General features: G+C 36.8%; 5 protein-coding genes and 4 long non-coding RNA genes across 15 annotated transcripts in view; 5 read left to right on the forward strand and 4 right to left on the reverse strand.

The window, feature by feature from the left end:
- Nucleotides 1-15093: 15093 nt before the first annotated feature.
- LOC137488777 (urokinase plasminogen activator surface receptor-like) lies at nucleotides 15094-23943 on the forward strand. The gene is made up of 5 exons (XM_087300676.1): nucleotides 15094-15180; nucleotides 15270-15374; nucleotides 17998-18144; nucleotides 21205-21315; nucleotides 23612-23943. The coding sequence occupies exons 1-5, from the start codon at nucleotides 15132-15134 to the stop codon at nucleotides 23800-23802; spliced, it is 603 nt and encodes a 200-aa protein (XP_087156802.1). The 5' UTR covers nucleotides 15094-15131; the 3' UTR covers nucleotides 23803-23943.
- Nucleotides 17988-218578, reverse strand: LOC137488778 (uncharacterized). The gene is made up of 5 exons (XR_015519964.1): nucleotides 218495-218578; nucleotides 183393-183436; nucleotides 120085-120184; nucleotides 29135-29170; nucleotides 17988-18119 (listed from the first exon to the last, which is right to left on the reverse strand). It is a non-coding gene; the product is annotated as an uncharacterized LOC137488778 (long non-coding RNA).
- On the forward strand, nucleotides 39625-45433 carry LOC137488854 (urokinase plasminogen activator surface receptor). The gene is made up of 5 exons (XM_087300684.1): nucleotides 39625-39703; nucleotides 39788-39886; nucleotides 40573-40704; nucleotides 40910-41020; nucleotides 44778-45433. Exons 1-5 carry the CDS (start codon nucleotides 39655-39657, stop codon nucleotides 44966-44968), a joined length of 582 nt encoding a protein of 193 aa, XP_087156810.1. The 5' UTR covers nucleotides 39625-39654; the 3' UTR covers nucleotides 44969-45433.
- Nucleotides 48401-63692, forward strand: stbd1 (starch binding domain 1). 6 transcript variants are annotated; one of them, XR_015519929.1, is made up of 3 exons: nucleotides 48401-48749; nucleotides 60937-62520; nucleotides 63210-63692. XR_015519929.1 is itself a non-coding variant. In XM_087300656.1 (2 exons), the coding sequence occupies exons 1-2, from the start codon at nucleotides 48485-48487 to the stop codon at nucleotides 62271-62273; spliced, it is 1602 nt and encodes a 533-aa protein (XP_087156782.1). In that variant the 5' UTR covers nucleotides 48401-48484; the 3' UTR covers nucleotides 62274-62767. The 6 variants fall into 6 exon arrangements, 2 of the variants coding, with proteins under 2 accessions (XP_087156782.1, XP_087156783.1); XR_015519930.1 differs by having other exon boundaries at nucleotides 60937-62507; XR_015519931.1 differs by having other exon boundaries at nucleotides 60940-62520.
- LOC147838731 (uncharacterized) lies at nucleotides 51156-55075 on the forward strand. Of its 2 annotated transcripts, none has more exons than XR_015519986.1 (3): nucleotides 51156-52354; nucleotides 52949-53242; nucleotides 53383-55075. It is a non-coding gene; the product is annotated as an uncharacterized LOC147838731 (long non-coding RNA). The 2 variants fall into 2 exon arrangements; XR_015519987.1 differs by having other exon boundaries at nucleotides 51381-52233.
- Nucleotides 70553-75464, reverse strand: LOC147838732 (uncharacterized). Its single transcript, XR_015519984.1, has 3 exons — nucleotides 73848-75464; nucleotides 72550-72791; nucleotides 70553-71537 (listed from the first exon to the last, which is right to left on the reverse strand). It is a non-coding gene; the product is annotated as an uncharacterized LOC147838732 (long non-coding RNA).
- LOC147838733 (uncharacterized) lies at nucleotides 150451-153115 on the reverse strand. The gene is made up of 3 exons (XR_015519979.1): nucleotides 152318-153115; nucleotides 151497-152010; nucleotides 150451-151023 (listed from the first exon to the last, which is right to left on the reverse strand). It is a non-coding gene; the product is annotated as an uncharacterized LOC147838733 (long non-coding RNA).
- Nucleotides 154334-232099, forward strand: shroom3 (shroom family member 3; the record flags this gene model as incomplete). Its single annotated transcript, NM_001278851.2, is given in 11 exon segments — nucleotides 154334-154534; nucleotides 178891-178989; nucleotides 203870-204004; nucleotides 207547-210511; nucleotides 211706-211767; nucleotides 212220-212915; nucleotides 215245-215553; nucleotides 219445-219532; nucleotides 221985-222260; nucleotides 228725-229743; nucleotides 232064-232099. Coding segments are annotated over 8 exon segments (4803 nt in total).
- An 11835-nt stretch (nucleotides 232100-243934) lies between these two features.
- The window catches only part of sowahb (sosondowah ankyrin repeat domain family member B), a 2217-nt gene continuing 751 nt past the window's right edge, over nucleotides 243935-245400 (reverse strand). The window contains exon 1 of the mRNA XM_087300602.1: nucleotides 243935-245400. This exon is cut by the window's right edge and continues 751 nt beyond it. Coding sequence (XP_087156728.1) covers nucleotides 244038-245400 — 1363 coding nt within the window. The 3' untranslated portion in view covers nucleotides 243935-244037.

Consider the following 245400-nt stretch of genomic DNA (forward strand, 5'->3'; position numbering starts at 1 on the left):
AACATGCAAACTTCACACAGAAACACCAACTGAGCCGAGGTTCGAACCAGCGACCTTCTTGCTGTGAGGCGAGAGCACTACCTACTGCGCCACTGCCTCGCCACTGCGCACTCCACAAGTTCTCAATTAGTTTTTGGTAACCTTTTATTTTTGGGTCTGTTGATTTTTGTTCTAAAAACAGGCTAATAGCCTAGTATATTCAGCTGTGATTTATTTTCTTATACTGATCTAATTCTTAAATGCTAACAATCTTATTTGTAGCATTAGCGATATGCTGAGTTGTTCTATGAGAGTTGGACACTAAATTACTTTACTGAGGTAAATAATGTATTTTTTAGATTCTGGTTTGACATTAAGACACTGTTTTTTGGCATTTAAAGATGATAATTTATTCTGTATTTAAACATACCTTTTGAATTCTATCATTTATTATAGCTTACTGTATATAGAGGAACAAATACATTGATTGGATAGCGCCATGTTCCCACCTAACTGAGGCGATCTTGAATCAGAGCAAAGGAAATACAACAGTGACATCCAGAGGAGAAGACTGGTAATTACAGCATTCACATTCATCAGAACCTGCATGTTATGAAATGTATATCCAATGGATCCAATGGAGGTGTCCACTGGTGGATGAATGGCTGTCTTTCCAATGCACAATGTTGATTTACTTTAAATTTAACTCATATCTGACTTCAATTTGAATATGAGGTGGTTTAGAGTATTAATATATATTTATCTTTTGTTTTATCTGATTCCAATCATAAAACATTAAGAAGAGTATATCAATATTTAATTTAGATACAGGTTTGAACCTTTCATCTTCACTCGTAACTATTACATTTGTTTATTCGGGTGCTCATGTCGCTCAGAGAAATCGCCCCGGCCGACAGCATCCCTCACGATCACACTCTTGTCAGTCTTGAATATTAAACAGAGGTAGATGACTACTACTTTTAGATGGCCGCTCCCATGCTTGCTCCTTCTAAAGTATTTTTGATTAGTCCTCCTTAGATGTACACCCTAGAGTAAAGACAATATCATTTCCATTCATAGGTTAGGGCCATTATTATAAATGTAATCGACTACTGTACTCTATAATAATTGTGGTTTAACCAAGCCCATAGTTTCCCATATACACTTAATTTAGAATAATATTACTTTCAAACAACCCTATCTAGGTTAGTCGTGAAACTCCTTGTTGTCCTAGACACAATTTAATGCCCTTTCAACCCAAGTACACTTGTATCAATATCAAGAGTCAGTCGGATCCCTAAAATACAATTAGTGAGCCCAATGCTCCATCTCAACTGGATTTTAGTCCTTCTACTGACCTGACACAGGAAGTGCGGAAACAAGGATACAGCGTAATCTACTAGAATGAATAACTACAGAGTGAGCAAAATATGTTTAAACATAACAATTTAATAGTCAGGTAAATGTGTATCATGCCAATTCATTCAGTCAATTCATAAACGATCAATGCAAGACATCTAATTCTCAAAGATAGATCCAAGATTAAAAGATGCATCCATGACTTCAAACTATGCATAACATGGCATGGCGCCGAACATTTAGAAACTTTCCCTTAAGTAGTAAATCGAAGAATCCCCTCAAGGAAAGGGGTGTGAATAACAAAAGGCATTTGCATTTAGTGAAAGAGTTTCGGCCTATAGGAAAGGCACACCCTTGGCAGTGGTTCAAAAGATACCTGAAGTTATATATTGTTTTGATTATGTCTATTTCTAAAACATTTCAAATTATATCAAACATGATAGATAAAGTCACTTGGGTTGATTTAGAACATTTAGACTTTGAAATGACCATTCTGTGTGAGTTGAGTGAAAAGGGGCTGAGTAACCAAGGTGGGTTTCGAGAAATGTTTCTAATGTAAATGGAGGAAAAGAGGGGGGCTGTTTTTTTCGCATTCCCACCTGCTGGGTTGTGGAGCCGATTGTCTTTATTTTCGGCTCATGTTTGAATTGTCAAAGACATCAAAATATTTGTAATATCTCAAGTCTTACAGTGATAATTTGTCCCTATACTGAAGTGTTACCTACATTCTTTTTTAGGAACTGTGAGTGGTTTCATTACTGGAAACACAAACACCTTCTAGGCATACTTTCCATTCAGAAATGAGCAACTGAACTGGTTATTCCTGTATCACTTTTTATTTTTTGTACAGTAGATAGATAGACATACGATGGATGGATGGATGGATGGATGGATGGATGGATGGATGGATGGATGGATGGATGGATGGATGGATGGATGGATGGATGGATGGATGGATGGATGGATGGATGGATGGATGGATGGATGGATGGATGGATGGATGGATGGATGGATGGATGGATGGATGGATGGATGGATAGATAGATAGATAGATAGATAGATAGATAGATAGATAGATAGATAGATAGATAGATAGATAGATAGATAGATAGATAGATAGATAGATAGATAGATAGATAGATAGATAGATAGATAGATTCATTAAGCTGTATTTACACAGGCATTAAATGCCACTCAGAAATAATGTTATGAGCTTTTTTTTCTGTAAAAAAAAAAAAAGATTTAAAGCATTATTTGTTGCGTGTCCGTAGTGTATGTGTGTGAATGAGTGTGTATGGATGTAGAGATGGGTAGCAGCTGGAAGGGCATCCGCTGCGTTAAACATGTGCTGGATATGTTGGCAGTTCATTCCACTGTGGTGACCCCTGATTAATGAAGGGACTAAGCCGAAAAGAAAATGAATTAATGAATGAATAATTTGTTGCTTGTTTTGGTAATTACTGTAATCTAAATATGTTGCAATACATTTAAATATTTTTTATAAATCTGGTTAATTAATTAATATGAAATAGTTTATTCATTTGTTAGTTAAATATTTTATTAATTATTTTATTACATTTTAGAGTCACCAATTGCCATCGACATGAACTGTCAATTTTACTTTCCATTAATGTGTTAAAATGACCTTAATATTCAAAATAAATCCCTTTTTGTAAGTATAATGAAACACAATCACTCATATTTTTGTATTTTGTGGCATACTTTTCTTTACTCCCCAGCCCTGTATTTGAAGTCTAGAGTTGAAGTCTAATACAATATCAGAAATGAATAATAGTAATAATATTTTATTTCATAAGTGATCATAAGTGAAATATTACATATTTCAGCATCCCTTCTGCAAAGTATTGTACTTTCAATACTTTTAAAGTGCATTGAGCAGGTTGAAACCCATTCAACCCATAACAATTTTCCTTAAGTAACATTTTTTTCTCATTATTTAAAATAAACCTACTGATTTAATTTGGTCAACAAATGACTCAGACTACATTTTATATAACCTAGAGCTCCAAATAAAAAAAAACAAATACCAACCAATATTATAAATCAAGAATACAGTTGAAGAATTATTATTTATTTTATTTTATTATTTATTTATACTATTTATTTTTCCCTAATTTCTGTTTAACAGAGAGAAGATTTCTTCAACACCTTTTTAAACATAATAGTTTTAATAACTCATTTCTAATAACTGATTTATTTTATCTTTGCCATGATGACATTAAATAATATTTGACTAGATATTTTTCAAGACACTTCTATACAGCTTAAAGTGACATTTTAACTAGGTTAACTAGGCTGGTTAGGGTAATTAGGCAAGTTATTGTATAACGATGGTTTGTTCTGTAGACAGTGAGAAAAAATTAGCTTAAAAGGGCTAATAATTTTGACCCTAAAATGATTCATAAAAAAATTAAAACTGCTTTGCTTCTAGCCAGAATAAAACAAATAAGACTTTCAAGAAAAAATATTATCAGACACTGTGAAAAATTAATTGCTCTGTTAAACATAATTTGGGAAATATATAAAAAATCCCCCCAAAAAAATCAAAGGGGGGCTAATAATTCTGACTTCAACTGTATTTTGCAACAAATAAAAATAAATAAATAAAAATCAACTTGCCAGTACAAATTATATTTGCAAAAACTTTTTTTCCATGCAATTATACGCTTTCCTCAAGGGGATTTAAATCACATTTGCCTTCATTTGCACATCACATACTCAACCTTTCATTATGATATTTTTCTCATGCTGATGATTCGGTAAAAATACACTAAGTACAAAATTATGCAAATGTCTGAACACTGTAAATACTTTAGCTTCACAATATGCAAATTGCAACAGTATCGCATCTGCGGTGGCATTCTTTCATACCAGACTCAGACATCAGCCAACATAAATTACTGAAAAGTGATTGTCCTCGTTCTTTGGTACAGAAATGTTTTTACTAAACATCCGTGTGTGTGTGTGTTTTTTTTTTTTTTTTTTTTTTTTTACATTTCATACGACCTCGATAAGATAATTACTAAAACAAAAGTGCTCTATGTTTAAAAACTTTTCATAAAAAATTTCATGAATAATAATATCACCGATTACGGAAATCAAGTATGTGCAATCAAACCACTGCAGATGATGCAAAATACAGCAGCACAATAAGTGCACCACAATGAACTAAAAGCATGCAAGTGGATATAATTGGTATGGCAATTTCATTGAAATCCTATCATGTCTGTCTAATCAGGTTTTGGGTCTTTGTACACATCTGTATGGCATGCTGTATACTGCATGCTTGTATTGACCATTTCAATGTGGTAATGTCATTGACACATGAATATGTCCAGCTTGTTGTCAAACTATTTTATAATCATAACAAGAGGCAATTCAATAATATCTTAACATTAAAACCTTATTTATTTATTTATTTATTATGACATTATTTATTAATATGAAGACATTTTTGGATTTCCAGGATCTATGAAAACTAATCATGTAAAACAGGAAATATGTTAAGAACTTTTTTATTGTTCACATCCCGCAAAATGGTCTATACATGGTCACAAAAGTTTTAGGGGGGCTGAGTAGAAATATAGGGGGGCTACAGCCTAAAATAGGCCTAGCAACGCCCATGTCATGCATCATGCTTTTTCCATTATGACATTTATTCAAGATGCCACAGAATAAACAAAGAACGTACAGTAAATGCGACTCATAAACCGAAGTCACAATTCAGACTTTTTTCGCGATTTCATGCATTTGAAAGTTTTCATTTCACAGTTACATTTTTTCCTCAGAATTTTGGGTTTACAGTAGTCAAAAATACACTTTTGTTGTAGTTTACATAATTCTTCTCAAAATTCTGAATTTACATGTTGCAATTCTGATTTGTTTATCAAAATTGAGATTATAAGATTTTGATGTTTTTTTTTTTTATTCTGAAATTACACAAATGTTATGAATTATTTCTTTTTGTTTTATTACATTTTGTGCTCAGAATTCTTAATTAACATAATTAACCTAGTTAAGCTTTTAGGTAAAGTTTGTTTATAAACTAATTTTGAGAGGATCACATGCTTATCATTGACCGCTGCTAGTCCCGCATTAGCTAATCCATGACTCACCAATGGGATGATTCCTAATTCATTATAAAAACCCAATGCAATCTCACGGCAATTCGTAACTTTTTGATTTAGTGGCTAATTCGTATGAATTTGCACGATCTAAATCGTACAATTTAGCATGATTTGCTCATCACTCAATGACGGTTGGGGTTAGGGTTGGGGTTGGGTGCCACGCCCCCCTTTTTTAAAATCGTACATTTTTGTACGACTGAACTCAAACGAATTTGTACGGATTAGCCACTAAACTGACAAAACATAAAATACTTACGTTTCCTCGTGAGATTAGGCTGGAGTTCCTTACATCAGTTATCTCCGGCTGGAAGAATCCCCCCTTCCACCCCTATTCCTCCGTTCTTTTCCTCGATAGAGTGGCACGGCGGCCCAATGATTAGCACTGTTGCCTCACAGCAAGAACGTCTCTGATCCAAGTCTCTAACAGGCCAGTCAACGTTTCTGTGCAGAGTTTAGATGTTCTCCTCATGCTCGCGTAGGTTTCCCTCGGGTTTTCCAGGTCCTCCCACAGTCATAGACATAGGCAGGGCCGGAGTGGGACTCTTTTTCAGCCCTGGAGTTTCAAGCCTCAGACCGGCCCACCTCAGTTCACCACTGACTATATTAAAATAAGGTTATTTCCAATTCAGTTTCTAATTACACTATCACGTCTTTTTTTGAGAAAACAGCTCTTTTAGAACTTCAAATGTTCAACAACCCTAACAGTATTATGTCTTAACAACAAAAATGAAAAAAAAAAATTGTTACTCAGACAAGGACCGAACCCAGGTTGGCCGCGTCATAATCTAACGTACTAACCACTGTACCACAACAGCTGTATGTCAAAATGGTGACTTATCTAGTTATATCATCATTAACCTGCAGGTTTGAATCGGGGGGTCTCAGAAACCGATCCATTGTATTAGCAGGCATATACCTGTATTGGCGGGCTTGCCAAACAGAAGCGAATTCACAGCTATGGCCTTCTGGGTAAAAAAGGTTTTCTTATATTTGACGTATTATTTTTTTTGCTTTGTTTAATTAAAACGTTTAAATATGATAAAAAATACATATAATAATTAAACTTAAGGGGAGGCGCGCCTCACACTTTGAAAACTCCTGCTCTAAAGCTATCCCTAATTTGTCATTAGCCATAAATAGCAAGGGAGTTCTCGAGATCTACATGAGCTCAAACTCCCCTCTCGCCCTGAAAATGTGAGGGAGCCCAAGGCTCGAGGATCTTATGAACTCAGGGCTCTCTCCCGGGACAGCATGCCACTCACGCTTTTTAATCAATTATCAGCTATGTGAACTCTTGAAATGTCACTTTAAACTAAATGCTAGTATCTTGTTGAAAAATCGCACAGCGAGAGTGGAGATTGAGCTCAGGTAAATCTCAAGAACTCGCCGGCTGAAGTGGCTAAGGTGAACTACTTTGAAAAGGAAAGATTCTGATGCTGGGACCTAAACAAAGTGCCAGTTTGGCTTAGTCTGTCACGTATGACGCATATCTTTGGACAGTGGGAAGAACATACAAACTCCACACAGAAACACTAACCAGCCAGGCGAGGACCAGAGCCAGTGGTGTTCTTGCTGTGGGGCAACAGTGCTAACCACAGGGGGAAGGGGGGCTTCTTGATAAATGGGGAATGAAGATAGTGGTTATTTATAGTACATTTACATTTACATTTAGTCATTTAGCAGACGCTTTTATCCAAAGCGACTTACAAATGAGGACAAGGAAGCAATTTACACAACTAAGAGCAACAATTAATAAGTACTAAAGGCAAGTTTCAGGTCTGTAAAGTCTAAGAAGGGAAGTGTTAGTAGTTTTTTTTTTTTTTTTTTTTTTTTTGTACAGTTAGTGTGATATTCAAAGAGGCAATTGCAGATTAGGAAGTGAAGTGGAGACTAAATAGTTGAGTTTTTAGTCGTTTCTTGAAAATAGCGAGTGACTCTGCTGTTCTGATGCAGTTAGGGAGTTCATTCCACCAACTGGGCAGATTGAGCGTGAGCGTTCGCGAAAGTGATTTTTTCCCTCTTTGAGATGGAACCACGAGGCGACGTTCATTCACAGAACGCAAGTTTCTGGAGGGCACATAGATCTGCAGAAGTGAGTGCAGATAAGAAGGTGCTAGGCCAGAAGTCACTTTGTAGGCAAACATCAGAGTTTTGAATTTGATGCGAGCAGCAACTGGCAGCCAGTGCAAACGGACTAGCAGCGGAGTGACATGTGCTCGTTTAGGTTCATTGAAGACAACTCGTGCTGCTGCATTCTGGAGCAGTTGAAGAGGCTTGATAGAGTTAGCTGGAAGCCCAGCTAGTAGAGAGTTGCAGTAATCCAGTTTGGAGAGAACAAGAGCTTGAACAAGGAGTTGAGCTGCATGTTCAGATAAGAAGGGTCGGATCTTTCTGATGTTATAGAGTGCAAATCTGCACGATCGAGCAGTTCTAGAAATGTGGTCAGAGAAGTTTAGTTGGTCATCAATCGTTACTCCAAGGCTTTTCACCATTTTGGATGCAGTAATGGTTGCCCCATCCATCTGGATTGAAAAGTTATGGTGTAGAGTCGGGTTGGCAGAAACTACAAGCATTTCCGTTTTTGCGAGGTTCAGCTGAAGATGATGATCTTTCATCCAGTGTGAAATATCCAACAGGCAGGCTGAGATACGAGCTGGAACCGAGGGATCATCAGGATGAAAAGAGAGGTATAGCTGGGTATCATCAGCATAACAGTGGTAGGAGAATCCATGTCTCTGGATGACTGGTCCTAGAGATGATGTGTAGATGGAGAAGAGAAGTGGCCCAAGAACAGAGCCTTGAGGTACCCCAGTGTTTAGATGCTGTAGGTTGGACACCTCTCCCCTCCAGGACACCCTGAATGACCTGTCAGAGAGGTAAGATCTGAACCTTCTAACTTAGGAAACATACGATTGGAGGATCATGATTAGCTAATGTGGGACCGGCTGTGGTAAATCATAAGCACATGATCTTCCAGAAATTTGTTGATAAATAAACTTCCTTAAATGTCGCTAGATTACGTCATCCGTCAATTTGCATATTACTGACGTCCTGACGCGCAGTTTGTTTAACAGCCTAGGGTTAATAAAGAGGTGTTTATATTTATACTACGCTTTAGATATGCATGTCAATTTAATCAAATTAATTGTTGTTTGAATAAAGTATATCAGTATTGATGTGTAGTGAATTTGCAGTAATCTCTCAGACAAAATAAACTCAATTTCAGAAACTGTCACTAAAATCTCTGTGATTATGAAAGGAAAAAGAGCGAACGATTAAATTAAATTAAATTAAATTGCAAAATTTAGAAAGGAGGAGCAGATCAGCTTGACTGTACGAGGAAAATACCTTACACTCGCAATGCTAAATCATCTGCCGTTAGTACGCAGAGTGATGATCTGCTCTCGGGCTGCAGGTGTGAGAGACAGCTGTGTGGTACTTGGCTGCCTGTGAGGGCGTACTCACACTATGTAGAGTTGCCTTGAACCGGGCCAAAGCACGGCAGCCCGACCGTCCACACTCACATTACATTCAGGTCTAGGCATGCTTACGTCATCGATGATGCACTGTTCAGTAAGCGCTCTCTCTCTCAGCACAGTGGAGATTTCTTTAGTTATATCGTTTTAATCGTTTGATATGCAGCAACACGCTGTCAAATATGTCTCTGAACAGATCAGCCACTTTTGACTCTCATAAATAATCATAAAGTCCTCGTGCTGCAGGAATTAGGAGGTTTGCTGAAGGTGTAGCTGTCGTGCAGTGAGGGATTTGTGTCTTTAATAATATGAATGAATAATAAACACATATGAAACAGTCCAGAAAAAATCACGTCTCGTCTTCAGTTTTGGGCTCAGGCACTCACACTACAAGCGTACCGCACCAAAGCCCAAGTGAATTACGCTCTGGCACACCTCTTCCAACAGAGCCAGGGCTGGCCAAGTGAACAGTGCCTGAGCCCGATTCAGAGCACTCACACTTCTCAAACGATCCAGGAAACGGGCCTAGGCACGGTTTGAATACCATAGTGTGAGTACGCCCTGAGTGCTTTGAGGCAGGAGAGGGTCCAACGGCATCACCCGTAGCTCGTTCAGAAGAGTAAGAACGATACAGTACGAATATATGAGAGTCTATAAAAAATTGCAGTAACACCAAAAAAAAAAAATTTGCCAGATTTGTCCCTAAACACTTTTTTGAAAATCTGTTGCTTGAGGGGGTCTGAAAAGTGACTAAATACAGCAACAAAGTTGCTAGGTTGGCAACACTGGCGTCTCCGATTTCATATCTGTTGCAGAAAAAAAAGCACTAGTTTATATATCAATATATTAACACAATCTTAATGCAGACTGGCTTTTCTCATTTCACAATCATAAGGATACTAGCTTTATGCATGTGCTTGTTTGCTTATTAGACTATGTAAGACTGATGAATGTTAATAAATGTTTGATTATTCGACGATTATTCGTTTTTTGCACTCCTAGTTTGAATAAGTTTTTGATGTTTTTGCCATTGTATTTTTATATTTTCTTTTCAAACAAACATTTGAACTCTACTCTCTGCCTAAGTTATCACTCAGTATCTGCACTTTCTGTTTAGTAGCATTTTTGACAGTTTTTACACCCCCGTTGCACTTGCAAAACAAACCGTCTGAGTTTTGAGTGAAAGGGGAATGTGATAGTCTTTTCCTGATTACATACCATCAACTTTACTTTAACCAGATTCTAATGTAGCTGCAGTTCCCAAGAAACTAGCTGCTGGTCTAACTAGTCGATCGAGATAGCTAAAAAGTAATGTTTATCTTTTACTACTTAAAGACATTAATATAAAACTACGTATTTTATAAATATAGCAAATGTGCAATCTTTAAGAGTGAAGCAGCTTGTGGCGGATTTATAGCCCATCATTGAGTCTATATATTTACTTACCACGGACATATCACCCTGCAGCCCAAGACGGGTTACTTACTTACTCATTAAAAATCTCATGACACTTCTCGTTAAAAATAGGGGTGTCCTGGCCAAATTTTCTGCATTGGCTCTTACCCATCATGGACTCTCAATCATCCCCTGCACCGATTTGGCTCTATCACAGTCTTTCCACTTCACTAATAGCGTGTGTGTTGAGCGCACTGGTGCCGTTGTCCTGTGGCTGCCATAGCATCATACATGTGAATGCTGCTCACTAGTGGTGGTGTAGAGACCCCCATCATGATAGTGAAGCGCTTTGGGTGTATGGCCATTCACAATAAAATGCGCTATATAAATATACACATTACTTGTGTAAATATGTGTAAATTTAATTAATTCAGTTTTTTAATTAATTTCAGTAATATTAAAGAATATGAAAATGTTCATTTGATTTAGGTACGATAGAGTTTGTAAAGTAATATTTTCTGTCTTAGCAAATTCGCTTTGTTTATCAAATAAGAGAATGTAATTGGATTTGCATTATATACATTAAATAAAAGTTTAAAAGGTATTATTTTTTATTTTGTATATTGCAATTTTAGTTACGATATCAAAATCATTCCACATAAATACACAGATTATTTACAAAATTCTATAGAGAAAAAGCAAAACAAATGTGCAGATTCTGTCTGGCCCAAGTAATCGGCAACACTTACTGTGCTTCTTAATGTGCTTCTTAATGTGCTTCTAATAAATATCTGAATGTGCCGCATTCTTCCCTATTGTGAATAAAATAAATATAAAAATGACCTTCACCTCTTACCTGATGTCTTTAACAATACATTTTCTACGTGTTTGCAAAATGGAAGTCGTACGACATCTTCCCTTGAGGAGATAGGGTAGCTCAATATTGTATGGAAAGAGCCGAGCCAAAAAAAAATAACATACAAATCAATCTAAATAAAAATGAACAAAACTCACAAAATTTCTCAAAGTGGGCAAAAGTAATGCAAAATAATTTTACCCAAACGAAAGTTAAGCAAAATACACCATAAACGAGATCAAAGGGAAAAGCACGCTCTCTGCTTTTCATATCCCCGCGCAGCCACGCCATCTCTGCCTCGCCTCTGAAACGCTGCCAGCTGCAGACTGCAGTGAATAATGCTAAGCTGACTCACTGCTTTTTTGCTGATCCACTGCCATGTCCCGCTATACACCCGCAACCGACCTGCAATTAGCTAATTCTAATGTATTTTTTATTACCCGACCGCGGTTTATCCGCAGCGCCCGCACCGCCATTTATGCATCACTGGGAGGCAAAAATACAACCTTTAGGGCTCCCCGCATGTTTTCGTTGTGATGCGCGATTTGTAAAATAAGAGTCTGCATTTGTGCTAATTTGGTTAAAACATCCGCGGATATCACCTTTACTTGTTTTAAAACGGGTTCATTATGTTTTTTTTTCTTCTGATGTTGAACAATAATATCTAATAACTTGTAATGTCTTTGGTTGTTGAAAACTTGAACAGTAAATGCTGAATTAAGATTGTTCTTTTGTTTATTATTTTATCATTTATATTGTCAGACAGCTAAAACATTTACCTAAATGTGTTAAATCAGCTTTACAAAGCGATTGGCATACTGAAAATCGTATAAAATTGATAGATATAAAGATTTTACGTTTATCGTGATAAATATCGATATCGACTGATATGAAAAAAATTATCGTGATCATTTTTTTTGCCAAATCGCCCAGCTCTAGTCCGAAGACATGCGGTACAGGTTAATAGAATAAGCTAAATTGGCCAGATTGTATGTGAGTGTGTGCAAGAGTGTAATCGTGTTTCCCAGTGTTGGGTTGCAGCTGGAAGGGCATCCGCTGCGTAAAACATGTGCTGGATAAGTTGGCGGTTCATTCCGCTGTGACGACCCCAAATTAATAAAGGGGCTAAGCCGAAAAGAAAATGAATGAATAAATGAATAATATTTAGGAACAATGATTTTTTTATGTCACAAGAAAACAGTATATTAAAGACTTACGATTCAAATGGAAATAATCATTTTAATGTACACTGTTTTTTGTCACAGTTAAAGCCCCTGATGTATTGTCAAAAGTCCCTGATCTGTTGGAATATGTTGCACTTAAATAAAAATAGGTTGTATAACATTTATTTTGTAATCGAAGTCCTTAAAATTAGCTCTTACATCACGCGCTCCACTTAACGCAGCATTTGGGTCATGTAATTAAAGTCAGCTATTCAGCAGTACCTGTTTCTACCGGCAGGTGGGAGTGGCACTGTTATCACATGGTGTTAAAAAATCCCGTCATCATATATATTCATTATTTTGAAGAGCTGATGCTGATAACTTATCAAGCATATGTAAGCAATAATACAACTGTTTCGCGAAACTGAATAGTTACTGATGATGAAGCTTAATATTTGTTTTCACAGTATAAAATGTGTTTAGTTTTGGTGAAATAATATAACTAATCGATCAAATGTGCATCATATCAATGTAAATACATGCTAATTATTCAAATAAATGTAAATTGTACTAGCTTTCTACAAATGATATAGATATCTTGACATATTTATCAGGCACATCTGTTTCATGCATCTAGCGTATTATTTTATAGCTTCTATTAGAACATGCTATATCAGTTAACACCGAATTATAAATGGACTTTATTCTTATGAAAATACCTAAGAAGGCTGGAAGAACACATATAAACCATTTATTGTAGCATTTGTGTAAAAGACCAGTTAAAGCCTTTTTATGTTTATTCAGATCTTATTTTCATTCAACTACAGCAATAGCTGGATTCCTTCATCCATTAGAGATTTCCTGGAATGTTCCGCTACTTTTGTGAGGTATATATGGAATTGCTGCAATGACCACATCAACCTATTTTGAGGAAAACTAAAAAAAATCTCCCTCTAAAGAAATTTGAAGTAAACTTATTTCCTGCATATAGATCTTTACTTTAATTTTTTTGTACTAATTTTGATACAGTTTCTATTATATCAAAAATAGTAGCCTATTGAATATCAATATTTTGCGAGGTATTGAATTTAGAAATTCCAAGACAAAACTACACTTTAGTTAATCACTCTGTCCAAATGAACATGTTTGTAGCTTTGTATTACATTAGATAACAACTAACACTATAAAATAAATCATATTCAGATTTAAAGACATGCAGAAAATTACATTTTCAAAAAACAAGCCCCTTATCCCTTTCGACCCTAGCAACGCCCCTGTTCAGACATCCCAAGTCTCCCGGAAGTCTCTATGCATTTGCAGGACTCATAATGCCCGCAAACGAGTGATAATCTCCCGGAAATCGCGCGTCTCCCTCCCGGTCCTCAAATAAGTTGTGCACCCTTCTGTATACTTAAACTTAAACCCTACTGTATACTTAAAGGCTTCTAATTCCAAAAGGAAATGATCTTTTTTAGGTACAATATTTTTGTTTGTTTTTTGTCAAAGTTTAAACCAGTAAACTGTATACTTAATGGCTTATAATTCCAAAAGGAACTAATCATTTTTAGGTGCACTATTTTTGTTACAGTTAAAGCACAAAAAATGTGTCCCTAAAAGCTTTCAATTTTAAAAATAAATAATACATTTTAGGTACAATGTTTGTTTGTTTTTGCCACAAGAAAGCAGTGTACTTAAAGGCTTTTCATTTCAAAAAGATTTTTTTTTAGGTACAACAATTTTTTTTACGTAATGATTTACGATTCAAATGGCCTTTGAGTACAAAACCTATGTACTTATACTAATTCCAAAAGGAAATAATAATTTTGGGTACAATGTTTGTTTGTTTTTTGTCGCCATATAAAATAAGTAAATTGTATACTTAAAGGCTTCACAAAAGGAAATAAGCATTTGTATGTACTGTACACAGATGTTTTGTCACAGCTTGAGCAAGAAAACAATATCCTTAAAAGCTTACCTAAATGATGGTTCACTCGTTAAAAAAATAAATAATTAAAAATAAATAAATAAATGAATTTCTAAGGTTCATCCAGATATCGAAATTATCTCGTTTACTCGCCCTGATCTTGTTCCAAAGCTGCAAGACATTCTTTCATCTGCGGAGCACTAAAAAGAAACTTTAGTCGAAAAGCTACTGGCTCCAAATGACATTGAATAAATACAATAAACATGACTGTATTTAAATAATATTGGAAAAGATTCTTAATATGTCTATTTTTGTTGATGACGATGGAGTGGTTTATGCCAAATTTTATATATTTGGATGAAACTTTTTATAAATAGCAAAATATATGCAGAATAGTTAGCATGAATGATTACAATATTATTATAATTATAATTTTAATATATTAGTCAGTAAATAATTGCCATTTTTATTAATAGATTTATAAACTTTTGTTATTGTTTAAAAGTCTTTGACTAAAATGTGTATAATGTTATAAAGGAAAAAAAATACATACCAGATCCACAGCTAAATTTAAAATGTATTTTTTAAATGTAATTTTAAGTGTAATTGTTTAAATGTATTTTTTAAAATAGTAAAAATAGTTTTAAATAGTAAATAATAATCAATTATTTCAACTCTAGTGTGTGTTGAACTCCTTATTTAAAACTTTCTTTTTCATCAAGTCCCACCCTACACACCCTTTTTTGCATACACTTAAGTCCCACCCCTTTTGATAAACTTTAAAATGGGCAGTGAAACAGACACATCAACTCACTCTCCTCCTGATCAAAGATGCATCTGCAAATCTCAGCTTTTCTTTTATTTGCTCTTTTTACTGCAGGTAAAGGATGAACTGCTTGAATTGAAATTCAAATACAGATCACTAATGTCACTCTCTCACTAATATCTCTCCTCTTTTTATTACTAAAGGACACTCTCTAACGTGTAATCAATGCCCGGGTCTGCAGAGCTCCTGTACTCAGATACCATGCCCCAGTGGTTTATTCAGCTGTTTCGCTGCAACTCCATATGCAAGTAAGTTCAGGGAAATGCATGCAGATTTGCTGCTATAAATGACTGAGGGAGATGCTGATATAATTGAATGGTGCTGTAAAAGTGTTCATGTAAATGATGTTGAACTTTTTTATTAAATATACCTATTTACTATATAACTGCAGGCTAATCATGCTTTTATATAATAACTTTAACTGTTAAAAGGTATTAGTTAGGTAATTAGTTAAAGTTATGGTAACCAATAATCTTACATTTTCTGATCTTAATTATATTGCAATAATGTGCTCCTGTAAAGCTGCTTTGAAACATTAATTATTGTGAAAAGCGCTGAACAAATGAACTTCAATTGAATAATATGTTCAATATAGATTTCATTTTGTGATTTGATGTGTGATTTCAACTTTTTAAAATGAGAACAAATCCCAATCTCTTTGTTTTATTCTGCGATTATTTATTTATTTTTTTTACATGATTTTTTTTACAATTAAATAACATGAAGTTGCAACATAGGCTCATTCTAAAAAAAACATAGCCCTATATATGTTTCTGGAGATCGCAAATTACGTAGCTAGAAGTACATTTGGCTGCATTTCGTTTTTTTAAGCAAACGCTACGGGGCGGTTTGATACCGTTCTATTTCGCGCCTACCAGCTGACCGTTTACCTCCTTATGGATGGCTTTCCCGCTGTTACCAGTTTGATCAGTAGCTCGCCATGTACGTTGATGGACTTGAAGTGCAAAGTTGACCGTAATGACAGGGTTCAAGTCTGATGAAGAACGGTTCCAGAAAACGGGTAGGACAAAAACAGAATCCAAAAAGTAAAATAAACAAGTAAATAACAGGGTGTGAATGTGGTAAAATCTGAAAACGTGGTAAAAATCAGTTGAGGGTTTTTCTTTTTCTGGATTGCTTTTTTAAATTGTTGACTGGGTTTAGGGAAGTGTGTGGGCTGGTCAATCTGTGTTTTTGAAAACACTATTGGTTGGGTTTAGGAACGGAGGAGTCAGTTAGTGAGTCAGTCGACAGCGGCCTCTGGTGGATTTACGTGAGAACAACAAGCTTGAATGGCACTTGTGAAAAAGAAATTTGAGATCTAAAAAAGCAAACACAGCGGCCTCTGGTGGATTCACAAAAACTGCAAAAAAAAAAAAAAAAAGGTAACTCCTGGGATGTATCTGGCACTTTCCAGAAATGTATATAGAGGTACATTTCCAGAATGAGCCTGGGTTTTTATATGTTCAATTTGTTTATGATTAAATAAGATGATTTTTATATGTGCAATATTACATAATTTCCTTTTGTTTAAAGAACAGTTTTTATATGTTCTAATAACAATTTGTGCTTGTTAAATTAACATGACATTTAGTAAATATTAACATGAAAACATGCTATGGGCTGATTTTACTCAAATGCATTTTGTACAACTATTTTAGCTACAACTATTGTACTGTGCAGTTTAGAGGGAGAAAAGACAAAAGCACATTTCTAAAACTAAATCATTTTTAGCAAATAACATATCCACTGTCAGATAAGACAAAGCATTGTGAAACAGTTAGCTTCCATTCTCAATTTTCTCAACCACATTTTCTGTTGTTAAAATAAAAGTACAATGCAAAAAAGATACTGTATAGATACTGTAGATACTGTATATTAGTAATGTAATGGTATTTAACTTGTAGCTTGTCAAAGAACATCTACTTTTCCGGTGGGAATTTAAAATAAAATCTTCAATACAGATTCTATTTTGTTTTATTCTGTGAATTAATGTGTGATTTTACTTTTTTTAAATGAAAAATCACTGTTATAACTTACTAATAAAGATGCAGACAGCTGATTAATTATGAGTATAATTAAATGTAATTTCAACTTTTGAAAATTAAAACAAGTCACTGATTTAACTAACAGAGGCAAAGATATTGAGTTGAAGTCAAAATGATTTGTCTCCTGTGAATTTTGTTTTTTTTTACGAATATTTTTTCCAAATGATGTCTAGCAGAACAAGAAATATTCACAGTAACTCTAATAATATTTTTCTTCTGTAGAAAGTCTTATTTGCTTTATTTTGGCTAGAATAAAAGCAGTTTTTAATTTTTTAAAACCCATTGTAAGGTCAATATTATTAGCCCCCTTAAGCAATATTGTTTTTCAATTGTCTACCGAACAAACCATCATTATACAATAACTTGCCTATTTACCCTAACTTGCCTAATTAACCTGGTTAAGCCTTTTAATGACACTAAGCTGTATACTAGTATCTTGAAAAATATCTAGTCAAATATTATTTACTGTCATCATGGCAAAGATAAAATAAATCAGTTATTAGAAATGAGTTATTAAAACTATTATGTTTAGAAACGTGTTGAAAAAATGTTCTCTCCATTAAATAGAAATTAGGGGAAAATATACAGGGGTGCTAATAATTCAGGAGGGCTAATAATTATGTACATATAAAATAAAATCCAAAATACTGCAGATCACGTTTTATTTTATTCTGCAATATGATAACAGTTTATAATCACAAAATTGTGTCTGTTTGTATTCTGCATTGCAGGTGTAAGTTGATGCATTTTGAAACCGTTGCCAGATCTGTATTCCACTAAGAGGATGTGCAGCTAAACAGTTTTTTTTTCCTGTGTATTTTAGGTGCATTAGGTCTCAGTAGTTCTCTGACAACAGTTAAAAGTTGTGCTCCAGCAATCGCCTGTCCGAGTGGCTCCATTAACTTCGGCCATGCAAAAGTGTCTTCTTACTGCTGTAACGAAGACCTGTGTAATAAAGATGATGCAAAAGGTATATATTTTTACAGTCAACAGTTCACATTACTTTTAGCTAGGAGTGTAACGATACACAAGTCACAATTCAATCAATGTCTATACTGTACTCAAGGTTTTATGTCAATACTGTATGCTGAAATAAGAGTTTAATATTAGTATTAGTATTGTTATTTCTTAAACATAAAAATCAATAATGATGTCGGGAATGAGTGTATGTGTCTGTGTTTGAATAAGAATGTGTATGGGTGTTTCCCAGCACTGGGTTGCAGCTGAAAGGGCATTTGATGCACTCAAAAAAAGATGTTTGCTGTTTGTTCAAACTACTTACTTAAAATAAGCAGAAACAACACATGGGGGGGACATCTTATTTGTTTTATTTTCAATTTACTTAAATTTGTAAAAACTAAAAAGTTCACTTAATTCCTTCAAGCGTTCCCAACCCAAATCGATTGTGTGGAACCCTGCATGTTAGAGTAGTAGTGTGAGTATGTAGCGATTTTGAAGTCACAAATATACATCATTACGAAACCCAGAACATGAAAATGAAATGGACATTTTTGGGTTAATTACAACTTATAAATTCAGTAAACTGAATTTATAAAACTCTTAGGGGAAAAAAAACAAGCTGAATATTGTGAATCATATAGTGTACATCAGGCCCGGATTGGTGAGGAGGACTGGGAGAATTTCAGGTGGGCCGGTCCATTTTTTGGCCCTCTCAGCAGTCACACTTTTTTTTAATCTATTTATTTGACCAGCCTCACTCTTTTTATTCATTATTTTACCATTTATTAATTATAATAAATATATTATAAACAAATAATATTTATTTTCTTGCAGCCCCATAAGCAAAATGCAGCCTGCAGGTTAATGATGATGCAACTATCATTCAACCCCAAACAGCGCAGCGGCACCTTAGTGAATATAAGAGTTTGAAAAATTAATATTAATGAATATTACACCTGCTCAATGAAAATCAGATGATTCACTGCATAAATAAATCTGACATAACTTGATCAGAAATCTAAAAAGAGGAGAAAACGATTAAGCCATCAATAGAAAGTCTTGCAGATAACAGTGCAATACGTTTTATGGTAAAGCATTAAAATCACCGTTTAACTTGAAAGTTGCTGTTTAATTGTTGAAAGTTGTAGCAATTACATTCTTTAACCAATAGGTGGCATCAACCATCAACAACCATCAAAAATGTCACTGAATAGATCAAGGGTGTCAAATCCAAACTTGGTAAGGGCCGCACTGAGTGTTGTGAGTCAAGTCAGGGGCCATACATACACATTTAAAAAAATATATTAATTGGAGAAAATAGTGTATTAACAACTTTGTAACATCTCTTACACTTCATTAAACCACATTTATCAAAATAGTAAGGTTTTACGTTTAATTTGTGTCACAGCAGTTTTTTTTCTCTATCAAAACATGAAATAACACCAATAAAATAAGGTCTTTAACCAATATAAGCAGAAAACATTACAGTAGGCACAGAACAGTAGTCTACTTTAAAAACAATTTCATATTCAGAAAAAAACTGATGATAAAACAAAACGCCAACAACCGATATACCATATTGTAACAAGCAACAGACGGTTTCTGATATTGTACTATTAAACTTATTCTTTTAGCTTTAAAAAGGCAACCTAATCATGAAATGATCCAGGTCAACTGTCAATGCCTACAACTGAACTTGTGGATTTCAAAGGAAAAAAATTAAAGCAATATATTTATTAGGCTATTATAGATAAATGGTAGCCTATATAAAAAAAATAGTAAGAAATTGTATTATTTAGATTATTTTGCCCCAAAGGACACTTGCACTGGGCTTACATGCCAAACCTAAGAAAATTAGGGATTTTTACCAGACATCCTGCATATTTTCATAGAAAAAGATCTCCTCTATTCTAGGTGTAATGTCCCGTGCCATGCCTACTGTCATTACTCTGTGGTCTGTGAGGCGGGATCTGCGGGATGTTTTGGTCAGCTTCATTATTGACCTTATTCTAAAATGCGGAAGTGCGCCTGTTTTCGCGATTGTCTTAGAACTTCCGTTTCAGTCGCCTATGGGAGAAATGACAAGGAATAATAAACGGCAAAAAACGGTCAAACTACTTGCTCTACAAACAAATGTTTGCATGACTATACAGACCAGGTAGAATAATATAACAGAAAAATGTCAGTTTGCAACATCAAACAGCGAAACGAGCAGTTTTTAATGTCTAAAAATGAATGGAAGTGAATGAGACCGGAAGTCTTGTGCCAAAAAGATTCAAATGGCAGCGCGTCTCGTCTGCGGAGAATAAGGTCAATAGAGAACATTTATTCACATGAGTATTTCACCTTGGTTGAAATTGTCGATATTCGCTGTCCACTTGGCGTTTTTGTGACATTGTGCTAGTCCTAGAAGTATTTGACCTTGTTCACATTTAGTGCACGTTACGCTAACGTCTAAATTATCGAGTAGGGTAAAGCGCAACAGCACCACCTGCGTCTTAATATTGTAATTGTTAAACACCTAATATTTAAAGTGAGCACGGGCCACTTCAACTTCATTAACAAAACTTGTTGTCGGGCCTGATTAAATGTTTTGACGGGCCGTATTTGGCCCGTGGGCCTTGTAATTGACACATGTGGAATAGATCTTAAAAACTGTTACATCTAGTAATGAAACAAGAGTTTTATCAATGAATTATTAAATCATAAATTGAAAATGAGACAAAAAAATAATAATAAATGAATATGATGTGTTGCACAATATTATAATTTATACATTTAGCATTATCAGCAACAAAGATAATTTTTCACTGTATTTAATTTTATTTTTTAATTCAGCTGCATAATTTTATCTTGATTTTTATTAAAATTACAGGTTCTATGTTATGTTTGTTAAAACCAAGACATTTATTTTCTCTAAAAAATGGTCTGATCAGTGACTCAAACAAAACACATAATGTGATCTGAACCGTGAGATTTGTGATCTGCTACACTACTAACATTTAGTATGCAAAAAATAAAGGAGAGAGAGTTTCTGTTAAAGAACGCATGCCTATTTTTCCACCTGCAGATCCCAGCAATGACGTGCCGAATGGAAACACGTGTTACACGTGTCTTGGTGTGTACTGCAAAACTCAAATGGCCTGCACAGGGGACGAAAACCGCTGCATGAATGCAACATGTAAGAAGAAAGATTATTAAAGTCTTTATTTAACATCACTCCTATGTTTATGCTTTTAGTTAGGGCTGCATGATATCAGAAAAAAATAACAATGCAATATTTGGTTATTCTGTGATATACAGTTGAAGTCAGAATTATAATCCCCCTTAGAATTTTATTTCCCAAATGATGTTTAACAGAGCAAGGAAATTTTCACAGCATGTCTGATAATATTTTTTCTTCTGGAGAAAGTCTTATTTGTTTCATTTCAGCTAGAGTAAAAGCAGTTTTTATTTTTTAAACACCATTTGTAGGTCAAAATTATTAGCCCCTTTAAGCTATATATTTTTTAATAGTCTACAGAACAAACCATCGTTATACAATAACTTGCCTAAATCCCCTAACCTGCTTAGTTAACCTAATTAACCTAGTTAAGCCCTGGGGTCGAAGACTGCGTATACGCGTTTTGACGTGTAGTGTCTTAACATAACTTAAATTACACTTTCAGTTTTGATCAAACAGATAAGATCAGTACATCAATCGAACCAGGTGTCTACTTTTTGTTGTGCACACTCACAACAACAACAAACGTGTGTGCTTTAGCAAAATAAGGTATACAAACAGTGAAGGCATTCTCTCTGTTCTCTCTCTGTGCGCGTCATTAAAATGCGCTGAAACTCCGCGAAAACAAAACACACAGACACAAGACATGTATCTCTAGAACGCTTGAAGTGTCTACTTTTAAATGCAGCTATGCATGTTGAAAACAATCATTGCTCAATAAAGAAATCAGTATGAAACCAACGCTATGGCTGCGTCTGAAACCGCATACTTCCATACTATATAGTACGCCAAAATCAGTATGCGAGCCGAGTAGTATGTCCGAATTCATAGAATTCGAAAATCAGTATGCGAGAAGTACCCGGATGACCTACTACTTCCGGCGAGATTCCGGAGTGCACATCCCATGCATGCTGCGCTATCCCATGATGCCCCACGAGCGAATTCATGAATGGGAGTAAAGCGACGCAACTGACGCAGGTAGGTCATGTGACCATGACAAAATGGCGGATGTAGTATGTCCGAATTCCATTCATACTTTTCACATTCATACTGTATAGAACGTACTTTTCTAACGGCCGAGTAGTACGTTTAAATTCAAATGCAGTACCTACTGAGTAGTAGGCGGTTTCGGACGCAGCCTATGTCTAGTTTTTCAGTCTGATCGCATTAGTTTTAATGCGACCACGCCCACGAGGCATTGTTATTACAAGCGTCTGCATAAGACGCATGCAGACAGTGGTCAGAAAAACAAGTCACTAAAATGCTAAATGCAAATACTCAACAAAGATGATGATTCTATATAAAGCTTGATATGTTTACTTGTGAAATAACCAATTCAAGTCGAAAACAAATAATCTCTTTTTATGTAATCCGTATAAAAGTAAGGACTGGTACGAATACTCCTATATCGCCTCATTACAGCCAACGTGATCCCGCCTCTCAGTAAGCACACTGTTATTATGTAAATTTCCAGATGTGAAAACAACCAGCCTGATCTCACGAGGAAACGTAAGTATTTTACACTTTGCCAGTTTAGTAGCTCATTTATTCGGATTCGTATGAGTTCAGTTGTACGAAAATGTATGATTTTAAAAAGGAGGCTTGGCACCTAACCCCACCCCTACCCCAACAGTCATTGGGTAATGGGCAAATCGTACTAAATTGTACGAATTAGATCATACGAATTAGCCATTAAATCAAAAAGTTACGAATTGCCGTGAGATTGCGTTGGCTATTTGCAGTGCATTTCTGTATTTGCATGTGTTGTGAGTATTTTCATGCACTCGTTTATCTCTCCATAAAATCTAATAAACAATCTAGAAACTTTTGAGGTCCTCTGACACGTTTTCGTTGTTGTCTGTGCTATTTGCAGTGCATTTCTGTATTTGCATATGTTGTAAGTCATTTCATGCATAACAAACTATAATTACAACCAAGAAAAAGATACAATTGAAATCAAGTGTTTTATCGTTTCCGGAGTCAAACAGTATCTAGTACAGAAACTGAATAAAAAAATAAAAATTATTCAATACAATTAATTATAGTTAAGGTCACAAATGGTGCAATTTTTCATACCTGAATGCTTTTAAAATTATTATACAATCACAGGTATCAAAAACAAACAAACACTGCATATCCTGCGATGTGTCTATATTGTGAATGATCACACTGCGATATCTATGCTGAAATTATATATTGTGCGGCCCTACTTTTAATGCATATTGCAGTAAACTCCAATGTTTCTTTTCAACAGGGACTTTCGGAGGCCAGTCACTGAGTGTAAAAGGCTGTGTGTCTAAATCTCTCTGCGATGCCTCAAATTTGATTCCTCATGTTAAGGGCCTCTCATGCTGTGAGGGAAACTTGTGCAACGGAGCTAAAAGCATCACTTGGAGCATCATTTTCCTCTGTTTTCCTCTGCTCTACTTCATCCTGATGCACTGAATACATGTTAAGATTCTGTTATTTACAAATACTGCATGTCTTTTTTCACTGTATTTGTAGATTTATAATCAAGATGGGTTTTAATACAGAGTTATAATCAGAGTTATGTGTCTATTATGCAGTTTCTGAATACAGGCTCTAAAGGGCAGTGTGTAAAAAGAGTCAATAGCAGTGTGATGATCCATTATGAACATGCATTTATGAAATATGAACACTGTATCATTGTTCGTTTTTTACTGGATTGTTTTTTTAAGTACACAATTACAATTAAAATGATCTGTGATTTAAAAGCATACAATATTGACTTCTATAGCTTATTCATGCAGTGTTTTTAACCAATTATGAAATGCCTTTATTTGTATGTTTGAAGTACTTTGTTGTTTTACCTCAGCAAATACTATTACAATGTTATTAAATCTAATTATAAATTAATAGAACAGGACTAAAAGCAACTAAATGTTTAGCTGGGACAAATATTTGCGAAACAAAACAAACATTTGTGACACCCAAGATGCTCTCTAGGTTTTGTTATTTACTGTTAACAAAAAAAGAAAATAGTTGGACGGTAGTCGGGACCTATCAGTAGTGCTGCCAAATGAAGAGCAATGTTGCTTTACAGGAAGAACGCGTTACATTTTAATGACTGATTTAACAACAAAATATGTTTCTTTCAAAAGTTGAACATTTTTTCTTCCTATTGATGGCAGCTCTAGCACTCTCAATGGAAAGCAAAGTTATTACTGTGATGTTCAGAGCTGTACAAACACAGTGCACTGTCCAGGGAGTCGAGACCACTTCATTAAAGCAAAAGGTGATAATCAGGGAAGGTATAAAGCAGGTTAAAGTTAGCATTTTCTCAGTCTAACATTTATCTGATGCATAGCCTTAAAGGCATAGCCTTAGTCAGGGTTCCCACACTTTCATGAAAAGCAAATTCAAGGACTTTTCAAAGCACTATTTATTTTAAATCAAACACCTTTGAAAAGCATAACCAAGGCCTCTCACAATAGTCAGTATATTGACTTATCGTACAAGACAGTCATGACCTTAATCATTTTTGATGATGGAATATATATCACCTGTACAAAAAAAACTATAGCAACATTTTAGCACTGGATCTCTATTGGAGGTGTCAGTGCAGGGCTCAACAATAAGGACTGCTCGATGGGCCGGGGCCAGCGTGTGAGATGCTCAGGACAGTAGACAGGATCATTACTAATGCCCACTAATGCCCTGTCACTAAAGTTTAATTTGCCTGTGACTATTTGTCAATTGTGTGCAAATACAGTCAGAATAGAGAAACCGTTTGTGTTTTTAAGCCTTCAAATGCTACCTTCTCGGTTCCTCTTATCTGATTGGATGTTGTGAGGATGTTATTTTTTTTTTCGTAACAACCAGTACAGCTAAGAGACAGCAACATGGCGGCAACATCAAGTGATGATGCTAAAGGAAAACATTTGTCTCTAACGTCTTGGAAGCAGACATTTACGAGGGTACACCACGACTAAAATAAAATGAAGTGATGTTTTGTACAGTTTGCAGTTAGTTTGGCAGGTCAGTCATTGCATGTTTTGCAATAAAATACCTGCACATTTTGCTACTTTTGTTTGCAAAACACTTTATTAACATTTTTTAAATATTTAAATTCTAGATTTACAAACACAAAAATTGTTTACAACCACTTAAAAAAAAAAAAAAAAGAGTAAATCCAAGGAATCATCTTTGAATATTTTTTTCAGTGTGCAAGCCAGACATCTAGAGGAGAAGACTCGTCAGAATAAACATGTAAATTCTGTCATTTACTCACCCTTGCCTAGCCTAGCCTTTTTTTTTTTTCTTGAAGGTATTTTCGTTTTTTCTGTTGAACACTATGAAAAAGATAATTTGAAGAAAGCTGAAAACCTGTAACCATTGACTTTCATACAGTAATATTTGTATATCCTACTACGAAAGTCAATGGTTACAGGTTTCAGCATTCTTCAAAATAACTTCTTGTGTGTTCAACAGAATAAAGAATCCTGGAAATGTTTGGAACCACTTGAGGGAGAGTGATCTGTGAATAAATATTCATATTAGGGTGAACTGTCGCTTTAAATACCATGCATTTGTCATTCTGTCTGACTACTCTGCTTCAAAACTAGTTTATAACATTGTGATTAATTGGCTGCTTTGACTTATGGTTTATAACACTTTAATGAAGTTTTTTTTAATTATGGAAAATATATATGCAATACTTTTGCTAGTGTCATGTTTATGTCAGACTAGCATGTAAACGTTCTGTAATATATTATTGCTGCTGCTACAAATATTTAGTCAGTAACACCGCTTTTACTGTATTAAAGTTACTCTATGTAATATATCAACGATCTGAACAGGCCCGTGCTCTCTTCAGTGCTCATCATGACGAGATTCTCAGCCAGTGAGGTCGCGTTCTAAACATTCGTTCTGCAACTTATAAAGCTCAATTCTTTCCCAGTTTTGCCAGTTTTCTCCGTGAGGTGAGTTTAATACCGACTGTACGAGTGGAGCAAATTTCAACAAGTCTGCTTCGTGAAGCTTCACTCGGGCCCATCTGTAGTGTAGTTCCTCGCAGTTTGCCTACGTCAGGGGTGCCCAAACTGAACCAGCTAATCAAGCTCTTTCTAGGTTTGCTAAAACTTCCAGGCAAGTGTGTTGAAGGAAGTTAGAGCTAAACTATGCAGGACACCGGCTCTCTGGGAGAGCGAGTTTGGACACCCCTTGCGTACGTAAACAAAACATTGTGTTATGTTGCTTGAAATGTGCCGCCGAGCACGCTTTGCCAGGGTGCTACATAAAGCTCTGTGAGGACCCTCAGGGAAACACTGGAGGCCGGTAGTGGGACCTGCTGCCTAGGTTATGGTGGGTGCTGCGTGGCCCACTCATCTTCTATTTTAAACTACAGTTTTAAACTATAGTTTTCTGTAGTTTAAAATAGAAATATGGTAATGTTTTAACTGTATGTCTGTTTGTTGTGATGTTTTGTTTTCAGCAGGGCAGTTGAGCAAATAAAGCTGCGTGTTAAACTGTGGTCAAGCCAGCCGCGCTTCACAACTAGGTCAAACATAAAGTATAGGCTACTCTTTCTAAACGCCTGAATTATGTATTTAGTTGTCCTATAAGCTACTGTAATAGTTTACAATGTCATATGATTACTGTTGAATGCTTTTTTATGTAACGTGGCTTGACAAAAATCCAACAAAAATAGTTATAAATATACCTTAAACAGCAACGTTACATTTTCTTTCTGTCTGATGTTTTTTCTGATGACAAGACAACACTTACAATTATTGAAATTATTTTCTTTCGAAGTCAGACTCTAGTTCAGCCTTCTTGGGACATGGCAGGTTTGTAAACCAACAAATCACTTATGAAAATATTATTCTATAAATCATAGAGTTTATTTAGAGTATTAGAGTTTGAATTTTTGATGCACTAAAAATTTTACATTTTTGTCAAATTCAATCAAAACATGCACTCCATACTGTATATTCTTATTTTATTTACTTATAAAAAGCATCAGCTCCTATTGTTGCCTGCCTAAGCAGGTTCATGAACCTTGGCACTGGAAAAGTCTCTTCTTACTGCCGTACCACAAATATTTGTGACGCTCAAGATCCTCTCTAGGTTTTGTTAATTATTGTTGCAGAACAGTTAACAAAAAAAAAATAATAACTGGACGAGACCTATCAGAAGTTGTGCTGCTAAATGAAGAGCAATGTTGCTTTACAGGAAGAACACGTTACATTTTGATGACTGATTTAACGGCAAAATATGTTTCTTTCAAAAGTTGAAGGTTTTTCTTCCTGTGGATCTGAGCTCTAGCATTCCCAATAGAAAGAAAGGTTATTATTTTGATTGCATGAACACAGTGAACTGTTCAGGGAATGGAGACCACTTAATTAAAGTAACAATTGAAAATTAGGGATAGAATACAGCAGGTTAAAGTTAGCATTTTCTCAGTCTAACATTTATCTGATGCATGCCCTTAAGGGGTTAGTCAGGGTTCCCACTCATTCATGAACAGCACAATCATTGACTTTTTAAAGCACTAGTTATTTTAAATCAAACACCTTTGAAATTCATACCCAGAACATAATACAGCATGTAATTATTGCACATGGCAAAATGCTTTCAATGGATAGTATCTAGACAGTAAGGCTTTTCTGAGGTAATGACATCACCCATAAGCTGAACGCTGACAGAACAATTACATAAGACATTCAAATGCCATATGGTTTCTTTCAGCCTGATCTCACGAGAAAACGTAAGTATTTTACGTTTTGCCAGTTTAGTGGCTAATTCGTACGAATTCGTACGAGTTCAGTCGTACGAAATAGTACGATTTTAAAAAAAGAGGCGTGGCACCTGACCCCACCCCTAACCCCAACCGTCATTGGGGGATAAGCAAATCGTACTAAATTGTACGAATTAGATCGTACGAATTCATACGAATTAGCCACTAAATGAAAAAGTTACGAATTGCCGTGAGATTGTGTTGTTTCTTTCATCAACGATCTTTCATCCAGCGATATGTAAATAGTAAGATGGTCAAACAGCATTTACTGTATTCTTTTCATTCTGTAGTAACACTGACAGTTTAACTTACAAACTTACAACTTAAGCTGCATTTAGCTATTTATTCTCTTTCTCTCTTCCTTGTAAGAGATGTACTGTAGCCTAATACAAGCCAATGCACAAAGAGTAATAAAGTCAAGATTGGTAAGATTGTGGCTCAGAGGTTAGCACTGTTGTCTCACAGCTAGAAGGTCACTGTGTCGAGTCACGGCTGGGTCAGTTGGCATTTCTGAGTGGAGTTTGCATGTTCTCCCTGTGTTGGCGTGGGTTTCCTCCGGGCACTCCTGTTTCTCCCACAGTCTAAAGGCTTGTGCTGTAGGTGAACTAAACTGGCCGTAGTGTATGAGTGTATGTGTGTAAATGCGAGTGTGTATGGGTTTCCCAGTACTGGTTTGGGGCTGGAAAGGCATCCACTGCATAAAACTTATGTCAGAATAGTTAGCGGTTCATTCCACTGTGGCAACCCCTATTAAATAAGGGACTAAGCCGAAGGAAAATTCATGAAGGTCAAGACCCTGTTACTCCTTCCACATGCACATGCACAATTTTTTTTTTTTTGTTCTGTTCAGTACAACTTAGAAATGAAATAACACCACAAACTAATTTGATTTCAAATTTAATTTAAGCACTTCCAAGTACTTTTCCAGGCCTTGAATTCATGTGTCTAAAGTTCAAATACTTAAAAGGAGTGTGTGAACCTAGTCCACCCAAAAATTTTAATTCAGTAATTACTTACCCTAATGTCGATCTAATAGCTTGAGGCCTCATTCACCTGTAGAACACAAATAAAGATGTTTTAGATTAAATTTGAGAGCTCAAAGATGCTCAATGTCCAGAAGGAACTAAAAACATAGTCAAAACATCACATGTGACTTCAGTGGCTCAACTGTAATCAGATGAAGCTCCAAGAACAATTATAAGTGCCAAGTGTGCATGATAATTAAACCACAATGAGAGAGAGAGTTAATGATGAGGTCACTTACATTTTTTGGGTGAACTAACTTATTTATTTAAATACATTTGACGGCCACTTTATTAGGTACACCTGTCTAACTGCTTTTTAACTTAAGTTTCTAATCAGCCAATCACATGGCAGCAACTCAATGCATGTAGGCATGTAGACATGGTCAAGACGATCTGCTGCAGTTCTAGCCGAGCATCAGAATGGGGAAGAAGGGTGATTTAAGGGACTTTGAACGTGGCATGGTTGTTGGTGCCAGACGGGCTGGTCTGAGTATTTCAGAAACTATTGATCTACTGGGGTTTTTACGCACAACCAGGGTTTACAGAGAATGATCTGAAAAAGAGAAAATATGCAGTGAGCTGCAGTTCTGTGGGCGCAAATGGCTTGTTGAACCAAGAGGTCAGAAGAGAATGGCCAGACTGGTTCCAGCAAATAGAAAGGCAACAGTAACTCAAATAACCACTTGCTACAACTGAGGTATGCAGAAGAGCATCTCTGAACACACAACACGTCCAACCTTGAGGCAGATGGGCTACAGCAGCAGAAGACCACACCAGGTGCCACTCCAGTCAACTAAGAACGGGAAACTGAGGCTACAACTCACCAAAATTGGACAATAAACGTGGCCTGGTCTGATGAGTCTCCATCTCTGCTGCGACATTCGGATGGTTGGGTCACAATTTGGGTGGTGGTGTAAGGGTGTGGGGGATATTTTCTTGGCACCCTTTGGGCCCATTAGTACCAACTGAGAATTGTGTCAACGCCACAGCCTACCTGAGTATCATGACCACAGTGTACCCATCTTCTGATGGCTACTTCCAGCAGGATAACTCCCCATGTCATAAAGCGCGAATCATCTCAGACTGGTTTCTTGAACATGACAATGAGTTCACTGTACTCAAGTGGCCTCCACAGTCACCAGAGCTCAATCCAATAGAGCACCTTTGGGATGTGGTGGAACAGGAGATTCCAGCCTGATCTCACGAGAAAACGTAAGTATTTTACGTTTTGCCAGTTTAGTGGCTAATTCGTACGAATTCGTACGAGTTCAGTCGTACGAAATGGTACGATTTTAAAAAGGAGGCGTGGCACCTGACCCCAACCGTCATTGGGGGATAAGCAAATCGTACTAAATTGTACAAATTAGATCGTACGAATTCATACTAATTAGCCACTAAATGAAAAAGTTACGAATTGCCGTGAGATTAGCTGCGTCCCAAATCGCATACTTATGCACTATTCTACGCCATTTTGTAGTATAAATAGTGTAAGTAGTGTGTTCACACTGAAAACTCATCTGTGTAATGATGGACAATTCACGCACTCAACGACCGCAGGTTTGCTTATGTAGCGGAAGAGGCGGAGCTATCGGACGCACATGTTGAATAACTTTATTTATTTTGGATGGTGAGAACAAAATTCTTCTACGAGAGTGATCATAGCGCCTCCCGATGGTGAATGCGGCAATACTCACGGCAGGTAATATTTGATAATTCGGTCGTTTATTTCACTGATTTGGCAACCGTCAAACGTCATCAGGGAAACGGTTTGAATTTCCGCTTAGTAAAAAAACATTAGTGTGCCATTTGGGATGCCACTACATACATCAACTATCCTGTTGAGTGTGTAAGTGCATAAGTACATAGTGCATGAGTGCATAGTGTATAGTGTGCCATTTGGGACGCAGCTATTGTGTTGGATATTCGCATCATAGATGTGCAGCCAACAAATCTGCATCAACTGAGTGATGTTATCATGTTAATATAGATCAAAATCTCTTAGCAATATTTCCAGTACCTTGTTGAATCTATGCCACAAAGGTTTAAAGCAGTTTTGAAGGCAAAAGAGGGTCCAACGCAGTACTAATAAGGTGTACCTAATAAAGTGGCCAGTGAGTGTACAGTAAATATCAGTAGAGCAACATCATCTCCAACAATATGTTTTTTTGAGATGTATCAGTTTCTGTTCCAGAGTTATGGTTAACACCCATCTGTTGTTATTTCTGTACACGATTGTGAATTTGCATCCATTTAATGCTTAATCTTTTACATTTTTTCTTCGGTTACAATGGCAAGACAAACAGTGTCTCTGAATGAAAGAATGAATGTGAACAGTTCTTATCATGTCTGCTCAAAGACATTCCATACGCATTAACTGTATCTTAAGCATACAATTAGACCATTCAGCTGCAAGTAAAAAAGAAATAATAATAATAATTGCCCCACCGATTACAAAAGCAAAAAACAAGTCTGTCTTGTATGCCTCTCAGTCTTCAGACTGGTTTTAAATCTCAAGCTTGATGCTGCATATGTCGACTACATGAAAATGTGGCTTTCTGTTAAACTCCAGATTTATTATACATGCATTGAATTATATATGTAGAAAATGGCAGCAGTTTGTGGTGGTAACAAAAATAGTGTACTTTGTATTTAGGATTTCAAACTATTTTAGCTTAAAAACCTGTTACAGTTATTTAGAAGCTTTTTTGTTATACTTTAACATACAATCTAATACAGACTAATAATAATATTAATAGAATAGATTATAATACAATAATCTAATAACATACAATCTAATACAGACTAATAATAATATTAATGGATTAGATTATAATACTATAATCTAATAACATACAATCTAATACAGACTAATAATAATATTAATAGAATAGATTATAATACAATAATCTAATAACATACAATCTAATACAGACTAATAATAATATTAATAGATTAGATTATAATACTATAATCTAATAACATACAATCTAATACAGACTAATAATAATATTAATAGAATAGATTATAATACTATAATCTAATAAAATACAATCTAATACAGACTAATAATAATATTAATAGATTAGATTATAATACTATAATCTAATAACATACAATCTAATACAGACTAATAATAATATTAATGGATTAGATTATAATACTATAATCTAATAACATACAATCTAATACAATCCAATGCAAACTATACTTAAATACAATTTAATAAAAAAAATTAACTGTTTAAAAATGTATCTAAAATAAATAAAATAAGCATAGATTTTTTATCTTTAATGCTTTATTGAATTAACTAAAAACCAAAATAATTACCTCGAAAATTTGGGAAGAGGTACTTTAATTAACATTTTTAATAGTTTAAAGTGATAGATTGTCTGAGTTAATGTTGTAAATTACGCAACAAAAACCTTATAAAACAAACTTCCAGAACACTTCCTGTCATTTTACAGACTTATTTCTCTATAAATTAGTATTTCTTACAGATAATATTATTTTAAACTATTAAAATGTCAATAAAAATCACTTTGTTAAATAGTAGAGTTGAATTTTAAATCTTAAAAGTAAAGATAAAGCTCCCATAATCCAACTCACAACCATAAATAAACACTTGTGAATCACAAAATTGTAATACCATAATCTAATAATAAACAATCGATACAATACAATACAAACAATATACAATTTAATAAACAATCTAAAACAAATATAATAAACATAGACTTTTTGACTTTTACTACTTTAATTTAACATTTTACTTTGTTTTACTGAATTAACTAAAAACCAAAATATTAATAATAATAACCAACAGATTTAGCAAGGTTCATCTATATACTAAAAAAATTACAACTGCTTTGAATTTTTAATTTGAATCAAATTAACTTTACAAGTCACTTCAACTTATGTCAAATCTTAAACATCAAGTTGAAATTTGCATAGCTTAAAAAATAAGTTGAAACCTAATTAACCTATTCAAATAAGTTCAAGCAACAACATATAAACATGTTGTCATTACTTATTTATCATATCATATTTATTACAGCAAAGACTGTAAAAAATACTGGTTGCCTTAAATTAATGCCATTGAACTAACATTATGTTAAACTGACGTAAAACCATCTTGTTCAACGTATAAAATTAAGTTAGAACACCATTAACTTAGTTTAATAAGTTACAATGAACTAAAAACATATAATTTTTTACTGTGTAGACTGAAATTGCAAAACCAATAATAAATTGCAGAATTGAATATCTACAGTTCCCCTTCGGTTGGGGAACTTCAGTGCCATGAATGGGAGGATTCGGATCAGAAGCCGCTTATCTGGAGAGTATTGAACGGGCCAATGAATGAAATTAATTGGCAGCGTAAGCTTGCGCAGGTGTGCGACATCTGCAATCATCTCAGCATATAAGCACACCTGAAGCCAGCAGACGCCATCCTTTTCGCTTCAGATCCTTTCTGAGTGAGTCGATGAGGGTTCCTCTTGCTGATCAGCACTTCAGAGCGAACGAGTGTGTCTCCCGGTCCAGAGTGGGTCTTCGCGGTGGCAGACGGTCGAGCTGGGTTACTCCCTTGCCTGCGGTTCTTTGGGTCCGGTCCTCCAGAGCGGTGCGTATAGTTGCAACTTTCCTAAAAGAGCAACACAGTCGTGCAGCACGTCCTTTTCAGGATGGCGCTCCGACTGTGCGTTTCTGGATGCGGGGGTTTCCTGTCTCCGGATGATGGACACGATCACTGCATTGCATGTTTGGGGGTCCAGCATGTTAATGCGGTGCTCGCGGGCGGTTCATGTCGTCATTGCGATGCCATGACCGTTGCACAGCTAAGATCGCGGCTAACTTTCGCAAGAGAGCGAGCCACCCCAGTTGCCTCCTGTTCTAAAAAAGCAGCGGGCGCTCGGGCAGATCTGAGGGTTTCAGCGGGAGCTAATCCGCCGCCCACGGGCTCGCGGACCTCTCGCTCCTCACGGCGCTCCATCCAAGCTTCGGGTGGTGAGAGTGATCCGTCTAACCAGATGGTAGCTCTCACACTCGCTGACACCGGAGATCAGATGTCCTCCGCGGCATCGGAGGGTGGGCTTTCACTGTCCGACAAAGATCCGGACCCGCTCGCCCCCTCCGGGCAGGTGAGCGCTGTCAAATCGGATCCTGAAGCGGACATGTTAGCCGTGCTTTCCCGGGCTGCTTCGGCCGTGGGGTTGGAGATGGTTTATCCCCCAGCTCCGCGGCCGGACCGACTAGATGGGTGCTACGTAGAGGACCAGAAGGCGAAGCCTTCGAAGCCTCTCGTCCCCTTCTTCCCGGAAGTGCACAGTAGGCTCACGCAGTCCTGGAGGGCACCTTTCTCTGCCCGTGCTGCGAGTGCCTCCGCCCTCACCGCCCTTGACGGCGGAGCTGCCAGGGGGTATGAGGCGATCCCGTCAGTGGAGCGCGCTATCGCGGTCAATCTTTGTCCGCGCGGCGCCTCTACGTGGCGGGGTTTGCCCCGCCTCCCGTCCAAAGCCTGTAGGTTGTCTGCCTCCCTCGGAGCCAGAGCTTATAAGGCTGCGGGCCAGGCTGCTTCTGCTTTGCACGCGATGGCCACCTACCAGCGCTACCAAGCGCAGGCGCTGGCCGAGCTGCACGAGGGCGGGTCCAACCCAAGCTTATTACATGAGCTGCGCACCGCGACCGACTATGCTCTTCGGACTACTAAGTCCGCCGCGTGTGCGCTGGGGAGGACGATGTCCACACTTGTGGTTCAGGAACGCCACCTCTGGCTAAACCTGGCCGATATGCGCGACGTTGACAAAGTTCGCTTTCTTGACTCGCCCATATCCCAGGCTGGCCTGTTCGGCGACACCGTCGGTGAATTCACCCAGGAATTCAAGGCGGTGAAAGAGCAGTCGGATGCGATGGGCAATGTCATCTATCGGCGTGGCCGTAAGCCCGCTCCGCCCGCCGAGCCATCCACCTCCGCTGTTCCTCGCCGAGGGCGCCCGCCAACGAGTGCTGCCCCGCCCCCGCCTGCGCCTCCGGCCAAGCGGGCGCGGCGTTCTCCTCGAAAGCAGGCAGCCCCTCCTGCCCAGGGCGCCGTTAAGTCCGGTAAACGGACCGCGAAGCGTCCCTGAGACAGGCCATCCGGAGAAGAGGAAACTTGCTCTTTCCCCGCTGGAGGGCGGGGCCCCGATAACAACGGTACTTTTCAGTGCCACCAAAACATCAGTAAAAGAGCACTTTTTCCCTTCCCCGGATGTGACTGCACGAGTTCTGCCAGTCCGGGACGCGCTGCCTTCCGGCTCGCAGACTCTACGTGCTTCGCCAGTGGCTCACGAGCGCTGGGGGGACGGTCTCCCTTCCCTCAGCCCTCCAGCCCCCTCTCCGGAGTCAGGGTGCGGAGCCAGAGCGAATCGCTCTCCTCCAGCTTTTCCGCGGGACCCTCGTGCTTCCCGGATCAGCACACCCACTCCGCGCTGCCCCACCGCTGGTACGTCAGCGATTGTAGCGATGACTCCATTAGCGAGGGCTCTGCCTGCCTGGTTAGCGCGGGCCAGCCCCTCGCGGTGGCTCATACGCACAATCAGACTCGGTTACGCGATTCAGTTCGCGAAACGGCCCCCCAAGTTTACGGGCGTGTATTTCTCCAGGGTCAACCCCCTGTCCGCCCCTGTCTTGCGAGAGGAGATTGCTGCCCTCCTGGCGAAGGGTGCAATCGAGCCGGTTCCTCCAGCCGAGATGGAGAGTGGGTTTTACAGCCCATACTTCATCGTACCCAAAAAGAGCGGTGGGTCATGGCCAATCCTAGATCTGCGCGTTTTGAACCGCTGTCTGCACAAGCTGCCGTTCAGAATGCTCACGCAGAGGCGCATTCTCCAATGCGTTCGTCCTCGGGATTGGTTTGCAGCCATAGACCTGAAGGACGCGTATTTCCATGTCTCCATTCTTCCACGCCACCGCCAATTTCTGCGGTTTGCGTTCGAGGGTCGAGCGTGGCAGTACAAGGTCCTCCCCTTCGGGCTCTCTCTGTCTCCGCGGGTCTTCACCAAACTCGCGGAGGGTGCCCTAGCGCCCCTTCGGCTCGCGGGCATTCGCATACTCAGTTATCTCGACGACTGGCTGATTTTAGCCCACTCGCGGGAGCAATTGATTATGCACAGGGACGAGGTGCTTCGGCATCTCCGCCTACTGGGGCTTCAGGTCAACCGAGAAAAGAGCAAACTCGCCCCCGTGCAGAGGATTTCTTTTCTCGGGATGGAGCTGGACTCGATCACCATGGTAGCGCACCTCTCCGAGGAACGCGCTCGCCTGTTGCTGAACTGTCTGAGGGAGCTCGACAGCAAACTAGTGGTCCCACTGAAGTTCTTTCAGAGGCTCCTGGGGCATTTGGCATCCGCAGCCGCCGTCACGCCGCTCGGGTTGCTCCATATGAGACCACTTCAGCACTGGCTTCACGATCGGGTCCCCAGACGCGCATGGCACGCAGGCACACACCGGGTCTCGGTTACTGCGCTGTGTCGCCGCGCCCTCAGCCCTTGGAACGACCCCTCGTTCCTACAGGCCGGTGTGCCTCTAGGACAGGCGTCCAGCCATGTTGTTGTTTCAACAGACGCTTCCAACACGGGTTGGGGGGCCGTGTGTCGCGGGCATGCGGCTGCGGGCCTCTGGAAGGGTGCCCAGCTGCATTGGCATATCAATCGCCTAGAGCTGTTGGCAGTGTTCCTCGCTCTCCACCGCTTTTTACCGGTGCTGGAGCGGCAACACGTGCTGGTCAGGACGGACAGTACGGCGGCGGCGGCGTATATCAACCGCATGGGGGGTATGCGCTCTCGCCGCATGTCTCAGCTCGCCCGCCGTCTGCTCCTCTGGAGTCACCCGCGGCTGAAATCGCTGCGCGCCATTCACGTCCCAGGCACGCTCAATCGTGCAGCCGATGCGCTCTCACGACAGCTGTTACGCCCTGGAGAATGGAGACTCCACCCCGAGTCTGTTCAGCTGATATGGGCGCGATTCGGGGAGGCCCAGATCGATCTGTTTGCTTCCCCCGAGAACGCTCACTGCCAGTTGTTTTTTTTCCCTGACCGAGGGCTCTCTCGGCACGGATGCACTGGCCCACAGCTGGCCTCGGGGCATGCGCAAGTATGCGTTTCCCCCAGTGAGCCTGCTCGCGCAGTTTCTGTGCAAGGTCAGGGAGGACGAGGAACAGGTTCTGCTAGTTGCGCCCCTTTGGCCCAACCGGACCTGGATATCAGAGCTCTCACTCCTCGCGACGGCCCTCCCCTGGCGGATCCCTTTGAGAGAGGACCTACTCTCTCAGGGACAGGGCACCATCTGGCACCCTCGCCCCGATCTTTGGAACCTCCACGTGTGGTCCCTAGACGCGAGGAAGACTTAGGTAACCTACCGACTGCGGTGGTTAATACCATCACTCAGGCTAGAGCCCCCTCCACGAGGCGCGCCTACGCCCTGAAGTGGAGTCTATTCACTGAATGGTGCGTCTCTCGCAGAGAAGACCCCCGAAATTGCCAGATTAGTGTTGTGCTCTCTTTCCTTCAAGAGAAGTTGGACAGCAGGCTGTCGCCCTCCACTCTCAAGGTTTACGTGGCCGCCATCTCCGCTTATCATAGCGCGGTAGCTGGCGGCACCGTGGGAAAGCATAACCTGGTCATCCAGTTCCTTAGGGGTGCTAGGCGAATTAATCCATCTCGCCCCCCTCTCATGCCCTCTTGGGATCTCGCCCTCGTTCTCACGAGTCTGCGATCCGATCCCTTTGAGCCACTCGAATCAGTATCTCTAAGATTTCTGTCCCTGAAGACAGCTCTGCTGGTTGCGTTGGCCTCCATCAAGAGGGTCGGGGACCTGGAGGCATTTTCGGTCAGTGACTCGTGCCTGGAATTCGGGCCGGATTACTCTCACGTTATCCTGAGACCCCGCCCCGGTTATGTGCCCAAGGTTCCTACCACCCCCTTTAGAGATCAGGTAGTGAACCTGCAAGCGCTGCCCCCGGAGGAGGCAGACCCAGCCCTTTCTTTACTTTGTCCAGTTCGCGCTCTGCGCATTTATGTGGACCGTACTCAGAATTTTAGATCATCTGAGCAGCTCTTTGTCTGTTATGGCGGTCGGCAGCAGGGAAGTGCCGTATCGAAACAAAGATTATCCCACTGGATTGTGGATGCCATTTCACTCGCTTATTCGAGTCGAGGTCAGCCGTGTCCCCCGGGAGTACGTGCACACTCCACTCGGAGCGTTGCATCCTCTTGGGCGCGTGCACGCGGCGCCTCTCTAACAGACATCTGTAGAGCTGCGGGCTGGGCGACACCCAACACATTTGCAAGGTTTTACAATCTGCGAGTGGAGCCGGTTTCCTCAAGGGTATTAGGTAACCCTTTGGTGATTGAGGAGACAACTCGGTAGGGTGTTGAAACACGCTTGCTGCGCCATTCTCCCTAACACGGAGGTACGTGCGCCTTTTTTATCTGTCAGTAAAGTTCCCCGTCAGGTGAGCCCTGCAGATTCCTCCGTGGCCCCCAGCACTGACTCAGCGGAGGAGTCACTTGCTGGCCCACTACGTTGTAGGTCTGCCCGCTGGTCAGCCCGCGTTTTGGGTATAGGTGCCTGCTATGCGTGATCCCCACTAGGCGATCCCATATGCTTATTCCGCCACGGTTAAGTCCCCCCCCTGGGCGGACCCGTGTCTTCCCTCTCCGCTAACCACTCTTTGCTATGCGTACTCCCCCTTTTTAGGGCTAGTCCATAGGTAAATTCTGCCATCTATCCCCCCCTTGGGTAACGGATGGCCTCCGCAGCGTCCTCCCTATCGGGATTGCACGCTTCCCAACGTACTGTCGTATTTCCTAGAATTATCTAGATGCTCACGACTTCCCAAAAAATATATCTAAATCCGTAAAACTTCTGTTGAAGTAGGATAAATTAGGGCCAGGGACACGTTGGAGGACCGCGCCCCCCATGATGTGGGTGCGTCACGCTTGCTTGACTATCTCCTCATCGGGGGTGTTGGTAAGGTGCAGTCATTATGGCGCTTTCCATATTCTCCCATTCATGGCACTGAAGTTCCCCAACCGAAGGGGAACGTTCGAGGTTACAGAAGTAACCCTTCGTTCCCCGAGGAGGGGAACGGAAGTGCCATATTCCGTCGCCATGATGACTGTCCCTTAGCTGTTTGAAAGTCTCTTCAGCTTAAAAGGATGGCGTCTGCTGGCTTCAGGTGTGCTTATATGCTGAGATGATTGCAGATGTCGCACACCTGCGCAAGCTTACGCTGCCAATTAATTTCATTCATTGGCCCGTTCAATACTCTCCAGATAAGCGGCTTCTGATCCGAATCCTCCCATTCATGGCACTTCCGTTCCCCTCCTCGGGGAACGAAGGGTTACTTCTGTAACCTCGAACGTTTCATTTCCCCTGCCTTTCTAATGTAAATGTCAAAAAAGTCCCTCCCATTTTGATAGACTATAAAATGACAGGTGAAACAGACACACAAGTTCATTCAACACCTGAACAAAGATGGATCTGCAAATCTCTGTGTTTCTTCTGTTCATTCTCATCAGCGCAGGTACAACGTCAAATAGTGTTTGTTTTAATGATATTAAAATCTGGCATCTCTCTTTCTCATGCACTTGTTTGGCTTTATTATCAGGACACTCTCTCAGCTGTTATCAGTGTGCTGGTAACTCCTGTACACAGACCACATGCAGCACTGGAGGTTCCAGCTGCATCGCTTCAACAGATTATTATGGTAAGTAATGCACAATAATGGATTAAAATCTATGGTTAGAATTGACTTATTTGGACGTTTTATTTTATGATTGCTGAAATGTAAAATTATGTAAAAAATCTGATAAGCATTGTTGACAAGCATGACACAATGCAGAGCACAAGATGTGAAAAATACCTGTAAATTAGCAGTTTTCCATATTTTGTCATTCATGTCTTTATTTTTCCCCATTTATGTATGCATTTGAATTGCATTATGGGAGTTTGATGTTTGTTTCAACAGCTTTTAACCTTGAAAAGTTGGAAAAAGTGACTTTTAAGAACATTTTTAATAGTTTAAAGTGATATTTTGTCTGGGTTGGTGTTGTATATTACAGTAAAAACCTGTAATAAACTGCCAATACATTTTCTGTTATTTTACATACTTAATTCTCTCTATATATTATTTCCTATTCATTATATTATTTTAAACTACTAAAAAGTCAACAAAAGTCACTGTTAAACAGTAGAGCTCAGTTTTCAACATCAACAGTCAACAGAGCAGAGATAAATTCCAAATTTCCAATTCACCACCCTAAATAAACACTTGTGCGCGGAAACTGTATATCAACATATACTATTTACAGATATAGTAATACCTGCTCTTCAACTGATAACAATATGTGGTAATTTACTGACCTTTCCTGTTTCATTTGTGTGTCTGTTTAGGTAACATAAAAACTACATATAAAGGTTGTTATCCCTTAAGTAACTGTCCAACCGGGTCCATCAACCTCGGCAGCTTGAAAGCCTCTGTTTACTGTTGTTCCAGCGATCTCTGTAATGTGCAAGATTCTGCAGGTATTTTACAAATCAACATTCGACAAACTGACAATCTACATTTTATTGGAAATTCTAACATCAGCCCAAATCGACTTTCGGTTTTATGTAATAATTATTTTTTTTTATCTGAATAATATAAGAACAATAACCAAAAAATGTTTTAATGCACAGCAACACCAAAAGCCTGTATAAATATAAAATATTTTTTTCTTTGAACATGTAGATCCCAACACTAATGTCCCCAATGGACTGAAATGCTATTATTGTGATGGACAGAACTGCTCAAAAACACTGAGCTGTTCGGGAACTGAAGACCGCTGCTTATCAGAATCAGGTAATTTAGATTTAGATCACTCAGCTAACAGCTAGAGACTCACGACACATATCTCCGTTCTCTATTTGGGGAACATGGGTTAAGTACGTAACCAGGATGTTTCCCTTTATGTAAACTCCGACGTGTGTCTTGTTGGATAATGGAGTGTGTATGGAAAACGCCACAGCAGCTAGGTCCGTCACGTCCTTGGTGTGAAGTTTGCCTAGCATAGCGTGAGCGCATAAGCATCACCAAAGGCGCAATCTTTCAACGTCCCCTAGGCCCTTTAATTACCATTACATGGAAATAATTAGAAGAATTTAGATCGAGGGGCGTAAATGTGCTTTTAGTCAGGTGCTGGGGGCCTCTGAGGAGTTCTCTAGGGTTCGCCAAAAAGGGGAACTTACTAGCATAAAAGAAAAAGCGCATATATCTCTGGGTTAGAGAGCATGGCGCAGCAAGTGTTTTTGACACCGAGCTTAATTTCCTCCTGATTGACCAGGATTACCCAGTAATCAGGAGGAAACAGGTCATAACAAAGATTATAAAATCTTGCCAACGTGTTAGGTGTCGCCCAGCCCTCAGCTCTACAGAATCTATTAAAAGGCACTGTGTACTCACGCTGAAAAAGAGCCACTGCTCTTTTTTAGTTTGCTCTCTTTCCCGGGGACACGGCTAGCCCTGGTACAGTGAAGCGAGGGCGATGGCATAAACTATCAAGTGGACTAACCTTCGCTTGGATACGGCATTTGCCTTCTGCCAATCATAACAGAATGGAGCTGCTTAGAGACGTATGGCCTATGCTTGGTCACATTAAGCATTAAGCAATGAAAGGCCGGGTCTGCCTCCTCCTCAGGCAGCGCTTCCAGGTTCACTACCTGTTAGATAAAGGGGCAGTAGGAACCTTGGCACATAGCTGAACTGGAGTCTAAGGTAAACGTCCAGCTCGCTCTCTGATGGGCACCTGATCTCCACTGTCATCAAGCAGAGGCATCCCAGGGGATGAACCAACACGACCACTCAAAGCTTGGATGGGGCACGCTGTGAAGGAGTGGAGGGTCCGTGGGCCCAGAGCCGATGGATAAACCCCCACTGTGATCCTCAGATCTGCCCCGCGTTCTAACCACTTTCATGGGGAGCAACAGGGGTGGCTTGGAAGCCATGATTTCAGCTGCGAAACAGCTATGCCCTCACAGTGAGAGCAAGAGCTGTCTGCAAGCACCGCATCGACAAGCTGGATCAGTGCCCATCATCTGAATATAGGAACCACAGCATCCAGAAACACAGTCAGAACAGCTTCTTGAATAAGACACATTGCTTAACCATGTTGCTCTTTTAGGATCTGCTCTTTAAGTGAAAACTGCTCCTTCAGCTACCAGCGAAACGTCCTGGGGACAGGAAAGTATTCCAGTTCAATCACCACTGTACACGTCGTCACACGCAATGTTAAGCAGTTTGCCCACCAGAAGCGCCGCTCTGTGACGCGCAGTCGCGCCAAGCAGCGCCATGCATTTCAGAATTCTAAACATCAGGGTACACACACCGACGCCACAAGGCCGCGGCGCACAGCCACGACTTAGGACACTGTTCATATTTCTGCGATGCCACAGAGCTCTATCTGATTAGTTTAATTTTAAATAACATGGAATGTACGCGTCTGGTGTGCAATACTTTAATCTATCATGTGCACGCCGTGTTGCGGCGCATCCAGTGTGTGACGCCCTTCAGGAATACTGCGTTCTTGACTAAATCAGCTTAGCAGAGGCACTGTTCAGTCTCTAGTGTGAGGTTCTGAAGCTAAAGTCTAAATTTTCGCTTCACAGCCACCAGCTGATATACTCTGTTAATGTCTAATTGCTGACACCTGTGGAGCTGAGCTCTGCCAATTCATTTGGCATTCATTGGCTCGTTTTCTTACTTTTCAGAGTAATTGGTCATCTAGCATACTCCTATATCTTTACAAGACACACGTCGGAGTTTCCATAAAGGGGAACTTAATTTAATTAGATTTAACATGATGGGCGGCACGATAGCTCAGTGCTTAGCGCTGTCGCCTCACAGCAAGAAGGTCGCTCATTTGAGTCCCAGCTGGGTCAGTTGGTATTTCTGTGTGGAGTTTACATGTTCTCCCTGTGTTGGCGTAGGTTCCCTCCGGGTGCTCTGGTTTCCCCCACAGTCCAAAGATTAAATTAGATGAACTAAATTGTAGTGTATGAGTGTGTGTGTCAATAGCCCCTTTCACACAGTGATACCGGTAAATATCCGGAAAATTTACGGAACGACTTTACCGGTAGATTCAAAAAAGTGCTGTTCACACAGGCGAGGACGTTACGGAATTTTTCCGGAAAAGAGCATTCACACATCCATTCCAAAATACCGGTAAATTCTGACATCATTAACCAGAAATGATCTCTAAACAGATGTGCTTGTATTTGTAAACATTTGACAACATTACAAACTCTGGATGGATCAGTGTTGTGAACAACTTCGATGAAAACATATAGAGACACACTTTTGCATGTCGAGATGTTCATGTGTGTGTGCTGGCTCACCAGCTGCTTCATGGGCACACGCGACGCAGAGCTTGAAGGTAAACAAACAGCGGCTTATCATAAGCATATTATCGATAATTATTAACACCGTTGAAAAAGAAAAAACATATAAATGTTATCTGACTAACATCTAGCAGCTAAAGGTGTCTGGAAAAATATTCAAAGGCTTTGATTTTCATAAACCGCGTGGACGCTAATGCGTCTGAATGTTCTGATTGGCTGAAGTAGACGTCTCACGTCAGCACGTTCTAGACGTGCACGCGCTCTTTCCAGCAATCTTCCTTCTGCGTTCACACAGCGCAGCATTCCGGCAAATTACCGGTAATGTTACAACTTCTCTTTCCGGAAAATTGTCAGAACGAATTTACCGGTATTTTTAAAAAGGGCCTGTTCACACATACAACCTTTCCGGAAAATTGCCGGTAATTTTCCGGGAAGGTCTGTATGTGTGAAAGGGGCTAATGTGAGAGTGTATTGGTGTTTCTCAGTACTGGATTGCAGCTGGAAGGACATCCACTGTTTAAAACATATGCCAGAATAGTTGGTGGTTTACTCCGCTGTGGCGACCCACGATAAATTAGGGACTACGCTGACGGAAAATGAATGAAGGTGCAACATGTTTAAAGAGATAGTTGACCCAAAACTGAAAATTCTGTCATCATTTATGTCATAATTTCAGCCATGACTTACTTTCTTCTGTTGAACAAAAAAAGAGGCTATTTTAAAGAAAGCTGAAAACCTGTAACCATTGACTTTCATAGTGTTTCTTTGTCTTACTATGGAAATCAGTAGTTGCAGGTTTCAGCTTTTTCACACTATCTTCTTTCGTGTTTAGCAGAATAAAGAGACTCAAAAATATTTGGAACCACTTGAGGGCGAGTAAATAGTGAGTTAATTTTTATTTTAGGTGAACTGTCCCTTTAAGAACATTTTACAGGTATTACATACAGCAATTCCTTGCTTTCACAGTAAAAAAAAAAAAGATTTGACAAGTCATAACTTCAAATGTTTTTGTTACTTTAACTTATTTTAATAAGTTATCAGACTTTTTTAAGTTATGCAAAGTTTAATTTTATATTTTTAGTCCATTTGTTTGATGCAAGTTAAAAAAGTCAATTTGATTTAACAACAAAAAAAAATGAAGGCAGCAAGATTTATTTGCACAGTGTACACAGGGCTTTTTGTTTCATGAACCTTCGTTCACTTGTTTTCTATCTTTTCTTTAGGAACTATCGGAAACCAGTCACTGATTTACAAAGGTTGTGTCTCCAATTCTTTTTGCACTGGCACAGCATCCGCTTATGTTGGTACTAACTACACATGCTGTTCAGGAAACCTGTGCAACAGTGCTAAAAGCATCACTCAGAGTTTGCCATTGCTCTGCTGTTTTCTGCTCGCCTTTATCCTGATGCTTTGAATACAGATTCAGATTCATCAGTCTGACCTGCTCTACACAATATATGGCTTCTGTTTTCTCTACTATGTTAGATCTGGTGTGATGAGTTTAAAATGATCTGATCAATTAGGCTCTGATTTATGAAACGTTTGATAAATATACTATGTACTGTATACCAGGGCCTTTAGTGTTATCATATTTATTTATGTGCTGTTAATCACTGAAACATCCTTGTGTACTTTTCCTAAATGATAAAGGTTCAGCTTTGTTTAGGAAAACTAGGGTTGCACGGTCTTGGAAGAATCTAACATTGCAATATTTTGTTATTCTGCAATGTATATTTTGATATAAAAACAAATTCACAAGAAGACACAATAGCTCTATTTGGAAAGAATTGATCATTCTAGACGGATTGGGATGATTCTGTAGGGGACTGCTTCTCCATATAATCTAATAAACAATCTAGAAGTATAGTTAAATACAATTAATAAAAGATACAATTGAATTAAACAGTGTTTTATCGTCTTTCTAGTCTAACAGTATTCAGGTACGGTAATTGAATAAAATAAATACAAATAATTGAATAAATTTGCTGTTAAAGAATTTTACAAACACACAATGGAAAAATTTTGCAAACACACAATGTAAGACTGGCCCGTATGTGTATAAACTGTGGCCCATCATGTGCCCTGCAGTTGTTAAAATCTGAGAATCGCCACAGAACATTTCCCAAATGCAGTACAACAGGCTTACTGTATAAGAAAAGTGTTGATATTTGCAATCAACATGCAAACACCAATAAAAACCATACTCCCACAAAGAGGAGTGACAAAAAGTCAGCTTATTATGCCCCGCTTTGAGCTTTTTGAGGGTTTATTTTTAAATATATTGCTGCCTTAGAACAAAATTGTCAGATAGAGAATCAAGATGTACTGTAGTATTGCACTTCCTGTGGTGTGATTTTTGTGAATATGCACATTGCCATGCTAATGTTGATTAATACAGAATAATAACCCTAATTGTAATATAAATAAAAATGCTTGAATAGGGATGCACGAAATTATACAAATTTTACCTTGCAATATTTTTATTCTGCAATATATATTGCGATATAAATACAATTTATGTACTTAAATACAATTTATAAACTTAAATATCTCTGTTTGCAAAGTCATTACTTTAGATTAATTGGGAGGATTTTGTAGGGGAGGGAAATATAAATATCTTTTTTTATGTAGTTCATTATATACATACAATAAAATAACTAGGGTCATAAATAAACACAGAAGAGCAAATATTAATGTAAAATAAACCATGTTGTATGGTTTTCTGAAGTAGAGTCTAACAGTATTCAGGTACAGAAATTGAATAATCAAATATAAAATAGCACTGCATAGTCTTCATCGTTTAAGTAATTCGATAAAAAAAATTAAATAAACTTCTTTATGCAAGACTAAAATTATATATATATATATATATATATATATATATATATATATATATATATATATATATATATATATATATATATATGATTTTGTTAGTTAAATACATTTATTAAAGTAATAATTAATAAATAAATGTATTTTATTACGTAATACATTTACAGTTTACGTATACATTTTTTACAGTTTGTTAATGCAAGCTTATGAAAATAAAGCCATTCATTGTTAGTTCCGGTCAGTATGAGTGTGTATGAATGTGAGACTGTATAGGTGTTTTCCAGTATTGGGTTGCGGCTGGAAGGGTATCCGCTGCGTAAAATATATGCTGGAATAGTTGACAGTTCATTCCACTGTTGCAACCACTGATAAATAAGGCACTAAGCCGAAGGAAAATGAATGAATGAATATTAGGTTTGAAATGCAGAAGTTTTACTGTCACACTACTAAAAATTAAATAATGAATATAGATTTATATTGGTTGATAGCAGTTCAATTATTGTAAATATATAGCACACAAAATTTATCTTTTTCATACAAAATAAGCATTTCTATTCACTAAATCTGTTGATTTAGAGACCCCATGTTCTGAGAAATCAAGTTTGTAATCATGCAAAAAATTCAGATTCATGCTTCATTTATCAGCAGGTGGCAGCAGATACTTCATACCAAACTAACGCCTTTGATATCTGTACCTCAATGAAAATATTACTTGATTTAGCAATTTTTGGTTGATATGTTTGATTATTTTTAAAACATTATTTTATCATTGTGCAGAGAGGAGTTTGTGCCTAAAATATAAAATGTATCTAACAATGTTTATTGATGAGATTCATTCATACAAATCAGCAAAACTAGATATCTACAAATACAGTCACTGATTCCCTAAAGTGTCCGTTTTACAAATCTTTGGCATGACAATAATAGGAACACATCTTTTACTAAACTAATCACCTCAGGCCCTTTAACATATCACAACTGTTTCTTTTAGGATTTAATCAAATCCCCCAAAATACAGTGTAATCAACTGGGAGGTTATCAGATATTTTTATGCTGCTCTATTCAGATCTAGAGTAAGTTTCACATCTAATCAATAACTAAACTTTGACTCCGTCTTGTTCTGAGCAAAGACACACAATATCATCAGCACTGAGCGTGATACAATCACAGAACGGGAGTGTTTATGTGTCTCTGAATGAGCCTTACTTTTTGCAACAACATTGCTGAAATTGTCAGTAATTCGATTGTTATTAAAAGCATTCCTTGTATAAAACAAGTGTAATTTTTAAGTGCAATGTATAAATAAATGAACAAAAATATAAGAATATACTGAAAAATGTAAAAAGTTAAAATAAAAATAATTCAGCAAACTGTAAAAACAAAGTACAAAGTGAATTTTCAGCAAAATGCACTGTAAAAATGCTGGGTGGCACAAAATTCTTTCATGTTGTCCCAACACAAATTGGTTAAGTTAACTTAATTGTTTTTTATATATTAAAGTGGAATGAACTAAACAATTATGCTGCAATTATGCATAGCAGAAAAAACAACTAACATAAATAATAACAATAATAATTATAACAATACATAATAAAAAATAACTATATATATATATATATATATATATATATATATATATATATATATATATATATATATATATATATATACATACACATACATACACATACAAACACACATATATATACATACATACACATACAAACACACACATTATATATATATATATATATATATTTATTATTTAATATTTATTGGTATGATTATTATTGTTATTATTTATGCTAGTTGTTTTTTCTGCTATGCTTTGCTCATATACCCTACCCATGGATGTCATGCCAATAAAGTGAAAGGGGGAGAGAGAGAGAGAGAGAGAGAGAGAGAGAGAGAGAGAGAGAGAGAGAGAGAGAGAGAGAGAGAGAGAGAGCCTATCGGCGGCGTGCACACCTGATTGCAGGGTTTCTTTTCATCTCCTGCCGCATCAGAGGGTCATTTGTCCCGCGGCGCTGAGAATGAAGTGATCACCCGTTACTGATACTTCTCTCTGCTGAATCCGTTCACCCGCAGCACCGACATGAAGAAAAGCCAACCGATCGCTCTGGACGGCCGCGATATTCAGTCGCTGCTGGACGCGGTCGGCGGATTCGGCTCGGTGATCGCCGTTGGGATCATTGCCATGCTGTCGGTGTGCGCCGCTTTCTTCATTTACAGATCCTTTAGAGGTCAGCGCGGGAAGACGGACGAGATTAACGGCAAAGAAACGACGGTGGCAACTGGAGAGGAAAGCGCAGTTCGGAGGAGGAAAACAGAGAAGGATGATCGACCTACCGAGTCAACAGGTAAAGCACACGGACAATTGTTGAAGCTTGGTGAGCTACACAAAATGATAGCTGACTTTCTTTTAAGAACCCCACATTAATTGTTCCCTAGTCATATAGCCTGTCGGGTAGTCTAATAGTTTGTTTTGAGAATTAACGTTAACTCATGTCTGTGTGTAACGGCCGTTAACGGAAAATTGTGTGTTCAGAGAGCGGCCCGCGCTGTTTCGTCCTGTCAGAAAACTTAGCCAATCAGAAATGTTTTCTGCAAATTAATCATTCTTGAAAACGACGACATTAATTTCAGGGGCCCAAATTGGGTTATATAAAAAGGCTATAAATGTTAATTATATTATTCTTTTATTTTCCTCGCGTTAATACGGAAGCGTAGAGCTGCCACCCAGGTAAAAAAAATATGAGCTTTATCACGTTTGTACAATATACTTTTCACGTTCTTACAATAAAATATCACGTTTGTACAATATAATATCACGTTTGTACAATATACTTTTCACGTTCTTACAATATAATATCACGTTTGTACAATATAATATCACGTTTGTACAATATACTTTTCACGTTCTTACAATAAAATATCACGTTTGTACAATATAATATCACGTTTGTACAATATACTTTTCACGTTCTTACAATATAATATCACGTTTGTACAATATACTTTTCACGTTTGTACAATATAATATCACGTTTGTACAATATAATATCACGTTTGTACAATATAATATCACGTTTGTACAATATACTTTTCACGTTTGTACAATATAATATCACGTTTGTACAATATAATATCACGTTTGTACAATATACTTTTCACGTTTGTACAATATAATATCACGTTTGTACAATATAATTATCACGTTCTTACAATATAATATCATGTTTGTACAATATAATTATCACGTTATTTGCCGCCATACGTGCGCACAGATGATGATGTGCGCGCGCGGGACTTTTTTTCTCGCGCTGGATCAGTTGAGTGCGCGCGTGAAGATCCCCTGTGCGCTCGCGTATGTAATCTGCTCACGGTTCACTTCTAAACGCGCGCAAACATCACTGCTGCGCTCGATTAATATTGGCATTGATTTGCCGACATACCACGTCGACTCCTACGACAAACTGAAGCCCTTTGGAATCTGTATAAATAGAGCCATTGATGGGTTTTCGAGAGCTATGATTTGGCTTCATGCCTTTTCAACAAACAGTGATCCCAAAATTATTGCTGGTTATTTCATAGCAGAAGTTGAAAAGAGGCTTGGGACACCTTCCTGGATTCGCTCCGATCTGGGAACAGAAAATGTCACAATGGCAGACATGCAAAGATTCTTGCGATGGAGTATGGATCATAACGTCAATAACTGTTTTATTACTGGGTCTAGTAATCACAATCAGTAGCTGCAAAATTTCCCCATGTCTTCAAGCATAAAATAGAACTTAATTAATTCAGTAAAACGAGACATTTTCTCACGCTCTGATCGCACCAGTAGCCTAAGCAATAAAGTTTTCACGTAATAACGTGATAATTATATTGTACAAACATGATATTATATTGTAAGAACGTGACAATTATATTGTACAAACGTGATATTATATTGTACAAACGTGATATTATATTGTACAAACGTGATATTATATTGTACAAACGTGATATTATATTGTACAAACGTGATATTATATTGTACAAACGTGAAAAGTATATTGTACAAACGTGATATTATATTGTACAAACGCGATATTATATTGTAAGAACGTGAAAAGTATATTGTACAAACGTGATATTATATTGTACAAACGTGATATTATATTGTAAGAACGTGAAAAGTATATTGTACAAACGTGATATTATATTGTACAAACGTGATATTATATTGTACAAACGTGATATTATATTGTACAAACGTGATATTATATTGTACAAACGTGATATTATATTGTAAGAACGTGAAAAGTATATTGTACAAACGTGATATTGTATTGTACAAACGTGAAACTATATTGTACAAACGTGATATTATATTGTACAAACGTGATATTATATTGTACAAACGTGATATTATATTGTACAAACGTGATATTGTATTGTAAGAACCTGAAAAGTATATTGTACAAACGTGATATTATATTGTACAAACGTGATAATTATATTGTACAAACGTGATATTATATTGTACGAACGTGAAAAGTATATTGTACAAACGTGATGTTATATTGTAAGAACGTGAAAAGTATATTGTACAAACGTGATAAAGCTCAGATTTTTTTTTTTACCTGGGTGGCAGCTCTACGCTTCCGTAAATTTTAGCGCTAAATTATTGAGGTAAAGTTGTTTTATATTCGCAGATTTATTCATTTTCGCGCTCTCTATTTTGGTTACCACGCTACTTTAAATACTTTGAAATGAAAGACTTCAAAACAACATAAGCACTATTTACTTGACTGTGAACAATGCCACTTTGATAGTTATTGGCTACGAATATGATTACCCCATTTAGAATTCTTAAACAATCAATTTCTGAAAGTATATTATTAAAGAGAAAGTCTGAATGTGCGATAGAACCAACTTTACCTTAGTCACTAAATTTAGGTCAAGCTCAACTCTGGAAGAAAAGAGGATTTGATACTCTAAAAATGGTGGTAAATAAAATATAGCACAAAAAATGGATCTGTTGGCTCGTATTTATAAGGGAACTAATATTAAGGCAGACCTGTAGCCAGCCTCATGAAAGAAGTGGACTTTTTTTTTTTTTTACCTCATTTAGGCTATTTAATTATGTGATTTAAATAGTGACATTTTAAGCACTATGTAAGCTGAAATAGATTCTATGGTCATCATAAACAAAAAAAAGGTTAATTTAAAAATTCAGGGATAACAATAATAGCCAAAATAATTTTTATATTGGTCGCTTTTATTTAAAATTTTTATTGATCTTTTTTGTTTCAAGAATGAGATCCAAGATTTTAAATAAAATGTACTTGTAAAACTACTTTTTTTCTATTTTAAAACAATACAGTTGCGAAAGATTACTTTACTTGCGTCAGATTGTAGGCTATGTTTTCTTGCACAGCTGGATGTTGGACTCATGAAAAATAATTGTCTGCATTGGCCAAAACTGATTAGCTGAGGGCGAACACTAAAGCGACAGCCAACGAAGGATTCCACTTCATCTTAAAGCCTTTTTTGATGGGTTATTTATGAAAAGCCAAGATAGGACAAATGAGGTCATGTTTGGGACAAATTCTGGGCCTTTGTCAATAAGGGGTTGGTCTTTCGAACCACTTGAACCCCCCTCCTGGCTACAGGCCTAGGGATACATAGCACCTATATCTTTGGTGATGGTAATATGTCGCACCTTATCTGCACCAAAGAACAACTTAAGAACCATTACTGGTGTTAGAATAGCATTGAAACTGGTCTTCCTATAATTAACGATCAAAAGAACCACTTATAAATAAATAGTACAAGGGCGTAGATTCACTCTTGACACTGGTGGGAACATACATCTCTAGAGCGCATTCATTTTGCTTTTTTTTTTTTTGGACTTTTAAAAACATGAATAAAGTACTTAATAATATAAAATAAACACTTAATAATACATATAACAATCACGGTACATGCTGCAAAAGTAAATTTAAATGATTTTACTGCAATCGGGCTTTAAGGAGGTGTGAATGTAGAGAAACGTAGAGAAGTGTAAGATGCAATGTAACTGTTTCATTCCAATTTGTTTTTCGTATGTAAGTCAAAATCAAAACTTCGATTTACTCAAATTTACTGAATAAATTGCACTGCCTTGATTAGTATTACAGTGAACTCGTAGTGAACTTGACTTTGTGCACATGTAGGTTACTAAGGGCTGACGGAGCATTATTTTATTAGGTTGATTAAATTATTTGTATAAACATCCGTCCAAGCCAATTATACACCCTTGAAATAGTACATCAACTAAAGAACTGCTGAAGAACCAAATTGTGTGTGTATATTATTTAAAAAAGGCCTAATCTAAAATGTTTCAAATATATATATATATATATATATATATATATATATATATATATATATATATATATTAATAATAATTAAAATAAACATGTTCATTAAAGGGGGCATATTACGCTAAATCACTTTTATAAGGGATTTTAACACAGTTGTGGCAACAATCTGTGAATATAACCAGCCTCCAGTGGTGAAAAAATACATTCAGTGGTCCCTCCTTAATCATGGGAGTTACGCTCTCAAAATAACCCACAACAGGCGGAATCCTCAAAGTAGTCAGCTTTATTTTTTTCAATTATTTTAGATGTTTTAAGCCTGTAAAAACCCCCACAATACACTTTTCTCAGACAGGCATTAACATTTTCACACTTTCGTTTTTTTAAACACTTACGTTATTTTCCTCCTTTATGTAACGAACCAAAAAAAAATGTTATTACATAATCGTGCCCTGAAGCAAAGTAACTTCTATCTTTCTTTAGCATGTCCACAAGTCTGACTTTTTGTGCGATGGTTAGCATCTTTCTCTGCTTTTTGGGTGCTACAGCAGGTGCCTTTGACGGTGCAGAACTTTCAACATTGTGGGGTTTGTTGAGGAGAAAACTTGCAAACAGTACTTCAGAGTCACACTGCTAGCGATCGAAGGTTTATGTGAATTTGGCAAGCTGAACGCATTCTGCACGGTACAGGAGACCAGGCAAGGCGTACACTCAAAAAAAAGACTTTTGCTGCTTCTTCAAACTACTGATCTAAAAGGAGTTGAAACAACACAATTGTACAGGTTTTTTAGGACAACTTAATTGTTTTATGTTCAATCCACTTAAATTTGTAAAAAATGAATAAGTTAACTTAATCGATTTGAGTTGGGACAACAAGTATTGTGTGGAAACCAGCATTTTATTACAGTGTAGACTGATTGACAATGGTCTACAGCCAATCAGAATGCAAAACACAATGCACTGATAAGGTCACAGAACACAATGTGCTGTAAAAAAAAAAAAAAAAAACGCATGTCGAATTTAACTAAAAAAAATTGCGAAAGGTGAACCGCGTTATTGCAAGGACTACTCTGTTTTTTTTTTCTTTCTTAGAAACACTTTGATTGACATTCTCCCTTTAGGTGTCATCAAATGGGGAAAAGCCTGCCCATTAGTGAAGATCTCTCCTTTATTAGCATATGACGTTAGTCTTTTTTTGAATTTGCCACTATGCAGACACAGGCATTTGCAGCTCCGCCCTCTTTTGAAAGGAGCACAATCTAAATTTAAAGCGACTATCACCAAAATGACAATGGTTTTAAAGGGTCACGAAACACCAAAACACATTTTTTGAGCTGTTGACAGTCGTATATGTGTCCCACACTGCTAAAAACACTATTAAGACACCTATATTTCACTAAAAAGTGTAAATTGGTTGTTTTTGCGTTATTTCAAGCAAATTAGTACTTCCGGTTTGAAACGAATTTTTGAAGCTGCGTCACGGCCATGACATAATAGCGTTGTATTCCAGCGTGCAGACTGGGCATCTGTGCCAGAGTGTGTCTTATTACGTCTTACAGTGTGATGCATTAATGCATTAGTAAGGCTTGGTTCAAACCAATCAGCGCGCTCTATTGTGCAACTTCATTAATATTCATTAGTCACAGTGTTTAGACGGCAGAGACGCCACATTGTATTGGCAAAACAAGCGTGAAGTGTTGCGTTTATAGTTTGCTGCCGTTAAGTTTCGTTTTCATTTTCTCTCTGTGAGAGCTCAGAGTCACGTGTGGATTAACAGTGTACGCGACGCGCGACAACAATAACTTACGAGTCTAAGGAGGATTATTGTTTACCTGAGAGCTGTTCTCATCTGCAAACGCTGAGATCCGGATTCGCTTGTAGTATTCTCTTAATAAAGACGCGGCTCTAGTTGCTGGTGATTGTCCTGTCTCTACAGATTTGGTAAGTGAGCGACCAGTGCTCTGTTTATTCAGTTTACTCATATCTAACAAACTATTGCACAGAGTGTAAACATGTTAGCACCACAACCAAACTTTAACCTTGTGTAGGGTTTCTACCGCATTTAGTGACCGGAATAACACACACGGCTTTCTGACACTACTTGCTGTGTGCATCTAAGTTTCCGGGAAATGCGGAGGGTTTTTTTCTCTCATTCGCTGTGCGGTATCAAACATTGCAGGAAAAATACACGCTTAGAGCAGATCCTCGAATCAAATATCTCGTTTGTCGCGAGGGACATGAATGAATTCCCTGATTGAAAGAGTCAAACTGCAGTTAAAGTCCACCATTTAATAATTTGGCAAATAATTCGACTACAGATGTCCATGTAGGTTAAACACCATCACTTTCTACTGTGTGTGTGTGTGTGTGTGTGTGTGTGTGTGTGTGTGTGTGTGTGTGTGTGTGTATATTTTGACTCTGAACCTCGCGCTTGCCCAAATAGACACTCCCACACCATCCCACTTTTCTTACTCCGACACTCCCCCCTAAACAGAGCTGGACACGCCCACTTTTCTGACTTTTTCTACAGTAGAGGTGTGAAAACACCCTGCTAAAAACGAGGGGGTTTCATGGCCCTTTAAAGAGTTATAAAACATTATGTGTGGGGTATTTTGAGCTGAAACTTCACATACCCACTCTAGGGACATCAGAGAGTTATTTTACATCTTGTAAAAATGGGTATAATAGGTCCCCTTTAAAATCTACACTAGCATTGCTACGCCTTGTTTCAAAAATATAAATCTGTTCATTCAGTTAAAAAATCTTTTTTTTTTTTAGCTTTTTTAATCAATTGTGATTAGTCTTTTTATTATTGTATTGAAACATGATTGCAGTGGCACAGTAGGTAGTGCTGTCGTCTCACAGCAAGGTCGCTGGTTCGAGTCTCGGCTGGGTCAGTTGGTGTTTCTGTGTGGAGTTTGCATGTTCTCCCTGCGTTTGCGTGGGTTTCGTCCGGGTGCTCCGGTTTCCCCCACATTCCAAACACATGCGGGATAGGTGAAATTGGTAGGCTAAATTGTCAGTAGTATATGAGTGTGAATGGGTGGTTCAGATGGGTTGCAGCTGGAAGGGCATCCGCTGCGTAAAACATGTGCTGGATGAGTTGGCAGTTCATTCCGCTGTGGCGACCCCAGATTAATAAAAGAGACTAAGCCGTAAATGACTGAAGGAATGAAACATAATACTCTTTATATTCAGGGTGTCTGCTGGGTCTTAAAACAAACAAAACAACATTTTAGACCTTGAAAAGTCTTAAATTCACAGAAATTTTGTGTTGAATGTCTTAAGGAATTTTTATACAGGTCTTAATTTTAAATGTGGTCGAAGTAATGTCACCAACAATCCTACTAAATATATATATATATATATATATATATATATATATATATATATATATATATATATATATATATATATATATATATATATATATATATATAGTGTTTATATTTATATTTAGTTTTTTATTGCAAGGAAATGTTTATTCCACAACAGCTGTTAGATATTTTACAGCAATTTTTAAAAAAAAAAAATTATCTAAACAGAAAAACTAAAAACACAATTCCTCATGATCATTACAGCAATATATCCCTTTATGTAATCTTCAATTTACACAAAAACTATTTACAGAATAAAGTTGAAAAGTAAACATAATATTTATAACTGGCACGAAACTTAAGGTTTATAACAGGAACGATTTAGGTAGAATAGGAGTTGAAGAGTTAATTCGGACCAAAAGCAAACAAATATATATTTTTTGATTGTTTGTGTAGTTTTCTTCATATTAAATATTAACAATGTCAAACTTGTTATTTAGAAAAAAAAAAAAATCATGTTGAAAAAAAGTCTATACAACTAGAGTTGTTTTGACACATCAAAATATGAGGTTAAGATTTTTTTTTTTCAATTCTATTGGTCCAACCGGGCCATTGCTAAAAATCCTTAGTGTTTATCCTCGTGTAAGTCTAAAATCTCATTCATAATGGTCTTAAAAGGCTCCTAAAAAGGCTTAAATTTGACTTGATGAAACCTGCAGAAACCCTGATATATTTCTTTGTCACCCTATAAAATTGAAACATTAAAAAGCTTGTGCATATGCAGTATAAAAACGCCTAATATGGTCCTACTGGCGATTCTATTCCTGTTTTTGTGCGTGCTGTTTGAAGGTCAAAAAAATAACTGACAGTGACTCTTGTTCAGCCGCCAGAATACAAGATGATGCCAATGTCGTGACAGTACTAAAGTTGAAGGCAGCTCTAATACCGCATTTCATTTCATAGAGCCAAAAGCGGAAACATAAACTTAAAGACCACAGCTTTCCTGCCTCGTAAGCACTAGCAATTCATTCTACAAAGCCAATTAGTTGATTAGTTTGTGTATAGTAAGTCACAAGCTCAAGGCCACTGTTCTGAACATGGTTGTTTTCAGTGCTCAGTGACTTTACACATTTTTGGATGCATTCCTACTCAGTTACTGATTATGTTTTGTTGATACAGTTGAAGTCTGAATTATTATCCCCCTGTTTATTTTCCCCCCAATTTCTGTTAAAGAGAGAGATTTTTTTTCAATACATTTCTAAACATAATAGTTTTAATAACTCATTTCTAATAACTGATTTATTTTAACTTTGCCATGATGACAGTAAATAATATTTGACTAGATATTTTTCAAGACACTTCTATACAGCTTAAAAGGCAATTTAAAGGCTTAACTAGATTAATTAGATTAACTAGGCAGGTTAGGGTAATTAGGCAAGTTATTGAAAAACAATGGTTTGTTCTGTAGACTATCGGGAAAAAAGTAGCTTAAAAAATTCCAATAATTTTGACCTTAAAATGTTTTTTTTTTTATATATTAAAATCTGCTTTTATTCTAGCCGAAATAAAACAAATAAGACTTTCTTCCGAAGAAAAAAATATTATCAGACATACTGTGGAAATTTCCTTGCTCTGTTAAACATAATTTGGGAAATATTTAAAAAAGAAAAAAAAAATAAATCAAGGGGGCTAATAATTCTGACTTTTCAACTTTATAATAATAGATGAATAGACATTGTGCCAGATACCACAGTAGAGTAACTTCAGCTGTAGGTTATATTTAGATTAAAAACAGTGAAATGCACTTTCCTGGTAAACCAACCGTTTTTCACATTACAAATATAGTAATAAAATGAACAATAAACACAATAAAACTGATTTAGATACAGATTTAGATACAATGACACTACATAATATATAAGCGCAATATTACACTCATAGCAGTGCGATATGGCTGTATATCGGCACTGGTGGGAGGAGTACGTTTGACTCAAGGCCACAGGCTGAGTGCGTAACTGTGCATTCACACGGCACTTCAGCGTCAAAGCTTGACAGAAGCCGGTGTGAAAGTTGGGGCTGACGTGATCGTCATAGCAGCATCAGCCAATAAAAAATTAGTCAGCAATCTGCTACTGTCTGAGCTGGTGTATTTGCATACAGCGATCTGATTAGCTGACGCTTCCGTCTTCGCTTGAAAAGTTGAGAAAGTCCCAGTTGAGCTGACGCCCCATGTGAATGGGCTGTTAGTATCCCACCAGTGACAATATACAGCCACATCACACTGCTATAAGTGTAATATTGTGTTCATACAACAGTTCAATGGCATAATAGTGTATATAAAAAAGAAAATCAAACACCGAGTCTCAAAAACACTTTTGTAAGAGGAACTACTTTCTTTCTATTATTCAAAAGAAGGTAATGATTCGCACTCAATTGCTTCGTACTGTTGTTATTTTTACCTTTTCTTACATTTTACGGGTGATAACAGACAAACAGACGATTTTAATCTTTGGGTAATTTTCAAATGTAGAAAACTTTTAATGTCAACTGTTAGAATTTTATTGTATGGATGTACACCTGATTAATGATAATAGTTGATACACTTTATCTCTGTAGAGTGAGGTCGGAAATGGGAAGATTGTTTATTGTCATTGCTGTGAAGATTATAAGTTATTGTGTGATTAATGGATAATGAAATGAGAGTGACAGTTTAACTAATTGCACATTGTGATTGACTATGGAATATAAGGGTGGAGTTAGAGAATTGTGTCACACACTGAGGAAAGCTTTGTGCCGAAACGTCTGTTTGTCTGTTATCACCTGTAAAATGTAAGTGAAAGTAAAAATAAAAACAGTACGAAGCAATTGAGTGCGAATCATTACCTTCTTGATTAACGCACCATACCAAAGAAGTAACTAAAAAAACCGCAAGCGCGTTTTTTTCTTTCGCCATTCCTTCACATCTGCAGCTGACGCCAGAACAGCAGAAACCGTTACTTTTGTTAGCAAACACTACCACTATAAATACAGCGCTACGAAATACAAGAGAGAGAGATCAACTTAGAATGTCCCTTACCTGTTCTGTAATGATTTGTTTAGCTGTAGTTTAACACAAACAATAAAAAATGGGCTGTTTTTCTCCTTTAAGGACTTATTATGCTGTACTAGTCGCCACCTTGTGGCGGAACATTAACCGTCTTTGCTCTGCTCAGTATGACAGGCCATCAATGCGCTGAATCCATAGACTGTAAAATATATGGACGTAGTATCCGTGACGTCACCCATAGGTTTCTGAAGAGCGCAAAAGAAGCCACAAGTAGGCGCGGCCAACCGTCGCCATTTTGGTCACGCGTCATCACACCCACTGCGAGATACCAAACAAGGGCAAAGAGGCGGAGAGTGAGCGGAGCTACAGACACCTGCTAGCATTTAGCTTGGACCTGGTTCAGACACACTTTACTTTGGGAGAAATGCTTAATACTTTATCACCTGTGACTCGTTTGTGTTCTGACCACTTGTGCTTGGTTGTACACTATGTCAATAAAGTGTTTAGACTTTTAAAAACACTGCTGTAATACATTGAGCCACTAAACATTGTTCTTATGACGTTTTTCAACAGGAGGAAAACGCGAATTACTTACAAACACTTCAGATATAGTCTGTGTTAGTTACTGTAAGACTATTCATAAAATCCAGCATAACACTGTATGACAACGCTTCAGATGACTGTTCTAGAGCCCACAGCTAATCAATCTGACAGATTCTGGAGTGCATTACAGCTCTAAATATAAATATAAACGATAAATGATCTTAAATAAAACAAATACATGTATAGAGATGGTATATAAGTATATAACTTTACTCACATGGGAAACGGAGGCCACATGAATGGTTTGTGAGCACAATTTAGTTCACTCAGCATCCCATGCCATCTAATAATTATAGGAAACAAGTCCAAAAGGCAGTTGACTGTGTAAAGCCACATAAAACAACACAGAAATACGATGAATATGCCGAGTTCAGTGGCTAATCTGCAGGATTCAGCTGAGGTGAAGTGACGGCAACCAACGAGACCTAGCTGTCACTCAAGTGGCCACGCCCTTAATTATGCAAACTTAATATAACTTAATATAAAGGAAACGAATGAGTAATAAAAAAATTCACCCCCCTCACAGTTGTCATGAAGGGTGAAATTAGCTGTATTAACCAAAATCTTTTTTTGTACCAGGCTGTAAACACCTTTTTTTCTGCTGTAAAGTTGGCCATTCTAACAGTGGGCTCAATTGAAATTTGCTCTGTTTTGGAGCCAGGAGCGGCCAGGACTAGCGGAATTTCGGATGAATTGCAGTTTTAGTTACTTCCGTATTGGCTTCCTGAGGGAGAGCGGGAGGTTGCCGCTTGGCTGAATCTCCAAAATATGAATATTTAAAATATGCACTATCCTTATAAATAAACTGAATAGTTACAATTTACAACTGCATACTCGGCTAAAAAAGCCTCAAAAGTACATTATATTGTCCAACAGCTGCAATATTTGTCAAACTGTAGTTCTCTGCTTGCCACTCATGAGTGGAGTAATACAGAAGGATGAAGAGGCTGTACGAATGCTGATATCAAATTAACATCTCAAAGCTATCAGCCAATCAAATTCGAGAACCAGACAGAACTCTTGTATAAACAAATATATACTATATATTATATACTATATAATTATAACAATAAATTGACAAAAATGTAATGTACAAATAATATTTTCAGATGAAATAAAGGGATCAAGAGACAAGACTACTGTATGTTTACTGCTCATAGAGTTCCCATATTAATGTTTGATCACCTGAAGCGCTTGTGACGCGGGCGGCTAATGCATTTTCGTTCTCTTTTAGCAGAATGTCAAGATGCAAAGCAGAAAAAGCACCGCAGTGAATCCAGTTATTCGTCAGCCACCAACAATATACCTCTTCCTACTGAGGCAGCAGAGAAAGACCTGAATGAAAGCACTCTTAAGGATTTGGAGGAGATTACAGATGAGCTTCTAACAGACCTGGAACCTGAAATGGGAGACAAAACAGATTCTGATTTTGATCCGTGCATGGAAATAGATCCTGATGAAAACACAGAGTGTGAGGAAGATCATATTCGGCTAAAGGAGAATGATGATGGTGGATGTGAGGTTGTGGCGGATGCTTGTGTACGTTTGACGCAGTTAGACTGCCAGATTGAGAAAACTGAGGAATTTCTTGACAAACCGGAAGGAGGACAGAGTTTAGACACAGATGAGCCATCTGAAACTGAAAGCGCTCAGGATATCGTTTATCAAAGACGCCAAGATACTCTGCACAATTCTTCTTCATGCCAGTCGGTGGACCACAAACCCAGTAAGAATCACTTAGAGGAAGACATCAAGACAGCAGAGGAAGCATGCAAGAAGTTTGAAGATCATCACGACTGGCGCTTTGCACGGACGAATAACTTTGATTGCTGTTGTTGTGATAAGAAGATGGAGAGAATGAAAGGCCAGCCATGGTTTCCAATTGGAAGCTACGCAACAGACACTTTCACTCCAACTGTGGAGACCATGGTCAATCACTGTAGCAGGTTTGATTTCCAAAACTACTTGGGTTTCCAAACTGATAATACCTTCATTGGTGTGTCTTCGACGCAAATGAGTCTCTCACAAGAGAAGAAAGCCAATGAAGAAGGCGCATCGGTGGAAGTGAAACATGAGAAGAATCAGATTAGCATCATGGACGCCATCATGGACAATAACGAGTGGTTAAACGTAGGCGCGCCAGAGTTTAAAGATCGTCCTTGGCTTACACCAAATGCAAGCATTAATGAAGAAGGCAAACCCAAAGCTGATTTAGCCAAAGATGAGGAGGAGCTGGCCAATAAAAGAGTAGCAACCGTTCCACCTTTAGCGCAAACGGTTAGTGTGACCTTCAGGATTCACTACATCACACACTCTGCACTCCAGCTGGTGGCTGTGACTGGGAGTCTACAGGAACTGGGGGCCTGGGAGAGTTTTATTCCACTACAAAGAGCCAAAGACGGGTTCTGGGCAAACACCGTCAGCCTCCCTGTGGAGAGCCAGGTGGAGTGGAAGTTCGTCCTGGTGGAAGATGGACGAATCTCTCGCTGGGAGGAGTGTGGGAACCGCTATCTGTGCTTGACAAGCCAAGATGAAGAAGTCTATCTTGAGAAATGCTGGGGATGTTGCTGAAAAACTTTTTTTTTTTTAGGGCTGCACGATTAATCACAAAATTGCGAGATGGTTTGCCAAAACAATTATTAAGTACTTATTATTTACTTACCCTCAAATTGTCAATTTTATAGGAGTTTATTATTCTGTTAAACACAATTTGGTTACCAAAATTCATGAAAATATACGTATTAAATCATCTATTAAAAATTGCTTGTGTTAAACATAAGAAAACCACATATGATATTTTGGAGGGTGAACAAACAATGTCAGAATTTAAGCCAATTTTCCACCATTTTGAATTTCGCCCCCTAGTGGTAATCGTTTCAAGAAGCCATTACCACTTCTTTATCTAGGCTCAATTAATGATTTCAATGACAGTACTGATTGTATGATTATATGCACAAAAACAGGGATAGTCTAATATACAGAAATTAAGGCAGCCATTAATATTAGAATTGTCATTTTACAGTTTTAAGAAACAAAACATTATCAAAAATATTGTTTTCCTGAAAGACTTGCTTTTTATTTTTCAGTGAATTTGGTACGGTACGATGAGTCTTTCCTGCTTTGTGTTATTTAGTAGTGTTTTTATTGGATTTTTAATATAATTTATGTATTTGATTATAATTTGGAATATTTTAATGTAATATATTTTTATAACAATAATAACAACAACAATCCAAATTTGGCCAAAAGTTGGACAAAATGTTGATATATAATAATAATAATAATAATAATAATAATGTAGTGTTTTCTATTGGATTTTTTATATAATTTAGGTGTTTGAATATAATTTGGATTATTTTTAACGTAATATATATTTTTAATAAGAAGAAGAACAATCCAAATTTGGCCAAAAGTTGGACAAAATGTTGATATATATAATATTAATTATTATTTTTATTATTATTATTATTGTTACTATTATTATTAAATATCTATGCTGGTATACAGTTGAAGTCAGAATTATTAGCCCTCCTGTTTATTTTTTTTCTCCAAGTTCTGTTTAACAGAGAGATTTTTTCAACACATTTCTAAACATACAGTAATAGTTTTAATAACTCATCTCTAATAACTGATTTATTTTATCTTTCCCATGATGACAGTAAATAATATTTTACTAGAATTTTTTCAAGACACTTCTATATAGCTTAAAGTGACATTTAAAGGCTTAACTAGGTTAATTAGGGTTACTAGGTAGAATAGGGTAATTAGCCAAATTATTGTATAACGATGGTTTGTTCTGTAGACTATTGAAAAAAATAGCTTAAAGGGGCTAATAATATTGACTCGAAAATGGCTTTTAAAAAATTAAAAACTGCTTTTATTCTATCCCAAATAAAACAAATAAGATTTTCTCCAGAAGAAAAAATATTATCAGACATACGGTGAAAATTTCCTTGCTCTGTTAAACATCATTTGTGAAATATTTAAAAAGAGAGGGGGGGGGCTAATAATTCTGACTTCAACTGTATATAACCCATCACCAAATTATGCAGCCCTAAAAAAAGCACAGCAAACCTCAATATGTTTTCAATTTCTTTTTCAAAATCGTCCAGCCCTATCATAGTAAATTCTTCCAGCTCTATACAGCAATAATAATCCATAGTGCATTATTACAATTCAGTATGTAAGATTGTATTGTAATATTATTGATTAATAATTAATTACTCTGATAAAGCATGAGGCTTTGAAACTGTTACTATAGCAATACGATTATAACGTTACAATTATGCACTTTTCTACATCAATTATTGATATGTGTGTTGATTATATCCAATTGTACTCTTAAGTGTCTGACCGTACAACTATAATCCTGTAACAGCACTGTACCAAAACTGAGAAAAGTCTTGTCTGTCATGTACCAGAGAACATCCTAATGCTTCCAGGAGTTGAAAACATCTTTTTGTATTGTACTGTATATCTCCATTTTCAGAATGTTATATGTCTGTGAACAGTTATTTTAATCTATAAATGTTGCAACAATCATGCAGATCTTTTCACGATCTCTACTAATCTAAATTTAGGCTCAAAGCACACTCTATGCAAGTGCTCAAATGCGGACATGAATGCAAAATACAGTCTCGCTGTACATATTTAGCTTGCATGATGGCATTACTCTGCCAGGAAGAAACCTTTAAAACTCTCTCAAGCTGAATGGAACATTATTCAGGACTAGGCCTGTCTCAATATATTGACTTATTGCGCAATACATGGACCTCAGTCACTTTTGGTGACGCAATATATAGTAGTCAACATTTGAAATTGATCGGAAAACAAATGTATCCAAATATTGTCCTAAGACAAGAATGGGTGTTGTTCAATAGTAGGCATGGGCCGGTATATAAGATTCTGACGGTATGATAACCTTGGAAAAATATATCACTGTTTCACGGTACCACAGTATAGTGATTATTGCTCTAAAATATATTCTTTTTAAATGTCTGGGTAAAAAAAACTAAAACCTTTTCCCCTTTTAACACAATATATTTTATTTTGAGAAACATTTAAAATATTTTGGAGCAGTAAAGATGTCAGGCTAAATAATTCAAATGAATCATTGACTTCTGCTGTCTTCATTTGTTTTAAAACACATATTTCTTTACCATTTGAATGGCATCCTTATATCTTTTCTGCTGAAGATACTGTTGTCCTAAAAAAAAAAAAAACGTAACAAAAAAAACTAGACTTCAAAACTAGAAGTCAAGTTATTATCTGTTCTTCCTAAAACTTGGATAGGGACAAGACTTTTGTCAGGTAGTGCATATCATGGAAGAGCCTGGATAACATTTAAAACTACTCTGAATGTGTCCATTTGACAAAAAAGTCACACATACAGAGTATGGCTTAACTAAATTATGGGGTAAATTTCATTTTTAGGTGAACTATTTCTTTAAAGGGCCATGACACCCCCCATTTTCGGTTAAAGTCTACTTCAGAATTTTTTCAAAAGATGCATGATTAATGGGCGTGGAGCTTCGCGAGCATCGGGCAGGAGTGGGCGTGGCCAGCAGGGGGGAAAGGGGAGTGAATAACTGTTGTTGACAGTTAGCTCACAAAATGAGACACAAACCGTGAGGAGACGCATGAGTTTATAGTTCACAAAGTTAAAATGCAAAGAAATAAGCAGTAATTTAATGCCCTGCTACATTTGTTATTCGTAATTTCATATACACATAACCACAGTTTATATCATTATAAAGATAAGTGTGTTCATGTAAACACTATAAATGAGGATTCTTCCTCGATCCCCGTGTCTAAATTATAGATCTTGAATGCAGACTCAGTGCAGCAGGTCTCCTGACCTGTCTATTTTAACCATTAGCCCTGCTGGTAATATAGAGGATTTAGGCAAACACAGCAGCACGGCGATGTGTCTGAATGTGAACGAACTCCTGATAAAAGACAGCGTCCGCCATTCTCCAATTCTCGCACTGCTCTCCCGACAAAAATGCTTGCAGCACACACACAGCTTTGCTGTATGATCGGCCCTGACAAGATCGCGGGGAAAAAACATGCAACAAACCCCGTGGATCATGGAAACAAACACATACGAGCCTTCAGAACGGCTACTGCGTGCCGTTGGTCTGTGTCTCACTCACAGCTTGCTTGAAACTGGCAGGTCTGCCTTCGGAAGGCACGTGCTCTCATGAATAATTAAGCAGCCTGCTCTTCTCATAGGATAAGAAAACTCCGCTATGAATAATAATGAGAAACCGACGCGTCATCATTGCACTTGCAGTACTGCGCTACGTCGCCGATTTTGATCCCGCCCCAAAAATCATTTTAAACCCGGAAACTGAAATTAGCTGACAAAAACTCAAAATTATCCAGTTTTCCCACAATTAAAGCGGACAGGTGCTAACATTAGCCCCTTTCACACATACAGACCTTTCTATTTTCCAGAAAGGTTGTATGTGTGAACAGGTCCTTTTTGAAAATACCGGTAAATTCGTTCTGGCTATTTTCCGGAAAGAGAAGTTGTAACATTACCGGTAATTTGGCAGAATGCAGCGCTGTGTGAATGCAGAAGGAAGATTGCCGTAATAAGCGCGTGCACGTCTAGAACGTGCTGACGTGAGACGTCTGCTTTAGCCAATCACAACAGTCAGGCGCATTTACGTCCGCGCGGTTTATGAGAATAAAAGCCTTTGAATATTTTTCCAGGCACATTTAGCTGCTAGAAGTTAGTCAGATCACGTTTATATGTTCTTCTTAATGTTAACTGTGTAAATAATCATCGATGACATGCTTATGATAAGCCGTTGTTTGTTTGCCTTCAAGCTTTGCGTGTGCCTGTGAAACAGCCTGTGAGCGCCTGCACACGCACTTATTATGAACATCTCGACATGAGAAAGTGATCCTGGGAAAGTTGTTCACAATATTGATCATCCACAGAGTTTGTAATTTAGTCAAATGTTTACAAATACAAGCGCAGCCGTTTAAAGCTCATTTGTGGTGAATAATGTCAGAATTTACCGGTATTTTGGAAGGGATGTGTGAATGCTCTTTTCCGGAAAATTTCCGCAGCGTCCTCGCCTGTGTGAACAGCGCTTTTTTGAATATACCGGTAAAGTCGTTCCGTAAATTTTCCGGATATTTACCGGTATCACTGTGTGAAAGGGGCTATTGTCTTAACTAATGCTCAACACACACAAATCTGTTCATATAAAAAGAAAAGTTCTCCAGGGTGTCCTGAACCTTTAAGAACTAAAAAATGTTGCTGTTGTATAACCATTAAATAGATGGCTTTAAATGTTCTTAAACTGTCAAATTTCACATGAGTTTCTGTGACAATATTTCACACAGCAAAAATGAGTTATTGTGGCAGGCCTATTCAGAACAGATTGCTATCTATGCACTTCAACTTTGACTAACATGCCAGCAAGATTTCAACTACAGCGTCATCATGTCTGTAATAATAGATGTGAAAGAGAAACGGTCTGACATATTCAGCTTAACCTGCTACAAACATTAACGTTCACATACAGAGAGTATCTTTCAGGCCTGTGCTATGAGAAATGCTCTTGAGCAATGCAGAAAAAGAGCAGGCCAAAAATACACTTTCTCTGCGCATTTTGGCATCTTATACTGACTCTAATATGGGAAACGCTGGCATTAAAGCAGCTTAATGGTCCCAAATCCCAGCCCGGACTGTCAGCACAGAGCCCAATATCACAAGCTAAACAGCTGCTGCTCCTTTAATTCTGTTACATCATTTATAGTGGATGGCAATGACGACATCGATGTCAACTGCATGCATGTGGCGGATTTGATGCTTTTTTTTAGTTTAGGTAGCAATGAATTATTCAAATTCGTTCACAACAACTGCCTTAAATTGAATAACCTTTGCTGCTTACACTTTTTACTAAATACGTTTTATTATAGCTTCAACTTTTGTTGTTTTGTTCCTGTGAAAATCAAGTATGATACTGTTTCTGATGCTTAAACACACGTTTAACTCTCAATCAGTAAATGTCACTCTGCAAAAGACTAAATTCAATAAAATAAATGACTATATTATAAATGTGATTCTTATGTCCTGTGTAAAATGTATCTGTTTCATATTTAACTTGTGGTATTATTGATTAACATTTAAGTGCATTTATTTGACCCCTTTTACAAGTTGTAAGATAAGCTTTTGGTGTTATCAGAATGTATCTGTAAAGCCTCAGCTCAAAATATCCATCAGATTATTTATTATGGGCTCCAGAATCTGCCCATTATGGTGTCTGAGTACAGTGTAGTTGTTTTTGTAGCCTGTGGCTTTAAATGCAAATGAGCTGCTTCTCCCCGCCCACCGTTCCCATGTGCATCTGCTTCTACATAAGATAAACAGCCACCAGTGATAGAGACAGACTTGGACGAAGCTGAAATACAGCTCAAATATACCAAGTAAGTTTATTTGATGTATTTGTGGTGGAGTTTATCCAAGCCTTTCTGAAACGATGAGTCACACACAAATGCCATTTGCAGTACAAACACACATATATACACAGTATATGCGCATTTACTGACATCACGCGACCTTGTTGATTTTAGCAGTTAAGAAATACAGCAATTTTACTGTCTTAATTACAAACATGCTGTTTTAAAAACATTTTAAACCTAAAACTTATAAAAATTACAGAGAGTTGGAGATCATATTTTAATACCAGTTTATTTGCAAAGAAATGTTCTGTGGACATGCATACATTTTATAGAAACATGGCACCTGTCAATCAATTCGGTGGGCGGGAAAAATTGCACTCCTACGTCATGTTGCACCAAAATTACTGGGATTTTGGTCCAATTTTAACGTCAGGAAATTAAAAAAAGAGATTTATTGTGTTTCTATCACTCCAGTATGATTGTGGACACACTATACCTACACAGTTCTGTCCAAACAGCTTACAAAAGTAGGTGGTCTTTAATATGTCATGTAATTTTGACATGTATGCATTAGATAGGTAAATGGTTAAACAAGTATGGTGTTATGTATTAATGAAATAACAAATGAATAAGTTTAAAGTTTTTTTAGATCATTAAACGTATTGTTGACAAATGGGTAAAATCTCATAGTTGCAGAATAGTGAATATTATAAACTTTAAGTATTCAAACTTAATGGGATTTTTTTTGGGGGGGGGGGGGGGGTGGCTTCACCATGATCCTTAACCTCTTAAGGCCCAAGGTGTATTTTACATGCATTTTTTATTTCTCTCTGCTATTTGGGCTTATTGGAACCTAATTAGAATAAAAACCCAAGTATCATCTTTTGATATAATGTACTTTTAGAAAAAAATTATGTCCATATATGTGGACTCGTGGTTCCAATTTAAATAAAACACCTTTTCCTGATTTTTTTATGCATAAATTTTTTTTTTATTGTTTTAACTGTCAGAGAGTAAAAAAATTTTTAATAATAATTGTAATACAAATGTTTTTCCATTTTAGACAGTTAAAAATAGGGTTTGGGACATTTCATATGCTGCAAAACGGTTGTAGGATGACACTGTGTGTCTGTAACAAAATATAAAACATTCATAGTATTTTAAATAGCCACTTAAGAGCTAAAATGGGCTGTCCACGTATGCAGACACTCAGGCCCTACAGGAGGTTAAAAACAACAATGTTGGCTAAGTTACTTTAAAAAGTCATTTATTATAATTACGTCATTAAAGTTGTATTTAAATGACTTTTCTAATTCTGACCTCTGGCATCAACAAGGCATTTGCGCCCACAGAACAGTTCTGTCTGGATCTCAAATCTGATTGGCTGATAGCCATGATGTATTTAAGTATAATCAGCATCCATACAGCCTCTTTACCCTTTATGTATTACTCCGCCCACATACAGCCAGCAACAAGAAGACACTACAGTTTGACAAATATTACTGCGGTTAGACAACAAAATATACTTTTGAGGCTTTTTTAGTCGAGAATATAGTTTAGATTGCAACTATGCAATTTATTTGCAAGAGTAGTGCCTATTTTAAAATATTTACAATTTTTGAAAGCTCGTTGGCGGCCAAAGATGGTTGACGTTGTCTATTCACAAGATGGCGCCAGAACCAAATAATAAGCCCTTGCTCAGTGTGTTCTCTTGTGCGCGAATAAAAAGCTGAAAAATGGAAGCCTTGTGGTTTTTAAGGTGAACCGGGTAGAGTCATTAAGAAGCTGCGAATAAGAAGCTGGATTGAGCCTTGTCCCTCCTTATCGCAAACACAACAGCAGTCTGATGAGAAATCTCTTTAGACGGACGGCATTTCATGTCACGTTCAGCCTAATAATCTTTAAATGTGAGCAAATTTTGCTGTTTTTTCATCACCTTAAGGGGTTCACACACCAGAAGAGCCGCTTCACGTTACGTTAAAGAGAATTATTCAAATACTAGCTCTAAAGTGTCGTTGGTGAATTAGTAACAGCTTCTGCTGTTCTGACGTCCGCTGCAGATGTGAATGAATGGCGGAAGAAAGTAGTTCCTAATACAAAAGGGTTTTAGACTGTGTTTGATTTTCTTTTTCATGTACAAGATTGTGTTGTCAAACTGTTGTATAAACGCAATATCACACTCGTAGCAGTGTGCTATGGCTGTGTATCAGCACTGGTGACATATATATATGGTCACACTTTACAATAAGGTTCATTAGTTCATGTTAACTCATGGTGCATTAACTAATGTTAACAAGCATGGACTTGGATGTTATTAATGCATTAGTAAATGTTTAATTATGATGAATAAATGCTGTACATGTGTTGTTCATGATTAGTTCATGTTAGTAAATCCATTAACTAATAATATAATATTATTATAATAATATATATATAATAGTATTTTGTTTAAATATGACATGTTAAATATGACATGAGTGTCTTCTGTAAATGAAGGTAAAATGTATGATAGTCAATGTTTTTTGCTTAGAATATAATGTTAAACAATGTATAAAGGGCTATGCTATTATGCTATGGCATCACTTTCAGATTAATGGATTTTTTGCATGAAATTACAGCTTCACACAAATTGTCATGAGCACTGTTTGTGAAATTGTGAAACTGACCCACTATTCTCCCTTTTCGAAGTATTTATCTTCCCAGAACAGGTCAAAGAGATCATCTAAAGAAGCTATTTTTGACTGCAAAGCTTGTACACAACTGTCAGAACTATCTGTGTGTTCTAAAATCAATATGCCTTTCTTGGCTGGAAAAAGTCTGAACAGACATTCTGGTTTGGATGTGAATGGTTTTTGGTGTCCTTGACGTGCCGACAATATGATAAAGCACCGTAATAAGAAACCCAGCTCTGCTGTCCTAATGAAAATCAAAGGGAAATGAATCATGTCCTCTTCACTGACAACGCTGTACCGTGGTGCTTATTTAAGCTTTATTCTGCTGCAGCACTATTTGCCCCAAACAGACAGCGACTCTGATGGAATCATGAAACATTTATGAGGTCCAGAGAAGAAGGTTGAGAAGAATCTGAAGGATCTTTAAAAGCAAATGCACTTTTTGTAGCACTGTATCCTTACAGTGTATTCTTTTTTTTTTATCAGACAATTTGTTGTGTATATGTCAATGTTACAAATTTTAAGCGTTTATGAGACTGCCAGTGCTCCACAGACCTGTAAATCATTTGTTTTACCACACTTTGAACCACGTTTTTATAACATTTGTGTTTTCAGCCCCCAAAAATACAATTAAAACACACACACACACACACACAAAAAGAGTTGACTCTGATTTGTTACTACAGAGAGGGAGTAAATCTTCTTAATTATGGTATTTTAGGGTTTTAGTGTTTAGGGTCTGTCTTTCTACTGTTATGCAGATGACACTAAAATGTACCTGCCTTCAAAACAGAATTGTAGTGGACTGGAGACTCTTATGTCTTGCCTTGCAGATGTGAAAGCCTGGTTGTCTTTAAACTTTTTAGATTTTAATCAGAGCCAAACTGAAACAATTGTGTTGGGCTCGTCAATTCATTCTAGGACACCACCCACTGATCTTGGTGAATTGGGTTTGTCTGTGAAGCCTTGTGTAAAAAATCTGGGTGTAATCTTTGATGATGGCTTAAGATTTGATAAGCAGATTAACGCAGTGGTCAAATCCTGCTTTTTTCAGCTTCGACTTTTAAAAACGGTCAAACCTATTTTATCTAGAAAACATTTTGAAAAAATTCTCCATGCTTTTATTACTTCAAGATTGGACTACTGTAATGCGCTATATTTTGGGATCAGTGAGACAACTCTATCCCGCCTACAGCTAGTTCAAAATGCTGCTGCAAGGCTTTTAACCTGCACCAAAAAATATGACACCATCACACCAGTACTGCGCTCTGTGTCACTTTTAAAATTCTTCTCCTGGTTTTTAAATCTCTAAATGGCTTGGCTCCTTCCTACCTGTCAGACCTGTTGACTGAACATCAGCCTGGTCTGTCTCTTCAGTCATCAAACCAGAGACTATTATACATTCCAAAGTCGAGGCTGAAATGCAGGGGTGACCAGGCTTTCGCAGTAGCTGGTTCTACTTTGTAGAATGCTATGCTCCTCTGTATTAGGTCTATATCATCGCTGTCTGTTTTTAAATCTAGGTTGAAAACTTACCTTTTTGATTTGACATTTTATCACTGAGAATTGTTTGTTTTAGCTATAATAACTATTAGTGAGATTTGGTTGTTTTTACCTATATTAACTATTAGTGAGAATTGTTTGTTTTAGCTATAATTTTATACTTGTTCTTTGTGATTTATTGTTCAGCACCTTTGGTTGTGTTTAATAGTGCTATATAGATAAAATTGACATTGACAAAATTGACATACAACCCCATATTAAAATGCATTAAAAAAACATTGTGTTTAAAAAGTAATTAACATTCACTATAAAAAAAAGTTGACTCAACTAAAATGAAGTCATGTACTTTTGGGTACTTTTCTGTACTTGGGTTAAGCTCAAAAAGTTGCCTTACAATTTTAAGTTGAGTCAATATCTTTTTGTAGCCCATTGTAAATTACTGCTAATTTTTTCCACGCATTTTAATACGGTGTTGTGTAAACACCAATGACTGTAAAAAATATGGACGACGCGACAGCCCTTTTTCCCATTGAACGCCTTGAGGGCAAAACGCCTGCTTGACGGGCACAAACTGTCGCAAAAGACTGCTGAAATTGGAGCCAGATATGCGCAGAAGGATTGTCTGATGGAGCCAGAGGAGGAGCCGCGAAAATGAGCAGAGTCGAGCTTCCAATCAAACGCTTTATGTAAAATCAACTACGCCCCCCGAACTTCTCAGCATGCGTTTGCTGTCATATCAACACAAATGGATGTAATAACGTTAACAAATATGAGGGTTTTATATATTCAATCGCGCCAGCTCCAGGCCGCAGCGCATAACTTACTCGCGGCGTCGCGGGCTGATTCCGGCTCGCATGCGGCAGCGCCTGCTCGCTCGGCCGCCGCATCTGGCTCGATTGACTCGGGCTGGAATTGGGTAGTGAGTCCAGGCATCCGGAGTAGGTCCAGCAGAGGTAACATTAGTCAGTCTGAGCTCTAAGAGATAAGTCTCCGGCAGGCGAGAATCTAGCCGGAACTGTGTTTTGCTATCTGGGTGGCTAGGCGTGTATCAGCAAACTAATAAAGCCTGAAAAAAGCCCTGAACTTAGCGAATAAACAGTGTTCCACCAGAATCATGTATGTCAGAAACTATAGTTTACTGCTGAACTCATTTTGTCATGGTAAAATAACACAGAAATCGAATAATAACATTTCAGTCTACTTCAGTCTCCTGCCGAAGCTCAGACGCCGCGCTTTGAGAAACTGTCAATCACAGCTGTCAATCACGATGACACGCCCAGCATTAAATTACTGCTAAAAACAAACTGTTTACAAAAATGAAGATCTGCACCTATTTCAGCACAATAACCAGTGCCTTAATCGACCAGAACTATCATTCGGGACATTTTATTGCAAGTGTAATATTTTTTTTTATTTGGGCTCAAGTCTCCTTCATTAAAACGGAGGAGGCGGGCTTTATGACTTGTACTGCAGCCAGCCCCCAGGGGGCGATCTAACGGCTGAGACCTTCACTCAAACGTAGGCTTGCGGCACACTTGGTAAACACTAAACACTAAAATACCATACTCAGTGGTTAATTTGTGAGTTGTGATATCCTGGAACAGATCGGGGTAATGAATCCGGCATGTTACCCAAAGATGGAGAGGTGTCGCGAACAAAAGTGTAGGGGGAGAAGGTCGTTAGATGGCAGAATGCCGTTGCGAACGAAGGAGGACAGTAAAGAGGGTTGAGGAGTCGCGGAAGAAAGTGAAAGTGTACAGCGGATGGGGGGGCAGTGGCGCCCCCAGAAAATTTTCTTACCCAAAGATGTAGAGGTGTCGCCTTACGTGCCAACACACCCGTTTTTCTCCCGTATTTTAGACCCACCTCCTGCATTGTTCTATCACCCAGAAAACTCCCGGAATTCCACCCCCCGCTCCTCAGCTTTTTGGTACAATCCCTTCAAACCCGCTCTCCGCATTTCAGTTTGCACACACCTTTCCCCCCGCTCCTCATTTCGCGCGCACACCCCTAAAACTTGCAATGTAATAGTTTACTTTTCGTTTTTCAGGATACAATAAAAAAAATTTAAAAACGTATAAGAACTATTCACACTTTTCTAAAAATGGTTTCGAAGAATAGTGAAAAAGACTGTCTACCATCAAGCCCCTTCCTTCTTTTATATATTTTTTTCCTGGTAGCTTACACATACATATGACGCATGACATTAGCTTACAAATGAAACATCATGTACATAATATAATATCACAAAATATACAAATCAATTGCTGTATCAATTACCAATAATTGTATATCTCAAAATAAATAATATAATAATACAGAAAAATATTACAAATCTCTTTATGGCTCTAAGAAAACACTATCGGTTGGGATTAGGGAGGGGGGCAGGTTTGTTCAGTCTATATCTGACATGCATAAAAATAACGTTGAGATTGGCAGAAATGTACACAGCTCAAATAACACATTTAAGAAAACGTGCCCCAGTAATTTATTTTTAAACTGTCAAAAATGTACATGCCTGCATACACATGTAGTGATTTTTTTAACAGCCCAGGGTACATATTTCTCAGTTCTCAAAAAATTTAAGGAAAAAAGCTAAAAATTTCCCAACCCAAGCTCATCGAAGGTATGTGCCCAGGGTACACATTTCTCAGTTCCCAAAAATGTAGGCCTGGGCACATATCCATATTAAGCCTAGGTTGAGAATTGGCTTTTTTTTTCTTCTTTTGGATTAATTTCATAGTTTGGTTTTCAAATCTACATTTGTATGACATCACGTTTTGACATATATACAGTATTTACCCATAATATAAACTGAATTTTACTGTAGGACAGTTAAGCAGTATGTTACTGAATTTTAAAGTTGCATTGTGACAGTTATATTCAATTATATACAATTATCTGTCTGTTTTTTTAAAAGTAAATATACACAATACTGTAAATACATATACAGCAAGGTAAACGGTGATGTAAATGTAAATAAGATACCTTTGCTGTAATTGATTTACAGTAAGTTACTGGCGAACTGCAGTCAGTAAGTTACTGTTTATTCTACAGAAAACGCAAAATTTGCATTTGAAGACTGTCATACTGTTAAAAATGTTATCTTAATGTGTGCCTCTCATAAAATGTTGGATATGTTCAGTAAACTGTATTTAACAGAGAAAAAACAAGCTAGTATTTTATGCAATTGACCAATATTGGTGTTGGCAGAACGTTTTTTGTTAAAAATTAGTAAGATCTTATCGCTATGACCTTATACAAACCTATTTAGCTTTTCTAAATACCATTCTTAGTTTTTGTTGCCATTCCTGATGATCATTGTTGCAAACTGTCACTTTTTACAGGTATTTGTTGCTTAATATTTCCAGGATTCTTTGATGAATATAAGCCAACATATTGAGACTGTAAATACACTTCATCTAAATAGAGTGGAGATTATTCTAGACAAAGACAAAAAGCAGGTCATCTCTAAATATCTCAGCTCTCCTTGGACTAAAAGCACTTCTGACTCCAGTCTGAAACAGGTTTATCTGTCAGTGGCCTAGTTTATCGATGCAGGAAAAAAGGCTCACAAGTCCCATTGACAACAATGACGAATATTTTAGCAATCACACCAACAAACAAGAAAGCTCTGTTTATGATAAGAGCATTGTATTGTTGTCTGCTCCTCAAATTGCTTTGGAAATGTTTTAGAACCTGTGCCCGTACACATAATCTGCCATATTATATTGTAACCCTACACTCAGAAATAAAGGTACACGAGCCTGTCACTGGGGTGCTACCTTATCAAAAGGTACAAATTTGTACCAAAAAGGTCCATATTAATACCTCAAGGGTGCATATTATTACCTTAACAGTACAAAAAGTTTTCCTCTTAAAATGTATTGTTACTAATATATACTTTTGAGGTGCCAATACGGACCCTGTAAGTACAAATGTGTACCTTTTGAAAAGGTACCACCCAAGTGACAGCTCGCGTACCTTTATTTCTGAGAGTGTATGATATATTTATTAGGGGTGTCACGATTTAGATTTTTATTCGAAATCGATCGAAATTTATGCTCAATTTCGATTATCGAATCAAAAAATAGAATCGTCGATGCTGCCACGCCCCCATGTCACGTCAGCTTGGCTTGCCAAGCGGGGAAAAAACAGGCTTGTTGAAGTGCTTGTTAAACTGCAGACGCAGGAGACCCGTCGACAGAACTTAAACCCTCTCCTCTTTCAATGAAGTCGCCGGTGTGTAAGCATTTTGGATTTCCAGTGAGTTATGTTGACAACGTTCGTGTTGTCAAAAAAAAAAAAAAACACAGTTTTGCAAGCTCTGCTATGTACGGATTACGTACGGTTCGTCCGATAGACAACACCGGCATCGCGATCCTCCGCCCGCCCCCGTTGCAAATTCGTTTGCGAAAAGTACACACTCAGGCCCTGTTTACACTGGCTTTGTTTTTAAATGGCATTTTAGAACGACAACGATTTGACATCCACAGTGGCGTGTAGCATTTCTGAGCATCCCTCCTTCCTCTCTACCTCTGAAAATGTACATCACGTGACCACACAGACACAGACGCACACAGCCATGCGCTCGAGACAGAAGGTCCAGGCAGTCAGAGGACTGCTTCAATCTTTCACTCACTTGCACTTAGTCATTTTAGCGAACACCTCAGATACTGTTGGCTGGTTCCTGTTGGTTGTGCGTCTTTTTTTACCGACACCATTATAACGACACAGAACACTGCCTATTCACGAGTCCCGCAAAAAAAGTGATTGACAGGTGGTAATTATGTGTGTATCTTGCCTTTATTCATTTACTGTATAATTTGTTTATGGGTAAAACAAAGACCATGCAGGTCAGGTAGTTTAAACGGTAGGCTACAAATAATTAATTGGTCATTAATTAATTATTCATAATCGAAATCGAATCGTGCCTTCAGAATCGAAAATGTAATTGAATCGAGGATTTGGAGGATCGTGACACCCTTAATATTTATAATACTTATATTCTTAGTGGAAGGTTAAATTAGTGCATTACTCTGTTATTTCTCATCTGCAGGCATTCCAGTGTTTATTTAAAGGTGTTTAATTTAAGGGTGGTAAAGTGTGTGTGTGCCAAAAGGCAGCTTTGAATGTTATCGCTTTTAATAGAAAGCTCATTTACACCCTTCAGGCTTTCCTATATTCTCCTGTGACCAACAAAATTTACAACCTAATGACACCAGAGAAAAGGGACTTACTCTAATATGCCACAGCCAAAAGGGGAGTTTATGTATCATGTGACAGACTATATGACATTTTAGATCTATTAAATGTGCTTCAGCGTTAACCTTTGACTTCTCAAGGTTTGACTTTCAACTTAAAATACTTAAAACTGTCCTTAGTAATGAATGAAATACTCAAACACTTAAAAGTCTTCAAAGGGTTACTGTTGCCTTAGCTAAGTTTAATGCAACATTTAGTTGTGAATAATGTTTTTAGAAGTGGTAGTCTGTGATATTTAGGGTCTGTTATATCATACGTCTGTCATATTAGGGGTTAACAATCCTTGTGCTAAAGAATGATTTATGAACTGGAGTGTTGCTCAGTTACCTAATCACCATTGTGTCCTTGAGCTCCAGGGAAACCGTCCCTGCAGAAAGTGCACCAGATGTCAACATATCACAATTTTTTTTTAAGGGGAACAGTTTACTCCAAAATCAAAGCTTCGTCATCATTTACTAAATCACACATTGTAAAATAAGTACACTGAAGTAAATGCGTTCCTGTAATTATTATTGTGTATTTTATGTATTAAGGAAGCAATATATTTTAATAGTGTCAAGCCCGAAATTATTCATATCCCTGCAGTATGAATAGTTTCAGACTTGCCTAAGTACAAACTAAATTTAAGTACAAACTAAAATGTTTCTGTACACTTAATTGTGTTATATTTACAATTAAATAAACATCTATACACTGTAAAAAAATTTGATCAATTAGTATTGACAGCATATGCTTTTAGTTCATTGTAACTTATTAAACTAAGTTAATCATGTTCTAACTTAATTTTATAATTTTCACAAGCTTTTTTAAGTCAGTTTAACAAAATATAAGTTCAATATAAGGCAACCAGTATTTTTTTTACATTGTACTAGTTTATCTTTATATGTATGTAAAATTTATTTGAACTTCAGGGCTTTTTCAGCCACTTAAGAAGGACAAAAAATGGCTGAAATATACATTGATATATTATAAATAAACCTAAATCGGATTTCATTTATAGTCGCATGGCATATTTAAATACATTTTACACATGGTGATGACAAAACTGCAATTAAATTTAGAATATATTCACTTTAAATGTAGCATTGAACCACATTTACATGTATAGTTAATAATAAGACATGCTTTTATATGTCAGTTAGCAAAAATAACTGAACATGTTAAAGTATGACTTAATTATTTCAAAGTGCATTTTTACACTTTACTTGCGTATATCAAAACAATTTGTGTTGGGGCAACATGAAGGAATTAAGTTAACTCATTAGCTTTTACAAATTTAAATGTATTGAACATAAAATAATCAAGTTGTCCCTAGAAAAACTCAAGAATTGTACTGTTTCGGTTCATTTTAAATAAGCACACTGTAAAAAATGCCTGGTTCCACACAACCCCTTCAATCGTATTGTTAGTCACCAGCGAGCTACTGGGGATCGCTGGAGAACTACAAATCTGCCACCAAATGCACTACAAATCCTGTCATGCACCTCACACACACCTGCTCCGGTTTTCCCTGATGACACAGACACACAGCTGAAGCTCATCATTGATTCCTTACCAGGACTATAAAGACACCTCTCATTTTCACACACATGGCTGAGTCTTATTTGTTTTAGAGAACATCTAGACTCTTTTTTTTTTTCTTGCCTTGCCGAACCCTTTCTTTGTTCTGTTGTTTACATAGTGTGCCGGCTGGACCGACCTCTTAGCCTGTGACCCGACTTCTCTTTTTGCTTTACCTGTATGTACCCGATTGCTCCTGTGTTTGACCTTTGCCTGCCTGACCATTCTCTGTTGAATAAATACTGCAGTTAGATCCTCACCTTTGTGTCTAGTGTCCTCACATTACACTCTTCTAAACGCAAATTGATTAAGTTATTTGAATGTTTGATTTTTTTCACTTTAAGTTGATTTAAGTTGTCCCTAAAAAAATAATAATAATAAAAACGAAAGAACTGTGTATTTTAGCTTATTTTAAATCAGTAGTTTGAACAAACGGCAAACTTATTTTTTAGAGTGTACAGAGCATCATACACTCGCCGCATTACTGGCTTTAATGGAAATTTGCTGCACTTGAGACTATTAATAAAACATCTCTCTCTCTCGTACTGCAATAGCCTCATGACTGCTGTTGCCCTTCAACACACTGCGCTATAAAAGGACAGTGTGTGTGTATGAAAGGCCAGACCACAGAAATAGCCTCCCTGGATAACACAGCAAACTCCCTTTATACTGAGCCACAGTGTCATTATCCATCATCACACCTGATTCCTCATTTCACACTACTAAACCTCAGCGTTTGGGTGTTATTCCAGCACATTTTCAGCTGAACTGGCATGCAGATTTTAAGATTTAATTCCTTATTGAATTATTGACGCACTAGATGCAGCTGCACTTTCAGAGCCAAAAGGGAAGTGGAGCGATTTCACAAGTTCATTGACTTGATGGATTTCGGATGAGTTTTGACCTCATTGAATGGTTTGAGCAAACTGTGATCATGTGAATGGTGAAACTATTGTTTTAAGCAGTCAGGTTGCTGTGGATTTTTCACTTGACACTCTCAGAAATAAAGGTATAAGAGAAAAGATAGATCATTTGTACTTCAAGGATTTCAAATAGGTACCTCAAGGGTACGGGGAGAACAGGGGTGAAAGTACCATTTAATAAAAACAACTTGTTTTAAAAGGATACTGTCTTAGACAGAAATATACTGAGATGCTGAGGCTACTCACTCATAGTGGTCTATCAATATCCAAAACAATCTCAAGGCAATTCGTAACTTTTTCATTTAGTGGCTAATTCATATCAATTCATACGATTTAATTCGTACATTTTAGTGCGATTTGCTTATCCCCCAATGACGGTTGGGTTTAGGGGTGGGGTTAGGTGCCACGCCTCCTTTTTAAAATCGTACAAATTCGTACAACTGAACTCGTACGAATTAGCCACTAAACTGCCAAAATGTAAAATACTTCCGTTTCCTCGGGAGATCAGGTTTCAATATCGGGTGGTATTTTGAACGAATGTTGAACAACTTCAAAATAACTTCACTTTAAACATAAATTGCACATTGTTACTTTTGACCCCATCAGCAGGGACCAAAAGAAACAACATTTGCTAGATTTACAATATTTGACGAAAGTCTTGTCGCCTATCCAAGTTTTAGGAACAACAAATAATAACTTGACTTCTTGATTATTTGGTATCAGAAGTGGCTTATATGAAAGGCAAACGTTTGATTTTGAATGATTTAATTAGAACAGTAAGGTCTTTGTTTAGACAAAAGTCTTTTCACTGAACAGAAATAATGTCCAGTAAAGAATTTAAAGTCATGCTGCAGTGGAGACAGAATGAATATTGTGTCTGACTCCATCGTGAGCTTGGAGGACTGCATCCATACATCTCTGCATTGACTCAAATCACTGATATATAAAGTCATCTGGAATGGCAAAGAAAGCTTTCTTGCAGGGCTCCCAGAGTTCATCAAGATTCTTTGGATTAATTTTCAATGCCGCCTCCTTCATTTTACGCCAGACATGCTCAATAATGTTCATATCTGGTGACTGGACTGGCCAATCCTGGAGCACCTTGACCTTCTCTGCTTGCAGGAACTTTGACGTGGAGGCTGAAGTATGAGAAGGAGCGCTATCCTGCTGGAGAATTTACCCTCTCCTGTGGTTTGTGATATAATGGGCAGCACAAATGTCATGACACCTCAGGCTGTTGATGTTGCCATCCACTCTGCAGATCTCTACCTCCTACCCCTTTTCCAAATGATCAACTGGAAGTTAGGTTATTATTAGTTGCTCTTACAACTGGGATCGACGACTAGATTTTTGTCAGGTAGTGTACTGGCTTAATCTTCTCTTAATCTGACTAAAACCAAATATATTTTGTCCTTTATGTCTGCAAAAAAATATTAAACCGAATTTTCATCTTAAATTTCAGCTCCATCAAATGCTTCAAAAGAAATCCAACAATGCAAAATGTTAACAATTTCTACAATTTTTAAAAGTTTTTTTTATTATTATTACTGGCAATGCATTACTTTTATAAAACATCTGAATCCACTCACTAAAAACTCTAATGTGGAAGTGAAAAATTAGGTTAGTGTATAATCAGTGGCATATAATATAATATAGTATATTAAAAATTAAAAACAATAACATATAATAATATTAATTATTATTGATGATCAGGTGCTAAACATAGTTATTATTAATATTTATTTATTTATTTATATAAATGTAGGGAAGAAACTTTGCACAAAAAATATTGCTTTTCAAGAATAATTAATCAATATTAACCAATAATACTACAATTTACAATAACTTTTTTATATAGAAAATTTAATAATTTTTTTATAGGAATCTTTTTTATATATTGTCATTTATTTCAAATAGGCTACTATATGCATTCTAATGTAGTACATTAACATTAATAGCAATAATTTATAACATTATAAATTGCTATTTATTAATTATTTTAATATACTGTATTAGAATGCATTTAGCAGCCTAATTGAAATTAACGATACTAAAATATTCCCTATATAAAAAATTCCCTATATAATGCCTATATATTGATGGTTGGGTGTCAAATCATTATTATTTATTTATTTATTTATTTGTTTATTTAAATATTTGTTTATTTATATTTATATAAGGTTTGGAAGAAAATTTTGTACAAATAATATTACTTGCCAATAATAATTCAGCAATATTAACCATTATTCAAAATATATTTTAGTGTTTTTTATTTCAAATAGGCTACTATATGCACTCTAATGTAGTACATTAACAATAATAACAATAATTTATAATATTATAAACTGTTATTAATTATTCATTTTAATATACTATATTAGAATGCATTTAGCAGCCAAATTGGAATAAACAATACTAAAATAATCCCTATATACAAAATTCCCTATATAATGCCTATATATTGATGGTCAGGGTTAAATCATTATTATTTATTTATTTATTTGTTTATTTATTTATTTGTTTATTTATATAAGTTTTGGAAGGAAATTTTAATAATATTACTTGCCAATAATAGTTCAGCAATATTAACTATAATTTAAAATATATTTTAGTGTTCTTTATTTCGATTGGGCTACTATATGCATTCTAATGTGGTGTATTAAAATGAATAACAATAATATATATTTTATTAATTATTATTGATGATCTTATATATTATTATGCATTATTGAGGCTGTTAAACAGTTATTATTATTATCATCAATATTAAAAGCATCCACTTTGAAAATGTTATTTATTCTATATATTTCTTTTTACTCATGTATTAATTTCTTCTTTTTTTGTGGGTTTTTTAACCTGCTTTTATAGCTCAACATATTCAATCATTTGATAAATTGGGGGGAAAAAAGATTAATAATGCATGGATGATGCAGGGAAAAAATTACGTTTAAACTGTGTAAAATATATACGGTTCTTTTTACATTGTAATAATATTTCTGTTTTTTATTCAAATAAATGCACACTTGGTGATCATGAAACATCTTAGAAAACATTTGGTGCAACAAAAAAAAAGACGAGAGAAAAAAAACACTTCCGTTTTGGATGTTCTCAGGCTCACGTGCGTGCACATTTGAGGCATGCATGTGTTTATATGGCTTAGTGTGTGTATTGGTTTATTACACTGTTTATTGTGGCACTGAAAGAGATCCTGTGAAAGGGATTTGAACGCGGATCTGTTTCATTGGCAAACTCTCAGCTTCTCTCAGCGTGCAGATTCACCGCGCATGTGTTCAGTACACAGATACTGAGAAAACAAGCTGTCTGCTGCAGCCACTGTTTATTATTTACACCCATAAACAATTTAATCCAATCAAACATCAAAGCTTAATTTAATTATCCAGTTTAAACATTTAGAGATCTTGTTTCTATTAAAAATAGATACTGTAAAGAGACCACCCACACATTTATATAGGTCATACTTTGATTATTAAAGTCTATGAGTGAGAGTCGGTAGCCTAAACGCGTTTTTTATTATAGATAAATTATTATTGAACTATTACTGTGCCGTCTCGTGTAGGATGCTTAATTTAGCGATATTTAAATGTCTTCAGAGCTCAAAATTGGGAGAAATTAGCGTTTTGCGTGTGTTTGGCGCCCTCTTTAGGTATCGGTGTGTTATAACACTTAAGATGGTTTTGCTCAGTCTACAGATTTTATTATTGTTTAAGCACTTAAGATTTCACGTTAACAATGAAATTTTAGTGCTAATCAGAGATTTAAGTGTTCATCTAGCATGTTATACACTGGCATTAAATTGCATTAATAACATCAAAAAGGAGATATTTCATTAGAACATCTGAAATAATGCTATTCTGTACTCAGTACACTGTAAAAATTCTGGGTTCAACAACTCCATGCTGTCTCAACACAATCTTATTAATTTAAGTAGATTGAAAATAAAACAATTAAGTTGTCCCAAAAAACACTTAAGAATTGTGTTGTTTCAACTCATTTTAAATAAGTAGTTATTTACTTACAACTTGCAACTTATTTACAACTCATTTACTTGCATGTATAATCATTTCACAACTTCTCCTTTCTTGTTGTATGACAGTTGTTATTGTTGTATTTTAGTTCGCTTTTACATAAAAGTGTTGCATGCAGAACTGTTGCAAACCATTTATTTGTGTTGAATTTAAAAAAACAAATTCAATTTAATAATGTTCAACTTAATTTTGTTTGTTTAAATTCAGCCTGAATAAATTGTTTACAACCACTTAACTTAAAAAAAATTGAGTAAATCCAAGGAATCATCTTTGAATAATTTTTTTTCAGTGTATTCTAGAAAACAGGGAACATTCGCAAAATGTTTTTCCAAAAGTTATGAACAAACACTCTGTAACATTTAAGGAACTTTAGTTCAACGTTGTCGCAGTAACGCAGCACAAACATTCATTTTACTCCATTCATAGTAGTGGAGGTTCATGTTATGTTCAACGTTACAGTGTTAAACATATTATATACACGACGTTAACGTCCAACGTTTTACACTATTTTTTTACGATTTTAGTATTGGTGAACTAAATGACATGACTTGTTTCAAAACGTTTAGAGAACAAGTAAAAATAATGTTCCCATATTGTTTATAAAATAGAGAATTCCTTTGCACGCACAAAAGCTTGTAAAGAAACATCTAAAATGTTTTTATAACAATGTAAACCTTATCCAGACATTAAAAATTTAAAAAAATAAAAAATAGCTTGGATACTTTTCTAAAGGGAAATTATGGGAACCCATGAAGTGCCTTAAAGGGATAGTTCACCCAAAACTGTCATTATTTTCTTGCCCTTCATTTGTTCCAAACCAGTTAAAATTTCTTTCTTCGTTTAAAACCATCCAGGAGAAGATAATGCATTACGATATTGGGCTATAGTTGCGTTACCTTTCTATGGTAATATTGCATTACGTTAATTTTGAGTTACCTTTGCGTTATCTTCCCATGTAGCAAAGAATTCTGGCCCAGATTTGTCATATATCTGGCACAGCAAGCATTCATCCGACACTGGCATACAGCATGTGGGCCAAACACGGCCCGGGTTTGGCAGAAGTTGCACTGTATTTAAGGTGGCACACAAGATTTGGGCCAGATGTAAAATGTAGTATTTTGGCCAGATGTTAAAAACTGATATGTGGGCCACGTAAGTTTGGTCTATCTTGACCCACATTTTAAATACATAACAATAATTTTTGAGTGAAGAAAAGAAATTCTACCACCAATCGGGACACAGCTTATCTGGCCCAGTTCAGGCCCAGTTATGAGTTATTAACTTGGCTGTGACTTGACCCAGATATGGTCCATGTTTGGCCCTTGTCTGGAAGCCAGACTTGGTCTAGTCATGTGCCATAATTCACTGCAGCATGTGGGCCAAGCAAAACCTGATTGTGTGGGTCAGAGCTGGGCCAGAGAAATTTTGCTATGTGGGTTACCCTATGAGGGTTAATCTCTTTCAGAACTTGCAGGGTTTTATTTTATTTATTTTTTTAAGAAAAAAAAGAGGTCTGCAATTAAAAATGCACTGTATGACCTACACCTTCATTCATCTACTTAAAAAAAAAAAGAAAAAAAAAAAGCTTATTAATTAAAATAAAAAGTTTTTTTTTTTATAACTGATTTTTTTTTTTAAGTAATGTGTTACTCGTTTCTTTAAAGAGTAATATTATTACTGTACATAACTCGTGTTACTTGTAATGCATTACCGCCAACACTGGAACTAATAACCATTGGCGTCCATAATGTTTTGTTTTTTTCACATACTGAATGTCGGTGGTTATTTTTGAAGTAAAAATCTCTTTAAGGGCTCATTTAAATTGATATGAAAATGGTGTTTAGGGAGTTTAAAAGTGCCCAAAAATGTTTAAACAATACATCGGTGGTCCTATAGACCATTTCAATGTGGTGATGTCATTGGCCCTTAAACATTTCCTGCTTGTTGTCAAACAATTTCAAACTGTGACAAGAGGCAAATCAATCACAACTTAATGTTAAAACAGCTCTCATAACATTATTTATCAATATGTGGCTCTTTTTGGATTCTCAGGAGCTATAGAAATTAAAATTGTAAAACAGGAAATATGTTGGGACCATTGTTTTTGTTTACATCTCTCAAAATGCTCTATAAACTACAAAATGTAATCATGTGAAAACAACAGTTGACAAAGTGACATTGCCAACTAATCACCTGACATGCTTAATACGGCACTTTTAGATGAATCTGTGTGACTGTGGATTTGACAACATTGTGCTGTATGCACACTAAAGCTGTTGTCATGTAAACACACAAACGTAATGACTAGTGACAATATAGAAACAGTCGATCATCTTAAATAGTATTTATGTTTTGAGCAGACCACTAACAACAAGGGTTTACGTAGTCACAAACTACATTTCCTCATTCATTTTCTTTCAGCTTAGTCCCTTAATTGTCAGGGGTCACCACAGCAAAATGAACCGCCAACTTATCCTGCATAGGTTTTACGCCGCAGATGGCCTTTAAGCTGGGAAACACCAATACACTTTCACATTCGCACACACACTCAAACACTGTGGTCAATTTAGTTCAATAGTTCAGTTCACCTACAGCACATGTGTTTGGACTGTGGGAGAAACCGGAGCACTTGGAGGAAACCCATGCCAACATGGGGAGAACATGAAAACTCCAAACAAAAATGCCAACTAGCCCAGTCGGGACTCAAACTAGTGACTTTCTTGCTGTGACAGTGCAAACCACTGAGCCACCTTGCACCCACAAATTCTCTGAAATTTTCTAAACCAAATTTGACCTCATTTTAATCCTTTCTTTGGTAACTCAATTTAGAAAGTAATGCTAGTCATCATTTTAACACCAGGCAATCATTGAAAGGAACTTTTTTGCTTCCTGTTTCAAAAAGTAATGCAAAGCAATGCACTGTGATATATAGAGGAATGAAAACATGGAATGAATTGCCATCAGACATTACATGCTTTGCAACAAGTAAAATGAGGTTTAAAAAATAATTTAAGAAATATTTAATGGAACACTATTAAGTGGATTGTTGATCTGGATGTTATGTATGAATTTTGTATTTTAAAGAGCCCATATTATGGGTTTTGGAAAATGCCCTTACGTGTAGTGTGTAACACAGCTCTAAGTAAAGTGAAGTAAGGCTTAAATCTGTAAGTGTACAGTGTTTAAAACTGTTGATTCATCTATAAAAGAGTCGACTCATAGTGCTTCGAGCGAGTCGTCTTAATAACAAGTCATTAGGTGTTTCGCCATGACGTACTAACGAAACCAAGTTATTCACGCGCAAACCCGGGAGATTTGAAACCTGCGGCCCCGCCCTCTGACACAGAAACCCACACACACACACACACACACACACACACACACAAACATGCCGGTCGATTGAAGTCACACTGCAGATGGATATATTGAGTCTCGACCCAAAGATGAAACCTCAGCATTATAACCAAGCAGTTGGAAACTACTGGAAACTTCTGGAAACTACATGCTATAAAGAATACTTCATCAGCGTTTGTTAAAGGAAGGATCAGTAAAGAGTAACTTACTGATGGACATGTCAGGACATGGATCAGTTTCTTCCTATATTTCTCAAGTGTATGTATGTGCGATTAAAGTTGTTGCCTCGTTTACTCTAGCTTGCAAATGTATTCAGTTGTGATTTGTTACTTGTAACCGCGTGTACTGTATCAGGTTAACTCGCTATATTCTCATATCGCGTGTAAAGCCAAGTTGAAAACGCGTCGTGTGCCGCTTTGTTTACCTTCTGTGGAGGAGGGTAGTGTGTGTGTGTGTGTGTGTGTGTGTGTGTGTGTGTGTGTGTGTGTGTGTGTGTGTGTGAAATGAGCAGTGAGTGACAAGCTAGGAGATCTCCTCGCCAGTTCTTGGAGTTTTTGCTCAATAAAATAGTTAGTCGTCGGTATTTTCAAGTCCATCGTCTGTATTTACATTGACCCACTGGCAGCTAAAATCCATGCCTCACACTATCGAGCGTGTATGCACTGTGACTACTTCTATATTGTTGATTAGCTGCTGGGCATTTCACTCTGTCTCTCGCTGAAGGCAGTCAGTGTCAACCAATCGCAACAGTCTATCATCGTTCCAATCAGCGCAGATTAGCTTCGTGCGAAGGAGAGGTTCGGGAACAAATGAATCACTGGACGATTCGCTGAGATAAATCAGTAAAAATGAATGCAGATTATAAGACCATGAAAGCACCAACAACCTTTACAACTCTTACAACCAAAATATGACCCTGTTTCATGTGTAATATGGGCTCTTTAATGTTTTTATTGGCCTTTGTTGTTGTGTATGAATGTATTTTTTGGTATGTTCGATGGACCCCAGGAAGAATAGCCACTACCTTGGTAGTGGCTGATGGGGATCCTGATAAAAAAAAATTATAATCTCAAAGCAGTTTGTGCGCTGACACCAAGGAACATTATGTTCAAAGTTGCACATGTTGTTTGTTTGTTGTTTCCCCTTACAATCTCCTCATAAGTATGCGAGTTTGAGAGACTACCAGGAAATGACCTCACGAGTATGATGTCATTGGTAAACATGTTCAGATGTGTCTGGAGGCTGCGGAGCACAGTGACCACACCTGTATTATACGCCGCAGGTGTGCTATTGTAATGATGAAAGCTACCTTCAGAGCTTTCAGAGATCATAAAAGAGGAAAAGGAACATGTTTTACAGAGAAACCAATGCAGAAACAGATACTTTAACACTTGTTTGCTTTGAGGCGAACAAAATTGCAAGTTTTTAAAAAAAATAAATAAACAGTTAAAGTCAGTATTATTAGCCAACCTGTATTTTCCCCCAATTTCTGTTTAATGGAAAGAAAAAAAATGTAACATTTCTAAACATAATAATTTTAATAACTGATTTATTTTATCTTTGTCATAACGACAGTACATAATATTTGACTTAATATTTTTTGAGATACTAGTATTCAGCTTAAAGTGACATTAAAGGCTTAACTAGGTTAATTAGGCAAGTCATTAGTCATTCTGTAGCCAATGAAAAAAATATATAGCTTATGGGGGCTAATACACTGAGGAAGGCATTGTGTCAAAACGTTTGTGTTTTTAATCACCTGAAGAACGTAAAAATAAAAAATATATGAAGCAATTATTTGATGAGTGCGAATTATTACCTTTTTGGCTAATAATATTGAAAATTAAAATTAAGAATATTAAAAACTGCTTTTATTCTAGCGGGAAAAAACAACAAAGACTTTCTTCAGCAGAAAAAAATATTATAGGAAATACTGTGAAAATTTCCTTGTTGAAAATCATTTGGGAAATATTTTAAAAAAGAAAAAAAAAAAAATCACAGGAGGGTGAATAATTTTGACTTTAACATCCTTATTAACCAAAGCATCTCACGTCATACTGTCATTATGTTTACTCAATGCACAAAGGCAGAACAAAACATTTAGATAAAGTTTAGAAGACTTTCAGAGGGCTTGCATTTGAGACAAAAGAAATAAGGCTACATTTGAGTATAGTTTATTTAAATAAATGAAGCACACTGTAAAATATTTGACCTTAAATTTACAGTAAATTACTGGCTAATAATTGCAATACTTTCACAGTAAGGTACTTCAATTACTGTGAGGTACTTCATAATAACAATAATTCTGTAAATATTTCTAAATATCAAACAAAGTGCCTGTACTTGCATAAACATTAATGTGTAATAATTTCTATGTTGGATAAAATGTCAAGTGTTTGAATTCCTAACATGTGTGGAGTTTGCATGTTCTCCCTGCGTTCGCGTGGGTTTCCTCCGGGTGCTCTGGTTTCCCCCACAGTTTAAAGACATGCTATACAGGTGAATTGGGTAGGATAAATTGTCCATAGTGTATGAGTGTGTGTGAATATGTGTGTGGATGTTTCCCAGAGATCAATTGCAGCTGGAAGGGCATCCGCTGCGTAAAAACCTGCTGGATAAGTTGGCGGTTCATTCCACTGTGGTGACCCCGGATTAATGAAGGGACTAAGCCGAAAAGAAAATGAATGAATGAATGAATGAATTCCTAACGTGCAAAAGATGTAGCCATTTTTACAGTAATTTGCTGTGATCATGATGCCTGTGATTGTTGTGTTCTGGCCTTTACTGAGACGTGGCTAACAGAGAATGACCAGAATTTCGACCTATCCATCGATGGCTTCAGAACACCGTTTCGATTGAATCGACAGACCGAGTTAACACGGAAATCTCAGGGCGGCGGTGTATGTCTTTATGTCAACAAAAGATTTTTTTTTTTATTAACCAGCATGTAAAGTTTTCTTATACAATATAATACAATCACTTTACATTTCTTAACAAGAATGAAATAAGTGAAAAAACATAAAGGAGAGGAGAAAGAAAAAGAAAAACAGAGGAGAGGGTACATAATTATCAAATTACATACAAATATGTTTCGCACATTTTCCAATTTTAGTTATTTACAAGAGTTAGTAATGCACTTTTTTTTTTTTTTTTACAGGAAATGCATATATACAAACATTTTATGTAAAAATGTTAAAGGAGGAGCATATATTAATTGTTTTAAGTCAACAAAAGATACCGCAAGGCTGTAACGGTAAGGGAGCACATCTGCACACCAGACGTTGAACTTTTATCCGTGTCGCTACGGCCTTGCTATCTCCCTCGTGAACTCTTCGTTACCATAGTGTATATTCACCCGAAAGCAAACGCGATGTCTGCTTGTGGCACAATATTTAATGTGGTGCAGAGACTGCAGATGATATCACCTGACGCACCAAACTTTGTTTTGGGTGATTTTAATCATGTTTCTCTAAATAAGACACTTACAACTTTTTATCAGTACGTGTCCTGTCCAACCAGGCAGGACAGGTGTTTGGACCTTTGTTATGGGTCTGTGAAGGACGCATATAAATCACTGCCACTACCCCCACTCGCCTCAGCCGATCATAATTGTGTTCATCTAATCCCCACATATAAAACTGTTTTAAAAAGGCAGAAAACACAGACAATGGATGTCATGGACTGGTCTGATGAATCTGCGCTCTGTTTGCAGGAGTGCTATGACTGTACAGATTGGGAGATGTTTAAACAGTCCTGTGGTGATAATTTTGATATGTTTGTCGATACTGTATGCTCCTATGTGGCTTTTTGCAGAGACATGATTATTCCATGTAGGCGGGGAAAAATTAACTCTAACAACAAACCGTGGGTAACAAAATCAGTCAAATCCTGCATACAGAAAAATAAATTGTTTTTAAACAAGAAGCTGACTTGTATTTGGCAAATAAAGAGCTTAAAAGAGAAATTCTCCAAGCTAAACCAAACTATAAAACTGACTTAGAAAACAAGATGGCAACAAATAAGCTTGGTTTAGCTGAACATGTAAAATTAAAAAATCTTTAATCAAGAAGCATTTTATATAGACATGTAAAAAATATTGTCTTGTTTTCAGAAATATGTCAAAATTAAGTAAGTTGTTCCTTAAAACATGCTAAATAACCTTATTTCTAAGTGAAAACAAGATTTTGCTTACCCCACAGGCAGATTATTTTGCTTGTTTTAAGAAAAAACTGGTCACACTTTACAATAAGGTTCATTAGTTAATGTTAATTAATGTATTTACTAACATGAACAAACAATGAACAATACATTTACTACAGTATTCATGTTAGTAAACGTTAGTTAATGAAAATACAGTAGTTCATTGTTAGTTCATGTTAACTCATGGTGCATTAACTAATGTTAACAAGCATGGACTTGGATGTTAATAATGCATTAGTAAACGTTTAATTAAGATGAATAAATGCTGTACATGTATTGTTCATGATTAGTAAATGCATTAACTAATGAACCTTATTGTAAAGTGTTAAAAACTCACTTAATTTTGACATTATTTCTGAAAACGACAATATTTTTTTGCTTGTCTAGAAAATGCATTTTTAGATATTTGGACTAGAAAGAAGACTAAAGCTATGTTTTTGCAGTGATCTGGTCAATCGGTCCTGCATTTACAGAAAGCACAATGTTTTTCAAAATGTTTTCTGCCTATAAAGTCAGATCTTTTTCTATGTTGAATACCTGCAAGTAATTACATTTCAGTCAAAATAAGGTGACTATAATACTTAATGAATTAATAATTAATGAATTAATGATACTTGAGGGTGGGACCTTGGATTTACAGTACTATAATAGAGAATCTATGAAATAACATTTTAGCCCATGTGCGCTCCTCATCATTATGTGCATGGTTTGATGCAGTGTAAAATATTATTTAGATCTCACTTATCCAATGCACATTTGGCTAACTTCTTTCCAGAAAGGAGCTCTGCTTGAAATCATTGCAAAAATTCACCTGATGACCATCTGCAAGTGTTTTTGACATAGCTGGCCACATTATGGTCAGGTGTTTCTAATACATTTAATAAAGCACTAAAAATCAATATAGACCCCTGATCCTTTGCTAGCCCTCTTTGGAGTATCCCTTGGACCTGGTTTGACAGTCCATGCCAGCAAGGTTGTTGCTTTAACCACCATTTTAGAGAGACATGGATACTTCTAAAGTGGATACACACTCCCCACCCCTACATAACAAGCAGATACAAACATTTTTTACTGCATCAGACTTGAAAAGCTAAGATGCTTACTCTACAACTCACTAGATTCCTTTTATAAGACTTGGGATTCCTTTCTTGACTATATCGAAGGCCTGCTTATTACACCTGGTGCTGGCAACCTGTAATAATAATAATAATTATTATTATTATAGCAACAATAATAATCATAATAATAATAATAGTAATTGTAATAATAATAACAATAATAATAATAATAATAATAATAATAATAATAATAATAATAATATCAATAATAATAATAATAATAATAATAATATCAATAATAATAGTAATAATAATAACAATGATAATAACAATAATATTAGTAAAAATAATAATAATAATAATAGTAATAATAATAATATAAGTATTATCAATAATAATAATAATAATAATAATAATAATTTTAATGATAGTAATAATAATAATAATAGAAGTAATTATAGTAATAATAACAACAAATAATAATAATAGAAATAATAATAATAATAATAATAGTATTAGTAATCCTGATAATAATAGTAATAATATTAATAATAATAATAGAAGTAATAATAGTAATAATAATAATAATAGCAGTAGTAATAATAATAAAAATATTAATAGTAATAATAGGAGCAGTAGTAATAATAATACAAAATAATAATAATAGCAATAATAATAATAATAATAATAATAATAATAATTATAATAATATTAATAATATTAGCAATAATAATAATAATAATAATAATAGTAATCATAATAATAATATTAATAATAATAGTAATAATTATTATTATAGCTTTTTTTCACTATCTGTATCCAGTTGTACTTATGCATCTCTTGTACTTAATTTGTTATTTATTTTTCTTGTTTTGTTATTTGAGTTAACGAACTATGTGTTAGGGCAGAGGTCACCAAACCGCTGTCCTGCAGATTTTAGCTCCAAACCTAATCAAATACACCTGAACAAGCTAATCAAAGTCTTACTAGGTATACTTAAAACACCCAGGCAGGTGTGTTGAGGCAAGTTGGAGCTAAACCCTGCAGGGACATCGGCCCTCCACACCGAGATTGGTGACCCCTGGGTTAGGGGCTGGGGTTAACAATGGACAATATATCACTGCTTACCTCACTCAGTATTTAATTTGTTGTGTCATACAAAAGACCAATAAAAAGATTGAAAATAAATAAAATAAGAAGGCTATAATAAAGAGTGGCTAAAACGTGCCCCTCGGTAGTGGTATTTAATTTAAAACAGAGGTCAGGTCTTACAGCTGCTGGAAGAAACGAGTAAAAAACAGGTTAATAGGTGAGAGATGGCCAGAATTAATATAAATGACATGTTTACCTTGATTCTCCAGATGTTTCTGCTTTACACTGTCAACATCAGTTTGAATAAAATTGTCAGCATCAACTTAAAATCTAAATCGATTTGAATAAAGACAAAGTAAATAAAACTGACATATCTTCATCTTTAAAACCGCATTTTTACATCTCCATGTGCTTTTGATTTATAACCGCAGGAATATGGGTACAAGTCAGACATCTGTTTTATATTTAAAGCAAAAGCTGATTCACTGTGGATCATCAGTCAGCTTTAAACAACGGCAGAGGGCACATAACTTTACTACATGTTTTTATAGATTTAGACCCTTCGCATGATGCCCAGTCTGGTGTTTAAGATATTTTATATGAGCAACAAATGACTTAAAAATATCTGTGTATCAGCAGTTTTCTGTATTTTGTGATTCATGTATTTATTTTTTCCACATTTATTTAAGCATTTGGGTTGCATTATGGAGCCTTGATCTTGCTTCCAACAACTTTTAACCTTGAACAGTTTTAAAAAGAGACATTTTTGAACATTTTTAGTACTTTAAAGTGATATAAACTGACAGCCATATCACCCTGCAGCCCAAGATCAGTTAATCACTGAAGCTGAGCAGGGCTGAGCCTGGTCAGTACCTGGATGGGAGACCACATGGGAAAACTAGGTTGCTGTTGGAAGTGGTGTCAGAGAGGCCAGCAGGGGGCGCTCAATCTGCGATCTGTGTGAATCCTACTAAGTGAAGGGGACATTACATGCGTCCCAAATCGCATACTTATGCACTATTCTATGCCATTTTGTAGTATAAATAGTGTAAGTAGTGTGTTCACACTGAAAACTCTAAAAATATTAAGTGCACTTTAATTACCCAGATAATGCACTCATTCAGCCGCTAAAATGAAGTGCGTAATGATGGACACTTCACGCACTCAGCGACCGCAGACTTGCTTACGTAGCGAAAGGGGCGAGGCAATCGGACGCACATGTTGAATAACTTCATTTATTTTGGATGGTGAAAGCAAAATTTTACTACGAGGGTGTTTATAGCGCCTCCCGATGGTGAATGTGGCAATACTCACGGCAGGTATTGTTTGATAATTCAGTCGTTTATTTCACTCATTTGGCAACAGTCAAACGTCATCAGGAAAACGGTTTGAATTTCCGCTTAGTAAAAAAACATTAGTGTGCCATTTGGGACGCCACCACATATATATACTATCCTGTTAAGTGTGTAAGTGCATAAGTACATAGTGCATGAGTGCATAGTGTATAGTGTGCCATTTGGGACGCAGCTATTATACTGTCAGTGAGCATCGTCTTTGGGATGAGACGTTAAACCAAGGTCCTGACTCTCTGTGGTCATTAAAAATCCCATGGCACTTTTCGTAAAGAGTAGGGGTGTAACTCTGGTGTTGCGTCCAAATTCCATACATCGGCCCTTTTTAATCATGGCCTCCCAATCATCCCCATCAACAGAATTCTCTGTCAAAGAAGAACAGGTTGAGTAACCTTGTGAAGCTGGCAGGCAAGATCATCGGTTTTAACCAAACTGGTCCAATGGTAATTTACTGTAATTATGTTTTAAAGAGAGCTCAGGGTATCTTACGCACCCCGGATCACCTATTGTTTCAGCTGCTCAGGACGTTGTTTTAGAGTTCCTATTTGCCGGACAAACAGAATTTAAAATTATTTTATAATGGTGGCCATTAGGTCATTAAATGAGTCCAGCAGGGAGGGAGATGCATTTAAAAATGATGTATTGTGTTTTGTGGTAAAATTTTGGTCATGTGTACATGGAACTTCAACTGTGTTATGGCACCTTGCTGCCATTTTAGTTTCCCCAAACAGGATAATAAAGTTGAGTCTAAGTTTGAATTGGCTCTATTACTGTCTCTCCACTCCACCAATAGCTGTCTGTTGTTCTGTGGCTGCCGTCGCATCATCCAAGTGGATGCTACACACTGGTGGTGGTGTGGAGAGGGGGGGACAGGGGGGGATACGTCCCACTCAGTTTTAGACACAGACCATTTAGAAACAGGTGATTAATAATAATAAAATGAGTGGAAAATTTATATCTCATTCAGCTGTCACCGCCCCCACTTTTAAAATGTCCGCTATGCCCCTGCCATCTAATACATAGGAATACCCATCCAAACACCATACAGTAGAAATTGTGCAATGCTTCATAATGCATAAAGTGCAATGCTTTTGACCTACAAATGTTAAGAAATGTTAAGCTACTTTTAAAGTAATATTAGCTTTCTTAATCTTAAAAAAAACATACATACTTTAACATTACAACAGATACTTTCACATTAATTAAGTTACTAAGCAGCATTACTTTTTAAGTGACTTAACATTGTTATTATTCATGTTATAACATTTATTTTAGCAGGAAAAGCACATCTTAAGATTACAATTCTCTTTTATAAGACCTGGCCAAGATTCGGCAATATACAGTTCACACGAGTTTAACAAGCAAGCAAACAAAAATCAAATAACAGTGAAAATGAATGTTAAAACCTATTCAGAACATCGTCAGGCCAATGTTTCAAACTTCAAATCGTTTAAAATCTTTTTTAAAGCATGAAGTGAAACCAACTCTTTAAACTATTTAAAATCCTTTTTTCAAATTGTAGAGACATGCACAGAAAACATACAGCCACAATCCTTTAACAAGTTTGGTCAAGTCATCAGTGTTAGGTAAAGTTTTTTTTTTTTATTATAAAGTAGCCTAATATGTTACAGGTCTGTAGCCAGGAGGGTTTGGGGGGTTCACAAGACCCATCCCTCACTGACAAAGGTCCAGAATTTGTCCCATACATGAGCTCATTTGTCCTTTTTTGACTGCTATGCCATCGTAAATTTTGAAAATAACCCATTGAAAAAGGGGTTTAAGAGCAAGTGGAATCCTCTCTTGGCTTCAACTAATCAGTTTTAGCCAATGCGAACAAATATTTCATTTTACAAGCTGTTGTAAATGAAGTCATCTTTCGCTACTACATTGTTTTTAAATAGAGAAAACAAACAAAAATAGAGAAAAAGTAACGTTTTATCTAAATCTTGGAACTTGTTCTTGAAAAAAAAAAAAAATACCAATAAAAAGGTGTGAAGCATCAAAAGCGATCCATATTAAAATGAATTTGAATACTGTTTTGGCTGTTGTTGTTGTTGTTATCTACTAATTTTTTAATTAATATATATATATATATATATATATATATATATATATATATATATATATATATATATATATATATATATATATATTTACATATATATATATATATATATATATAATTTATTTTTTTTTTTTTACAAGAGATGCTAGAACAATCCTGAAACTCTACATTTATGATTATTATTATTTTGTCTTCATGTTTTTATTCAAATGGCCAAATTGTGACTGCAGAAAGTCGAATGTGCTGGCCAGTCTTATATCTGCCTAATAAATGACAATAGGACAATTTTTTATTTAAAAACTTTAACAGATTCTTTTTTTTCTAATGATATATAATGTAATGCATTTGTATTTAAAAAATAAGTATTTTCATATTTCTTTATTCTAAATCTTTAGGCAATATTTTGATGCATTGAGAAAATGTGGTGATGACCATCCCACAAGCTAATCTAGTTAAAAATAGTGCTTAAATGTCACTAAAATGCAGTATTTAAGTCTCATAATGAGGGGATTAATTGCAAAAAAGGTCAATTTTTGAGTAGATAAAAAACCCTCCTTTCACCAGGCTGGCTACGGACATGTATTACAATGTTAAGTCACTTAAAAAAAGTAACTAAGCAGCTTGACACATTAGTTACCTTTTTAAGTCACTTAACAATAGCCTTTATTAGGCTACTTTTAAAACTCCATTCACTGATGACTTGACCAAACTTGTTAAAAGATGGTGTTTGTATGTTTTCCTTGCACGATGTGGGAGGACATAGCCTACTCATTTGACTAGCCTACATTATGTCAGCCAGTTTCGGCCTTGTGCACCAGCAGTACGTGATTTCGGGAGCTGCCGTATTATTTCACTGTGGCTGAGCGGTTTGCACTGTTCGCGCATGCGCGTCACCATTCCGATGAACTGTGTGGAGTTACATGGGTGGGGGGGTCGACCACAGACTCCCTCATCCGTGGCTGCGGAGAGTTTCAGCGCATCAACAAGAAACGAAAACTGAAATGCGATGTAGTTTAGAAGCTATAACTGAGCTTTGCACGGAATCGATGGGTTTGGAAACGAGTAAAGTAACTTTTTCTTTCTGACAGGACTCTGAGGGCGCGCGGCGGGCGCGAGCGCTCACGCTTTCTACAGACGCAGTGAAATGAATCAAATGCTATTGTGATGTAAAAATGAAGTCGGAAGCGAGCGAGGACTGACAAACGGGGTTTAAAAGTGAGACCACTGCCTGGAAAAGTGGCACGCATAAAATCCCATTTGCCTGCTTATTTGCACATGTAAATTTCTGAAGGGCTGGATAAGCAGGTAGGGATGTGAGGTAGGTGCTGTAAACACAAAATCAGGATGGTTATTTTTACGCTGCGATTTCAAATGAAGTAAATCGAGGAAATGAGACATCACATCGTTGAAGTTTTGACTGAAAAGAAACATCTAGGACATCCTTGGCCGTGTTCCTCGCGGAGTTTATTGGTTGACTGAGTAACTAAGGGACGACCTCGTCCATTATTTTCCCAAACATTCCAGCGATGGATAATAGTTTTCCAGGCAGCAGCAGCAGCAGCAGCGCCGTGATCCAGAAGGGAAAGTTCGTGTTCGTCGAGGCTCAGTTGCAGGGTGGAGCGCCCTGGGGTTTCACGCTCAAAGGTGGGCTTGAACACGACGAGCCCTTAATCATATCAAAGGTAAAGTTTCAGCTTAATCACCTGTCTTTCAGATAATGAATATCTGTATGTCACCTGTGAATGTTACAGCCACAGCCCTGAGTCATGGAGGCAGAAAGTGTCAGCTTGTTATTATATATAGTTGAAGTCAAAATTATTAGCCCTCATATCACATTTTAATTCTTTAAAAAAAAATAATGTGCTGTTTAACAGAGAAAACAATTTAATACATAAAAGCTTTAATAACTAATTTTTAATAACCACTTTAGTCTTTGTCATAGTGACATAATAAGTATATGGCATAATGTCCCATTTAAAGGCTTTATTTTGTTAATTATGTTAACAGGGCAAATTTGATTACTTAGGCACTTCATTGGACAACAGTGATTTGTTCTGTGGTCAATGGAGAAATAAAAATAATCATTGAGAGGGCTAATGATATTGACCTTATTATTATTATTATTAGTATTAGTATTATTTTAATTAAACTGCTTTTATTTTAGCCAAATAAATAACACTTTCTCCAGAAGACAATAATAAACTAGCAAACACTGAGAAAATGTCCTTGCTCTGGTAAATATCACTTGGGAAAATTTTAAAAAAGGAATACAAATTTCTCTAATTTTGACTTAAACTCTACGTCATTGAGTAACATAATAATGGGGGTTTCATGATTGTGGCTGGAAGTGAACTGGAAATTGTGAATGGAAGACGCCAGAGAGCGTTATGTCAGTATGATCTAGTTATTTGAACACTTATGTCACGCTTAAAATGTTTGAATCTCCATTAGATAAACCAAGTGGCAACATATAACAAACACGCATTTTACATACACTGTAAAACCCAACTGTCAACTTTATCAAATGAGTGTAGTTAACTCAAAATTTACTGAAAGTTAATCCTACTCACTTGAAAAGAGTTTTGAACTCTGTTGAAGGTAATTAGTTGATTAAATACCTCATTACTTCAACTTGAAAAAGTTCACAGTTCTCGTATACATTAGTTTTTAACTCAAATGTTTTGTAGCAATTGGTTTCCTCAAAGGGTTTGAATTGCCTTAACTTATTAGGTTTTACAGTTCACAGGTGGTTTGAGTTCTCTTCACTTGCTGTGCTTAAATTGCTTCGTTTACTTTAATGGATTAAGTTCACAGTAGTCATCAGAATTAGTTTTGGAACTTATGGTTTGTTGCAATCGTTTCCTTAAATGGTTTGAGTTTTCTGACTTTTTGGGTTTGACAGTGTAGGTTTTAATAGTTTTCATTTACCATTTGACTGCAATTCTAGTGCTTTTTCCATAGTCAAATGCTAGTGGATGAAGTTTATAGATGTGGTAAATGTGTCGACTACAACTGTGGTTAAGGTTTTTTTGGTCTGAACACCTGTGTGATATTTTTGTTTGCAGTGATGCTGCAGAACACAAGCATCAACCACAGTTTTACAAAAAATAACAACTTTATTAAATTTATTTATGTAAAAAAAATTAAAGGGCAAAATCAGGGTCAGTGTACTTAACCTGTTATAACCATTAGAAGTCATTTTGTTGCAATATGATTAATCATCAAGAAAAAAATGGCTCTAAAAAGAGATGTTATTTATGAGGAAATATGGTAAAACTTTAGGTCACAATTCATGCAATTAACTACTGGCTTATTACTTGCATATTAATAAGATATTAACTGTTCATTAGCAGTTATTTTAAAGTATGATCTGCATCCCTAATCTTACCAAAACCTAAACCAAACTTCTTACTAACTAATAATAAACAGCTATTTAGCAGTTTATTAAGCTAGTGGTGTTAGTTAATACCGTTAAATGTGACCTAAAGTAAATTTTACTGGACATGTTTGTAGATGCCACTTGGTATTTTATTTCAGATTCAATAGCAGTCAAATATTTGAAGTGTCCAAACACGTTTTGGGGCCACAATGTTTTTTATGCATGCAAATAAGTGCTAATCAGATTATAGTAACATTTTAGTATATACACACACACACACACATCAAATAATGCATTAATTCAAATGTAATATGGAGGTCACACGAGGCACAGTGCTGATCGTGTAGGGTCCATATGTCACACACACTTCTTAATGAGAGGGAGCGTCCTTCAGGCATCTAGAGCGTAATTGTTGAGTACAGGGTCAGATTCTTGGTGTGACACCCAGATCAGCGTGAGTAACAGATTTTGACCTGCTACATTCATAAAACAGTTTTCACATGCTCCTGCTAAATTCTCCCACACGGCTGGAGCCCAAACTTAAAACAAAATAGGCACCAGAATCTCTAGAATCCACTGTAATTCTGAAAAGCTTAAGATTATTTGGTTGGCCATCCAGTTTTAGAGTTGAATGTGATTGATTTTAGCAGTCTTGGAACGGAAGAAATTAAATTTCCTATACTTCTTATAAATCCCATGGGTCTTTATTAATTTTGACATCTGAAAATTTACTCAAAGAACTAGACTTTTATGTTTAGGATGGTTTAAATGTAGTTGTTAGTGCTTAGATTGTTTTTTAAGGGTTAGTTCACCCAAAATAAAAATTCAAACGCAGGCTCATTATTGATACATACCCAGGTCTACATTTCTAGTGACAGCAAAATACATAACCGGAGGAACTTCTACTCGCATTTTTTGTTTTTGCAAATCCACAAGAGACCACTGTGTACACACTGATGATCACGAACTTCTCTCATGCGTCCTCTTCTCATGTCAATCCACCCGAGGGTGCAAAATACACTTCAGCAGAGCAGGCCAACTTGCTGTGGATTGACTAACCGACCGACCCAACCAGCCCCTTCTTTAAACCCAACTGATTGTATTTTCAAAAGCAATCTAGAAAAAGAAAAGCCCTCATAGCTGAATGATTCAACCCAAGCTCATTCTGGAAACGTAGCCCCGTGGACGTTTCTGGAGATCGCGATTTACCGGAGGTACGTAAAGGCCACGTTTGGTCTTTTTCGAGCGAACGCTGCGGGGCGGTGTGGCGCCGCTCCACCCCTCCTCTTCGCACTCGCCGGCCGACGGCTCTCCTCCGAGTGGAGGGCTTTCCCGATGCAATCAGTTTGTCCGCTTAGCTCACAGCGTTGCGTCGGCGGAGCGGAGGCCCCGAAGGAGAAGCCTGAGCCGGCCGCGGTGGACGACGACCGAGATCGAGTCCGGGGAACAGCAGGTTCTGGAAATCAGGTAAGACGAAAAACGGAATCCGAAAATTAAGGGCGAGAATGCGGCGGGATCCGAAAACGCGGTCGAAATCGAAGACGAGGGCTTTTGCTTTTTTTTTTTTCGATCCAGCGGCTTTTCGCGCGAACGGCGCGCGCTCCCGAGAGGCGCCCGAGTCTCGAAAAAGCGCGCACAGCGGCCTCTCGCGGATCCGCGAAAACAAAAAAACGCTCGAATACGTACCTCCCGGGACGTAAATCGCAGTCCGCAGAAACGTCTGCGGGGCTAGGTTTCCACAATGAGCCCAGGTTGGAATGATTTCACCACATTTTTAGCCTGTTTTTTATTTATTTATTTATTTATTTGCTTTTGTTTTACCTGGTTTCTGAAACCCGTTTTTGCCGGACTCGAACCCCATTATCACTGTGAGCTCTGCACGGCATCCACATATGGGGCAAGCTACTGAGCAAACTGGTAACACCAAAAAAAGCTATCCATATGGAGATAAGTGGTCAGTTGGTAGCGCTTAAATGAACAGAAGCCATCAGCAGCACCCTAGCCCGTAGTGTTAATTTTAAAGACAAAATGCAGCCAGACGTACATCTGGCTACATAATTGGTGCTCTCCAGAAACGTAGATAGGGGTACGCATCCACAATGAGCCTGTGTAGGAAAATTCTGCTATCCCTTTCTCATCCTCCATTTATTCACACAACACAAATATATACTAAAGAATGCTGGAAAAAAAGCAGCCATTGATTTCCATAGTATTTTGGATCCTATATAAATGCCAATGGCTGGTTTTCCATAACATTTTTTCAGAATATCTTGTTTTTGTGTTTAAAGGGACAGTTCACCCAAAACTAAAAAGGCTGTTGTCATTTACACTCCCTTCAAACCTGTTTGTCTGAATAAAGCAGGGAAAGTTTTAACCATTGATTTCCATAGTAGGAAAAACAAATACCATGGAAGTCAGTGGCGACAGGTTTTCATCTTCAAAATATTATCTTTTGTGTTTAACAGAATAAAGAAACTCATAAACATGTGCAAGCACTTGAGTGTGAGTAAATTTACAGTTTTGGGTGAACTATTCCTTTAACGGAAGAAAGGAATTCCAACCACTTAAAAGCAAGCAAATGAGGAGGAAATGTACATTTTTGGTTGAACTACTACTTTAAGCTGTTGCTGGGTGGTTGCTAGCTTCTTTATAAGTGTCTATGGTCCTGTTTCCACTTGGTATTAACATGTTTTCAGTAATCTGATCACAAGTGGTCGACCAAGACAATGCATCCGTTCAGACACATCCCTTGCAACCTTTTTTATTTGGGTTTTATCAAGGCCCTTCCCTTTTATTTCGTAACTCTCTCCATCCCTTTTGCATGAGTGCTTAATGCATTACACAAAGACTGCTGAATGAAGAACTCATGTTACGAGGCTTATGGGAACAGGAAAGCAATCAAATAAAAATGATTTGTTTTGGTATAACACAGCAAAGTACAAAATATCTTGTCCTGGTTTGACTACATCTGAAGAGGTCAAATGTGGTGATCTCAAAGTGTTTAAACCCCATTTACATCTGTAAACATGGAGTCCACTTATGCGATTTTTCAGAAATGCATTTTAAAATCAGGTGTAAATGCACTCAATTGTTTTCTCCTTGTTCAAACTATGAATTAAAAACGAGCCGAATCAGTTTTTATCAGAAATTGTAATAGTTTAATGTTCAATCCACTTAAATTTGTAAACACATTTCAGTTACTTAATAGATTTGTGGGAACATGGTAGCTCAGTGGTTAGCGCTGTCACCTGTGTGGGGTTTGCATGTTGCATTTGCGTGAGTGAGTGTGTATGCATGGTTAAAAAAAATGTTCTCTGGAAAATATTTCCACCATCATGCCAACAACATCTCATTCTATGAGACTTGTCCACTCCCATTATCTTTAATTATTTTACTAATAATCAACTGCATTAAAGTTTGCAAGGATGCCTGAGAGTTTACACTCAAAAGAAGCATTCTGGTATTTCTTTTGGTGCTTAGTTAGGAATTCAGACTGTCGTATATATCAGAATGGATTCATCTGTTCAGTTCTGAAGTGTCAGCGCTGACTGCATACTGCTGTTTAATCTCTCACCTTGTGACCAGAATGAGTTCTTTCACACTGTACTGGATCAGAACCGATCCGTCATGTTGGCTAATCACTGCACTGCAGTCAGAGAGACACATGGGAATGAAATGAAAACATGCCCGAGAGTGAAACGCCCCTAATAAGCCTCACTGGAGAATTTCTGGATCAGTCTTTCTCACGTAGGATAGGACTCAAACTTGTAGATGTTCCGTGGCAGTTGACCCAGAGGAGGTAGGGCTTTATCTTTGGAGGATAATGCAGACTAATTGTTGGCATCACAGGGGTTAAACGCTCTTCCCTTGAGATTGATAAGGGTTTTTATCACTGTTCTGCATTGCATGTGTGTGTGTTTCTCCTGTACAAGAGATTACGAACCTTTGAATCACACCAGTCCAAAGTCAGCATGCACCAGGATGTCTGTGGTAGACAGTGAATGATCAATGGCGGAAAATTACACTTGTTTTCTGGGAAGAAAGGAAATAAGATAATGAGACTTGACATGAATTTCAGCAGGTGCTTGCACTCACTCATAAAACCCAGCAAAAATCCCTGAGTAAGTTTTGTGACTAATCCAGGAAGATCTCTTGTAGGAATATTAACTTTCCCCGACTCAGCTTTCTTGGGGATTTAAGCATGTATTTTCCTTATTTCTACAGTCTTGAGTGTATTTTAGTGTATTTTGCATGACTATTGGTTCTTTTAGGTAGGGCTGTGCAATGAATTGAAATCGAGTCACGTTTTAAAACGTTGCGATTAGCAAACCGCAAGCTGCTACGATATGAAATATGTATTATTTATTTTCCCGTCCAGAGCAATTGCGTGACTGCCATCTGTGTGTGACAGTCTTACTAGAAAATTGAGTGACCACAAGTTCGTTCTGCCCAGAATTGCACAACCAAACTATGTGGAACGCCTACAATAACAAACAAACAAATAGAAAAGCGCATACGAGTGGAATGATGGCATCTGCTGCTTCAGAAGCATTAACAAATGAATTAACATTAAAAAAAATGTAAAAAAAAAAAAAAACAGCAATATGGGAATATTTTGGTTTCAAATTCACAGACACCGAACAAAAACTGGTAATTTGTAAAAGCTGTCACAGAACTGTTCCTAACACCAGGAAATACAACAACCAGCACCTAAAGGCTGATTTATACTTCTGCGTCAAACGCTGGCATATGCTACGGCGCTGACGCATAGCCCTTTGTCGTGGCCGTTGGCGTCGCTGACGTGCACCTCTCAAAAAATGTAACTACACGTCGCAACGATGCATAGCGCAAGCTCTGTGATTGGTCGGCTTGGTAGCGCAGACGAGTCTGGGCGGGACCGAAAGCTGCGTGAATGGTGCAAGCCTGATGGAACGATTGTTTACAAGTGTGGAGTCCCGTGAAGGAGCTCCGGATGGAAAGTTTTGTTTTGTGTTTACCTCATGGTTAAAGTTGCTGCACGTCCACCGGTTCCTGCCTCAAAATGAGTGAGTTTGAGCCTCTTGTACATCCCGGAAGTGTTCAGGAAAAGCAAAACAGCAGTGAAGAAACTCGACACAGAGGAACATTAACTCCTCACTGCCAACTAGCGTTTCGGAAGTGTTAATGCAGACCAACAGAGACAGCGCGCAGAAGTATAAATGCACAGCTATGTACGTTGCATGCGCGTAGGTTACGCCGGTCACTTGACACAGAAGTTTAAACCAGGCTTAAGGCACCACAGGCGGCTATATAAGGAGTGTCTTGCTAAAAAAAGTCAACTAAAGTATTGCCAGTGACACTAAATCTAGTAGCAAACAAAAGCAAAGAACAATTTTTAGTTGTTTGTGACTGTTACACCACATGAAAAATCATCACGAAGGCACCAGGAGATAACTAACATAACTCACAGCCTCGCTAACATCATGGTGCTTTTTAATGCAGTGACCAAAGAGGGATTTAAAAAACCCATTCCAAATGCTGGACAGGAGATATACAGTACACATCCGTCTTACACATATTTTTGCCATTTTGCAGTACCACAGCTGTACGTTGAATGGCATGATATTTCGTGTAGCGTCTCAGATAGTCATTTAGTTTTAGACAATATAAGCTCCGGAAAGGCTTTTATCAGCCATGTTTGTTTGCAGAGTGTTCTGCATTTTTATGATTCTTATTTTTTTGTTACTATCTCCCTAATTTGAGTTGCACTTGGTCACTTTATTTGTGCATACTGTTTGCTCTAGAGCAGTGGTTCTCAAACTTTTTTTATCAAGTACCACCTCAGAAAAAATTGTCCTTCCAAGTACCACCATAATGACCAATATTGAAATACAGTAGAGAAGAAGGCCCAGTAAAGCAGCTACAACTTTGCACAGTTTAAAAACGTGGCAGATTAACTACTATTATTAACAAAATTAATATTATCAGCCACTTTAAACATTATAAATAGTTTGAACATTAACACTGTACTGTGCTTATATGTAAAAACAAAAAAAAACAAATAAAATAAAATATCAATGTTTTAATTAAAATGTGCTTTTAAAAGCTGATTAAAACCCGTAGGCTTCTGTTCTTAAAAAGTAAAAAAAAACTCCTGTACTTAAATGTCAAGTGTTAACCTAAAGTATGCTATTCATCAAAACCTGGAAATGCTGCTTGGACCCCATAAATATAGGCTATATGTCCTTATATTCATATTTGAATCATTTTTGATAAATTTTGAAATGATTGTTACATGTAAATATGACATATTGGATTTCTCTGTGTACCACTAGAAGGAAGCCCGCGTACCACTAGTGATACACGTACCACAGTTTGAGAACCACTGCTCTAGAGGAAACAAGTAATTGTTTAATTTCTGAATATTTAAAGTTAATATATTTTCGGTAACACTCACTTAGCAGTAAGAAGCAGATACAGATTGAGCTGAAGTTTAACTACAAAATTAAATCTCAAATCGAATCAAAATCACAATATCAATCAAAAGAAGAACAAAAAACACCAACAAAAAAAACGCAATTATATATTTTTCCTAAATCGTACAGCCCTACTTTAAACCATTGCCTCTTTAAAGCTCCAAATCAGCATACATGTAACTAGATTATTGGAAAACAATACTTTGCAAAACTGTAATGTCTTGTAAAACAGAGTTTTCACCTAAGAGTTTTAAGTGAACAGTGTTGCACATTTTAGATTTATAACTTATAAGTAGGTTCACCTGATTAGAAAATATGGCTTTGTTTGATCGTAGTTACTTTTTTAATTAAACAAGGTTATTTCTTGGGGTTTAAATAGATAATTTATTCCATGAGTGTGTTATGCTTGCTTTGATGTAACATGTCAGCTCTGTTGTGTAAAATGGTGCATTAAAGATTGCTTTTACATCATTGATTTAGTTTTGAAGCATTGGCATAGATGAAACTAGAGTTGTTAAAATGTATTGTTTTTTTTGATGTACCGCGATGCAGACACGAACAATTTGGTATCGGTTATATAATAATCATAACTGGTTAATATGTACTGACGTCGTTTATCCATATGCGTTATATGGCGGTAGCAAGGGAAGAGACCGTGAGACTTATAAAGCAGATACTTGTGCACAATTCACTGCTTCTGAGTTTGCTGGACAGTCTTTCACTAACAGGGAAGTACATCAGAACCCAGCTATGGAGAAAATGAAAGCTAAACTCCCTCTCTGGGGCCCCTTTGACCTGCTGGCATGTTCATGATGTAACATTTTATCTCCTCTCTCGGCTGTTATAACAATATAGTTACTTGTGAATCCAGACACAAGATGCAGAGCAAGTGTTCTCCACCGTGTCGCCATCTATAATAGATCAGCTGATCACAGCGGCCGTTTAACATCAGCATTCGTGTCACTGTTTGCTTAGTCAGCACCAGAGCCGTGCTGACTGTTAGAGCCAATCACAGCCTTTTCTGTTGAATGCTCAAAAAGCATGCGGGATAATGGCTGCGTCCGAAACCGCATACTTCCATACTATATAGTACGCTAAAATCAGTATGCGAGCCGAGTAGTATGTCCGAATTCATAGAATTCGAAAATCAGTATGCGAGAAGTACCCGGATGACTTACTACTTCTGACGAGATTCTGGAGTGCGCATCCAATGCACGCTGCTCTATCCCATGATGCCCCGCGAGCGAATTCATGAATGTGAGTGAAGCGACGCAAATGACACAGGTAGGTCGCGTGACCATGACAAAATGGCGGATGTAGTACGTCCGAATTCCATTCATTCTTTTCACATTCATACCGTATAGAACGTACTTTTCTAACGGCCGAGTAATACGTTTACATTCAAATGCAGTAACTACTGAGTAGTAGGCGGTTTCGGACGCAGCCAATGTTTACGTTTGTTTATTTGCTATAAATACTCCTGTTGTTTCGTGCATGTACTTTAGTTTTGTTTGATACATTCAAAAAGAGAGTTTTTATTTAAGCAGGTAAAACTAAAGGTACAGTTGATATATCTAACTGCTTGTATTAAAGCAGTGGTCCTCAACCTGTTTATCACTGCGTATTGGTCAACACTTACAATTTTCCTGCGGACCGGGGGTGTTTGGGTGTTTGGGTGTCTGAGATAATTAATTTACCGAAATGTGTATATTCCATACAAGCTGAGGCTGATTGGTCAGTTGTTGTCACTCGACTCGCCGTGCACTTGTGGCATTCATTCAACTGCGTGCATCTGGAAGGTGCGAGCGCGTTAAGCCTGTGAGAACCCGTCATGTACAAAAGCCTCGTCCATTTCATGAGGTGTGCTCGCAGTTAGCAGAGGTAAGCAACGCGGCTCAAGTCAGCCTTCACGCCGCTTGCGCACACAGGCCGCTCACCTCCACTTTAAAAAACGAACTTGATTGAACTCTAGAAAAGACCCAATATGCGTACTGCCCCTAAAAGGCTGCTGTCATTTGCGATCTCCAGCAGTTGATCTTCTTCCACAGCCATTACCTGATATGTTGACATATGGGTTGCAGATCCATTCCTTGGCAGTTCACAGGTCCTTTATTGGGTCTTTTCCCCTTAGCAAAGAAACTTTTCAAAGACGTTTGTTTAAACTCTTTTTGCTGCTTGTGGGTTAAATTTGGGTACTCAAGTGACCGAGATTTAAGCCAGAAAATACAGTAATTTTTTTCAAAATAAAAGATTTTTTAAAATAAAAGGTCATTCAGACTCAGATCAATAAAACAGGAATAATTAATTATTTCTTGTGCGGCCAGGTACCAATTTATCCATGGACCGGTACGGGTCCACGGCCCAGTGGTTGAGGACCACTTTATTAAACGACAAAATTGTATTACATACAGTATATAAATATAAATTTTACATTTTAATACAAGGTTTATATAGAGCTGCACAATTAATCATTAAAAGATCGCGATCTCGATTCGACCCCCTAGACGATCTTAATCCAGCATTTCTACGATTCTGTCAATCATATTTTCAAGTTCAGGAGAGACGAAAAGGCGGCCGCACGAGTCTGTATATTGTGTCACATACGTTTCTCAGTGACATTGACACCTCCAAATGATGTTGAATGAGTCACATAATGTATTTATAAGGTATAATTCACCTAAAAATGTTGTTTTTGTCTTCATATAATGATGTTTTTGCGGCCGGGATATCACACGTGACGTGAGCTGCTGGCCGTGAACTGTTATGACAGAGGGCGCGCGCGCGCTCTACTTATTGATAGACGCGTGCACATCTACTTTAGTGAACAGAACCTGCATATGTTGCGAGTAACAGGTAAGACAGTTATAAATAATATTTTTTGTGGCACAGAGTGATCGTTTGGGAGCCGCGCGAAGTATGAACAAGCACTTAGCAGTCAAAATGAAACCAAATGAAAAGTGTGCACATCATTTAAATGATCATATCGCATTTTAGAGTTATGATTATGTCAAGCGTTTGATATGCTTTTTTTTTCTTTCATAGGGAACCCACAGTTGTGCATGAAAATAAATGTTTACAATGTCAGTATAACTACTCTAGCCTATATATTGTTGTTGAACATAATCTGATAATGGCAAATGATTTTTTATGACAGATTGCAAGCATATATCTCAAACATAATTCAACATCATAATTATTATAAGTAGAATAGAATTATTTATCAAAACCAGTAGACCACATAATATTATTATCGAGGTTGTGCCATATGTTTGTTTTTACCATACCTTTATTTTACATCTACAGAATCGTGAGAAAATCGTGATCTTTATTTTAAGCAAACAAATCGCGATTCTCAGTTTAGCCAGAATCGTGCAGCTCTAGGTTTATACAAGGTCAACGCACCGTGATATCGAATTGAACCGAATTAATGGCATAAAAATTGTAACCGTACAGTGAGACCAGTGTAGGTTCACACCTCTAGTTAAAATGGCAGAAAACTTATTTTTGTTGAGCTAAAATAAAACTACTTTAGAGAGCATATGTGTATTTTATTGGTTAAAGGTGCAGTAGGTGATTGTCTTCAGAAACATTTTTTGTTGTGCTGGTTGAAAGTCTCTTCACAGTCCAATAGTAATGATGACAGTAAATGATCTAAATGTGTTTATATGTATTTTTATATTCAGGGTAAAGCATAAAACAAAAAAATGTTCATCCAATTAAATAGAGTCGGACCGTCATCTCCCTTAATTCCGATAGGCAGGTCAGAGTGTCTGTCAGCATATGTAGATTCGGACTTCTGCGCATCTGTTCACGCAGATCCGCCATTAGCGGGTGCCCGTCTGCATCACAAATGCATGCGCTCCAAGCGAGCTGCCGGCCGCTTGCAGATGCCGAGTCAGAGCCGGAGGCGCTGAAAGACAGCCGAGCTCGGGCCGATTGCTGTAAAGCCAGGTATAATTTGCCCTTACAGCGGCTGCGCGGTCACGAGACAGACCGGGAGCAATCAAATGCTGAATTGAAACTTTTAAAAACCTGAATCAATATTGGAGTTACTTTAGCACGCTGGAGGAAGGACGACACCATGGCTGAAGTATCACTGTTAGACAGGTAATGTTGTTTTAAAACTTAGGCTAAGCTTATGTTAGATTGTGTTTTGTTATGAATGACTTGTATGCACAGACGTTGTTCAGCCACTGAAATCTCCTGGTGAAAGATTGATGTGATTATTTTCAGTTTCATAAGGTCCTTTGACAGCAACTATAATGTAGAATATATTTAGTTTAACAACAAAACACTAGTAAATAGCGCTATTCCGCCTAACCTGCTTTATTGAGCTGAAGTTTGAGTTTTATATTCACATTGGGTCATTTTTGAACAATGACAGCCTTCCTATACTGTTTACCATGCTACTCTGAATATTCGTTCTGAAATAGCATGTAAGTGTGGCAAAGTATTATATGTAATTCCTGCACAGCGCTGGCACTAACTAACTGGCGAATTACATGAACTAGTGGGTTGTCTGTCGGCTGTTGCGCGCGCTCGCGATTTCAGGGGGTGTGGCTTTGAATCACAGTCCCTCCCCACCGTCCAAAGCGGTTAGCTAAGCGGTTAGCATTTTGGCAGATCACCTACTGCACCTTAAAGTGAACATTATGTAAAATTTTAGATTCCTATCTTAATGTCAATTTCAGATAAGATTAAAATGCAAGGGTGTATTAGTTTGGAGTGTTTGGTGTTTCTTGGATGGAAACAGGCAAAAACAGAGGAGATCCCCGTCCTGCCTTATTTGGTGCTCTGGATTCTGTTCTTGAGTAATGTTCTGTGCTGCCCGACTCCAATCTCTCTCTCTAGGCTCTCAGAAAAACAACACAAAATATCTAGATAGTTTGTGGATTTGCTGCTGCCATGACAATGGAGAACCCACAGCATGTGCTCTTCTACGTTTATGTATACAAGTACCTGAAATGCTCAACTGCATAAACAGGAATTGATCACAATGATGTTTTCTGCTTGGAAACAGATGTTCCAAAGCACAGGAGCCTGTACACTGTACACCCAATCTGACCCCTAAAAGTGTAATTTGAAGTTGCATACCACAGCGAATTCAGCCTATCCTCAAGTCAAAGTCCTAGAGGTCACGTAATTCACATTTAGATTAAATAAACCCCTTTGGCTTCCTCCCAGTGTACATTGTATTTGTCCTAAATAGCATGCAAGATTAGCATTAATGCGTTCTAAATCGTTGTACATTGAAAAGAGTTTGTCAAAGGTGCTTAGAAAGCACACTCATTGTATTGGATTTTCAATGGTCTGCATCAGTATGCATATTTTATTGATAAAAATGTAATGAGTGGCCAACTCTGAAAGGTGTTGAATATTTTTGCAGAAATTACAATACATGCTTGATTTTAGGCATGCCACGATAGACGGTGTTGACGGTGATACCGGTTTTAAGACGCAACACCGGTGACATCACTTTTACCGTGACACTGTCCCCACATTTTTTTTTAAGTATTCGTTTTTTTTATTTATTTAAATATTTATTTGAATTAAATGGGAAACATAATTCTAAATAATTTACTTAAGCTGAGAGCATGCACTATAATTATCATCTGAACATAGCTACAATGCGTCATATTTCATTTATCACATCAAGAGAACGAGAGGAGTCGAATTTACTGAAAGAGAATGGCGGACGATTATGTGATCAAAACGCAATGCAAAAGCACCTGTTTGGCTATATTTTGGGTTCAAACCAAATGCAAAAAAGAGAACCTGAAGACGTTAATGAGACAATCTGCAAACTTTGCCTGACAAAGGTGGCAGCAGTTGGAGGAAACACAACTAATTTATACACTCATATTTAACACTTGATGTTCCACTATATGTGGGTCGCGGGTAGATAAGATCAATAGCCATAAATACGCAACGCATACTCTCATTTTAAAAATCACGTGACCATCATCTCACTATGTTTAATAATAAATGATCTTTTTTTTATTATTAAAACAAGAGTGATTTAGCAATGCCGTGCCATTAATAAGACAACTGCTGAGAAAAAAGCAACTATCACGGCAACAGCCGTGAGCACTTTTCCCGAAGTTCAGCTGTTCTTTTTTGCACTTGATTATTATGCGTTTAATGTTAAAAAAAAATCAATAAAGAATAGGCCGACAAGAGTGAAGGCTAACCTGTGTGTGCACGCGTCTTTTATCACTGAGGACACTCTCTTCAAAAACTGAAAGTTGCTTCGTCTGTCTGGCAATATTTCGGCTTTTAATAAATGAAAAGTTAATTTAGATGAGCCAATATTAAAAATTGCAATAAAGTAACTGAGATGTGCGGCCACACATCGAATCTGAGGTCTGATCTCATCTCTCTCTCTCGCTGTCATCCAGACGCCTAACTGAGGCTGGTAGCCTACCAAATAGCTGAAGCCTTTGCGAAATCTGTCAGACTACAGCACTGAAATTAACAGGCATAAATGTCTTTGAGCCAGAAAGTCTATCTAGGATATCTGTCAAAACGCAATTGGAGCCATGGAGGAGTTGTGTAGCCTTTAAATTATATTATTTCGAATAAAATGAAAACCAAAATAAACTATTCATTGGATTTTTCGTTTGATAAAAATATACATAAACGAAAAAAAAACAAAGGGTGGCTAGTTTGTTGTAATGTGTTTTAATATTAATATAAATATGCTCAGCCTATTCAAGCTTAACGGTTAGCCTATACGCCGTCAGCTGTTTAAAAGCATAAAAAAAAGAGGAAAAGAAGAAACGGCCAATCCCACGGTGATACCGGTATTACCGGTGTTGTCACATGTCGATTAACCGGTGGGGGAATGATTTTAAGATTCCTTTCCAACTGGTCTTATGATGTGTTTTCAGTGATAAGCAAAGACTCATTACTTTTTCTACCTAGGGCTGGGCGATTTTTTCAATTAATTCGAATTTACGTTTTCAGACGATTTAATTTTGAATCAAATCGAGAAATCGCGATTTTTTAAAAATATATATTTAATACATTATAACAATGTGCTTTGGTTCACTCTGTATGAAGCAGGAAGCACACCAGAAGCGCCTCTCAGCGACGCGCCACACAGCACCACGATTCAGGACGCAGTTCATATTTCAGCCGCGCCACAGAGCGCCATCTGATTAGTTTCATGTTAAATATCATGCGAATGTGCGCGTCTGGTGTTTGATAGTTTAAACTGTCATGTGCGCGCCGTGTCGCGGCGCTTTTGGTGTCCGACCTGCTTGACTGCCTGTTTAAGCGTGAAGTCATGTAGGATTTTACTTGTTGCACATCTGTGTGGGTTGTCAAGACATTCCCTCATCAAGTCGATAAACTCGATCTCAACATGTATGAAGGACGTAAAAGCCTGCCATGTGAAACACCGCGCCGATCTTTTGGTTTGAACACGAGTAGAGGTGAGGGACTGTAGCAGTGAAAATGAAAGTACCCGCCCCCATGACGTCATTTAGCGGACCTAGTTGAAAACCAGACAGATCAGGCAGCATAATACAGAGAGTGGAGCAAAGCGCATCAAATGATCTGTATTTAAAAGGGGGAAAAAAGAAAAATATATTAAATATATTATTTTATATTAGACACATCTGGTGCTTGTATTTGCTGCTCCTACACGTCCACAACTTCACTCATTGGGTTAAATTAGGCTTTACAGTTTCCATGTTCAGTACTTTTCTTCCACTGTATCTTTTTAAGAAAAAGGCAGCAGCTTTACAACCTGTCATTCAATCAGAAGAAGACAAAGTCAAAGCCGAGCTGACAGCCAATCTTTCCTAGACTCAGCAAAACTTGCAAAACATACCTCTCTATTCCTGCAAGTACAAAATTTATACCAATATTTCTTATTCAAATCTTCAGCAACGCTATTTAACTCGTGAATTTGTTTTACATTTATTTACACCTTGACCGATTTTTGTATAACATGGCCATTAAAAATACAATGTTCCTTAACCAGATGGTTTAAGTTACTTTTAAAGAGAATGTTACTTCAGTCATGTTGTTGTAATGTTTTGAGAAGACTAAAAATCTTAGAAGAATAAAAAAAAAAATAAATAAATAAAAATCGAAATCGTGAATCAGTCAAACTTTATGAAAAAACCTAGATTTTTTTTTTTTTTGCCAAATCGCCCAGCCCTATTTCTACCTGATGTTAACATGCTTTAAAATGTCTCGTGACCACACTTTTTTTTTTTTAAAGTCTTTATGTTTTATTTTGTCAAGCTTTAACTCTATTTTTTGTGAGCAATCTGTGCTTTGCTCAAGTAATTATAAACACAAGTATGGGTTCATCAATTGAATTTCCACAGAGCAGAATAACGAGCTATTTTGTTCAATGATGCAACAAACTAGGCTTTGAAAAGTGCAATGTTCCTAATTAATTATCGATACTGAATGATATGAAAGATTATATGCATCACCCAGCCCTATTTTAAACCCTTTTTTACATCCGTCACTTTTTATTATTAATTTAGTGCATCCTTGCTGAATGAAAAGAGAAATAATCCGTACCACCACCATAAAAGTAGTATGTAATTTGGCATGCAGCCTATTTATTTCCTATTTTTGCATTTCTTGTCAAAGCCAAAGGACTAGTTTCAACAGGCGATGCACTTCATCTGTCTTTACTTTTGTGTGGTCTTCTGTCTTTACATAGAGCCTTCAGTCCCGTGAGCGTGAGCTAACATGCGGTTTTGGTCCATGCAGTCTGATGTACTTCTTTTGTGCGGTAATGTGTGTCGCGTTGAATAGTGCGCTTCTGTTTGGCGCTGTAGAGCAGTGTCTTGTTTTCAATGGCGAGTAGTGTGTTGTGTGTCGTAGTGAGCTGTGAAGTGTGTTGTGCTGAATAGTGAGCAGGACGCAAACAACAGCCACGGCCCTTCACTCCCCCTTTAAGAGCTTGTCACCATTACCAAGGCAACAATACTGTGATCCCGAGTGCCGGCAAAGACGCTCAGACCAAACCGGAGATAAGGAGGAACGACGAAGAGAAGCTGTAGGCCTTGAGAGCTGCTCTTATCTGAGGAGAGAGACAGAGGAGTATACGGAGGGACAGTGACGGAAGAAAGAGTGAGAGAGAGAGAGATAGAGCAAAGTCCTGGGGCTTACGGGGGGTGTAAATGTCACCGATGGGCTTCTTTCAGCGCCTCACACTCAGATGCGCTCTTGAGTGAGTGTGTGTGTGTGTGGTAGTGTCAACACCAGGGACTGCTGGCTGATGAAACTGCCTGGCTGTGTACCATGAAACTGCCTGGCTGTTGTATCTGTCCTAAATAGTATGCAAGATTAAATTGTACAGTAAGTGCCATTGCTGCTTTTTTAGACCGTGTTGCTCATAGAAAGCAATCTATTTTCATTTATGTTTTTGATTGAAGAAAAATGAGTTCAATAGCTTCTGTATATTAATCAAAAAATTATATAAGAATATTTCTGAGTATATGCTTAATAGCAAAAAAGAAATAGTATATATAAACTGCCGAAACTGCTTATCTACTGGGGTTTTCACGTACAACCATCTCTAGGGTTTACAGAGAATGGTCAGAAAAAGATATCATTTCCAGTGTACGGCAGTTCTGTGGGCACAAATGCCTTGTTGATGCCTGAGGTCAGAGGAGAATGGCCAGACTGGTTGCAGCTGATAGAAAGGCAACAGTAACTCAAATAACCACCCGCTACAACCGAGGTCTGCAGAAGAGCATCTCTGAACACACAACAGATGGGCTACAGCAGCAGAAGACCACACCGGGTGCCACTCCTGTCAGCTAAGAACAAAACTGAGGCTACCATTCACACAGGCTCACCAAAATTGGACTATGAAAGATTGGAGAAACATTGCCTGGTCTGATGAGTCTCGAATTCTGCTGCGACATTCGGATGAGTAGGGTCAGATTTTGGTGTCAACACCATGAAAGCATGGATCCACTCAGCCTTGTATTAACGGTTCAGGCTGCTGGTGGTGGTGTAATAGTGTGGTGGACATTTTCTTGACACATTAGTACATTGAGCATCATGTAAACGCCACAGTCTACCTGAGTATTGTTGCTCCATGTCCATCCCTTTTTGATTACAGTGAACCCATCTTCTGATGGCTAATTCCAGCAGGATAACGGGGCATGTCATAAACAACAAATCATCTCAAACATGACAATGAGTTCACTGCACTTAAATGGCCTCCACAGTCACCAGATATCAATCCAATAGAGCACCTTTGGGATGTGGTGGATATGAGATAAGACTTTTTGTCATAACACCCAGTTCTATTTTTTAAATATTCTCATCAAGCCTGAATTTGTCTGCCATAGCCCAGCGGTTAGAAAGTTGCAATTTGGATCAAAAGGTCACAGGTTTGAGGCCTGTCACCAGAGGGATTGTTAGTAAAGAGAGTAAATAAATATCAGCTTCAAAACCATGGAATTGATTTCTTTGAGCAAGACACCAAACTTTGGGTGTGTGTGCACGAGTGCAAGACGCTTTGTAGAAAAGCCTGTGCTACTCCAGTTTTCAGCTGTTAGAACTTATGCAGTGATATAAGTGAACCACAGATATTATTTAAACCAATTCATCATTGAAGCGAACCATCCAAATCTGTTTGCGCAAATATAAAAGCCTGAAACTACACTTTTTTTGCACTTCAACTGGTAATCAATAATAAAAAATGCTAATTTTTAGGGAAACCACCAACAATCAAGAATGTATAATAATATGGTGTCGCTGCTTTGCAATCAATAAATGTTGTTATAGTCGAAGGGGCAAAAGCAGCTACCAACATTGCAAAAGGGTAGTACATTTGCCCAGAGTGTATGGTTAAGATTTTAAAAAAAGGATTTATCTTGTTAGTGTGTTAAAATAAGTTGCCACCAAAAATCATTCCATTTGCTGAAACACAGAGAAAGTTGTGGCCAAATTAAGACTCAAAAACACCTCAGAGTGTATTGTTAAGTTTTTTTTAAACGGAATTTCTTATATGTTATGTTAATATGTTTTTCTGCACAATTTATCGGCACACTTCTGATTATTAATAGCAACATGTACATCTATTCATCTATTGTAAATCTCTGTTTATAGCTAATAAAACCTGTATATAATGTTCATAGTACACCCATCTGTAAATATCACCATAGTTTTTCTATAACTGCACTTTATAACTTATACCTGTATCCTGCACTTGCTGCTATTGCACTGCTGGTTAGACCTAAACTGCATTTCATTGCATTGTACTTGTACATGTGTAACGACAAAGTTAAATCTAATCTAATCTAATGTGTCAAAATAGGTTTAACCACCAAAAATTATTCCATTTGCTGAAACAGAAAAAGTTGTGGCCAAATTTCGACTCAAATCACCCCAAAGTGGATTGTTGAGTTTTAAAAATATATATATTTCACTTGTCAATATATGTCAAAATAAGTTTTGCCACCAAAAATGTACCATTTGCTGAAACACAGAGAAAGTTGTGGCCAAATTAAGACTTAAAATCACCCCAGAGTGGATGAAAACATCCCCAACAGCACACAAAGGTTAATTTGCAGTGGTTCTTGTGTTTTAATACAGTATCTGATATGAGCAATTCCATACAAATGTCAACCTTGTCATGAAAAAAAATAAGTTTTTACCAAAATAGCGAAACCCTAAGTTAAGTATGCTAGTATTTTATAGTACTCTACAAATATTCAAAAATGTCTTAAAATTGGATTTACCAACATCACAAAAGTGGCAATTTCACATCTGTCACATCCATAATGTAGAGGTGTCATGCCCATAACCAAGCTTTTTCTCATAAAGGCAAAAATATAAAATAAAATCAATAATTTGTATTCTATAGTGAGCAACTCGTATCCTTTTGTTCAGAATTATTTCCTTTGGGTTGTGCAGTTTAATTCACAGTATTCTACAAAGTATGTTGTATACTGTAAATTTGTTAACTTTTTTGGTCACGTCTATAACGCACGTTTATTTTCGTCATTTAATATCTAAAAAATGTTTACAGATTGATATTTTTCTGATCCCATAACCACTGTTTAGTTGTTTTGGAAAAAAAAATAAAGAGATGTATCAATATAATAACATAAACCTTCTCTCTGAATTTCTGTTTTAAGTTTTCACTGCAAATGTCACATCCATAATGCTGGAAATGCTCACGTTGAAACATGTACACCTGACAAAAGTATTGTTGCCGATCCCAGTTGTAAGAGCAACAAAAAGCTGCATCCCAATCATCACAAATACTATTGGAACCCGCATAGACTCAATAAACCAGTCAAGTTTGGTAAATGAAAAATCATGGTTTGGTTCAGTATGGAGCGTGCGAGAGATCTGCAGAGTGGATGGCAACATCAACAGCCTGAGGTATCAAGACATTCATGCTGCCCATTATATTACAAACCACAGAAGAGGCTAAATTCTCCAGCAGGATAGCGCTCCTGATACTTCAGCCTCCACATCAAAGCTCTTGAATGTAAAGAAGGTCAAGGTGCTCCAGGATTGGCCAGCCCAGTCACCCAATATGAACATTGTTGAGCATGTCTGTGGTAAGATGAAGGAAGATGCATTGAAGATGAACTCTGGGAGTCCTGCAAGAACGCTTTCTTTGCCATTCCAGATGACTTTATTAATCAGTGATGTGAGTCATGTCAGAGATGTATGGATGCAGTCCTCCAAGCTCATGGGAGTCATACATAATATTCATTCTTTTTCCACTGCACCCTGACTTTATATTCTATACTGGACATTATTTGTAATGTAAAATCAAGGCATGATTATTTTTTATTTTGGTCAAATAAGCGTGATATAGAGGCTTTTGCCTTTCATATAAGCCACTTCTGATACCAAATGATCAACTTGAAGTCATTATTTGTTGTTCCTAAAACTTGAAAAGACGACAAGACTTTTGTCAAGTAGTGTACTGTAGTGATGATGTGTAACTTGCTGTAATAAATTCACTTTTAAATTCATATTCCCTCACTCTCTCTCTCTCTCTCTCTGACCCCCCACACTGTCCTTACCCTTCATCTTCTCCTCGAGAGTAGACAAACACAGTGCAGGATAAAGCCCAGGCCTCTGGCAGAAACCCAACAGAGAGAGTGGAATGTCAGCGGCGCTGGCCTGAAAACAACAAAAGAAGAGAGAGATAATCAAAAAAAATGCCTACATCGCAATCCCAACCGTACTTTCGGCAGTCCTGAATACTGATTCAGCCTCTTCTGTAGAGCTGCTCTTTTATTCGCGCGTCTCAGAAAGCGGCGTGTTGTTTACAGTGCGACGGCAATAGAAGACGAGCTAAGAGCGACCCAAACCCCAGGAAGTCGGACGGGTTAAAATAAGGTTAAGAGAATTAGACGCTTTGTTCGGTTACATATTAATGGATTCATTGTCACCAGCTTGGCAGCACATCCACAATTAAACACTCCTATTCACAAACCCGGGGCCGGGTGTTAAGTAAATCTCCGCTAGCTGTCTTTTCTTTGAGCCTCCCCGGCTTTACGTTCAACAACCGGTGAATGGGAAGGCATGCTTTGCTCGTACGATTTTTCCCAATATGCGCTGATGTGAATGGCGTGAGGAAGTGGCTTTTCAGAGCCAACATCTTCAGGAAAGAGCCAGGCGAGAGACAGGTTTTAACAGGAAAATGACAGACAATTGGGGACACTTTATAAATGAAGTTTGTTGTGCGTGTGATCTTGAAAAGAGCTTCCTGAAGGGTTTATTTTGTTTGGCTGTGATGTGTCTGCAGTTGAGGAATGCTACCAATAAAGCAGAGGTCAAATCTTATTCTGTGGCACTGTAGATTTCGGTTGGTTATTTAGCCATGCGTGGTTTTATTGGCTGTCAATCATTTAGCTGCCACTTTTTTCTTCTTTTGTTTTTCACTTCTTTTTTTTCTCAGTGGCTTGGAGTAGCTTGTGAAGCTGAATTATGATATGAAAATCGAAATGCCATGTGTCTAGGTACACTGTAAAAATGTTGTTGGGATAATGTGAAGTAATTAAGTTAACTTATCAGTTTTTATGAATTTAAAGGTGCAGTAGGGGATTGTCTTCAGAGGCATTTGTTATTGTGCTGGTTGAAAGTCTCTTCACAGTCTAATAGTAATGATTACAGTAAATGATCTAAATGCATTTATGTGTATTTTTATATTTTGGATAAGGCATAAAACTAAAAAAAATGCTCATCCAAGTAAATAGAGTCGGGACGACACCTCTCATAATTCCGATAAGTAGCTCAAACTGTCTGTCAGCAAATGCAGATTTGAACAACTGCGCAGCCTTTTGTACGCAGCTCCGCCGACCGCCATTTGTGCGAGAGAGAGAAAGCGTGCGATCGGTAAAAACTAGCTGAATCAAAACTTTAAAAACCTGAATCAACATTGGAGTTACCTTTGCACGCTGGAGAAAGGATGACACAATGGCTGAAGGATTTCGCTTAAGCCTCCTTTCCACTGCACAACAAACCGACAGACCGGAAGTCATTAATTTCCAATGGAGAGCAGTCCGGGAGCTGCGTCGAGTTCCGATCATCTCCGTATGTGGAAAATTCGGATCCGAATTGAGCTACGGATCCATTTAAATATTTGAACTCCTGCGACTAGACCGTATGCGACCTGCCAACCCAATATGATGTATTCCAGTGTTGTCCAAGCAGATTGTGCGCGCGAGATGAGAAATAGGAGTTTATTTGGTTATTTTTTTGAATTATAAAAAGTCTATATTAAAAAAAACTTTTCTGTTCATAAATGTAAGTAAAAAAAGCAATTAAAAAAATTATTTTTAAATGTTGCATCCATATTCCCTCCAGTATTTTAGCGGTCTATGAGTTTCTAGTATTCATTCATTCATGTAAAGGCACAGAGAATAAAGGCTCTTGCTTTTGCCCTCCTTTATTTCGGACACCGTGAAATCAGCTTCTCCCCTGTGGTGTACGACAACACTGAAAATACTGTGCGGCTGCCAAAAGGGGGCGTATTTTGACAGTCGTGTCCAAATGTCGTGTGCAGTGGAAAGGCGGCTTTAGACAGGTAATGTTCTGTTTTAAAACTGTTTTAGCTTCATGCAAAGCTGATGTAACGTTAGATGTTGCTGGTACAAATGAGTTATATCTTCACAGAAGTGTTGTTCAGCCACTAAAATCTCCTTGTGAAAGATTGATAAGACTATTTTCAGTTTCATAAGGGACCTTTTACAGCATCGATAATGTAGATTTTAATTAGTTTAACAACAAAACACAAGTAAATACCGCTATTCCGCCTAGTCTCTCCCTATACTGTTTACCATGCAACTCTAAATATTCACTCTGAAATCGCATGTCAGTTTGGCTTGCACGCCTCCGGACAAGCACTAGTCGCTTTTAACACGATAGAGGGTTCTTGTGCTGTGCTCGTGCCTAAGGAGGTGTGGCTCTAGACGGCAGGGGAGGGACTGTGATTTAGAGATTTATGCTAAGCTGTTAGCATTGGGGAAGATCACCTACTGCACCTTTTAGTTGATTGAACATCACAAAAGAACCACTAGTAAGTAGTTTGAACAAACAGAAAATGTGTTGTTTTTTTTTTTGTTTTTTTTTTGTGAAATAAGCAATTCTGGGTTAAAACTCAACTTGTTTTTTAAAAAGCCGTTACATTTATGCTTACAAAACGTCACCAAGTATAATTTGAGTGTTGAAAAAGTTTGCATAAATGTGAGTGTTGTTTTAGCATAACTTATGGATTATTGCTGTATGTATTATTATCGTGAATTAGTATTAAAGCGGACCTATTATGCCCCTATTATGTCGTGTTTTTTTTAAATGTAGGACTAGGGCTGGGCGATATTGCAAAAAAAAGCCGGTGGCTTCTTGCATCTGTTGCTAGAGCACCTTTTGAGGTCAGAGGAGGGAGGTTTACCTGCATAGCACTTCGCCAGCTGGCCTCCGTTACACTCACCCCCCTACCCTAAACCTCACTCTCATCCCGGATGAGGTTTCCGGTGTAACCCACAGGTCCTACTGCACCCATCCCATTCTGAGCTGGGATCAAACCGGCGATTATTTCAATGGGAGTCAGTTGCTTTAACCAGGCTAAAGACCATAGCCTCTAGCATCTGTCGCTAGAGCACATTTTGAGGTAAGAGGAGTGAGGTTTACCTGAATAGCACTTCGCTAGCTAGCCTCTATTACACTCAGCCTCCTAAACCTCACCCTCATCCGGGACGATTCCTCATGTGTAACCCACCGGTCTAACTGCACCCATTCTGTTCTGAGCTGGGATTGAACCGGCAATTCTTTGCATGGGAGTTGGTTGCTCTAACTAGGAAGCTAACAACCATGGCCTTTTGAGGTTAGAGGAGTGAGGTTACCTGCATAGCACTCTGCTAGCTGCCCTCCATTACACTCACCCCCCATAATCCTCACTCCCATCCCGGACGAGCCCCCAGGTGTAACCCACCAGTCCTGGAACGAACCAGCGATTCTTTCTATGGGAGTCAGTTGCTCTAACAAGGTGTCTAAAGAGCATGACCTTTTGAGGTTAGAGAAGTGAGGTTTATGCCTAGTTCACACTAGAGGATTTTAAGCCTGATTTGAGCCCGATTTGGAAGTTAACGAGCTCGCCGACAGATCGGGCTGTGATCGGGAAGAAATCTGCGGGTGCTCGGCGCTTGCCGCTCTTTATGTGTGAACTACTGAGCAACGCATCAACGAGGCTCGCTGACGCGTCGCCGACACCTCGCAGACGGAAATCCAACATTCAGCATGCTAAATATTCCAGAGCAGTCGGCCGACTCAACCCCACGTGTGGTCAGATGTAGTGACGAGCTGCAGCCAATGAGAGAGCATATCAGCATGAGCTGAATGGCTGTGTGTTCAGGAGCTCAGCAGAAACATATGTGATTGGTCAGAATGGGCATCAGTGCACTCGCTATTCTGCGTTAGCACAGACATGAGAGTAGGCCATATTAACAGTGGAACTAGAATTCTGTAACTATTAGAATTACCATACTGCTCATTCTGATCGTTTTCATATGAAACGCCATATTGTCACAACATATTTACATTCAAAGGTATTATTGAGATAATAAAATTAAGCTTTGAATGTCTGGCATCATATTTAATGACACCATTACCCTAAAAATATAATATTTTTTTGGTAATACAGCCTATAAATATGTAGTTAAGATACTAAAACACTTAAAGGGTTGGCTTTCATTTTCACTTTCAAACAGGAGCTTTTTAACAGCACAGAATATGCTGTTTTGAAAGATATCTGAAGTAAATTGATGTTTTTGCCATCAGAAAGTTTTGTTTATGTTAGCAGGAAGTTGCCAGGCAAGTAAATGCACACATATTTAAAGTCACAGCGAAAAGTATCAGACATGCATGCAGTCATTTTGACCAATATGGTAATTTAAGGCAGAAATGCTCAGTTCTTTACTGTTTTGTAATAAAAAAAAAACAATGTCAGAAAGAAATACACTGATAGTTAGAAAACGGCAGGGTGTTATAAATATGTTAGTTTTATTTCAAAGAGTTATACAATTACAAAAATTTAAAACTCTCTGTGTCTATCCACTGGAACCTGCAGATGAGTGATTAATCCGCTCATAAATCAGCTGATTTGACGATGTTTTTAAATGCTTTCTCCAAAGCTTGAAAAGCTGTCAGTGATGTAATCAGCACACAAGCAGCCAATAGTGTTCAGCTTTTTTCTGACGACCCCACCCTCATTTTCATTGGTTGTGGTTTGGTAGCTTGAATGAGCTGTTGGGGAATGAGATGTTGTCAGATCATGTAGTGTGTGACCCCCCTCTTGTGGATCGTTCACGGAGTGTTGCGTAGTGTGAACACCACAGAGATCAAAAGACACAAAGTCAAGTCATGTAGTGTGAACGGCACAGCGATCTGCTGATGTTTAAAATCCTGTAGTGTGAACTAGGCTTTACCTGCATAGCACTTCGCTAGTTGGCCTCCATTACACTCAGCCTCCTAAACCTCACCCCCATCCTGGAAAATTCCTCATGTGTAACCCACCGGTCCTACTGCACCCATCCCATTCTGAGCTGCGATCAAATCGGCGATTCATTCTATGGGAGTCGGTTGCTCTAACCAGGAGGCTAAAGACCATAGCCTCTAGCATCTGTCGCTAGAGCACATTTTGAGATCAGAGGAGTGAGGTTTACCTGCATAGCACTTCGCTAGCTAGCCTCTATTACACTCAGCCTCCTAAACCTCACCCCTATCCAGGACGATTCCCCATGTGTAACCCACCGGTCTAACTGCACCCATCCTGTTCTGAGCTGGGATTGAACCGGCAATTCTTTGCATGGGAGTTGGTTGCTCTAACTAGGAAGCTAACGACCATGGCCTTTTGATGTTAGAGGAGTGAGGTTACCTGCATAGCACTTTGCTAGCTGGCCTTCATTACACTCACCCCCCTAAACCTCACTCCCATCCCGGACGAGCCCCCAGGTGTAACTCACCAGTCCTACTGCATCTCGTTCTGAGCTGGAATCGAACCAGTGATTCTATCTATTTTTATACATTTTTAAAAATGAAAAAGCATTTTAAATATACTGTCAAATATTTGACCTTAAATTTACAGTAAATTACCGGCTAATAATTGCATTACTTTCACAGTGAGGTACTGTATGTAAGTTCACGGTAAATTACTGTGGGGTACTTCATAATAACAATATTTCTGTGAATATTTCTAAATATCTAACAAAGTGCCTGTACTACCATAAACATTGTGTATTATTTTCTATGTTGGATAAAATATTAAGTGTTTGAATTCCTATAGCTAACGCGCAAAAGACATAGCCGTTTTTACAGTAGTTTGCTGTAATCATGATGCCTGCCTTAATTTCACAATAAAATTCTGAATATGTAAATTTTAAGTCCTGTAAAGTGAAATTTACTGTGAAAAATTACAGTAATATGTTGTGAAATTCTGGGAATTTATTACAGTAAACAATTTAAACTTGTATAACTCATTCTTGAGGTTTGAGAGCTCTTTTAATCAAAGTTTCTTTGCAAATCCTGTTCTGTGGACATGTTTATGCACGTTCTTATGGGGACATGTTATTATGCGGCTGTCAATCAATTCCGTGGGCGGGGAGAACCGTACTCTCACGTCACAATTCACTGGGATTTGGATCCTATTTTAACATCAGGAAATCTTTAAAAAATGTTTCTATCAGTCCAATATGATTGTGGACACACTATACGTACACACAGTTCAAACAGCTTACACAAGTTGATTTTCATCACAGATGCCATTTCAATCAATGAAAACATTTAAAAGTTTACTAGTCCTAATTAGGTGTGACCCAAGATGTAAAACTGTACTCATGCAACTTTTAAATAAACAAATTTTGAGTTACCTAATGAGCACATCCTGATAAAAACATTCAGTAGGAGCTTCATAGATGCTGTAGTGTGACTTCCTGTTAGATTCTAACTTCCTGTAAAGCTGCAGTGAAGCAACGTGTATAGTGAAAAGCCTAATGCAAATAAATATGACTCCACATTCAATTTAAGAGCTGAATTTTAATAAGAACAAGGTGCATGACAGAGCTAATGCAAATCTACTGACTCACTATTTGTGGTTTGAAGTATGCAAACAAATTGTTTTGGACACATCTGTATTTTACTTTTTAATAAGCGCTCACAAAGACAGAAGTAGGACGTGTGTTTCTGTTTACTATTATTATTTGAATTGACTTATATTTACATTTACATTTTCAGTTTTTTTTCTTCAAGTTTAATAGGTATTTTTTTGGGTAATACCTTTATTTTGATGTAAATGAGCTTTTAGGTTAAATTTTTAAGGTTTAATATTTTATTTTTAAGGTTTAATTACTTTTATTTCAGTTTTAGATGAATAGTTAGTTTAATAGTTCAGTTGTCAATGCAGCATTTCTCTTTTTAAAGTTCATAATATCTATTTGTAATATATTTAAACATTTATTCATATTTATTTCAGCTTCATTTCAGTTAAAGAAATTATTTTAATAGTTTAATGAACAATAACATCATTTGCCAGAATTATTTATTTTAAAAAAAAGATAAGGTATAAATTGTATAAAATGCATGCAAAATGTATTGACATTATTTACAAGTCACAATCCAGATAATGTAATGGAAACCTCTGCCAATGTCACATCCATAATTAGTTTCCAGAGGGAATATTTCAATGTCACCACTGTTTTTTTTTCATTGGAGATCCACTGTTAGGACAAATAATCCAGAGACACCCAGTACCTGCTTTCAGGAATTCAAGAAAAGAGTGCATTAACCGATCTTATCTAACCAATTCTGTCTTTCTTTGTCCAAGCTGAGATGCTACTTGGGATGTACAGAGGTTTCTTTGTGGTTGCAATATCTAAACATTACATTTCCTGTTCATGAATGCTGCTCTTTGTGTTGTTTTGCAGCAGTGTTAAAGAGTGAATGGCCTCCTCTCAGGTGCACAATGGCTCAATATGTAGGTTTGGTGCTTTTAATCCACCTTTTTTTCCGCACATGACAGCATTTTAAAATATAGGTTGCACTTCCTGTTTGGAGAACTTCTATTCAAATGAACTGAAACAAATCACGGCAGGTATAAAGACAGTAAAGCTCTATTTAAATTTGGATCAACACCACACCGCATGACAACCTCAAAACAATTTGCAATTCTGAGTGTGCCTCAGTGTGAGTGGAGTTGACAAACCACCTGTAGAAACACACTCTTTCATCTCTCTGACACTTTAACAGACACTTACACCAGTTTTCACCAGACACTTACTTATAATCACACAATATCTAATTTAAAAAATCCATTTTTGAAGTGTGCCTCACACAGGCGAGTGGGCTTGACAAACCACCTGTAGAAACACTCGTCTCTCTCTCTAAAAAACACTAGCACTTAATGGCCCGTTTCCACTGAGTTGTATGGTATGGTTTAGTTCGGTACGCTTTCATTGTCGTTTCCACTGTCAAAAGGTACCTAAGAGCGAACCGTACTATACCACTTTGCAAAGGGTACCTAGCACGACAAAAGGGTATCAAAAAGGCGAAGCTAGACAAATGCATATGCTAAATGTTTAAATACAATTATAATTGTATGAACTAATGCATGCAAGGCGACGCAGTGGGTAGCACGTTCGCCTCACAGCAAGAAGGTCGCTGGTTCGATCCTCGGCTCAGTTGACGTTTCTGTGTGGAGTTTGCATGTTCTCCCTGCGTTCGCGTGGGTTTCCTCCAGGTACTCCGGTTTCCCCCACAGTCTAAAGACATGCGGAACAGGTGAAATGGGTAGGCTAAATTGTCCGTAGTGTATGAGTGTGTGTGTGTATGTGTGGATGTTTCCCAGAGATGGGTTGTGGCTTGAAGGGCATCCGCAGCGTAAAAACCTGCTGGATAAGTTGGCGGTTCATTCCGCTGTGGCGACCCCAGATTAATAAAGGGACTAAGCCGACAAGAAAATGAATGAATGAATAATGCATGCAACACACAAATGCTGAGCTTATTATTATTTATCTCACCTCCCTAAGATATGGATATCGCAATATTACAGGGCCTCAGACGGCATCTTAAAAAACATAAAACTTCTCTAATCAATTCAGATAAATTTAAGGCCCTTAAAAAGTGTTTAAAAGTCTGAAATGCTATTTTACAAGGTATAAAATTTTGTATCATTTTTGATTGTATGAAGTATAGTTTTATGCGAAGGTTTGCCTGAATTTAATCTGCGAATGTCGGTATACTGCGTAGTTTATGAAATCAAAAAAATCCTGCTAGATTTGACATCATGCTGCTTTGTAACCAAGACAACACCATTAATCCTGCACTTCTACCGGCGACACCTGCTGGTAGAGCTGCACGATTCTGGCTAAAATGAGAATCACTATTTTCTCACGATTCTGTAGATGCAAAATAAAGGTTATTCTGAGCAGGCTTTATTGTTTATTATTGTTATTTCTTAAACATATGGTAAAACAACAGTAATAATATTATGTGTAATATCTAAAATGTTGGGTAAAATGCTCAATTTTGAATAGACTTTGAATAGTGGACCTTAAATTTGTCCTGGTCATTAATGCACAGTAAAGGGATGACATCAGAATACAACCGATCATATATCTGAAGTTGAATTAATATGTTTAAGGCATATGCTTGCAATCTGTCATTGACCACATTATTAGACCATTTTTCTACTGGTAAATTCAGACATTTGTCATTATCATATTCCCTCTTGCATTATATTCAACATTATATAGGTTAGAGTAGCCTAGTTATACTGACACTGTTCAACATATATTCTCATGCACAACACGAGTTCGCTATGAAAGAAAAACATTAAATGCTTGTCGCAGTCATAACTCTAACATGCGATATAATTATTTAAATGATGTGTGCGCTTTTGGTTTCATTTTTACTGCAAAATGCTGTTCATACTTTGTGCGTGGCTCCCAAATGATCACTCTGTACCACAAACTGAACGGTATTTACAACTTTATTACCTGTTATTCACAGCCCATGCAGGTTCTGTTTACTAAAGTAGACATGCGCACGTCTTATCATTAAGTAGGGCGCACGCCCGCCCTCTCTGTGGTAACAGCTTACGGTCAGCAGCTCAAGTCATGTGTGATTTCGCGGTCGTGAATACATCATTACATGAAGACAGAAATTACATTTTTGGGTGAATTATACCTTATAAATACAGGATATGTCTTTCTCAACACTATTTGGAGGTTTCCATGTAACCTAAAACAATGTGAAAACTTTGCTTCTCTCCTTAACTTGAAAATACGATAGGCAAAATATAGAAATGCCGGATTAAGATTGTCTAGGGCAGGGATGTCCAAACTCGGTCCTGGAGGGCTAGTGTCATGCATAGCTTAGCTCCAACTTGCTTCAACACACATGCCTAGAAGTTACTAGCAGATGAAAGTGAAGACCATGTGGGGGTGGGGTGTAGGTAGTGGGTTGGTATGGGGCGGGGGGGGTTGTGTGTTTGGTGTGGGAGGGGTGATATTGTAATCGGAGATGAAAGTGAAGGGGGGGTTGGGGGAGGATTGGCACGGGCCCTTGACAATGTCTCTGGGGCCTCTAAATGTATGGGCCCTTAGAATCATTCTAACCTCCCCTGTAACGGCGCCCATAGTTTCTAGTATTCAGGTGCGTTTAATTGGGGTTGGAACTAAAATATGTAATATGTAGCCGAAATAAAACAAGTAAGACTTTCTACAGAAGAAAAAATATTATAGGAAATACTGTGAAAAATTTGTTAAACATTATTTGGGAAATCTTTGAAAACAAAATGAACAGGGGGGCTAATAATTTTGACTGTGCATCTCTACTGTCTTTAGTAGAGATTTCAGGTTATCCATGGTCTACCCCAAGTAACTAATTAATCCTAATAATCTGCTAATTTGAATATTTGATAGATGAACTGTGAGTTATAATATTTTTATCAACTCACTTATTGTTTATAGTTCATCAGAAGTTACTCTAATAAATTATGCAAAGCATCATGGGGTGTTGGAAAAGGCTATAAAATGCGGGACTTCCATCCTCCAGGACCAGACCAGGACCAGAGATTGTGTGACCAAAATATTAGTGTCTGGAGACTGTGGATGTGTAGGCAAAAAGGTCCAAAGAAAACATTCTTTGAATTCTGGGCGGGTTTGCGCTGGGGGCTCATGCATGTGTTTTTGATTTTGCTTATAGAGCCGCACAGAGCGAGCGCTCACGGCCAGTGTGTGTGTGTGTGTGTTTTTAACGTCCCGCAGGTGGAGGAGGGCGGAAAAGCATCTCTGCTCCAGCACCCCCTACAGGCGGGAGATCAAGTGGTCGTAATTAATGAGGTGGAGCTGAGCGGATGGAGGCAGGAGGCCATATCACTCGTTAAAGGATCTTATAAAACACTACGGCTCACAGTGCGAAGGTAAGACGGAAAGGTTTTCACTTCAGTCCCATGATGATTTGGGTCGAGTTTTTTTTTTTATGCACACTACTATTCTGAAACTTGTGAATATTGTATTATTGTGAAGTAAACCCATCTCTAGGGTTTACAGAGAATAGTCCGAAAAAGAGAAAATATCCAGTAAGCGGCAGTTCTGGGAGCGCGAATACCTTGTTGATGCCAGAGGTCAGAGGAGAATGGCCAGACTGGTTGGAGCTGATAGAAAGGCAACAGTAACTCAAATAAGCACTCGTTACAACAGAGGTCTGCAGAAGAGCATCTCTAAACACAACACGTCTAACCTTGAGGCAGATGGACTACAGCAGCAGAAGACCTTAGGCTGCAATTCGCACAGGCTCAATAGAAGATTGGAGATTGAAGATTGGCGATTTCTGCTGCAACATTTGGATGGTAGGGTCAGAATTTGGTGTTAACAACATTAAAGCATGGATCCATCCTGCCTTGTATCAGCACTTCAGGCTGGTGGTGGTGGTGTAATGGTGTGGGAGATATTTTTTTGGCACACTTGGGCCCATTAGTACCAATTGAGCATCGTGTCAACACCACAGTCTACCTGAGTATTGTTGCTGACCATGTCCATCCCTTTATGACCACAGTGTACCCATCTTCTGATGGATACTTCCAGCAGAAAAACACACCATATCAAAGCGTGAATCATCTCAGACTGGTTTCCTGAACATGACAATGAGTTCACTGTACTCAAATGGCCTCCACAGTCACCAGATCGCAATCCAATAGAGTACCTTTGGGATGTGGTCAGGGCTGGCACTTCCATAGAGGCAACCTAGGCGGCCGCCTAGGGCGGCAGTATAGAGAGGGCGGCATCCGCGACACCTCCCTTACCACCCGCGTCCTCAGTTATGTCCGCGGCACCTCCCTCACCACCCACGTTCTCAGATATATTCGCGCATAGACGCAAGAATAGAGAGGGCGGCGTCAGCGACACCTCCATCAGCACCCGCGTGTCCTCAGTTATAGCCGAGCATAGGGCGGCAGAATTGAGGTCTGCGACACCCGCGCGTCCTCGGTTATATCCGCGCATAGGCCGGCAGAATAGAGAGCGCGGTGTCCGTGACACCTCCCTTCCTCCCTCAGCACCAGCGCGTCCTCAGTTATATCCGTGCATAGGGCAGCAGAATAGAGGTCCGCAACACCTCACTTCATTTTCATAACCGGTTACTTTCGTTTCGTGTTGAGGGCGGCGTGATCGTCCTCTGCCTAGAGCACCAGTTCAGCTTGCTCTGGCCCTGGATGTGGTGTAATGGGAGATTCGCATCATGAATGTGCAGCCGACAAATCTGGTGTCAATATGGAGCAAAATCTCAGAGAAATATTTACGGTACCTTGTTGAATCTATGCCATAAATGATTAAGGCGTACCTAATAAATGATAAGGTGTACCTAATAAAGTGGCCGGTGAGTGTATATCACAGCAAAATAAATATTGCAATGTTAGATTTTTTCCAATATTGTGCAGCCCTATTAAGAAAAGGTAATATACATGTATGTATTTATACAACACCCATATAAATATATTTATACAATACACACACACACACAATTAATATGACTAGTGTCATTCAGGGTTTTTTTCTGCCATTCATGCTTAGTCATGGTGATGACTCTAAAAGAAATACAACATTGTATAGTGTAAATGAGAATAAATCGTTTTAGTCATTTTAATTTCACTTTGTATGCAATCATGCTTTACTCTCGCAGTCCGAACACAGAACAAGCCTGCCACTGGCGTTATCAAAATGACTGCAGCCCAGTGGACACGTTTACCCCTAGTAAAAATAGAAAACACTTTCCTATTGATAAAAGCACACATACAGGTCTAATGCTGTCATAGTCTTTGCTGCAATTAGATCCCTGCCCTGCTAACCCCTTAAAAGCATGAGGTGTGTTTTAAAAGCACATGTGAATGACACACAATACACACCTGAAGTACGGGTGAAACCGGCAGGTGTATAAGCCTGCACAATATATCGTAAAGTTATTGATCTATACACTATATACAGTTGGGGTCAGAATAATTAGATCTGGTGAACTATTAGCCCCCCTGTATAGTTTTTTCCTCCAATTTTTGTTTAACAGAAAGATTTTTGTAACACATTTTTAAACATAATAGTTTTAATAACTCATTTCTAATAACTGATTTATTTAATCTTTGCCATGATGACACATAATATTTAACTAGACATATTGCAAGACACTAGTATTCAGTTTAAAGTGACAATTAAAGGCTTAACAAGATTAATTAAGCAAGTTAGGGTAATTACTATAGGCAAATCCTTGTATAATAATCGTTTGTTCTGTCGACAAAAACATATAGCTTAAGGGGGCTAATAATATTGACCTTACAATGTTTTTGAATATATAAAAACTAGTTTTCTAGTCAAAATAAAGCAAATTAGACTTTCTCCATAAGAAAAAAAACATTATAGGAAACACTGTGAAAAATTTCTTGCTCTGTTAAACATTATTTGGGAAATATTTTATAAGGAACACAAAAATTCAAAGGAGGGCGAATAATTTAGACTTCAGCTGTACATATCGCAGACATGTTTGATAAATTACATTTATTTTATGGATTGGTTATCTAAATTAGAGTGATCAGATAGGGCCTTCCTATCTTTATTGCTGCCTCCCCAGTATTTGCTGTTCTTAATAAGGTTAGGGTTAGGATTAGGGGCAGCCCAAATGTGAACCCAGAGCTGAAGATAAATACTAATGGCGGGGGTCGAGATCAGAGAGGAAAATGAACAACAGCCAATGAGAGTGAGAATATCTACTGAGGTTTTCACTCATTCATTGTGTTTTAAAGGGCCATGACACCCCCCACTTTCGGTTCAAGTCTACCTCAGAATCTATTTAAAAAATGCATCATAATGGGCGTGGAGCTCCGCAATCAGAGTGGGCGTGGCCATCAGAGCAGGGGAGGAGGAGGGAACAACTGTTGTCAGTTAGCTCACAAAATGAGACACAAACCGTGAGGAGACTCATGATTTTAGAGATTACAAAGTTAAAATGCAAAGAAATAAAAAGTAATTTAATGCCCTGCTACATTTGTTATTCAAAATTTCATACACACAACCACAATTTATATCATCATAAAGATAATAATGTTTATATAAACACTAAATGAGGACTTTTCCCTCAATCCCAGCATCTGAATGCAGACTCAGTGCAGCAGGTCTCTTGCCCTGTCTATTTTAACCATTAGCCCTGCTGGTAATCTGGAGGATTTCAGCGAACACAGCAGCACGGCGATGTGTCTAAATGTGAACGAACTCCTGATAAAAGACAAAGTCCGCAATTCTCCAATTCTCATACTGCTCTCCCAACAAAAATGCTTACTGCACACAAACAGCTTTGCGTAGAAAAACATGCAACAAACCCTGTGGATCATGGAAACAAACACATACGACCCGTCATGAACAGCTAAATACTGTGTGCCGTGGGTCCGTGGATGCGGTTTTACCCAGTCATCAAGGTAGGATCTCACAGCTTGGCACTGGCAGGTCTGCCTTGCCTTTGTAAAGCACTTGCAGACATGAATAATTAAGAAGCCGGCTCTTCTCATAGGATAAGAAAACTCTGCTATGAATAATAATGAGAAACCGACGCGTCACAGATTTTGATCCCGCCCCAAAAATCATTTTAAACCCGGAAGCTGAAATTAGCTGACAAAAGCTGCAAATTATCCAGTTTTCCCCACAATTCAATAGTGTCCTTCCAGATTTTTGGCGCATGCTGTTTTTCCAGAGACGGATTAAAAATATAGTTAATAATTTGTTAAATCTACAGATGTAAAGCACAGATGCTTTAAACTCACTTCAAGTATTTACATGGGCCTTAAAGCATGTGCAGTTTATAAACATTCACTTTTTTATGGTTAAACTGAGTTGACTCCAAAGTTTTCATGTGTTCTGAACTTCCTGGTCAACTATAGTCCTCATTCCACATTGCAAGTCCAGCAATGTGAATACTGCAGATACACACATTGCGATATTGTTGCTCAAACACTGTATTGTTCAGCCCTAGTAATCACAATACTCAACATCAATAACACATATTTAAGTAACGTGCAGCCATACAGGTGTGGATCTGTGACGGGTGGAGTGTAAATGTATGAGGAGGCCATTAGAGGGCAGTACTGAACACAGTTATTCTCCTGAGAGAGTCACACGCGCGCACACACACACATACACACACACGCAGATATAGGTTACAGAGTACTGGCATGACTGACGACACAAAGACGGCTGTGTTCTCAGAGGGGTGAGAAATGCCGTGTGGTTTACAGCATAGCATGTGTTGTGGTTTCAGTGCCGGTACACAATGATCTGTATTAGTTGAAGGAGCAGTTCACCCCAAAATGAACATTCTGTCATCATTTACTCACCCTTTTAAACCTTTATGAGCTTCGTTCTTCTGTTGAACACAAAAGAAGATATTCTGAAGAAAGCTGGAAACCTGTAACCATTGACTTCCATTGTTTTTCCTACTATGGATGCCAACGGTTACAGGTTTTCAGCTTTCCTCAGAATATCTTCTTTTGTGCTCAAGAGAAAAATGAAACTCAAAGATTTGGAATCACTTGAGTAAAAAAGAAATAACCTTCGGAGCCTCACAATCTCTCAATAATATTTTTGCACAATTCAGAAAATAAAATTAAAAAATAAAATGTAATTTTGTATTTAAACACCTTTTTCTTGTGATTTTGAGTTTATATTTTACAGTTGATCAATTTTTTTCTTGCAGTTATTTTTTTATATATATATACACTCATCGGCCACTTTATTAGGTACACCTTACAGGATGGATCCATGCTTTCATGTTGTAGATGCTCTCTGACCCGACCGTCCGAATGTCGCAGCAGATATCGAGACTCATCAAACCAGGCAACATTTCTCCAATCTTCTATTGTCCAATTTTGTTGAGCCTGTGTGAATTGTAGCCTCAGTTTCCTGTTCTTAGCTGACAGGAGTGGCACCTGGTGTGGTCTTCTGCTGCTGTAGCCCATCTGCCTCAAGGTTAGATGTGTTGTGTTCAGAGATGCTCTTCTGCAGTCCTCGGTTGTAACAAGTGGTTATTTGAGTTACTGTTGCCTTTCTATCAGCTGGAACCAGTCTGGCCATTCTTCTCGGACCATTTTCTGTAAACCCTAGAGATGCTTGTGCGGTGAAAATCCCAGTAGATCAGCAGTTTCTAAAATACTAAGACCAGCTTGTCTGGCACCAACAACCACATTCAAAGTCACTTAAATCATCTTTCTTACCCATTCTGATGCTGGGTTTGAACTGCAGCAGATTGTCTTGACCATGTCTACATGCATTGAGTTGCTGCCATGTGATTGGCTATTTAAAAATTTGTGTTAACAAGCAGTTGGGCAGGTTTACCTAATAAAGTGGCCGATGAATGTAGTTTATAATGTAATTTAGAGTTTACAATTCTTCTTCTTCTTTTTTTTGTGGAATTCTAAATACATCTCAGAATTCATACTTTCTTCCAGCAGCTTTTTTTTCATAAATACTGAGCAAATGTTCATGTTTGGGTGCACTATTCCTTTAAAAGCACAATGGTTCTGAAGAAAGGATAGTTTGCATTGCAAATGGATGATTCACAGATGATTGTGTAAGACTGTACTACTTCCTTGGCTAAATGTGATTTGTGATCTGATTTTTATTATTATTTTTTTTAAGTGTAAGGAACAAAAAAATAACATTCTGAGGAAGTTTGTTTTGTCTGCAATAAAAATTAACGTGAGATTTATTAGGATTAACTGTACCTTTGAAATACATGAAAAAATACATTGAAAATACATTGAAATTGCACTCTTTTCTGTTTCTAAAAACTGCTGCATAGTAGAGAAATTACAACAAACGAAGTTTATTTATAAACTAATTTCGAGTGGATCACGTGCTTATGATTGACACGGCTGGCCTTGCGTTAGCTAACGTATGATTCACCACCCCCTCTACTCCTCTTTTTTTCTCTATAGGGCAGCACGGCAGCCCAGTGGTTAGCACTGTTGCCCCACAGCAAGAAAGTCTCTGGTTCGGGTCTTTACACAGCCAGTTGACATTTCTGTGCGGAGTTCATGTTCTTCCTGTGCTTGCATGGGTTTTCCCCGGGTTCTCCGGTTTCCTCCCACAGTCCAAAACATGAGTCTTCAGTAAATTGACTAAACCAGATCCGCACCATAGACGAATTTCAGCAAATCCTCATAGCAATCCTTAAAGCAGCGGGGGGAGGGGTGTTCGAGATCTACCTAAGCTCAAACTCCCCTCTCGCCTTTCAAACGGGAGGGAGCCCCAGGCTCGAGGATCTTATGAGCTCAGGGTTCTGTCCAGGGGACAGCATGCCCAAACAAGCATCAGCTAAGTGTTAACTCTTGAAATTATGTTTAAGCAAAAATTTGAGTTAATTCCCTTTTAAACAGCTTGGGTCAGAATAATGCATTTATTTAAAAAAAAAAACAGCTTTTTTTTAGCTTGATTTTTAATCACAAAGACAAGAAAGTTAATTGAAAACCTTTTAGTTTGCATATTATAAGTGAAGTTTCACAAACTAATTTCTAAAGGAGCACATGATATGATTAATTGCAGCTGGTCTCTCATCTATAACCATTAGTTAGCCAATCAGCTAGATAACAGAGGGTGAGGTGCCGTCGCGAATAGTAGCCTGGCTAAAACTATTCCCTTATCTTCATTTTTTAAAGAAACCCCCCATCCACCTTATCTCCCCTTTTCTCCTTTAACAGGGGAAGCTCTTGGGAACTACCTGATCTCGTACTCCCCTTACATGTTCACCAACCAGGTGGGAGCACTGGGCTCAATTATCTCCGAGTTCAGGGTTCTCTCCCGGGACAACATGCCAAACCTGCTATTATCATCAAGCAATATCTAAATGTGAACTCTTGAAATATGCTCTTATTTTGTTGCAATAATTTAATTTGAAGAAATTATTTGGCATATAAACAAAATGAACATAACATGGAAATATGAATTATTTATTAATAAACATTTTATATTGATTTTGTATATGTGTTGTTACATATAGTAAATGTTTTCATTTTAAAACTTTGGCTTTAAATTTTGCTTGTGTATTCCATTTATTCATTTTTTCTTAGCAAAAACTGACGTCTACAATATATTATACCATGAGTTACAGAAGGGGTTCCCAAAATTTTCAGCTCGCGACCCCCAAAATAACAATGCCAATGAATCGCAACCCCAATATCTTCTGAGGTGGTTATAAATACATAAACCTTGCATGCAATGGTGCACACACACGAATAGACCCATGTCTATTCTTCGTTGAATTTTTTTATGTACGTCAATGATGTAAATGGGCCAGAAAGTTTAACCTGGTGTTATAAAATCAATCTGCTGCATCTGGCGCTATTGCTGTCTTTAATATAATGTAATCACCCTAGGGGTCGCAATCCAATAGAACTAGTTACTATAAGCTACTATAGTAACTATATACAGTAGTATATAGTAACAATTTCCCAGAGATGGGTTGCGGTTGGAAAGGCATCCGCTGCGTAAAAACTTGCTGGATAAGTTGGCGGTTCATTCCGCTGTGGCGACCCCGAATTAATAAAGGGACTAAGCCGACAAGAAAATGAATGAATGAATATAGTAACAATAAACAACATTTATTTTCTCTTCAGTAGGTTATGGATAAAATATGGTGATTCCTATGGTTAAATAAAAATAAACGATTTCTTGAAATAACCATGCGACCTCCCCTTCATTGTCCTGCGGTTCCTCGGTTGAACATATTCTAATAACAAACGTTATTTAAATAGATAGTTACCTTGCATTTAACATTCTTTCAGTGTGTATCGATTCACATTTGCACGTTTTATTCAATGCAAACAGCAAAATCCAAAATTAATGGCTGGATATACAGAAGTAGACTTTTGTTTTGTCAAGTAATTTCCTTATTTCGAGTGTGAGTGTATGCCATGGCCGACAATGACATCAAGCACTGTGATTTACACAGTGAGGTGCTCACACACACTCACACAAGGCCCCTCTCAGCCCGGATAATGCTCTTATAATGGACGGCATTGTGTCACACCTGGTTGTGTGAGGACGGCGCTGGTGTCACGTTCACCCAGACTGACCGCAGATCAGAGGTGAAGGAACACGCTGAAATACGAAAAGAGAAGGATTGTCGTTCCCAGATACTGAGAGAGAAAGATGGAAACAAGATCAGATATTAATCGCCAAGCTATAATCTGATTGGCTGCCTTTACACAATTTCCGAAGTCAGGGTGAACAGGTGTTTCTGTGTGTGTGTGTGATAGTTTTAGGTTCAATTCAGGATTCGCCTAAATAGGAAACGCTTGTATTAATACTTATTTAATGTATTTATTAGGCTAGGTCTGTCACAATAATCAATATATTGACTTATCACACTAGACATGGACACAACCTCAATCCTTTTTGGTGATGCAATTATCATTGACCGGCCAATTTATTAGGTACACCTTATTAGTACCGGGTTGGACCTGCTTTTGGCTTCAGAACTGCCTTAATCCTATGTGGCATATTCGACAAGGTACTTGAAATATTCCTCAGAGATTTTGGTCCATATTGCCATGATAGCATCACACAGTTGCTGCAGATTTGTCAGCTGCACATCCATGATGCGAATCTCTTGTTTCATCACATCCCAAAGGTGCTCCATTGGATTGAGATCTGATGACTGTGGAGGCCATTTGAGTACAGTGAACTCATTGTCATGCTCAAGAAACCAGTCTGAGATGATTCACGTTTCATGACATGGCGCATTATCCTGCTGGAAGTAGCCATCAGAAGATGTGTACACTGTGGTCATAAATAGATGGACATGGTCAGCAACAATACTGCGTTAACATGATGCTCAATTGGTACTACTGGGCCCAAAGTGTGCCAAGAAAATATCCCCCACACCATTACACCACCACCACCAGCCTGAACCGTTGATACAAGGCAGGATGGATCCATGCTTTCATGTTGTTGACGCCAAATTCTGACCCGACCACCCGAATGTCCGTAGCCCATCCACCTTAAGGATGAACGTGTTGTGTGTTCTCTGACCTCTGGCATCAACAAGGCATTTGCGGCCACAGAACTGCCGCTCACTGGATATTTTCTCTTTTTCAGACCATTCTCTCTAAATAAACAAATATGCCACGTTCAAAGTTTAATCACCATTCCTCCTCATTCTGATGCTCGGTTTGAACTGCAGCAGATCGTCTTGACCATGTCTACATGCCTAAATGCACTGAGCTGCTGCCATGTGATTGGTTGATTAGAAATTTGCGTTAACGAGCAGTTAGACAGGTGTACCTAATAAATCGGCCAGTGAGTGTATATCACCCATACATAAAAATCGTTTAGCTGATTGCACAATCTGTCTATCTCTATTGGAGGTTAAAAAATGGTTAAAAAAAAAAACGCAGTTTACTATAAATTACTATAGTATTTTTTCATGTAGGTGTCAGACAGCTTAATTTAGATCTGCAAGCATATATCAAAGCCTCTGTTTGTTTTTGTCTTACACTTTTTTGTTAACATTTATTATGTTTATGATACATGTCTTTAAGCATTATGTAATACAGGATTTTCTGCCCGCGACCCCTAAAAAAACATTAGTTACTTGTGAACCCCTCTATGCTCGGAGATGGTTATAAGCGTACAAATATTGCACACAATGGTGCACACACACCAATAGGAACTATATAAACAAGCTTACTGACAACACAAAAAAGTGCAACAGTATTTTTTATTATCATTATTCATTTGTTTAATCTAACATTAATCTCACTTATTGAGAATGCTGAGTACAATGTTTATAGCACAAGACTATTCTTGGTTTAATTTTGGAGACTTGGAGCCACTTGGAGATCGTCCTCCTTGTTCAGTCGTGGCCTTTATTTTTATTGTATGGGAGTGCCATAAAGGTGTCAAAAAGTTTAACATTGTACTGTAAAATCAATCTGCTGCGACTAACACTATTGCTGTGATGTTAATCTAGCATAATAACCCCCGGGGTCGCAATCCAATGGAATGGCTGATGACTTTTTATTTGCATGTTTTTTAATGAAGCTTTCAAATATTAAGTATACATTAAATATATTATAAGTTAAACTATTTTTGTATTCTGCATGTTATGGAAAAATTATGATAGTTCTAATAGTTTAATAAAATATTATTAAATAATATCGTCTCGCGACCCCCACTTTGAGAACCGCTGATGTAATACATGCTAATATTTTTAAAAAACGGGGTACATGCACACTTGCACTCACCAAAGATATATGTACAGTACATACATGTTTAATACATTTTCAGGACTTTCTGCTGAATACAAAACTCAAAAATACACTTGATTTCAAACAGAAATCTTTTGTAGCATCATAAAAGTCCTTACAGTCACTTTTTGATCAATCTAACGAGTTCATGCTGACTAAAAATGATCATTCATCTCCAAAACAATTCCTACTGATGTCAAACTTTGACCGATGCTGCATACAAAATTCACATTATTATCATCAGGATGGCTCAGTAGTGAAACGCAGTCTAGTGAAGGAGGATGTTGATTTACATATCCAGAGTCCAGAGGTCAACCGTCGGTGGGAAGGAGGGAAAGAAAGCACAAAGACACACACACACTTATTTTCAGGACTCCAGGTTTCCTTTTTTCGGTGTTGACTTTACTAAGCCTCGTGTGATCTCTGTCGAGCCTCAAAGAAAGACCCAACAAACCCGTCTTAGCCTCAGCGACAGGCCCGGCAACGGTCGCCGTGTGGCCCATGACATCATCGGCTTGCCATTCGGGAAGAGTTATACAAGAGAGGACTTAGGACTGTGTGTATAAGGAGGAGGGTTTTGGAGAACGTCAGTATAATCGCACATGTTGAATTGATGATGTGCATCTGAAACAGTTTTCCAAGCACACTTTATGACTGCGTTTGGGTCCGAGTGAAAATGGAGATCTTTAGTTTGGTCCGCCGGAAGCGAGCCTAAAGCCTCTTAATGCTGATTAGCAACTTTTCAGGGCGTTCGTTCAAGCTCATGTGAATGCTTGGAGAGATCAGGTCAGATTAGATGAAGGATTCTGAGGCGTTTGCTGAATCAGACAGGTATGTAAAACACGTGGCAGAAATGGCCATTTGGTTCTTGTGCATTTGCTTGGGGGGTTTTTATGAAAATGGTGTTGATGGAGCAAATCTGGTCCAAGTGAAAATGTTAATCTTTCTTTTAAGTTAATTGTTAAACAATTTTCCCAAGTGTATTTTTGTGTGTGCATGCTTGGGCTGGGCGATTTAGCAAAAAAAAAAAAAAAAATCTAGGTTTTTTTTATAAAGGTTGACCGATTCACGATTTCGATTTTTTTTTATTGTGTTACTAGTCTTCTCAAAACATTACAACAACATGACTGAAGTAACATCCTCTTTAAAAGTAACTTGAAAAACCATATGGTTAAGGAACATTGTATTTTTAATGGCCATGTCATACAAAAATCGGTCAAGGTGTAAATAAATATAAAACAAATTCACGAGTTAAATAGTGCTGCTGAAGATTTGAATAAGAAATATTTGTGTAAATATTGCAGTTGCAGGAATAGAGAGGTATGTTTTGCAAGTTTTGCTGAGTCTAGGAAAGATTGGCTGTCAGCTCGGCTTTGACTTTGTCTTCTTCTGATTGAATGACAGGTTGTAATGCTGCTGCCTTTTTCTTAAAAAGATACAGTGGAAGAAAAGGACTGAACATGGAAACTGTAAAGCCTAATTTAACCCAGTGTGTGAAGTTGTGGACGTATAGGAGCAGCAAATACAAGCACCAGATGTGTGTCTAATATAAAACAATATATTTAATCTATTTTTCTTTTTTCCCCTTTTAAATACCGATCATTTGATGCGCTTTGCTCCACTCTCTGTATTATGCTGCCTGATCTGTCAGGTTTTCAACTAGGTCCGCTAAATGACGTCATGGGGACGGGTACTTTCATTTTCACTGCTACAGTCCCTCACCTCTACTCGTGTTCAAACCAAAAGATCGGCGCGGTGTTTCACATGGCAGGCTTTTACGTCCTTCATACATGTTGAGATCGAGTTTATCGACTTGATGAGGAAATGTCTTGACAACCCACACAGATGTGCAACAAGTAAAATCCTACACTTTTTTAACAGGCAGTCAAGCAGGTCGCACACCAGAAGCGCCGCGACACGGCGCGCACATGACAGTTTAAACTATCACACACCAACCGCGCACATTCGCATGATATTTAACATGAAACTAATCAGATGGAGCTCTGTGGCATGGCTGAAATATGAACTGCTTCGTGAATCGTTGCTGGGCGGCGCTGGTGTGTGTATAGAAACTTGTTTAGAATTCTAAAATCTATGGCGCTGTGTGGTGCTGTGCGGCGCGTCGCCGAGAGACGCTTCTGGTGTGCTTCCTGCTTCATACAGAGAGTGAACCAAAGTGCATTGGTGCCATTATAACGTATTAAACATAAATTTTTTTTTAAAAATCGCGATTTCTCGATTTGATTCAAAATCAAACGGTCTTAAAACGTAAATTCGAATTAATCGAAAAAAATCTGAAAAATCACCCAGCCCTAGTGCATGCTTTAGCTTTGTTTTTCATATGCATGTTAAGAGCACTGAGATGCAACCTTAGAACACTGGGTTCCACATAATCGATTTGTTTTTACACATTTAAGTGGATTGAACATAAAACGTCGTCAGCTAAAAATCTCAAGAATTGCGTTGTTTCAGCTCATTTTAATTTCAAGAGTTGATGATTAATTATAAAGCCGTTTGGCATGCTGTCCCGGGAGAGAGCCCTGTGCTTATAAGATCCTCGAGCCTGGGGCTTCCTCCCATTTGCAAAATGAGAGGGGAGTTTGGGCTCAGGTAGATCCCGAGAACTCCCCTGCTGTAGTAGCTAATGAACAGATTAAGAGATAACTACTTATTTGGAGCATGTCTATGGTGCTGATTTGGATTAGTCAATTTACTTAAGTTGCATGTTTTTGAAGGGTGGGAGGAAACTTTGGAACCCAGGGAAAAACCACGTGAGCACGGAAAAAGCGTGTAAACTCCACACAGAAACGTTGCCTGGCTTGCTAAGGACTAGAACCAGTGATGTTCTTGCTGTGAGGCAACAGCGCTAACCACTGTGTCACTGTCACGATCCACAATCCAGAGATCATTGGTAAAAATTCACATGAACTACACACCACTCAAACTACCATGACCAGAATTCATTGAACCAATCAACACCTGCTCCAGCTGACCATCATCCAGACACTCTGGCTGCATCCGAAACCACATACTTCCATACTATATTGTACACTAAAATCAGTATTCGAGCAGAGTAGTATGTCAGAATTCATAGAATTCGAAAATCAGTATGCGAGAAGTACCCGGATGACTTACTACTTCCGGCGAGATTCTGGAGTGCGCATCCCATGCATGCTGCACTATCCCATGATGCCCCGCGAGCGAATTCATGAATGGGAGTAAAGCAACTCAATTGACGCAGGCAGGTCACGTGACCATGACAAAATGACGGATGTAGTACGTCCGAATTCCATTCATACTTTTGACGTTCATACTGTATAGAACATACTTTTCTAACGGCCGAGTAATACGTTTAAATTCAAATGCAGTACCTACTGAGTAGTAGGCGGTTTCGGATGCAGCCACTCTCTCACGCACACACATTCACAGCTGCAACTTATTCCCAATGATCACCAGGACTATATTTTTCAGTTTGTGTGCCCCTCTCATTGTCTGTTGTTCGATTTCCTCCCATTATGTCCATGTGTTCCTGGTTTGTTTTGCTTTGTTTTAGTTTGTCTTAGTTTGTCATAGTTCTTTCATTAAATGTTTATATGCTGCGTCTAGGTCCGCTCTTTGTGCTTTTCCTCTGAACATTACACCGGATGGTAACACACTGGGCCACTGTGCCACCCATCTAGGAAAGGAGGAGTAGAAGTGGAAGCGGGGGATTCTTCAAAACAAAGATAGCTGTTATATGGAACCTATAGGGTATTTATAGTGGCTTAGGAATGGTCTGATTGGTGAATCATAAATTGGATAATGCAGGACCAGCCGCAAGCAATCATAAGCACGTGATCCTCTCGAAATTAAATTATAAATGAACTTCAAGTAATTTGAACAAACAACATTATTTTAAGTGTACATAAAACAAAAAGCTAATTAACCTCAAAGTCAAGTGCTATTTTGGGGTTTCCGCCTGGATTTTGCCTACCCAGATTTAAAAGCTTCCCAAATCCAAATGCAGTTTGGTATCATTTTAAAGAAAACCCTTTTGATTTTCATAAAACATTGTATATGTTGTCTTTTTTTATAATAAACCCCTAACTTAATCGATTTGTGTTGGGACAACAGAAAGAAATTTTTTTACAGTGAACAAAAATAGGATCTTTAGCTTATTTTTACTGCAGTTCTTTTCCGGGTATGTAACCAAAATGTCAACAAGACATTGGAACAATGCAACCAAAACTGCTTTTTTTTACCATTTTATTTTGCCAAATTTTATAGCCCTTAGTTTTGAAGACTGCAGCACTCTAGAGCTCAACATGGAAAAAATTACACTCTTCAACTTGAAGTATCAACTTCTAAAGCTTCTCCTAATTTACTGGAGACGTAAATACAGACAAAAGAGTCAATTACGGACACCCATTAAGAGTGCAGAGCTATAACACTAATGCAAATAGCATGGCTCGGATGGAAATCGGAAGCTTGTAATTACAGTAATTTTGACTTGACGTGAATGAAGCGTCATTTTCTTATTTGTGGTCAGTGCCAATTATCCTGATTAAAGTACATGCAGTGTTTACTTGTGAATACAGATCAATTTTCTTTGAGTTTCAGTCTCTTCCAGAATTATTTCTCTTTGTAGATTCTCTTTCATAACACATTTTATGGGAGTGAGAGAAAAATAAACCTTTTTTTTTTACCACTATAAGAGATAGTCAGTCTCAACGTGACACTCAGGAACGCTGTAAATATTTAACGATGTCTTGTTAAATGATGCTTGTGTGCCAGAAACCTCCGGCCGACACCTGCCTGCTTCTCTCTCACCTCATAATTACTGCCTGGAAAACACAAGATACATCCACAATAGACTACCATCTTAGTTTACTACATAGTAGACGGTATACACCCTAAAAAGGATGCGTTGTTGTAATCCAAAATTCACTCAAAAAAAAGTTTGCTACATGTTCAAACTGCTTATTTTAAATGAGCTGAAACACAATTCTTCCGTTTCTTTTGTCAAAACTTTGTTGTTTATGTTTAATCCACTTAAATTGGTAAAAACTAATCATTTAACTTAATTCCTTCATGTTGCCCTAACACAAATCGACTGTGTGGAACCCAGCATTTTTTACAGTGTTGCAACAAACCCAAAACTGTGTTAATTTTCTCTATTACATTTAAATTACACTTTTTAACCCAATGAGGTTTGGCTGCACGACATTGGACAAATCTGACATCACGATAATTTTTTTTTTTTTTTTGCGATATATAGTGATAAGAATACAACTGCACCAGATGATGGTTGGAAAACATTTACATGGGCTGAATTTAAACAAACACGTTAAATTTAGTAATGTTCAAGGTCCCACTTTATATTAAGTGGCCTTAACTAATATGTACTTGCACAGAAATTAATACAATTTTAAATTTGTTACAATGTACTTATTGTGTAAATACATGTATTTATTGTGTACTTATGCTTGCTTAAATACCTGTTTGTAATTACATCGGTATATAACTTCTGTAATTACATTTGTAAATACACTGCTGACCATTCCCTACACCTTAACCCACCCTTAAACCTACCCATACCACCAAACCTGTTCATAACCCAACCTCTATCCCAACTCAAGAGCACCACAAGTGTTCTCAAATACATTTTGAACACAGTAAGTACATTGTATTTATTTTTTGATGTAAGTACATAGTAGTTAAGGACACTTAATATAAAGTGGGACCATGTTCAACTTGATTTGTTTAAATTAGTTGTTACTTAACATGTAAATCACTTGCGATTGACGCGCCTTGTATATACATTTATTTATTTATGCTCACTTTTATGCTGATTGTCTACGTCATATTTTTTGAGTTCACATAATTTATTAAAATACTAAAAAAACACATGCAGTTGATAAACTTTCACTCTATTATGATTAAACTCTAAATCAGGCATGTCCAAACTCGGTCCTGGAGGGCCGGTGTCCTGCAAAGTTTAGTTTCAACCCCAATCACACACACCTGGTCAGCTAATCAAGCTCTAACTAGGCGTTCTAGAAACATCGTTGCAGGTGTGTTGAGGCAAGTTGGAGCTAAAATCTGCAGGACACCGACCTTCTAGGACCGACTTTGGACACCCCTGCTCTAAATCTACTATATAATTAACTACAATCCCAACTCAACATTTCATATTCTGCTAAGTAACTATCGCGGATGCACACATTGCGAAATCAATGCTGATACAATACATTGTGCAGCTCTAGTCCATATTTGACCCAACATTTGGTTACAACAACCCAGCATTTATTTATTTTTATTTTTTGGCATACAGTGTATGCTGTATTCTGTCTTCTAGATATACAGATAGCATGTGAAAGATGATGCATTACGCAACAAGAATTTGCTAAATTGCCGTCTTATCAATTCAAGCCAAATTGATTTGTATTGCACCTTTCACAGCGCACATTCCATTCAGGACACTTTAGAGAAACTGATGATGTCAGTGCTTGAAATATCTCAATGTCTTCATGCATTGTAGGCACAGATTAGAGTTTATTGATAATGCAGATAACTTATTAAAACAAAGAATTAAGCTGGATGAACAAAATCACCAACTAAAATGGTTTCTGTGTAACAACAGTGTAATAAATAAACTAGAATAAATCTGAGCAATATACACCACAAAAGGCATATTTAAAACAAGAATCATTTGATGAGATATTAAAAGGCTATTTAAATCTCATAACAAGGTTTCTGTCAGCATGCCAAAAATCCTTTCTAAGGTGTTGCATCTTCAAATAAGACATCTTGAGCTCAGTACTTAACTTCTCTAATTGAAAATAGTTGGTAATCGCAAACAGTCAGTCTGTAAAAATGTTACCTGACTGGTCCAAAAACATGCTACGGATTTTGCCGGTCCTTTAAAACACAAACAAGACCTTCAGGTGTGTATATGACATATAAATTAAGTCTACAGTATAAAGTAAGGTTTAATTAAGTCCACTTAGTGTGTGTAATTCAAACTTTAGGCAATTAAAAAAGTGCACACATATTCACATTTTATAAGACATGATGCATTAGCTGAGGTTGTACCTGAACACACACACACACACACACACACACACACAAACACGCACATACACATACACATAAACATACACATACAAACACACAGCTATCTTTGTGGGAACTTCCCATACATACAAACAAAAACAAACACACAGCATGTGAGCTCTTAGCTCATAGAGGTAATTAATTTTATACTGTAAAAACTATATTCTGCACTGTAAAAACTTCCACACAATCGATTTGTGTTGGAACAACATGAAGGAATTAAAGAAACTTATTAGTTTTTACAAATTTAGGTGGATTGAACATAAAACAATTAAGTTGTCCCCCAAAAAAACTCAAGAGTTGTGTTGTTTCAGCCTATTTTAAATAAGTAGTTTGAACAAACAACAAACGATTACAGCTTAAACGCTTAAACCCACACTCTAAAAATATTGTTTAGACAAAACAAAAAAAATTAACGCAACAGCTTGCATTAATATATTAAAGTTACGACAACATCTAACAAAATGAAGTTCAGACAACAAACTTTATTATGTTAGCTAAATATTTTCCTCATTTTTACACAGCAAAAACCTCAAATCTATGAGTACTCAAAAATGTTGTTTCAGTTAGTTTTTTATTTTAAAAATTGAAAACATCAAGTGTTATGTACTTAATTACATGCACATTTTCAAGTTTAGAACCCCAAATAAATTAAGTAGCTGATATTGTTAAATTTTTTGTTTGTTTTCAAATTTACTGTTCATGCTTGTAAGAAATACATTTAACAACAACATTTTTGTTTTTCTGTAGTTTTTTTTTATTTGTATTAAACCACAGGTTTTCATTGTTTTACAAAACAAAAACATGTACTGTCCCATATTATCAGTGTAGAAAAATAACAAAAAATGACTTTAAAAATAAATAAACAACTCCATTAGTGTGAGTTATTAACCCAATTTCTTTGGGTTGCTACAAGTTTAATATTGTTTTAAAGCAACTGACAGATATTTTTACCTTTAAATTAGCTGCTTTTTTAAATTGACGAAATTATCAATATTTTCCTGTTTTGAAAACTTAAAAAAAAATATTCTGGTAATTTAAAAGTTTTAATCTAATCAGCATTTTAGAATTTTTAAGTTACAATAATGTATTAAACCATGTAGCGGTAACAGAGTTTTTTTTTAGAGTGCAACCCTAACAGAAACCCTTGCAGTTTTACATTTTCAAAATACTTTATTCATGCATGTGGAGCAAAAAAAATCCCCACAAGGTGACATTTTTCTGATGCTGCTATAATGGGATGTCCCCAACTTTTACACAGACACATCGGAGTGCACATCTGGACATCTGAACCCTAGCACACACACACACACACACGGAAACTGATCACATGCTCACATGGACCTGGACCTGTTTTATTATGGGCTGGCTGTGTGTTTAGATACTCGCTGACACCTCTGGTTTGTTTATGTCAACACAGGGAAACGGATCAGGATTATTATGGTAGTTATACTGCTTGTAATGTTGCATAACACGTTTCGGTGAACTGTGCCAGACCACTATACAAATGAACCTGAGAGAGAGAGAGAGAGAGAGAGCATTAAACAAACAGTGAGCACTGAGAGACAGAAGCAGAGATGAAGAACACACTTGGCAGATTCGACCACCCTTGATTATTTCTGACTAGTCTTTGCAATCAGCCATGGCACTGTCACACTGTCAATGTGTGCACTCCCTGGAGAAATAATAAAACGAGTCTGGAAAACTCACATGTTGATGTTCAACAACCAGATAGCAGGCTGTCTGCAGGGTTTAAAAAAGTTTTAAGCTGCTAAAACTAAATTTTAGGCCTTGAAAAGTCTTACATTTACAGAAATATTGTGTTGTAGGTCTAACAGGTCTTAATTTCCCTATGTCCATGAAAAGCTACTCATTCAGGTCAAAACAATCCAATCACCAGCAGTTCATCTCAATAGATGAATTACCATGTTTGTAAACATTCAGGATGCACGCAGGGAGGTTGCAGAAAAAAACAGGAGCGCTAGCATTTACAGTGAGGGAATGACATCCGATGCGGTACAGAGTTTGTTCTTGTCTTACAAATAAGATATATTGATTACATATTATATATATTAATTGACATGTATTTCGCAGTCCACACTTCAACGAAAACTGCATTTTCAAATGTATCTTTGGACAGCATTTTTATAAAGATTCATATTCATTTCTCAAAAACGGCATCTAAGTATGAACGGAAGGCTGGAATGGAGAGAAGTTTTTGAACGAAAATGTATAAGTGTGGACATTAAGGCTAATTTATAGTTCTCCGTCAAGCGCACGCATAAAGTTCGCCGCAGCCTTCGCGCGGCCCCATTGCCCTCTCTGTGGCTGACGCTCCCCTCTCAAAAAAATTTAACTACACTTCACAACGACGCATAGCACAAGCTCTGTGATTGGTCAGCTCGGTAGCCCTGAGCAGTTCGGGTGGGGGTGAGAGCCGCGCGAACCCGTTGGAGCGAGTGTTTACAAGTGTGGAGTCCTGTGAAGGAGATGCAGAGGGAAAATTTTGTTTTGTGTTTACTGTTTACCTTACGATTAAAGTTTTTGTACGTCCGCCAGTTATCACTTCTGAATAAGCGAGTTTTAGCTACTTCTCCATTAAGCAGGCCCGGATTGGCTAATCAGGAGGACCGGGAGAATTCCCAGTGGGCCGGTCCGTTTTTTGGCTGCGAGTGCCGGTGTCCCTAGCTCCAGAATCTGTTGCTCTCAGCAGTCACACTTTTTTAATTTATTTATTTACTTGACCACAGCCTTTTTATTCATTATTTTACCGCAACTATTCTCTTTTTATCTATTTTCACCATTCACTACACAGCTATTGTGGTCCAGTGGTTAGCACGTTAGGTTAAGGCGCCGTTTACTTGTTTTCATTTTTATTGTTAAGACATATAATACTGTTAGGGCTGTTGAACATTTGAAGTTCTAAAGCAGCTGTTTTCCCAAAAAAAAGACGTGATAGTGTAATTAGAAACTGAATTGGAAATTATCTTATTTTAATATAGTCAGTCGTGAACTGAGGTGGGCCGGTCTGAGGCTTGAAACTCTGAAAAGGAGTCCCACTCCGGCCCTGACATTAAGGTAGCATTCAGAAAAAACAAAACACCAGCGAAGAAACTCAACACAGAGGCACATAAACACCTTACTGCTAGCTAGTGTTTTGGAAGTGTTATTGCAAAGCAACACAAACAGAGCGCAGAAGTATAAATGAATGGCAACGTGCAAAGCAGGCGTTGTGTGTCACGCCGATCACTCGACGCAAAAGTATAAACCAGCCTTAGTGTGGCCTTAATTGTAGCTTTTCTAAGACTTAGATGCAGTTTTTGATGTTTTACAGCTTCCTGTGAGTGAAGCCACTAAGTGCTTGTGCTGGTCAAAGTTTGAATGTTTCTATGGAAACAGGCAGCTCACACACAGGTGCAGGATGCAGGACTCAGAACAGGTGTGGAGCAGGATGGCTTTCCCTTGTTCACACCTGCTGAAGCAATTCAAGAGCTCTCGTGATAGTGCAGACCACCTGCCCTTTCATTTAGAACACACACACATTTTTAGAACTCACATTCACATATTTAGAACACACACTCTAAATTTATACATTTAGAACACAGACTCTACATTCAAATATTGAGAACATACTTTCTAGATTTATACATTTAGAACACACACTCTAAATTTATACATTTAGAACACACACTCTACATTCAAATATTTAGAACATACATTCTAGATTTATACATTTAGAACACACACTCTAAATGTATACATTTAGAACACACACTCTAAATGTATACATTTAGAACACACACTCTACATTCAAATATTTAGAACATACATTCTAGATTTATACATTTAGAACACACACTCTAAATTTATACATTTAGAACACACACTCTAAATTTATACATTTAGAACACACACTCTAAATTTATACATTTAGAACACACACTCTAAATTTATACATTTAGAACACACACTCTAAATTTATACATTTAGAACACACACTCTAAATTTATACATTTAGAACACACACTCTAAATTATTATGTATTTAAAACCAACATATATTTATTTTCATCTCAAGTCATCTTTACAAATCCAATTAAAGCCAGCCCTAAAGCTGGTCTGTGTCTGCTCAGAATTCAGTGTAAAGACGCTATGCTTCATTAAATGTTTATGTAAATACACAATTTTTGAAAATGTATGCAGCTTCAGGTTTGATTTCTGTCCTCCCTTTGGTATGTACAAATGGTTTTAGATCTGGAATGGTTATGACTTGAAGTCATATAATTTGCATATTAACAAACAGAAGGAAACAAAAGAGCAAGAACAAGGCCGCTTAACTGCTTCATATTTTTGTGAAAGCAATGATAAATCTCGCCCTGGAATTTTTTGATGAACAGAACACAGAGCATTTATTAAATATATACAGTCAAGACCAAAATTATACACTCCCCTGGCAAATTCTGACTAAAAGTTACTTTAACCTGCAAGGTTTTTAACTGGAAATGACACACACTTCTCGCAAAAAAAGGCAAAAGAATAAAACACATTTCTCAGCTTTTATTTAAGTTTAAACAAAAACTTTAAGTCAGAATTTGCCAGGGGTATGAATAATTTCGAGCTTGACTATATAGTAACATTATAAATGTCGTGGCTGTCACTTCAGTTAAGTTTAATTGGTCTTTTATGAATAAAAAAATATTTAAATATATAAATTTAAAATATACACTTACTGGCCACTTTATTAGGTACACCTTTCCAACTGATGGTTAACGCAAATTTCTAATCAGCCAATCACATGGCAGCAACTCAATGCATTTTGGCATATATATATATATATATATATATATATATATATATATATATATATCTTACTTTTGGATTCGGTGTATCATGGCTTCCACATAAAAAATTTTTAAATAAAACTAATTTAATCACTAATAATAATCAGAAATGTTTTAAATTAGCATGTTAAAATAATTTCTGAAGCATCGGCTTACACTGAAAACAATCAGTTTTGCAATGCATGAATACATTTTTGTTTAATAAATATTTAAAATATATAAAACAAATTGTATTGTATATTACAATATAACTAATTTTACTGTATGTCCATAAAATGACTGCAGCCTTGGTGAATTTAGATGCTTATTTAAAAAATATTCTCTAGTGCGTCGACATATAGCACCCAGGTGCTCGCGCGACCCGAGTTCGATTCCCAGCTTGAGGTCCTTTGCCAGTCCTTCCCCTCTCTCTGCTCCCCATATATATATAGCACACAGATGAAGTCAGAATTATTAGCCCCCCTGTTTTTTTTTTTTAACACATTTTTAAACATAATAGTTTTAATAACTCATTTCTAATTACTGATTTATTTTATCTTTGCCATGATGACAGCAAATAATATTTAATTAGATATTTTTCAAGACACTTCTATACACCTTAAAGTGACATTTAAAGGCTTAACTAGGTTAACTAGGCAGGTTAGGGTAATTAGGCAATTCATTGTATAACGATGGTTTGTTCTGTAGACTAAAGAATCATGGGCTGATAAAATTGACTTTAAAATGGTGTTTAAAAAGTTAAAAACTGCTTTAATTCTAAACAAAATAAAAACATATAGGACTTATACACATACTAATATACACTGTAGCACTAAAACTGATTGAGAGTGAAAATGAGGACATGAACTCTGTTGTGAAACTCTGTTGAGTCACAGCATCTAGGAAATATTTAAATTAATCTAAATGCCCATTATATTGAGCAAGAATGAGGAAAAGCGAGCGGCAGAACAAGAGAGAGTGTGTGTTAGCCTGAAGGCAGGACTAAAAGAACCTGCTTTGTGACATCATCTCTGTGGCCTTGATCCTGATTGGCCGAGAGGACAGCAATAATGAGCCTCTGAGGTGTTTGAGAGCGAGCGAGAGAGAGAGAAAGAGATGTTGTTGTTCTGCTGTCAGTGTAAAGTCACTTTTCTCTATTAATACTGAATGAGCGCAGTTGGGATTTCTTTCCTGTTGTTTCGGATGTTTAACAGCAGCTTTGTTTGAGACGGACACTTTTGGTTTTTGGAGAAACAGCCACATTGACAGTCCATCAGTGAGACAGGTATAATAATACCCTTCACAAACACACATCTATGTTTTAAAACAGGTAGACGTTGTTTGTTATCATACATTTGAATGCATTTATATAATCTCTCTACTGTTTAATTAAGTGTCGATTGATAGTGATTTATGTATTGTTTTAGAAAATGGCAGCTGGCGAGCAATGAGAGTGAGTCAATCTCAAGCCATTTAAAACCACATTTTTCTGATTCCTTAATAATTGCTGTGCATGCAGTTTATTAATTATAAGACCATATGAACGATTTATACTGTTAAAATGGATTAATCACATTATATGACTGTTTAAGTGTCATTAAAGGTGGTGAGAATCAAAAAATCTTCATAATAACAAAAATATTCTGAAATCTCGCTGTTGTGAAAAGCAAAACAAGTTTATCTGCATGTCAATCAGCTGACAATTTGATGAAGCTTCCAGATGCGTTCGTCTGAATGTTTAACAGTATTGTGGTAGTGAATAAGATCATATTGTGATGGGTTTGACATTGGTTGCTGCGATGTTGTTTAGTTTTGCATGTGAACTTCTCATTTCCATATGTAAATATAAGGCTTGTGTGTGTTCAGTTTGTTTTGAGTACACTACAATAGATGATTCACTGATACAAATGTTAAACCGAGTTTTCTGGCTCAGTGTTTTCCCATTTATTTTTCCCAAAGGGGTTTAAAAATACAAATATTAGAAGCCACAAACTTGATATGAGTACAAGTATATGAAAATAAGTCAAATGTGCAAGATTGAGGAACTAAAATGTCACAACCGACTCAAAATCAACGGATAAATATATAAAACTGTGCATTTAAAAGTTTCAGTCGTGTAAAAATCATAGAACAATATTTCAAACAAACTATTTCTACAAATATTACACCTTGCATTAAGAGTGTGCGCAGCTAAATGTCTATTTAGTGCACTTTGTTAGCTGCAACTCTCTGATTGGTGGGATTTCAACACAGCATTATGGGTAATGTAGTTTTTACATTAATTCCGCTCGATATTAAAACAATACTGGAATATTGTCAATGGGTGGTTTCAACAACAGCACACACAATCAATTTAATCACTTTCCAAATCAAGAAAGTGGATAAAGATTTTACTTTCAGAACTGTAGTTTGCAGTTTCAAATCATCAAACGGGAAATCATCGTCTTAATTAGTAAAATTCAGGCTATTAGTTATACGAACAATTGCATCATTGGTCAGCTTAAATTGGTTTGATGTTGATTCAGTTTATAACTACAGTCTCATCTTATTTTATTTCATATATATTTTAGTATAAGTAACATTTATTGACCATTTAAGTAGGTTCAGTGCTGCAATCTACTTTAAATGTAGCTACTGTAACTGGGTTACATTCAGGGCCAGATTAACCAATGGCCATTATGGGCACAGGCCCACTTGGCGCCCCTACAAGGGGGGGAAAGTGCCGATTTTGGAGTGTCTATTTAGGCTCAGTGCAAATAACACACCTCGTTGGAATAAGCTGGTTAAGCGATTCCGCCCATCACTGCTTGATTGACAGAGACAACATAACTAAAGAGCGCAACAAACAGCAGCGTGACTGGCGTAGTTCGTAAAGCGCATGGCAACATGTTTTGACGCAATCGATCATGAACCTGGTTTCGAATCCAGCGTCTGATGAACTCATTCTTCTTTTTTTCCCCACTACATATCAGATTTTGCCTACTCTTCATCACGAGGAAGACAAGTAGGAATCATTAAGAAGTGTGTGTATTATATAAGACTGGATTGCAGAGGTGTTATTTTCAAATCATATGCATTATAATTTTGTAGAAGTTATACATTTAAAATAGCCGTAAATATATATTTTAATACTGCTTCTGTGAACTTGAACAAGTATATTTATTTTCACTAGTTGCATGGGTATTTTTTTCTCAAAAGTATGCTTTAAATGATATACAGTACATATATTTCTAGTCTACAAAGATTTAACTTTTTTTTTTTTTAAATGTGAGCAATACATTATAGATTAAGTTAATTATAAAAATATTATATAAATCAAATTTTTTAACAATTTTTTTTAACATTTTTATTTTGACATTTATTCATTTAGCAAACACTTTTAACTCCCTTAGAGTCCCTTAGAGTGTTTCATCATTTTTGAACCCATTCAGCTGATTTCCAGGTCTAGTGGGAGCCCTTTAAGCTTAGCTTAGCATAGAGTATTGAATCGGGTTAGACCATTAGCATCTCACTTAAATATTCCAGCTACAGTAGGTAACTTTCTAGGTAAGCATGGGCCGGTATAAGATTCTGACAGTGTGATAACCTTGCATATAAATACCACGGTTTTACGGTATCACGATATTGAGATTACTGCTCTAAAATATATTCTTTTTAAACGTCTGGGTAAAAAACAAAGCTTTATTCCCCTTTGTACACAATATGTTTTAATTTGAGAAACATTTAAAATATTTTGGAAGAGTAAACATGTCAGGCTAAATAATGAAAATTAATTACTGACTTCTGCTGTCTTCATTTGTTATTAAAGTTATTACACTGGAATGAGAGTTTAGTTCCTGGCATATTGGCCTAGAAAATATCAGCTTTTCATTTTACATGTAACCACAGAAAAGTAAAGCATTAAATAGGAAAATGATCCAAACTAATATCAGTGTTAATTTAGTACAAATCAAGCTCTTTTAGAGTGCTTTCACACCTGCCTTCTTTAGTTCGGATGAATTGCACTAGAGTTCGTTTTCCCTCTTGGTGCGGTTCATTTGGGCAGGGGTGAATGGAGCAATCGTACTCGAGTGCGCACCAAAAGCGAACCAAAAAAGCGTACCGAGACCTGCTTGAGAAGGTGATCTCGGTACACTTTCAAATGAACCCTGGAGCGGTTCGTTTGTGGTGAGAATATGATCCAAACTAAAACAGACCATACCGCAAAAAGTACTGCGCCTTTTGGACTAATCCAGCCACCATAGGCCGATGCGCTGTGCATTATGGGATATGGAGGAAAAATATTTGTTGACAGAGCTTACCAACAGAGAGAACAGAAAACATTACCTGATGGATCGTTGGTAGTATTTCCGCAAGATGACCATGTCACAGTTTAGCTAAATTAATTCATGCCTCCTCCTGAAATGACGTGCGATGCATTTAAACATTGTTTTCCAGCCGCGCTTCATTCTCGAAATGTATAGTTTGTCTAAAGTGATGCATGCAAACTATATAGTATACTATACAATCAGTCAGTGCAGTCGTCCTTCCATAGTAAAAAGCAACATTTTGTGTCTGCCGGTTTGTTTACTTGCGGGAGTTCTTTGGCATTTTCCCGCACATGAATTCTGACCAATCGATAAGCAGTTTAGGAACTATGTTCAACAGCATCTGGCCAATGAGAGATGTGGATTTTGTCAGATGACTGCATTTTGGTTCTTTTCAACTGGTTCGGACCAAAGCCAGCAGTGTGGTGTAATAACGACCCTAAGACGGGCGAAAACGCTACAATGTGTCATTTATTGACCTTGGTCTGGACTAAATGAAGCGAAATACAGAAGTGAAAGCACCCTTAAATATAAACAATTATAATTTATAACAATTAAACTTAGCCTAATTATGTTGATTCAATTAACTTAAATGTTAAAAACTAAAGCCTCATATTATTTGATTTGATATGTTTAATAAAAGTAACATTTATTGACCTTTTAAGTAGGTTTTGGTGTTGCAATCGACTTAGAGTAGCTAACTGGGTCACATTTTTTCATTTAGCAGACACCTTTATCCAAAGCCACTTAAAAATGAGAATAAAGGAAGCTTAAACCCCTCTTTAAAAAGGAACACTCTATTTGGGAAAATAAGCTCATTTTACTACTCCCTTCACAGTTTCACCATTTTTAAATCCATTCAGCCACTGCACTTTTAGTTTAGCTTAGCATAGATTATTGAATTAGATTAGCCCATTAGCATCACGCTCAAAAAATAGTCCCCAGTAGGTAACATCCAAGGCATCCACCACATGGCATTATTAAACATCATTACACCAGAACGAGAGTATAGTTCCTAGCCATATTACCTAAGAAACATAAGCTTTTCATTTTATGCTGGTCTTAGTACAGAATGTAACTACAGAAGAGTAAAGCATTAATTAAATAGGAAAGTTATCAAAACTCTTTGGTCATTTTTTAAGCCAGATACTAATCCGATTCAATGATCTATGCTAAGCTAAGCTAAAAGTGTCACCACCAGACCCAGAAATCGATTAAATAGATAAAAAAATAAAATAAAACAAAAACGTTTAACTCTAGGAGAGTTTCCCAATGAGCCTTTTTTTCCTTAATTTACTACAGCAGTAAATATTGAGTAATTTCCAGCTTGGGAAGCTAGTCATCTTGTCTGCGGAATATGTTTAATCTATAGCCGTATGCTCAGATTATTGGTGTGTATGTTTGTTGAGTTGAGTAGATGAATGAACGCGTGTTTGCACTTGCAATTAGACTCAAAATTGACCCAAATTTTCGGTCCAGATGAGAGAATCTAAAATAACACTGCAGGACAAAAACAGGTCAAAGCTGTATATAGTCAATGCTGCATCAATGCAAAGTGTGTTTACGACTGTCTTAAGCTTTTTCTGGCGTCACATAAGCTGCAGTCACTGTAAACACAGACAGAAAGGCCAGCGCAGGATAAAGCAAACGCTCTCCCCATCCAGAATGAAGAGAGTGAAGTCGGGTTATGCTGTTTGTTTTCAGGAGGCATCACTAAAGGTCAGCGTGTTTGCTTGTCAGCTAATTTATTAGCAGAAAGCTTTGTTAAACTCCTGGTGTGGCTTCAAAGAGCACTAAATCTTATTTAGAGCAAATATTTCGGCCGTTGTTTTGATCATCTCCTATTTTTCATCGCTCTCCCTTTGTTCCCTCGCTCTGCCAGTATTTGGTCTCTTCCTGTTCTCCGGTGATATCAGGTTCCTGCTCTTTTCTTTCATTCAGGCTTGTGTTCGGTGACCGAGGGCAGGCATGCAGGGGAGATGAACTGAAACGCTGTCCTCCATCAGCACAGGAGATGCAAACAATATTTTCTGCTCAGAATGGGCCTCGTTCAGCAACCCTGCATGTATGAAATGGAAATGCTTTTTGAACAAGACCCGTTTGTTCATTTGAATTGAGAAATTGGACTGAAATTTCGGGATGCATTTTTTACCACATCTTTATTGGTTTTAGTAGCTTTTTCAGTGATGATCTTCAAGTGTCTCCCTCTACCCAGGTGCTTTTTGAAGCACAGCTTCGTTCACACTATAGGGCTGTGCAATTAATCGAAAATCCGATTTCGATTATGGCTTCTAACGATTATGAAAAACCATTAATCGAGATACACGTTTATTCGATTATTTACCGCCCTTTGTCCAGTTGTCCTCACTTGTTGCTCTTAAAAGCACGAAAGACCGCATGCTTATGTGCATGTGTGTGCGGCGCGCAGACAGTCAGAAGCATGCGATCTGCACTTGGTCTCATTCGCACATTGTGACGAGCAGAGAGCTAAAGTCATTAACGTGAGCACTTTAATGTTCAAATAGGTGTCAAAACGCATTTAGTGATTATTCATATTAACCCTCATTTTGTAATAAACAAACGAGTGGAGAATCAAAAGACATGTGAGAGCGAAACCATTAAAGTGACAGGCTGCCGCCTTATGATGATTAATAAAACAACGAGAAAATCCCTCTTTGCTCTTGAAGACTTTTGTAGCTAAAGTGTTTTTCTTACGGTGAAGATGCTAAAAGCACAGTTTGTTTCATATTTTTATTCTATTGTATTTATTTCTCTTTCCTTTGCAGTGAGGAAAATATTATATGCAGTTGAAGTCAGAATTATTAGCCCTCCTGAATATTAGCAACCTTTTTCCCCAATTTCTGTTTAATGGAAAGAAGATTTCTGAACATAATAGTTTTAATAACTCATTTCTAATAACTGATTAATTTTATCTTTGCTATGATGACAGCTCATAATATTTTAGTAGATATTTTTTTTCAAATACAAACATTCAAATTCAAAGTGTGATTCAAAAGCTTAATTAGGGTAATTAGGCAACTCATTATATAACAGTAGTTTCTTTTGCAGACAATCAAAAATAAATAATGCCTAAAGGGGCTAATAATATTGACCTTAAAAGAGGTTTCAAAATATTTAAATGTGCTTTTATTCTAGCCAAAACAAAACAAATAAGCCTTTCTCCAGAAGAAAAATATTAGAGGAAATACTGTTAAAATTCCTTGCTCTGTTAAACATCATTTGGGAAATATTTATTTTAAAAAATTCTCAGGAGTGCTAATCATTTTGACTAATAATCTAAATATATTATTAATAAAACTAATAATCGTTTGGAATAATCGTGATTACAATTATGACCAAAATAATCATGATCATGATTTTTCCCAAAATCGAGCAGGCCTAACTCACACTTCAAACACTTGACTAATATAGCCTTCTTCGCCTACGTAACATTGCGCGGATTAGTCTTTTTCTATTACAGCCTGATGCGGATAGGCTTATCCATGCCTTTATCACATCACGTCTTGATTTCTGTAACTCACCAGCAAGCTCTTTGAGGCCCTGTATACACTAGTGCGTTTTAGTTTTAAAACGGCGTTTTAGAATGAAAACGATCCGCGCCCACACTAGCGTTTCACCCAGCATTCCTGAACAGCTCACCGTCTACACCAAAACGACTGAAACGCACATCCGTGACCACACACTCTGGCATGCGCTGCAGCATATCTAGCCAGATGAGACCTGTGCTCGTCAGACTGCTCATCAAGGATCTCCCGCTGGATCTAATCTCACTATATTTGCTAAACGTGATATTTCATTCATCTAACAACATATTCCTCAACTTTGGTCTTTTGCATCTATCACTTGTTCTCAGGTTATGTGTTTTGGCTGAGGGCAAATATAAGTTAATGTAACCATGTACATTCTATATATTGACTGAATGGTTGCCTTTATTTCCATTATTGTATAAACTTATTGTATGTTATACTTTTATAATGGCCATTATTGATTATTAAAACTGATATTCAGCAAAAGAGGGTATGTTTATTATTTCAATGAAAATGAAAGGAGGCAGTGATGTTATAGGCTCCGTCTTGTTATAAATATCCACACAGTGAAGATGACGCTCATAGATGCAGCACAACGCCTCGACATTTCTGGTGTTTAAGTTGTTAATATCAAAAAGAAAATAGGCAGTTCCTTAAATCATGTTTTCATTTTATTGTTGAGAAAGTTAAACAACGTAGCCAGGGTGATGTGAATGAGGTTATACAGTACACTGTTCCCTTTGAAGATTTACCCGACATGTCCTCGGGAGTCTGTTTTCCATATCAAACTTTCGAAGTCTGAACTTACAAGGAGAGGATGCAGGACTGAACCATGTGTGTAGGCTACCTAATATTGAGGAAAAGCCCCAATCAGATAGGCGAATGTCTGCAGCCCTGCCTTTGTTTTCAGATGTCTCCGTTATCCCCCATCCACACTGAGACGGAGCAGCAGCATTTTAGAATGAAAACGGCCTCCCCAGTGCTTCCAAAACGCTCAGCGCTCGAAAACTCCAGCGTAGTGTGAACTAATGTGTTTTAAAACGAAAGCACATTAGTGTAAACAGGGCCTGAGACGTTTACAGTACATTCAAAATTATGCTGCACGGGTTTTGACACTTCCTCGCGCCACCATATCACTCCTGTACTTCAGCAACTTCACTGGCTTCCTGTTAAGTCACGCATTGATTTCAAGACTCTGATTTTAACATATAAAGCAGTGCATGGGCTAGCACCTGACTACATCTTTGACCTGGTAACTCTGGCCACTTCCGCCCGCAGTCTTCGTTCTTCAGCTGGACTTTTGCTGTATCAGCCACGCTGGAAACTATAGACTATTGGTGGTCGTGCTTTTTCGTATAGTGCGCCTAAACTATGGAATGGCCTGGCCATCAGCATCAGGAATGCCGCTTCTCTGGACTGTTTTAAGAAACTTCAAGACTCACTCTTTTACCATTGTGTTTAATTTAGATGGCTTATTTTTGTTAATTTAATCATCCAATTGTACTGAATAGTTCATGTTTTATTGTTTTATTGTGGTCTTTTTTACTGTTTTTATTGTTCTGCTTTGTTTGCCTTGTAGCGCTTTGGGTCTGAGAAAAGCACCCTATAAATAAAATGTATTATTTTTGATTTTTTTTTTCTTCAATAATTTAACAGTACCATCAGTTTACACATTTTTACAACCTTTTAACACCCCAACAGTGGAAGTTACAGTAATTAGATATTGCTACCATAAATCCAATGAACACAGATAAACAATAAATACTCAATAAATAAAAAAAGCACACAAACTAAAAATTATAATAGTAAAAAAAAAAAACAATAATAATAAACAAATAAATAAATAAGATAATTACACTTTTACCGCGCGTCTCTCCACCTCATTCATCCTCCAAAAATACCAAATAATTTTGGATAAAGATTTATCAAGTTCAAGTTCTATTTATTTATATAGCACGTTTGCAACTGCCACAAGGCTGCACAAAGTGCTTTACAGAGGAAAAAAATAAACAAATGGTATGAGCATAAAAACAGTAACTGCAATAGGCACATAATAGGAAAGAACATAGAGTGTAACAATAAAAAGAGCAAAAAAAAAAACAAAATAGAAATTTTGCCTTTAAAAGATGCGACCACAGTTGATCACACTAAACAAGATTAAGAACAAGATCGTTTTTTAAATTCGATTCCTTGTGTCACCTGTGGCCAATGTAGAGACCTCAAAATAGGAGTGATGTGCATATTTCGGGCTTTTTGTTAAAAATCTAGCAGCTCCATTTTGCACTAACTGTAGGCGAGCAATCTGAGACTTAGGCAGCCCAAAATAGAGAGAGTTACAATAGTCCAACCGGGAGGTTATAAGCGCGTGTATGGCAGTTTCTAGAGAGTGTGAAGGAAGAGAGGATTTCATTTTAGAGAGAAGGTGGAGTTGGTAGAAACTATTTCCAACCACTTTTGAGATATGTTTATAAAATTTTAAGTTCTGGTCTAATGTTATGCCCAGTTACTCCTCCAAGTTGCCCAACTTGGGGCGTTTACAGTCCGACAAATCATTGTTATTTTTTCATATGCACATTCCCCAATTCCGTAACCCATTCTTGAAATGATGGTGGACCTGTTGAATGCCCTCCCCTCATAATAATTTGTGATTTTAGTAGCTTTTAACATGTACTACAGAAATCAAAACAAAACATACAAAAAATAATAATGAATAAAAAAATAATAATAAAACATAGGTATAATAATAACATATATACATAGGTAAATGCATGTACTTAAACATACAATATAAAGTTACATTTACATAACAACAACGGTATATCAATAGCAGGTGATACAGGAATCCTACAAAGGGATTCCCAGTTTTGAAAAGGCTGATTTTTCTAAATCTAAACAATAAGACAACTCCCGCAACCACTGTCCAAAATGTGGGCTTTCTGAATTTTTTCAAAAACTAGCTAAGTTTTGCATGTAACTGTAACTGAAAGTTTCTTATCTGAACTAGTAAAAGTGCTAGTAATAGGAAAAAAAAAATTAAATACAGTTTTGGACATTTGGGTATATCCTGATTTAATAGCATGGATAAAATGGTTAGAATTTTCCTCCAAAAATGTTCGACCAAAGGAAACTTCCATAAACAATGAAAAAGATTTCCTATCTCTTTATTGCATTTAGGATACATTTTAAAGCCGATTCAATTTATGTCGCAAAATGACATGCTGCACATTTATATACTGTTGTTGTTACTATTAAATGATTATAAGTAATAGTTTAATGGAAATAAATTAAAATAGTAATATTTCTTAAGAACATGCATATTATTTAGAATTATAATAATATATATTAGCTTAAGCAAAAACGTTTTACAATATAATAATTACTTCTACGAATAACAATTATTCGAATTGTGTGATTATGATCGTGATATACTGCATATAATTATAGCTTTTTATTTTAAAATGGTGTAAGAATTTATTTTTTATTTAATAATCTTAAGAGTAATTTCATAAATAAATTGGTGGTTTCTATTTTTTTCCGCATTTTGCTGTTATTTTTATTGCTACTACTATTATTCATATCATCATTATTCATTAATTAATAACAAACAATAATTTTATATCAATAAGTTGATTTCCATGATAAATAAGTTGATTGACACAATATTAGATGCTTCTAGCGCATTTATATACTGTTGTTGTTTTATTATTAAATGATTTTAGGTAATAGTTTAATAGAAATGTATTGATAATTCATTAAAAATAATATGTTTTTGTAAATTATAATAGTATATATTTGCTTAAGCAAAAAAGTTTTACAATATAATAACAGTAACTTCTACGAATAATTTTGTATAATCACATTTTGCTGTGTTATTTTTATTATTATTGCTGAATAATTAATAACAAATAATAATGTAATATAAATAAGTTCATTATTATATATTGATGACTCTTTTAATAATTCTTTTATAATTCATTTAAAACATTAATTTAATTATGCCAATAGTTTAGGTGTAAAAATGTACAATATAACAACATCATCGTATATATTAACGTTAGAATTTATGATTATGATAATGATTTTGAATTATATATACAGTACACACACACAGCATGTACTGTACATCTATTATAGCTTTTACAATAATACACATTTTGTTAGCATTTTAATTGCTGCTTTGTGTGCTTTTTAGCATGCTCCTGTGTTATTTAATGTCCGTCCTATATTTAATGTCAGTCTTATGCAAATCAAAAACTTAAATATGCAAGATTTGCATAAGTATTCAGATTATCAATTATGTTCATAAACTAAAAACAAATGTCTGCCCTTTGTCTTTGTATTGCTTTCAAACAGGAACAAATACAACCCGATCAGCACTAATATCAAATTCCCACTTGCCCATACAAACGGCAGCATTATTGAAGTAAACAAAGGCTTTATTAAATGCTTTGCATGACCTTTCTGTCGTTCTTCTATGTTCACGTGATAAAACGACGCCTGTCAAAATGAATTCTTTCGTTTCTTTGTTCCTTGTTGCTCTCCCATGCATGCTTTCTCTAGGCTGCTAATGGCATTCCTGCAGCGGGTCAAGCTGGTTTAGGTTTAAACACTTTCACAGAATCTTTAAATGCAGGTGAAGGGTGTGTTCAAGGAAAACAGCATGTTTTGAAAGGGTACGTCCCCTTGTTTTGAAACACAAACCCTACACTTTTATATTTCCACTCATTTGTGAATCCATGAAAAGCATTTAGCATCCAGGGAGCAACACAAAAACTCTTTAAATTATGGAAAATTTTGTGTTTTATGAAGGTTATTCACTCTAAAAAGTATTTTTAACAATTGGCGAACCAAAAAATGATGCTTCTGTAGCATAGATGGAAAAATGACCTGCTAAAAACCTTTCAGAGCTGACTTTTAAAGAGTCACGAAAGACTAAATTACATATTTATGATAACATTTTTTGCAATTCACTTTAATTCATCTTTATTTCTATAGCGCTTTTACAATTAAGATTGTGCCAAAGCAGCTTAACATAAGAGTTTTAGTAAATTGAAACTGCTTTCATTTTTGCATATGGGTAATTTTTTAAAGTTTAAAACTTATTTACAGCTCAACAGCATGTTTATATGTGACCTTTGACGATGGATCCAGTGTCAATTAAATTTTTGGAGGATCAAAGCTTTCCATTGATGTATGATTTGTTAGAATTAACCAATATTTGGCAAATATATGTGGAAAATACTTTTTAAAAAATTGCCTTAAAAGTTGTGTAAATGAAGTGCTTAAAAAGGCATATTACTAACAAAAGAATTAATATAAAATAAATAAATAAATAAGAATTAAGCTTCGATATATGTACAGAATTTAAGGAAATTTACTAAATATTTTTATAGAATGTGATATTTACTTAATATTCTAATCACTTTTGGCTTAAAAGATAAATCAAAAGTTTATTGACTCCGTTGAATAACCATTAAAACAATCTTTGGCCTCACTTTTATTTTGTTGACCCATGCAATGTATTTTAGCTATATATATATATATATATATATATATATATATATATATATATATATATATATATATATATATATATATATATATATATATATGAATAAAATGTTCAGGCGTTTGTTCTTGTTGCTTAGGGACCGAACGCACACAAGTACATCGCATTTGGTGAGCGAGAGCAACTCTCCAGATCAACACGAATGATCGCGTTTATCAAATTTGCTTACACTAAGCGTTCTAAAGTGTATTTTCCAAGCAAGGATTCTGACACAGCAACGTGAAGCAGATGCTTAACAAAAGTTGCATGTAAGGGGGAAACACGTCAAACTTAATGACACATTTGAGGGCTCATGGAATCAACTTAAAGGCAGAGGAATGCACGGTCTCTGAAAGCTTGCGACATCATCTGGCACTTTCAATAAGCACGTACATGGACACCAATGCTTCGATTTTAATATGATTTAGACAATACTCAGATTAAGAGTCTAGACTACCATGTAAACAGTGATTTTTGATTCCCTTAAAGGACCACAGACACCTTCATTGTGAAATGCGGAGGTTTTTTCTTTCCATACAATGTGCTGTATCAAATTCCATTAAAAGAGCACTCTTCCACCAGTCCTTACTTAATGCTCGCATCAAATACCTCAGTTTGTCATGGGGGCATGAATGAAATGTTCCTGAATAAAAGTGAAACTGCAGTTAAAGTCGAAAAATTAAAAATGAAACACCTGAAATTCCCATCACTGTGTATAGGTTTGAAAAATACGGAGGGGAATGAGATTCTAGCATGCAGACCCTGTGATGAAGAGAATCAGCACCTCCGAGGCCAAGTCAGAGGCCATGGTGCTCCACCGGAAAAAGGTGGTTTGCAATCTCCAGGTTGGAGGAAAGTCCTTACCCCAGGGTGGAGGAGTTTAAGTATCTCAGGGTTTTGTTCACGAGTGAGGGAAGGATGGAACATGAGATTGACAGGCGGATTGGTGCAGCAGCAGCAGTATTGCGGTCGATGAACCGGTCCGTTGTGGTGAAGAAGGAGCTGAGCCGAAAGGCAAAGCTCTCGATTTACCGGTCAATCTACGTTCCTACTCTCACCTATGGTCATGAGCTTTGGATCAAGACCGAAAGGACAAGATCTCGGATACAAGCGGCCGAAATGAATTTCCTTCGAAGGGTGGCAGGGCGCAATGACGTTAATTGATTTTCTATAACATTTAAGACGGGATCATGATCAAGGAACAAAAAGCAACTCATGTAAACACCTTAATCATTTTATTGTCTTATTCAGATTAAGGCAAATCATTAGATTATTTATGTTCATGTAAATGGTCACAAGCCTTAACCCTAGAAAAAGGGAGTTCAGTATTTTGATTACAGCCTTTCCACAGGTTAATAGTAAGCTAATGTCATTTCATAACGCAAATCTTAAATTCATGCTAACAAACAAATGGTCAAGGCAAATATATTAATGCAATTCAAATATATAAAATATGAATGGATGTTTACTTTATACTTTAATTATATTGTTCTATTAATTTTTTCCCCTATCCCCCATAATTTTGTGGCTCAAAAGTATGGGTTCAGGCACCGATTTGGCACCTTTTTAATATTATCAATTTAGGACCTGTATCAAAATAACACCAAACGATACCCAACCCTAAATAATGGTAACGGTTCAGTACTGGGTTAAACAGTAATTCATTTGATTAACCATTACTGAAAAAAGTTTTACCGTTAGTAACGCTGTTTATTTATAGCTTGTATTCACATCACTGTGTAAAGGTTTGAAAAATATGGAGGGGAGGGGGAGATTCTAGCATGCAGACCCCGTGATGAAGGAGAATTTATTACTTCATACCTAAATTTGATAAACAAAACCTAGATATCTGCATCTGAAAAATAGCCATCAGAGAAATCTCTTCCTATTGTAATTACATTTTAGCATTTACCCTGTTTACATCAATTTTGCAAGAGTTTTATATATATATACACTACTAGAATGATGCCCAAATCATATTTTTTACCACAATAAGTGACTGATCTTTGGTCAGTCATGTATTTTGTAGCAGTTTGGCTAGAGTGTGCGTTTATCATTACATGCCTGATTGATGTTGTGGTTGGATGCGTTTTACTCCAGATGCATATAAACAAGGGAAGAGGTCAAATGTGTGAAGACAGGGTCAAACATGTGGGTGGCATGGAATATTTAAGAGCGCGCACACACACACACACACACACACACACACACACAATGACAATTACAGCAACAGGAGTTTCAGTTCCTTAACATATGTATAGGTCATAAAGTTACTTATTTATTAACAATATTTGTGACCTTGTCATTTATTAATGAACATTATGGTTAAAATTCATTTTTCCATGCAAGTAGAGTTAGGAATGTTTGGATGTTGAAGGAGGTTACAAAAGAGTGCTGCTATGCGGATGTTGCAAGTAACCACAACAACACATCCTCAATATTATTTCTGGTCCCTAGATAGCTTATTGTTATTATTATTTCTGGCCTCCTGTAGCTTGTAATAGTAGAGGATGACTTTAGTAACAGCAGGGTCATGGGCAGGCCCACACAAACTCTGCAGATTTCCTCTGATTTTTAAACCCATTATTCAGTCTGTTTATTGACTCATGTAAATGTGTGTGAATAGATATTCAGTTTTTACATTGATTTCAGTAATACTATTAAATAACATGAGTAATTTATGTACAATATAAAGTAATATTTTTTCTATTTTAGTAATTTTTAACTGTATTATTTATTTTCAAAATCGATCATTAGCATGATCACACACTACACGCTCTGTCTCACAAAACTGCTCATCTCTCTAAATTTGTACATTCTTCAAAACATTTGGGATAATGTAAAGTATAAGTCGCCAATATTTACAGTTGAAGTCAGAATTATTAGCCCCCCTGTTTATTTTTTTCACCAATTTCTGTTTTTTTTTCCAACACATTTCTAAACATAATAATTTTAATAATATTTTGATATTGAGATATTTTTCAAGACACTTCTATACAGCTTAAAGTGACATTTGTTCTGTAGACAGTCAGAAAAAAAATGCGTAAAAAGCTAATAATACTGACCTTAAAATGGTTCACATTTTTCTAGCTGAAATAAATCAAATAAAACTTTCTCCAAAAGAAAAAATATCATCAGACATACTGTGAAAATACCCTTGTTTTGTTAAACATAATTGGGGAAATATAAAAAAAAAAGAAAAAAAGGGGGGCTAATAATTCTGACTTCAACTGTGTGTGTGTGTATATATATATATATATATATATATATATATATACATATATATATATATATATATTTATATATATATATATATATATATATATATATATATATATATATATATAAACACTGCTCTAGTGGTTTTTAGATAATTTAAAGAGGGCCTATTATGGAAAAATGCCATTAATGCCGTTCTGTAGGTCTGTTGGAGACATTCATAAATATTTTTTACCAAATCTTATAAATATTGGAGACCTACTCGTTCATAAACACACTAAATCGCACTTCAGCAATGTTTATTTGAGAGCGCACAAGAAAAGGCATTTGAGCAGCGTACTGTATATTTGAGGGGGCGTGCAAGAAGTTATGCATGAACAGAGGAAATCATTGTGCAAGCAAAGAGATTTGCATGCTCGTATTACATAATGCGATCTCGACTTGTAATACTGCACTCACACCATTTGTCATTGAAATAACGCCACAGGTAGTTGGTAGATCTGTGTAAAAGGCCTGCCGCCACAGCTGGAAAAAAATCCTAGAGGAAACACTGAATGATAAGTGTATATTATTTAAATAAGGCAAATTAGTCAATTAACCATTACAAATAGTGTACAAATATTTTGCAGCCAGTTCAGATGTCATTTCATCTTCTCCGAGTATGTAGTAGAGTTTTTCTAAGTGGATTATTAAAGAATTAACTTTTTAATGTTTCTTTCGCTCTCGTGGCTTTGCATAGACATTTAGCTGTGAAGCTAAGCGAAAATATGTTTGAATAAAAAGGTTATGTAAAAACACATACGGTTAATGACAACTTTCTAAAGCGAAAGCTTAATACTGGACATTAGGAGATTTAGAAACCCCGGCCGGATGCATTTTTAAAGTGCCAAAAAGGCTTCTCTCTGGGTCTGGAGAGCATGTGACTGTTGGGAGAGTTGACCGTTCTTGCGCACACAGAACCAGCAGTAGCCTACAAAACTGGTAAACAAGAGGCAATTTTCTTCTGGTTAATCAATCGCGAATATTTGGTTATCTCAGGCGGATATAAAAAAAATTGTAAAAGGATGATAATAATAGTAAAAAAGTATACTTGGGCAGTCGTTAATATATCTGGGAAGCCCAAGTAAAGTCTATCAAAGGCCTTTATTTGTCACATACACTTTCATGTAGTTGATGACGCGCGAAATGGAGGGCAGAAAGTGGTTCTTCTACATTGGAATCGCTGTGTCTGTTTTATGTTGTTTAAATTTGTTTAAATTGGCCAATATAAGAAATGCCGAACAGCTTTTATAGACTTACAAAAGTTTTTGCCCATAAAGAGGGAAAGTTCAAGAAACTGGCTAAAAAAATTGAAAAAAAGGCGACATGTAATAAACATTCATTCAATACATCCATGTACAACCTTTTTTTTTTTTTTTGGAACGATTTGTTTGACAGCAGTAATCAAGATTATATACAGGCCTAACTGTGTATAAATATGTGTGTTATATACAAATCAGATGCAAAAACCACCACACTTATACAAAATCCAGGAGAATTTAAATAACGTACCCTGCCATTAAATCGCTGTAATGAAATCTCTGTCCTGTTTTCTGTCCCACTCAACATTACGCTGCATGAATTTTTTAATTAGCCTACATTAGTAACAGTTAATTTTGTTATGGTATAAACTTTAATCCTAGGAAAGGCAAAAATAAATAAATAAATTAAGACATTTTTAACAAAATCAACGACTTTGCATAACAAATTCAAGGCTATTAAGGCCTTAATTTGAGATTATCAAGACTTTTTCAATGCTTTTAAGACCCCGCGAGTACTCTGCATGTAACGTAATAGCTTATACAGTATCTATCGCCTCGATGACAGGCAAATATATTTTAGTTTAGTATAAACTCGACCCTCTTCTTGATATAAGGATCATGCCCAACATATGTGCTTCTTTTCTATTTATATCTCTAATGAAATCTGGTATAAATCCCAAAAAACGGACTTTCCCCTATGTCTCCATTCAGTTTTTTACTTACTGCCCTCCATCTGAATTTTGTGCACCAGAAACACGTGATTGAAAACAACCTATACTGATATATGTAGCTCCGCCCACTTTTGAAAGGAGCACAATCTAATTTGAATTTAAAGCGACAGTCATCAAAACAGCACATATCGGATCAAAGCCTAAAAGGGGCAGTTTCAAAGAGTTATAAAACATTATTAGTGTAGTATTTTGAGCTGAAACTTCACATATACACACACACTCTAGGGACATCATTATTTTACATTTTGTGTAAAAGGGCCATAATAGATCCCCTTAAATTACATGCATACGGTGCCATCAATGCATTCTAGCTGAATAAACTGATCCTCATTGTAAACATTTGAACAGTGCTGCATCTCAGAGCAGCGCTGTGGGGTTTACAGGAAGTAGCATGCTGGTCAGATCTCTATAGTGACCAGCGAGGTCCTCTGAGGGGCAGGTATGTGAGGAATGCTGAGGGCATTTGAGCAGAAGAGTTCAGAGATACACATGCTGCGCTTTAAATCACCATTGTTAATGCGCTGATCAGAGATTCTGCATCAACTCCAGCAAATGTCCGTTCATTCCAGTGATTAATAGAGATATTATTAGCTGTGAAACACTCCGCAGTCAGCTGATCACACCCTTCTGAGGACAGAGCGATAAATCAGGCTTTAAAAGAGAAGGAATGTTTTAAAGGGAGGTATGAGACACGCTGTTCGCTTTTAAAGAGATGGTCATGAAATAAAAACTCTCACGCTCAAACAACCAAACTAGGGCTGCTTGATATTGGACAAAACTGACATTGCGACATTACTTTTTTAGCGAAATATTGAGTTTAATTACACCAGAAGAAATTAAAAGCTCTATTCAGAAGGAATTCATCATTTTAGATTGATTGGGGGGGTTTTGTAGGGGAGCATATGTGCATGAAACTTACATTTAGCAGATGGTTTTGTCCAAAGTGACTTACAGTTGAGGAGGCATTCAGCGATTCAACAACAAGAGGCAATAGACACAAGTGCCAATTATGCAAAGGAACTTATTTGTGCTCAGAGAATTAAGTGCTAGAGTAATGGTGCAATCACACCAGATGCGAATAAAGCATCAAGAGCGAGTGATTTACATGCTAAGTCAATGCAAAGATGCAAATAGACATCCTGTGGTGCAATTCGCACAAATCGAGAGTTTTGTGGGTTTGAGTTTAAACTTTAGTGGACATTCGTGCCAAGTTAAGCAATCATATGCTTGCTTTTGTAGAGACGTGATTATGACGTAGTGCCTGTTTATGGTGTCCTAAGGGGAAATTTTCCTGGAGACACCGTACAACAGCTCAGCAAACTGGGCTCGGCTTAAGCCTGGTTTATGCTCAACGTGTCTACTAATTCGCTTGAGTGTGCACGACGAATGTGACGTCAACGTGGGGTTTGCGGAGGTTCGCTTTGGGTGCTTGCAACATGATTTCGGCCGGCGGAGCACAAGTTTTTTTTTTTTTTTTTTTTTAGAGATGAGCGAACAGCGCGTGCAGCACTGCAACTGATTTGAGTTGAATGAGAATCATTTTGAAGAGTTTGTCTTAAACAGGTACGCCTGTACAGACATCTTTATGATCCGTGATCAGAGAGATAACCAGATGATCAATAATTCTTGGCTAGAAATTGCAACAGCCGTGTGAAAGGAAGAAAGTTTTTTGTAAAAGGTTTGGAAAAACCTGAGGCATAAGTTTATTAAAGCCAAAAGAGGCCATGGCAAAAGAGATGCAGGTACACAATTACAGAAATATGTTTTTCCACCAGTCATAAGTTTTACACTGATATATATGTTTAATTTTGAATTTAAAACAATTTATTAGTTACAAAACTATAATTAAGGAACAAATTATTTCTGTGATGACTGGAAAGGAATACTGAAGGCCTGTTTTTCTAGGCTTTATTGGTGATAATGGTCAGGAGTGTTATACCATTATTGTCTTTTTAGCATAAGTATAGGACAGAAACTAGCCAGACAGTAATGTGTGAATTGTGGAACGGGCTAAATAAAATAAAATAAAATAACATTGTATTTTTTAGTAAGTGTGCCGTTTTGCTTTTATTCTTGCCATAATAAAAAAATATATTTGCAGAGCAGCCCATGTTCTCTTGTCATTAATATTTTAATAAACATTAATAGGAAAAACTGTCAGAGACATGAATGATTAAAATAGTTTATAAAAACAATAAAAATAATTAGTTTAAAAATCTTGAATGATATTAAAGATATGACAGTTGCAGAAACTTCCTACTTCTCTGTTTATCCGTCTGACTTTATGGTCAGCTTCTTTTGACCACCCCCTGTTATTTTAAAGAACATCACACGGCAAGTATAAAAGCCTTGTCTGTTTTGCGAGGTGCGTGTGCAGTCAGCAGAGGTGCGCGATGCGGCACCAGGCGAAAGTATAAATCCAGCTTTTGCACTGCTGAAAGCCTCTATCTTCCAGGTGTAGTTTTTGAAGGAGTTGATGAACTGCTGGGTGCAGATGAAAAGAGGATGGCCAAATGAGAACTTTTATGTCAAACTATAGTATAAAAACTACTCGTCAAAAAGAATAAAACATTAAACAGAATAAATACAGGAATGGAGAAGAGCGCTCGTATATTATTAGCTGTCAGTCAGCACCCGCTCTTTTTTTTCTGGTCATTGTGCTTTTGCTTTGTGCAGTGTAAATGCAGACAATTGGATACGAGTCACTTTTAAAAGATAATGTAAGCTGGTCGTCAAAAAAAAAAAAAGATAGAGTTACAAAATTAGAATTGACCATCAAGATCTGCTGTTTAAATGCAGTGAAAACACAGATACACGGACACTAGGTTGTTTAAAAATTGCGTTGATCATTCGATCCATCAATGAGCTGACATATGATAGATCTGCTGATTGATTGACTGATCTACGTGACTTTCAATGCTTTACTTCCATGTATCTGTGTTTGGACTCTGTGAACAGTTAAACTTTACAGCTAATCAGTCATTTCGCTCAACAGCTCTCAGATGTTTAAATGTCAGTACTGATTGGTACTGAAGTCGTTACTTTTGACAACACTACTTTGTACAAATAAAATTAAATTAGACTGATAGTATCTCCCCAAGTAGTTCTGTTTTGGATACACTATAAAAGTAATTCTAGATGAGCATTTTTTTTTCTTTTAATGGATTACATAAACTGTGCAGTGACTCCTTATGCTAGTTTTCTATTGTGGCTCCGGGTCAAATATAATCCCGACTAGACATCCTGTGATGTGACTATTGCAGTTTCAATGCGGAAACATTATATTGTGCATCAATAGTCCAAACTGTTTATTTTCCACTATTTTAATGGCTCATGCTAGAGAAAGAAAGTCCTACTGGTTTGGAACGACACCTATTTTTAGCTGAACTGTCCCTTTAAGTAAACATTGTTGTTGGGTTTGTTTGGAACGTCTTTTGTGTTTGTTGTCTTTTATTTTCTGTGTGTTAAGCCTTTAAAAGGAGAGTGATGACACACTGCCTAACTATAGGAATGCTGTGTCAACATTACTAGGGTTTCTCTGAGAGATGAGAGAGCCCGCTGGCTGCTGTTTTGCTGTCTAAGCTCTTGTTGCTGCAGATTAGGTGGAAGATACTGTACACAGGCAAACACACACTAATACACACTCAAAGCACTTGTTGTTGTAATATTTTCTTACCTTCTATAACAAACAAATGTTCAGTTTATGATATCAGGAGTAAGAGTTTGTGTGTGTGTGTGTGTGTGTGTGTGTGTGTCTCTGTGTAATAATTTTATTTATTATTATATTTATAATTTTACAAAATATTGCTGTTTCAAATAAATAATGTTGTTTCAAATTATTTATTCAACAAATAATCCTGAATAAAATCATCTGCTGATTTTATTTATTAGAATAGATTAGAGCTTTCTTTAAATATATAAATAATTATTGTTAAATATTAATATATTATTATTAATGCATTAAGTAAAATTCATAAATTAACTACTTAAACATTTTTCTGAAGTCATTCACAATTACTTAAAATTTAAAACAAGAAAATTCAAATTCAAATTTGTTGCAAGAAATTGGTTGACACTGAATCTACAAATAATTTTAACAACAAAAATATGGTATATTTAACATGTCTGTTAGTATCTTTTTACTTAGTACTATGAATAAAGACTGGTATTATACTAATAAATATAACTATATGTCTCCGTTAAATAGATTTATTACGATCACATATTCTTTGAGAGGAAAGGATCAAGTATTTAAAAAGATTTGGAATCCATTTTTGAATTATATTAAAACAGTACCACTTGATTTGATTTGACAAAATGTCTTTTTTTTCCACTGGTTTATACTGTATCTCCTCCCTTTTTATTTATTTTTATTTTGCTTATTTATTTTATATACTGTGTGGGTTTTCATTTAGTTTGTTTGCTGCTTTGTTTTGATGTTCTGTATTGTTAACTCTTAAAAGCTAAATAAAAATATATAATCATAAAAAATAGATTTATTAATACATTTCCTAGGGTTATAAGATAATAAAAAAGATTTGATAGCCGTCGCCCAGCTCATTTGCATTTAAAGAGACACAGACAACAACAGTATGTTTTTGTTTCTGTCAAAAAAAAAACTAGCATTTAGTCTGAAAAAATCATCTGTCGGGCATTTTTAGCTAAAATTCAGACAAGTTCTGGGAATAACATAATAGTTTTAATACATTTGGTTAAAGGGGTACAGTAGAAAATATAAAATACACTCCCTGACAAAAGTCTTGTCGTTGATCCCAGTTGTAAAATCAACAAATCATAACTTGACTTCTACTTGACTCCATTTGGAAAAGTGGAAGAAAGTAGATTTTTCCAGTGAATCAACTGTTGAACAGCATCCCAATCATCACGAGTACTGCAAAAGACCTACTGGAACCCTCATTGACCCAAGATTCTCATAGAAATCAGTCAAGTTTGGTGAAAGAAAAATCATGGTTTGGGGTTACATTCAGTATGAGGGCGTGTGAGAGATCTGCAGAGTGGATGGCAACATCAACAGCCTGAGGTGTCAAGACATTTGTGCTGCCCATTGCATTACAAACCACAGGAGAGGGCAAATTCTTCAGCAGGATAGCGCTCCTTCTCATACTTCAGCCTCCAAAACAAAGTTCCTGAAAATAAAGGTGCACCAGGATTGGCCAGCCCAATCACCAGACATGAACATTATTGAGCATATCTGGTGTAAAATGGAGGAGGCATTGAAGATGAATCCAAAGAGTCTTGATGAACTCTGGGAGTCCTGCAAGAACACTTTCTTTGCCATTCCAGATGACTTTATTAATACGTTATTTGAGTCACTGGAAATATTTTATTTTGATAAAATAAGCGTAATCTAGAGGCCTTTGCCTATCATATAAGCCACTTCTGATGCCAAAGGATCAACTAGAAGTCAAGTTTTAATTTGTTGTTCCTAAAACTTAAATAGGCGACAAGACTTTTCTCAGGTAGTGTATTCTTCACACTTTATCATATACAGTTCCTTAGATAATAGATGTTAAAATTACTACATGTAAAACAAAATTTTTCTTTACAAAAAAGTGTATTTAGATGCTGTTCTTGGTGGAAAAGTAGCAAATATTTGTACCTTGGTTTTAAAGCTCCATAAAAAAAAATTATGCAATAATTCTGTGCATGTCGGAGCTTGTTTTTGCCAACTGAACAGGCTGAAGTAACGCTTTTCACTATGTAAATGCCTGAGCAGTGGAGGGTTGTTAGCTGGTGATTGTCGGCATATGCAGTGTGAATTGGGCTTTCAGTGTAAATAAAAACCTCTGCCAGCATGGCAAGTGTAAACAGACAGTGTGTAATAGAAACTCACTGCAGGACATCGATGCGAGCATGTGGTGAATGAACTGGCCCGAGCCTCCTTTGTCAAATACACATACAACAACTCAGCATATGAACATTATAGTCAGGTCCACACAGACACGTGAAGCTTTGTGGAAATAGCAGCGTTTGAACAGCATTTTAGCTCTCTCTGCTGTAACATTACAGTGCCTCTGGCAATGCCCCTTAGCTGTGCAGTGTGTGTGCGCAGTAATCACAAGTTTAGGATCTCACAAGCCCGAATTATTATTTTATTTTTTGTAGTCCCCAAAATTTGTTCATTGTAGGCTTTGCTAAGCTAACTGTAAAAACCAAGGTCTCTTTGCATTGAACTTTGAGCATTTTACATTCAGAGATGCTGTTTATGTTCACACAGCTACATTACACATCAACTAAAGTTTAAAATATGATATCGTAGTGGACCACCTTTTAGGTCTAACAAATTGGTCTTAATTGGTCCTAAACTGCACATATTAGTACAGAAAATGTACAGTAGTACACATTTTGAAGCATTGAGGTACTAATATGTAATCAATAGGGCACATTTTACTTATTGCTTATTTTTAATGAACATCGACTCTTCAAAAAGCAAACAAACACTCCTCACGTACAAACCAATGAACTCATACCGTCTAGACTGTGGATGTGCAGAATTACACACTTTCACAGCCCTGTTTTATCAGGCTGGTTTAGTCTCGTTCATCATAAACTTTTCACATGATGCAGACGTCTCCACACACACACACACAGACACACACACACACACACACAGACACACACACACACACACACACACACACACACACACACACACACACACACACACACACACACACACACACACACACACACACACACACACACACACACACACACACACACACACACACACACACACACACACACACACACACACACACACACACACACACGTTGCTGACCTGTTTTTATTTTTATCTGAATGAGCTCATGGTTGTGATGTCATCATAATCTAATCATGGCTGTCTCTGAACTGGTTTTAATGAACTGAACTGTGCTGGAAGGTTCATTTCATTCTGGACATCTGATCGTGCATGTATACAGTGAGTTCGTGACCTGAAACTGTGTTTGTTTGTGTGCTTGTAGAGAGTTTTGTCCAGGACTTTGCTGTTCTGACCTGCGTCCTCTCAGTCCGCCTAGAGACAGCAGATGCAGCGGAGGAGTCAAACTACGCATTAAAAACAGGTATGGCTATCTCTGTGTTTAAGCATGAGTACATACACACGTACGTACGTACGTACGTACATACATACATACATACATGCATACTGTACATAAATACAAACTCTACATACTTATACACACAAAAGTGGTGCAATGGTATGAAAATTTTACTATATGAAAACAGCATCTGAAAATATAACTGATTAGCAGTATTTGATAATACAGTATAATTTTTATTATAAATATTAGCTTTGATTATATTTAAATAATACATGGCAATTATATTAAATAATATATAATTTTAATCAATTGTTTTAAACATGACTTTTTTTATACTAAAAATAAATGTGGATTGTATTTATAAACAATATACAAAAAATGGGTAATTATTTGATAATGATTATAGTTATAGTTGTAAATTGTTAATAATTGTAATTTATATAAATGTAATATTTTATTTATATATATATTTATATAGTGAAATACTATGTGCTGTCATCATTGCAAAGATAAAATAAATCAGTTATTAGAAATGAGTTATAATATTATGTTTAGAAATGTGTTGAAAAAATCTTTCCGTTAAACAGAAATTGGGGAAAAATAAACGGGGGCTAATAATTCTGATTATATAGTTTACTTTAAAGAAACAAATGTTTTCATGTGATCCTCACGTTTTTTTTTTTTTTTTAATATTGAGACATTAGTTAGAAACTAGAAAATCACATTTTTGTTTTTATTAAGTTTGGATTTTAATTTAAAGCTTTAATTCATTTGTCCTTTAGTTGTTTATTTATTTCAAAACATTAATTTATTACATTAACTTTATAAAGTAAAATGTTAATATAAATAAATATAATATAATATATTTATTTTAAAATAAAATCGTTTAGATAAAAATTATTTAAATAAAATATTTGTGTTTTTTTAATTTTAGTTTATATCATAACATCTAACCAGTTACTTGCTAAAATAACATTATAAATAAGTGTAAAATAAAATATAATAAATATTTAATACAAATTTTTATAATTTTAATATTTATTTTATTTTTACTTTTATTTATATGTGCTTCCAGTTATTTTATATTATAACATTAGTTTGAAGTACTAACTTGCTGAAATAACATATTATAAATATGTATATAATATAATATAATATAATCGATGCGGTGGCACAGTGGATAGTGCTGTCGCCTCACAGCAAGCAGGTCGCTGGGGAAAAAAATAAATGAATATAAATGAACATAATATAATATAATATAATATAATATAATATAATATAATATAATATAATATAATATAATATAATATAATATAATATAATATAATATAATATAAATGTTTATTTTAAAAAAAATTAGACTTAAATTTAAATCTTAAACTTTGAGCTTTTAGTTGTTTTTATTTTAGAACATTAATTTAAACTGTAGAAACTTGCTGAAATAAAATATTAATATAAATATTTACATAATATATTAAACATAATTTTTTTTAAATATTTGATTTTATTTCAGGTTAGTTGATTTCATTTCAAGTGATAGCATCCTTTATCTGTACAGTTATTTTTGTAGCATTCTGAAAGAAACTATTGCAGTTGTTTAATAATAGTTTACATTAATAAAATTAATCAAATTAAAGTTTAGTTTAAATAAGATGGTGAATAAAAAAGTCAAATAATATAATATAATATAATATAATATAATATAATATAATATAATATAATATAATATAATATACACAATTACTTCACATAAAAATTGTTTGAGTTTTTATTTTTACTATATTATCTCTTATCATTAATCAAAGGTGCTTTTCAGGAAACAGCTTTTATTTTTCATCTTGAGTGGGAAACAGGAAATGAATGTGCCTGTGACAGGAAGAGGAAGTGCTGGAGTAGATTTGGCTTTATTGGTCATGTTAGGGGTGACTTTCAGTGCATCCCGTCTCCATTTACACTAAATCCACTATTACTGACTTGTTTACAGGCTGTTTAAGGGGATTTTCGGAGAAAGGCAAGATTATGCTGTTGTCTCACATGCCAAAATGTACTTTATCCTTTTTATCCCTGGTTGCTCTTTTTCTTTTCCTCTCTGTTCTGTGTAAATAAAACTGGAGTGCTGTGTACAGACGCTGTAAATAGCAAGATGACCCCGTCTCAAATAGCACTTTCAACCCAATAAGGCTGTGATGGAAAGGTCACATGACGTCCAGGAGCTTGGTTTTTTTGGGGGGACGTAAAATGTCAAATTTCAAAAAAGGAACTGGTGGCATGTCTGTTTTTTGTTGTATTCTGTGTGTTTTTTTTTACAGTATGTGAAAAGAAATTAGTAAGAAAACATTGAATTAATAAAATCTGACAATTTAAGATGTTACAGGTTGTTTCAAATAAGATTAGAATGATTTGTGAAGGATTGTGTGAAACGGAAGATAGAGTAAGTAGTGATAGAGTAATGATCAGTGTTCATACACAGTTGTACTACTAAAATTCCATGACTTTTTTATTATTTTTCCAAGACTTTCAAGTAAATTTTCATGACCTAATGTTTCATGCAATGTCTACATATGTGTGGTAAAAGAAAAACAACAAGTGTTCAAATTAGTGGTGGGCCATTATTGGCGTTAACGCAAGACATTTATCAGGTGATAAAAAAAAAAATATCGCCGTTAATCTATTCTCAAAGTTGGGTTGGGAGCTGGGTCTATTCTACGCAAACTATGATGACTTTCACCTTGATATTTTAGGGCGGATGTATACCTGACTGGTGAGCTGTCTGACAAACAAGTGCCCTTCTGAATCAAATCAGCAGGATGCCTGACTTTAACTGCAGTTCGGCAGTTTTACTTTATCTCATGAACAGTTCATTCATGCCTTCGAGACAAACCGTGGTATTAGACGCAAATAAGGAGTAAGGACTGGTGAGAATGTTATGGAATTTAATAACACACGCCAAATGGAAAGAAAAATAAATTCTGTATTTCACAATGTGTGTGTGTGTGTGTGTGTGTGTGTGTGTGTGTGTGTGTGTGTGTGTGTGCGGTCCTTTACTGACAGCTGCATATATGTGGATATTGTCGGAAAATTCTGAAAGCGAAAAAAAGTCCCAACTGATCCAGCCAAGGTTTGAACCAGCGACCTTCTTGCGGTGAGGCAATTGTGCTACCCACTGCGCCACTGTGATGCCAAATTTATATTTATATCTATGTAAGAACATTTAGATAATGCTTACACTGCACTAATTATGTGAGAGTGTGATTGGCCAAGGACAGAATAGGAGTCAAGACAACTAATATTCAAGTCTATAAATATCCAGGAGTTTTCCAAAACGTTGTGGGCTTTTCTGTTTTTCTAAAACTTTTGCAGACCTGGAAAAGGCCAAGTTAAAATTCCCTGACTTTTCCAGATTTTCCACAACCGTATGAACCCTGAATGATGCTGGAAATTCAGCGTGGCGTCAAATAAATAACAATTTATTTTGAAGTATAATTGCATAGAAAACAGTTATTTATATTGTTATAATTTTTACAATTCTTTACTGTGTTTATACTAGCATCAGAGAGACAAAAACATATAAGAAAAAACTTACCCAACACAAACATTTGAAAGCTAGTTTATATGTAAACATTTTATTATAATGTAGAAAAAAAAAATTTTAAATAGCTTTTTGCGTTAAGCAGACTGGAGTAATGATGCTGAAAATTCTGTTTTGCATCACAAGAAAATACTATATTTAATTAAATTACAATAAAAACCAGATAATTTTTTTTACATTTTTACTGTATTTTATAATTAAATCAATGCGGTGAGCATCAGAGACCAAAACACAACAAACTTCTAAAAGCTCATTTACATGTAAACATTTATTATAATGTACAAAAAAGAATATTTGTTTTTATTTTATATATAGATTACAATCGAAACCAGACATTTTAAATCTATTATTTTACCATATTACCTTCTAGAATCAGACACAAAAAGCACTTAAAAGGAAACAATTCCACAACAAACTTTTGAAAGGTAGTGTATATGTATACATTTAATTATTTCAAATGTACAAAAAAAGTGTTTTTTTATATATATTTTTTAATTTAAATTCAGTAGTTTGCAACACAAAAAAATTTAACAAACTACAATAAATCCAGATATTTTAAATTGTAATTTAAATTTGACTGTATTTTATAATCAAATCAATGCAGTATCGGTGAGCATCAGAGACATCTAAACATTTAAAAATAAACTTTTCCACCACAAATATGTGAAAGCTAGTTTATAAAGTTGAAGTCAGAAATATTAGCGCCAACCAATTTTTCCCCTCTTCTCATATAAACCAAAGTCTTAATGTGATTCCATGTTTTGTTGCCACATTCAATTCTCTTGACAAGCTTTAAAAAAATGACCCAAGACCGTTTTAGATGTGTTCAACTTACCTTTGGTGTCTGAATATGTGGTTGGAGACATCGTAAAGCAAGACCTAAAAGTACAAATATACAGTTGAGGTCAGAAATATTAGAATTATTATTATAGTATTATAAATAAATTGGGGGGATACAGATAAATATTCTTCCCCCAATTTCTGTTTAAAGGAAACATTTTTCAACACATTTCTAAATATAAGTATCTCTAAAAACTGATTTATTTTGTCTTTGCCATGATGACAGTATATAACATTTTACTGGATATTTGTCAAGATACTAGTATTCAGCTTAAAGTGAAAATTAAAGAGCCCCTATTAAGGGTTTTTTGAAAATGACCTTCCATGTAGTGTGTAACACAGCTCTAAGTGAAGTGAAACATCCAGCTAAGGCTTAAATCTGAAATTGCACTGTGTTTAAAACTATTGATTCATTTATAAAAGAGTCGACTCACAGTGCTTCAAATGAATCGTTTTGATAAAGAGTCTTTAGCCGTTTCTGCATGACATCAATACAAGACTTAAGCCCCGCCCCGTTGCTGCACGAGCAACCCTGGGAATTTGAACCCCCCCCCCGCCCCACCACAAATACTGTGGCAAAGAAAAAGACAAACACTGTAGCAGATCCCGATTGAATCGAGTCATGAAGATGCTCTGCTCAGCTGGATATTACTGGAAGTGTGAGGGGAAAGTTAGTCTTATTTTCTCTACCCAAAGATGAAGCTGTGAGGAGTCAGTGGTTGAGGTTTATTTTTGCAAACCTGTGCTGTTCGAGTGCTTCTGGAATCTACACGCTTACAACTGGGAATTTGTCGGCTGTTTGTTAAAGGAAGGATCAGAAAAGACTATTGATGCGTGGGACTTTTTCAGAGCTCGACAAAAACTTTACAGTACACAGTTCATGGACCAGTTTCTTCCTCCATTTCACAAGTGTAAATAAGTGCGATTAAAATGGTTGCCGCATCGTTTTCTGTATAGCTTGCAAAAAATGTATTTAATTGCATTTTGTAATTTGTAACCACTTGTAGTGTATCTGGTCAACTCTTTATATTCTCATATCGCGGGGTGGGGGGGAAATAACAAAACAGAAAGGTGACAGGAGATGGGTTTGAAATGCGGGAGACTCAGGAAAAACAGGAGTGTTGGCAGGTATGCTCACACATAAGCCATGCACTCTGTCTACTTCAACATTGTTGATAAGCTGTGGTGGGCATCTCACCCTGTCTCACACGAAACGCTGTTGACTAATTGCAACACACTGTTCTCGGTCCAATCAGCCCAGGTTAGCTTCGCACTAAAGGCTGATTTATACTTCTGCGTCAAACGCCGGCGTTTGCTATGGCGCTGACGCATAGCCCTTCGCCGTGGCCATCGCCGTCACTGACGTGCACCTCTCAAAAAAATTTAACTACACGTCGCAACGACGCGTAGCGCAAGCTCTGTGATTGGTCGGCTTGGTAGCGCTGACGAGTCTGGGCGGGACCGAGAGCCGCGCGAATGGCGCGAGCGATTGTTTACAAGTGTGGAGTGCCGTGAAGGAGCTCCGGATAAAAAGTTTTGTTTTGTGTTTACCTCATAGTTAAAGTTGTTGCACGTCCGCCGGTTCCTGCCTCAAAATGAGCGAGTTTGAGCCACTTGTACATCCCGGAGGTGTTCAGGAAAAGCAAAAAAGCAGAGAAGAAACTCAACACAGAGGAACATTTACACCTCACTGCCAACTAGCGTTTCGGAAGTGTTAATGCAGACCGACAGAGACGCGCGCAGAAGTATAAATGCACAGCCACGCGCGTTGCCTGCGCCGTGGGTTACGCCGGTCACTTGACGCAGAAGTATAAACCAGGCTTAAGGAGGGGTTTTGGGAACAAATGAATCACTGAACGATCAAATGGGAGTCGTTGGGATAATTAGGTAAAAATAAGTGCATAATATAAGACAATGAAAGTGTTTTTTGACCTTGCACGCATATCAGCCTGTTGTTGGAGACCCCAAAACTAAAATATGACCCTTCTTAATGTATAATAGGGTCTCTTTAAAACTTTACTAGGTTAATTAGGCAAGTTAGGGTAATTAGGCAAGTCATTGTGTAACTGGTTTGTTCTGTAGACCATTGAAAATAATATTGCTTAAGGGGTCTAATGATATTGACCTTAAAATGGTTTAACTGCTTTTACTCTAGTTGAAATAAAACAAATAAGACTTTCTCCAGAAGAAAAAATATTATAGGAAATACTGTGAAAGAAATGTTTGCTTTGTTAAACATCATTTGACTTGATCGATTGAAGTTTTACATATAGTGATGTTTTGGAAGCATTTGAGCATATGCATATGAATGAACCAACACAAAGGCCCAGCAGTTAATAGCAGATGTGTATGGGCTATCATACAGTTGTTTACTGTAGATATTCATGTAATGATTACAGGAAATGAGTCTAAAATGTCTCGGTATTTCAGCTTTTTCTTTCTGGCTCTCAATTTATTCGTAACGCTAAAACTGATTCTTCTTGTTGGATGTTAATAAGACCTAGTTCACTGGCAGTTCATCTGTCATGTGTGTTTTTCATCCATGTTCCTGAATTGTGAACATTCCGATGTTATTCGCACACTCAGAGGTAGGATTTCCCATAATCCCCCAATGACACACATTAATAACATAAACCTGTCTCCTGGATAGCCTCAGTCTGATCTTGTTCACTCCAAGAGCCCTGTCTGTAGCGGTGGGTTTTATTAGCGAGATGTTACATTCCTTTTATTTTTTTAATAATTTAAATAAATGTCACTTTGTTTATATATATATATATATATATATATATATATATATATATATATATATATATATATATATATATATATATATATATATTGCTTCAATTTAAGTTGTTTATCTTTTTAAATACCTTACACTTTTTCCCCAAAGCAGTAGGGATGTTATATGAGTTCACCTGACTCAGCGATAATAAGAGATAATCCTGAAGATTTTTAAATATTCAATAATAATAATAATAATAATAATAAGCAAATTATTAAAATATGCATAAACTAATTTGAAAAGGAAAGGGGGGAAAAATCTAATACTTTTTTTTTAACCAAACAACTTCAGTCAAAAAAAAATCTCTTCACACCTTCGATATGAAAACACTCATGCACTTGGAGCAAGCAGAGCTGCAAATAATCCCGTCCGCGTGGTTTAGCTTATTAGTAGTTGTTGTTTTTTTTTTTGCATATAGACATCTGTGACAGTGTTTTTCACTGTGCTGATGGTTTATGTGCATCATATTCATTGTTCTGTTAGTGTAGGTAAAGTGTATTTATACTTCTGCGTCAAGCGCATGCATATGCTCCGGTGCAGCCTGCGCATGGCCGCATAGCCCTTGCAGATGCTGACGCAGACCTCTCAAAAATGTGTGTAACGTGTTTTTTGTTTTTTTTTTGTCTTAAAATGTAAGCAATTTTGTGTAAAACATCCCATATTGTAAATAAGTTGTCATTCAAGAACTCAATTTTGACAAAAATGTCAGATAGAATCTTATAATTCTAAAGTGACGATATGGTAAAAAACAACAATAATATTAGGCCTGTGTGTAGCTCTACTGTTGCTAAAAATGCTAAATTTTGTACAGTCATTATGGTGGACTTGAACAGACTCTCAAGATGTCCTGTTTGTTAATTCACAGTAAAATGATGACATCAGAATACAACTATTCATAATTATGTAATTATGTAAGTTGATTTAGTATGCTTGTCATGTGATTGTCAGCATTATTAGACCTTTTTTTTTTACTGGTAAAATTTGTCATGATCAGACATTTGTCATTATTAGATTTCCTCTTGCATTATATTCAACATAAGCTAGAGTAGTTATACTGACACTGTTAAATGTTTATTTTCATGCACAACACTGTGTTAGCTATGAAAAAAAAACATATCAAATGCTTGTCGTAATCATAACTGTAAAATGCGATATGATCATTTAAATGATGTGCGGCCAGTTTCATTTTCACTTCCGAGTGCGGCTCATGGCGGCTGTCACTAGCTATGTTTCTATCCAAAAATGCGAATAAACTTTATGCGCAAAACTGGATTATCGCATAAAAGTTGTGCGAATGAAGCATCGTTTCCATCCAACAAGTCAAAGCGAACAAAATCGTCACTTCCTGATTAACTGGCGCAAATATCAACAGTAAAAACTGCATTTGCTGCAGTAGGAGAAGCTGCATCAATCTTTTCTAAATGAATGCGCCTCGAAAGACAATCCTGACAAGCAGGGAGTGCGCAGTGGCGTTTGAAGGTGTCAGACGCGGAGCACAGGCGCTCTGATTCTGGAGGTCATTAATAATATAAAAACAATAATACTAAAATGGTAAGGCGTTTTATAATGACCAAAACAACAATTCAAATGTTTTATAATGTGCTCAGCCTGACGTTTTATCCATTCACACACATTTTAGGTATCACATGATCTCTTTTAACAAAATCACATGACCTTTTTTAATGCGCATGCTGGAGTTTGTGCGGTAAAAGTGTTTCCATTGCAGTTTATGCGCATCTTTTCTTATCGAATAAAAAGTTTATCCTACCCAGTTAGGCGCATACGTTTTTTATGCGCATTTTCAAAAATTTATGCGCATCATGGCGTTTCCATCAACTGTTTTTTTATGCGCATATGCAAAATGCGCATAAAATAGGTGGATAGAAACATAGCTACTATGATAAAACAAACACATGCAAAACATTCTTTCAGCGCGGCTCTCAAACGATCGCTCTGTGCAACAAACCGAGCGTTATATACAACTTTATTACTTGTTATTCGCAGCCTATGCAGGTTCTGTTGCGCGTTCTCTCCAGTAAACAAACAGCCTCGCGGTCAGCTCACGTGTGATTGCACGGCCGCGAATTCATCATTACATGAAGACAGAAATGACATTTCTGAGTGAATTATACCTTATAAATATATTGTGACACTTTTAACGGCATTTGAAAGTGTTCATGTTCCTGTGAGGACCTGTGCGACAGTCTTTAAACCTCTCTCCTGACCTTGAAAATTTAATTGGCTGAATCATAGAAAAGCTAAATTAAGATCGTGTGTAGGGTCAAATCGAGATTGTGATCTTCTTTCGATTAATCGTGCAGCCCTACATCCATCTGTTAATATTACTCACAGTTTTCAATAATTGCACTTATACCTATAACCTGTACTTGATGCTATTGCACACTTGGTTAGACCTAAACTGCTGTCATTGCCTTGTACATCTACATGTGTAATGAACAATAAACAATAAAGCTGAATCTAATCTAATCTATCTATCTATCTATCTATCTATCTATCTATCTATCTATCTATCTATCTATATATATATATATATATATATATATATATATATATATGAATCTAATCTAATCTATATTATATATATATATATATATTAGATTAGATTCATATATATATATATATATATATATATATATATATATATATATATATATATATATTAGGGATGTGCGGAGCAGCCGGTATTTGTATTTGTATTTGTTGAGAGGGGAAAAGTATTTGTATTTGTATTTGTATTCGAGTAAAATTCAAAATGGCGTAAAAATATATTTTTTTTCTATTACACTTCTAATTTACGTTATATTGAAAGTATTGTTTAATTATACCCATTATATAAATTATAGATATGCAATATTGGCTGTTGTTTTTGAACATGTGATAAGAAATGTCATTGAAAAGAAAATAACATAGAAGCCATTATCTCATCCATGGTTAAACCAACAACTAATAAAATACCATTGTGAATATTATGAACCCCACCACCACCGTTCTTGTTGAAGGACACTGAATAGACAGAATAAAAACAAATAATACTTCAAAAAACTGTTCTTCTTCTGAAAGAACTTTTTCCAATGGACAGAATTCCAAAAACTAAAATTAACTAAATAAATCTAAATAAACCCCTGCCTGGGAGATCTGGCAGAACAAAAGTATTCTATATAATACTAAAAGATACAGCCCTGCTATTATCATCTGCCAGCCACAAAAAAAGACACAAAGTTTGTTTGTTTGTTTATTTAGAGATATCTGCAAATATTTTTCAATGGAAGTCATTGGAGGAATATGACTAGTCAGTCATAATATATTTGCAGATATTTCCAATCTGAATTATAATTATGACAAGTCAAAATATAATTAGAGATATCTCTAAATATATTTATGGATAGTCTGAACAAGGTTTAAATGCTAAAACGGCTTGCCATACGCACAGTGGCACAGTGGAGATTTCTCTAGTTATATCGTTTCAGTCGTTTGTTATGCAGTGACACGCAGTCAAATATTTCACCAAACAGTCCTTAGGGATACGGTGACATGCAGTCAGATATTTTACCGGACAGATCCGCCACTTTTGGCGCGCATAAACAATCATAAAGCTCTCGTGCTGCAGGAAGGAGGAGGTCTGCTGAAGGCGCGCAGCTGACGTGCAGTGAGGGGTTTGCGTCTTTAATAAACTACGGCAGTTTGCGATCACTGAACAGTAAGAATGATTAATAAATCCATATGAAACAGTCCCTTAACAGTCACGTCTCGCTTTCAGTTTCGGGCTTTGGCACGTTTTGCACTGAGCGTGTGTCTTTCTCTCTCTCTCTCTCTCTCTCTCTCTCTCTCTCTCTCTCTCTCACTCACTCGGGCATGCACTGTGGTCTCATGAGGAAACGCTGCTTTTTGATATAGTGTTTTTCTTGCTCCCGAATACAAATAATTTTTCAAGTATTTGTTCGAATCAAGTATTCGTAAAAACACGCTATTCGTGCCTTTCCGAATACCGTATTCGGGTTCGGCTCCACCCTTAATATATATATATATATATATATATATATATATATATATATATATATATAATCTAATCTATATTATATATATATATATATATATATATATATATATATATATATATATATATATATATATATATATATATATATAGCTTCACATTGCACAGCTCTATTTTTAATTATTTCTTATGTAAAGCATCCATTGTGATGCAACCCACAGTATCTATAAAAAAAACCACACAGTCACTCCAGACACACAGATTTAGCATCCACATCTCAGAGTTCACCATTCAGACACCCCCGTCCCGTCTAATCCAATTCTCCAATTTCAGTTTCCTCTCAGATCAAACAGATTATTGTAGTGGGTGAGATAAGGTTTCGGCAGCGGGACACACCCTCTGCAGTCTGGCCCAGCCGAAGAGGCGACGGCAGGGCCCGAGAGAGAGACCCGTTTGGGATTTTTTTTTTTTGTGGGTCAGACCTTTGGATTCCCTGAGAGTCGGGTTACGTGGTGAACATTTCTCCTGGGAACGATGGGATGCTGTTATTGTTCTCTGGTGTCATTACTCTGTGATGAATCTGAGCAATATGTCAACACCACGCTCGCGTCCACTGGATTTCATTAGTTTCTTTCTTCTGTCCAACACAATAAAAGATGCTTTGAAGAAAGTTGGTAGCCATTGGCATCCATAGTAGGAAAAGAAAAATGTATGGAAGTCAAGCATTCTTCAAAACATCTTCTATTGTATTCAGCAAAAAAGAAACAGTGGAGTGACTACAGTAAATAACCAAATGACAATTTATTTACAACAACGATAGAAGTTAGTGTTGTCACGATACTGGAATTCGATACCAATCAGTACTGAAATTTTAAAAATGTCCGTTTCCCGCTACTATTCGAGCACGTTCCTAAACATCACTGATTTGCCATTGTGTTCCCTTGCTAAACAGAAATGATTGTGATTGGCCTTGAAGGTCATCGGTTCACTGAACTCACCGCTGTTTACTGCGTGTAACCACAGATACATCGACACTGGAGTGTTTTAAAGCTGCAAAGTTCAGCTGGTCTGTTTATAAGCTGACATTCGAGCAATCCGCTGATAAATTGACTGATCTTCACAGAATATACATAGCTTACTTACCATGAGTTGCTGACATACCACATTTAATTTGTAGTTAGTTTGAAAATTGCTCAGATTTCATTTTTGAGCAGCTGTTATGTTTTTGTTTCGTTTAAAATGCATTAAATGTATGGTTGTCTATAACAGGGGTTCCCAAACTTTTCAGCCTGCGACTCCCAAAATAACATTGTCAGTGACTCGCGACCCCCGATATCTTCTTGAATTTTTTTTATGCATGTCAGTGCTGTAAATGGGCCACAAATTTTAACCTGGTGTTATAAATTCAATCTGCTCCATCTGAAGCTATTGCTGTGTCTTTAATGAAATGTAATTACCCCAGGGGTCGCAATCCAGTAGAACTAGTGACTATAAGCTACTATATAATATATAGTAAATATTTATAGTAGATAGTATCTATAAATGACAATTTTTTAATTGCTAAAATATGGTATTTCGTATGGTTTAATAAAATTAAATAGATTGGTTGTGTAATAAAGGTCATGTTTGTTGTACATTGTTGCTAGTTCTCATACTCAAGCTGTGAAGGAACACGTTTAAGGGTTAAATACAACAACTTTTATGATGCTGAAGCAACTTTAGTTTTTGTTTTTTTGTTTGTAAAAATAATATTCAGCTGGTTTATCACCTTGCTATCTTTTTTTTGTGCAGCTGGTCTGACTTAAACAAAAAGTCATTTTTAAACACTAAGTCTATCTTTTTATTTGTGAGAATGCAATCTAATTAAAAATGAAAAGCTGATCAGTATTGTATTTTCCATGCAACACTGAAGAGTCGTTATAAGGGCATTAATGGGAGCATTACAAAATGTCCTTTGGAAAAGTAACTCAAAAATTACTTTTAACAGTAACTGTGCCGAAAGCGGTAAGAGCGTACAAGGTCTCTCTGGCCGCCCAGATGACAACGCTGTCTGCCTTCAGCTCCGGCGGTGAGAGCGTCAAAATTCGCTACGTTGATCTCGTATTTAAAGGGCCCGTTGCAGCATATCAGTTACATTCCTGCATAAAACATGCTTCTAGCGTGAAAATGTTGTGCATTTCATATCAAATTCATTTAACAATGGAAGGTCGAGTTGCATGTGGTCTCTGTTTGCTCCACTTAATTATTCAGTGTGTCCATATGTCTGAATTATCCTGATACAGCAAAACTGTTTTGTACTGTCGCGTGAGATTCCCGCTTTTTTAAATATAAATATATAAACAATTAATGCACATCAGTAACTCACCAGTAACTTTTTTATTGCATGTTCCTGTAAGAAAACATTGTAAATAATTGAAAATCTGCCAACCGCAATAATCAAACCCTGGGGAACAACTGTGGTCGGAACCAAAGTTCACAGGTCTGTGTTCTCTGAACTACTCTCAAGTGGTGGACTTCTTCATTGTGATTGTTTGCTGACGAACCACGTCATAGCTCATTACCATAAAACTGACTTAATTTCAACTCTTCTTGATGCCCACACCGGTGCAGACGTGCCGCGCTGTTCCTCACCGCCGGCTCTCATTGAAAATAAATGACCTCCGGCTACTATGACGCTCTCGCCGCTTTCGGTGTGAGCGTACGGTAATGCATTACTTTTTGGTGTAAGTAACCGATAAAGTGATTATCTTACTTTTTGAATGAAGTAACTAGTAACTGTAACTAGTTACTATTTTTCAGTAACCAGCACAACTCTGTTTGTTAGTGTGAAGCAAATCACTTTTATCTTTATATTCCGCATGACATTTACATTTACATTTATCAGACGCTTTTATCCAAAGCGACTTACAAATGAGGACAAGGAAGCAATTTACACAACTATAAGAGCAACAATTAATAAGTGCTGTAGGCAAGTTTCAGGTCTGTAAAGTCTAAGAAGGAAAGTATTAGTAAATTTTTTTATTTTTTTTTTTGAGTACAGTTAGTGGTATATCCAGAGAGGCAATTACAGATTAGGAAGTGAAGTGGAGACTAAATAGTTGAGTTTTTAGTCGTTTCTTGAAAACAGTGAGTGACTCTGCCGTTCTGATGCAGTTAGGGAGTTCATTCCACCAACTGGGCAGATTGAACGTGAGCGTTCGGGAAAGTGATTTCTTCCCTCTTTGGGATGGAACCACGAGGCGACGTTCATTCACAGAACGCAAGTTTCTGGAGGGCACATAGATCTGCAGAAGTGAGAGCAGATAAGAAGAAGCAAAGCCAGAAGTCGCTTTGTAAGCAAACATCAGAGCTTTGAATTTGATGCGAGCAGCAACTGGCAGCCAGTGCAAACGAATGAGTAGCGGAGTGACATGTGCTCTTTTCGGTTCATTAAAGACCACTCGTGCTGCTGCATTCTGGAGCAGTTGAAGAGGCTTGATAGAGTTAGCTGGAAGCCCAGCTAGTAGAGAGTTGCAGTAATCCAGTTTGGAGAGAACAAGAGCTTGAACAAGGAGTTGAGCTGCATGTTCAGATAAGAAGGGTCGGATCTTTCTGATGTTATAGAGTGCGAATCTGCACGATCGAGCAGTTCTAGAAATGTGGTCAGAGAAGTTTAGTTGGTCATAAAATTGTTACTCCAAGGCTTTTCCCCATTTTGGATGTTGTAATGGTTACATGAATGCACGTGCAAAAAATACATCGGTTCTGTTACACCCCTGCAGGTCAGAAACACATGAAAGGGCAATTTTATTTGACTAAAAATGTAATTACTAAAAAGCCCTCGCCAAAAAGAAGAAAAAAAAATATCCAAAAAATAAAACAGAATTCAGCAAGTATAAAGAAACTGAAGCATCAGTAAAACGAATGTAACTCCTATATATCCTTATGCTGGTGGTTGGTGTGAAGGGATCTTTATCCTGCAGACAGGTGAGAAATACACCTGTAATATGGCCTGCAGGTCAGAAACACATGAAAGCATCCCCGCGACACACCCTTGCCGTGGCCTTCCTGTTCCCATGCTGCCCTCTGGCCACGGATGGGCTTGTTGACTAGTCTGGGATCACATTGACGAACAGAAAGGAAGATGCACACAAAGCTCAGTCTTTGTCTGATGTTGCGAACGCTGCTATCATGTGTTAACCTTCGCTCTCAGCTGCGAGTTATATCACTCTCTTTTCCGACTCCAGGACTCTCTAATATATCCAAGCCTTTCCTCCCTATATCTCTGAAAATATGTTCGTCCCCAGTGCTGGCGAGGGCAGGATGTTTATTTAGGGTCTTATCGTGTCACTTTAATGATGCTTTAATTGCCCGTCTTAACGATTGTTGCGCGGACGGGCTTCGCATTTGACTCTTGGTTTTATCTGTGGAGGACAACATGGAGCTGCTCGGGGCCTTTTACCGCAAAAAGCTGCGGAGGAAGCAGAAAATGACTCTTGGACGGTCAGACGGGGCTCTTTGTAAGACTCCGTCAGAGACAAGCGTGAATGGTTTGGCCACTGGATTGATCTCCAGAGTGCTCAGACTTACTGGAAGGTAACATGCTGATTGTGTTGGGGATGATGGGTGAGGGATAGACTGGTAATCGGAGTGTTGTAGGTTTGATGAGGAACATTTAAGTTGAGTTATTGTGTTATTAATACGTTAAGATGAAATTGGGGGATACTTAAAGGTATAGTTCACCCAAAAATGTCCATTCTGTCATCATTTACACTTAAGTCATTTAAACAAAGATCATTTACTTAAAAATTAGCTGAAACAACACAATTCTTGAGCTTTTTTGGGACAGTTTAATTGTTTTGTGTTGAATCAACTTAAATTTGAAAAAAATAGTAAGCTAACATATTTCCTTCATGTTGTCCCAAAGCATATACATTTTTGCAGCATTTTTTACAGATTTAAACTTTTATGTTGAACACAAGAGAAGATATTTTGAAAAATGTTGAAAATTGTAACTATTGACTTCCATAGTAGGAAAAACAAATACTATGGAAGTCAATGGTTTGATTTTCAGCAGTGTTCAACAGAATATAGACACTTGTAAAGGTTTGAAATCACTTGAGGGAGAGTAAACGGTAAGTAAACCAAGATTTTTGGGGTGAAGACAGAACCAGCATATCTTGTTTTCCAGATATGCATTGTATTTAAAGCATCTGTGAAAACTTCAAGCAGTGAAATTAAACTTTTATTTCTTTGATTTTGATTGATCATAGATTGATCATTTACCTGCTAGAGAAAAATGGCCTTGACAAGGAACCTTAAAGTTGAGTATTAATATGTTGAGCTGAAATTAAGGGGTAGTTCACCCAAAAATGTCAATTCTGTCATCATTTATTCACCCGTTACACACACACACAAAAAGAAATTTGCTGTTTGTTCAAATGACTGATTTAAAATCAGCTGAAATAACACAATTCTGGAGATTTTTGGGGGACAACTTAATAGTTTTTTGTTTAATCAACTTAAATTTGCAAATACTAGTAAGTTAACTTAATTCTTTCATGTAGTCCCAATGCAAATCAATTTTTACAGTGTACTTGATTTAAACTTGAATCTTAACCACAAGAGAAGATATTTAGAAAAATGTTGGAAATTGTAACCTTTGACTTCCATGGTTTTTTTTTTTTTTCCTGAGTCAAAGGTCAAGTTTTCGGCATTCTTCAAAATATCTTTTTTAGTGTTCAACAGAATAAAGAAACTCATAAAAGGTTTGAAACCACTTGAGGAAGAGTAAATGGTAAGTAAACTTTCAATTTTGGGGGTGAACTATTCTTTAAGACAGATTTATTTCACTCGGGTCTTTAAGAAAATGTTCTGATGTTCTTTTTTTGTTGTTCATGCATGCAATGTTATGCATAATCCTTAAAGCATCTGTGTAAACTTCAAGCAGTGAAATTAAACTTTTATTTCTTTGATTTTGATTGATCATTTATTGATCATTTATCAGCAAGAGAAAAAAATGGCATTGATGAGGACCCTTAATTGCTTTATAAACATGTTGTGTCAAATTAAGGCAAACTTAAAGAAATTATTAATTTAATGCAGATATTTTAGAAAATTCGCCTCACAGCAAAAAGGTCGCTGGTTCGAGCCTCGGCTGGGTCAGTTAGCATTTCTGTGTGGAGTTTGCATGTTCTGCATGGGTTGCGGTTGGAAGGGCATCCGCTGCATAAAAACGTGCTGGATATGTTGGTGGTTCATTCCGCAGTTGCGACCCCGGATTAATAAAGGGACTAAGCTGAAAAGAAAATGAATGAATTTTAGAAAATGTTGTTGTGTTTTGTTTTTTTTTCCTTTCGTTTTTTTTGCCTGCAATGTTGTTTTGTACCCCATTGTAATTTATACAGAAAAAAAATTGTATAAACAAAAATTGCATTGCATTCAATTTTAATGTTAGATTTTTCCGTTTCCACTTGATTTGTTTTAATTCTTAGGATAGTCATATCTACATTTAAAGTTTACATAGTTGTAGATGGTCATCTACACATTTACATGTTATTGTTTTTTTATATATATATAAATATTTAGTAAATTCCCAAGTATTTATGCATTTAGTAATATTTTGAATTTGATTCAGTTTTGTACATTTTAATTATCTGAGTGCTTTGTCATTATTATAGTCATATTGATAAGTTGATTATTTTTATAGTACTAGTATTGTAGGATATTTATTAATATTTTGAATAAAAACTTACACTTATATTTTTGTATTATGTCAAGTTCTCTGTTATTTGTATTTTTTAAATGACATTTTAGCTTAATTTTTAAGCTTTAACTTTATATGCGAATCAATATTTATATGTTAACCATCACATCATTGTAAAACTTTACAATAAGGGTCACATATAGTTAATGTTAGTTTTTATGTTACCATTTATTAACAGTACAACATTTACTAATGCATAAAATCCGACGCTGTGCTTGTTAACATTAATTAACTGTAAGCATTTTATTTTATTTTTTTGTTTTATTTTTTTGTTTAGCTATAGTTTTCCACCTAATATATATATATATTTTTTTAAATAAAAAATTAAACATGTCAGTGTGATAGTGCACTGACATATGGTGCGGCAGCGCTCCGAATGTCCCGAGTTCGAATCCCGGCTCATAGACCTTTCCCAATCCTACCCCCCTCTCTCTTCCACTTCACTTCATGTCAAGTAATAGCAAAAATGCCAAAAATAAAAATTTTAAATATATATTCAAATGTATGCAAAACATGAATAAAATCATGCCAGTCACGCCATTTAGAGCCGCAATCTGCATATCATTAAACATTACAGCAAGTATTCAAAAAATGCAGCATAATTATCCTCCTCCCTGATTGAAGCATCTGCGTTCCTGTGAATCTAGATAAGCATTTCTGGATCAGAGTTTCCTGTTTACCCTTCAAGCATCAGAAGGTGATCAAGGGTGTTTTCTGTCATCTGCAGTTCTTTTCCTTTACTTTCAGATCTCGTTGGAGTCATTATGACTGATCTTGTCCAAATCTGAAGGAGTTGGTCTTTTAAAGAAGGGTGTGTTAAAGCGGCTGGAAAGATACTTCAATGGGAGTTCATCATATAGGCCAGATGTTTCGCAGATGCAGCACTTGATCTCGGTCTCTGTAGAACAAGGTCAGAGTTTAAGAGAGTGGGTTGTTGAGGAAACAAGACTCCGGAGGAAGACACTTCATTTTTTGGGAGATGAGATCAGCCGTTTGTATCTGCAAAATTGCAGCTTCACCAACAGTGCAGAGTCGTTTGCTTATTTTAATATTTGCATTTTATAATATTAATAATGAGGCGGCCCGGTGGCTCAGTGGTTAGCACTGTCGCCTAACAGTAAAGGTCCGTGGTTTGAGTCCCAGCTGAACCATTCGGCATTTCTGTGTAGAGTTTGCATGTTCTTCTCGTGTTGGCGTGGGTTTCCTCTGGGTGCTCTGGTTTCCCCCACAGTCCAAACACATGCACTATAGGTGCATTGGTTTAGCTAAACCGACCAAAGTGTATATGTGTGTGTGTAAATGTGAGAGTGTATGGGTGTTTTCCAGTACTAGGTTGCAACTGGAAGGGCATCCGCTGCATAAAACATATGCTGGAAGAGTTGGTGGTTCATTATGTATTGTTTAAAGTGCATTTATTAGTAATAATTTTGAATAATGCTTTAAAATGATGGTCCATTAGTTAAATGTTACTTTATTTAATTATTTAACTACATATGAACAATCTTGTACGGCAGTGTTCCTCAACCACGTTCCTGGAGGACCACCAACACTGCATGTTTTGGATGTCTCCTTTGTCTGTTACACCCATTCCAGGTCTTTCAGTCTCTGCTAATGAGCTGATGATCTGAATCGGGTGTGTTTAATTAAGACGACATGGGAAATGTGCAGAGCTGGTGGTCCTTTAGGAACGTGGCTGAGAAACACTGTTGTACAGCATTTATTTATCATAGTCCAACATTTACTAATGCATTAGTAAAAGTCATGCTTGTTTACATTTACTCAAAAATAATAATGACAGATTACTAGATAAATTGGATGTTTATCACAGAGGATGGAGAAATTATTTAGCAGTTTTGGAGAATGAATAAGGTCACTGTGGTGAGACGCACGGTAAAAGTACAATTATCTTATGTATTATTATTTTTATTGTATTTATGTAATTTCTATTTATTTATTTTTTATACTTATTAGGTTTTGCATGTGTGTTTTTTTCTATTTATTGAGTTTATATTGTTTATCTCTATTTACTGGATTTATGATAGCAGCATCTAATTACAGCCACTGCCGCTGTTGGGGAGGGAAAAGGGGGTGTTAAAAGGAGGTAAAAATGTTAAAACTGATGGTACCGTTTAATTATTGAAGAAAAAAAAATATTTAATAAAAATTTTGGTGCGTGTTCAAATTACCTACATAACTTGAGTTGAATCAACACAATTCTTGTGTTTTTGGGGGGACAACTTAATTGTTTTATGTTCAATCCACTTGCATTTGTAACAGTTTAGCTAACTTAATCTATTTGTGTTGGGACAAAAAAATGATGGGTTCCGCCCGTTGATTTGTGTTGGAACAAGATGAAGGAATTAAGTTAGCTCATTAGTTTTTACAAATTTAAGTGGATTGAACATAAAACAATTAAGCTGTCCCAAAATCACCCTAAGAATGGTATTGTTTTAAGCTTGTTTGTTTTGAACAAACAGCAAAATCATTTTTGAGTGTAGTAGTAGTTGTAGTAGTGTTACAATATGTTATAAGTTGTGTTAGAATTAAATGCTTAAAATTAAGGTTTGCTGTGCTTGTTCAGCCCGATCTCATGAGGAAATGTAACTATTTTGCGTATTGTCATAAAAGTGGCTAATCTGTACAAATTTATGTGATTTCATTTGTATGAAGAGTTGCAATTACTTTTTAGAGGCGGCTTTGCCCAAACCCCACCCATAAAATTACCTCTCATTGGGGCATGAGCAAATCCTACTTTAAAATAGATATTTTGTATTGCTTTTGTGCAATTTTTTGTGAACTAGTGATTACATACCAACACAGTACATGGGACAATAACAACAACAACAAAAAACAAGCCATAATGTTAAAAAAAAAAATAATAATTAAAAAAATAAATACAAATATTACACTAAGGATGTGCCACAATCTGCATATGTCAAAATAATTAAATAATTGATTCCCACATGCTCAGAAAAAAAACATGCTCTTTCCTTTCCTTAGTAAAAAGGATCTTTTCTGAATGTAAAATCTTTTCCAACTCCATGAACCACTTATCAAATGTTGATGCTGCCTCAAACTTCAGCAAGTACCAAATCATAGTTAAATGTTCGAATGAGATTGTACAAATTAATTAAAAAAAATAACAAATTGCCATGAGTTTAACACTTATTATTATTATTATTATTATTATTATTAATATATGTAAATTTAAACAATATTATTTTGGTAATACTTAAAAATGTTCCATTAATGTATTTACTGACAAATATTTAACAAAACATTTAACATTAAGTTAAAAATGAAAACAAAAGTTTATTTTTAGCTGACGTCAACTCATGATGCATTACTACTACTAATGATAATATTAATAAACAGTGCATGTGTTGTTTACATTGAAATCATTGTATCTCTATTTCGCTTTTTTATTTTACAATGACATATTACTACTTTGTATACTTCATTCAGTCATATATAATATTATTAGAAGTTGTAGTAAAAAAATCTCTTCTCAAGAAAACTTTACCTATACAATACTCCTATAATTGTATTTCTACAGGTAATGCCCAAAGTGGCAACACAATAGTAAAAGAGCAGCAGAGAGAGGAATGTGCTGCATTTGCCCAGTCAGCTGACTGAACATGATCTTTAGTCTCATTCTGGCTTTGTCTTTCTGGCCACTGAACTCACACCATCATTAAAGCCCTTAGTAGGTCACTTCAGTCAGCAGACTGATCGGGCACAGACTGGCATTGTGTGTGTGTGTGTGTGTGTGTGTGTGTGTGTGTGTGTGTGTGTGTGTGTGTGTGTGTGTGTGTGTCACAGACAGTCTGCTGATCGTTACATGAAAAACATTCATTATGTTCCACGCCGTATGAAACCAAAAATGTTTTTGTTTTAGACAATGCCGGCATTCTTGCCATGTTTCAAAAACACACTTCAGCTCCCTGCGCCAGAAATAAAACGGCAGCGAAAATAATCTACTTCAGCCTTCCCACAACTTTACTTCACATTCTCAGGAATTGATGTTTATAAATGTTTGTAACAGAATTGAAATTCTCAGTCCAAATATTGTCCGAGTTGAGATTGTCGGTGGGGTTAGATTAGGAAGTATCTATTTACTGCTGTTTACACTGCGAGATTCTGCTTATAATGCAGTGCCACATTCCTCAGGGATGTTTTGTTTTCTCTGTGGCCTTGACTACAACACACAATGCATGATTTATGTTTACATTAAACTACAGTCGCTTCATGCTTCACATTTTGCTTTGTACTTTTGTTTTTCATTTAACAATGATATAATATTAATCATTTCTGTTTCATATTTATTCATGTGAATGTTATGTTATGTAGTGATTCTGATGTACATCACAAAAACTTTTGACCCAAAGCTCTAAAAAATAATAAAGTTTTAAATCACATTTTAGAGTTTGTAATAATATTAGACACTGTGACTTTGCACTAAACTACTTTAATCAAGTTTTTGTTTTGTATTTTTCTTTATTTCTTACTCTGGCCATGGCTACTACTGTTCAGTAGTTTAAACTAAAACAATACAGCTAACAATATTCTAACAACTATAATACAAATATAATTTAATGACTTACTAAAACTACTCCCCGCCCCCATTCCAGTAGGGGGCGGTGCCTTTACAGCTTGTGCTTCAGTTACTCCAGCAACAACAAACAAATTAACAATATCCAACGCACAAAAAAACACACCGGTCAACATTGGGATGTGAAAGTAATGCCTAGTTCAGACTGCGTGATTTTAGGCCCGATTTTGGCTCGCCGACAGGTTTTGAGAAATCGCAGACAAATGCCTGAAATCACAGACAAATCTGTGCTCGTGCACGTGAGTGACAATCACACAGTATGAACTTTCAAAGACGCGAACTGAGAGAATTGCCGATGAGTTGCCGATGCCTGCGAGATATTTGGCATGCTAAATATCTGGAGCTGTCGGCGATTCAAATCATGCCGTGTAAATTAAGTTTTGACTGAAAATAACATCAGCGATCGCCTACAGCCAATGAGAGAGCAGCTTTCACTTGTGTGTGTGTGTGTGTGTGTGTGTGTGTGTGTGTATACCTGCTGCAGGCCAGCGGGAGGCTGGGGGAGAAGTTAAAAGCGCTAATTTTCGGTTTATTTGGACCCACGAAATGGAGAAAAAACTAGTGGAGGTTTGACAGGACTCAGGAGCAACAGTGTCTGTTTGACGTTTCATACAGAAAGAAATTAGTTTATTTTCAACTTAAGTTGAGGAGAAATGGCTAATTCCCTTTAAACCCAGGTGAGCAAATATGGACATTTTTACCCCATTAAAGGCTTCTTTCTCGTTATGTAGTTAATAACAAAAAGATAAACTGAGTGTTTTTGGCTGCGAGACGTAGTTTGGACGAAGTTGTCTGCGATTCTTTCTATTATAAAGACATGCAATGTGAAAGTCCCTGTCGCTGATCCATCTTGCAGTGTAAACAAAACAGCAACAAAACGCTAGCCCAGATAGTCAATGCAGTGTGAAAACATGCGACATGACTACTTTGAAAATCATGCAGTCTGAACTCTTTTACATCCCCCCCTAAAACTGTTAATCTGGAGCTGTTTTGTTGTAAATAAAGTTGAAATGATCAGTTTTTTTTATTATTATTGTTATTATTTATTTTGTAATTATTTATTTATTAATAAGGATAAAATAAATAGCATACAGTAGAAAAAGTTTAGCCTATTTAAAGTTAATAGTTATTATAAACAAATTGAAAATTAACTTCTCAAGTCCCATTAACCTTTTCTTCACTGTATAGTTCAAACATTGATTAAAGAGCAGTGAATGAATCGTTACATTTTTCGTTTGATCACATTAAATAACAGAGGTGTCACTTTAAAAATGCACAGATCCATAATAAAAGCATTACATTTTTTTCCTGACTTTTTATGCTCATTTAAGACAAAATTTGTTGCGTTTAAATGAAGACCTACCAAGATCGACATGCTTGGATATTATTATCATTATTATTATTATTATTATATGTCTATTGAAACACACACCCAAAACCCATCATGTGTACAGAATTCGTTATTGGAACAGCGCCCATTTATTACTATGGAGCGTGTCTGACAGTCACGCACTGCTACATGAACTGACTGTTTTGAGGATTTTATAGGAAGGACAACGGCGCCTGTTACCGAAATAAAGGGAATCTTACTTCAAAGTGTTTTCTTGCCTAAATAAAAAAAAAGCACAAAACAAATTTAAATTTAAGAGCAAGGGGCGTCCCCTGGTGGTTAGGTGGTATGGGTTTCGTATAAGGAGAATTGGCTCTTTAATATTTAATGCCACCCTTCATAGAAAGATTAAAAATATGAGAGAAATACAGGGAAATCTCTCTACGGGATGATAGTTGGATATAATTGTAAATTACAGGTGAATCCAGGGAAAAACGGGAGGGTTGACAGGCATGGTTTACATAGAACAATAAATAAATAATGAGCGCATTCTCACATGAGCGCAAGATTCAACATGACTATGTTAATTTAAATTCAGCAACATATTTTTTTAAACCTAATTAATTAAAGTTGCATTACATTTTTTTAAATACCTCAAATAATATTTTTTAATTAATTTTACTTTACTTCTTACTTAGAAGAGTAACATTATTATGTCACTTGCGTTACCCCAACACTGATCACTATCTTAGATCGGTGAAACACCATTACAATGACACATTACAAACTCAATAAAACCAGGCTCTGCCTCTTGGACTGGATATATTTCAATTTAAGATGCTGCGTGTTCAATACCATGAGAAAACCTGGTACTCTATCTGCAGACCTTTTAATGATCAAACAGCAACACTAAATACTAAAGCAAGCTGAAAATATCACAATAGTACAAGATATAATATGACCCCCTTAATTGTCTCTTTTACAGACGGAGTGAGCCTGGATCTCGACCTCATTCTTGGCATTCTACAAAGCTGGGCGACGGCCCTCAAGACTCAGACAGCATGATGCAGGTCACCCAGGGTGGTGTGGGAGCCCCCTGGCACCAGAGCTACCACTCCAGGTCAGAGCAACACACACACACACCTACTCTGCCCTACATAGGCAAAGTACAGTAACTATACCAACACTAAAACTAAGAAAAACACCTAACAGCATTTTACATGTTAAGGGTAGATAAGAGGTTTTCATTTTTAAATAGATTTAGAGTCGGGCAGTACTGTGGTCTAGTCATGTAGCGTTGCGAAACGAGAGAAATACATTCTTAATTATTTTCCGCCTGTTTTTCAGTCTCACAGGGATAGCATGTCAGCTTACTGAGGTACAATAGTGAAGATGACATTTTTAACAGTTCCCAGCGATGCAACTTAAGGTTCAGCCAAGTCTGCTTAGCAATAATCCACTGACAACAATGAAGTCATTTATTCAAAGAAAGAGAATATGATGTGTCTTTGAAGGGGGGCATCATGCTCCTTTTGGCCTAAACCACATTAATCACAACTATCTATAGTGTAGTGCTGCATCTATCATTTCTTTAAAAAAAAAAAGCCTTTAGTTTGATAATAATTGAAAGAGAAAGATTCAGTTTTGCTATTTCCTCTAGAAAAAAAACTGACCACCAATAATTTTGAAACTAGATATATTCTGTTCAGATTTCTGCTCGGAAATTGTTGCTTTTTTATTTAGTCAGTCCCTCCAGGATTTTGCGATTGCTGAATTTATCGCAAAAACATGCAAACGATTCTGTAATTCTGCAGATTCCCTGCAAATTCCGGATCTAGACGCTTTCTATGACATCATAACGACACTGATTCACCCAAAACAAAGGCCATGTGGACGCAAAAAACCCGCGCTAAGCCATTTTACACACATCATGACCATAGGTGGCAGTATATACCTTAACGCTGGTCTGTAACTCTGCATTCAACCAGAAGACATCGCACGTTTAATATGAGTAAACTTACAAAGTCACATTTACCCACAAATATTACTGAGAAAAATTGAGGTGAGTGAAATTAGTTAAATAACGATTAAATTACAGTACATCCTCAAATGCAAATATTAAAATTTGTATTAAAAAAATAATTTATTTATAATTTATAATATTTTATTTATTTTCGAAAATAAATTTGATGGGGTTTCAGGCTGGTCTGCCTGTTACAGATCCAGGTAGTGAATTCTTCCATTTCCCCCGCTTTTTTAAATTTAGTTTATGCAGCTTTTAGTAATTTGCTTATTATATCATACATATCATATATTATATATTAAAATCTGTATTTTTTGTGCTCTCTAGTTTAGGAAAGATTTACTCTCCACACCAGCCATCTCAGTCCCCAATGATATTAAAGAGCATTCTTTAGTTTTTATTATTCTCTTTGGATTTTGTGATACAAAATTTAAATTTAGTTATTGCAGAAAAGATTTTTTGTAAAAACGTGCAGCATTCGAGAAAAAAAATGAAAAGGCTCTTGTTCACCATAATTTTGTCTCAAATAATAACGCGTGATAAGTGCACTATAGCCTAGTGGTTAGTGTGCCGACAAAAAAAAAAAAAAACATGTGATAAAATCGTGAGATTATTATCTTGACTCGTATTGCATTGTGAGTCAAATTAATAATTACATCCCAATAGGGTTTTTGCAGAAGGACTTTTAATTATTCAGCAACCTGGGTCAAGCGCTTCTGGTGGACTGTATGCCGTTACAAAATCGGCACGTTTAAGGTCAGTTTCTTTTTACACATCAACGATCTTCACTGCCTGATATAAAGTGGATCTCAAATTATACAAGAAGCACTGCATTGAATTAAATTTTTTCGCACCATGTCTTTAAAATATGAACATTTATTTTACTCCGGTATATTCAATGGAGCTTCTGCACTAGCCTGCTAACCCTGACAGGCGCGTGCGTGTAAACAGCTTTTCGTCTTGTTTTATGCTTGAACAATTAAATGAATTCTTAAGCCTATTTTTTTAGGGGGAGCCTTTTTTAGATAGGACAGAATTGAGAGAGGAAGCAAAGTTGGAGAGAGAGAGAGGGGGGGGGGGGTATGGTAGGGAAATGTCCTCGAGCCGGGATTCGAACTCTGGACGTCCTGGCATGCTACTGCACCATATGTCGGCGCTCTAACCACTAGTCTATTTAACACATTTAAATTACATTACTACATCGATGCTGTAAAAGGAACCATATAAAATTGAAAAAGACGCATTAACCGTTCACCGGAAGTGTATCGGTATGGGTAAAAACACTAGTTGTGCATACAACCTATTTCTATATACACATTTAAAAAATAAGCTTTGGAAATGGGACATCAAAAATAGGACATCTCTTTCTTGACATAAATCATGGCTTAAAAAAAAAAAGTGCATCAACATGACCGTTAGCACTGTAGATATGAATGCTGATTATCTTGGTTCAGACGTGACTGTATTGTCCTTGGTTTGGGAGTTTCCTGTTGTGTGCATTCATGGCATAAGCAGAGGACATATTTTATTTTGTTGCCCAAACATTCAAAAGCCTTGTGTGCACGTTATCTCGGTCATTATCGCTGTATTTAGACCAGAACGTTCAGGGGCCTTCAGTGATGACACTGGAAAAAAACATTTAGAGTGTTTGAAGAGGACCAGAGAGAAAAGCACTGACGCACAGTCTAATGGGGAGGAAAAAAAAAAACATTCTTTCAAATGACACTCCCTCGACGACCCTATAAAAGGTTCCTATGGCGATGGTCACCATGGGCTACACCAATAGTGTGCCACTTTCTGAGAGCTGGTGGTCACTGTCTGATGGCCTGACCTGTGATTGGTTGATCTACTTCTTAGAGGGGTGATTGCAGACCTGCTGACAATGGCTCAGTGACATCATATTAATTATGCCAGCAGAAATACCAGCACTCTGATGCCAGCTTTCAGAGTCCGGCAATCGCATAACCATACAAGGGCAGTCGCCTCAGGAAACCCAGGGCATCACTGTCCCACACTCACAAAAACAGAATAGTTCCAACCTTTACAGTACGCAGCAGATTCCCACAATCAATGTGTCTGTAATAGATCTGTTGGTATAGATTAGTCACTTTACCAGGGAAGAGAAAACAATGTATGAGGGAATTAAATCTCCAAGCACATTCAATACAGCTTTATGGATTTCGTATTGTAATAAAAACAGACATGTAAACAGTCCAGACATCAAAAACATCAACTGCATCGTTATTCTTATCTTTACTATTTCTGGTGAGTAATTGAGTCAGAGAGACAGCGAACTCAAATTGTGAGGTCATTCTAATTTCATAAGAAGCAGTAAACCAATCTTTTTGATGTCTATCCAAGTCTGAAACTGCTACTAACTTAGCTCAGACCGCTAATAACTTTGGTAATATATTACTCCAATAAAACAATACTATTGCTTTTATGTCTGTTCTTATCTTATATTTCCCACCTTTATACAAGTAAGCATGTTATTGTGTGCATTGTCTTATAAATCATTCCATGAGACCTCAGTTAAAACTGTTCAACCAATCAGATTGCTTCATAGGCGTTTAATTTTACCAACTGATGTATGAGGATCATAGTTCATACTGTAATATGCATCTCGTTTTTCCCTGCAGTGCTTCCACCACAGACCTATCAGGATTTGAGACGGGATTTCTTAGGAAGAGCCCTGATCAGTATAGTTCCCGGGGCAGCATGGAAAGCCTTGACCACAGTCACCCAGCTTACAGCTCCTGCTATCATCTATCATCCTCGAAATCATCCAGCAGCATCGATCATCTACACAACAAGCGGGATTCTGCATACAGCTCGTTCTCCACCAGCTCCAGTATCCCAGAGTACCTTGCAGCCACACCATCATTTAACAAGGAAAGGTCCTATTCCATGGAGAATGTTCCACAGAGGGAAGGGATGCAGCAGGCGGATATACGCTACGTACGCACTGTGTATGACAACCAACAGGGGGTGTCTGAGGAGCACGAGATCACCTCTGCAGCTCTAATGAGAACCAATGACAGCAGAGCACGGTCTAAAAGTGGCATAATCTGTCATCGTGGCAGCAGTAGTAGTGAAAGCAGTGGGAGTAGTGGAAGCACTTCCAGCTCACAACGGCAGAGTTTTGGGCCAGTCTGGGATCCAATGCACAGCCGGCACTCCTTTGAGAACCTAAAGGGGGCACCAGCTCCCCCATTACGCAGTGACAGCTATGCAGCATTTCGCAATCACGAACGACCGAACTCTTGGTCGAGTCTTGAGCATGCTCGGTCACAAAGGGCACTTTCAAAGGGTTTCTGGCAACACTCTAGTGGTTCCGTGGCAACAGGAAAGTCCTCATTTGGAGCTGAAGGTCAGTTGCATACAGTGATTGAAAAAAGTCCTGAAAGTAGCCCCACAACCAAACCCAAGCAAGGCATTCCTCAGCCCGCACAACCTGGCCGCTTCATGTTACCAACTGGCATCTACCCTGTTCCTCCTCCCGAGCCTCATTTTGCACAAATCCCAACCAGCAACCCTAATTCTGGTAGTGTATACCCAGCACTGGCCAAGGAGAGCAAGCACAACAATCACTGTGACCGCTTGGGTGGACTTGTAAAAGAGGACAGGCTCGCTGCTGAAAACGGATACCAAAGCAATGCTCCCACGCTGAACCCTGTCCAAACACTTCCTTTGGCAGAACCTAGGCTTTCTGATAGAGTTCAAGATGACTCACAAGTCAAACCTAGTTTTTATAGGCCTCATTTTCAACCACAAATGCAGAAGTCACAGACCCCTCATGTTCCCCTAGAGAGGAGAGACCCTTACACCCCTGTGCAACCAAGAGGAGAGAGGCAAAGGTATTCTGTTGATTCAGTTTACGACAACTACAGGCCAGCTCGAAATGAAGAACAAAACAAAACTAATGAGGAAACTGTCCATCCAGACCCAATACCCTCTGGAAAAGTTGTACAGGGACAAGCTGCTCAAACATATGGAGGAAATTTCATCCAGACTCAAGGAAATGACAACATAGTCAAACCTTCAAGGCACTACAGTGACTCTAGTGCTCTCCGGCAGAGAGGTCAAGACTTGGATAACCCCCTGACCAGACTGGAGAATGCACTTGCAGAGGTTCAGCGATGTGTAAGTCCTGAAAGTACAACCAGCCATTGCAGTTTTCAGAGTGAGCGTAGCATGTCAGTCCTGGAGAAAGTCAGTCATTTTGAGAGACAGCAAGTCAAACCTCGCAGTCAGAGCAGCCTGTCCCATTATGGATCCACACCTCGGCTGAACCAACCAGCGAGACCCTCCAGTGCCAAGGGTTCCTTTTCTGGTAAGGACGGTGTGCGCACCATGTTGGAGAGAAGCAACAGCTCAGTTACTGAGAGTTACCAGAGAACTGAGAGCTATGATGGACATGCTGATATGCAGCAGGATTTCCATACAAGACGTGGGAGTAGTGATCAAATACAATATCACCAGCAACAAGACCCTACAGTCACTCAGAAGAAGTATCTTCAAAGGAGTAAGAGCACCTTTCAGCTTGGTGAGGGTAATGGTAAAGGAGATATTCATGACATGTTGGGTGCTATTCAAGACACATCTTTTAACAGAGCATACAGAGACAGCCTTAAAGATGCCCAGTCTAAGGTTTTGAGATCAACTTCCTTCAGAAGGCGTGACTTTGGTGTTAACCCTCCACCAGTACCAGCCAAGCACATGTCCCTAGAGCGAAAAGGAACCAATACAAGTCCCAAAGCAGTTACAACATCACCACACACTCCAAAAGAACGCCATGTTGTTCCTGTTGAAGCACAAAACAGAACCACTCCTCCTGAACTCCCCAGTGTCCCAGCTGTTGGACCCCCAGTTTTGCGGATTTGTGGACGCAAACGGTTCACAATGGAGCAAAAGAAACGATCGTATTCTGAGCCTGAAAATATGCATGAAGTTGGAGTGACTCAGGAAATCAATCAAGTTGAGAGGAGGGTTCAGCAGCAGTTTCTGTCAAGTGAGACAAGTGTTGCAGACCGGCGCAGAATGTTTGAGCAGGTGGCAAACCGTAATGCTGACCCTAGACTGTTCTCCTCCAGGCCCGATTTGAAGCAAATGCAGCAAGATGCTCTTGTCGAGTACATGGAGCGTAAAACGGGTAGAAGAATAGATGGACGCCCAAACCGCCCACAAAGTGCTTATATACAGTCCACTTCATCTTCTGCAGACTCACGGAGCCTCAGCTCCACCCCAAGTCTGTCCTCTTTGCAGGAGCCAGGATATGATGGTCTCTCTGGTGGTATTCGTAAAGCCTCCACCCTTCCAGCAGGAATGCAAAGCAACTTTTACCCAAATAGGGCCACTCAAATTCACACTAGGCCTGAGGTTTTTGGCCATCAGTCACAAGTTCCATATCCTGAGTCTCATAAACCAGGCCCAGCCCTAACTAGACATACCCTTCCGCAGCACCTTGAAGTTTTTGAAAGAGCCACCACAGCCAGAACCTCAGGGAGGTCAGCTTCAGCTGAGGATTTGCTGGACCGTAGTGAAGAACGTCCCATTCCTCAACACTTCAGATCAAAGTCATCTCCAGTGGAAAACGTTAGTCAGGTAACAATTTATTAGGAAAACTTGACTGTGTCATTGGTTGTAATTACTGCAGAACCATGACATCATTCCACACAACTACAGTAGTCAACATTTAAAGTGGATCAAAAAAGTTTTCCAAATTATTTTGTAAGACAACATTGGGTATTGTTTAATAGTTTTAGAACAACTTTGATAAAAGGTTTTGATCCATTTCAAATGTTGTCTACTGTATATTAAATAGATTAACTTCTATTAATGAAAAATGCAGGATTGAAAATTCTCAAAAGAATCTACATTTTCCACACCCAGACTCACCCAAACTATTAGGGGAACTATCTCTTTTAACAGCCAAGCATGTTCTCAGTGATAATCGGTGAATAGTTTTCAGCCAATTATGGTACTTGGTGGTCTGTCCGTTGAAGGGCAAAGGAGTAGTCCCTTTCCTTGAGATGGGCAGATAATCATTTTTTTTTGTGCCCACTCCTGGTGCTCCACAGGAAGAGGCCAGTGCTCCTCACTTCCTGTTTGGTGCCACAGAGCCTGGGCTGTAGTCCGAGATCTGACAGATGTGCAGCAGATAACTGCAATCCTTCTGTGCCAGAGGGGAGGAGTTGGAGATAATGGACAACCCGTCATGGTTTTGGTTTCGAAATATTTGGAATGGTTAAGAAAGCAATTTATCTAAGAGAATAATTATCCTTTATGTAAACGATAATGCTTCTGGTATGATGATGACCGCGTACAGTTGAAACACAACTATTCTGTGAAATCCCAATTTCCCCCAGCATTGCAAAACTGGAAATTGTTCAAGTGGTACATAAAATATCAACACGCTGACTTTATTACATGACAATACTGTACTTTTACACAAACATTCTGCCCATGAATAAACCATCAAAACCAAGCACAGTCTCTACATCTGTTCATAGTTTGTGCTAGTTCAATACAGCATAGTTCAACTTTGAGGATGTTGTCATGCCATGTCCCTTTTTCTTTATTAACCAATCTTAGTTTATCAGTAGTCACGGCATGCGGTAGAGTTTAAAATTAACATGAATATCCCCATGAAAGTCCCAACAATAAACTAATGATTAACTTCTTCTTCCTGGTACACTACTCTTTCTATTCATATTTTTGTTGCCATCTCTACCACAAAGTGCTACATCACCTGCTGAAATAAAACATTATATGTTCCTGTGTTCTCTTTTTGTTTAGGACTTTTTAGCCAGAGACCTTCAGTTGGTTAGAGGTTCCTCCAAGGATTTCTCAGAAAACAGGTTTGTGTGTGTGGTTATATATAACACTTCCTTTTTCCAACAAATAAACACTCTCGAGTTGTTTCTCCCTTGAGTCCCACATGCAACCCGCAGATATTATTTTGCAAAACAGGTTTCAGCTACAATTATAAGACAGACATTTCTGAAGAAGGCAGATCAGTAGATCAGTCCTTTAAAGAGCAGGAATTTCTTTGCCAGTTCAAAACTATTTAAAATGAGTATTATGGAAATATTTAGCCATAAAAGGTATTAAGGACCAACCCTTAATTGGTCAGTAGCAGTGACAGGAGTCTGACTGCAGCTATTTTTGAGTTGTTTTGATTTATGCACAAATTCCCACAAGGCATTGAAAGACCAATTATTGGGATGCCGTTACTTTAAAGAAGACAGGTACTGGAAATTTGACAAATGCATGTTGATGCTTTATAAGCTTTAAATTTCTTTTTTTATAGGCTGTTGGCGAACATGGGACCTAAACAGCCATCAATTTCAACACGTATGGAGAGGAGTTACCAGCTAAACCAAGGTCCAGTACAGCAAAATGCACCAGTGTTGAGACGAGAGCGTCAGAGATATTCGGACCGGCCTAGAGCACAAAGTGCATCTGGTCTAGCTGCATCTGTAGGACTTCCTTGCCCTTTAACCTCTCCAGGCACTAACACCCACCCCGACTGGCAAAACGGAGACAGACTGTGTCAGCCAAACCTAGACTCTATTGCATTTCCAGAAACTGGCCCACAAAATCAGAAGAGTCCGTCCACAGCACCAGGAATGACTCGGCAAAACTCCAACGACACCAGCACTTCTGAAGACACCCTGAAGGATTTCCCATGTCTGGTCAACACTCCATCACCACCAACTTCATCATCCAGCTCAAAACTTTCCATAAGTCCAGTCTCCCCAACAAAACCACTTCTCTCTCTTCGCATCTCAGAGTCTAGCCTTCACAATATGCACAACATAGCTAGGTCTCAAGATGATGATGAAGTGTTTATAGCTCCACCAACCCCTTCTCCTCCACCACCACCACTGCCTTATAGAGAAATAGAGATTATGGAGGATTTCCCACCTCCTCCACCTCTTACACCTCCAGTCGATGAGGATGTGGGTCTGACTGAGATTTCACAGCATCCATTACATCCCATCAGGTAGAGACATGCTCCTTATTGCAATCGTGATTATGGTAATGGGTTGGGCAAAGAGCGGGGGGCACTTTCAGTCATTCATTTTTGAGGGGGCATTTTTTATCCAAGAGGCAGAGGTTGATTCCTACCTGTGCACATGCCTGGTTGTTATATCCCTTTTTAAAGTAGTTTAGGGTTTGGCTAATGATTTGTTTGATAAGAATGTTGTTCCAACAAATAGAAAAACAAACACATCCATCACTTTCTTCATGTCATGTAATTGTACAGTCACATGTAAAGGTATACTCTAGGGTCAAAACAAGTTAAACCTAAAACAAGTTCAGCTTAACCAGCAGCATTTGTGGCATCTAACTGAATACCACAAAAAGTAATTAACTTGTCACTTAAATTGAAAAAGGTAAGAGTAATAAATAACATAATATACATGAGAATCAGCATCTCGAAGTCTGAGGCCATGGTGCGCCACCGGAAAAAGGTGGTTTGCTATCTCCAGGTTGGTTGCGGCAGCAAAAAGTGTTGCGGCAGCAGTAATGCGGTCGATGTACCGGTCTGTTGTGGTAAAGAAATGGCTGAGCCGAAAGGCAAAGCTCTCGATTTACCGGTCAATCTACGTTCCTACTCTCATCTATTGTCATGAGCTTTGGGTCATGACTGAAAGGACAAGATCTTCGATACAAGTGGTTGAAATGAGTTTCCTTCACAGGGTGGCAGGGCGCACTCTTATAGACAGAGTAAGGAGCTCTGTCACCCGGGAGGAGCTCATAGTAGAGCCGCTGCTTCTCCACATCGAGAGAAGTCAGCTGAGGTGGTTCGAGCATCTGTTTGGACGCCTACATAGGAAAGTGTTCCAGGCATAAGGGAGACCCAGGAGACGTTGGAGGGATTATGTCTTTTAGCTGGCTTGGGAATGCCTCGAGATGCATCTGAGGTTGTCTTCCTTAGCTTGCTGCCACCACAAACCAGCCCCGGAAAAGCGATTAAAACTGAATGAATGAATGAACAATATACAAAAGAAACACAAATATACAAAAAGTATTGATAATATAGATCTAAAAGTAATGTAAATTAAATTCACAAAATATTTTGACATTTTACTAGTTAGTATATTATATATTTATTGTATATTTTGCAATATATTGTTACACTTGCATGTTTAAATTACACCTGATTAATGCAAAAAAAAAATTCCTTGAGATGTGCTGTTTACAACGTATTTAAAACAACATCATATCCAAATATTTAAGCTATTTCCGACAAATAAAAATTTCTATAGATTTTAAGTTGTTTGGACTTAAAAGTAAAAATAATAAAAGGTAATATTTTATGAAATACACATTAATATTCTGTTGGAACTTACTTCTCTATCATTCTTTTTCTTGTCAGCTTAGTCCCTTTATTTATCCGGGGTCGCCACAGTGGAATGAACCACCAACTTATCCAGCAAGTTTTTTTTACACAGCGGATGCCCTTCCAGCCGCAACCCATTTCTGGGAAACATCCACACACACATTCACACACACACTCATACACTACGGACAATTTAGCCTACCCAATTCACCTGTACTGCATGTCTTTGGACTGTGGGGGAAACCGGAGCACCCGGAGGAAACCCACGCGAAGGCAGGGAGAACATGCAAACTCCACACAGACACGCCAACTGAGCCGAGGTTCGAACCAGCGACCTAGCGACCTTCTTACTGTGAGGGGACAGCACTACCTACTGCGCCTTATTTCTCTATCATTCAAACTGAAAAAGACAAATCATCATTTCCACAATCTTTCTGTGGTTTATTTCTTGAGAACAAAGTTAGTGATATTTAGCATACTGAAATCACTTTAAAAGTAATATTATCTCTATCCAATTCAACCATTTAAAAAGTACACGAATGCTTACAAGCTGCCCCTAATGACTTCCATTTTAAAGGGATAGTTCACCCAAAATGAAAATGTACATGCTATTCAATCATCCTCAAGTGGTTTTAAACCTTCAAAAGGTTCCTTTTTCACAAAAAAAAAAAAAAAAAAAAAACATTCTGAAAAGTTTAGAAGTAACCATTGACTTCCATGGAAGAAAAAACAAATCCTATGGAAGTCATTGTTTACAATTTTCAACCTTTTTCAAAAACGTCAGTGTTTTAGAGAATGCAGAAACTCTCTAAGTAAATGATGCCAAAATTGTCCATTTTGGGTGAACAATCACTTTAAATGCATTACTTTTAACCAAGAGGTCTGCTTATTTAAAAGATAAGTGGAAATGATTGAGCTTAACTTGCACTGAACCCTTCATATTCCCATATCAATGTAACATGACTTTCTATCATTTACATTATAGCAGCGATGAGAATCTGACAAATGCAACAGCCCATCCAGAGCCTGAACCACCAACAACTAACAGCTCGACTCCACCAGTTAGTCCTTTAGAGCTGGATGCCTCTGAGATATTGGGGTCAGACTGTCATCTTCTGTCCCGGAGAGAGCGGACACACACAGAGCGGCTCGTGGAGACTTTAGCCAGAGAGCTGGTGAAGCATGACAAATCGCTGACCTCACTTCTGGACACCTGGGCTGGTAAAACCACACTGGACCTGATGGAGGACATCTTCCCTTCACACAGGACAAGCAGCGGGCATCTGGACAACAGGTGAGCTTAGGGCTGTGCAAATTGACCATATGTAATGTAATGAAATGTGTTTTTATTTAGCGCATTTATTTTGCATTGCCATACACCCACTACACTAGAGATGGCCGTCCACGCTTTTATTACAGCACGGTTAGACTACTGCAATGCACTTTACTGTGGCATTTTAAAATCACAAATTTCTCGCCTTCAGTTGGTCCTGCTGCTAAATAGGGCTGTGCAATTAATTGAAAATCCGGTTATAATTTTGGCTTCTAATAGTTAAGAAAAACCATTAATCGAGATAAACGGTTATTCCATCATATACCGTCCCCTTTCCAGTTGTACATTTGTTACTCTGCAAAGCTCAGTTCCACTTGAAAATGACTAAAAGCATGTACTGTAATGTGCCTTTTGCAGCACGGGATGCACATCATTTATATTTTAAAAGCGCAAAAGAGCATATGCTATTGTGTGTGCGTGCCGCGCTTGGCCTCGGACAGGCTCGGAGACGTGCAGAGCACACACATCTAACGCCATCTTAATGTGAGCCCTTTAATGGTCAAATACATGCACATTTGTGTCAGAGCGCGGTGTTTAGTGATTATTCATATTAACCCTCATTTGTGTATTAAACAAACAAGTTGAGCATCAAATGACACGTGAAAGAGAAACCATATCTGATCCACACTATTCTTAAAGACACAGCGCACAATAGTCCTGCTGCCGCCTGTTTTTATTATTAATCAAACAACAAAAGGAGAAAATCCCTCACTGCTATTGGCTGAAGGACTTTTGTAGCTAAAGTTTAATCCTGACAGTGAAGATGCTTAAAGCAGTTTAAACACAACAGATTTATTAACTCATTTTCAATAACTGATTTCTTTTGTCTTTGCTATGATGACAGTAAATAATATTTCACTAGATATTCTTCAAGACACTAGTATTCAACTTAAAGTGACATTCAAAGGCTTAACTAGTGTTATTGTAAAACAGTATGTGTAACACATATATAGCTTAAAGGGGCTAATAATATTAAGCTAATAAAATAGGTTTCAAAATATTTAAACCTGCTTTTATTCTAGCCGAAATAAAACAAATAAGCCTTTTTTCAGAAGAAACAATATTACAGGAAATACTGTAAAAAAAAAATCCTCTGTTAAACACCATTTGAGAAATATTTATATATAAATAAAATAATTCACAGAAGGGCGAATAATTTTGACTTCAACTGATAATCGTTTTGAATAATCGTGATTACAATTATGACAAAAATAATCGTGATTATGATTTTTCCCATAATCGTGCAGCCCTACTGCTAGATTTATTTGTAACAGACTGGCTTATTATTGTTATTGGCTGCCCATCCAAATCAGAGTTGATTTTTAAGTGCTTTGACTGGTATATAAATCCATTCAATCTAACCCCAACCTATCTATCAAATCTCCTGCATTTTTACACTCAAGATCTCTTAGATCAAGTGATCAAAATCTTCTTTTAGTTCCTCAGAGGGGACAGAGCTTCCTCTGTGGCGGGTCCTCGGTTATGGAACACTTTGCCCCTTGATATTAGAATGGCTCAATCATTGTCTATAATTAAATCACTCCTAAAACGTACCTATTCAGCTTGGCTTTTTAATGTTATTTTAATAGTCTTTTCTATTGCTTCATTTTTTTATTTATGCAGTCGCTTCTCTTATTTTTGTTTTTAATTCTGTCTTTTTATTTTACTTAGACTTATGTACAGCACTCTTGTTTTTAAATGTGCTTTATAAATAAATGAACTTGAACTACACCCAAAGCGACTCACAGCAATGAGGGGAGATCTCTCCAGACCCGTGTTAATTTCGTTGACGAAATATTTTCGACATAATTTTCATGACGAACAAGTTTCTACCAACCAAAAATTAAGTGACAACTATAATAAAAATATACTGACATTTTGTTAATATATATATATATATATATATATATATATATATATATATAAAATGATTAAAAAAATATTATTTAAATAATTATAAACATTATTTTTTGACACATTATATAAAAAATTGGTATTAAGTTGTATTTTTTCTTTGGTGTGGCCAGTGAAAATTTTGGCAGATCAAGTAAAAATCTGAACCATTGGCCCGATCGGACCAGTAGAAAAAATCTTTAGCGTTGAAGCCTGAGCATCGTAAGAAAATTGCAAACGTTTACATTTGTATTGTATTCAGTGATATTTTTAATTTATTATGTTGCACCTGTGTTTTAAATTTTATTCATATTTATTTCATATCTCAACATTTTTAATCAAACATTGCCCTAAATAAAGTTATAAATGAAGTGAAAAATATGATCACATACATTTACATTACATTACATTTATGAGTAGTTTTAATTTTTAATACCAGTTCCTGATCAATACTTTTTTCGATAACCCACATCATACATTTTGTTTAAACAAGATTACAATACAATCTTGTCTCCCCCCCCCCCCCCCCCCCTCAAACTCTTAAAAGCACAAAGAAACAACATGTAACCAAAAATTAATCAGTTCAAATTACACTCTATGTTAAACATACTTTATAAATTGTCTTCTTTATGTACTGAGGAATGTAAATAAAACAGATAGTATTAGGTTACACATTACAATGAGGTCGTATTAGTTAATGTACGTGTGTTTTAATGGTATGTAACGAAGCAAACAAGGTTATTCATCAAAACTTAGGCCTGGACAATAAATCTTGTTAAATCATTACTTCAAATTACTCAACAACAAGAATAGCACTGTCTATAAACGGCATTGTTCAAATAAAATATAAATACACTGAACTTTTGGGTGGAGATGCCAAATTTGACCATAATTTGGATGAGTGTTAACAAAACGTGCATCGTTACTACATTAAAAACAAGGGTGCAGGCGCTAGCGTTAGAGACATGAGGAATATCAAACGCATAAATGAACTCATAAATTATCTTACCTCGTATTTCCAGACAACTTGTGTAGCTTGGTTGGTTTGTTTGGTCAGAATTTCACTCAAACTTTCTCCATCGCTTCAACATTTACTCTCTGTTTAATTAGTGGTTTAATCATCAGCGCGGAGCGACACTGACATCTAGTGGTCGATTGATGAATGGACACATTTCTCCACCTGCTGAATGTAAACGCCGCTCATATAGTTCTATAAAGGGATTTGGGTATACATTTTTATCGATCTGTATTTTATAAAATACCAATTCTTATTAAAAATAGAAAATAATTATTATTTTTGTTTTATTTTCACAATTTTGTAGAATAAAAGTTTCATATTTTATGGCAAATTGTGTAGACCAGGGGTGACCAACCCTGTTCCTGAAGCCCTTCCTGCAGATTTCAGTAGCAACTCATATCAAATACATTCATTAATTGTCTTTTTGGCTTAGTCCCTTTATTAATCAGGGGTCGCCACAGAGGAATGAACCAACAAAATAATTTTTAATTTAAAAAAGCCTGCCGTAAACGCCCAAGTTTTGACTGCCCCTTGTCAAATCAGGGCCACAAAGTGAAATGCACAGAAATGTGAAGTGCAAAGTGAAAACAGCATCGCAAACTCACGGTTAACATATCAAAATCAAAATGAGCATTGCAATTGACTGGACAGGTTCTTTAAAGGCAATGCTATAAAAATGTTTTGCAAATATAGAGTTTTTTTTTTTTTTGCAAATAATTTATTTATTTTTTGCACTGCTTGATTTTTTTCTTTTTTGTTTGCAAATTTAATTTTTATTTCTCAAAACTTTATTTTCGCTTTGCGATTTTTGTAGATTTAAGTTTATTTATTTATTTTAATACTTTATTTTTTGCATTTTACTCATACAGAGCATTCAGGAGTTAAAGCAGTGTGTGCAAGACAAACACTTCTCATTGTCTGTTGTGTTTGTCCTCCATTAGGGCTCAAGATGGTGCAGATTCTCAGACGCCTCCCAGAAAAATGGAAACCAACCTGGACGATGAAGAAGCTTATTTGAATCAAAAGAAGGTCAGATACACATTTTGTAAATATTCTGTTTCTCATTTGAGATATTTTTATTTAGCAGCTGAACACTAACAATGTCTGAAATTCATCAAAAATATATGCTGTTTTATTTAAAACATTTTAGACATAACATGTATACAGTATTTTATAGTTATTATTATACAGTTTGTATTTTTTGTAGAAAATATCTGTTTGATGTTTATTTAAATCAAAGGAAAGTCAGAAACACAAGATATTAATAAATTTATAAATATTAAAAAGCAAATACAGAAAAGCTAGTAAATATTGAATTATTTAAAAACCCATTTTGATTAATGAAAGTATAAATGTTATTTGATAAATCAAAATTTGCTAGCTTTACAGTAAATAAATTAAATATTCATATATTCTTTTAAATATTAAAATGTAAATAGAGAAAAGCTGGTTCTGAATATTGAATATTGAAACAAAAAAAAAATATATATATATACACACACAAACACACAATACAATTAAAGTCAGAATTAATGGCCCCCCTGTTTTATTTTTTCCCCCAATTTCTGTTTAACGGAGAGAAGATTTTTTTCAGCACATTTCTAAACATAATAGTTTTAATAACTCATCTCTAATAACTAATTTATTTTATCTTTGCCATGATGACAGTAAATAATATTTGACTTGATATTTTTTAAGACACTTCTATACAGCTTAAAGTGACATTTAAAGGCTTAACTAGGTTAATAAGGGTAATTAGGCAAGTTATTGTGTAATGATGGTTTGTTCTGTAGACTATCGAAAAAAATATATAGCTTAAAGGGGCTAATAATTTTTACCTTAAACTGTTTTTTTAATGAAAAACTGTTTTTATTATAGGCAAAATAAAACAAATAAGACTTTCTCCAGAAGAAAAATTATTATCAGACATACTGTGAAAATTTACTTGCTCTGTTAAACACCATTTGGGAAAAATTCAAAAAAGAAAGAAAAAATCAAAGAGGGGCTAATAATTCTGATTTAAAAAAAATAAATCTAATGTATTTATTTATTTATTTATTTATTTTTATTATCTATAAATATATGTTTCTATGTTTGTTTAAAATAATATAATTAAGTCCATGTGTATTTAATAATATTATTAATGTATGTATTCAATAATGTTAACATTTATTTAATATTTAATAATATTCATGACATTTTTACATTATATATATATATATATATATTTACAGTTGAAGTCAGAATTATTAGCCCCCTTCGATTTTTTTCTTCTTTTTAAAATATTTTCAAATGATGTTTAACAGAGCAAGTAAATTTTCAGTTTGTCTGATAATATTTTTTCTTCTGGAGAAAGTCTTATTTGTTTTATTTCAGTTAGAATAAAAGCAATTTTTTTTTTTTTAAACACCATTTTAGGGCCAAAATTATTAGCCCCTTTAAGCTATATTTTTTTTTCTCGATATCTACAGAACAATCCACACTTATACAATAACTTGCCTAATTACCCTAACCTGTCTAGTTAACTTAAATAACCTAGTTAAGCCTTTAAATGTCACTTTAAGCTGTATAGAAGTGTCTTAAAAATATCTAGTAAAATATTATTTACTGTCACCATGGCAAAGAAAAAATAAATCAGTTATTAGAAATGAGTTATTAAAACTATTAAGTTTAGAAATGTGTTGAAAAAAATCTCTCTGTTCAACAGAATTGGGGAAAAAATAAACAATCGGTCTAATAATTCAGGGGGGCTAATAATTCTGACTTCAACTGTATATATATATGCAATATCACACTCGTAGCAGTGTGATATGGCTGTGTATCAGGAGGCGTGTGTTGCCTTAATGTCCCACCAGTTATGTTATACAGCCATATCGCACTGCTACTCGTGTTATATTGCATTTATACAACAGTTCGACGGCACAATCATCTGTATAAAAAAAGAGAATCAAACACGAGAGAATCAAACTGTAGTCCTCTGCTTGTCACTTGTGTAGGTGGAGTAATACACAAGAGTGAAGAGGGTAAAGAGTGCTGATATTACTTTACTATCTCACGGCTATCAGCCAATCAGATTCGAGAACCAGACAGCACTGTTGTATATATCATTAAAATATTGTATTTGTATATTTGTTTATTTGCTTAAAATATAATTAAATTCTTGTGCATTTAATATTAATAATTTATGCATTTAATCATGCTAAAATGCATTTAATAATGTACAATATAGTATTTGTGCAAGATTGTTTTTGTAACCTGTTACTGTAACCTAACCTAGCACACTAATACTAAATTATTACTATATTATACTATATTAAATTATATATAATACTATATTAAATGCAATGGCAAAAAAACAACCCAATGACACTGAACACAAAGCCACTGTTGGCTCTCCAGAAATAATGAGGCTGTAATAATGTTCAGTGTGTGTGTGTGTGTAATGTAATTGAGTGTCTGCAATGCGCTCTCTGGCCTGCAGGTGGAGCTGCTGCAAGCGCTGCGGGCGAGCGTTCAGTCTCTGCGGGAGGAGAGAGAGTCTCTGGCGGAGCAGCAGCAGGTCTGCGCGGCTCTAGGCGGCTCTACTGAGGCGTTGGTTCAGGAAAGATGCAAAAGCAACGAGAAGGAGAAATTCCGCATGTTTGTGGGAGATTTGGAGAAGATCGTGAATCTGCTGCTGTCTCTGAGCGCGAGACTGGCGCGAGTGGAGAACAGCCTGAGCGCGCTGCAGGAGGAGGAGGAGCACGATGACGAGAAGGTGAGCCGCTGCACACGGCGTCAGATCATTAATAATAATCATAATAATGTTAAACATGTTGTTTTATATTCTTTGATGTACTAAATATGTATACTTTTATACTTGTATTTATTTTTCCCCTTTAATTATACTGTAATAAAATCACACTGTTCCCAGTGATGGAAGGGCATCCACTGGGAAAAAACATATGCTGGATAAGTTGGCGGTTCATTCAGCTGTGGCAACCCCAGATTAATAAAAAGACTAAGCCAAAAAAGATTAAAAAAAAAGAAAATGAATGAATGAATGAATGAATGAATGAAAATCATACTGAGAAGGTGAACTCAAACCCCTTTTACTAAAAAATAATATTAAAAGTGTTTTATTCAGTATATTAATACAGATTCAATGAAAAGCATAATGAAGTCTGTTATTTTAGATTGTTTATATATATATATATATATATATATATATATATATATATATATATATATATATATATATATATATATATATATAGTATTTGTTCAATTTAAATAAAATATAAGATTTTAATACAAATGAGTTTAATACAAATTTGCATACAAGTTTTTCATTAATTAAATATTGCAGAATAATTTTAATAATTATCCATTTCTCTGTGAATATAGAAAATATTTTTGGTGCATTTAAATAAAACGGTTTTATTATTATCAAAATGTTATAGATTTTTTTCATTTCTCTGTGAATATAGCCTATACATTTTGGCTCATTTAAACAGTTATATTCATTGAAATAAGAGTGCAGTCACCGAAAATCTCTAAGAAAGAATACATTTACATTCAAAATGTAAGAGTTTTTGCAATAAAAAAAAGTAAACTTTTTTTTTGTAGTTCTCTGGATTTTTCCCTTTCTTAAAATTGTATTTAATATTTTTCCTAACATTCATTAGGGTGTACTAATTTTTGCACCATCATCTTAAATTAAAATTGCATTATTATAACAAATCATAAATTCATTCATTCATTCATTTTCTTTTCGGCTTAGTCCCTTTATTAATCTGGGGTCACCACAGCAGAATGAACCCCCAACCCATCTCTGGGAAACATCCACACACACTCATTCACACTTATACACTACGGACAATTTAGCCTACCCAATTCACCTGTCCCACATGTATGTGGACTGTGGGGGAAACCAGAGCACCAGGAGGAAACTCCCGTGAATGCGGGGAGAACATGCAAACTCCACACTGAAACACAGCCGAGGCTCGAACCAGCGACTTTCTTGCTGTGAGGCGACAGCACTACCTACTGCGCCACCGCCTCGCCTAAATCATAACTTATTATTGAATCATTTAGTCAAAATGTGCCGATATAAAAGAACTTTTTAAACAACTAAAGAGAAGTGACAGAATGCATCAAAAAATAGTAATTTTTATTGTTTATATTATATGACTGTTTTTCTGTTTGTCAATTTAATTATATTTACAGTATATATAAAGATTAGACGTAATTACTGAAATGAATAACATGCATGTATTTAATCAATCATAAATATGATGTAAAAACATGTATTTTAAGTACACTGTAACATGATTAATTTGAGTGTAAGTACATATTAAAGTTTCTTATATATACTATACTGTCAATTTATGATTAGACAATGTTAAAAAAATACATTAAAAGCTACATTTATAGTAGAATTTTTATTTTATGGCAGTTCATATTACAATTTCTTGCCGCAATTTACTTAAATTTTTTAATGGCATTTGGTTTTGACTGATTTTAGTTCATATGTATAAAGAGCGATTGTGAATGCATTTTATATTCACGTTTTAAAGTTACAGCTGCATTAAAAATACCAATGCAACTGCCTTACAAGCAACACTCATTTCAGGTCTGCAAAACAATCTACTGTGAAATGTGCACAAACAGTCAGACTGATGTGATCAGATCAGGCACATTATAATTCATCCAACATTTCAGCAGAATGAGGAAATTGATTCTTACACTTGCGAACAAACAATGATCTGCTTTCTGACATGATCAGTCGGAGATCTAAAGCCCTGCAGAGCAACTTTTACACATCAGACTCAACAAACAAGCACAAAACAAGCATTGAATGACCATTTCAGAAGATCACAACATTATCTCTATTAAATAAAGGCTCTTCTGTTTAAAGAGGCTGCATTTATTCAAGTTTATTTGCGCTTATCACAATCATTTTCATTTCAAAGCAGCTTTAAAAAAAGCTTGTCGTCATTATTTTAATACATTCAAAAATCAGATAAGTTAAGGAGTGTGTGTAGGGTGGAAACATAGTTAACCTGTGGTTATACAGTATATAGTGATGTCTATGTATATAATAAATTTTTAATTAAGCATATTTGCACTCATTTGATCAAAAATATGCAAATAATACATGCCTAATTAACCTAGTTAAGCCTTTAAATGTCTCTTTAGGCTATAGAAGTGTGTTGAAAAATATCTAGTCGAATATTATTTACTGTCATCATGGCAAGGGTAAAAGAAATCAGCTATTAGAGATGAGTTATTAAAACTTATGTTTAGTAATCTTTCGGTTGAACTAATAATTCAGAAGTGCTAATAATTCTGACTATATCTGTATATCTAATATATTAGTGTAATATATCAGTCTTGATGCTTAAAAACATATTTCATATTATTATTAATGCTTCATATTTTTAACAACCCTTTAAAAAGTCACCTTCAACAATGAACCCAAAGCTGACACTCCTTAAACATTTAATTTCAATCAATAAAGGGCCGTTCCAGATAATTATACATTACATTCACTGCAGAATAATGAGAAATGCTAATTGAGGGACATCATGTTACAAAATATAGCATGATTCATTTAGGAATGAAGACACAGATCAAGTTTATCTGTCATAGACACAATAGAGTGAAAGAACTATGACGTCACCTTGTTGGTGAATCGGCTGCCAGCATAAAACTGTTAGCAGTATCTTCATAATATTGTTTTATTAATATAAATGATCAACAAATGAATCTGTCTCGACGGTCTTTACATATGAAGGCCTTTTCTACACACAATATGAATTCAGATTAGAAAAACACTACAAACTCTTAAAAACTATTTGTGAAAATACTTAAATCACAGACAAATCCAAATGCCCAACACAAGCGAGCTGCGCTCCAAACCAGTTCAGCTCAATGAAGTATAATGTCTCCGCCTGTAGTCCTATTTAGCGCCTTGATAGCAACCGTCTTTTTAAAGAAGCGTAACCAACTAAAAAAAATCAAGAGTGTGCTGTAACTGATGTGTTTTATGTCGTAGAACAAAACGTGAAAGTTTCTTGAGTTGGTGTTCGCCACAAACCTTATTTAAGCGGTTTTACTGAAACCCCATTCAAAAAACCCATTGACTTTGGGACGAAGGAACCAGAACTGCTAAAATGCTAACTCGCTTCCGGGTTTTTGCATACAAATTGACGTCATAGTTCCTCCATTCTATTGTCCCTTTCACACAGTGATACCGGTAAATATCGGGCTGTTTCACAGGCCCACGCAAAGCTTGAAGGTAAACAAACAACGGCTTATCATAAGCATCTTATCGATAATTATTTACACAATTGGCATTAAGATGAACATATAAACGTTATCTGACTAACGTCTAGCAGCTAAATGTGTCTGGAAAAATTTTCAAAGGCTTTTATTCTCGTAAATTTCGCGGACATGAATGCGTCTGTCTGTTCTGATTGGCTAAAGCAGATGTCTCACGTCAATCTTCATTTTGCGTTCACACAGCCAAAGAGCATAAATTCACCAAGACGCGACACTCTAGTGCAATTTGGGAAACAGCCACTAGAGGGCGTTGGAATGAAAACTCCAATAGAACAACAGCATATTATAAGTCTGTAAAACAAACTATTAAAAGTGCTGATGATTGTCATATTAAGTGTTGTATTATCGTCTTTCAGGTGGTATCTCAGCTTTTTAAATAAATAAATAAATAAATAACAAAGCAGTTGCTCGCCATCACAACGTAATAAGATCCAATGGACAGCCAATCGCTTTCACTCTAAAATGGCGGAATCTGGGGCTGCTGCTGGGCGCTGCTGTTGCATTGAATGTTCTATTGAGTGTCGCCTCTTGGTCATTCAAAGCTCTTTGACACAGCACAACATTCCGGCAAATTACAGATAATGTTACAACTTCTCATTTTCAAAAAGGGCCTGTTCACACGTAAACACCTTTCCGGAAAATTGCTGGTAATTTTTCGGAAAGGTCTGTATGTGTGAAAAGGGCTAAAGTCAGTCAAGTTGATCTGTCTGTCAATTGACAAAAGAAAAAGACTTCATTAGTATCAAGATTTAGTGAGTTTGAGATCTCATTACTACAGCGCTGTTTCAAAAGCAGTCTGAATATTAATATTGCATTATATATAGTACATATAGTACTTGGATTACATTGTAATATTGCATATTCATGTCAAAGACATACATACTGTTCTGGTGACATTCACAATTTGGATTTCATACTAAATTAACCTTCTATTATTTTTCAAACCAAAAACTTTTAATGAAATGTTTAAATATTTTGAATAATACATTAAATTATCTCTAAAAAAAAGCACATTATAGATATTTGTATGTGTATTTAAGGACAAAAAATGTTGCCTGTCTCTGCCTCCCCAATCATGTGTTCAGCTTCAATTATGAATATTTAAATCTAATTTTCATCTTTTTGCATGTTTACTCTACTAATTTATTTAAACATTTCCATCAAACCTGTATTATTTGTAATAAAAACACCCTTGGTTGCACAGTTGGCTGTTAAATTAACACAAATTACTGCAATTCAGGGTTAAGGATGTGATCTTGCAGTAAAAACTTGAAACATCAAATCCTCTCTAGTATCTGACAAGCCCCGCCCCCTTCAAGATGCCTCTCATCCACTCTCACTGGCAGAGCTATGAGAAAACAAAACACTATTGGCTGTTTTTTTTTAACAGGAGGGGCTACTCTAAGCCCCGCCCTCTCTTTATGTTTCAGTTGAGATTACGTCAAAAACATCTACAGATGTCCTAATGCTGTGTTCACACTAGACACAGAAGGCGCGAATAAATCGTGATATTTGCTCATAAATAGACGCTTGAACATTTTGAGTTTACTCGCTTCATTCGCACGTCAAATCCGCTCCATAATAGATGCAGATTGGCATCATGGGAAGGGCTTCTGTGTGCCAGGTGACCCTAGCTTTGTTGCTAAATGGTTAACATGGATTTTATTGAGAGAACAGCTGTGCTTTATGTGCTTTAGGAAGGCTGAAAAACAGTGTAGATTCATTCTGCGTCGTGTCGGGGTCCACTAGATCCTTTCAGAGGTGCACCCACCTCTGAGTTTATCAATACCTCCAGAAACGATATACCTGGATGATGTAAAGCTTTCAGTGGTTCTTTAGACTGAGCTGAGCCCAGTTTGATGAGTGTTTGTCAGGAGAATTTTCCCTCGGAACACTAACAACAGGCACTACGTCATAATCACGCCCCTACAAGAAAAAGCTCATGATTAGTTAATGCAATGTCCGCTGAAGCTCAGATTTTCCAACTCGAGCATTTCGCGCACTAAAGCCTCCTTTTCACTGCACACGACAAGCGAACACAAGTCATTCATTTCCAATGGAGAGTAGTCCGGGAGCTGCATGGAGTTCCGATCATCTCCGTATGAGGAAAATTTGCATCCAAATTGAGCTGCAGATCTGTTGAAATATTTAAACTCCTGCGACTATGCGACCGAATGTGACGTATTCCAGTGTTGTAATAGCAGGTCCGTGCGCACGAGATGAGAAATATGAGTTTATTTGGTTATTTTTTTGAACTATAAAAAGTCTATATTAAAAAATATATTTCTGTTCATAAATGTAAGTAAGAAAGTAATAAAAACATGTTTTTTAATGTTGTCTCCACATTCCCTCCAACACTTTAGAGGTCTATGAGTTTCTAGTATTCATTCATTCATTAAACCATGTAAACTCACAGAGAATAGAATGACTCACAGAGTCACATCATATCACATCATCTAACTTTTCGCACCATAGCATGTCTATTTGTGCCTTTGCATTGACTTAACATGTAAATCACTCACGCTTGCAATCCATCCATGGTGTGAGCGCAACATTAGAGGCCATGCGTTACTAAATTTTTCTTGTATTCTCGTTATCACAACTTAATTTTCTCATGATCTCGACATGAAACAAAATTTTATTTCTCGAGTTTGCTAACTATTTCTTCTGTATATTCTAAAAGGATGTCCTAGACACGAATACAGTAGTTTAATATCGCATTTTCGGCAAAGATCCACTTTTTAAAGTAATTGTAAATAACTTGCCAAATGGACACTTTAAAGCAAAAATGAGTTATGTCGAGATAATCAAATTTAAACATCAAATTTTAAGAAATGCTCATATTAATGTATATTTGTTAAGATCCACTAGTAACGCGCTCATGTGTTTCCGCAGGAGTCTCTGCAGCTGAAGCAGAAGCAGTTGCGCAGTCAGCAGGAAGACGCTCGCGAGCTGAAGGAAAACCTGGACCGGCGCGAGCGAGTGGTCCTGGATATTCTCGCGGGCTACCTGAGCGTCCCGCAGCTGCACGACTACCAGCGCTTCATCCGCATGAAGCCAGCGCTCCTGATCCGACAGCGCCACCTAGACGAGCTCATCCGCCAGGGGGAGGAGCAAACGCAGAGACTAGAGGAGTCCCTCCCCCTTCAGCACCACCCAAAGAACACTGACTCCGCCCCCAGACCGACACACACTCTTAACTCCACCCACCTGCCACGTCCTACCACTGTGACCTCACTCTGACTCCGCCCACTACGGATCAATCACACTGACTATAAGTGCCTTATAAATAATGAAGGAAGTAGCCGTTGGGTTTTCTGCGCATCTACACTGCAAATGCACACTATAGCGCAACACTGAAGCACAATGCTAATTCGATGGCATCATTTTCGAGCCCTGAGCACTTTGGAACAGATGAACCACTACGATAAGAAACACACACACACACACACACACACACACACACACACACACACACACAAAAACACTTTTTTTCTGTCTTGTTGAAATTTCTGTCGATTAAAATGCGACAGGTGATTATTTATGATGAGTTTAGAAAGAGTTTTGTATTGTGTACGTTGCTGTACATACTCGATCCCCGTGTTGATTTTAAAATAAAGATGGTTAAAAACGAAACGCTGAATTAGTGTTGACACGAAACTGGAATTCGATACTAATCGCTACTGAAATTTTAGTAACGTCATTTCCCGCTAACATTTGAGCTCGCTCTTAAACAGCGCTGATTTGCAATTGTGTTTAAATGCTCAACAGAAATGACTGTGATTGGCAGTGAAGGTCATCAGTTCACCGAACTCATCACTTTTCACTGAGTGTAACCACAGATACAGGGATACTAGAGCGTTTTAAAGCTCAGCCCAGAATACATGTCTGTGGGTCTCACTATTCAAAATTAAAGCACAGTTTTCGCTTATAATATCTTTTTACTCATTGTCAGAAATTAAAATAGGGACGCATGACAGCTGAGCAAGACTGAAAAATAAACCGTGGAAATCTGACCAATGTGAGGAGAGTTTACTCGCACATTTTAACTATTTTGGTTCGTTTAGAAACATTGCCGTGTGAAAGCGAACCGCACCATGAAAAAAAGAGCTACAATGTAACAATTTTAATCCCCGTTTGAGAACAAAACAATCGATCTACAGGTGTGAAAGCACCCTCAGGTATAACTGAAAAGTACTAATGACGATGCTTACTAACTTTGCCTTCTGGAGAACATAAACAACGAACATTGATCACACACTTACCAAATCAACACCAGCTGGAAGAGTGTCTTTTTCTGAAAGAAGACTAGCCTTTTTCAGGTTTGAAAAGCTCTCGGGTTAAGAATATTCCTTACAAACATATTGTTGTCGCATGTTAGCAGACCACTGTAATCCACACATGTGGGTCCACATGCAAGCTTTGTTTTCATCGCAGGGAAATGGAAACAAAACCTTTGCTGCGCCACATTCCTAAACACAACACTGACGACCCATGTCTCCGAACAATTCTTCTTCTAGTTGTTTGAATTACAGTTGGCAACACAACGTGGCGTCTCTCTGAACACTGTAACAGGTAAAAAGAGTCTTCAAAGCTAGATCATGCATATTAATGAAGTTCGATCACAATAGAGTGCGCTGATTGGTTTGAAGTTTTTCTCATGAATTAATGAACATATGTTCTAAAAGCTCAATGATGTCAGCCAGTACAGACATCCAGTCTCCTCGCTGGAATTTACACAAGGATCTCATGGCCAAAAATTTCTTTTCAAACAGGAAGAATGAATTTCCTCTAAACTTTTTTTCAATTTTCACTTGTCAGCTAAATATGTGTCCTAATAGTGTTTTTTTTTTTTTGCTTATGTGGGAGATATATATGACTGTCAACATCTTAAAAAATGGGTTTTGGTGTTTCTTGATCTATTTGAGCTGCGAAGGCCAGTCGATTCATCAGCGGATCATTCGTATGTCAGCTTATGAACAGACCAGCTGATCTTTACAGCTTTAAAATGCTCCAGTGTCCCTGTATCTGGGGTTACACGCAGTAAACAGCAGTGAGTTCGGTGAACTGATGACCTTCATGGCCAATCACAGTCCTTTCTGTTGAGCATGTGAACACAATGGCAAATCAGCGCTGTTTAAGAGCGAACCCAAATGTTAGCAGGAAATGGACGCTTTTAAAGCTTCAGTACCGATTGGTATCCAGTATCGTGACACTACGCTGAGTAGATGTTTGTATTTTTGTAAGCGGATTACTAGCGAGGGGTGGCTTTCGGGCTTTAACAGGTGCTATTATATGGAAATGGCGGTAATTGATGTTTCACCAGCACTTGAACACAATATCAGTACTTGGTTTCAGTAGCGAGTAGGTCGTGAAAATGCGTTAAAACATAATCCATTGAATATAATTCACGAGCGGCTGCATGCAGGGTCTATTACTACTTTTTTTTTTTTGGTTTGGTTTGGAGATCGTAACGCTCATGCCCAAACTATTTCCCATTATATTTTTTTTTTTATTTGTTGCCATTTTAGTTTTTAGTTTGTATTATTATTATTATTAAAATTATTATTATTATTATTATTATTATTGGAGAGCATCTTTCATTTAGTGAAAAAAATAATCCCTGTTCAGCTGTATGAAAAGACACAATCGCTGTTGATATTGGACTGTTTATGTATAAGAGACAGAACTGTTTTTGTTTTTCTTGATGGAGGTGAATGGAGGAGAAGGTTCAGCCATGCTTTACACTGTTTAAAAGTAAAAAGAGCACAATTGGAAGGCAAAATAAATCTATTTTTTAAGTACAACTTCCCTGGTGTGGTGTGACGTCTTCTGTGTTCATGGGTCAAAGATATGAAAGATTTTAAAGCATCGAAACAATAAAAGTGTAACGGTGTATCAGTATATTAGCGCTGATAAACAAATAACAGAGTCATTGCATACAAAATAAAAAAGCGTGCATTACATTATGTTTACATTTAATATATTTGCACTCTAATTTAATTTAGAGTGTATTAACCACTGAGTGCTTGTTTTCATTTGGCATATTTCAGATTCACCCCTTAAATATGTTCTACATCGTAAATATTCCCCTCAAATTGCAGCATACAAGCAGCTTCAGGGATGTTCTGAATGCATTGCATCTGTGCAAAACCTGTTGATCAACTTTATAAAGTCGTCAAAAGGCGTACTTAAAGTGGTTCATTTTATATTTTCAAGAGTTCACACTTTGATTAGATTGATCCTATTAGCAGGTTTGGAATATCTGTCCCAGGAGAGAACCCTGAGTTCACAGATAATTGAGGACTCCCGCCTGGTCAGTAAGCATATAAAGGAGTCCAAGTTCAGGTAGGTCTCGAGAGCTCCCCCTGGTAAAGGAGGAAAAGGAGGAGATGGGGTGAAAGGGAGGGATTCTTCCAAAAAGAATATAAGGCAGTGGGGTGAAATCAGTCTATTTATTGAAAGCGTGAATCAATCTGATTGGATTATTGCTGATTACAGATGAAAGACCAGCTGGGATCAATCATATCACATGCTCCTCTGGAAATGAGTTTGTGAAACTTCACTTGAATTTATGAGGAGTTTTACATGTAGTTATAGTAGTCATGACAATCAGAGATACTATAAAAGCAAAAACACAGACTGTTCCAATACGGTGTGTTTTGGGAACCAAATAAGAACATTCTGCAAACAATCTCTAGTGTTTTTTCTTGGTTTTCCAAAAACTATTCTTTATAGAAAGTTGCAGGGATTTATTTTATTTTTTAGTATCAACATTAAAATGGACATTGCAATGAAATCTCACTATTCAAAATTAAAGCACAGTTTTCGCTTATAATATCTTTTTACTCATTGTCAGAAATTAAAATAGGGACGCATGACAGCTGAGCAAGACTGAAAAATAAACCGTGGAAATCTGACCAATGTGAGGAGAGTTTACTCGCACATTTTAACTATTTTGGTTCGTTTAGAAACATTGCCGTGTGAAAGCGAACCGCACCATGAAAAATAAAGCTACAATGTAACAATTTTAATCCCCGTTTGAGAACAAAACAATCGATCTACAGGTGTGAAAGCACCCTCAGGTATGTCTTTAATAACTGAAAAGTACTAATGACGATGCTTACTAACTTTGCCATCTGGAGAACATAAACAACGAACATTGATCACACACTTACCAAATCAACACCAGCTGGAAGAGTGTCTTTTTCTAAAAGAAGACTAGCCTTTTTCAGGTTTAAAAAGCTCTCGGTTTCCTTACAAACATATTGTTGTCGCATGTTAGCAGACCACTGTAATCCACACATGTGGGTCCACATGCAAGCTGTGTTTCCATCGCAGGGAAATGGAAACAAAACCTTTGCTGCGCCACATTCATAAACACAACACTGACAACCCATGTGTCTGAACAATCCTCTAGTTGTATGAATTACAGTTGGCAACACAACGTGGCGTCTCTCTGAACACTGTAACAGGTAAAAAGAGTCTTCAAAGCTAGATCATGCATATTAATGAAGTTCGATCACAATAGAGTGCGCTGATTGGTTTGAAGTTTTTCTCATGAATTAATGAACATATGTTCTAAAAGCTCAATGATGTCAGCCAGTACAGACATCCAGTCTCCTCGCTGGAATTTACACAAGGATCTCATGGCCAAAAATTTCTTTTTAAACAGGAAGAATGAATTTGCTCTAAACTTTTTTTCAATTTTCACTTGTCAGCTAAATATGTGTCCTAATAGTGTTTTTTTTTTTTTTGCTTATGTGGGAGATATATATGGCTGTCAACATCTTAAAAAATGGATTTTGGTGTTTCTTAACCTATTCGAGCCGCGAAGGCCAGTCCATTCATCAGCGGATCATTCGTATGTCAGCTTATGAACAGACCAGCTGATCTTTACAGCTTTAAAATGCTCCAGTGTCCCTGTATCTGGGGTTACACGCAGTAAACAGCAGTGTGTTCGGTGAACTGATGACCTTCTTGGCCAATCACAGTCCTTTCTGTTGAGCATGTGAACACAATGGCAAATCAGCGCTGTTTAAGAGCGAACCCAAATGTTAGCAGGAAATGGACGCTTTTAAAGCTTCAGTACCGATTGGTATCCAGTATCGTGACACTACGCTGAGTAGATGTTTGTATTTTTGTAAGCGGATTACTAGCGAGGGGTGGCTTTCGGGCTTTAACAGGTGCTATTATATGGAAATGGCGGTAATTGATGTTTCACCAGCACTTGAACACAATATCAGTACTTGGTTTCAGTAGCGAGTAGGACGTGAAAATGCGTTAAAACATAATCCATTGAATATAATTCACGAGCGGCTGCATGCAGGGTTTATTACTACTTCTTTTTTTTTGGTTTGGTTTGGAGATCGTAACGCTCATGCCCAAACTATTTCCCATTATATTTTTTTTTATTTGTTGCCATTTTAGTTTTTAGTTTGTATTATTATTATTATTAAAATTATTATTATTATTATTATTATTATTATTGGAGAGCATCTTTCATTTAGTGAAAAAAATAATCCCTGTTCAGCTGTATGAAAAGACACAATCGCTGTTGATATTGGACTGTTTATGTATAAGAGACAGAACTGTTTTTGTTTTTCTTGATGGAGGTGAATGGAGGAGAAGGTTCAGCCATGCTTTACACTGTTTAAAAGTAAAAAGAGCACAATTGGAAGGCAAAATAAATCTATTTTTTAAGTACAACTTCCCTGGTGTGGTGTGACGTCTTCTGTGTTCATGGGTCAAAGATATGAAAGATTTTAAAGCATCGAAACAATAAAAGTGTAACGGTGTATCAGTATATTAGCGCTGATAAACAAATACAAAATAAAAATGCGTGCATTACATTATGTTTACATTTAATATATTTGCACTCTAATTTAATTTAGAGTGTATTAACCACTGAGTGCTTGTTTTCATTTGGCATATTTCAGATTCACCCCTTAAATATGTTCTACATCGTAAATATTCCCCTCAAATTGCAGCATACAAGCAGCTTCAGGGATGTTCTGAATGCATTGCATCTGTGCAAAACCTGTTGATCAACTTTATAAACTCGTCAAAGACACACTTAAAGTGGTTCATTTTATTCTTTCAAGAGTTTACACTTGGATATGGTTGATGCTATTAGCAGGTTTGGCATATCTGTCCCGAGAGAGAACCCTGAGTTCAGAGATAATTGAGCCCATGGCTCCCGCCTGGTCAGTAAGCATATAAAGGAGTCCGAGTTCAGGTAGGTCTCCAGAGCTCCCCCTGGTAAAGGAGGAAAAGGAGGAGATGGGGTGAAAGGGGGGATTCTTCCAAAAAGAATATAAGGCAGTGGGGTGAAATCAGTCTATTTATTGAAAGCGTGAATCAATCTGATTGGATTATTTCTGATTACAGACGAAAGACCAGCTGGGATCTATCATATCACATGCTCCTCTGGAAATGAGTTTGTGAAACTTCACTTGAATTTATGAGGAGTTTTACATGTAGTTATAGTAGTCATGACAATCAGAGATACTATAAAAGCAAAAACACAGACTGTTCCAATATGATTAGTTTAGTGACCCAAATAAGAACATTCTGCAAAATATATATATATATATATATATATATATATATATATATATATATATATATATATATATATATATATATATATATATATATAAATTATATATATATAAATATAAATATATATATATATAAATATATATATATATATATATATATAAATAAATATATATATATATATATATATATATATAAATATATATATATATATATATATATATATAAATATATATATATATATATATATATATATATATATATATATATATATATATATATAAATATATATATATATATATATAAATATATATATATATATATAAATATATATATATATATAAAAAATATATATATATATAAATATATATATATATATATATATATATATATATATATATATATATTTATATATATATAAATATATATATATATATATATATATATATATATATATAAATAAATATATATATATATATATATATATATATATATATATATATATATATATATATAAATTAATAATAAAATATGCTTGATAAGATTGAAAATTAAAGGGGAATTCAGAAATTCACAATTTGTTGCTATGAAAAAAACTTATATAAGTAAATAACAAAACAATAAATAATTAACTATAAATTTGATAATAAAATGGTGCTTTTTATACTCTAATAAGGCAACCAAAAGATCATATATATATATATATATATATATATATATATATATATATATATATATATATATATATATATATATATATATATATATATATATATATATATATATATATACTAAAATAAAATGACTGAAAACTACCTTTTGACTAATATACATCATATTCTTAAAGAGTATTGAATATTTTGTTAGTGAAGTCTGGAAATTAAATACAAATTATTGAATTTATAAGTACGAAAACATGTTTGAAGTATTTTTAGTTGAAATATTCACACCTTAAATAAACACATATGCTTAATTTCAGGAAATAACTCTTATGTGGAATCGTTGGAGAGGTGTGGGGTCCCCGTTATGTGAATCTTTCCTCTTGTAACGCTCCCTTTAGAGAGACGCAGGTCACTTGATATGGTCATTATATGCTCAGTGCTTTGATCATTACTGCAACAGGAAACTAAAGAAACTGCCAAACAAACAATGTAACGGTAACCTGATCCCAGATCAGCGTAACGGCTTCACCATAATGATATGTGCTGCTTTATCAGGCATACGCAAGCACTCTGAATCATTTAAACAGCCGCAGCAAAACAGCGCATGGATGATTGTAGAACTGCACTCAGAAGAGGACTTTTGCTGCTTGTTGAAACTACTTATTTAAAATGAGTTGCAACAAAATTGTTGAGTTTTTTTTGGGGTGGGGGGGTAAGGGGACCAATATAATTGATTTATGTTCAATCCACTTAAATTTCTATAAACAATTAACCGATTTGAGTTGGAACAACATGAAGGAATTGTGTGGAATTTTTCAGCATTTTTCACAGTGTAGTAAAAACGGTATGTGAGTCGAGTATTATGTCCAAATTCATAGTAAGCCAGAAATACAGGAAAGTCTAGAAGGGATACAGCTGTGGATATGCAAATTAATACAGCATCATTTTTGTGACACTCTACAACAGGGGTCACAATCTCGTTCCAACTTGCCTCAACATGTTTCCTGGGTGTTTCAAATATACCTACTAAAGCTGCGCTCACACTTGACTTTTCTCCCCATAGACTTCCATTTATACACACGCGAATGCGTCAGACCGGAAACGCAGGGTCATGCGTTTACAGGTCGCTGCGGTGCAAAGTTCAAGCTTGGTGAACTCTGACCTGCGAAATCGCATCACTTGACTGCATGAGACCAATCGAGGATCAAAACATGACCTTTCTGGACAGAAATTTAAAACATGGAGCAATCGCTCGCTTTTTTAAATGTCTAATCAGCTTGTTTAATCCCGCCCCTTTTCACAGCGCCGTACAACAGAATTTCACACACACAAACTCTAGTGTGACCACAGCTTAAGGGGTATAAATCAATGGTATAAATACACAGGGACACAATGACAATAATTACATGCAGGGGTATAACACAGGTGAAGGTGATGAACATAATGACATGGCGGAAGACTTAAAGGGGTATTTGGGGCATTTTTGGGGGATTTTAATATTTGTTTTGGCTCAATACTTTATTTTTGGTTCGCAAAACTTTTTTTAGGTTGCAAATATATAAGACCCTGATTTGACTCCATATTTTAGACAATCAAATAGGAAATTGTCTAAAAATGTTGCACAAAGATCTGTCTGCCCACAAAATAACGATTTTCTTGATTTTAGCGCATAGATACCGAATCAAAGGTCAAAACGGTTTTACCAAGGTCATCTTCCTTGGCTTTTAGTAAAGCTGGAACATAAAGGTGCATCACAAAGAGTAAATATTATGTATTGCAGAGCAGAAATGCAGCCAACACACACCCAGCGACACGTCCAAACATGGTTAATAAAATAAAAATAAATAATTCTCATTATAATGACTGTTTTGATAGTCCTGTGGGGGTTCGGTTTAGGGTTGGGGTAAACATTATTGAAATACAATCGTTGGGTAATTTAATAAATAATACAAATATTTTTCGTAAACTTCTTTAAAATTCTTGTTTTGACTCAATACTTTATTTGTGGTTTGCAAAACTTTTTTTTTTGTTGTTGGAAATATAGAAGACCCTGATTTGACTCCATATTTTAGACAATCAAATCAGAAATTGTCTTCTCAAAATAAAGATTTTCTTGATTTTAAAGCACATAGACACTGAATCAAAGGTCAAAACAGTTTTACCAAGGTCATCGTGTTTGGCTTTTATTTAAATAATAAAGCTGTTTTTTTGCATCATAAAGAGTAAATATTATGCATTGTAGAGCAGAAACCAGTGACACGTCTAAACAAGGTTAATATAATAAATATGAATATTCTCATTATAATTTCTGTTTTGACAGTACTGTAGGGGTTAAGGTAAACATTATTCAAATACAATTATTGGGTAATTTAATAAATAATAAAAATATTTTTAGTTAACTTCCTTACAATTCATATATTTAAATATATATATATTTTTTGTGGCATTGGTTGACTTTTACTTGCAGTTCTTTATTTTTGTTTGTAAAAATTCCTTTTTATTTTCAAAACTTCATTTTCCCTTTGCAATTTTTGGACATTTCAATTTTAGTTTTGGCTCAATACTTTATTTTTGGTTTGCAAAACTTTTTTTAGGTTGCAAATATATAAGACCCTGATTTGACTCCATATTTTAGACAATCAAATTGGAAATTGTCTAAAAATGTTGCACAAAGATCTGTCTGCCCTCAAAATAACGATTTTCTTGATTTTAGCGCATAGATACCGAATCAAAGGTCAAAACGGTTTTACCAAGGTCATCTTCTTTGGCTTTTAGTAAAGCTGGAACATAAAGGTGCATCACAAAGAGTAAATATTATGCATTGTAGAGCAGAAATGCAGCCAACACACACCCAGCGACACGTCCAAACACGTCTGCAAACACAACGCAATGTGCAGAGCGCTAGAAATGCTTCAATGCGAATGAGAAAAATCCAGAAAAGCTCCAGCCATGAGATCACGGTAAACTCTCCTCCCAAACACTCTGTTCCTCTAACAGAACTCAAAAAACAGGTTTAGCCCAATGCAAATCAACTCAAACATGAACACAACCAACATTCATTCTCAAACCTTCAGTAAACTCGCTCCAGAAAAACACAGAAAGAGTTACACAAGAAGTCTGTGGGTTACAGTTGTTGCATCTCCTCAAGAGCTGGAATGCTCTTACAAACTGGGTGGAATTTGGAGAAGCTTTACTTCATCTCCATCCAGCATTTTAACATAAGAGGAGAAGATTGAGTTAAATATTAACCAGTCTAAACCAGATTATCTGCGGTTTCCATCATGAATGCTAGAAGGAATGTTAAAATGGCAACGTGTGAGCTGAAAGACACCGACTACAGAACTTAAATGTGAATGAAAACTGAACGAGACTGAAATCAGCACACTTGAAGAACATTTTTTCCTAGATTAAGCACAGAGGGGGCACAGAAATCCTCCTAGAAATGCAGAGCTCAAGGGGGAAAACAATTACAGTTCGCTGAAGATCATTCATCCCTGCAGAGGAAATGAACAACTTATGAACTGAAACAACAGAAGAACAGAAAATGACTGTGTTGGTGTGAAGCGAAACACTTTTGCTTTTAAGACCTGGTGGGTATATAATGGTAAAGTCCACCCAAAAATGTAATGTAATCTCCTTCACACTGATTTTTTGTGCATTCAATAAAAGTCAATAGGGTCCAAAACTACACTGGACCCCATTGGCTTCCATTGTATGGACAAACATGTCTTCCACTCGAGAAAGAAGAATAAGCTGAGAGTATATAATGACAGGAGCTTCCTTTTTAGCTTCATTCGTGAACTATCATCCTTTTGTAGTTCAAAAGAGGCCATTGATATTGCCTCAAATGGAAAACAGTTTAAAAACATCACAATAACATTAGGAATAATAATTATAAAAATAATATTAAGGGCTGATGCGATAAAACAATTGAAATTTATTTATTGAAATTTGTGAAAAGATTCTACAATTGTTTACATTGCAACTCTCTCTGGAATTGATTCTGCTGGTAGTGTTTTACAACAGATAACGCTTTAAGCTAGTTTTTAACAATGGAAGGCGCTCTATGGTAGTTTTTAACAGTAGATGGTGCTCTAGACTAGTTTTAACAGCAGATGGCGCTTATGCTAGTTTTTAAAAATCAGATGGTGCTCTATGTTAGTTTTTAACAGTCGATGTTGCTCTATGTTCATTCATTTTCTTTTCAGCTCAGTCCCTTTATTGATCCTAGGTTTCCACAGCGGAATGAACTGCCAACTTATCCAGCACGTTTTACCAGCGGATGCCCTTCCAGCTGCAACCCATCTCTGGGAAACATCCACACACACTCATTCACTACGGACAATTTAGCCTACCCAATTCACCTGTACCGTATGTCTCTGGACTGTGGGGGAAACCACACAAAAACAGGGAGAACATGCAAACTCCACACAGAAATGCCAACTGACCCAGCCGAGGCTGGAACCAGCGACTTTCTTGCTGTGAGGTGACAGCACTACCTACTGCGCCACTGCATCGCCTGCTCTATGTTAGTTTTTGACAGCAGATGATGCTCTATGTTAGTTTTTAAAAATCAGATGGTGCTCTATGTTAGTTTTTAAAAATCAGATGGTGCTCTATGTTAGTTTTTAAAAATCAGATGGTGCTCTATGTTAGTTTTTAAAAATCAGATGGTGCTCTATGTTAGTTTTTAAATATCAGATGGTGCTCTATGTTAGTTTTTAAATATCAGATGGTGCTCTATGTTAGTTTTTAACAGTAGATGGTGCTCTATGTTAGTTTTTAAAAATCAGATGGTGCTCTATGTTAGTTTTTAAATATCAGATGGTGCTCTATGTTAGTTTTTAACAGTAGATGGTGCTCTATGTTAGTTTTTAAAAATCAGATGGTGCTCTATGTTAGTTTTTAACAGTAGATGGTGCTCTATGTTAGTTTTTAAATATCAGATGGTGCTCTATGTTAGTTTTTAAATATCAGATGGTGCTCTATGTTAGTTTTTAACAGTAGATGGTGCTCTATGTTAGTTTTTAAAAATCAGATGGTGCTCTATGTTGGTTTTTCAAAAAACAGATGGTGCTCTATGTTAGTTTTTAAAAATCAGATGGTGCTCTATGTTAGTTTTTAAAAATCAGATGGTGCTCTATGTTAGTTTTTAAAAATCAGATGGTGCTCTATGTTAGTTTTTAAAAATCAGATGGTGCTCTATGTTAGTTTTTAAATATCAGATGGTGCTCTATGTTAGTTTTTAAATATCAGATGGTGCTCTATGTTAGTTTTTAACAGTAGATGGTGCTCTATGTTAGTTTTTAAAAATCAGATGGTGCTCTATGTTAGTTTTTAAATATCAGATGGTGCTCTATGTTAGTTTTTAACAGTAGATGGTGCTCTATGTTAGTTTTTAAAAATCAGATGGTGCTCTATGTTAGTTTTTAACAGTAGATGGTGCTCTATGTTAGTTTTTAAATATCAGATGGTGCTCTATGTTAGTTTTTAAATATCAGATGGTGCTCTATGTTAGTTTTTAACAGTAGATGGTGCTCTATGTTAGTTTTTAAAAATCAGATGGTGCTCTATGTTAGTTTTTAACAGTAGATGGCGCTCTATGTTAGTTTTTAAAAATCAGATGATGCTCTATGTTAGTTTTTAACAGTAGATGGCGCTCTATGTTAGTTTTTAAAAATCAGATGATACTCTATGCTAGTTTTTAACAGTAGATGGCGCTCTATGTTAGTTTTTAAAAATCAGATGATGCTCTATGTTAGTTTTTAACAGTAGATGGCGCTCTATGTTAGTTTTTAAAAATCAGATGATGCTCTATGTTAGTTTTTAACAGTAGATGGCGCTCTATGTTAGTTTTTAAAAATCAGATGATGCTCTATGTTAGTTTTTAACAGTAGATGGCGCTCTATGTTAGTTTTTAACAGTAGATGGCGTTCAAAGTTAGTTTTTAAAAATCAGATTGTGCTCTAGGGTTGCATCCGAAACCGCATACTTCTATACAATATAGCAAGCTAAAATCAGTATACGAGCCGAGTAGTATGTCCGAATTCATAGAATTCGGAAATCAGTATGCAAGAAGTACCCGGATGGCTTTCTACTTTTAAGATTGTGAAGTGCGCATCCCATGCACGCAGCGCTATCCCATGATACCCCGCGAGAAAATTCATGAATGGGACTGAACCAATGCAACTGACGCAGGTAGGTCATGTGACCATGACAAAATGGCAGATGTAGTACGTCTGAATTCCATTCATACTTTTCACATACAGTATAGAATGTACTTTTCTAATGGCCGAGTAGCATGTTTAAATTCAAGTGCAGTACCTACTGAGTAGTATAGCGGTTTCGGACGCAGCCTAGTTTTTTTTTTTAAAGCAGATGACACTGTAGGCTAGTTTTTAAAAGTAGATGGCGCTCTAGACTAGTTTTAAAAGCAGATGGCACTCTATGCTAGTTTTTAAACAGCAGATGACGCTCCAAGATTGTTTTTAACAGCAGACAGTGCTCTAGGCTAGTTTTTAACAGCAGGCAGCGCTCTATGCTAGTTTTTAACAGCAAACGGCGATTTATGCTAGTTTTTAACAACCGACTGCTCCCTACAATAGTTTTTAATGCAGACAGCGCTCTACACTGTTTTTAACAACAAATGGTGCTTTGGGCTAGTTTTTTAACAGCATATGGCACTCTAGGCTAGTTTTTAACAGCAGATTGTGCTTTATGCTAGTTTTTTTTAACAACAGACGGCACTCTAGGTTCGTTTTTAACAGCGGACAGCACTCTAGGCTAGTTTGTAACAACAGATGGTAATCTAGGCCAGTTTTTAATACAATCAAGTGTCAACAAATAAGAGTGATTGTTCATTTGTAAGTGATCAGACATACTTGTTGCACCTCAAGATAAATGTAAACACATCTCACTATAAACACTGGTAATTCACTTAAACCATATCTAACTTTATTAATGATTATTTAAAGCACACAGCACTATCTTTTGGTAAAAACTAAGCTCAGAATTGATTCAAGAGTGTATCCCAATGCATCCAGAATAATGACGGCAGAATTATTTCTCAAGTCAGAGGCATATATATATATATAGTATGTCCGATAATATTTTTTCTTCTGGAGAAAGTCTTATTTGTTTTATTTCGGCAAGAATAAAAGCAGTTATTAATTTTTTTTAAACCATTTTAAGATAAAAATTATTAGCCCTTTTAAGCTATATATTTATCCGATAGTCTACAGAACAAACCATCGTTTACAATAACTTGCCTAATTACCCTAACCTGCCTAGTTACCTAATTAACCTAGTTAAGCCTTTTAGGCCGTACTCACACTAGGTACAGTTGCCTCGAACCGGGCCAAAGCACGCTTGTCTCCCCTCCCGTCTCCCCCGACGGCCCGCGCTCACACCATATCGGGCCTCGGCACGCTTACGTCATCGCTGCTGCTCTGTTCAGTGAGAAGCGCTCTCTATGGCAAGCCTTTTTAGCATTTAAATCTTTGTTCTGACTCCATAAATATATTTAGAGATATCTCTAATTATATTTTGACTAGTCATAATTATAATTCCACTACTCAGAATGACAATTAGAGATATCTGCAATTACAATTGTACTAGTACGAAATCAGATTGGAGATACCTGCAAATATATTATGACTAGTCATATTCCTCCATTGACTTCCATTGAAAAATATTTGCAGATATCTCTAAATGAGTTTTGACTAGTCACAATTGTAATTAGTAAAATCTGCTGTTAAACAAAAATTGAGGGAAAAGATAAGCAGGTTAATAATAATTCAGGGGGGCTAATAATTCTGACTTCATTTGTATATACTCACTCAAACACAGTGTTGAAATATGTACAGAGAACACAACTCAAAAATAAACTTTGTACCACTCTATGCAAGTAGCTTAATTTTAATTAAAAAAAAGAAGTGACAGTGCTTTTTCACCCAAAAAAACAAACGTGCCACCATCATGAGCCTCTAAAAGGCTTCTGGAGTAGACGAGACTCTTAAGTGAGACTTGTGTTTGAACAGTGCAGCAATAGACGTGTGTCTCTTGACGTTCACCTTGGTGGTGGCAGGTCTTGCTGACTGCAGGCCTGAGAGCGCAGGACTCCCACTGATGCGTTTCTGTGGGGCGCCCAGAAGTTCTAAGATGTCCCGGTTTTCATCTTTGCCTAAATATTGCCAAGGTCTCTTCCCACTGCTGTCCCGTATCCGCACATCAGCTCTGTATTTTTGCACCAGAAGTCGAATAAGCTTCTTGTGGCCGTGAATGGCTGCCAGGTGAAGTGGCGTATATCCACATAACGTTTTTGCATTGACGTCTAAAGTCATCCCAGACTTCTCAACACCATAGGACAGCGTATTTAGGACGCGATGATCTCCATGCTTCGCGATCCAATGAAGAACGGTGAAGCCAGATATGAAGTCTCGTTTGCCCAGAAGGCTGGGGTCATCTCTGAAAAGAGAGTAGATGTCGGTCCACGAGCCTGAAGCTGCTTTTACAAACCATGCATGCTCTCTGGAGTCGAGAGGGATGGAGGAAAGCTTGTTATTGAAGGATGCATCATGTATGGAGTTTCTCAAGCTATGTGTGGATCCAGCAGGCGATGAGAGAGCTCGAGGACTGTACCCTCGGCTGGAGCTTGAAGAAACTAGATTCCCCATGCTTAAGGTTGAGGAGAGCAGCTGGAGACGGTTGTGTCGAGTTGAAAGGTTGTCCTCTGGGAATGGCTGATCCAGATCTTCTCCAAGACTCCGACACATTCGACTCCGCAAACGAGACGTCATCCGGCGGACAATAGGTCCACGGTGGGTTTCTGGAGAACTGCTTCTGGTGGACGTCCTCGAACACTCATCATCAAGATAACCCGTAGATCGGTGCATGGACGGGATGTTGTAATTCGGTTGATGAAGCTGCAACAGTAACCTTGCCTCCTGATTGCGACGCAGAAAAGAGCGTACATCGTTTTCATCTCCGACTCCTTTATCGCCAGACCACTTCTCACATCCAAAACCCTGCGTCCAAGCAGAGTCAGCAGACGGAGAGGGGATCGAAACACTGTCTCGACTTGAGGACAAACTGGATGGACGATTGAGCTGTAAATACCCTGGAGGATCATCCACAGACACACCAGGATCAAATTCATCCTGCTCTTCAATCGGAAACCCAACGTTTGGTCGAATTAGGCTATCATTGCTTCGGCTCAAAGTTGGGTTTATGTGTTGAGAAACAGGACGATCTGCTAGACAGGGTGATGATTTAAATACAAGAGACTGTCCGATTGTTGAATGGAGAGGCCATGCAGTAGTGTGCGAGTTTGTGTTTATGCTTTTTTCA

The sequence above is a fragment of the Danio rerio genome, chromosome 21 (assembly GCF_052040795.2).
Source record: "Danio rerio strain M-AB ecotype USA chromosome 21, GRCz13ab, whole genome shotgun sequence".
NCBI classification, from domain to species: Eukaryota; Metazoa; Chordata; class Actinopteri; order Cypriniformes; family Danionidae; genus Danio; species Danio rerio.

What these genes read in the sequence shown, in the direction of transcription:
- stbd1 (XM_087300656.1), top strand. Translation starts at nt 48,485, where the DNA reads ATGAAGAAAAGCCAACCGATCGCTCTGGACGGCCGCGATATTCAGTCG. An exon ending in TCGACCTACCGAGTCAACAG is followed by an intron (nt 48,750 to 60,936) that starts GTAAAGCACACG and finishes GTTCTCTTTTAG; the next exon opens with CAGAATGTCAAGATGCAAAG.
- LOC137488777 (XM_087300676.1), top strand. Translation starts at nt 15,132, where the DNA reads ATGCATCTGCAAATCTCAGCTTTTCTTTTATTTGCTCTTTTTACTGCA. An exon ending in TAATAAAGATGATGCAAAAG is followed by an intron (nt 18,145 to 21,204) that starts GTATATATTTTT and finishes TTCCACCTGCAG; the next exon opens with ATCCCAGCAATGACGTGCCG. An exon ending in CCGCTGCATGAATGCAACAT is followed by an intron (nt 21,316 to 23,611) that starts GTAAGAAGAAAG and finishes TCTTTTCAACAG; the next exon opens with GGACTTTCGGAGGCCAGTCA.
- LOC137488854 (XM_087300684.1), top strand. Translation starts at nt 39,655, where the DNA reads ATGGATCTGCAAATCTCTGTGTTTCTTCTGTTCATTCTCATCAGCGCA. An exon ending in GTTCATTCTCATCAGCGCAG is followed by an intron (nt 39,704 to 39,787) that starts GTACAACGTCAA and finishes CTTTATTATCAG; the next exon opens with GACACTCTCTCAGCTGTTAT. An exon ending in CCGCTGCTTATCAGAATCAG is followed by an intron (nt 41,021 to 44,777) that starts GTAATTTAGATT and finishes TCTTTTCTTTAG; the next exon opens with GAACTATCGGAAACCAGTCA.